This window comes from Rhinolophus sinicus, linkage group LG04 (assembly GCF_036562045.2).
Source record: "Rhinolophus sinicus isolate RSC01 linkage group LG04, ASM3656204v1, whole genome shotgun sequence".
In the NCBI taxonomy this organism is placed as follows: Eukaryota; Metazoa; Chordata; class Mammalia; order Chiroptera; family Rhinolophidae; genus Rhinolophus; species Rhinolophus sinicus.
The window spans coordinates 180,097,937-180,386,294 of NC_133754.1; the positions used below are offsets into that span (position 1 = coordinate 180,097,937).

The following is a 288,358-nucleotide window of genomic DNA, read 5'->3' on the forward strand; positions in this document are numbered from 1 at the left end:
ACAGATGATTGGATAAAGAAGCTGTAGTATATATACGCAATGGAATACTACTCTGCCATAAGAAAAGATGAAATAGTGCCATTTGCGACAACATGGATGGATCTTGAGATTATAATGCTAAGCGAAATAAGTCAGACAGAAAAAGTTGAAAACCGTATGATTTCACTGATATGTGGGATATAAACCTGAAAACAACAAAGGAACAAGACCATCAAATGAAGAAACAAAAACTCATAGACACAGACAATAGTTTAGTGGTTACCAGAGGTTAAGGCGGGGGGCAGGAGGTGGTAGATGAGGGTAAAAGGGATCAAATGTGTGGTGATGGAAGGAGAACTGACTCTGGATGGTGAACATACAATGTGATATATAGATGATGTATTACAGAGTTGTACACCTGAGATCTATGCTGCTTTACTAACCACTGTCACCCAAATAAACTTAAAAAAAAAAAAAAAAAGAATAAAACCACACGAAATGAGAAATGTGAAAGGGAAACCAAAACTGTAGTGATGGGAGCTGTATATAAAATACATAATGCGGCCCTTGATTCATTCATTCACGTATTCATTCATTCAAAAAGCATTTTTAAGATCTTCTCTGGACTCAGCCTGAGATGGGACTGAATCACACTGAGAAAGGACCTGAGTTCAGGACTCATGTGGTCTTGGGTGAGTTACCCCCCTCTCCGACCCTAGTCTCATCTGCAGAAAATGGGGCTGTGGTCCCTTCTGAAGTTCCATCACTCCAGGCAGGCCCTCAGTGCTGGGAGTTTCATTCCCTCCCTCTCTTTCTTTTCTGACTTTTGTTGGGCTGTGACTAGTTCTTTCTGGATACAGTGAGAGTAGCAGGTGGGGCTTGACCCCAGGCTACTAGTGCGGAAGACAGTCAGGGGCCTGCAGGGGCACTGCCACACTGCCCATGGAGAATCAAGCAGCCATTTCCTGAGCACCTACCTGCTTCTCCGAAAATAAGACCTAGCTGGACAATCAGCTCTAATGCGTCTTTTTTATATTATATAAGACCCGGTCTTTATGATATGATATGATATGATTTATTATATTATACCCAGTCTTATAGTAAAATAAGACTGGGTCTTATATTAATATTTGCTCCAAAAGACGCATTAGAGCTGATTGTCCGGCTAGGTCTTATTTTCAGGGAAACATGGTATTACCTGGGAGGCGCCAGGCCTGGAGCTCTGTTTACTTTGTCTCATTTCAGTAGCAACGCCTCCCTTCTCAGAGCCCCTTGGACCAAACATCACCATCACCGTTTCCACTTTACAAAGGGTTCAAAGCAGAAGTCACTAAGAGGACACCCACCTCTCAAACTGTTCACATCAGTCCCCTTAAGGAGTGAAGCTAGAGGCACAGAGGAGTGAGCAGACACCTGTGTCTTTCATTTTTTTAGCCTTCTATACACACATATATATTTTTTGCAGCCAGTATGTAATTTAAAACATTTTTTCAAATTGAAAACATTGGTTTGTGTGCTAGGAATAAAGCTGTGTAGAAATGTGAGGCCCGGATGAAGCACGGAGAGGTCAGACAGACCCAGGTTCAACTCCCCGTGCCTGCTGCAAGACCCACTCCTTCCATGTCTGCAGCTGCCGCACGGTCAGAGTGGGGCTCAGCCCAAGTGAAGAATAACAAGGATGACTGTCCCTGTGTCCTCAAACTGCTCTTTAACATTGTTATGTCCAGGACATTCTAAGAATTTAAAAAATCAAATGAAATGCCATTCAAGTTCTCTTAGGCTGGGGTGTGGCCCTGCCTCCACAAGCCAGATGAGCCCGTAATGGGGTCCCTGCCCGGCCACCCACCCCTGCCCCTCATTCTGTCCTAATCTGGGCCTGGCAGCAGGAAGGTGGTGTGTTCAAGACCTCCATGGTGCTTGTCCCAGGGCCCCAGAGACTTCTCCTACTCTGTAAGAGTCACTGGAACGTGGGAGAGGCCCAAGGGGCCTGTGGGTAACAGTCCCTGAACCCCAGACCTTGGAAGGCAGGCACTGGGCCACCAGCCCACGTGGAGCGGTGTGGGTGGTGGTCAGGCCCCCTGAGCTTCTCGGGTTTCTTGTGGCATCCGGGTCACTTTGCTACACAAACAGAACAGTCTTAGAAAAAAACATGCTAAAAATATAATAAAGTAAATAAGTAAGACCAAATTTCTAGGTCTAGTAAATTGTACTCCAAGAGAGCCAGAGTGAAAGATGTAACTCTGACACCACAAGAATGGCCCAGAAGCCGGAAGCCAGGAGAGAAGAAAGCACCACTGTCTCTTTTCTAGAAAGCGTGAATCCAGTAGTTATGGACTAGTTCACCTGACAATAATTGCCAAGCAAGCTCTGGACAGTTTATCCAGTAGTAGTTTGAGAGTGCTCAGAAAAGGAAGCAGCGATGAGAAATGCCAGCGAGGTCACTGGGCATTAAACCTAGTCGCGCTCTCTTGCCTCTCTCCTTTAATAACCCCAATCCAGACACATCTACCTGTGTTTCCGTAAGGCCTGGGAGTGTTTCTTCCCATCATCTGGGCTACAAAGAAAAATGTCGACTCACCATGTTACTTTAATAACACGGCGAACCAACACAGAGCACTGACTATATGCCAGACCCTGTTCCAAGCCAATACTTGGGAGTTAATACTTGGCATGTATTAACTCCATCCTCAAGCCAAACCCTATGAGGTGAATAGTAATCATTACCCTCACTGAGGATGTCAGGAAAAGGAAGCACAGAGCAGTCAGGTAACCTGCCCAAGGTCATAGCTGGTGGGGTGGTGCAGCCAGATTTGAACACAACTGTCTGGCTCCTGAGCCCACAGGTGCACAGCTGGTTTTACACTGACCTAGAGATCCTGAATTGATTAACAGAGGAGTCTGGAGGTGGGGGTAGAAGCCCGGATTTTACCAGGACTGCCAATCAAGATGCCCCGCCCTCTGTTCGCCAAGGAGTGGGCATGTGACTCCCGCTGGGCCAATCTTATGTTCACCGAGGACCGTGACTGGCTTAGGCTTTTCCTGGATTCTCAGCCCCTACTTCCTGTTCTCGCCTGGCGTGCAAGGTTGCAGTTCTACCCATCTTTGATTCCCCCAGCCCCTTCCCATATGGTCCCGTTTGGCCATTGATGGTTTCTGTTGTTTGCAACCAAAGAGCCCTGCTTGAGGTAGGAGTTCATTGCTCTTCTCCCTCCCCAGATCTGCTCCTAAGGGAGTGGACCCTACCCCCACCCAGTTAGTCCATGATCCTGATCGGTGCAAAATAAGTGAGACTCACTGGTGGTCTCTAGTGATAGACCACAGGGCTCTGCCCTTACCGTTGCCCCATTGATCATCATTTTCACAATTTGGATTTAGAACACAGAAGGCATGCTCATAAAATTTGCAGCTGCCACAGTGCAAAATTAATGCTTTGTGCAATAGAAGCCAGACTACAACACTTTCAAGACTAGATGGCTGGATGGAAGCCAAGAAGATGACATTTAACCAACAAAATGTAAGGTCTTCATGTATTTCCGAAGAATCCATTGTGCAAGTACCAGATAGGGGAGAGTTGGCTAGACCATGGGAAAAAGCTCTCACTGCAGACTCAGTGAGTCACCAGAATAATGTAGCTGTTAAAACACAAATGCGCCTAGTAATACAGGCTGCATTACTAGAGACTGTGTCTAGAAAACAGGAGATGATGGTACCTTTCAACTTGGCCCTTTCAGCCTATACAGAGAGCATGTTTCCAGCTCTGGTCTTGCACTTTAGGAGGGACAATGACAATTACATTGCACTGGGCAGAACCTGAGCCAGTGTAATACTTCTGCTGCCACCACAACAGTGACATTAGTGCCCCAGCCCCTGCCATAGACCACACTCTGCAGGCGCAGCCCCTGCCAAGCATGAAGCCAGACAGCCCCTGATGACCAGGTCCTCTCTACATCATGCGGTGGTCCTGGGCCCCTTGGGGGAGCCTGGCAAAGGGCATATGTGTCTGGGCTCTAAGCTAAAGGGACAAAGGAGTATGTCACAGCCTCCTGCCTGCTGTGAGCACTTACTGCACATCAGGTGACCTTGATGGGCACCATCTCACTACTTCCTCAACAAGGCATCCACTGTGAGTGCCCACATTTTACAGCTGAGGAAACTGAGGCACTGAGAGATCAGGTGGCTTGTCCAAGGTTACAGAGTTGGTCGTTGGCAGAACCCAAGCTTAACCCAGACCTGTGGCTCTAATGCCCCATCTCTGGAGCAAGAGCTCTGACTTAGTCTGGGGCATGGGCAAGGCAAGGCCGCAGGGGTGAGGGGAGTGATAGCTGAGTTAGACTGGAAAGTAAGCACAGGCCAAGGGGTGGGGAACCCTGTGTGCACAGGCCCAGGATGGAGAAATGGAAGAAAAGTCCCTGTGGTTGAGTTTAGGGAGCAAGGTGGGAGTAGGGACAGTGGCAGGATGAAGCAGGAGAGGTGAACATGATGCTTTGGCCCCTGAGGCCCCTGGAATTCATGGTGGGTGGTTCCAACCAGACCCCTGGGTTGAGGAGAAAGATTTTAACCCTAGCTCCACCCCTATTGGCAGAGGTGTCCCTGGGCCTGGTGGACAGGTCTGTCTAAATGGCTCTGGGAATGATGAGCTGGGCTCTCAACTAGGTGGCTGGGGAAATGCCAGATGGGTCACGGGCTGGGGGGTGCCAGCAGAGGGCCTGGGAAGCCAGCTATGGGGGAGCTGTGTCTGGGACCCATGTCTAGGGGTGAGGGGTGGCTTTAGAGGTCCAACTTAGACGGGTCCCTGAAGACTCAATTCAGTGACCTGGGGCCCTCTGGGCATTAGGATGGGGGTGGGGCTGCCTCAAAGCTGCCATTGTCACCCCCTCTCCCGCCTGACTGTCTGGGACCTAAAATAGAGCAGGAGTTCAGCCGATCTCACGAGAAGGGTTTCTGGCAAAGAGGTCTGTGGGGAGGGGTGTGAGTCACCACTGGGAACCCTTGAGTTTGAAGCTCCCAAAGCCCAGCTGCCCCACCCCCACCCCAGGGAATCTGGAATCCACTGAACAGTAGGGCGCACGGTGTCTCAGCCCCACCCCTGTCCTACTGTGGGGAGGAGGCTGGGTAATAGACCCAGCTCTGCCGTAGAGGTGTTGGATGACTGGGCCAAATCTGCCCCATCAGGACCTCAGTTTCCCAGATGTACCAAGAGTCAGGGAGCTGGACAACTGCTGTGAGACCCCTGGAATTCATGGCAGGTGGTCCCGATATAGGTCCCAGGGTCAGACAGGCATGGGATGAAGTCCCATTTCCTTTCCTGTTGGCTGAGTGACCTTGGGCAGGTCCCCTCTCATCTTGGGGACTCAGTTCCCTCATCCGTAAAATGGACAGTGAAACCAAGTCCTGTTCTCCCCCGTTTCAACTTGAGCTATCCAGCAAGGATTCTGACAGCTCCTGGGGCCTCCCTCCACATCCTTAGATGGCACAATTTGTGCTGCCAGTAACGTTAACAGTGACCCCACATCCTGGAGGACAAAAATGGGTATCATTTCTAGTCCTCTCCATGGGAGCTCTTCAGCTCTGCGGTCCAGTTTGGAGCCCTTGGGGGCAGGGATGATCCTCCCCATGGTGCAGATGGAGAAACAGGCTGGTGGAAGGGATCTGTGGGTCCTATGCAAACTGATCGCCGGGGTTCGGTGCAGAGGGATAGGCAGGCGCATTGTGTGGGGCTGGCGTGCCCTCTCGCGGCAGCAGTGCGCGGCTGGAGCTGCCCAAGTCCCTTGTAGGAGCCGCCCACGGTCCTGCCTGCTGCGGCCCCACCTCCCCGGAGCTGAAAACTGTCTCTCCTGGTCCGTCTCCTCCTGACTTCCCAGAGACCCCTATGGCGGCTGCACGCCCCGCCCCGATTGCCATGGAGACCGCTTGTACACAGTTTCCCCCTTCCACTTGCCCTAAGTCCCGGGCCTGCGGGCCAACCAGCGCCCGCCTAGGAGGGAGCCCGCGGGGCTGGCCCGGCCGCTGGCCCATGAACAGCGGGGCCCCAGGGACGCTGGTCGTGGGGAGAGTGAAATTCTTCGGCCGGCACCGCGGAGAGGTGAGGCCAGTGGGCTCTGTCCAGCCTCTAGGCTCGCGGCTGGAATAGTTCCTAGGTTTGTGTGGCGGGAACTCCCGAGTGCTCCCTGGGCTCCAGCTCCAGAATGTGCCCTAGATTCTAAGCTCTGGCTCCCGAGAGGGCTCAAACTCCTGGCTGACTCCAGTGTTCTTTGGACTCAGGGCGTAACAGTAGATTTTGATCTAATTCTGGACTCCAGCTCTATAATGGGCTCTTGGCTCAGAATCTGGTTCTAGAGAAGGTTCTAGCCTCTGGCTTCAGGTTCAGGATTTACAGGGCTCCACAGAGCTCCAGGCTCTTGGCTCTGACTGCAGAGTGGTTCCTGGGTTCTGCGCTCTGGATGTAGAGTGAAGCGTGAAATCCCCTCTCCAACCCCAGGCTTCTGGGGGCCTGTTTGGGGCTGGCCCAGGAGTTTGGGGGCAAGGATGAACAGACAAGTGTTTCTTGCCCCAGAGTAGGACTCCTTGTGTTCTCACTTCAGGTCAACTCTTCTGCCTTCTCTCCCGATGGCCAGATGCTGCTGACAGCTTCGGAGGATGGCTGTGTGTATGGCTGGAAGACCCAGAGCGGGCATCTGCTGTGGAAACTGGGTGGCCACACAGGTGGGGCCTCAGCCAGGATGGGGAGACTGGGGTTCATGTTCTGGCATTTTGCAGAGCCTACCGCACTAACCTGACCATTGAGCTGGGCAGCACGCAAGATAGCCTGGGCAGGGCTGAGGCAGGAGGGAAAGGAGACAGGACCTGATCTCTGGGGCTAGAGCCTTTGACTCTAGCAGACCGATTCAGAGTCTACCACTTAAACAAATTGTTTTAAAAAATGTATTTACCATCTTAACCATTTTTAAGTGTACAGTTCAGTGCTGTTACATCCGTTCACTGTTGTGCAACTAGTCTCCAGAACTCTTTTCATCTTGCAAAACCAAAACTCTATACCCATTAAACATCCTATTCCTCCCTTCCCCAGCCAGCATCTGCCTTTCTGCTGTCTATGAACTGGACGATTCTAAGTACCTTGTAGAAGCGGAATCATACAGTATTTCTCTTTGTGACTGGCTTACTTCTCTTAGCGTGTCCTTAGGGTTCATCTATGGTATACTATGTTTACTGTAATAGCGTCACGCCACCTCTTTGTCTCTTACTTCCTCCTATTTAGAATGGGGCTAATAGTTGCTATCCCATAGGGGTACTGAGATAATGCAAACTGCCTAGTGCCCAGTAGATGTACTCAGTAGATGTAACGTAACTGAGACTAAGAAAACATACAGTAATTAATCATAGGGAATAATGCTATAATAGGGAAAATCCAGGGGAGCTCAAAGGAGGCACTGAACCTAGGCTGGGCTGTTGGAGTTTCTGGGAGGCGCCTGCATTTGATTGGGTATTGATTTTCCAAAGGGGCAAATAGGGGCTGGGTGTTCCAGGCCCAGGCGCCCAGAAATTTCTAGGTGGATGGTGAGGGTTAGGCGAGTGAGGACAGATGACGTAGGCGGAGGCTGGAAGGATCAGCAGGTATCAGACTGCGAGCCGGAGGTGGAGGACATGCCCCGTTCCCTGACCACAGCCCCCTGCTCCAGGCCCCGTGAAATTCTGCCGCTTCTCCCCTGACGGCCGCCTCTTTGCCAGCACCTCCTGTGACCGCACCATCCGCCTGTGGGATGTAGTAGAAGCCAAGTGTCTGCAGGTCCTAAAGGGTGAGTGGGCTGGATGGGACTAGGAGCCAAGATGGCAGCCCGGGGGTCCCTTTCGGACCTTGCTGTGTCCTGTGCCACCTCACAGGTCACCAACGGAGTGTGGAGACGGTCAGCTTCAGCCCTGACTCCAAACAGCTGGCATCGGGTGGCTGGGATAAGCAGGTGGTGCTCTGGGAGGTGCAGGTATGTGGAGGGATAGCCAGACAAGAGGCCTGGGATCCAGATGGGACACACACCCTCACCCTTCACACTGGTCGCAGAAAGGTCGCCCCATCTTCCCTACTGCCAATGTCCATACCTGGCACCCAGGACCCCCTGGCATCCAGCTGCAGCTACTTCCCCACACACATCAGCTCTCATGCCCATGAGGTTCCCCCTGCCGGGAATGCCCTCTCAAGGCCTGGAAAGCCGCACGGGCTGTTGTCCTATTACCCAGGTAGCCCGGTAAGGAGGGCCTGGGTCTGAGCCATCTGCTGGCACTGTAAAGCTTCTGGGCTGCCCTCCGAAGCTCAGGGATCTTTCCTTCAGTCTGGCCGGATACTGCGCCACTTAGGAGGACACCAAGACTCCGTCCAGAGCAGTGACTTCGAACCCAGCTCAGACTGCCTGGTGAGCCACACCACCTCTGCCCCTAAAAGTTGAGTGGGAAAGTGGGTGCCCCACCCATTTAGGGCTGAGCAATGGTTAGAATTCTAGACCTCGACTGGGTGACTGCTCTTCTGAGCCTGTCCCCTTGTCTGCAAGGTGGGGATTCAGCAGGGTTTGAAGTGGTGCCTGCTTTCTGAGTCTGCTCAGCTAGGAACCAGGAGGGCGGGCGTGGATTGGCTGGTTCATGCTCATGGCAGCTGCCTGCAGGCTACTGGCTCCTGGGACGCTACCATTCGCATCTGGGACCTTCGGACAGGGACCCCAGCCGTCTTCTACCAGGAACTGGAGGGTCACAGTGGCAACATCAGCTGTTTGTGCTACTCAGCCTCTGGTCTCCTGGTGAGCTGGGCTGCCCTGAATTCTAGGCCATTCTGTGGCCCAGTAAGTGTGCAGACTCCAAACGCATGGGCTTAGAGCTGTCTGCTGTCTAGGCATCTGGTTCCTGGGACAAGACCATCCACATCTGGAAGCCCTCGACCAGAAGCCTGCTTGTCCAGCTCAAGGGCCATGTCACCTGGGTGAAGAGCATAGCTTTCTCCCCTGATGAGCTGCAGCTGGCCAGCGCTGGCTACTCGCACATGGTAACCCCACCCCACCAGGCCTCTCTCCCTGGCAATCTCCTACCCACCAATGTCCTCCCTACCAGAACCCTCAGCACTGTCCAGAGGTCCACATCCCTATTTGCCCTAAACAGTAGAGTGCCAAGGGCAGCACTCTGCGCTGCTCCATGTTAGTGACATTTTTATGACAAATAGCTTCGGGGGAAAGGAAATTGTATTGCACTCAATTTTTGCTTCAGATATTACGTTGGCCATATTAAATACACCTCCCAGACAACAAAGCCCAGATCAAGAGGATAAGATGCTGGCTAGGGCTCATCCCCAAGGTGATTTCAAGGATGCTTTTGTGGTAGGCCTCCCTGTCTTTCTGCTTGATTTTGTTTCCAGGTCAAAGTCTGGGACTGCAAAACAGGAAAGTGCATTGAGACCCTGAAGGTAAGGCCTGTGGCCATAGCACCCAACGGCAGTGAAGGCCTGCCAAGAGGCTGGGGGTAGGCAGGACGTGTATCCCCCAAGCCCACTGACATGTTTTTGGCAGGGAGCCCTGGATGTGGCCCACGACTGCGCCTTCACCCCAGATGGGAAACTTTTAGTGTCTGGAGCTGCTGATTAGGCAAGACGCCAAATCCACTGGCATGATCAAAGCATCCACAGCCTCTTGAATGTAACATCACCACGCATGGCTCTCAGATCTCATGCCCCTTGCCTCTCCCTGCCCAAGGCCTATGAAGCCTGGCAGAATGAACTTGTGAAAGGACAGTCAGGGCACTTCCACGCCACAGGCCCAAAGTAACCGTAAGAGCACCTAACAGATCCCTGAGGCCAGGACTGCCACGGACCCACACCAGCCCCTCTCTCTGGCACAGTTAGCTGAAACCCCTGCAAACACAAAGCAATGTCAGCCAGTTTGTGCTTTATTGACGCTGTGATGCTCAGGCCTTGACCGCATACTTCCGCAGTGGGTACAGCCGCTCCTTCCGCTGCTGCTTCTTGGTCTTCAGGTTCTCTTCGTGCTTGTTGAGCCGGCGGCGCATGGCACGCGTTTTCTTGGGCCGAAGATCCAAGGGCTTGTACTTCTTGCCCTGGGTGACGGAGAGCAGGAGGAATCTGAGGACCAGGGTTTATGAGCTTCTGCAGTAGCTAAGGAAGCCCCAGAGGTTGGAACTAAGGTGTCAGGAGGGCACTGGGAAGCCCTGGGAAATGACTAAGGTGCATGGCTGGGCTGGGGAAGTTAACTTGTAGACACGAGCGTAAAGAGCTGTCTATGACACCCAGCCCAGTAGGGGACTGTCAACATGGGACTGGAGACAGACCGAGATGTAATACGCAGGCCATACACCCCGCTACTAGTTCATGTAATTCTCCCAAGTTCAAGGTTTGGGGGAATCATCCCCATTTTTAAAAAGTCTGTTGAGTTACAGAGCTGAAAAGCCCGTAAACCTGTCTGAATACCAGTAAAGCTATGGAGGAACTGGGGTTTGCACCCAATCACCCAACTTCCTACTTGTTCTCTTTCCACCTACCCGACTTCCTGCCATGGAGTCAACATCACAGCCAACCCAGTAAGGGGCACATGGCATCCACCAAGTCACAGCAGTGGGGGGGTCCACTGTTCTGTTGGCTTAAATTACGCCAGCTGGTGTGTATGGGAGGGCTGAAGGCGGTACTCAGTAAATCTGGAGGCTGTGCCAGCTACCTGTGGTGTTCCCTGTGACAATGTTCCCATTTAACACGAGTCCCAGAGGGAAGATCTGGCTTGGCCAAGGTCACCCTGCTCAGGGGCAAAGCCCCCTTTCCTGCCCTCCTGCTCCCAGACCTTTAGCATCTCTCCATCTCTGGCTCCCACTAAGCGGGTCTAGACTAAGGCAGCTCTCATGGTCTCTCCTTTGTTCTGCAAAGGTCTCTGGGGCGCTCTTTGGCTTGAGGCCCTGTGCTGGGTGTTGGCTAGGTGACAATTAGACCTGGTTCCTGCTCAAGGAACTCCCAGCACGGTGGGGAAGACTAAACAGATAACAAATGGCCCATTGGTGGGGAGGTTTCACCTAGCAACTGGTAAAAGCCTCGAAAGCGATCAATGTGGACACCAGTTGAAAGGGGAAGAAAATGGTGCACAAAAGCCCCGAAGAATGACAGCACAGGCTCTTTCTGGAAATAACCAACAGCCTGGGTGGCGGGGTGAGGCACAGGACAGAGGACTGCAGAAAAAAACGCTAAGCAGATGAGGGAACCTGGAAGCATTTCCATGCTTTGTCCACTCATATCCCTCACATCAGATGACACAGGTCAGGACCTCGTGCCCCTTAGAACTCTGCTGCCCAACAGTGGCTACTAGCCCCACGTGCTGTTTACATTAAAAATTCAGTCTTCAGTCATCATAGCCATATTAAGTGCTCAACAGGCACGTGGCCAGGTGACTGTACGGGACAGAGCAGATAAGTGGACACACCTATCACCGCAGAAAGTCTACTGGACAGCGCGGACACAGGCAGAGACCTTACTCCCACCGAGTGGTGCCCAGCATGGGTGCACTCACTGGACGGTGGCAAAGACAACTCTTCCAGGCACCACCTCGGACTGGTCCCCTCAGAGCCTGATGAAAGCTTCTGACCCACTCCTCAGAAAAATGCTCCCAGACAAAAACACATACATCCAGGGGTGGCAGCACGACCCCCCTGCCACCTCACATGACAGTGTCCCCTGTGAAGCTAGCCCAGGCACGCCCTCTAGTTATTCAAACACTAATTTGGAAGTTGATGTGAAGCCATTTTATAGGTGAATTAAAGCCCCTAATCAGTTGACTTAATTAAGAGATTATCCTGGGTAATCTGGATGGGCCTGACAAAATCAGTTGAAAAGACCTTCAGGGAGGGCTGAGGTTTTCCCCAAGAAATCCCACCTGCGGGATAGCAGCTTCAACCTGTGTCATGAGTTCCAGCCTGCCCATGAGCTTCTCTTGCGGACAGCTAATAAGCAAGCCCCACAATCACATAAGCCAATTCCTTATAACAAAGCAAATGTCCACACACACATATAGTCTCCTATTGGTTTGGCTTCACTGCTTGAACCCTGATAAGACTAAGGGCCAGAAAATGCACCTGTTGAAATCTCCCAGGAGCACTCAATCCACTTCTCCCCAAGACGTGGTTTGGAACTTAGGCCCAATCACTCCATTAACTGTAGGTGACCCTGAACAACTTAACCTCTCTACGCCTCGAGGTCCTGATCCCCAAAACAAGACTGTTAGGTGCTTGGCAGTGACTGACAACACGGTGCTAGGCAGACAAAATATTTCAGTCAATCCTCACAGACCACCCCAACTCACTCAGCTGGTGACACTGCATCCAAAACTCAAGTTTCCAGCCAGACTCCCACCACACTGTTGATTTCTTGACAACTGCAGCCCCGAAGAAATGCAGTGTGCATGCCAAATGCTAGTGGAAGATGCTGGAAAGAAGGCGAACCCATCCACAAGCTGAGAAGGCTCTAGAAAGCCCAACCGTGTCTGGGCAAAGCCCGGCCCCCAAACCCCAGCAGAAGAATCTCTTTATACTGATCCCCTCGCCAAGGGAGGGCTAGAACTTTGCTCTCTGAAGCCAAGCACCCACACACACATACCCCCACTCACCTTGTAGAATTTCCTGAGGTTCTCTTTCTGAGTCTGGTTAATGACGGTGAGAACACGGGCGATGGATTTACGAACAACTCGGCTGCAAAAACAGAGACATCAGTTAAGACACACAGCGCTCCACAAGGCACCTCGTGTAATTAAGATCAGAGCCTGATGCAGACCTCACAGGGCAGCGCTATTCCCCACCAGCTCACCCATGTTCACCCAGGAGACACCTAACCCAGGCCGGAAGGAGGGTGTTCTCAGGGTGAGGCCTGAGAGACTGGGAGATGGGCATCCCAGGAGTGGGAACAGGGAAGGGCTAGAGTGTCCAGTGCTTCTGAGGAGCTGTGAAATGTTCACTGAGAAGGCTTAATAAGGAGTGGTGGAGGGCAGATCAGCAAAGCTCTTCCACCCCAGGCCACACATCCCAAGGCTATGAGCTGTCTGGAAGGAATCATGCTACAAGCTGGGCAACTAGGGTAATCTTAAGGACTTACCGCAGGGGCTACCTGGGAGGGGGAAATGTTATGGGGGAGAGGGGAGCCTGAAGCTAGGAACCAGCTGGAGACAGGTGAATCTGAGTCATGTTGATTAAGAGGCAGCTGGGGGACAAGAGGAGGCTCACTCAGCAGACGGCTGGTAAACCTTGTCTTGAGGATTCAGCATGAATCTTGCTTAAATGTTCCCAAGCTCAACCAACCCCCTCCCACCACCGTAGGAAGGGTGTTGAGGGCCCATTTTATAGAAGAGTAAAAAACTGGGTGTTGAGCCAACATGCCGTAGGGTAGGATGTGGCAGAAATGGAATTTGTGCCCAGGTCAACTGACTCTATTTACCCAACGAGGGGAAAAAAAAACAAAAAACCAAACGCTGATGGGAGGTAAAGAAAAAGGTCCAGTTAGGCTTTGGATGGCACGATTAAAATGAGTCTTTGGGGACACCCAGTTTTACCTCCAGCCAAAGAAGACAAGGGCACTGAGGGCAAAAGGACCCCACGGTCAAAGCCAGAGGGTCTCCCGCACGGCTAGGCGTGAGCAGGTGATCCCGGAAAAGCTGGTTAGGAGGGCATAACCACAGATCCATTGAACGGGCACTTAAACAGACACCTCCCTAAGACAACCTCAAATACCCTGATATACACTTATTCCATCCCCCGCCCAGAGAGGCCGCGGCCCGTCACTTACATCTTAGAGAGTTTGGAAGCTGCGCCACCAGTCACTTTGGCGACGCGTAGCTGGGACAGTTCCACCTTCAGGTCGTCCAACTGTTTCAGCAGCTCCTCCTTCTTCTTGCCGCGAAGATCTCGAGCCTTAATCTTGGCCTGCGTACCAAGAAAGGGTCTAGATTAAACGCCCGGCGGCGCCGTCTACTCCTCCGGCGCTCGTCGAGGCCTCCCCCACTGGCCACCCTCCCCCCGACCTGCGTTACGGTCAGCCCCAGGGGGGCGCGCGCCTCGCCATCAGCATCCCCACCCCAAGCTTGCTACGAGGCCGGGCCGCTATCCCCATTCCGCAGACTGTAAGACCGAGGCCGCGGCAGCACGCGCGCGCGCACCTTTCCTAGTCGAAGCCGGTAGGAAGGAGGAAAAGACCGGTTTGAGTGGCGCTAGGTCACTCCGCACGGCGCTCCACAGGCCCAACTGGCAGATGGGACCTCAGCGTTCACCCTGCGCCCTCCACCCCAGCTCCCGAACCCGGCAGCGCACGGATGGCACCCGATTCCACAGCCCTCACCATGGCTGCACAAATCACCAGAGCCGCCTCTCGCTCGCAGAGAAAGAGGAAAAGGGGCTGACCTCTGCAACTACTGCCGGGTGAGGGCGGGCGCGGCCAATGGCGTCGCAGAGAGGGAGCCCTGGCCCCACCCCTTCCGGCCCCCGCCAACGCCGCGAGGAGCACCGTGGTACAGCCCGCCCAATCCCTCTCTGTAGTCCCTGCTGCTTCCGAAGACCCCGGAGGTTACTTGAGTCCGTCCTCACGCGCTGAGCAGAGCAGTTGAGGAGACCAAAGCCTGCCCGGGATGAGAGGCAGTTTAGCAGAGATGGCATAGGATTCAAATTCGTCCACTCACTCAGTCATTTATTTATTCATTTACTCATTCATTTATTGGGTAAATCTTTGCAGGTCGCCCAGTTTGTGCTGCTCTGAGCGTGGCACCTGTGTTCAGGGAGTGGAGGAGATTAGGTTTGAGGGTTTTCAAAAATGAGTTAACACGGCCCCAGCCTCAGGAATTTAAAGTCCGAGGTGGGCGGGGTCAGACAGCTCTAACCCAACTCCATAAATGTTTTAGTGGAGGCAGCCATGTGGCCGGGGAACGAGCATTCATAAGCCTTTTTATTTAGTGAAACTGACCGGTTTTCAGATTCTTGCTCTGTTGCCTGGTGTTAGCTGAGACTCGGCAAATACCTTCCCCTCTTTGAGTCTGTTTTCTCATCTGTGAAATGAGGTATTTATGAGGATTTGGATGCTATCACCTGGAAAATTCTTATCGCAAGACCTGATGCGTAACAATCGCTCAAAATACCGCTATTAATGTTCCCGGTGAAATGAACATTTGAGTCGGGCCCTGAAAGTTAAAGGGGAATTCACAAAGCAAGGAGGGTGCTCAGGCTTTCTGACACAGCAGTTTTATTGTTGCCCCAACCAGCAATCAGTGCTTCAGTGTCACTCCATTGCCATTAACAAAAACATACCAACACCTCTTTGAGCTCTAGTTAATGCCAGATTGTCCCCATGTTGCTATCAGGTATCACTTCCAGGGAGCCTTCTCTCACCCCCTTCTGGAGTTAATGATCTTTAGCTTTGGAATGAATTGGGACACAACCTGTCTTGTGTCCCAAGCTTTATGTGCAATCCTGTCTTTATCCCCAGAGTTCAAATGTTCATGTATTGTCTCCACAGCCAGCCTGGAACTTCTCTGGGGGCAGAACCATGGTTGACACCTGGTTTTCCTAGTCTCCAGGACCTGCATGTGGATGCTTGTTGGATGAACGAATGAATGAGCCTTACCCCAGACCACAATGAGAGACTTTTAGGAAGTGGAAGGATATGGGAAGGAGAGGGCAGACGGAGGGCAATGTTGGCATGGATTAGTTTTAAATGGAAATTGAATAGTGCATTGGGTCTTTGCTGTCACATTTCCCAATTGCTTATAGTTCTATTAGAGCTACAGTGTTTCCCCGAAAATAAGACCTACCCCGAAAATAAGCCACAGTTAAGATCTCAGCCAGATACATTTAGTTCGTTATGATATTCCAGAAGATGACATGACTGTATTTGAATAAATGTAGATTGTTGTACATGAAAAAATAAGAAATCCCCTGAAAATACGCCCTAATGGAGCAAAAATTAATATAAGGCCCGGTCTTATTTTTGGGGAAACATGGTATACAATTGTGTACATCTTTTCTGGATTTGAAGTCGTCTGTGATTCCTGTTCCTCTTACATGCCACATCTGAGCCAGCTCCTAATTCTGTAGCCTCTGCCTTCAAAATATACCTGATCTCTTCCCACCACTCTATTGTCACCTGCCTGCCCTGAGCTACTACCATTGCCTGTCACCTAGACCATTGGTGTCCTCTTAAATGACCTCTCTACTTTGGCTCTTGCTCCCATGTGTTCTCAACACAGCTGCTAGAGGAACCCTTTCCAAAGTTGAGTCAGATCACATCACTGCTCTACCCAGAATTTCCAGGGCTGTCCCATGTGAGTTAAGATCACATCCTTTCCTCAGCCTGCAAAGCCCTATAGAATCCCCTCCACTTCCATGTTCTCTCTCTCTTCTGATCCAGTATGGCCTTGCTGTTTCTGGAATACACCAAGCCTGCCGTGCCTGAGCCTTTGCCTGGCTCCCACCTTCACTTCCTTCAGGTCCCTGATCAGTGTCACCCCCTCAGGGGGACTTCTCTTGACCACTTTAAGGTACTCACTCCCAGGCCCTGCATGTTTGTTTATTTCCCCCTCAGCACAGTCACCCTACCATAGTAGAGGTTTTTAAAATTCTGCCTTCCTGACTGGAATGGAGGTCCATGGTCATAAGCAGGTACATTATTTCATTCACCAGTTTATTTGGCGGCTATTTCCTTACTTGTAAAATGGTCATTTCTGGTGTAAAGTTCCCCCTGACCAGGATGTTCTGGGGACACGAATTTCTGCTGTCTGGTGGCCTGCCTGGGTCACAAAGATTTCTTCCAACATATGGAGCTGAACGGCAGACGGGCTTTGCCTGTTTCCAGGACCCCTGAGACTTTTATTCAGCACCTATTTCCGTACTGTAGGAGTATCTTTAGCATCCAAGATACCATATATACCATAGTCTGGTATATTTTTCGATCTGCAGACACAGTTCAATGAGAAATATTCAAATCAATAAAAACAAGTCACATTTCATTAACTACTGGCCTTTATTAAAAAGAGTACTATTATATGAAAACACGGACCCAGTTTAGTCTAAGGCTAAGGCCCATTAATGGAACCCTTCAAGTAACAGCCCAGGCACTTAATCCTAGCACCAGAGTCGTCCTTGACTGTGCCCTACCCCCTCCCATCCCCACCACCTCAGACTCTGGGCTTCCTACCAGGATATGCTCTCCAGCCAGGCACGACTCCTTAGCTCCCAGGACCTCGCCCTTCTTGCCAGGATGGTGGCCACAGGATCACCTTCATCTCTGCACCCATACACGCAGTGCCACCGCACCCTGAAGTCCAAAGGTCTTCATTGTCTTGTCAGCACCCTAGATACACTTTGAACGTCCTTAAAGTCTCCTAGTCCATTAACAACAGGGTCACTGTGTACAAGGCAGAGGCCGCCTCCTCTGAGCTCAGTGTGGAGGCGTTCACGGCTCCTAAAATCTGAGACTTAGGATCCTCCACCCCCGTCACTCCCCGGGGCTTAAGAACTACTACTCATCCCTCAGAACTCAGCTCGAAGATTTCTCCCCCAAAAAGCCTGCCCGGAATTGACATGCAGAGCCCAGCGCCTTCTCCTGCGGGCCCCGTGTCCTCTCAGTCTGGGGCAGTGATGACCCCCCGAGTTCGCGGCTGTGCACGCGCCGGTCCTTCCAGGGCCAAGGGCTCCTCGAATGCAGAAGGGAGGGCGCAGAACGAGGGCAGTAATTGCGTCCACGAGGCCCGGCCTGCATGCGGACAGTGCGCCAGCTCTTCAGACGAGAAGACTGAGGCGTCACGAAGATGGGACAGTAGCGTGTGGGTCGGGGCGACTACCACGCGGGTAATCCCGCGTTCCCAGCCACTCGCCTGCCAGTCTCCGCCCCTCCCTCCCATCTATACTTCCGGTTCCGGCGTGGGCCGGAAGTGGGCGGGCGGCGACTGCGCGCGGAGGAGGTGGAGGAGGAGCCGGTCGGCAGCTTCCCGCCCCCGAGAACGAGCCGGTTCGGAGCGGAGTGGAGCGGCGGTCGGGTCGGGAGCGGAGCTGGCTGAGCGGGCGCTGAGCCCCCGCCATGGCCCGGAACACGTTGTCCTCGCGATTCCGTCGGGTGGACATTGACGAGTTTGACGAGAACAAATTCGTGGACGAGCAGGAAGAGGCGGCGGCGGCGGCGGGCGAGCCAGGCCCGGACCCTAGCGAGGTGGACGGGCTCCTGCGGCAATATCCTTCCCAAGCGGGGCGGTCTGGGCTCCCCTTTGGCCCGGCCTTCTCACTTCCCTCACCCGGGCCCGGGCCCCTTCAGGCCGGCTCCCCACTCGTCTTACCCGCGACCCCTCTGGTCAGTCTCCCAACTCCCTTCCAATCCGGCTCCTGTCGGGCCAGGTTGTCTCAGTCTGAATGCTCCCCACTTCCCTCCGATCCGGTCTCCCCACTCCTCTTGTCCCTGGCCCCGGCTCCCGGAGCCTCCGTCAGCAGCGCAGCCCCACGCGGTCCCTAGACCCTGGTGGACCGGCTCTCGGCGCCCCAGTAATGTGCCGGACGTGTCTCCGGCCCTAACAGGCCGCTCACTTCTCTGTGAGGCCTCGTTCCTTCCCTTTGCCTCCTCATCCCCTCAGGCTGTCCGTTGGACAGCCCCATCTCTCCATCCCTCCCTTGCAGGAAATAGGGTTGTACTAGGGCTTGACCGGTAGGAGGGACCGAGGTGAGCCACCGGTGAGTAATTGAGCGGCCAGGGCGGCTCCTGGGCACACTTCTTGGCCCGATTGCAGCACCACACTAAAATAGGTGGGTGGATGGCTGCGGGGAAGAAAGGACACAAGAGGGAGCGAAGGCTAAAGTCTTAGTCCGGACCTGAGAGCTGGGATTGCGCACCTTCCACCCCAGAATCAGTCTGACCCTTCAGCTTAGTGCCACTCTTTCTCGCCTACTCTGTTTCCTACGAACATCTTGGGCTTTGGATCTTGATGGGCTTAGCGACTTTCAACAAGTGAGTTTTGCCTCCCTGCCCTCAATAGCCTTCTTGTGCAGGAAGCAGTGGTTAAAAAAAAAACAAACAACACTAGTAGTTTAGCGCTAAGAAAAACCAGAGAGCAAGAAGTGAAATGTAAAAGTAGATCCCCACAACTGGAAATAACTATTTTTGTGGCCACTGAAAACAAGCATTTAGAAAACAAGATTAAAAATAGAGGTGGTTGTCACAGCCTGGTTGGTCCCTTAGCAGTTTGAACACAGGAAACTGACTTATTCTCACAGGAAGGATTTTTCTTTATTTAAATGGTGTTACAGGAAGTGCTTGCCCCTCCTCCACACTTGCCCAGGGTAGGGTTGGAAGCTCATGCTGTATATAAATCAGGTTCTGAGTGTTTAATCAGTTGACTCAGCTTGGGAAGTCAGGCCCATAGACTGCCTTTGGGAGGAGTCCTCAGTGTTCCTCCAATGTGCCTTTAAAACAAAAACCTTCAGACTTTGTTTGGACAGGAGTGTGTTTTCAAAGGTGTATTTCCTGCCCCATCATGGTCACCTTGCTTACCCTATTGGTGGAATGGAGGCATGAGAATGGCCCCAGTGAGGGAAGGCTGGTTGTGCATCTGGGGTAGGACCTCACTCTTGGGCATGTGGTGCCAAAAGGGTCCAGGGTCAGGCCTATGGCCCGGAACCCTCCACAGATGGGAGAACAAGGTCTGGTTATCTGTTGTGTTGGTCCTGGTGCTGCAGGCATTTGTTGAAGGTCGTCTCTCGTATGCCCCTGACTAGTGATAGGTTCCTTGTCACTGCTTGGAGGCCTGGCTTAGCACCTCCAGGAGATAGCAGTGTCTCCACTAATGGCAGTATCAGAAACCCTGTTGCCATGGAGAGGGTACCTCCTGGGATTGGGGAAAGGGAGGTTAGTAGATGAGAACTGAAATCCTAGCAAACGTGGGACCCAGGGAGGGAAGTGGAAGGAACTAATATTTAGAGTCCTTACCATGTGCCAGATATTGGACTTAAATTAGATGATTGAATTTAAATTGTAGAACAGACTTCTAGGAGTCTTAGGACAGAGGTGAGGGCTTGATTGATTGGAGTGGGAGAATGTAGGGAGGAGACCTGCCCTAATACTGTATATGGAAGCGAGTCATGGTGAGAGATAACACATGAAGTAAAAAGAACATGGGCTGTGTACCCACACATACACCCACCTCCATCATGCAATAGCTGTGTGACCTTGAACAGGTCACATACCCTCTGAAGCTTAGCATCCTCTGTTAAAAGCAGGAGAAATGCTGGCCTTAGGTTCCATGGGACCACTGCTGGACAACATTCCAGAAGGCTTTGGCACAGTGCTGGGCACACAGCAGGTGTCCTGGACGTGCAGCTTGGGTCTGTGGGTGGAGTGCAGCAGAGGATTGTAAAAAGAGCTTGGCTTTGGAGTCAGGCGTACTTGGGTTTGAAAGGCCAGCTGGACAGCTTAGCTTTGTGACCTTGGGCAGGTCAGTTCCCTTCTCTGAGCCTCAAATTCATTGCCTTTAAAATGAGAATAATGATTCTTGTCGCAGAGTCGTTAGCTGTAATGAGATGACATGTGAAAGCACTTGGCACACAATCTGAGACCTTGTAGGGATTTTAAAGTAGTAGTAGTTCCTTTTCTTCCTCGCTGAAGCACCTTCGGTCCTCTGGGGCAGAGATCTGTTCAGAGCAGTGGTTTTGAGTGCTTTTGCACTCTCTACTCCCCCTGAGGAAATGTGGCAGTATTGGGAGATGTTTTGATTGTCACATCTTGGGAGGTGCTACTGGGATCTAGTGGGTAGAGGCCAGGGATGCTGCCAAATATTGTATGATGCATAGGACAGACTCCACATCTGTCATCTGGTCTAAAACGTTAGTAGTGTTGTGGTTGAGAAACCCTGATCTAGAGGAGACTAGGGTTGGGCACGGCTCCCCAGCCTGCACAGCCGGTTGTCTGGAAGGGCCTGAGGCCAGCTTGGTAAATGGTGTGCCCTCCCTGCTCCCCAAATCTCCCTAGCTGCTGAAGGCCCTCTACCCATCCACACCTGCAGTGACTGCTTGTAGACTGGCAGTTCTGAGGTAACTGACTGCCCCCATGGACTAGTTACCCTACCTTTCCCCATCCACCGTCTGAGTGACTTTGTTTGCCAACCTTGCTGCTGGATAGTGAAGAGCACCAGCCTACATTTCCTTTTAAGCCTGTGGGACTCTGCTTATTGCTCTGGGACACCAAAAAAAGAATTCTGAGGTAGAAGTTATCAGTGGCTAATGTCACACTGGCACTTGCCTGGCTGGGGAAGAGGAATTCTAAAGCTGCTAGATAATCAGGGGTGGGCTGCCTCTCAAATGTGGAAAGTGGATCAGAGCCCAGCCAGGGGCCGGGAGCTGGGCTGGAGTGGCTGCAGGGTGGCATGGGCCCAGCTCGGTCAAAATGGATCCCACACTAGGGAAGACGGGACTCTGCTGTGCTCTGCAGGCTCTGTCTCTTCACACGTGGGGATCGCTGCATGAACAGGAGTGAAGACCCGATTGGGCAGAAGCCCTTCCTTGTTCTATTTTTGAAGCTTTTTGGCTGAAGCCAATGTTTCAGATGAGGAAATGAAAGTCGGCTGATGTAATTTAGTTTAAAATAGGTGTCACCTTTGGGGACCTAACCCAGATTGTAATTTTGAGTGCTGGGTATTCAGAACTCCGCAAATCGTGTGTCAGGATTGCAACTAAAAAGGTTTGGGGAATGGGGGAGGGTTGGCTCGTTTGTTCCAGTGGTTCGTCGATTAATAAACCTCCCTCCTGGTAGCTGTTGGGATCTCACTGGCCTGGGTAGGTCTTGGAAGATAGATGTTTTAGCACATCTTAATTTCTTTAACAGTTTAACTGATATACAAAACTTTGGATTGAGAGTTAGGAGAGCTCAGTTTGTGCCTTTGTTCTTCCCTTTGGAGAACAAGAAGGTGAGCGTGATAACCTCACGTAGTTGGGAGGATCTAGTAGGGTGCCCGACTGCGCAGGTGCAAGCGAGCTCAATCAGATTTTGCTGGAAGTTACCCTGTGAGAGCAGTTTGTTTGCTACTACCTTCCAGGGTCAAAGGGAGGGAGTGTCCAAACTTGCTTTGAGGGGGGAGGTTTAGGGAGCAGCAGGAGGGGCATGCAGAGTTGGCAGAGGTGCCCTCCACCTTCCGTGTGGCTCAGGAAAGCTATAGGCTACCCTCTAAACAGGCTATGCCCACCTGGAAGCCACAGTGGGAGGTGAGAGGGTGTGGATGAGATGCCATTTGCCTCCTCTCTCGAGTTGTTTTGAGATGCGTTCACTAATAAAAGCAGGGACATGCTTGTGCCGAGCCATCCTTAACAAGCGCTGATGCACAGGGGACATGCTTCGGGCCTTTCATGCAGCCTTGCGGAACTCGCCTGTCAACACCAAGAATCAAGCCGTGAAGGTAAAGGGGGTCACGCTGCAGCTCTGCTGGGTGGCGTCGGGACCGGGGCTGTGGCTGTCCATGTCCCCAGCCAAGCGTGAGCTCCCCGGGGCTCCAGGCAGCGTGTTTTGTCTCTGCAGCAGTGAGTGTCTCAGCTGGCACTGGGCAATGCTCCCATGGAATCCTCCTGGCACTCCTGACATCAAAGTGTCAGTGTTGATAGTAAAAGCTCCCGAAAGAAACAATCACCCCTCCCCAGGGCCTCACGGGTGAGAAGTCAGCCCAGCCCTTGCTGATAAAGCTATAAATTAATGTGCCACGTGGGACTTATCAGTGGTTATGCTTTTATAAGGCTATTGAAGAGGTTTATTTGCGTAAGGATTTTCAGTGCTTTTAAGATTTCCTGCCTTTTAAAAACTAGGTGAGAAGATAAAGTGGTGCTGCTTACTGCATCACTGAGGCTGTCTGACATTTCATCTCTGAGGCTAGAACGTGGTCCAGGGAAAGGGGTCTCTTTGAAGCTGGGATTTTGCCATCTTTTGACAGCATCTTGATGTAATCAGTGGGGCCTCCCTGGCCTGAGGGAAGATGGCACCTCTGTTGCTGGGGGTGCATGCAGAGTGAAGCTGCAGCCAGATAAGCCTGTTTTTAAAGTCGATCTCCACCGGTATGATCCTGTGGTGTCTAAGGCCCTCCTGGTGTCATCCAAATTAGTGACGCTTCTCCCCAGTAAGCCACTTATTCCCCCCAAAATAGTGGAATAACTTAATTGGCATAAATAAGGGATACTTTGAAATTTAAATCAGTAAAAGAGTTTCCTTCCACTTATTTAACCATCCCAAATGAATTAGAAAGTGTACAGTTTCTGGTGAATTCTGACCACTTGGTTTGGTGTTTCTGTGCCTGCAGTGGGGGACGTGGATGTGCCTGGCTGTGGCTCTGGGCCTCACTCCCTTTTTCTTTCCTCTGTAGGAACGAGCCCAGGGCGTGGTGCTGAAAGTCCTTACAAATTTTAAGAGCAGCGAAATCGAGCAGGCTGTGCAGTCACTGGACAGAAATGGCATTGACTTGCTCATGAAGTACATTTATAAAGGGTTTGAGAAGCCCACAGAAAATAGCAGCGCAGTGTTACTCCAGTGGCATGAAAAGGTAGGTGAACACGTTGCCCATGCAGGCCCCCGCTGGCTTACCCCCATCCCAGGGTTCAAATCAGCAAGCCAGATTTTCCAAAACAAACAGGGCAATCTGATAGGTACATGAGAACAAGGGGCCACGCCTAAAGACCTGGGACATCTGATCACTTACCTCTGCCAGGGATGCACCCAGTAGGGTTCCACTGTCTCTTATCACAGTCGCTTTAGCTGCTGATTTATGCTGGTTAGGTCACGGGGCCTGGTGACGGCATGGCAAGGCAGACGGGGCGTCCCAGATTGGGGGGGGGGGCAGGCATGCTGGTGGCGGCGGCTTCCTAATATTGTCTTTGCATTGGTGGAGGTGGTGGTCCAGGGGCGGGTCTTAGGAATGTAGGCTGAGGCCTCCAGCCAGCTCCAAGGGCTTCCTGCTCCGGCCTCGGCCTCCCCAGGGCAGAGTAGTGGCAGAAACCTTGACAGTCACTTGAAAGGGTCTTCATCCACCTGAAGGATAAAAAGCCGTGCCTGTCCTTTACGTGGGTTGCTGCAAGAGTAAAGCCTTTTGTCAAGCCTGTGTGCCAGTGTCCCCTCGCCCTGCAGAACTACAGGAAGCACGCCCACCATCACAGGAAGTCAGGCTGTCACTAACACGACGTCCTTCTGAAAAGACTCCATTGAGTTTTAAGGGAATTGTCTTCTTACTGAGGGGTTAGTCTCTTGGGCAGCCGTGGTGCTGGGCTGGAGTTGTGGCCTTTGGTCCTGCTGCTGGGCAGGCTCTGCCTGCTGGCCTGGAAGACGAGCTCCTGGGCTTAGTAAGTGGGGTGGCTGTGGTGCTTGGGAGAACTGAGCAAGCCCTGTGCAAGGTGTAGAGGCCGGGCCCTTGGGCCCCTTCGCAGCATCTTGGTGCTCAGCCCTCTTGGCATTAATGAGGGCTCGGGGGCAGCTCTGATGAGCTAGTGTCTAAGTGCCTAGGAACAGTTGTCAGAAGGGAAATTTGGGGGACTGTGCTATGTGTGCTTGGTAACAATGTTCTCAAGCCCAGTTCTGCTGCCTAAAGAGCTAGTAACTCCCAGACACTTGGCTCCAGCACAGGGCTCTGTCCCTAGAGTGTGGGCTCTGTTGCCTTGTCCTGTGCCTGTGCTCTTGCAGGCATCCTTGTCCAGGTCTGTGACATGGGAGGACCTAGGTCAGGGAATGCATGGTGCCATCTCCCCTGGCAAGCCAGCCTCCCCCTTGTCCATCCCGGTCTCATTGGGTATCATTTGACATGTTTCCTTTTCCTGCTCCCACAGGCATTAGCAGTAGGAGGACTAGGCTCCATTATAAGAGTTCTTACAGCGAGAAAGACTGTTTAAAAAAAAAAAGACTCATGTTACCTTGAGAAGAATTTTGGATGCACAGGCTGATGAAGAAGGGATTGACAATGGCCCATCTTCCTAGGAACTCCCAATGATTTCAGGACATGCATCCACTGAAGTGTATTTTATTTTCCAGGTGGAGGGAGAAATTGTCTTACTGTTTCCTAAATCCTTTGCAGGATCTGATAGTCTATGCCTTTGTTCACGAGTAATGCAGAACTGACATTGTGACCGTCTGCCAGCGCAGCTGGCCAGTGTTGGTCAGGTGTACCTGTGTGCACTGCCTGTTTAAAATGGGGATGATTTGGGCAGGTGCAGATCCAAGGGCTGTTGGGAAAGGGAGAGCTTGTGTTTTTGAAGTGGAAAACCCCTGAGGGTTTGTACAGACATCCCATCCTCCCAGAGAAGGCGGGCTCTCTTGGGTTCATTGTAAAGTGCCTGCTGCATCAATAAAGCTCTTGGCTTATTAGTATATACTTTGCAGTGTGTTTCATGTATGTAAAAAAAAAGGGTAATGAATGGAATGGAAATAAATGAGGGGTTGACTGTTCTGGAAATTCCATGTGGAGGGGGCAGACTTGCACCCCCGTTGAGCCCTCTTGCCACAGCAGTACCTCAGGCCTGGGTGACAGTGCTGCTGGCTGCTATGGAGAGATGTTTTGCTGAATAAGTATTTATTGTTTTTATTCCTTTGATTTGTATGTAATTTTGGAGCTTATTTAATTTAATAAAATGCCAAACATTCAATAATTGATCTAGGCTTTTAAAGTCTTCAATTTGTGTGCCTGCACTGGGAGTCTTTCGAGAGTAGGCCTTAGACAGGCCTGCTCACCATCTCCTGACGCCGGCTTTGGCTGTGTGTGGGGCAGAAACAGTCTCACCGTGAAGTTGACAGCTCTCTTTAAAGGATTAAAAGCCAGAAACAGGTCACAATCAGCCTATAGATATAAAAAGAACATTTTGTTCCTTAGAACTACTAAAAAGCGCCTCTTTGAAGAGCAAAGATGCTTTGGTTTTCTTTCCTTTTTTAGCGCACATCATGAGTTTGCAATCTGCTAAAGGCAAGGACCTATTCCTATTCCTGACGCTCCCCTGTCATGTGGCCTTGGAGATAGACGGTGACCAAAGTGACACAGTCCTCAACTCTTGCAGAACCCCCACCGTTCTTGGGGGGTAGGCCTACGCTGCTGGCTCATTAAATTACATGTATTCATTCACCCAACCTCTCTGGGGAAGTTCTTTCTGAAAGACAAATGCTCTGTAGTCCTTGAAGTATGAAATAGGAGACAATGTACTAAATTTAATAAGTCAAATACCGACACAAAACTGTATCAAGTAAAACCCACTGTAATTGCATCTGGATTGAAGAACTTTAATCAAAAAGTATATTGCACCACAAATGAGTTTTCTACAGCAATTTTAGATAATACAGTCCCTATTTACAACATGGAGGGAGCGTCCAGATCCAAAGCTTATAAAGGGCTATATATAGTGTATCACAGAATGTTTATACACGTAAAAGTGCATGAAATCACTTAGAATCATCCATCTTCCTCTTAAAGCTGAAGGAAGTTCAACATGCAGGAGGAAAGCCTAATCAGAATGAATCCTCTAAGCAAGTACAGGCTGAGTAATGGGCCCACAACTACACCTAGACCTGCTGGGGGACGGTGGGGGTGAGACCAGCTCAAGGGCTGCAGAGGCCAGAGGACTAGAACAGGCTCCCAACTGCTGGAGCCGCCTCTGGCGAGCCCTGCACTGCCTGACCTTTGGGATCCTCTCCTGGAACAGGTGGAAACGCTACCTCTTCCTCATCAAAATTACAGAACAGATGGGACTCCTGTGTTGTCCCCACCAGGTAAATGGAAAATAGCATTCTAAAAAGAATGGACATCTGCAGGGAGGAGTCGGGAGAGACAGGTAACTGAAGGATGGGTCACTTGGGTGGCAGGGAGCACGAGCGGGGACGAAGGTGATGCGGCCCTTGCTTGGTATGTTTAGGTCTGTGCACATGTAGCAGGTTAACTCTGCAAATCCTGTTTTTCTGTGAGAAACTATAACCCTAAGCATAACTGAGAAACAACTTTACATCAGGAGCTAACAATAAATTTAGCAGCTCCAGTTATTAATTCAATTTATTTAATCAATGAGACTTTCCTCAAATGAAATGAATAAATCGTTTCCCTTTAGATTGGATATTGCGGCTTCTCCAGGGCAAAATGATAATGAACACAAGTTTTTAATCAGTCACCACGAGCCACCTGCACGCTGTCAAGTACTCAGCCAGCTGCGGGCTGTGGATGCCATATATGACTGGTGTCATCTTAACTATTTGGGGGTAGGTGAGAGAGGTGGCTCCACATCCAGGGCAGACCACCTCCAGTGGTGGTCAAGGCTGGGGGGCGGGACAGCTGCTGCCTCCTCTGAATACCGCAGACTGCTTAACAGTAGAAAACGTGAGTAGCATCTGCTCAGTGTTAACAACCCAGAATTCAGCGCAGAGCAAATGAAATACACCACTGCTTCTGCGGGAAGCAGAGGCCATAGAATGCTAGTGAAGCTACAGAAGCACAGGAATCCCAATCTTACAAAGTTTCCTCTGGATGCTCTGATTTTCCTTTAGGAACACCATTAAATGGACTTTATGAAACAGAATACATGTTTATCATAGTGAAGAACTTCAGCTATAAAAAACAGTTTAAAATGGTTTACAGCAACCTATCCAAGACAAGTACATTCATTAAAAAGGCAATTGAGTGTATTTGGTACTAAGGATCTTTTTATACATTTGCTAGTTTTCTTCAGTAAAATGAGATACTGCCAGCTGCGTATTCTTTCATCCACACTGGCCCCAGAGAGTCTTAAAAATGTACATATCTAAAGTTCTAGGCAGTTTGAGAAACAAGGTAAAATAATTTTTTGAGAGGAAGGGTTAAAAAGCCTCTTCTAACTCACCTGGACCAAAACGTGCTAACAGGGAAGGGGACAAATGAAAGCCACCCTGCTGAGTTGGCTCTTCCCAGCAGAAGCAGGTGAGTCTGGCCTGCTGGGCACCGTTTCAAAGGGCTCTCTTTACTCCGGTGTCCACTACGTGAGGGATCAGGTGCCTCCTCCCTGCCAGATGCCGATGGCTTCAGCTTTAAGATCTAACATTAACAGGATTCACGTGCACACAGGTGCTGGCCGGGCTGGGATGTTAGCAGCACTGGAAACATGGGTAGTGTCAGGACCCTCCCGTTTGTGACCAGAATGACAGGATCAGTTACCTCCTGAGGTTCGTATCAGTCTGCAGGAAAGTGGGCCTTAAGTCTTGTAAACAATGTTTAGACGCATGTACAAAATACTGCAGTTACAGTGATTAAAAACCCACCCAGACTGGTGTGTCAGTGTTCTTTTCACAGAAAAAGTGTCAGCCATGGAGTTCCATCCTTGGGTAGTTCCATCTAGGACCATGGTATTCGAGGGTTGGAGATGGATGGCCGGATGCTGCCCTTGGGAGCTGGCTTGGACCCAAACCATGACATCTGTGTTTGAAACAGGAAAGGCTCCTGAGATGAGAATCAGGACTAGGTGCAGCGGACGCTGAAAGAGCCTCCCGCATATCTGGGCCACCCCCTCCCGCCCCCACGCATCCTGCCTCTGGCTGAGAGCAGAGCAGTGAAGACAATGGTTGCAGGCAGGGTCGAGAGCCCATTCTACGGGAGGAAAACGTGAGAAAAAACCGAGTTCATAAGAACAAGGTGGTGGAATTACAGGTATTTTTCCCATAGCATTTTTTCCTATTATATAATTTATGCAGGTACTTTTTGAAATTTTTTCATTCTTTCAAGTCTGGGTGCTGGACCAGACTAGGGCTACTGATGAAGTGGTATCAATGAATGTTTTGGAAAACGAGGTCGGTTGGTCAAGTATAGCGCAGACCTGTGGGCACAAAGCATCACAGCATGTCCTCAGTAAATACCGCCCTAGTCAAGTTCATCCAAAAGCACCTTCTAAGCTGATAGATAACACAGCTGTGGGCTGCTTGCACCTGCTGGTACTGGGATCACGAACTCCATTTTTAGAAGCTGGACGGCCGACCAGGGAGCCCTACCTTATACTCCAGGGTTTCTTTGAGCATGTTCTCTTCCTCTTGCGAAAAGTTCAGCAACACTGACACAGCTTTTATAAGATGAAAAGCCTGAAACAAAGTAAGTTTTGCGGCCTGGGCCCAAGTGGAGGTGGTACAGGGGGAGTCGGGACTAAATGGCAGTGTTTCTGGCTGTTCCTGCGTGTACGCTCCCGACTTGGTGAGCAAGGACATGTGGAGGGTGAAGCTGGGCATTCTGAGCTCTGACGGCAATGACAGGTTCTTTGGCTCCCCTCCGTCTTTTACTTCAGGGATTGGCAAAATCACCAGGACAACTCAGCAGCCATCCTGCTCTTCGGCAGGAAGCAGGGAGGCTGGGCGGGCGGATTCGGTTCCCTGGACACTGGCCTCAGCATCCAACCCATATGCCCTCCCAGGGGCCAGATTCCTGCTAGGTCCCCCTCTGCTTGTTGCTCAGTCAGCAGGTCAATGCCAGCTGGAGAATGACTAAGTGTCCACACTGGTGGTCAAACTGGAACGCGGGAGAGGAAGAAAGAAATGGACTTGGTAGGAAGCCATGCAGAGCTCGGACAAACGAGCCAAAGCTGCGATGGAACTCAGTACCCAAAAGGCAACTCAGAAGCCCTTTACCTCGGATTCGCGACAGGACATGAATTTTAAAACCACATGTTTAAGGTACTCGAAATTGATCTCGCGGGCATCAGGCAGGTCAGCGTTATTTGTGACAGAAGGGGCCATGTTTGGCATCTCAGGGCCGGGCTTCTCCCGGACTTCAAAAAGCTCATTATCGGGTCTGATTTTCTGAAAAACCAATGGAAAGATGCTACATTAAACCGCTCAAGACAGGTCTGAAATCACCTGGGAGATTCACCTGGCCCATGCTGTGACCACCTGCTGGTCGTCTGCAACAGCCTGCACACAGCTGGCAAAAGGGCCCCCCTGGGAGGAAGCGCCAGTGTCTGAAGAAGGCTCAGCCCCTCCAGGTGGGGTGGACGGCTGACAGGAGGGAGAGAGGTCACCTGGGGAAGTTCCGACATTTCCTTTGTGTACCCCAGCCAATGGCGGAGGTGCTGCTCTTCTATGTCTGGGCTGGCACTCTGCCATTCACATGGGGTGCACACATCACCTCACTGACTTCTCTTGACAACATACAGGCCTGAAGGGGATATTCAAGCTGGCAGGGCCACTGTCCCACCAGCCAACATCTGACCTCCCAGAGACCCCTTGCAATCAACTGGGGGAAGGGGAGCATCATCAGGCGGAAGGGATCCCAGGTAGGACCAGAGGGGAGAAGGGGGGCACTCACCAGTTCCTTCTGCAGCGTCTTTTTGAGTTCCAGCATCCTCTGCTGCATCTGCTTTATGGTCTGAGACAAACCCCCCACCCCGCAAAAGCTGTCTGTTAAATCACCGTCTTTAAGGTGCAAAGGATAACAGAACAAACAAGATACTCTCTTGGGTCCCTTTCATCTGTTAGAAGTCCCTGCCTGGTCTCCTAAAGGCTTGAGCTGTCACACCTGTGCGCCGGCTGCCATGGGCTCTTCCCCTCCATGCAGCTGTGCACACACTTGCTCTTCAGGCCCGTCAATGGCCACCAAAGTCATCAGATACTCCTCTGTGGAGCGTGTGAATGCCGCAGGGCTGTCCCACCCTCCCCAGGGGCTCTGTTCTCAGGACTGCTTCCAGGGCTCGCCTCCATAAGCAGTACAGCTAGAAGCATCTCTGTACAGTCGTTTTTGTCCTTCAGAATTATATTTATGTGTATGATCCCCAAGTAGAATACTCAGGCCAAAATTTATGGTTCTTATCACTACCACTGCCTCCTGAAATACTGTAATTTGCGATGCTTACTTGGACAGTGTAAGAGATCAGGGCGTCTCTGCACAGAGCAACATTGGTTTTGTATCTTTCACTTATTTTATTTTTAAGTGTGTTTAATTATAATAGTATTATGAGCCTTAAATGTAATTTACTACACATTCCATTAATCACTAGAAACTGTTTTCCCAATGAAAAAATAGAGCAATGAACCATACGGGAAAAAATTTTAAATAAAAATTTCTCCAAAGCCTCATATATGTAATATATTAAAATGAGTTTTTCCTGTGGACTTTCAGTTCATGTCACCATTCCTGCATCAAGTAACTAGAATTTTGAATAGTATTTTTCATTTTCAGAGTTTTCACAGCTTTCTACAGTTTTCTTAATTATACCTTTTAATGTGACAGTAACTCTAGGGGATGCCCCATGTTTTAGTGCGTTTCCTCCTCATTTTTAAACAAAGCCATAATATGCTTTGTTTTCTCGAGAGAGGCATCTCCACAGTCTCTAGAGGAATGAGAGGACCGGTCAGAGGAGCAGCAAGTCCTGCCAGGCACAGTAAACTGCCACCCACACCCCCATTTTACAAAATGGCAACGCGTTGTTTCAGTTTGTATTCTCTTGGTTGACCATTAGGATGGACATACCCTCAAAAGTGCATTTGCTATTTTACTTTATGTTACTTGATTTTCTAGGATTTTGGCTCATTCATTAATTCATCCAACAAATACCGAGTCCCTACTATGTGCCAGACACTGTCCTAGAGGCTGGGGAAATAGTAATCAACAAACAAAAAATGTCTGCCCTTAGGAGGCAAAAGTGTCAAAACCAAATACACAGTATATCAGAAGACATGGAGGAAAAGAAGGTAAGGTGACAGGAGCTCTGGTGGTGAGGGCTGACGGGCTAGGGAGGCCTCACTGACAAAATGATACCATAAAGGAAGTGAGGGTAATTGGGAAGCATCTTCTAGACAGAAGGCTCAGCAAGTGCAAAGGCCCTGAGGCAGGAGGGTGCTTGATATTCACAGAAAGGCAAGGCTGATGTGCCTGAGAGGGAGTGCTGGGGATAGGAGAGCGGGTGCGGTGAAAGGCGCATGAGGGCAGGTCCACACAGGGCTTTGTGGGCCACTGCAAGGGCTTTGGCTTTTCCAGAGATGGGAAGTCATCACAGGCTGGAGCACAGGAGTGACAGGGAAACCAGTTAGAAGCCCAACACCACCCTCTAGGGAAGAGAGGACGGTAACCTGGCCTGGGGTGCTGGCAGAGGTAGGGATGAGAAACAGCTGGGTACAGTCTGAAGGGAGAGCCAAAAGGATTTGCTAATGGTTTGGAGGTTGAGGGGGTCGAGGACGACGCCAAGGTTTTCCCCATTTACTGCCGTAGGAAAGATGGCAGCAGACACTAGGGAGGATGTAAATCTGAAGTACGGTTTTCGAAGTTTAAAGTTTCAGATGCCTTTTAGACAGGCGTGTGCAGATACGGAGCAGATAGATACTGGAGTCTAGAGTTCATGGGAGCTGTCTGGACTTGAGAGACGGATGTGGGAGCCAGCAGCGTACAGAATGGGTGAGAGCACCAATTTAGAGGAAAGATCCGAGGCTGGACCCTGGGGAACAGTGTTTGTGCACTTTTCTGTGTATATTTTACATTTCACAGGAAGAGATTAACATGCGTGTGAAAGAGCAAGAGAGAGACAAGTGGGGAAGGGAGGGACAGAGGTGAAAGAGAAAGAGAATGAACACTTTTTCCCTTTGTTAAAGATCTAAAACAGGTCGACACACACAATCACACAATTGGGGGGCAGAATTTCAGGCAAGAGCAATAACTACCCAGCACATTTAACTTCACAGGGCACTTGAACAGCCAAGATCAAATGAAACACTGCATTTACACAGGAAGAAGCCTGGCAGGGAGGGTGGAATCATGACATTTATTAAGCCTCTGCCCAATACCAAAAATTTTATAGGACAGCTAACAAACACTTTCATTTCACCCCCCAACATCTCCCTCCCCACCCAAATAAAAACCAATTAAAGGCAGATATCACTGCTATCAGTTCACAGCTGTAGAAAGGAAGTACACAGTTTAGGTGACAATATGGGTCCAATATGACCCAGCCTGTGACAGCAGAGGTGGCTGGGCACACCCAGATTTGCTACTGCTCAAGCTGTAATACTCTGGACATTATCTCTAGTGGGGGGCAGGGGAGAAGCCTGGTGGAGTGTGAAAGGAAGGCGACAATGCAGGAGGAAAACAGAAGAGGAAACGCAGGGAGAAGCACTTTGGATGAGAGCGCATATCTCCCCCAAGAGGTGCCCAGGGGCATAAGCGAAACTCTCAGAAGGGACTGAGAAAGTTTCGGGCAAAAGGACTGGGAAAGAGCAGAGATGTAAACAGCCGAGGTAAAGAGCAGCCTCACCTTATTTTTCTCTAGAAGTTGCTGCTCCAAGTCCTGTTTTTCCTTCTGGAGTTGCCTGAGATCCATGGCCCCCACCTCACCATTGGGTATTCCCTCTGCATCCGGGAGCTGGTATGTGGGGTCCCGCAAGGCCCTCGACGTTCCCTACAGGGTGGTGGCAGCAAGTTGAGAGCCAGGACAGGTAATGGTCAAGCTAAGCCACAGGTCTATGGGGAAGGAGACCAGACTCGTTCCACAGCTGTGGACTGTGTGCTCCAAGAACCAAACAAACTATGGCGAGCCCATCCCATGCCTTCCAGAGGTACAACCAGTTTTCCACGTAACCAGTCTGCTCGGAAGGAAAGGGCTCTAACACCTGAACACTGATCGGTGTCGCCACATCCAATGGGCTCCTCCAGGCAGTTAGGCGGCCCCACGTTAAGGAAAGGAAGCTAAAGCACAGGGCAGTCACATGTCCCACATCCTGCATCTAGAGAACCCAGGGCGCTCCCGTGTCTTTCCACTGCTGCCTCCTGCTGGCAGATAGTGGCAGCCAGCCCGTGTCTTGCTGTGGCGCACGGGGGCCACCACCCCAGGGCCTGGCAGGCACAGACGGGACTTACGTGAGGCTCACTGACTGAGAGCGCCAGCCCCTGCTCCTGGCCCGGGAGCCTCAGCAGGTCCTCCTGCACAGCAGCTGCCTGGCACTCGGCTGCCCTCAAGCTCCGCAGGGCCTCCAGTTCACTCCGCAGCTGCTGTGTCTGCAGCAGGGCCGTGTCGTGACCTAGGCCGGGCAGAAGGGAGGTGAGTGCCGGGAGCCCGGTGACTACGCTGCATCATGACGGGGCCAGCTCAGGGCAGGGGTGCTGGGCAGGAAGCAGTGAGAAGGCTCAGCCAGGGCCAGACGCCTCACCTTTCTTCAACTGGAGAATCTCCTGTTCTTTCTGGAGAATCACTTCATTTTTTCCCTGCAGACTCTGCTCCTTCTCTTCTACTATGGCTGTCAGGTTTGCAACCTTGGAGAGAAAAACCAACCTGAGAGAAGGTTGGCAGCAGTAACCCCATCTCCTCCAAAGGAATGTCCACTTTCTACTCCCCAGTGTCCCCCCATGAATCTCGCCCTGAAGCACAGCCTAGCACACACCCCAGGCTGAGCTCTGCTCCTATAAACATACACAAAGTTCTCGTTGGCAGGGGCCCTGCACAGGGGCAATTGCCCTCATTGCCCCTCGGGACTGCACTGGGCCTACCAGAGACGCGGCCCCTCTGCCCAGCCTTCCAACAAGCTGTTAGAACCGTAACATCCCGAGTGCCTGTGACATGCCCAGTTCATTCTACATGACCTCATGGTATCCTGGAAGGTGTGACTGTCCTAGAGTCTTTTCAGAGGCATCTCTGAGACTCAGACCTGTTAAGGATTTCCCCAAAGCTTGAGCCAACCCACTAGGTCTGGGGCCTGATGCCGCGTCTGTCTTCAAAGGCAGGCTCTTCCCACACTTCCCGCTGAGAGCCCACCTCAAAGAATTAGAGCCCAGTAGGTACCTGCGTACGGGCTTTTCCACAGGTGATGTTTTCAATAATAACTGACCATCACAAATCATAAGGCCATCCTACGGGGTGAAGGTTTTTTTATAACGTTTTTCTCCCACCTTCCTAGAGACTTGAGGGGAATTACACAGCGGCCGGCATTCCTGAGACCTGTGTCCATACCCAGCCCTGGGCAGACAGGGAGGTAGGTTGGTCTCACCTGTTCCTGGAACTCTTCCCTCTGCTTCCGCACCTCCTCCAGTGCTTGGGCCATTGCTACGCTCACAATTTCTCTTTGGTTCCATTCTTCCTACAGTCCAGGACACAGGCAGGAGATTGAGCTCAGACGTTTTTAGCTGCACACATCATATGAAGCCCATAGAGGGAGCACTGTCTTACAGGGTCAGACTAACATTCTTTCTGCTTCCCAAGGTTCCCAGGCTGCCCTATTGCGGCAATTCTTCTGCTTCCCTCTGAGACCTGTCATGGTGGGCAACCCACCGATCTCTCTAGAAACGAGCACACTCCTGAGGGCCAGCTGTCCTATGAGCACACCAGGCAGTACTCGGGCTAAGGCTTGGGGACCTAGAACTTGAAGAGCTGGTCTAATGAAATCGACACAGAACGAGAAGACAGACTGGCAAGCCCCTGTGAATGGTGTAATGGACTGGGACAATCTGATCACAGAAAAAGTAATAAGCAATTACTGAATTTTTAAAAGAGCAAAATGTCACAGGCTCATCAAAATAACCCATTTTACAGGAGAGAAAACTGAGGCTCTGAGAGGTTAAGTACTTTGCCCGAGGTCCTAGAGCTAGTAAGTGGCATAGCCAATTTTAAGCCAGCTCAGAGCCAAGCCTTTGGATGCGAGACACCACTACCCAGAGTACCTTCTACCACGAGCAGGGCTGCTTTGCCGGCCTCCTCCAGAACATGGACTATCTCCTGACAAACACATCAGTCCTCTTCCCAGAGACAGATGCCATGCTCGCCCATCAACCCCCAGATAAATAGTATGACTTCTCCGGTGCCTGCATACTGGGCAAGGATGTCTGCTGTTTCTGTCTACCCAGAATCACCCTTTTTTGGGCACAAGAGCCTCATCAACGCTATTCTCCACTCCCACCCCATAATTCCATAGTTCTGATAGGGCTGCCAGTAATGGTACCCCCATGTTGTGGCTATAAGGATAGGCATGTGATTCAGGCCTGGACAATCATAGTACTTCATCTCCCTGGACAAATCAATTTGTTCAAAGGGTGGCCCTGTCACCCAAGATGAGCCAATCAGAATCCCCTTTCGTATCAGAATCCTTTTGTTATATGGTGACGCTGAGAGGGCTGCTAAGCTGAAATGCTATCAGCTTAGAGCTGCTGTGGTGATGTCCATCTGCTCTGTAGGACGCAGTCTCCAACATGGGGAAAACCAAGGACAAGAGCTGGGTGAATCACAGGGCAAGAGACAGCAGAACCAGGACGAGCGGAGACCTGACGCCCCCAGGTTCCAGCCAGACAAGTCTTTCTGGTTCTGTGAGCTACTCAACTCCTACCAAACCTCCCTTTCCACTTATGCCAGTGCAAGTGGGTTAATGGAGGGCGATGTCAGCCTCATGGCCAGTGGCATTCTTGGCTCCTACTGCACAGTTGTCAGCCCACCTCTAGTAGCCAAGGAAAACTGGTACCTGAACTCAAAGGCTGACAGTGGCATCCAGAACTACCCCAGACAGCACCCCTCACCGGGGGAGGCTCTGGTGATGTAGGAGAAAGAGCAAGAGGTTTCAGGCTGGGTGGAGCTATGGAACCCTGGACCTGTGTGCCCAGGTGGGGAGGTGACAGCAGTGCCATGCCTCTGCAGGAGACTCTCTGAGGAAGTCCAGAAGAGACACTATGCTGATGTCTAAGAGGATAAGAGGCAGACTGAGCGAGAAGACAGGGAAGCAGATCAGGGCAGGAAGCAGAGACTCAAAGCACCTCCATGCCAGGAGCTGCACTTGGCACTTTCCGGCCGTGGTCATGCTTGATTCTCAGGGTAATCCTGGAGGTCAAGAGTTATAATCTTCAGTTTAAAAAAAGGAAACCGAATTCCCTCAAGAACCAGCTAATGATGGGCTAGTCTGGCATGCAGAACCAAGTCTGTGCTACTGCCACTGAGCCACAGGCAATCCGGGCCCGGGGGTGGGGGTGGGAGTGGGGGTGGGGGTGGAGGCTGACTGGCAGGCTCAGGCCCTCCGCAGGAGGCACCAGCTTCCCACATGCCAAGCTCGCCGCACCTGAGAATGACTTCCCCAAGGGAATCATGGAACAGCTGTTTTGAAAAATATGAATAAAAAAAATTCTAAATACGTGTGCACCTAAAAAGAGTGTTTCAAAATACTTGAAGCAAAGACTGACAGGACTAAAGGGAGCAAGAGACAAATCCATGAACACAACTGAAGACTTAGCACACCCCTCTCTCAGTAACTGATGGAATAGACAAAAAAACAAAAAATAAAAAAATCAGAAAACAAACGATTTGAACAATACTTTCTACCAACTTGATCTAATTAGCATTTATAAAATGCTCTCCCTAACGAGAGCAGAATATATCTTCTTTTCAAGAGCACTGAAATATTTACCAAGGTAGACTACAGGCTGGGTCACAAAACAAGTCTAAATAAATAGCAGAGGACTGAAATCATTCAGAGTATTATCTGACCATAATGGTATGAAACTAGAAATCCAAGATATTGAGAAAATTCCCCAAACATTTGAAAATTAACCACACTTGTAAATGGCCTGTGTGTGCTGGCTTTTCAGTTCCCGCCTCTCAGCTCACTCCCACCTTTTTCTATTCTGCTTTGTGATGCTGCACCTGGGACTCTGCAAACCACATTTCTGTTCATCCAGCTGGTTCCATTTTCATCTCTGCCAACAGAGGAAGCTCGAGGGAGACTGGTAGGCAGGAGGAGGGAGAAAAACACTGGTTCCTTCCTGTCAGCTTCCTGTTTCTGTGAGCAGGGCCGCTTCTAATTTCTTCTTGAAGCAGCAGGTGCATTCACTTTGCAGTTTTTCCAATCCCTGGGGCTGAATTCACTCCCTGCCCTATCCCCGCACACAAGTGCCCACTGTACAGCGTCCCCCCAGAAGTCTGAGTGTCAGATCTGGGGGGCTCCTAGTCTTGATTCCTACGTTGAATAATGATCACTTTTTCACTTAGTTTCCTTAGTCCTAGGGTTGGAAGCTGCTTCCTGAAGTTGATACCTGTGTGATATCTTTTAACTGTGTCAGTGCTGAATTAAAACTTTACACCAGAACATAAATTCTCATTCAAATAACTTGGATGGTTCCTTTCTCCTTATTGGACCACGGCCCTTACTGCGGGTCAGATTTTCTGTTTCTTTTTGTGTACGTATTTGCTATAGTCATTGCTCTTCATTCTTTCTTACCTCTTTACATCTTCCATACTCCATCTAGAATTTTCTTTCACCTGAAAGATGCTCTTTAGTACTTGCTTTAGGTGCAAGTCTGTTGGTGACTAATTCTTTCCTTTTGTTTTATTGATTTTCTTTAGTTCTACTACCATTCTGTATCTACATACAGATTTTTAAATGTATACTGTTTGGAATTGTAAGGATTCTTATTACCTGTGATTTGACAGCTTTCATCAGTTTGGAAAATTCTCAGCCATTTTCTCTTCAATGATTGCTCCTGTCTCATTTGTTTCATTTCCTTCTGTGCCCCCAATGACACATGACCGAACATCTTAAAGTATCTTGTATGCCTTTTATCATTTCTTTTCCATATTTCATTCTGCCCTTTCTTCCATTTCACTGATTCTCTCTTTAGTTCTAATCTGCTGTTAAACTCATACATTGTTTTTATAAACAGCTTTACTGAAGCATAACAGATGAACAAGAAACTGCATATGTTTAAAGTGCGCAATTTGAAGAATTATGGTGAAACCAGCACAACACTGAAAATAGCCAAACGTTTTCTTGTGCCTTTTGTAATCTACTGCATTCTGAGCTTCAACTATTACATTTTTCAGTTCTAAAATTCTCATTTGATTCCTTTTCAAAATTGCTCTTTTATTATAGTTTCCGAATCTCGCCTGAAATTTTCAGTTTTGCTTTTATATCTTAAACATAGGAAGGACAGTACTAGCTAAGCCTCCTAACAGCTCTTCCTGCTTCTGTTCTTACAGAACATTCCCCACACAGAGCCAGAGTAAGCCATTTAAAACAAAACTTCTCACAACACTTCTCTGCTTAGAGCCTTCCCTGCCTCCCTTCTGTCCATCACTATTCTTCCACAGCCCACTAGGCAGCCACACTGGCCTTTGTGCTTTTCTCTGAACAGACCAAGCTTTTTCTGCCTCAGAGCTTTTCTATTTGCTATTTCTTCTGTCTGGAATATTGCTTCCGCAAACATTCTCATTGCTGGCCCCTTCTCATTATTCAGAGCTTTTGCTCAAGTACAATTCAAGTCCGCCCTAACAACCTCCATATTTAACAGCCCTCTCCTCCCTGCTCTGTCTTTCACCCTCTTTATTTTCTTCATAACATTTATGACTATTTATCACTCCTTACTGCGTCTAGTTACAAGCTCCATGGGAGGGGAATTTTGCCTATCTTGCTCATTGCCACATCCCAGCACCTACAACGGTGCCTATAGGTACACAAATGCTTGAAGGAATGCATGAAAAAACACATGCCTGCTTCCCACGTAGAGGACTACTGCATCAACACTTATAGAACTCAGCAGCAACTGCTCCTGAACGCTCACTCAGTACAGGTCCTCAGCTAGGGGTGTTCTCAGACAAGACCTTGGCCAAAGGAGCCCCAAGATCTGTGTGTTACGACCAAGCTGGGCAAGTCCTGCAGGGACCCAGTATCTGCTACGAAAGGGGCCGGGGAGCCTGGAGGCCAATACGACAGTGGCAGAACCGCTATCCTCCACATCCAGTTACACCCAGGAAACAACGGGAGCAGCGTGTGATGAAAGCACCAAGTTCTCAGAAGGGACAGGGTAGCAATCCAGGAGGTTGTTTCCTCATTTGTCTACATGGTCCCTGATATAAACAAAGTCCTTACGACCTGTGGAGGCCTTGCTTCACGAGTCTCACTGGGCACATCAACAGTGGTGCTAAGGCACCATTCCTTCAGGCAGCTGTTGACGACAACACAGGGACGGCTGGGCCTGTGTGGTGGAGTGAAAAGCCAGACCAGCACCACCTCTAATAACTACTCGGACAAATTACTTATACTTGGAACCTCAATGACATTAATTGCAAAATGAGCATAATTCTTCCTACCATCTTGGATTACTGAAAGCACTTAATGAGGTGACAATTTCTAGCAAATGCTGACAGAACTATTGAACAAATGCTAGTTCCACTCCCTCTCCAAGTAAAAGACCTGACACTCTTGTGAAACTCTGAATCAGTTAGATAAATATAATACCTTTAGCTTCTTTAATTCAAGTTGGTGATGTTGTAAAGAATGTTCACATTCATTCTTACTTTCTTTAAGGGCTGTGTTTTCTTGCTCCAGCTCTCTCTGCAAATTGAGAAAAGCATATATACCATGAAAGGATCCTTACCATATTTCCTCTGGGCACCATTCTCTCTCTCTCTCTGTCATGGAACCTTTCAAAATGCCCCCCTCCCTCTTGGTCACTGCATGGTTGGGAGATGAGAATGGGGTTGGGGAGAACCACCTGACGAACTTCCACAAGAAGAAATCAGCACCTGATTCTGAAGACTGTGGCACAGGGAGAGACCAGGGAAAGGGAGGAGCCATTAGGGAAGAACAATAGAAATTTTAGACAGACAGTGGGAAGAAGCTGATGGGACTGGTCATGAAGTCCCTGTGCAGCCCAAGGAAAAAGAAAAGCCACCTGTTTGGGGTTTTTCTAAAAAGAAGCTTTTTTACATCTAGTCTCTTGAGCAGGTGTCTTGTTGGAATGATAAAAACTGCTCCAAAAAGTGGTTCCTAGTGCAGAAGGGGGCTGGTCTTCTTGTCAAACTCCTTGGCAGCCCAGCTACGCATGAACCTAGTGCTCACCAGCCAGCCCCATTCCTTCCCTCACTCACCACCTCATGCGCTGCAGCTGCCTGGTCGGCCGCCCGAGCTCTCTCGAGGGCAGCGAGCTGGGCCTCCAGTGTGTGGACGCGCGCCGTGCACTGCTGCTGCAGAGCAAGGGCCTGCTGCTGTGCTCGGTCGCTCTCCTTGTCTGCAGCGGCCTGCGGGGGTACCAGAGGACAGCATTCATGCTGACAGCAGGGGTCTTATTCTGTTTCTCAATGATCCAAAGATAGGTGTCCGATAGGAAAACTCTTTCCTGACCTTCCCCAGACTGGGCGCTGCTGAGGTCCCCGCCTGCAGGCTCTGCCTATTGCTCTGGGCCCTGGCCTGCTCAGGAGCTGGAGTCTGGGATTGGTTGTGGTGCTGGGGGTACAGCTCTGCGCACCAGCCCTCCTTCACCCTACTCCGTGCTGCCCTCTATGGCCAGGGCCTTCCCCTGGGAGGCAGCATAACACAATGATGAAAAATAGGGCTTTGACCTGAGAAGGATGCGGGTTCTGCCATTTACCAGCTGGGAGACCGTGGCCTAGTGACCCGGTCTTTCTGAGCCTTCTTCCTCTAGAGAATAAGGATAACACGACATACCTCTTGGGTCTGCTGCAAGGACTAAATGAAAACACATACAGACTACTCACTTAGCACAGTGCCTGGGACATGGCAAACATGCAAGGAATGCCATTTCGATTTCTCTGGTTTCTCACTCAACACCCCTCTTGAGGCTGTGATGACTGGCCAAGCCATTGCCATCTTCTCCCCACAGCCGGGTGCAAGCTGAGGTTTGACTGCCAGTGGAGCTGTCACCTCTAACAGTCCCTCAATGAGGCTGGGCCCTGCGGCCAGCTGGCAGGTGGGAATCGGCCCGTCACTACATCCCTGGGTAACTCAGACCCTCCTGCAGGTCCTAACCCCTCTACCCGCAGCTGCTCACAGCCAGCACAGCAACAGTATCTGAAGTCAGGTCCAGGTCACATTCCAGAAGTTGGGAGTGAGTTTGCACATCTCCGAAGGCACAGAGGGAAAGCCTCAGGAGCCTAGAACACAGATCCACAAACAGCACTTACAAGCGCCTGAATCTGAGCTTCCTGAGCTGTCACCACCTCATTGCTCTGCCGCAGCTTCTCCTCAGAGGCACGCAGGTTCTGCTCTAGCTCTTTCACCTGTGGGGAAACAGAAGCATTCTTTCTTTCCATAGAAGCCGAAAAGTAAAAACAAAGGGCTTTAAAAACCCATTTAAATCATGAATCAGGTACATTACAGAAAATTTTAAATTAGAAAAAGATGTCCATAAGTCTACCATTATAAAACACTATCATTCTAATGGATTTTCTTCCAGCCTATTTCTATGACTTTTTAAAAATAACTTTGTATACAATTCTAACAAAATTTTGTATTTTTCTTCCTCACTCAAGTTTCCTTCTGTGTTTCCATGTAGTCTTCAGACCTTAGATTTTCTCAAAGAATGTTTCAGAATTTATTGCACCACTGCCTAATGTGCTGGCATTTAAGTTGTTTTCCGTTTTCCCATCAAAAATAACACAGCAATTAACATCACTATGCAAAAGTTTTTGACCTTGTTTGAACCACTTCCTTAGGATAGATTCCCAGAGGTAGGATTACTGCTATGACACAAACTGGTTTCCTTCATTCCACAAATATCGACCAAGTCTGGCTATGTACCTAGCCCTGCACTAGGACACGAAGCTGGCCCAGGGGACAAGATGACAACATATTGTCCAGCACTTAGCTAGACGTGACTCTCCAGTCAGGCATTTTTATCTGACTCAAGCTATTTTTGCCATTTTCTCCGATAAAGTCCTCTTGTTTGTGGAATAAGGTCTGCCCTTGGGGAACTTTATTATTAAGACATAAGCACAAAGAAGGTTGCAGCTTTGTCAAGGACAGGTAGGTACCCAATGACAGAGGATGTTTTTAGGTCTCATGGTTCTTCAGATACATTCACATCACATGATTTAACTAAAACAACCCCATCAGAACAGTGGGAGTGCTTCCATAGAGGAGACCGGTACTGTTACTTGTCCATGACCATCAATTTTATTAGTGGTAGAGTAAGGACTGAAACCTAAATTTTTAAACTTCTGGGTTCAGAAAATATCTACCCAAGTCCCAGTTAGAAGTAAAACTCCAGAAAGATTTCAGATCCTCAAAAAGGGGAAGCACAGAGTTACCGTATGACCTGGCATTCCACTCCTAGGTATACACCTAAGAGAAATGAAAGTGTGAACTCACACAAAACCATGTTCATTGTGCCACATTAATATTCAAGCAGCATTATTCACAATAGCCAAAAGGTAGAAACAACCCAAATGTCCATCAACAAATGAAAGGATAAACAAAACGTGGTATATATATACAATGGAACAAAATCCTGACACATGCTACAACATGGATAAACCTTGAGGACATTATGCTAAGTGAAATAAGCCAGTCACAAAAGGACGAAATAGTGCATGATTCCACTAATGCGAGGTATAGAGAAAGAAAGTAGAATGGCCATTGCTAGGGGCTGGGGGGAGGAGAGGATGGGGAGTCATTGTTTCAATGGATACAGAATTTCAGTCTGAGAAGATAAAAAAGTTCTGAAGATAGATGGTGGTGATGGTTGCACAACAACGTGAATGTATTTAATGCCACAGAATTGTACACCTAGAAACGATTAAAATGGTAAATTTTATGTTATGTATATTTTACCACAATAAAAAAACGGATATTCAGAAATAGAATGGAATTATAATAAAACAAAGTTGTATTTAGAGAAAAAAAACCTTAAAATATATTTATCAGAAAATAAGATTTTTCAAATGAGCTAAATCTGCTACGGTCTGCAAGTCTGTGTTGCCCCCCAAATTCATAGAAACCCTAATGCCTGATGTGATGGTAACAGAATATAGGGCCTTTAGAAGGTGCGTAGGTCATAGGGGTAGAGCCCTCAGGAACGGGATGAGTGCTGCTGTTAAAGCGGCCCACAGAGATCCTTTGCTCCTTCCACGGCTTCACATTCATTAAACTGGCCACAAGATGAAAGGCTGGGAAATGCCGGATACGGGAACCCTCGTGCATGCTGGGGGAGTAGGGCCAGGTGCAGCCCTGCTGAGAACATCTGCGTCCTATTTAGGCCTGTTAGGTCCTAGGCATCTCTCTCCTCCTCAAGGCGACAGTGACAAGGAGGTTAGCTGCAAAGTCATCTGTGGTGACAGGAAGAAGGCAACCAGGATATCTACCATCTAGTAGATAACTGCAAAGGAGGGCAGGTAAGTACAATGAAGTAGACACAGAAGATGGAGCGGTGGAGAGTAACAGGGAAGACACATGCACACCTGTATCATTTACATAATACACACACACACAAAACAATGCCATCTATTTTAGGATAACCCTACAATGGAAGGATCTCTATTAACCACGTTAGAATGGTTTCCTATGGGAGGAAGAGGAATGGGGATAAAAGGGAATAACAAACAAGAGGACAACTTTGTGTAGAAAAATGATGGTGATATGGCAAGGATGAAGAAAATGAATAATCCAACCCTAGATAATAAGATCTAAAAAGTACTCCCTTTGAAAGAAAACCTCTGACGCAAGGACCCTGGGCCACAACCATGCCATCCAAGCAGGTTACCACCCAGACGTCGCTGTCACTGGGAGTGAGGTCAGTACCCGAGTTTCCAGGATGTCCGTGGCCTTGGCCTGGCTGCTTCTGGCTGCCAAGAGCTGCTGTCTGGTATCCTCCAAATTCTGCTCAGCAACTGTTTTCTGTAAATTGAAAGAAAAGAAAATAGTCATTTCTCCATTGAATAAATATTTACTGGCATCTACAGCATACTATGATTTGCGTAAGGCTTAAGGGACACAAATACATTAAAAAGACAGCTAGTTAAAATGACCGATCATAAAGGATTCACAGGTAAGTTTGACACAGTCCTTTTACCTTGAGGCTAGGACAAAAGACTAACAAAAAAATTATATAATACAGTGCAGTGGTGCCCAGAAAGAAGGAGCAAAAGCAGGAGATACGGCCTCAGGCACGTGAGAGGCTTCATAATCAATAGGTGGCCAGGGGCAAGGGGAGCACACAGGCAGAGGGATGCCCAGTGAAGGTGTTAAACAGCCTGGGACATCGGGGAGCTACAACTTGCCAAAAGCTAAAGTGATAGTGGGGTCAGGTCAACAAGACTAGAAAGTCAGGTAAAAGGACCAGATCATGCGCTTTTTACGCTGCAGAAAGAAGCCTGAATTTAATTCCATAGGCAATATTTTTTGAAGAGGGGTTGTCTAAACACTGGCATTACAACTTACTTGGGGGAGTGGTTGTTCAACTTGAGGCCTTACTCCAGGCCTATTGAAATCAGAATTTCTGAGGGTAGGGCTAGAGTTCGTATGTACTTTAAACAAACTCCCCAAGTAACTCCAATGCACACTAAACTTTGTAATAATGTTGATGCACAATAATAATCTGTGTGTTATTAATAGTGGAAATATACTGAGACCCTACTAGGTGCTAGGCGTCATTCTAAGTATTTCACATATCGTAACTCATTTAATCCTAATAACAATTATATGCATTTGACACAATTATTAACCCTATTTTACAGAGGAAAAAATAAACACAGAGACTACATAACTTGCTCTAAGTCACAAACTAGTAAAAGAAGAGGTGAGATACAACCTAGGTAGTCTGGTTCTAGAAATCAATTAATACCGTAGAGCCCACATTATACTCATGGCAGATTGTAGGGGATTTGTAGAAGATCTTTAAGTTTAGGAAGATTAGCTTGGCAGTGAGTGTGGAGGTGTCAGAGGGCGAAGGAGGACAGACTGATGCTGGGTAGGCCAGTCTGGAGACTTCTAATATGGACTAGGCTAGAGTTTCTGGAAGCCGTAAAGTATAACAGCGGCAGTGGAGACAGAGATATTTAGTTGAAACTAGCTAACGACAGTGAGGATCTAATCCAGGCCCAACCAAGGCCTTGGCTTTGTCACCTTTGTCACACTGAGGCCAATCATTGGTTTACCAAGAGGAGGAACAACAAAATGTGGGCAGACAATGAGCTCAGACCTGATGAGAAAGCAAGTCCAGCAATACCACTGGGCGAAAGGTCAGTCTGCTCAATAGCCTCCCTCAGCAAAGGAGACTGCACTTGCTGCCCAAGGCAATTCTTGCTCAAGCCAAAGGCAGATGGTAACTATTTTCCTTGGCCAATTCAAAGTGGAAAAGGTCGGAGGAGAACAGAGCAGCAAGACAAGACAGCCCCAGTGAAGTAAATCACCAGGTGGGGTTCATTGGTGACCAGGATGCCATTCGTTCATACGCATCTCTGAACAAGGCTTTCCCTTTCCCTGAGGAAAACATGTCACATACAGGCGACAGGAGGCTGTTTCAGTTGTAAGCAGGACAATCAGAAGTCTGAGGGAGTGCTCTTCTCACCACGCTTTTTGCAGCCTCTCTGGCTCTGAAACTCTAGGATTTTATGAGATCTCCTTCTCCAAGCTGCCTTCGCAGCACTGATTGGCCCAAAGAGAGCTCGTTACCTCTCTCAGGAGTTCCTGCACATGTTCTTCTCCTGATAAGTTCTGTTCCAGTCTCTTCTCTAAGGATGCGACTTTCTCTTGCAAATTTGTGATGAGTTTTTCTTTCTCTTCAGTTTCAGCAGTGAGCTGCAGGGAAAGCAGAGATTACATTACACTAAAAACTGTCTCTCCCTCCCTTCCTGTCTCCTCTAGGATCATCGTGTTTGCCTGACATTGTTCTCAACTGCATCCTAGAAGAACATGCAGCCAGGAAATCTTCCCTGAAAATGGGACACAGAAGATAAAAAATTAGAATCTAGCACTGAGACATCTAGTTCAGACCTAGTACAGCAAGAAGAAAATGCTTGCCCTAATTTAAGCAACTGACAATGTGGGAAGGAACCATGCTATTACCTCTGTGGAATCGAGCCAGAACCCTGGGAAGAGGCTCCTCCTCTCTAAAACAACTAGACTGGATTGTGACGAACCAAAGGAATGCTTCTCCTCCCACTCTCATTAAGCATGTGTTTAATCCTATTCATCCAGTCCAACAGGATCTATGTCTTTACCCTAGATGCCCAAATCCAGCAGAGGTAACCTCACTCAAGAAACTGTCAGCTAGCCCTACAATGACCTTTGGAACAATGCTCTTGGAACCGGAAATGTGGGCTGGATGAAGCAGTAACAGTGACAATGTAGCTGCCTTAACGCTGAACAGAGAACTTTTAAAACAAATGATGGTGGCTCTATAGCTCAGGGGTTAAAGCACTGGTCTTGTAAAACAAGTGATGGTATACACTCTGGCTCACAGCACAGGGACAACAGAGCTGCTGTGCACCTCATACCTTAGCCCCAAACCCACAGCTGCTCACTTATTGACTTGAGTCTATGTCTTTAGCTATGATGGTAGTGGTCGGTTGGGATGGGATAAATGGTAACATTATGCAAGGCAGGGAACACAGACGGGAGAGGGAGTTTGACAGGAAGGAAAAACAAAGTTTTGGCCATGTTGACCCACTTTTGTGGGTCTCTTACTAATAATATTAATAATAGTGATAGCAATAATTATAATCCCATGGTATAGCAGCAACAGCAGCTATAGTTTGCAGAGTATGTGTAAGCACTTCCCGTTTTCTCTAGTCCTTACAACCACCCTTCACCACGTTCATTTACAATGAAACTGAAGTTGAGGGTCTAGTCCAAAGGTATCTATCTAGCCCCCAAATCTATCACACACCTTAGTGATAGATTAAGGATTCAAACCCAGGTTTTCTGGATCAAAGCCTGTACTTGTTCTACAACACATCAACCTGAACTTGAAAGATATAGGCGACCCTTTTCAGTGAAAACCAAAAGAACCAACTAATCTTATACAAGTCACTGTCAGGCAGAGTTAGGGACAGAAGAAGAATCAGTCAATTTCCATGTAGTCGCCTTGTGTACCACATCCCACATGGAGTCCTCCTCTCCACTCTGGTGGCTTTACTTCAGGCCCTCAGCACCTAATGTGTTACAGCTGACATCACACTTAATGGTGAGAAAACTCAAAAGCTTTTACACTAAGATCAGGTACAAGGCAAGGATGTCCCTTCTTACCATTCCTTTTCAATGTTGTACTAGAAGTCCTTGCTAATGCAATAAGGCAAGAAAAGGAAATAAAAGGTATATAGAAATGCAATAAGCCAAGAAAAAGAAATAAAAGGAAAGCATAAAAGCTGTCTTTGTCTGCAGATGAGATGATCGTCTATGTAGAAAATCCAAATGAGCTGACAAAAATCTCCCAGACCTAATAAGTAATTACAGCAAGGTTGCAGGGCACAAGGTTAATATACAAAAGTCAGTTGCTTTCCTATATACCAACAATCAACAAATGGAATTTGAAATTAAGGCCCAACCCACCACTACCATCAATTTACATTAAGACCCTCAAAAATGAAATGAGTAGGTATAAATCTAACAAAATATGTTCAATATCCATATGAGGAAAACTACAAAACTTTGATAAATGAAATTAAAAAAATAAATAAATGGAAAGATATCCTTGCTTATGGATAGGAAGACTCAATACGTCAAGATGTCAGTCCCTCCCAACTTGCTCTATAGATTTAATGCAATCCCAATAAAAATCCCAGCAAGTAGTTTATGGATATCGACAAACTGATTCTGAAGTTTATATGAAGAAGCACCCAGAATAGCCAACACAATAATGAAGGAGAAGAACAAAGTCAAAGGATTGATGCTATCCAACTTCAAGACTTACTATAAAGTTACAGTAATCAAGACAATGTGGCGCTGGCAAAAGAACAGACAAATAGATCAATGGGATTGAATAGAGAGCGCAGAAACAGATCCCCTAAATAGAGGCAATTCTCCTTTGATAAAGGAGCAAAGGCAATACAATAGAGCAAAGATAGCTTCTTCAACAAATGGTGCTGTAACAACTAGCCATCCATGTGCAAAAATAATGAATCCATGTGCAAAAAAAAATGAATCTAGATACAGACTTTACACATCTCATAAATTTTAACTCAAAATGGACCATAGACCTAAATGTAAAACTAAAAACTGAAATTCTGCAAAGACACCATAGGAGAAAACCTAGATTACCTTGAGTATGATAATGACTTGTTAAACATAACACCAAAGACACGATCCGTGAAACAAATAATTGATAACCTGCATTTCATCAAAATTAGAAATGTCTGCTCTGCATAAGATGATGCTAAGAGAATGAGAAGACAAGCTACAGACTAGGAGAAAATATTTGCAAAAGACACATTTGATAAGGGACTGTTGTCCAAAATATAAAAGAAATTCTTAAAACTCAACAATAAGAAAACAACCCAACAGAATAAAGAAAAAAAAAGGTATAGAATTAGAAAAAAAGAAACAAAAACTGTCATTATTCAGATGATATGATTATTATTTAAAAAACTCTAAGACCCTATAGCTTAATAAGGAGTTAAATTGTGCAAAAACCCCCCCAAAAACCAGTATATAAAAATAATAGTATGTTATATGCCAACAACAAATACAAAAAGTAATTTTTAAAATGACACAATTAAGAATTGGTGTAAAAAAAAAAAAGCACGTAGGAATAAATTTAACAACAGATAAACTTTTATGGAGAAAAGACCCTTATTGAGTCATTAAAAAAAAATAGCAACACTGAATATCTGGAGAGAGAGAGACCATGTTTTTGGATAAGAAAACTCACATCATAAAACAATCAATGCTCCCCAAATGCATCTACAGATTCAATGCAATTCCAATTACCATCTCAACAGGTTTTTTGAGCTTGCCAAGCTGCTCTGTGGAGGATCAACAGGCCAAGACTATTCAAGATACTCCTGAAAAAGAACCAGGTGAGGAGACTTGTCTTATCAGACACCAGGACTTACCCTAATACCACGGTCAGTAAGGCAACGAATGCATCGTATTGTGCCTGCAGAAGCATACCCCCAAAGCCCAGGTGTGGTTCCACATAAGCATGGAAAACTGAATTGTGACAAAGCTGGCATTGCAGATCAGTTAGAACAGATTTGTCAATAAATGGTACCAAAACAATTTAAACAAATAGGATACAGATCCCTTTCCCACATCCAAATCTCATTTTAGGCATATTAAAGACTTGAACATAAAAGGCAAAAACTGTATAACTTTTGGATAATAACAGGAGAATAATGTTATGATCCTGAGTAAGGAAAGATTTCTTTAAAAGGACAAAAGCATAAGCTTCATGGAAAATAATAAATTCAACTGCACTAAAAATAAGAGCATATGTTCATCAGAGACACCATAAATAGTGTGAAGACAAGCCCAAAACAGAGAGAAGACATCTGCAACCCATGTAACTGACAAAGGAGTATGGTAGCCAGGACATATATAAAGAATTCTTGTAATTAATGAGAAAAAGACAGAAAATGTCATCGAAAATAGGCAAAAGATGTGAACCAGCACTTCACAGAACAGCATAAATGACTGATAAACACAGAACAAGATGCTCAACTTCATTAGTGATTTGGGGAAAGCAAATTAAATTCATGGTGAGATAATATTTCATACTTATCAGATTGGCAAAAATTAAAAGTATGACAATATGTCATGTTGGTAAGAAAGCAGAACCCAAACTCCTATACACTGATGTTGAGAGTGTGTAAAAATTACTACAGATACTATGGGAAAAAACTGGGCGTTACCTAATGAAATTGAAAAGTACCTATCTTTTGACTCAAACTTTTCACGTCTAAATTTACCCTAGAATAACTCTTGCACAGGTAGATGGAAGTTCATAGCAGCCTTATTTGCAAAAGGAAAAGGCCAGAAAAACTCTAATGCCCACTATCAATGGAATGGATAAATACATTCTAGTGTCTCCATACTGTACAGTTTAGAAAAGAATAAATGACAGCTGCATGTGTCCATGTGAATGCTTTTCAGGAATACAATGTTGAGCACAAAAAGCTAGTTTTTGAAGAAAACCTACAGCATGATTTCATTTACATAATGTTGACAAGCATGAGAAATGAAAGATACTGTTTAGGGATAAAATATGATGAAATTATAAAGCAACGCAAGGAACTGGAAAAATTTCTGGGTAGTGCTTACTAACAAAGTAAAAAGAGATGCGATAGTGAAGGGCACATGGGAAAATCAACGATGAACACACCGTTCTTTTTCTTAACCTGGCAGTTTGGCAGTTAGCTACATGGGGGCTCACTGCCTTATACTCTCTGCCTTCCTTATATTTTACGAATATTTTATATCTATTCAACATAAAAAAGAACAACAACAAAAAATGGACTGCAAACTCCTGATCTTCCTAATAAAACTGCCCTTCCACCAGCACCCCCTTAGCCTGGTGATTGGCAGTACCAGCCACTGAGTTAAGCCAGGAACCCAGAAATCATCCATTACACCTCCCTTTCTCTTGTTCACTTCCTATATCCATTCCATTAGCAAATGGCTCAGTCCCCTCACTATTCCTTAAATTTGTCTACTCCCCCCTTATCTTTCCCACCACTCTTGCCAAAGCCACCATCTTATGCCTGGACAACCCCAAGAGCTTCCTAACTGGAAATCCTTTCAATGTTCCCTCCTAAGAGCCAGAGATCCATTCTTCTCTCTTACTTTGTGTGCTACCCTTCCAGTTCCTTCTTCCAGGTCCTTGCATGTGCTAATCCTTTTATTGCCTCAGAGTTTCTATTCTTTGTTTCCCCAGCTTGAAATTCTTTACCATCATCCCTTTCCCTGCAGCCTCAGCAGGTATCGCAAGTGCTACTTCCTGGAGGTGATCAGAGACTCCAAGGCTAGATCAGATCTGATGCCCTCTTACAGGATCTCACAGCTTCCGTTAGTTTTCCTTCACAGCACATATAAAACAGTTTGTACTTCCATATTTATGTGATTATCGATTAACGTCTGATTTCCTCTCTAGACTATAAGTTCCACAAAGGCAAGGGCGGTATCTGTTTTGTTCACCATGGTATTTCTAAAACATAGGAAAGCTCAAATCATATTTTTAGAATGAATGAGGGAACTTGGTATACCCAGAGTGGACAATTTTTCCAATTATAAAATGGAGGGATGGTTCTAATTGACATCAAAGGGTCCCTCAAATCCCAAAATTTGTGTCTGTTGTTCCCTGCAGCCCCACCCCCAAATGTATTCTGTACCTTCTGCCTTCCCTCCCTCCTGCTGTCCTTACCATCCTTGAAATTCCAGTTCCCCCAGGAAGAGTTCCTTAACTCCTATGCTGGAAATGCACTCTCCGTATGGCATACCTTTTGAATTTGAAAACTCTTTTTGGGAATTGTTGACTTGTGAATTTTTTTTCTTGTGGTCACAGGAGATTTGAGTTCCATAACGAAATTGTAAGGGCCTCTGAAAGAAAATACTGTATGTGTCTAGATTTTCGGTTTGTTGAGGGTAGCGACCTTGTATCACAGTCATTTATTTGTGTCAGATCTATTTACTGAGTGCTCCTTGTTATGAGACAAAAAGCTCTGTAGAACAAGCATGAGTTTTGGAGTAAGACCTGGGTTAGAATCCAGTGCTATCACTGTATAACTTTGAATACGGTATATAACCTCTCTTAGTTTCCATTTAGGTATCTGAAGTATGCTAATAACTTAGCTGGAATGGGTATACAGACTTCCATTTACACAAATCTTACTGTCCTGTAATGATGCTATAAGCCTTCCTTGCACTTGAGATTAGTTATTCTGAAGGGATGAGGGTAGGGTTCATGGTACCTCCAGGAAAGCTAAATGTCCTGCAGTGCAAAGGACAATCACAGAATACAAATTGCTCGGATCAAAATGGTGATAAGAAACAAACCACTGAAAAACACTACAGTCAATAATATTTTTCATTATATTCTAAGAATTTAGCACATGCCCAGGAGGCCAACAAATGTACGTGGCCAAATAAAAAAGTGAATTGCAATGGTGAATTTTTGTGCTTTTGAATAAATCAGATTAGAGCCAGGTATGTCAAAGGTACAACGTGGGCCACATCAACCACGATTGTTACGTTTTCTTATGCTCAGGGTCCATCATGTAGTATTTTAACATACATTTGAGATCAAATGGTGTGCTTTGAGAATTCCCATCAGTACAATAGTGATCTCTTCTTTTAAGCAACCCTTGTTCAGCTGCATGGACACTTCCATCTGAATGCAGCCTGGCTAGACCAGGAACTGGGGCAATGTGACTGCATGAGAAACAAGTTTCAGTAGCCCTCCTGAGGCGGAAATTTCTAAGAGAATTAGTTCTCACCCCATTCATGAATCCTAGGAACCTGGGTCCACTCCTAGCACTCTGCTTACTTACCTTCTGCAGATCAATGGAAAGCTGCTGAATAAATGCTTGGAGCTCTTGTTCCTTTTGCTCCAGGGCTGTGATCTTATTTTCTGCACCTGTTTTTGAAGCTGTCATATGATCTCTTCATTGGAAGAAAGCAGACAATGAACAAATTTGGATATCTCATCTAAGACAGTCTTCCACAGGAAAAATACAGATGGTTCTTTGCATGTCAGGGCTGCAGACATTAGTCAAGTGAAGGTTATCATTGGAGAAGACTCCTTGGCTCTCTGAAGCAGAAGCCCAAAGAGAAAAACTCCACCCAGGTTTAAGCAAGAAATCCTGATCTGCCTTTGGCTCAGATACTAAAACAATGAATTGCTCAGTGGGGTTGGAGGGGTTCTGAGCTTAGGCAGGTGAAGGGTGTGGGGGCGTCCTGAGCCCTAGGCAGGTAAGGACAAGCCCAGAAGCCTTTGTCAGAGCTGAGATGGAAAGTGCTGCAATAAGCAATGGGGAAAAGTGGGGCGGGCCATAGCCAGGGTTACACGAACACGGCTTCTCAGGGGCCCCACAGACCAAGCAAGAACCTCTGTTCTTCCAGCGCTGAGTAGTGTCTCTGCAATTCTTCTAGCTTCTGCCTTAAGTCTGATGACATCTGATTGGAAGTTATCAACTCCTCCTGGGTGTGACTGAGTTCTCTGATTCGTGCCTCCAACTCTTGCTCCATTTTCCCCAGACTTTCTTCTTTTTTTAAAAGCTGATAATAAAGATAAAGTTTCATTGAGCCAATACTAAGAAACGTAATTTAAAAAAAACTATGGACCAATAAGAGAAACTTTTATAACATTTTTGTGAGCTTTTAAGTGGCCCAGTAGTTAAACAGAAATAAAAGAAAAAGAAACAGATTTCAAACAGAACTCTTCCACTTTAATAAACTGAAAAACATATGAATATGATTAATATCAAAGACTACTGAGACATGTTTATCAGCACTTACAGAGTGAAGACTAGCAACTCAGAATAGTTAATAACCTATTCAGCATTTAGCTACTAAAACAAAAATGCGCACCATGTGCTTTACTTTACTTAGTTCCTGCTGCTGGAACCCCTCTAATTCATCCATTTCATCTCGTCTTTGGAAAAGATTCAGACTCTGGTTCTTCATTTCCTGTAATTGAGCTGTCAGAAATCTTTTTTCCTATTTGGAAGAAGATGACATCAACTCAGGCAACTAAGGCATTAGAAATCATATTATGTAAGCCGAATTCTTAATAAAGAAAAATCTTAAGGAAATCTGTTGCCAGTAGACAATAATACACTGATAACAGGAAGCTGTACAGTAATATGACCAATATGGTATTATCTACAAATTCTTTAAGTTAAAAATAAATGTGTTTTAAATGATAGTTGTGAAGAAGGGGAATAAGAGCAACAATTACTTAACACTTTAAAGTCTTAAGTTTGATTAGCAATTCCAGATAAACATTTTACATGTCTATTCTCAGTGACAGACTCAACTGGCTAAACACGAATAACTGGAGTATGACTGAATGCCCTTAAAAAATTAGATGTGCTTAAGTATAATAGAACTGAGTTCAGTTAACAAGTTCAGGTAGCAAGTCAACAAAAAGTAGACATGACTGGTGTCAGCAGGTTACAATTTACTTAGCTTCCCGAGGTGGATTCTCATAAGAACAAACCCTGCTGTTGCAATTTCCAATTCTTGAATGAGAAGAAATTTAAAAAGTCTAAAAATAACATTTCCAAAAACCACAGTGGCTTCAAAGACCTATATAGGTGTGTCATTACTCTTTCCTGGTCTAAAATATTTCCCAACACTCCTTTGAAGGGTGAGGGGGAAAGTGAACAATCTCCTTAGTGAGCTAAAGTAGGTTTTATTTAGTTCAGTCCTATATGGATCCCCCTTTAACATAATTTTAAAAGATAAAAAAATAGTCCAATGAGAATTTCAACTACTATAATCGCAAGAGTGTAAGAAAACTTTAATATGACTCATACACCATATTTAAAAAGACCACTATTAACACCATGTTGGGAGCCTTTTTTTAGACACATGCTTCTTCGGGCGACAGACTGACTTTTCTATAATTTTTTCTTTTATAAACGTGTTAAAGAATTGTGATTTAATAATCAGATTTCTGCAGAACACACAAAGAAAGTTGCTGGTTTAACTTGGCGTTTTATCTCAAGAATGGAGCAAAAATAAAACTCAACTGTTTAATAAAATCAACAGTAAATATATTTTGCAACTGAATATATCAATCTAACAAATAATTTTTCTACCATGAAGAGTACTCAATGAAAACAAGGAATGAATGAGGTTGCTGCATATAATTTGGCCTGAAGGCGTTGACTACTGATTATTTTAAATTCAAATATGTTTCTAATTGTAGGTTTGAAATGTCATCTTCCTGTTCATGTCTGGGAGCCAGGAATACATTACATTAGGCACCTATTCAGGGTTAGACAAGCTATGGTGCTAGAATAATCAATTTTCCTCATCTGAGTCTAGCCAGGAGGTTCTCTTATCTCCTTAATGCTGAGTCTGGAGAAATGCCCTGTTTCCCCAAGGCCTCCTCAAAAATCTTCCTAATGTTACCAGAGTGTCAATCAGGGCCCTACCAGGAAACAGATGGCAGACTCGAATTAGGTATTTTGAGAAGAGTTTAAAAAAAGGACTTTTCAAAGTTCTGGGGCAGGGTAAGAAAACCCAAAAGAGAAAAGTAACAGTGCTAGTAACAGTTGGGCATGAAGGGGCAAAGAGATGAAGAGGTTACAAGAAACGCAGAGAGAGAAACTATGTCAAGAGGATAAACCAAAGAGAGAGAAACTATGTCAAGAGGATAAACTATGTCAAGAAACGCAGAGAGAGAAACTATGTCAAGAGGATAAAGCTGTGACCTTTGGCCATGGATACCACTACCTGAAGGGATCCCATATGGAGAAGGCTGGGGGAATAAACACCCTGAACACACTCTTCTTCCACACAGAGTTTTTTTTTCATGTTCCCCACTGGTGAAACTCAATCAGAAGCCAGCAGGCAATGGAGCCCTCCTGACGCAGGGCCTATCAGTGTTCAGGTACGCAGACAAAGGTAGGAGAGGGGTGAAAAGCACATATGTCCACGTATAGTGGGAGGGCATACCCACCAACAAAGGGGAGGACAAGAGCTTTTCAAGTCAGTGTTTGATTATCCAGTACCCTGCTTCCAAGAGGTGGTATAGCAATCAGTACACTGGAGAAACCATTTTCCAAGCCCCACCAAAGAGGCCAACATTCATAACAAAACAAAAATACAGATGAACTAACCTTTTCAAGATGATCCATTTTTTCTGACCATTCCTAAAACAACAAAAAAGTACAGTTTCCAGGGAAGAGTATCAGTAATATCGAGATTTTCAGAAAACAAAACAACCTACCCCCACCCCCAAAGCAACCCATCAACCAAACAAAATAGCAAATAAAAAAACCCCATAAAGTTAGCTCAATATTTTAAAAGCCAAGAGTCCTAAAGGAAGAAAATGAACTTAGTATAAAATTCTAGAACACCAACATAAGCCTGAAGATTTTTACTGAGCAGAGCACCCAAAGCTATTTCTGCTGTTCTGATACAGCTTTTCAGCTTATTCCTGAGTGTTTTTCCATGATTACTCTTATAATTTCTTGGGAGTGGGTATCTGGGACCAGCCAAGTTGGTGACTCTTCAGTTGATGTTTAGAAATTAATTTACTGAAAGGGAGGGTCTTCAGCAGCCCCTAATAATTACTTTGCTTCTTATCTTGATTTTACCAATATGTTTTATGCCATCTGGTATAAGTTAAAGGGATTATGCCCCTTACACACAAATCATACAATAGGGGAAAAAATATCCAACGGTACAAAAGGCCACATCTCAAGTGCCTACAGTCCAAATCCACCAATTTTAGATTACTTCTTCATTTACATACACTCATACCATAGCTACCCACTAAGTATTGGTGAATGATCTTTTTCTGGCTAGTAATGTCCTAGATGACAACTATACACTAAAAAACCAACCAACCAACCACCCCACCTACTGTAGGTAAATTACAGATTTTCTTAAATGCAACATAATATCATAAAGTGACCCTGTCTTAATAAGCCAGAATTATCGTAATAACACCTTGATGCTTATCTTAAGTTTAACATGCCATTAAACAAAATATACTTTATTGTGATAACACATAATAGCATTCTTTTCATTTCTTATTGTCATTCATTCAGCATTTTCAGTGCATGGTTCTAATGAGATCATAGGAGTTCCCTCCTACCTAGCTGGCTGGAATTGAAGAAATTGGAGAATAGAGCTTTTGACAACTATGTCATCATGTATGATGCTAGCGAGATAGCATCTTCTCCACTATAAAAGACAAGTGTTTTGGGTGTAGGTTTTGAGTCAGGTTTTTACAGGACAGAGACCTTTTCCCTTACTGTGGGGTGTGCTACCAGATTATGGATACAATATTTCCCTTCTCCATTTTACAAAGCTACATAGTTGTAGAATGATACCCTCACATTCTGGACACATTTCATGATTATAACTATAAATTTTCTTGATAATTTCCCACCCTGAGGCCAACTGAAATCTCAAAGAACTTATATAGCATTCCTTTCCTCCTAGATTGTAAATATTTTCTACCAGGTTAATGTCATGGTTTTTGAAATCATGTCAGTAAGTGAAATCTTTCCACCAGTCTTGGGCAGTGTCACATATTAAATACCTGGTCCTTTCTGGCTAATGCCAAAGCCAGTCCTTCTGCCATTTTGGCTCTGTTGGCTTGGAATGTCTCATTCTGCTCTTGAAATTTCCGCATGGAAGCTGTTAACAAAGAGGCTCTATTTGAGACATGGAAATATTTCAGAAACAGCATGACAAATAGCCCATGTGATTACTTTACAATTTGTTACCTAACAAAAAAGACTAAGGTCACATAAGTGAATTATGAGACTGGGAAAAATCTGATCCATCTCGACTTTCCCAGAATCTTTTGGCCTTAGTAATAGACCACAGTTTCTTATTTCTTTGTTTCCTGTTGTTTTTGTTTTTTGTAATAGTCAAATATATACATTTAGGAGATGCTCAAAGGAATGACAGAACTCTGAGTTAGGTAAATTGCCAGAAAACAACAATGCTGTTGTTAAGTGATGGCTTTCCCACTTACCAGAATTAAAAACAAGTATCAAAACAAAGCAACACACACAAAAAACCCTTTCCTTCACTTTGTTTTCCTTTAAAAAAATGTTAGTATATCAACAGAAAATAAACGTCTACTTCTGTTAGTATCTTTCTTCAATGGAACCCAAAGGAGAACGTATAATTTGGGGGGACTAAACAAAATGCTCTATTGTTGGAGGAGCGATGACAGAGATTTCCCCCCGTTACTGAACATAGCAGCGATGAAGCTATGACGAGAATCGAAGTCTCCTAATCTAGGCCCAAGGGCCAGGCACTAAGTTTTACTAAAATCTAAGGGCAGCCAATAAAATGGTCAGTTGGATAGAAAGAAGCCGCTACACACAACAACCTTCTAAGAAGCATGCCCATAAGTCAACATAAACACAAATTGTATGCTACTAAATATCAAACAAAAGTTATATCAACCTGATTAAGACATACTGTATACTACATGTAAAATAAAGATTTGCACTATGACAAAGGACAAACTTAATCATACACTACTGTTTCATTTTAAAAAACTAAACCCTAAAAAGATTGAAAAAAACAGGAAAAAAAATACGTACAATCCTGGTGTTTTTCTAATGCAATTTCAAGCTTCTCTTTTATCTTCTGCAAGTTTCGGACCTGTTCAGCATAGTCTTGGGTGAGGACGATGACGCACATACCAGGAATGGACAAACATCAGGAAAGGAAGTTAATTAAACAAAAATATGAGTGAAAATGATGATGATTTTCTCAGCCTGAAAACCTTTCCTGTTAAGGAAAGCTAGGCAGACAGCCTCCCGTTAACAATGAACAACACAGGCAAACAGGTACAGTACAAACTCTTCACGGTGTAAATGGTGAATACAAATAGGCAGATTCATTTAGCCTTGATAAAGACCAAGAATTGGGCCTGGTCTGGTCATCAGAAATGCCCTGTGATGAAAACCAGTATTATCTTACTACTTAATTTCAAATCTCAGTTTTCACTTCCCCTTCCAGGTTTAGCAGGCTGGATCAAAGGGGACTCACTAAATAGCTCACTTACAGTCCATCCCACTGAGTAACAGTGGTTAGGGCAATAGCAAATACCTTACCACAGTACTGTCTATACAGTGAAAGTACTTTCTGCTCTAGAAAAGTCAGCTTCCTTTCTACACAGAAACTGAGTTGCCATCTCAGGTCAAAGTCAGAATTACCTGAGTGCCAAAGATAGTATGGTACAGTGGAAAGTAGACAGGCTTTAGTTCAAATCCTAACTCTGTCAGTCCTTAAGCAAATTATTGATCCTAAGTATTAGTTTCTTCATTTATCAAGTGATATTAATTGTACCTTCCTCAAAGGATGTATTAAATAATAAACTAAGGTTTTATATGCCTTAAGCTCCTGGCACGCACTGCTCAATAAAAGGTAGCTGCTACTATTGTTGTTATTCATCCTAACCTACAGGAAAATACCCAGAACCTAAGTGGGCTCAATAAATGTCAGTTCTCGTCCCTGTCTCTTCTTCTCTAACATAAGTCAAGCCCAAACTATTCTTCTGTCTGTTCTCGGGAGGGTACGTATTATTTTGTAGCTTCCTCCACAGCATTAAACAAATGTAAAGTTATTTCACTTGCTACTGACATTTTTCACGGTAGGGGTAACAAGATGGTAACAATTAAATTCAAAGCAGATGGTAATTTAAAAGTATAGATTCTAGCATCAAGCAAATCTGAATTTGGATCCCAGCTCTACCACCTACTACCTGTGTGACCGTAACCTCACTAAGCCTAATATGGCCATAGTAAGGACAAAATGAGATAATGAACTACTTAGTAGCTGTGAGCTATACTATGGACCTTTGGTAACTGTACAAACACAGATATTTCACATATGATTTGGTGAATTTTGTAGTTTACTGCTTTCACTCCAATAAAATGGGCATAAAGCCAAGGGACAAAAACACAAGCGCCACTGACCACTTCACAGGATGAAGCTTTCAAAATATATCTACTGGCAGAAACCAAGATAAGAACTCACAACTCATTAACAAACATGCCCTGCTCAGGCAAAGGATATAATGGGAGGTCTATAAATTGCAAAGTGCATACAAAAGACATAATGAGTTACCGCTTCTATAATACATAGGTGTTGAAGTTAGAAATATTCCTGAAAAGTGGCCCAAAGGCCAGAATGACACTTAACATAGGTGATGTGTAGCTGTAGCAAGTGGCGACATAGCACCAAAGCCCTGTAGTGCTGCAGGGCCTAACATCCAGTGGCCATTCCCTGTAAACGGTACCCCATACCCCTCTGCACCTGAAAGCAAGCGATGCTAATGGCTAAAAGACAGTCATTTCTATTCTGCATATACTTTTAATCCTTTTATACCCATGGCTAGAAACCGCAGGAGCAGGAAAACATAAGTTGGTGTTTTTTTTAAATCTTAAAACTCAATTTTGAATGTACACTATTTAGTACACTAACAAAAGAAAGGAACAAAAGGGGTACAAATCACACCTTTTTGACTACGAAGATCAAAAAATGTCAAAATAACTATAAGGCTATTTTACAGGGAGAGTGGGTCAAGCAAGGCAAATGTCCTGTGTTTGCTTTGTATGAGTTCTTAGACATACCAGAAAGTCTGGCCTCTAGTTTCCGTATCTGCTCATTCCTTCTCAAAAGCTGAGAGGAAAGATCTTCTCTGGAGCTGCTTCCATCAGAAGCCTGTTGAGATAGACACAAGAAGAGGTGGTATTCATACATGGGTTTTCAATAGTGTGAGACCACAATACTGAACCAGAAAGCAACCACTGTTATTTTAGATTTGGTTACACTTTAATTGTAATCTCTGAAAAGCTTCTTAACTCACCTGGGGCCTAGCTTCTCTACTGTAAAGTAGAAGCAACACTAGCTCCATCTATAATGTGAAGGAGATACAAGACGCTAAACAGATAAAGTGTGTGTGTGTGTGTGTGTGTGTGTGTGTGTGTGTATACACATGCTATTGGAATCCATTATGATTATACCATAATTATGTACCAAGTACGTAATACAAAAAATATGTTTTCAGTGACAAAAAAGGAAACCACTTTATTTTTCCAAAGGTAATGCCCTGGGAGAAAGAGAAGTTTCTTTAGTAAGGGATCAAAGGCTGGTCTGTGATTAAGAAACACAATCACTGACATTGATAGTTTCGCTATCTTCATCTATAAAACAAAGGGAGGTCAATCTAAAGCTCTAAAACGCATCAAAAAGCTTAGCAGATAATACACATTCAATAAATCAAGATATTAACGGGACATCAACTTTCCCCAACAATCTACATTGTCTTAAAACATATGGGCACTTTTATTACTTTGGATACTGCTTACTACTGCTCCTAAATAACTTGCTTTATCTTTTTCCCTTTGATTATAAATTTTTTTAAAATACAGAAGAGTAGGGAGAATGGTTTAATGAACATTCTCTACCTATTTTAACAATTGCTATTATTTTCCTATATTTGCTTCATCAGTTTTTATTTTACCAAAGTACTTTAAATAACAGACATCATGACATTTCAGCCTAAGTACTTTGAAAAACATTTCTAAAATAAAAGGACATTTTCCTTTGTAACCACAATACTATTATCACACCTAACAAAATTAAAAATAATAGTAGCTAATATCTAGTCATGTTTCCCTATTTTATTCTCAAAATGTCTTTAAAGGTAATTGAACAATTCACTTTAAATATTCACTTACCTGTCTAGCCACCTGCCCATCCAACATTTCCTGAGACTCTGTATAGTGTATAATTAAGAGGGAGTCTCTGGAGGGGGAAGGCCCAGGCTAAAGTCCCATCTTCACCACTTACAAAGTATAACAACTTGGGCCAGTTAGCCAACTTGTCTGTGCATCGGTTTTCTCATATGTAAACTATTATAACAGGTATGTCTACTTCACAGAACTGTGATGAGGACTAAATAAATCAGTACTTGTCAAGTCCCTAAAACAGAGCCTGGCACATAATTAGTTTTAATACATGTCGTGTATTATTAGTAGAAGCTATGATTATTACTGTTAGTGAGACAGCCTATTCTCAGCATTGTGCTAAGCACTGGAAATAGTGGTAAAACAAAGAGTCCTTTCCTAAAACAGCAGCAACTGCAGCGACCACTAATTATGAAATACTTGTTAAGAGCCAGGCACTATACTACAAAATGTTTTTCATATTTTGCAGAAGAAGACTTAACATCATAGGCCTGAGACTGCTGTCCTTAGCAAGGCCTGCCTGTAAGGTTAGCCCTTGGCTGGCCGATGGGAACTTAGATTTTTGCAAGGGTTCCCACTATTCCTGATAAAAATGGCTCACTGTACCTACACTGATTGTACAAGAAAATATGGTTTATGCTGAACACCTTTCCTTCTGAGAGTCTGGAGTGTTGATAAACTCTAGGCAGAGGTGCCTACCTGACTACCTCCCAATAAAATCCCTGGGGACTGAATCTCTAACGAGCTTCTCTGGTGGACATTTTACCTGTGTTGTCACAAATCTTTGCTGGGAGAGTTAAGTGTGTCCTATGTAACTCCACTGGGAGAAGACTCTTGGAAGCTCGTGCCTGGTTTCCTCCAGGCTTTGCCCCATACACCTCTTCCCTTTGTGGATTATGCTTTGGATCCTTTCACCATAATAAATGATAGCAGAGAGTAGAACTATATGCTGAGTCCTGTGAGTCCTCCTCATGAATAATCAAACCTTGGGGTGAACAATGGGATCCCCTAACACACATACTTTAATAAAGACAGGTACCGTTCCGATCCCTGTTTTTCAGGTGTAGAAACTAAGGCATAAAAAGTGAAGGAATTTGCCTAAAGTCACACAATAACGATGGAGCAGGGAAGCAAATACAGGTCTGACTCCATAACCTGACCTGAGTTCCCAAGTGCTAAACTCTACTGCGTCTCATAAAACTTCCAGTTTTAGTGGGAGAGACAAATAAGCAAATCATCAACAACAATGCAGTGTAATAGGTACTCTTATAGAGGTAAGAAGGAGACCAGGAACCATATTCAGCTAAGAGGGATAAAAGGTCAAGGGGGCTTCCTGGAAGCAATGTGAGCCCAGTCTTGCAGGAAGCACAAGAGTATGTCAGAGGACACCAAAGTGAAAGGAGAAAATAGGCGATATTCCAGAGAGAGGAAAGAGCATATGCAAACATTTGTAAGCACGAAGGAATGTTGTCCATTCTAGAAAGCGCAGTAAGTGCAATATGGCTGGAGCACAGGGTGTAGGAAAGTAGAGTGAGAAGAGGCTGGATAGGGAAGCTGTGATAAAACCATGAGAGTTTACCATTATACTATACTAATGAGTTTGCACTTTCTCCTGAACATGATGGGGAAGCCACTGAGGAGTTGTAAGCATTGGAGAGACCTGAACCGATCTGCTTTGGGAGTTACTAGGGGTCACATTTGTCCAAGAAACAAAGACAGCCTAGAATAAAATGGAAGGAAATGAACTACTAGTAAATGGAATGGAGAAGCAAGTTTGAGATATTTAGGAGATGGAAGCCAAATACTTGTTGATTGGACATCAAAAAGTGAAGGAGGGAAGAGTCCAAAATGCCTCCAAGATTTCCTGTTGGTGATTTTGGAGGATGAAAGTGCACATGTGAAAATGGAGTTAATGAATTCAGTTTTGTTGATTTTAGAATTTGAGATACCAGAGGAAAAAAACATCTGGTTGGAGAAATACACGCAGTGTGATACAAGGGTCTGAAGACAGGGAGTGAGGATATGGTAAATTCAAATAGGTTACTTTAGAAGTCTCAGAGCAAAGCATTTCCTGAATTCAGACAAATCTGTATATCTGGAATACATCTGAGGTGAGAGTACTCATTTAGCATGTCAGCACGAAGGGAAGGCAGGTACTTCTGCCACAGAACTCTGCATTAAAACTATCTCCGTCAGCCTGGTGATCAAATGTGTATTCATATTTCCTGTTAAATATAGATGCCAATGATAATTTAGATCTGGCAATCTTATTGTTCCACCCCAATAACCTGATAGCTTCTGCCATGTAATCTGATCCATTCAAGTAGCATAAGAAAGGAGAAGGAAAACTCATCTGACCATGGAAACAACTCAAGTGTCTATCACCAGGGATAAACAGAGATAAACTGTGGCCTTTTCAAATGATGGAATCTTATACAGCAGTAAAAATAAATGACCCACAGCTTCGTGTAAAACAGATGCATTTTAGAAACATGTTGAGTTTCAAAAAAAAAAAGGAAGTCCAAGAAGACTATAGTATACTATTTTTATAAAGTCCAAAACTTAGCAACATTAAACAACACATTTTTTGAATATATACATATATTCAAGTTTATGAATATATACATTCCTGGTAGGGTATTTTAAAAAGCAAGGGAATGATAAACACAACATTTAGGATAGTGGTTATTTGAGAGGAGGGAGGGGGAAAGGGTTTTGGAAAGGACCATACAAGTGGCTTTAACAGGATTGATAATGTTCTAGTTCTTTTTGGATAGGTGCAGGTTAACAAGCATTCACTTTTATACTTTACATTTACATTATATACATTCTTTTACATATATCAAGAATTACAAACCTTTTTAAAAAAGTTATCTGACTTTAAGAGGATCCTGTCATATGCCAAAGACGTACTTTAATCCTAAGGCATGACATTTACCTAACATAACACAGCAGCATCCTCATTTTTAGAAATCTTTCCAACCACAGCTTCTTTACAAATAAGGGACATACTGCAGTCATCAGTGCCATCTTTCCATCAACTTTCCTAGTAAAAGAGTGCACTCTGGCACACCGCCAACTCAGGGAGACCTTGTCAAGCAACAATTAAAGTATGTACATATGCAGAGACAACAGGCTGAAGTATTTTGAGAAATGAAATGTAAAATGAAAAGGTACATAGACGGAAAAAGAGTCCACGAAGACCACGTACAAGAGGACAATGCAGAGAATATGGAAAAGCACCTCAGAATAAGAAGCATCACAGATAAACTATAAATAATCCTGCAATCTTAAAAGAAAACACTTATTGGAAGGATTCCCTGAACTATTGTTTTAAAAATATATTAAGACAGTAGCAAACATTAAAAACTCATGAAGATACTTACAAAGTCATCTCCTGAGTCGGCTCCCATAGAGGCAACCGATTCCTTGCTCACCGACCGTGGGATCCTGGTAGCACCTCCTGGCTTCTGGGAGACAGCAGTCTCTTCTGCAATTTTCTTCTTTAATTTTGCAAACATTTTGCTGTGTGGCTATCCTGCACTGATGACCACTCTTGAATCACCACAGTGGTCCTTAGGCCAGCAACCAGGAATTCCGAGAGGTGCCTAAAAAGCTTCAGACATCCAAGCTAGCTGCATTCCCCCTTAAATGTAGGCCAAGGACCTATGGCAACACAGTATCTGTAAATTAGATGAAAGAGAGCTGAGTTGCTAGGCTAAGCTTCAGGTTTCAAAATTACATTTCATAATTTTGCACGTATACTTAAAAGAACACAATTACTAAACATTTAAAAAGCACGCAGGTCCTTCATATGCATGTACAGATAAGGAAACCCAGTCCTGAGTAGGTGAAGTGATGTGCCAAAGATTGTGTGACTAAGTGGCAGGGCTGGTATTTGAACTCAGGACTATGACTCACAAGTCCTCAGTCTTTTTTTAAATTACACCACGTTGGCTATGGCATATAACACATTAAATATAATTTTCCAGGGAAAATATTAACAACACGTAATGCTTTTTAATCCATCTCCCAATATTAACTACAGTTTAGTGGGGTTTTTTTTTTTTTTATGTGTTTTTTTTTTAGATGAAGACAAAAACATGTAATGCAATTTGGAGAAAAAGTGTTATGTTCTAGTGTTTCAGGACGGTTTACAATCAGCTGTTAACTAGAAAATGCCGACAACCAGGAAAAGACCAGGCAAGCCAGACAATTACATTATGTAGGCATCAGATATCCTTAAACGTTTCCTGCAAATGCTGTATGGTTCTCTTTAAGGGTGATTAAAATTACTTCAAATCAGTTTCTTTTCTTCAGAATGTTTTACATGATATTCGAGATTCAAACATCTTTTCCTCGCAGTGGTGTACGAAACACTAATATTCTGGTTCCAACCTTAACTTTTCATGTTTTGTGGAGGCTACCCAAGCTCTGCTTCCTAAGATCTGCAAATGCCTTTCCACTTCAGATCATCCATTTAAGTTTGTACAATATTTCAAAAACTTTACCTTCAAAGTCTGTAAACCACCTACTCACCTGGATTATCTACTAGATTTAAAACAGATTGGAGGTCAAAGCATTCTGCCCTGCATAAAGACAAAGATAAAATGAACTGGATATTTCCTTTGAAGTGTAAGGCCAAAATGTTGGGGGGTGGAAGTGGAAGAGGAGAGAGAGGAATGAAGGAGAGAGGGCGAAAATCTGTCACTGCCACAATCCTCAGGGGGCTACCCTCCCTCACCCTGGTCTCCTTTGCAGTTGTTGACTTGCCTAAGAGTTTCACCCACAGGTACAAACAATAGAATCTCTCACTGCAGTAGATGCCTAAATTCACTTCGCATTGGGAGCCCTGAGCAAAACAACTTGAATGAGATTAAGATTTCCCAGGGCCAGTATTTATTTCTCAGTTGATTCTGACAGTCACACAATTTACCTGGCCAGACCCCTGCGCCTTGCCTAGCACTAAGAAAGTCGTCGAGAAAAAGGATGGCTAAGTTAGGTAAAAGACAGCTGCCTATCGCCCAGGAAGGCAGGCAAGGTACCTGCCATGGCAGTCTGGATCTCATTCCCTCAGGCTCCTTCCAGACCCGCCCGTGCGTGGACTGTCAAAGAAGGAAGGGACCCCACATCTCTCCCTTTGACAGCAGGGAAACTGAGACCCAGAGAGGAGTGACTTGTCAAAGGTCGAGCAGGGGTGGTTCCCGGAACCCTAGGCTCCAGACTCCCAGGCCGGGCAGCCCGCCTCTGTCCCCACCCTCGCCCTTTCAGCACCCCGGTACCGCCCCCCGCCTTGGGTATTGGGTCAACCCCGTCCGGGCCGCTTTGGGGGCAGACCGAGGCCACTGAAAGAATGAGGGACCTGCTCACGTCTCCGACCCCCACCCGCGCACCTGCCGCTCTGTGGGCAGCCCGCAGAGCCCCGCCTCCCGGGCCTCCCGTGAACGCCGCGCGCGTCACCAGCCCCCACGGCCGGCCGGCGAGAGGAGCAGCGACCCGGAACCGCACCTCTACCAGCGCGCCGGAAGTGGCTTGCGCGTGGAGCCGCCCGCCGCGCGCATGCGCCCCAGAGCGGGCTCCGCGGCCGACGGCGTGAGCTTTGGGCGGCGGTTGGGCCTGACCGGCTGGAGGGCGCGGGCGCGGGCGCTCCCTTGGGCCGGACCGCCACGTCAGCAAGCGGACAGTCCCACGAATGGTGACTGGGTGGCTGAAGCCTTTCTTTTTTTTTTAAAGGAGACGATGCGGAGCGGGGTAAGTGGGAGGAGCCTCGTGGAAAAAGGTAAAGAACCCAATTGGTGGTGGGGCCAGCGTGTGCTGTGCCGGTAGAAACCCCACGCGGTGGCTGCGCTGGGCCAGCCCTCTCCCTGCATCCCAATCCCACACACCCTACACAGCTGCCTTGTCTTGGGTAGGTGATCGCTCCAAGTTCGTGCCCCTCTGTGGCTCCATAAATTAGTGCTGGGACCTCACGCCTCGTGTTACACGTTTTATATTGCATCCCAGGACAGACATGTACCACTGACAGAAGTTTCCAAAATCATATCCTCAGTATATTACTGCACTCAGATATATTGGATTTCGTTAAAAAGCACGCTGGTGGCAGCCCACTACACTCATTTCACTAATGGGGCTCCCATTTTTAACATATGAAGCAAGTCCAGAGAGGTAAAACTGCATTGTACAAAGTTACAGTGACAAATTAGTAGCCTACATCAGATCTCTAGACTCCTCAGTGCCAACCAAGCCAAGCATTCCAAATTGGAGTTGCTCTTCTTGCCCCAGACCCAAAGGTCAGCAGCTTCCACCCGATTCCCCAGAAACAACCCCTCCCTCTGTGTGTCCCAGTTCTGACCACCAGGAGCAGGGATGGGGAAAAAAACCAAGACTAGGACTCAGAAGAAATCTACAAACTAGAATAGCATTGAATCCACAACCCCCAAATAGTTTAAAATGTCTGAGGCATTAAAGGAGCAAGCAAACTAATAGTTTAGCACTTATGTTGTCAACAATTCTTAAGTACAAAAACTTTAAGCAAATAATGTTTATTTTTATATTGATGATACACTTAATATATACGTGAATTCAAGATACAAAATTCATTTACAAGAGTTCACACCTGATGAATGTAGTCACATTCCTAGAGAACACTTATCAATGCAAAAATGCTTTCAATACACTGACAACAAAAATCAAATATTCTGTAATCTGGTTATTCAGTGAACATCAAACTGACTAAATGTTTAACTTTCCATCCTCTAGTATTTTAAGTGCCCTCAAGGTGGTAGGCACTATATAACAGAAGAAAACATTGGAAAGACAGGGGCCTACTGAATCCAATCTGCAGAATCACAGTGTTTACTCTGAAATTCAGTTAGTGAAGTAGTTAGTGAAAGGCTTACTATCCTTTATGACAGATCACTTATACAAGAGTCAAAAGTGATGAACTCAAGAAAATAAAATGTTTCAATAACCTCTCGATTTCTAAAATCTATGAAGTATTAATCGTAAGAGACAAAGCAAAAAGAGGCTGCTGAAAAGGAACGTAACAAAAACATCCTTAAGAGTATGTCTGGCTAAAGCAATTTAGAAACACAACAGACAAGACTTTTACAATACCACAAACGGTCAAGTCAAATGATATTGACAATATAATTTCCCCCCTTAGTCATTGGTAGTAAATAGTCCCTTCAAAATTTACTCTACTGATAATATATATATAATGGTTTGCTGTCTCACAGAGCTGAGTTAATGGATTTTGTTCTACAGTATTAACTCACAGTACCCAAAATTTAATACAAATGAGCAACAAGACTGTCTCAAGGATGACAGTGATCTGTAAATAGCTAGATAGGCAACCAAACAGCTTCATTATTTGCAAGACAGATTAGCAGCACTTGGATAAGAACTGTTACATGAAAATTATTGTGCTTCATTCTCGAGAAGAGCTAATAACAACTCTATAATCCCTAAAGTGTTACAATTCTATAACATTTCAGTTACAGACAAGCACAATTTTAAAAAAGTATTTCACACCACTAGAAAATCACGTAATTATACTCTCCAAATGTAATTTCTGCTATGAATGAAACAAGTGCATTTCTGCCTAATATCCATAACATAGACAATAGGTTCACCATTATTTTCAGGGGAAAAAGATATTCAACCTTACAATGGAAACTGCTCAGAGAAAATAATGTGGCCTGAAATGACAATAATCTTTTGCACAAAGTAAGAGATGACTTATAACTGCTTCATCAGATTCAATGATTAATGAAACTACTACTTGTATTGATGCTACACATTGAAGATAACCTATTTGGATAAATTTCTTCACTTGTAAGCTCTACTATTAAAATGTTAGGACACTGTACCCGCCTTTCCTAATATCTAAGACCTTTCTACCTCTACTAGAAGAAGCCTCCATAATTTAAGACTCTCTGATTGTTGAGCGGCAAGTTTTATTAAACAAACAAACAAACAAACAAAACAGGAGGAGAACTAGCCATATGGTCTATGTGACAAAAGGAATGTACCCAGATAACTATATAAAAAGCTATGAACACAAAGTCCTAAAATATTTTACTGAACCATTAAAAGTTCTTTTTAATAAAAGATAAACAAGAGTTTAAAAAACTCATTCTTCAAGAAATAGTAATAAAAATTCTTATTGCCCTAAAACATTTTAAGCAATTTTTCTTGCAGATTTTTAATATATCACAACACATGTTTATAAGTTAGAAAAAAAAACAGTAACATGCAAAGGAGGATAGGAATAAGATTTTAAAAAATACAGTGGTTATTTCTCTATGGTTTGGAAATATTTACTTTAGGATAATCATATAATCATTTCACATTTTACAATGGTTAATTGTACTGATCTGATGTTTGAGAAAACTGATGGGTCAAATCACAATGTTTACTCATCTTAATTTTAAATCATGGACAAGTGGACATTCACAACAGCTCAAAAGAGAGTATTAGTAAAACAAAATATGAAATATTGTTTACTGCAGACCTATAGGAAGGCCAGCTATAACTCTTGTCTCATTCTGAAAATGATGTAATTACTCAGTCTACTAACTTTCATTCCATAAACTATGAACCCTGAAATTATCAATGTCTCAATAAACAATACTATACATAAAAAGATGATTGTCTTAGGATAGAGACTGGAATTGTCCACCAAAATAGGAAAATATTCCCAATTTATAGTCTGTTCTGTGACCAAATTCAGGCTTCATGATTGAGTAAATCTGGAGTGCAGAATTAATATACTTCAAAACTATTACAAACTCTGATCTACTGTTCAAATATTTTTTTTTTTTAAAAAATCACACTGCTTTGAGTAGTTTGATAACTTTAAAAATAACTTTTAAAAAAACCACAAAAGAAATTAACAAAAATATTTTAAAATTAAGAAATGGTGCTTCAATCAGTGATTAAGTAACTGTTAAGCAGAAATGGAATTCTTCTCAAAAGTCAGTATTATATCAAACTAATAAGTGAAAAGGACCAATTTTAGCTTAAGAAAACATTTCACATTGTGCTCGCTTAGGCAGCACTTATACTAAAATTGGAACATTTCACATCTAGAGAGTTCCAAAGGAAGTATTTTCTATGGCACCAACAAATTAGTTACATTAATACATTTATCTTTACCCAATTAAGGGCATGCCCCCTACATGATCCTTCTGACACCCTTCTCTTCAATAGGTGCAGATTCCATTCACACATCAATTATTTTTCCTTAAACACAAGGCATGCTTCAAAAGTCTGGTTCAAGAACTCAGTGAAGCTGGAGCATAGTATAATATTTTGAAATTCTAGATTAAGGAAGACGAATTGCCTTAAAAACAAATTTGTTTTTAAATTCAAGTGGTCAGAATATTCAGGAAAGAATGGGAGGTACAACATGAATAGGTATAAAGTATCAATGTCTAAGAGTACAGGAGAATAGGGGGAAAGGGCTTGGTTGTCTAATCAATTCTTACCTTATTTAACTGCAAAGGAACTGGCTTTATAACTGTTAGAGTCAGAGGTCATTCACAATGTCAGTCACATCTACTGCACTTACTGCTGCTACGCTCCTCAAATCAATGTTCACACTGAGCCTGAGTCAATACCATGAATTTTAAATAGCGCAACATCTGCTCTGCTACTCTCCCATTGCAATAAATGATTTGGTTACTAAAACAGAACATCAAACACTACGAACGTTTTCACTGATTTTTCAGAAATGCAGCATTACCAAATTTTAACATTTATAACTTTATGTACAATGATGAGGCAAATGTAATATTTCGGGGGTGGTAAAATCAACTCCTGACTCTAACTTCTCTTTTTAAGGTAATTTAATTTGGATCAGATAGATTTAATCCTCTGGAGAATAATGACGTAAACAGTTGCTTTGCAGTTATATTTTATCATGTAAAAATAATCTCTACTTAATTTCTGCAGTGAATGTATTCAAGTATATTAAACATATTTTACACGCTTCCATGCAAATAAACATGCCCAGTGAAGAGAGGAGATACTCTGTGATATTTCATAAATTCACAAATTGGCACTGCACATAATTACTATCCGTTTATCCTCCCCCACCCATCATCTTTGGTAGAGGTTTGAAGGCCCAGATTTTATAGCACGCCATGCACATAATATTAAGAATCCTACCTCTTGTGAATATATCATCAATTTGCAAACACAAGTGGTCTCATAGAGACAAAGAAATACAACTTGGAGGCATTTTATTCACTGGAAGCATTTTCTCAGATGAACATACTCATCTTTGATATGCAGCTCCAATAAGAAAAATCTACAGTCAGAAATGCCAAGACAGGACTAAATTCATCACAGCTGCTGCAAATATACAGATTAACAACCTCCTGTTCCTCAGTAAATTCCACCCCACCTAGGTAAAGCCTTATCCTAGCTAATGCCCCTTTTCCTGCCTCACAGAGACAGATATAAAATGAGACACATCGGTTAAAAAAAAAAAAAAAAAAGTTCCACAATTAAAATTCCTTATCAGGTATTGAAATGGAAACTAGGAACATATTCCCTATTTAAAGGACATCTTCCTATCTATTTTGAAATGTGATCAAAGTAATTTTTTCCCACAGCCCCTTGATTCTCAATATAAATACGTTACTACTCAGTAATAATACTCAACTATGGATCAATAAAATAAAGGACTAATATAGCTTAAGAACCGCTTAAGAACCTGCTGGTGTCTCAGTTTCACATACTTAAGTTTTTCAGGTTTATATCACTAATTTATCATTAATTTAAATGAAAATTGATAGATGATTTTAAAGCTAAAAATGTCCAGCTTTCTATTAAGATCTTTGTATCTTAATTTCAACTCCAAATTAGCCCGTTTTACCCAAACACAAGCCCCTCAAAATAGAAGCTCATGAATGAGATACAGCCACAGTCTAATTACAGCAGCATGAACAATGCCACTGGGATGTCCTCACAGAACTTAAATAGATTCAGCCCACAATGGGTACGGGTATAGAATATACACATACTGTATCACTGCATACCAATATATTTACAAATATGTACATATATACAAAAAGTATACACAGAGATTGCATTTAGCATCATAAAAATATGCACATGCCATTACAAATAAAATAAGAATTTCAAATAAATAAAGTTAACAAAAGAGCCTTCAATGTAAATACTCTTTATACTCTCCAAACACACAGGAGCATATATACACCCAAATATTACCAGGAGATTCGTACCATTCATATATCAAATCTTTTTACTCACTTAGGGTGGGGAGGTGGTTCTGAATTACTGGCAGTAGCCAAATTGAAGACCTTGGTACCTTACTATATTTCCAGTCCAGAATGTTCTCTATATCAGGCTCATTACAAGTCTCGGTGGATAACTAAGTACAAGATTTTCAACTGAGTCCAAGAGACAAAAAGTTACTAAGTCATACAGGTCAGAGATTAAATTTAGAGAAGAATGCTACAGAAAGCTCCATAATTTATATATATAAAAGCAGATTTGTTGCTTTTCCCTTTACCCTCGATGAAATTCAGTTCAATCGCCACCTAATCTGTTTCAGGGAATTCTATTGCAAGAAGAAAATAAAGGGCAGTAGTCACTACCGAGAAAAAATACAACCCAGATCCTAGATCAGGAAAATTTCAGTCATGACTAGATTGCACTTTGCTTTTATAATCTCAAAACATTTCAACTTGGTAAAAATATAAAGTGTACAATAAATTCTATGTGCTTTGAGAGGTTTTGTGAGCACCACTTCCTAGGAGGAAAACCATACACCCACACAAAGAATATATCCTGGCTAAACTCAAAGATAAAGTGTCTAACTTGTGGATTTTTTTTTTTATAATTAAAAATTTGCTAGGGCTGACTGATTCACTGGTTTCAATATTTGATATATTAAAAATATCATAACCTTTGTGCCAAAATATAAATCTCTAATTATTTCTTTCTTGTTCTATAGAAAGCAACCTGAGCTACCAGAAAGACTGGGCTGAGATCAGGAGATTTGAGTTTTAGTTCTAGCTCTATCACTATGAATAAACTGACAGATTTTTTGGGGGGTGGAGTGGGGAGAGGGGACCTCATATTTATCCTCTGTAAAATAGGGAAGATAGTTGCTTTACCAACTCAGAAATACACAGATAAAATAATTCCATTGTGCTTAATTTTGTTTTGTGTATTACTTCTTGCAGTCTTATACTTTCTATTTTGTTTACAATGATTCTTAAGGGGGGTGAGAGACTGTATCAGAATCTCCAGGGGGAAGTTTGTGCAATTTGAAAACAATGAAGCACCCTTTCCCATTGCTTTTCTTTGTTCTTAGTTCCAGTATTTAAATTTCTGTGAATTCTAAAAATAAATAAATACAAGGCTTAACATTTCTATATTTATAAAGGGGAGCGGTATGCATTTGCTGTCTTGAGCCCACTGGGTGATTGTCCTTTTACATTTTTTCTTCCTTGATTAAAGTAATGCTTTGAAATGTAGAAGCTGGGTAGAGAGTAAAAGAGGGTTCGTTAAACTCTGTGAATGTTTAAAACTTTCATAATAAAAATTTTTTAAAAAGGGAGAGAAAAAACAAATATGAAGTGTTTGCACAAATGTAATCGTCTCAATAAGGCTTACCCTGATCACTCATTTAAACATTGCTCTTTGCCCCAAAACAAATGAAACATTTCCCTACCACTCTCTAACTTTTCTTCATACTACTTGTGACTTTCTAACATAAATTTACTTACTATGTTTATTGCCTGACGACTCCTACTAGAATGGAAGCTTCATGAAGACAATAATTTTTGAAATCTACTTTGTTTGCTCCCCCAATGCCTCGAACAAAATCTGGAATATAGCTGTTGTTCAGTACACATTTTTTTTTAAGGTATGAATCAAACAATAATTTAGAATTTTCTAGCAGTTTGCCTCCCAAGGTCACTTCAGTTCACTTTAGATTTTTCTCTACTATTAGCTTGAGAAGCAATGTCATCTAAACTCTAGTTACGATTTCTAAAACCCCTTGTTCTTAGACAAACATATTTCTAAACACAAAAGCTCTAATATTAATCTCAGGAGATCCTCTCTCTCAACTAGTTTCTATAATAACTAAGTGGGACGCAGATATTTTCTTGAATAAAAGCTAGGTAAATATGATCTAGAAAAGAAAATGTGTACACTAAAATCAGTTTTCAAGGTGGCAGGGCTAGAGAAATCAGTATCTTTTGGGACCAAGAGTTCACATTACAGAATCATAGAGTTGGATAGGACCTTGGGCCAATGCCTTCATTTTACAGATGAGCATGCTAAAAAGCAGAGAAACGAAGACACCTGTCAAGGGCATAAAGCTATTTACCAGGAAAGCCAGGATTAGAACTCAGGCCTCCTACTTCTCAGACCAGTGTTCTTTATGCTAAACAGGTGAAGATAAAGCTCAGGATGTAAAATATTAAGCATCAGAGACCAGGAAAAAAAGTATGTGTTGTTAGGAATATTAGTGGCACAGACCTTCAGGAGAATTACAACAAGAGGTCAGACAACCAAGGCCAGTCTATTGCTGTAGTCTAGGTGAATGCTGAGATGAAAGGAAAGCTATGAAGTCCATTAAGGGACGGAAAAAAAAGGAAAGCAATCTTTAGATGATAATGAAAAACAACCCACTAGCAAAGGAAACCTCTCTCCAGAATAACTCTTCCAAAGCTTTCTGAAGTAATGTTGAAAAGAACAAGCAAAAACAATAAAAAAATGAAATACCACAAAACCCCCCCAAACTAAGAACAATAACTTCAAGACTTCAGATGAAAAATCAGCAAATTGGAACAGGCATACGAATAACTTAGACCCAAATAATACTCCGTGCCAGAAATGAAAACCAAGTTACAAATATTACAATGAATTTCTCTAGGGACATAAGAAAGAGGCACCAAAAGCAATCACCTCATTTCCCCTGGGATTGCCAGAGGTAGAATGTGAGCCTGTACAGAAAATTAGGTAGAAGGGCATTTGAGTTGTAATTTTTTTAACTTGAATGCTGTGGAGTAGAAAGGCGGGGGGGAGGGGAGAATCATAGCTAGTGCCTGTAAAATTAAGGAAGCAAAACAAAAAAAATATATACTGAGTCCTATTAAAATAAAAACTTGTGCATGAGTATAAAATATTAAATACAAGAAGATTAAAAAAAATCTTATTGCCAAATTGTCAATGTTAAAGCAACTTCCATTTTAGGTTAAATAACAATTCAGTTACCCCTCAACTAAAATTAAAAACATCTCTGACTCTGAAGTCTCATAAATTTGAAATAGGCAAAGATTACAAACTATGCACTGTACGCCACGGACTTCAATCTAGACAGTCTTTAAACCTGATGAATTAAGAGTATAAATATAATTCCTACTGGAAACCGTCAATCTGATTTTTTAAAGTGAAATATTTAAAAGTTGTTCTTTTCAATTTCCAGCACTCAAAGACTACAAAGAAAATAAAATATGCAAAGAGGACTCACACATTCCAAATGATATTTATCACCTCAAGACCCCAGTTAAAGATTTGGTTTTCAGATGCAAATCAATCCTATACAATTTCTGAAATTCTGACAGTATTTAAACAAATGATTTCAAGAACTGTCTCGGTTATACGTCAAAGAATCACACATTTTCTACCTACTAACTTGGAATGAAAAGAAATATGGCAGGACTGTTCTTGACTTTTAGTAGTCCATGCTGGCTAGTTTCATCTCCATGAACAATTACATATTTTCCTAATCCATACATGTAAGGTCCAAGTTTAAGAGTTGGATTTTCCTCATTATACAAAAATAAATAATTTACTCTTCTCAGAGTGACTACTTGAGTATAGGATTAGATGCTGTAGGTAAGTATTCATACCTCAAAAAAATAAAAATAAAAATTCCAAGATTAATTGAGTGTTTTAAAAGATCTGAAAGATTGTATTTTAAAACAGTTATCCTAAAAGTTTGAACATTTTTTTGTTTGTTTTTAAAATGGTGGTCCTAAATTAAAAAATAAAAACTAAGTAACACCACTATGTATGTGTCTGTCATCACATTAGAAAACTGCACCATTTAAAATCTGTGGCAAATGAAAAACTGTTTTGACAAGAGGATTTTTGTTTTAATAATCATCTATGGTATTTTCAAGGAACACGTTTCGAACATCCAGAATGGATGCCAATTCCAAAATGTGCTTCTGGAGATGAGGGTTCTCTACTGTTTCATCCCTTGGCAGTTGTGGATATGATTCTGGATAATTTCGTGTTTCCTGGTAGGCAAAGAAGAGAAATAAGTTTTACAGTTTAATGAAAGAAAATGATAAACATTAATATTACTGTTAACATTAACAATATTAAGGAGTAAATTTGTATTTTTTTCTTTCATATGATATGATTATTGTAATATATTTGTTGAACACATGAAATTGCTGACATTTGACCATCCTGACCTTTAAAATGGCAATTTCATATAATTTAACCTAATATATAAATTTAGTGAGTTAATTCACAAATATTTACTATGGCCTATTATTTCTGGGCACTATGCTATATTGTGGAAACAAAATAAATCCTACATGTGGGTGGCGGGGAAATCCAAGCACATACAGAATTTCAAAAAGTATTTGTTAAATGAGTGAATGAATAGATGTTGCAGTGGAAATGAAAACGAGAAAGAAGATATGAGAAGCACTGAAAAGGTCAAATTAATGGGCCTTGGGAATTAAATATAGAAGAGAAAGGTGTCAAAGATGGCTGTAAGATTTCAGTAAAGGATGACTTGAGAGAAGGGTTGGGAGCAACTGAGAGAAAAAGAGAAGTAAAGGAGGAGATTAACTTAGGGATAGTACAAAGTTTCAGGTTTTAGATGTAGTTTATTTGAGGTAATAGGTTAATACAAATAAAACTGCTCCTCAACCAGAATTTGAAAGTTCAGGGCTGCATCTCAGTGGACAAGTTTGAGCAGTATATGTAAATAAACGATATAATCTGCATGGAGATAAATATTAAAGCCATGAAGATGGATGAGATTTCTAAGAATCTTAGCAAAGAGTAAAACACCACCACCACCAACAACAGAGTTCCTAAAAAGGGAGATGAAAGTTCAGAAAAAGAATAAAAAAAGAAAAAAATTGTAATTACATGGAAGCAAAAGGAGACAATTTCAAGAATCAGGTAATTATCATTTGGAAATTCTTCATTTGGCCATTTCTATAGACTACAATTTGCCACACATTTAAAACTTCCTGAAGAAATAAGTTACTACTTTTCTGTGTATCTAACATGATAGTTCATATATTCAAATTTCATTTCTATCTCATTCCTGTAGGTATCACACATTGCATATTACAAAGACCAAATTTTTGTTTTACCGCACTAAATACTATGAGTAGTGACAAAATGAAATGTTCAAAAACCAAAAAAAGAAAAAAACACAAGAACTCCTGGGGCCCTACTGCAAGTTGAACAATTCTCTCAGCTCACACAGGGCTGGGAGATGTTTGAGTTCTGACCAAACATCCCCCAGAGTGGAGATATTTGCTGAAATGGGACATGAGATCCCAGCAGAATCATGCTTCCCAATATTAGGCCAAATCAGGCTTACATCTATATGCTAACACTACTCTAAATCTACCCCTAAAAAGTTTACAAACAAGCCATGAAAAGGTCAAAGAGATTTGAAAGTAATTTCACTCCTGCCAAAACAAAGTCTAACACTTTTTAAAGAAGCAACAAAATCCAGAATTCAACATCATAAAATACACAATGCAAAAAATTAGGAATATTGAAACCCATAGCCAGTAGGAAAAGCAATAAAAATAAACGTATAAGTAATAGAGAATATAGTATTAGCACATAAGGACTTGAGCTATTACAAAAACATTCAAGAGCATGACAAAAACATAAATGAGAAAAATGAGAAATATTAAAAGAACCAAATACAATTTCTAAAGGATAATACATGACTACAAAATTCCTTTAACCCAGATATACAAGGTTGACTTACTATAAGAAAATCAATCAGTGCTATTCACTGTGTTAGAATTAATATATATCAGATCAAGTAAGGCAGAAAAAAGTATTTTACAATCTTCTATATCCATTCCTGATAAAAAAAAAATTTCTCAGCAGATTAGAAATAGAAGGGAGCTCAGTCAACCTGGAAAAGGGCGTCTATGAAAAACCAACAATTAACATTATAATTTATGGTAAATGACTAAATATTTTCCCCCTAAAACCAGGAACAAGGCAAGGATATTCATTCTCACTACTTTTTTTTTTTTTAATTTATTGGGGTGACAATTGTTAGTAATATTACATAGATTTCAGGTGAACAATTCTGTATTACATCATCTATAAATCCCATTGTGTGTTCACCACCCAGAGTCAGTTCTTCCATCATCACATATTTGCATTCTCACTACTTCTACTCAACATTTTACTGGAAGACCTAGCCCTGACATAAAGCATACATACACACACCAAAAAACCCACAATAAAATGCACACATACAGATTTGAAAGGAAGAAGTAAAATTACGTTTTTTGAAAATATTATGATCATGTACACAGAAAATCTTAGGGAATGTTTAAAAAATCTAACAGAATACTTCATTTTAGCAAGACTGCAGGATACAGGGTCTATTTAAAAGCAGCAGTATTTCTATGTATTAGCAAAAAATGAAAAAGAAGTAAGAAACACAATTCTATTTATAAAGCATCCTAAAACTTGAAATACTTTGGAATAAATTTAATAAGACACATATAAGACCTGTATGATGAGAACCACACAATTATTGCTGAGAGAAACTAAAAAAGACCTAAATAAATGTGGAGCTATACCATATTAATTGATTAGAAGACTCAATATTATTTAAATACAACTCACCACAGATTATTTACATAAATTAAACTCAATTCCATTCAAAATGTGAAGCTGATGCTAAAATTCACAGATATACAAAGGACCTAGAACAACCAAACCACTTAAAAAATCTTAGGGGATGGGCATTCATACTACAAGATTTCAAGACTTACTATAAAGCTACAATAAAGGCAGTAAGTGTATTGGAGAAAAATGTTATCAATGAAGCAATTTAGAGTCCAGAAATATCCCTGTACATATATGGTTGACTGATTTTCAAAAAAGTAACAAAAATGACTCAAGTAGGAAAGAATAATCTTTTCAATAAATGACACTAGAACAATTTCACATCCATATTAAAGAAAACTTAAACTCTTACTTTACATTGTAAACAAAAATTAACTCAAAATATAGCATAGACCTAAATGTAAAACCTAAAACTATAAAACTCCTACAAGAAAATGGGGAAAAAGATCTTTGTGACTTTGGGATAGGCAAAGATTTCTTAGATAAAACACACACCACCAAAGGAAAAGACTGATTAATTGAAAATTCATCAAAATTTTACAAGTTTAGTCTTCAAAAGCTACGGTTAGAAAAAATAAAAACTACCCCCCAGTGGCTCAGGTGGTTGGCTCACCGGAGTCGGCATGAGTAGACCAGCAGCCAGTGTGAGTGGCTGTAGGCTGCTGTGTGCTGCCTTGTGCTGCAGAGAGTGGCCAGCAGCCAGCCAGAGCTGCTGTGAACGGCCCACCCACTGCTTCGGGGGGGTGGTGGTGAAGGGGGTAACGCAAGGTTCATAATACCAGCATGGGCCAGGGAGCTGTGTGTCCTACACAACTAGACTGAGAAATAATGGCTTGAACCCGAAGGGGGCAGGGGGAGGCGGAAGAAGGGGAAAAACCAAAAATAAAAAATAAAAAAAAATGGCAAGCCACAGAATGGAATAAAATATAGCTAATAAGCATGGGAAAAGATGTCCAATATCATCATTCACCAGTGAAGTGCAAATTAAAACTACAATGAGAAACCACTATAAATCCACCACAGTGGTTAAAATGGACACCATGTGTTGGCAATGATATAGAGAAACTCTCACATGCTGTTGGCTGGTACAACTACTTTGAGAAGAGTCTGGCAGTTTCTTATAAAACTAAACATATACATACCCCGTGACCAAGAAACTTCAAAACATAAGTCTGTGCAAAGACTTGTACAAGCATGTTCATAGCCACTTTATTTAAGAGTCAAAAATTTTAAACTCCCCAAGTGTTCATCAAAAGGAAAAGGGCTAAATAAACTGTGGTATATTCGACAATGGATACTACCTGGTAATAAAAAGGAATGAACTACGTACTTATACATGAAACAACATGGATGAATCTCAAGGACAATATGCTTGATCAAAGAAGGTTTACACTGTATAATTCAAGTTCATGAAGAGGAGAAACTAATTGATAGTGAAAAATAGTGAAAAGGGAGTTGCTTCTGGGGTCTGAATGAAAAATGGTGTGGAGACAATTTTTTGGAATGGTGCTATGTTGTATAACACAAATGGGGTTTGTTACACAGGTGTATGTATTTGTCAAAACTCATTGAATGGTACACTATAGTTTTGTGCATTTCACTGTGTGTAAACTTTACCTTAAAAAAGAAGTAAATATAGATAGCTAGCTATCTCTGTCTATGTATCTATCTATGTATCTATCTATCTATCTATCTATCTATCTATCTATCTATCTATCTATCTATCTATGAAATTTCCAGTTATTTATATGTGTGATGAAGTGTTGAGGGATAAACCCTACTGATGTCCACAATTTACTTCAAATTGTGTCAAAAAATGAGATGAAATGATGAATGGAAAGAGAGATAGATAAATGGACAAATACAGGAGAAAGCAAATATACCAAACTGTTAACTATAGAATCTAGTTAGTAGGTATATGGATTTTCACTGTACAATTCTTTAATATTTTAAAATTATAATAATAAATGGGAAAAATAACATTTTAAAACTAACAGTTGCAAAAGACTTTTAAAAATGTTTGGGCCTATTTGAGAAAGACCCAAATGTTACTTATAAAAATGGAAAATAAAATGGCTACAATTTTTAAAACCTCAATGAGTAGTGTTATGTCCCCAATTGAATACACAGAAACAAACAACTTAGAGCAAAACAGACAAAAGACTTTAACTCACTCTTCATAAAGAACACAGAATAAAATACATGAAAAGTTGCTCAACCTCAAAAGTAATCCCGGAAATGAGCTACTGTCTTATATCCACCTGATTCGCATGTAATATAAAGTATGACTGCATCAAATGTTGGCCTGGATTAGAACTATAGCAACTCTTACCACAGTGCTAGTGCGAGTGTAAATTGATACAACCACTTTGCAAAATGTTTGGCATTACCTAGTAAAGTTGAATATGCCTAAATCATCTAACCTTGCATTCATTCCCCTATAAAATATTCCTTTACTTTTTTCCCTCCAACACATTTCATCTGAATATGGCAAGTTGCAGATCACAGACACTTCATGACAGAATTATCTGATGAGTACTAGAATTGCCAGTCTTTTCGCCAGAAAAAGTCTTATATATGTGTCCCAAGAAACTGGTGGGAGATTTCACAGTGGTACTGTTTATAATACTAAAAAACTGGAAACAACCCAAATGTCCATTATCAGTAGAAGAGATGAGTCAAACAGATACACAGTCAAACAATGGAATCCTACGTAGTGGTGAAAACGAATGATGAAAGCTACAGTCAGCCACCAACATGGCTCCATCTCAGGAATATAATAGTGAGTGTAAAAAAGAAAGCTGGGGAAGACTACACACAATATGGATCCACCAATATGCTGTGTAGGAATACATATCCATGTGGCAAAACTTGAAAGAAAAGTGAACGCAAGTGATAAAAATCAGGATTTTAGTTTCATTTGAGAGGGAGACAGGATCAGGGAAGACCTGCAGAGGGGCCTCAAAGGTAATGAAAATGTTCCATTTCTTCAATTGGGTGGTAGGTACTCAGATATGCATTACATTGTTCATCTTTATACCTTACACAGTAATTTGTGAATATTATTTTGGATTTATTCAAAGTATTTAATACAGGTAAAATGTAATACATGATTCTTAAATACTTAAATATTTCTTTTATAATATTTTTTGCCTACCCGAAAAATCTTGTGCATCCTCATGGTGGCTGAACAAAAGACAAATCTTGTGAGAAGCAAGCGAAGAAATTCATCTCCAAAAAACTGGAGGAATGCCTGATCTGCAAAGAGGAGAAAGGTGACAGCAAAAGGATGCTTCAACAGAAAATACATTTTTAAAGGGGAAGAAAAGTTCAGGAAAACCTTCTCAACTTTCCTGCCTTCAACAAATACCTTTAAGAATTCAAACAATTCAATTTAAACAATTCTAAACCATTATATAATTTCTGTTAAGTGTGCAGTTAGATTAGTAGGGTACCTATTGAACGTGAATGGGTCAATAGCTGGGCAATATCGCGGTTGATTTTTCGAAGATATTCTTGACACTTTTCCCATAGGCCTCTACGCATGCTTGACAATCCAGAGACAAATAGGAAGGCCATTAGAGGATTGTTCAAAAAGAGAGTGAAGAGGCTACCTCGCTGAGATTGATCTGTAATAACAAACATGTTTTATATATACAGACAACAGTTTTGCAAAAGATAAGAGATGCATTTGAGGCACATTTTAATACACTGATAATGTATAAAATTAAAGCTCTATCATTAAATCATAATTCGACAAAGTAGATTCTGCATGGAACTACAAAAACATATTCCAGGTAATACTGCTGAACAAACTTTAGAGCCTAATAAACTTAACAGAAATGGAAAATGAACATATTCCTTTGCTTTCCCGCCCCAACTAAAAAAATTCATACAAATATGGAAGGGCCGGGTCACAGGCAGTTCAGACAGAATTCTCTGACGAGTACCAGAATGGCCAAGCTTTTTCAGTCTTTCGTTAGTTGCTCTTTCTCTGTCTATCCCTTAAATATCAATATTTTCTATCTTTGGCACTATACATTGCTGCTCTCACCTATTCCCATAATTTCAATTATCATTTATATACCTCCTGATTCCCCTTTCTCTATCTGCAGCCTAGATGGAGCTCCTTAAGCTCAGAACTAATATGTGACTGGTTCAAATTGAGAAACACTATGAAGTGTAAAATACACACGGGATGTCAAAGCCTCAGTACAAACAGACATTGTTCACAGTAGTTTCACCAACTTCTTTCTCTTTTGTAAAAAAATGTGGCTCTTATGGGGGTGTCTGGTTAGCTCAGTTGGTTAGAGCGTAGAGCTCTTAACAACAAGGTTGTCGGTTTGATCCCCACATGGGCCAGTGTGAGCTGTGCTCTCCACAACTAGATTGAAACAAATATTTGACTTGAAGCTGATAGGTCCTGGAAAAACAAACTTAAAAAAAAAATGGGGCTACTAGGAAAGTTAAAATTACATAGGTGACTCCCATTATATTTTTGTTGGTTAAGAGTTTCTCTAAACTACTACCGTGTTGCCCCGAAAGTAAGACCTAGCCGGATAATCAGCTCTAGTGCGTCTTTTGGAGCAAAAACTAGTATAATACCAGGTCTTATATTAATTTTTGCTCCAAAAGACGTATTAGATCTGATTGTCCGGCTAAGTCTCATTTCTGGGGAAACACGGTATAGTCAATCTAAGTCTCAAAGTTAACTTTGAACACAGCATGTCAAAAATTGGAAACAAAATCTTCCCCTTTGTTCTCTTATAAATGTACTTCTTATCCAGTATCATTATTTCCACCAGACCTCAGCCAGAAACCTGCACATCCATTCCTGCGTTCTTCCTCTCCCTTATTTTTTCACCATCACCACATCCATCACCAAGTCCTGCTGGTTCTCTGGGCTTAGTATCCTTTGAAGTCAGCTAACCATCCATTTTTCCCACTCCAGCCACCATCTCCCTACTGCTCTTCTGCAACTGATTGTATACAAGGTTAACTGATACTCTTTCGTGTTACTGCTCTGTTTAAAATCTTTTGATGGCAACCCATTGTCCTCCATTTAAGTCTCTTAACAAATCATAAAAGACTTTTCATAATTCAGTCACACAATCCCAAACTCTACCAGGAACTACTTTAATTTCTCTAAATGTTCCATAAACTCTCATCTCAGAGCACTTATATCTCAGGGCTTACATGCCATTTCTCTGCTAGAATACTCTTTTTCAACCATTTCCCATCCCCACCTAATTCTACATATCCTTCAACACCACTTTAGACAGCATTTCATCCACTTTCTTCATTCTCAAAGTCTGGCTAGGCGTTCCATATGCTTTCTTGTATGAAACACTAATAGCACCTACAGTAATTGTTAGGTTGTCTACATCTTCTACCAGGCAGTTGGCTCTGTGAGAAGTATAACTGTTTGTCTGGTCAGTGTCATCTCTAACGCCTACCTGATAAATAAATGTTGAATAAATGTTTGTTGGATGAATGAAGTAACTCTTGGTTAAAGAGAAAACTGTAGACTTTAGATACCAGAGGCACAGGAATATAATTTGACATTCCAAATACTTAGGTATTTGCTAGTTTGGTGCCCAGACAGGAACACTTTGGGATTAGAGGTCTAAACTTTATAGCACAAAAGATAGGATATTGGACTAAAAAATACTGAGGACATATATTACAACCAAGCATATTAGTAATAATGATAGTTGGCACATATTGAATACTTATTATATACACAGAATTATTCTACGAGGTAAGTATACTACTATTATCTACATTTGATATGAAATAAACTGAGGCACAGAATGGCTAAGTGACTTCCCAAGGTCACATAGCTAGTAAGTGACTGAGTTGGGATTCAAATTCAGTCTGCCTCCTGAGTCTGTTGTTACTCCATATACAGACGGTGCCAAAAAAAAGTATACTCATTTTAAGAAAGAAAAAAACTGGATTAAAACTGTAATACTCAATATATACCAATAGCAAAAGTTTGAATACAAATCATGTATAAACATTTTTTTGGTACCCCCAATGGCACCCCCGGTATAATAAAGCCTTTCAGACCAAATAACCTTGGTACTAACCCATTAGACCATGCTATTTTAAATAAAGCTGCCTCTTAACAGGACAAATTGATAACAAAAAGTACTCTCAAGTAATTGGGAGGGGTCATATTTCTCCAGAAATGATAAGCAACAGGTTAACCGAGTCCTCAAAGCAGGAGAATTTTACCGTTGTTTGAAGGTAAGTTCTATCCCTTAGTAATTTGACTTTTGGATACATGAACTTACTATTTCTACATGTTCTTCCCTGTTAAATAGCAGAACTTACCTTAAAACAACGGTGAAAAGTCTCCAGCTTCTCTCAGGCATTCAACTGCTGACCATCACTTCCTGTGTCAAACTATGTCAGCAGACAGGACTTCTGGCTGGGAAGTAGCAGTAAAATGCCATCTCCCACAGAGAGACATCAGCACTATTCACAGTCAGGGAGATAGTGAAACAGTGACAAGTACTGCTAAAACAGGGTTAAGGTTTGTTTAGTACTTTACCTAGCTTAACGACTTCGAGTTAGAACCAGATTTTGTGTTGCTGATTAAGGACAAATTATTAAAGACAAAAAGGTCTTTCACTTCTCAATCATTTGAGAAATGTCTCTCTGGCACACTGAGAAGAGGTTCTTTTATTTAAAAAAATATACAACATGGTAAAAGTGTGAATAAAAGGAACCCTTTAAATTGCGCCAGTTTAGGGTATCCTAACTCTTATGCATAGGCTGAGAAGTTTTCCAGACCAGAAATCTTCAGTCTTAAAAGATGCCTAAAATATGTAGCCAGAGATACAGGAAATCAAGGTAGATGGATGAGGACGAACTCACGAAAACAAAGAGCTGCAAAACAAATTTTAAAATTCACAAATCATGAGTTCCCCAAGAGCAAGGGACCAAAACCACCCTTTTCTCAGGCATGCTTTGCCATTTATTTGAGAATTATCTCAAGGCCTAATGGTAGCACATTCGAGAAGTCTGGTGGTTGGCCAGACCTTTGGATTGGTTTCAGACTGACACCTGCCCCACTAAACACTGTAATGCCGCCTGTGATCATTATCGGTGGAGGGGACAAAGGTCAGTATTATTTAAAACGTAGACAGTGTTTATTTGCAACCTATGGGTATAAGAGGTAATGACAGCACATACCTTGTAAAGCTTTTGGATATGCTGTAGGAGAAAGCAAGCAGACTAATGGCTGTCCAAATAAGTTTGTGAAATTCTGTAATATATAAGAATTTAAAACATTCATTAAAGGTTTGACCAAAGATAGTAATTTTCCAAAGCACATCATTAATGTATAGATCGGACCCATTGACTCATAGCAGCTGCAGAAACATCAGTAACAGCTGAAGAGACTGCCATTCATGCATAACTACTATGCATAACAGGCTTTCTTAACATAGTGACATTTACTAAGTGAACTATTGATTTTAAAAACAAAGGCATGGATATGGTTGTAGTGGGGGGGGGGGGAGAAGAGGGAGGAGGAGTCATCAGGCTTCCTACCAAGAGGCCACCCATTAGTGAAGGTGTATTCACAGGGGGTATTTTTCCAAGAGCTAGGATCTGGCTCTCAGCCTCACAGGCTCTAACTTACTGGTCTGTGAAGGGTGGATCCATCTCATTGGGAATCATATTACCGTGTTTCCCCGAAAATAAGACCTAGCCGGACAATCAGCTCTAATGCGTCTTTTGGAGCAAAAATTAGACCGGGTCTTATATTAATTTTTGCTCCAAAAGATGCATTAGAGCTGATTGTCCGGCTAGGTCTTATTTTCGGGGAAACACGAATGATGTATAAAAACAATGTCAAAGTGTTAATTTACAGGGAGAATTAAACTGACACTCAAACTAGAATACTCTTTGCATAATTAAGGATATCTTTTCCCTAAAGGCAGATCTATGTGGGAAATAAAATTATAAACTGTTTGGTAAAACTCCTAAAAGTAAACTTAATAAGAAGTGAAAAAAACATCAATAACTAAAAAACACTCCTGAATCATAAAAATTAAGCCTAGAACAAATGGAAAGACACATTATATTCTTAGAGAGAAACCCATTCTAAAGATTATACTAATATGTTATTAGTATAATACTAATACTAATATCATTATACTAATTTGTTAAAATTTAAACCAACCTCAATAAAAATAGCCAGATTTTTTCCTGCAACTGAAAAAAATAATCATAAAGTTCACATGGAAAAAGTAGATTAGCCAGGAAAACTCTGAAAAAGAAGAGCAAAGACGGAGAAAAAGACTCATCAAATATTAAAACATACTTTAAAGTCTCAGTAATTAAAATATGTGGCACTAGCATAAGAGTAGGTAGAAGGCCAATGGAAGAGAGTGAAGAGTCCAGAATTAGACCCCAAAACAGATTGGACTTGAGTACAGTGATAAAGATGACAGTTCAAACTGGTAGGAAAAACTGGATAGACATGTAGGAAAAAGGTGACTCCATACTTCACACCAGATGCAAGGCCAAATTCCAAATATGTCAAAGATTTAAATGTAAAAAAAAGTGCTGAAAGAAAACGTAAAATAAGGATTTTTGTAACCTAGAAGATCTTCCTAACTATTATGACTAAGATTAATAAACCCAGTTCAAAAATCAAAGACTTGTGCATAGTAAAATATAGCCATAAACTAACTCAAAAGCCAAATGATGAACTGGGGAATATATATGCAACTCACATTACAAAGGATTAATCTCCTTAATATAGAAAGGACTTTTCCAACTCCATAAGAAAAGACCGCTGACCCAATAGAAAAATGGGTGAAAGAGAATTCCCAGAAAAGGGCATACATTTGGCTCAAATACAAGAAAAGATACGCAGCTTTACTAGTAATAAAATAAATAAAAATCAAAGCTACACCAAATCTTCATTTTTTAACCTTTTAGTTTAGTAAAATTTCTAAGTTTGAGAATATACACTGTTGGCAAAAATATGGGGAAATAAACACTAACATGTAAATGGTAAGAATATAAGTTGGTATAAACTTTTTAGAAGACAATTTGGCAGTATCTATTAAATTCAAATGCATATTCCATTAACACAGCAATTTCACAACTTCATATGGTATTTCATACCATATGAATATACTCTCAAATACGTGAAAATATCATTAAGTCCTCAGTTATTCCTTGCAGCATTGTTAGCAACAGTATTAGGACTGGAAACAAATGACCAGCAAGAAGAGACTGATAAGAATAAATCATGGCATAACCATACAATGGAACACTATGCAGCTATAAAAAACAATGAGGACAATTTTCCTTTTTTTTATGAATTCCAGGTGTACAAAAAAACATAATGATTAGACATTTATACCCATCACAAAATGATAGCCCCCAAATCTATTACCCCCTGACATCGTACATAGCTATTACAATACCAATGACTATATTCCCTATGCTGTACTTTACATCCCGTGACTATACAAGTATATACTTTATTATAGTTGACATTGAATATTAGTTTATTAGTTTCAGGTGTACTGTGCAGTGGTTAGGTATTTATATACTGCTATGAAGTGATTGCCCCCATAAGTCCAATACCCATCTGACACACTAGTCTTTACATTACAGACTATATTCCCCATACTATATTTAACATCCCCATGACTGTTTTGTGACTACCAATTGATATTTTCTAATCCCTTCACCTTTTCCCGATCTCCAACCACCATCTCATGTACCAACCATCAGTTTTTTTCTCTGTATCTGTAAGTCTATTTCTTTGTTTCGTTGGCTTGTTTACTGTTTACATTCCACATACAAGTGAGATCATATGGTATTTGTCTTATTCAGTTTGACTTATTTAATTTAGCATAATATCCTCTAAGTCCATCCATGATGTTGCAAATAGTAAAATTTGATTCTTTTTTATGGCAGAGTAATATTCCATTGTATAAATGTACCAAAGTTTCTTTATCCAATCATCTACTGATGGGCATTTCGGTTGTTTCCACATGATGGCTACTGTGAATAGTGTTGCAGTAAAAATAGGTGCATATATTTTTTCAAATTAATGTTTTGGATTTCTTTGGATAATACCCAGGAGTGGAATTGCTGGGTCATAGGTAGTTCTATTTTTAATTTTTTGAGGAACCTCCATACTGATTTCCATAGTGGCTGCACCAATTTGCAATCCCACCAACAGTGCACAGGGTTCCCTTTTCTCTACATCCTCACCAGCACTTGTTTGTTGATTTACTGATGATAACCATTCTGACCGGAGTATCTCATTGTGGTTTTAATTTGCATTTCTCTGATGATTGTGATGTTGAGCATCTTTTCATATGTCCACTGGCCATCTGTATGTCTTCTTTGGAGAAATGTCTTTTCATGTCCTCTGCCCATTTTTAAACTGAATTGTTTGGTTTTTTGGTGTTGAGTTGTATGAGTTTGTTTTTTTAATATAAATTTTGGATATTAACCCCTTAGCAGATGTATCATTGGCAAATATCTTCTCCCATTCAGCAGGATGTCTTTTTGTTTTGTTGATTTCCTTTGCTATGAAAAACGTTTTTAGTTTGATATAGTCCCACTTGTTTATTTTTCCTTTTGCTTCCCTTGCCCGAGGAGATATATCAGTAACAATATTACTAAGGGTAACGTCTGAGAGTTTACTGCCTGTATTTTCTTTCAGGAGTTTTATGGTTTCAGTTCTTATTTTTAAGTCTTTAATCCATTTTGAGTTTATTCTTGTATACAGTTTGAGAAGGTGGTCCAGTTTTATTTTTTTGCAAATGTCTATCCAGTCTTCCCACCACCATTTATTACACAGACTGTCTTTACCTCAATATAAATCTTTGCTTCATTTGTCATAGATTAAATGACCATATAGGCATGGATTTATTTCTGGACTCTATTCTGTTCCATTGATCTACGTATCTGTTTTTATGCCAATACCATGCTGTTTTGATTACTACAGCCTTATAATTTGATATCAGGTATCGTAATACCTCCAGCTTTGTTCTTATTTCTCAGGATTGCCACAGCTATTCAGGGTCTTTTTTGGTTCCATATAAATTATAGTATTATTTGTTCTAGTTCTGTGAAAAATGCCATTGGTATTTTGATAGAGATTGAATCTATATATTGCTTTGGGTAGTATGGACATTTTAACTATATTAATTCTACCTATCTATGAGCATCGTATGTTTCCATTTCTTTGTATCTCCTTTAATTTCTCTCTTCAATGTCTTATAATTTTCTGAGTGCAGGTCTTTTACTTCCTTGGTTAATTCCTAAAATTTCTTTTGATGTAATTGTAAATGAGATTTTCTTAATTTCTCTGATAGTTCATTATTGGAGTATAAAAATGCAACCAATTTCTGAATATTAATTTTGTATTGTGCAAATTTACTAAAGTCTCTTATCAGTTCTAAAAATTTTTTGATGGAATCTTTGGGGTTCTCTACATGTAGTATCATGTCATCTGCAAATAATGACAATTTTACTTCCTCCTTTCCAATTTGGATGCCTTTTATTTTTCTTGTCTAATTGCTGTAGCTAGAACTTCCAGTACTTTGCTGAATAAAAGTGGGCATCCTTGTCTTGTTCCCGATCATAAGGGAAATAGCTTTTAGCTTTTCCCCATTGAGCACATTAGCTGTAGGTTTGTCATATATGGCCTTTATTATGTTGATACATGTTCCGTCTATTCCCACTTTGCCGAGTTTTTATCATAAATGATAAAAATGCTGGATTTTATTAAATGCTTTTTCTGCATCTTTTGATATGACCATATGATTTTTATTTTTCATTTTATGTGGTGTATTATGTTAATTGATTTGCGGCTATTGAACCAAGCTTACGTACCAAGAATGAATTCAACTTGATTGTGGTGTATGATCTTTTTAATGTATTGCTGAATTAGGTTTGCTAATATTTTATTGAGGATTTTTGCATCTATGTTCCTTAGGGATATCAGCCTACAATTTTCTTTTTGTAACATCTTTGTCTGGTTTTAGAAACAGGATAATGGTGGTCTCATAAAATGAGCTTGGGAGCCTTCCCCCTTCCTGTATTTTTTGGAATAGTTTGAGAATAGGTGTTAATTCTTTTTTGAATGTTTGGTAAAATTTACCTGTGGAGCCATCTAGTCCCGGACTTTGTTTGTTGGGAGCTTGTTGATTACTGACAATTTTGTGGGTAGTAATTAGTCGGTTCAGATTTTCTGTTTCTTCTTGATTCAGCCTTGTAAGATTGTATGCTTCTATGAATTGACCCATTTCTCCCAGATTGTTAAACTTGTTGGCATATAGTTGCTCATAGTATTTTCTTAATTCTTTTTTTGTATTTCTGTGGTGTCAGTTGTCACTTCTCTTCTTTCATTTCTGATTTTATTTATTGGGTCCTCTCTCTCTATTTCTCGATGAGTCTGGTTAAGGTTTGTCAGTTTTGTTTATCTTTTCAAAAAACCAGCTCTTGGTTTCAGTGATTGTTTTGTTTGTTTTTTGTCTCTATTTCATTTATTTTCTCTCTGATCTTTATTATTTTCTTTCTTGTACTCACTTTGGACTTATTTTGCTGTTCTTTTTCCAGTTCCCTTAGCTGTAAAGATAGACTGTTGATTTGAGATTTTTCTTGTTTCTTAAGGTAGGCCTGCATTGCTCTGAATTTCCCTCTTACCACTGCTTTCACTGTGTCCCATAGATTTTGGGCCATGGTATTTCATTTTTATTTGTTTGAATTCTTTCAAGATCACATTGTTGACCCATTTGCTATTGTAGCATGTTATTGAATCTCCATGTCTTCGTGCGATTTTCAGTGCTTTTTTTTCTTGTTATTGATTTCTACTGTCATACCATTGTGGTCATAGAAGACAGGTGATACGATTTTAATCTTAAATTTATTCAGACTTGTTTTGTACTTAACATGTGGTCTATCTTGGAAAATGTTCCATGTACATTTGAAAAGAATGTATATTCTGCTGCTCTGGGGTGAAATGCTCTAAAAATATCAATGAATTCTATCTGGGCTTACGTGTCATTTAATGCTGCTGTTTCCATGTTGATTTTGTCTGGAAGATCTGTCCATTGGTGTCAATGGGGTGTTAAAGTCACCTACTATGATTGCGTTACTGTTGATTTCTGCCTTTATTTTTGTCAATATTTGTTTCATATATTTAGGTGCTCCGATGTTGGGTGCATAGGTGTTTACTAGGGTTATGTTCTCTTGTTGGATCGATCCCTTTATTATTACGTAATGTCCTTGCTCGTCTCTTATTATAGTCTTCTTCTTCCCCCCCCCCCAAATCAAGTTGTTGTCCTTTCAGTCTTAGTTGTGGAGGGTGCTGTTCAGCTTCAAGTTGTTGTTCTTTCAATCTTAGTTGTGGAGGGCTCAGCTCAGCTCCAGGTCCAGTTGCCATTGCTAGTTGCAGGGAGCGCAGCACACCATCCCTTGTGGGAGTCGAACCGGCAACCTTGTGGTTGAGAGGACATGCTCCAACCAACTGAGCCATCTGGGAGCTCAGCGGCAGCTCAGCTCAAGGTGCCATGTTCAATCTTAGTTATAGGGGGCGCTGCCCACCATTCCTTGCAGGACTCGAATAGAACTGGCAACCTTGTGGTTGAGAGCCGGTGCTCCAACCAACTGAGCCATCTGGGAGGCAGGTCAGCTCAAGGTGCCATGTTCAATCTTAGTTGCAGGGGGCCGAGCCCACCATCCCTTGCGGGACTCAAGGAATCGAACTGGCAACCTTGTGGTTGAGAGCCCACTGGCCCATGTGGGAATTGAACCGGCAGCCTTTGGAGTCAGGAGCACAGAGCTCCAACCACCTGAGCCACTGGGCAGGCCCCCTATAGTCTTCATTTTAAAGTCTATTTTGTCCGATGTAAGTATTGCTACCCCCATTTTTTTTTCATTTCCGTTTACATGAAATATCTGTTTCCATTCCTTTAAGTCTGTGTGTGTCTTTCGATCTGAGGTGGGTTTCTTGTAGACAACAAATGCATGGGTCTTGCTTCCTTATCCACTCAAAGTTACCATGTCTTTTGATTGGAGCATTTACTCCATTTACACTTAAAGTGATTACTGATAGACAAATATGTATTGCCATTTTACTATTCATATTTTTTATTTTCATTACTGTTTATTTTCTCCTTTCTTCTGTTTAAAGAAGTATTTTTTAACATTTCTTGCAATACTGGCTTGGTAGTAATGAATTCCTTTATTTATTTATTTATTTATTTATTTATTTATTTAATTTGGGAAGCTCTTTATCTCTCCTTCAATTTTAAATGACAGCCTTGCTGTGTAGAGTAGTCTTGGTTGTAGGCTCTTGTTTTTCATCATTTTGAATATTTCCTGCCAGTCCTTTCTGGCCTGCAAAGTTTCTGTTGAGAAATCAGCTGATAGTCTTATGGGAGCTCCCTTGTGAATAACTAGTTGTCTTTTTCTTGTTGCTTTTAGGGTTCTGTCTTTATTAACCTTTGCCATTTTAATTACAATGTCTTGGAGTGGGCCTGTTTGGGTTCATTTTGTTTGGGACTCTGCGCTTCAGGGGCTTGTATGTCTATTTCCTTCATTAGGTTAGGGAAGTTTTCAGTCATTATTTCTTCAAATAGGTTCTTGACCCCTTGCTCCCTCTCTTCTCCTCTGGTACCATTATGATGCTTCATGTTGTCCCACAGGCCCCTTAAACGATCTTCATTGTTTATTCTTTTTTCTTTTTGTTGTTCTAATTGGTGTATTCTACTACCTTGTCTTCTAAATCGCTGATTCAATCTTCTGGTTCATCTAATTTGATGGTGATTCCTTCTAGTGTATTCTTAATTTCAGTTATTGTATTCTTCATTTCTGACTGGTTATTTTTGATGGTTTCTATGTCCTTCGTTATGCTTGCTATCTCTTTGTTGAAATTCTCACTAAATTCCTTAAACATTCTTATAATCAGTGTTTTAAACTGTGTCTGGTAGGTTGGTTGCTTCCATTTCATTTAGTTCCATTTCTGGAAGTTTCTCCTGTTCTTTTATTTGGGACATGTGTTTTTGTTTCCTCATTCTGGCTGCTGCTTTGTGTTTGCTTCTACGTATTAGGTAGATCTCATATGTCTTTCAGTCATTGCTGGGTGACCTTAGGTAGTATTGTCCTATGTAGTACAATTGTGCAGTCTCCCTAATCTCCTGTACATGTGTTCCAGGAGTTTACCTTGAGTGTTCTCCTGTTGAAATTGAGCCTTGGCTATGCCCACAGTGTATGAGTTGCTGTGTTGACTCCTCAGAGGAAGCTATACCCCCAGTGGGCTCTTGTGCCTTTTGAAACCACTCTGGGTTTGCCGCTTGTGGGGCTAACCAGGTAGTGCTCTGGTACGGTCTGAAGGTGGCCTCTAGGTATGTTGTGTCTCTTGGGAGGGGATCCCATGCAGGTCAATTTCAGTCTTGCCTATTACCGGCTCGTGGCTACCTGGTAGGAGCCACAAAGATATATGTGATTGGTTGCTGCCTGTGCTGGACCTGGCAGCATATGGAGGTGACCTTGTTGTGAACCGAGGCTGGTTGCCACCAACAGGGGGCCTGCAGCAGCTTAGCCAAAGGACCAGGGCCCCTAGACCTACTGCCATCCACCAGCTGCCTGTAAGGTCCAGCTGTTGAAAGAGCCTCCTTAGGTGTGCAGACCAGGCTGGTTGACCTGGTGTTGAGAGTGCCCTTGGCGATGCAGCACTAGGTGGACGACAAGGGAGTCACAAGACATGACTGGTGGTTTTTACAGTTAATGTAGAGTCAGTTCTTATGCCAGTGCCTGCCCTTGACCACCTTGCATAGCGCCCCGAGAACACCACAGCCACCTACCACCTCAGATTGGCAAATTTCTGAGGGCTGCCCCACAGTGGCTGTGGCACAATGTTTGGGTCACTGTTCACTACCAAAATTTCCCCAGGCTGTTGCAGATTGTCTGCTGCTGGAAAAGACCTCTGTGGATTGTGAGGCGGGTCAGCCACCCAAGTGCCCAGAGTGTCCCTGGCAATGCAGTTCTAGGTAGGAGGAGCAGGGTTCCAGGTGTAGTCAGTGGTTTCTACAAAGTCAATGCATTTGGCTCCCACATTGGTGCTGAGTCAGCGACAAACCTGCAAAATTGTCCTGAGAACACTACGGCCAGCCACCGCTCGTCTCAGGCCGGCAGGTTCCTGAGAGCTGCCCAAGAGAAGTATGACTCAGGTCTTGGGTTACCACCCATCAGCAAATGTTTTCCAGGTTCCTTCAAACAGGCTTCCGCAGACTGTGGGGTGGGGCCAGCAGTCCAGCAGTCCAGAGTTTCCCAGGTGATGTAGCAGCAGCTTTGCGGGGGGTGGGGACCCAGGGTGTCACCAAGTTGGTTCGCACACACGGATTCTAACAGACCAATGCGGTCTCAGACTTGGCCCTTCGGGAGAGAGCTTAACATTGAAAGGATGGCGCCCTCCTGTAGGCCAGAATCCACACAGGACGACAATGGCTCCTGTCCCTCCAGGTCCCTTGCTAATGCCACACAACTCAGTTCTTCCCCACATGTCCCTAGGCCTCCCGAGCTGCTGCCCCTCCACCAGAGACCAGGTGAGTGCCCACAAGCGAGAGAGTCCATGTTCTGGCTCTACAGAGGGCGTCTGCGTTTCCAGCTTCCTTCCACCCCACTGAGATGGGCAGACTAAGTCCTTGCTGATTTTCACTTCCAGATGCCATGGGAACTCTTCCTGGCACAGGGCCCCTGGGCAGGGGAGTGTGGCGTGGGGCTGGGACCCTTCCCTCTTCAGGGGAGGCCTCTGCCACTAAGGTGTCCCTCTCAGTGTTCAACCACTATCTGTGGGTTTGGGGTCAGCCTGTTATGTGTTTCTGCCCCTCCTATCAGTCTCCATGTGGCCTCTTCTTTATATGCTTAGTTATAGGGGTTTTATTCAGCTAGTTTTTAGAAGATTCTTGATGTTGACTGTTCTACAATTTATTTGCAATTTTGGTGTATTCCTGGGATACAGTAGGTATAGCATTTACCTAATCTGCCATCTTGGACCTCTCTCCTCCAACATTTCTTAGTAGTAAAAAAAGTAAGACGCAGAACAGTTGTGAATAGCCTGCTACTATCATTTATGTAGTGAAGAAGACTGAAGACTATGTATTTGTTTTGGCTTAACTATGCATTTTCAAAATTTTTCTAGGATAAACAAGAAACAGACAACAGTGATTACCTACAGGGAGAGATAGTAACTGAGTGAATTGGGACTTGGCGAGATAAAGAAATTTCACAATATGCCTTTTCGATTTTGTGACTTTGTGAATATCACTATAAAATAATTAAACACGTAATAAAAATAAATTAGAAATTCCTTGAAATGAAAACAAAGGGAGTAAGTTGAATGATATTAAGGAGTATTTTTCAGATAAGGCAGCTTGAGGCATTCTTCCACACTGCAGTCCCAAGGTTTCCTTTGTTTCCCCTTCCTTTCTGATCAGCTTCTCTCCTGATTATTTCTTTTTTTAACTACCGTGTAAAAAGAGTTAGCATAACTAACCTGACTGCTATCCTTTGAAAGGCTTGCTTACAAGGTTGGCCCTTGGCTGGCTTCTGGGAAATTAGATTTGGGTGAGTTCCCACCATTAGTGGTTTACTTTACCTAGACTGTGCAAACACGATGGTTGAGGCTGAACACCAGCTTTCCTTCTGGGAGAAGAGCATTTTGGTGTGTGCCAGGCACAGGGTGCCTACACGATCAGTCCCCAATAAACACCCTGGGCACTGAGTTCCGAGTAAGCTTCCCTGGTAGACAGTTCACCCGTGTTGTCTCTCTTGTTGCTCGGGATTAAGTACGTCCTGTGTGACTTCACTGGGAGAGGACTCTTGGAAGTTTGTGCCTCCTTTTCTCTGGTCTTCATCCTGTGTGCCTTTTTATGCCTTTTTCCTTTGCTGATTCTGCTCTGTATCTTTTTACTGTAAAAAAATTGAGTAGTGAGTCTCACTGTATGCTTAGACCTATGAGTTCTCCTAGTGAGTCACTGAACCTGGAGTAATCTTGGGGAATTCTTGATTCCCTTCTATCAGACTACAGTTAAATGTTAGGCTTGGGGGGCTGACCTGGTGGCTCAGGCGGTTAGAGCTCTGTGCTCCTAACTCCGAAGGCTGCCAGTTCAATTCCCACATAGGCCAGTGGGCTTTCAACCACAAGGTTGCCGGTTCAACTCCTCGAGTTCTGCAAGGGATGGTAAGCTCCACCCCCTGCAACTAAGATTGAACACAGCACCTTGAACTGAGCTGCCTCCCGGATGGATCAGTTGGTTGGAGCACGGGCTCTCAACCACAAGGTTGCCGGTTCGATTCCTCGAGTCCCGCAAGGGATGGTGGGCAGCGCCCCCTGCAACTAAGATTGAACACGGCACCTTTAGCTGAGCTGCCGCTGAGCTCCCAGATGGCTCAGTTGGTTGGAATGTGTCCTCTCAACCACAAGGTTGCCGGTTCGACTCCCACAAGGGATGGTGGGCTGTGCCCCATGCAACTAGAAAACGGCAACTGGACCTGGAGCAGAGCTGCGCCCTCCACAACTAAGACTGAAAGGACAACAACTTGACTTGGAAAAAAGGCCTGGAAGTACACACTGTTCCCCAATAAAGTCCTGTTCCCCTTCCCCAATAAAATCTTTAAAAAAAAAAAAATTTTAGGCTTGGGAAATAGTTTCTTTAAGGATGGGTCATGTCTCTGTTCTAACCCATTCAGTAATTAATTTTATCGTTTAACTCTCATAGAATAATCTTATTTTCTTGTAAGTTTTGGGAATGTCTCATAATTGTTCCCATATATGATTTGGGATTATATGATTCAATGCTATCAAATTTAAGAAAAATTGTGGCAAATATATGTAAATGAAACATATTTAAGAAACTTTAACCTGTTATAGCTCGTACATAAGACTGCTATTGATTTTTGTATATTCAACCTATATCTACTTTGCTGAATTTGTATTCATATTAATAGTATTTATGTGATTCCTTTGAATTTTCTAAATATAAAATCATATTATCTATAATTAATGATTTTCCTCTCCTTCTTTTGAATATTTGTACCTCTTACTAGTCTGGACAACATTTTTTGCTGTTTTATTTGGGGAATGCTACAAAATTCTGGTCAGGACTAAAACAAGGTTAATCACAACGATAATAGAAGGCATTCTCTTTCTCTTGCTCATTTTAATTAAGAATACGTTGAATGTTCCTCACTCTAGGTACATAGTTAGCTACTTAATATAGAAGCTCTTCATTTCAGGCTGAGTTTTTTTTCTTTTTTTTAAGACTGGGTACTGAATTTTATCAGGTTTTACAAAATGACCATTGAGATAAGCATGTGATTTGTCTTATTTACCCTACTGACATAGTATAAAATATTGTTTTATTTTTATATACTTAACCCTCATGCATGTTTCAGATAAACTCTTTTGGTATATTATTTTATTAACAGGCCTATTAACTAGTATTTTATTAATATTTTTCTAATCCATAATGATAAATTAATCTGGGGGAGAGTTTTCTTTTGTGTGTGCTATTTTTATCTCGAAATAGTGTCACTATCATAATAATTCCTATCACTTACTGAGTGCTAACTACTTTCCGAGGACGATCCCAGGCTACTTAGATCCTACCTACCCTGCAATCTTAACTAACAATCCTTTAAGATCAGTATTGCCAATCTATTTTACAGAGAAGGAAAAAGAGGCTGAGAGAAGACCAAGGGGCATACTGAACGTCACACAAGTGTCCTGTGGCCTAATTGCTATGGCATGAATGAGATAATTCCGATCTTTTTCATTGCTCTGGAATAGTGCATTCTAAAAGTTTAAAAGTATTTACTGGTGAACCCAAAAAGGGCTAGAGCCTTTCTTGTGGGGAAAGGGAGATAACTATGATGACTTTCCTCTATTTCATACCCTCTGACTGGGCTTTTTAGATTTCCTCTTATGTTCATTAGATTTTTCTCCCTAGAAATTATCTATTTAACTGAGACTTTAAAACATTTTACAGTACATAGTGTCTTTTTTAAAGATCTCTTTTCTTCAACAAATACTCATTGAACCTATGGACTAGACACTTTTCTAGGTGCTAGGGATATAGCAGTAAACAAAACAGATTTAAAAAGAACATCCTGTCTCTCTGTAGCTGACATTTAGATGGGGGTGGAGGTGGTAGGTAGAGACCCAGAGTAAAAAAATGAATAAGTTATACACACACACACACACTCACAGAAGGTGATAAGTGCTACCTATGGAAAAACAGTATAGAGTACCGTTGGCAGCATAGGCTTTACAATCAGATTGTGTTTAAATCTCAATTCAGCTACCTTTTAGTTGTATATGACCTTGGGCAAATAACCTCTTTTTGCCTTGTTTTTTTAATCAGAGAAATGGGGATAATAAAGGTAACACATTGGATTGTGTGAGGATTAAATGTGTTAATATTTACAAAGTGCTTGGAACAGTACATGGCACTATATAGAAAAATAAACTAAGAAAGGTGGATAAAGAGTGCTGGGGAGGCATATAATTTTAAATAGGGCAATAACAGAAGACCCTATGAAGAGGCTTCCATTAAACATCAGAAGAACGATGCTGGTATCTCTGGAAGAGGATTCAGGGCAGGGAGACCAGCACACAAAGATCCTAAGCAGAAGACTACCAGGTATGTCTGAGGCACAGCAAGGTCAGTATGACGGAAGAGAACTGAATGATCAGAGACCAGCGAGAGAGATCAGAGATGCATTTGAGAGGGTGGAGGTGTGCGAGGTAGGTGAACAGAAAGCCTTTACTCTGAGTGAAATGAGGAGCCTTTGGAGATCTGAGTAGAGAAGTGACATGATCTGACTTATAGGCACACGCTGTAGGGGAGCGAAGGCAGGAGAAGGAAGATTGGTTAGGAAGCTACTGCGGTGAGTCCTGGTCCATAAGAAGCATGGACCAGGGTGATGACAGAGGAGGTGGTAAGATTCTGTATACATCAGTTAGCACCAAGAGAATTTCCTGCAATGAATGTTGGGTGTGAGGGAAAGAGGAGTCAAGCATGAAACCAAGGATTTTGGCTGGGGCAGCTATAAAAGCATAATAGTAATGAACTGATAAAGGGAAAGCTGGAGGTAGAAGAGGTCTAGGAATTCAGTCTTGGGCATGTTAAGTTAGCAATCGCTATTTACATTACCAATTAAGAAATGTGGAGTAGATAGATTATATTTGAGTCTGGAGTAACAGAGATAGTTCTAGGCTGAAGATGTAAATTTGGAAACTGTCAGCATAGCAATAGTAATTAAAGTCATGAAACTACACAGGGTATCAAGGGAGTCAGCTGTAATTGGAAAATCAGAGGAACAAGGCTGGAGCCCAGGGGCACTCCAATGTTGAGGTCCGACAGATGAGGAAAAACCAGTAGAGGAGACTGGGAAAACGAGCTGACTCCAGCTCTCTTTAGCTCTGAGGCAATCGAGCAACTTGAATTTAAAGGCCTTACCCTGAGAAGGGGACACGATCAGAGGTCAGGGTCTGCCTAAAATGGGAGTCTAATAGAAAACTGGCCTTGTTAAAGTAGAATCCCAAAGGGCTGCACCCCTAGTGTACGATGAACCAAAACCAAACTTCACACTTCCCTTTCCCCCACTATTACTCCTTAGGGGATTTCAAGGAAAATTTTCTTGGTGCTAGGCAGATCAAACAAACAGTCCCTGAGGGTTGTAACTAGAAGCCAGCCCAAATTCACACAACCTATGGTAAGTAATTCCCGAAACAGGGTCCTGAAACGGGAGTGCCTCCAGGTATCTAGCAATGCAGACCCTTTCTGGATGAAAGTACCCTCGTTCTTGGGCTCAGTGAATGTCCCACAAAGGATAATGAAAAGAACTAGTCAAAGATAACTAAGCCTGCAACGATTCAAAAATAGCAAAAGGAGTCTTTAGCAGCAAAAGCAGATTTCAGGTATAAAAATTAACAGATAGATAATAAATAATAAGAATGTTTATTAAGTTAAAAAAATAAAGAACAACTTGGAAATAGAAAATAGGAAACTATAAAAAGAGCAATGGATTATTATTATTTGAAAAAGAACCAAACAGAACTTCTAGAAATGAAAAGTATTAATACCACAACCAATAGAAAGCTCAATAAATGGGTTTCATAGCAAGTTAGTCACAGCAGAAGAAGGAATTTATGAATGGAAAGACAGATCAGAAGAAATTATCTAAATCTTAACCAGATGAACAAAAAGATGGAAAATACAGAAGAGAGGTCAAGAGATGTGGGAGAAAGTGAGAATGCTGTATACAGAGGGTATCAAAAAACTGCATATACATTTTAAGAAAGGAAGACTATTAAAGTTGTAATATATATTGATAACAAAAGATGAATACAAGTCAAGTCTGACTTCTGCAATTACAAGAGGTGCTCAAAATGGATACCATCAGTGTAATTTTAATAGTTTTTTCCTTTCTTAAAATGTGTATACATTTTTTTGTTACCCTCTGTGCGCATATGCACACACAGAATCAGAGCTCCAGAAGAGAAGTTGGAGCACAGCCAATATTTAAAGATACAATGGCTGAGAATTTCCCAGCAATAATGAAAAACTCCAACCTGCCAATTCAAGAAGTCTAACAAGTCCCAGTAGGTTAACTATAAAGAAACAAAACCTAGACATATCAGAGCGTAACTGTAGAATGCCAAAAACAAAGACATGGTCTTTCAGAAGTGCTAGCAAAAAAGAAATGGAAGGAGAGAGGCTGACTGGCAGAAGAGCTCTTACATATGGGTTAGGAGAGCGAATGCCTTCATAGACTGCAGCAATCTGCAGCCATCAGTCAAACAGGACGACGCTGTTTAGATAAATATGACTGTTCTGACAAATGTGTAAGTCATGTTCACTGGCAGGAATCCAGCTCTGTCATAATTATTTAAACATTCAATTTTTTTCCTTCTTCCAAATAAAAGAAAGCAGAACTAAAAGAAGTGTTCAAAATTACTGGGGACTTTTAAACTCCCGCCACCACACTGCTACAGGTAACGCCATTTCCACTTGCCTATTCCCCAGTGGAAATTTGATAGCCACAGTGTGGGCCTTACTTGTTACACAGATCTTGGCATTTCAATCAGTCTCCTCTGAAATGAGGCTCAGACAAGCATGCAAAGCTCCTCTTTTCCTAAGTGTGGAAAGAGCTTGGGTTTTGGAATGAGAAAGGCTGCTGGAATCAGTTAGGCAAGATACTTACCTCCATAGGCAAAGTTTCCTCAACTATCAAGTAAGGATAACAGTGCCTATCTTCATCTAATCGTTCAACATACACTTACTAAGAAACTTCTAAGTGTGAGGCACTGGGGACATAAAGATCCGTGTGTATACAAATATAAACACACACACAGACTTTAGGGAAAACACAGCATAATGCTGATAGTTACACTTTTATATTCCAGGCGGAATAGCTGATTCTGCTCTGGTGACTATGCCCAGACCACATAGACAGACCGGCCAGATCGTCCCCCTGAGCAGCTTAGCCTGATAAGCCTGATCCACACCTTAGCGATTCGGACCATTTATTGTTTTCCACTCTTATATCTGCGTAGATAAGCAAAATTTAAAATACTCTGAGGAAAGCCTCTAAAATGACATATACGAGTAGAGGCAAAAACAAACGGAAACAAATCAACATGAAAGAAACAGATACCAAACAGGGAGAATTTTAAAAAGATCATTGATATTCTCAAAGTGGAGCGAATGTATTTCAACCAGATAAAAACCAACATAATTATACATGTGTATGCATCTGTGTTTTATATACATACAAATACACCTACATCTTTTTTTTTTAGTAGGGTGCTGCTTACAGTGGCCCATGTGGTGATCGAACCGGCAACCTTGGTACCACCAGCACCATGCTCTAACCAACTGAGCTAACCGGCCACCCCACGTCTCTATCTTTATGGAAGAAACATCTAAAAAACAAATAAAAAATCTTAATTAGCAGGGCTAGAAAATAAAGGCAAGGGAATTTCCTAAAGAGCAAAAAGACCAGAAGATGGAAAACAAAGGGCAAGAAAATCAGATGACTAGACCAGAAAGTCTAATATATCAATAACAAAAGTTCTCAAAAGATGGTACAGAGAAAATGCAGGGGAGGAAATCAATGGGACAACTCAAAAAAAGCAGGCAGAGTCTCCAGATTGAAAGAAATCACCAAGTACATACCAAGCACCACGGTTAAAAATAACCCAAGGCCAGGACATGCTGTTAAGAGGGTGAAAAACGCTAAAGACAAAGCGAAGATCCTATAAGCTTCCAGGGACTAAAACAAGAATACAGAACTAGAATGCTTTGTACTTCTTAAGACATACTGGAAGATAGAATGCAATACAGCAATATCTTCAAATTCTGACAGGAAATCTCTAATCTATACCAAAACCATCATTGAAGTGTGAGGGTAAATAAAAGATATTTGCAGAAGTGCAAGACCTCCAATGTTTTACCTCAAGTTCACCCTTTCTCAGGAAGCTACTATACGAGACTCTGCACCAAAACGAGAGAGCAAAGTGTCGAAGAGGAAGACAAAGGACTCAGGAAACAGAGATCTAATACACAAGAGAGATGACGAATTCCCAGGATAATGAGAAGAGATTCTGGGATGACAGCTGTGCAGCACATGTGGAGGGCATCAGTTCAGACACTGTGGCAGATAATTCATCACAAAGATAAAATCAAGAGACTAATGCATCTGAACAATCTGAAAGAAGATTTAGACAACTGGTGAGGAGACTGGGGTTGAATGAGTGATCTGTTCAGAAAAAAACACACACAAAAAAACAACAATAGACAATTATCTGCTCCAAGAAAAGTAGAAAGTTGCATAGGAGTGAAAAAGTGTAGCATATGACTTAGCTGTTAAAAGCATTTTATAGTCAAAATAATATAAGCCATAGTATTCAATGAATCAAAATTATGATACAATTCTATAGGTGGATAAAAGGATTATAAGGTATAAATGTGAGTTGGGGCTAGCAAGAATAAAGACAGCTAAATTTCTCTTCCATAATGGGATATTAATACATAATGCCTAAAACTGAAAAATCAAGAAATATCAATACCAGTAGGTTTAGAAAAATGATGGTTAAATACTGAAATAATCAGCTAAAAAAGGTGTAAATGGTGGGCTCTAGGAAGAGGCAAATAAGGGTATGGCAAGACAGCAGGAAACTGCTGTTTTTAGAAACACCTGGTAGAACTTGCTAAGTAGTAGTTCTCACCCAGACAACACCCTGGAATTATACAGACACTTGACCCCACCCCCCACCTGGTCAAGCCAAACAGAGTCACAGGAGTTGGGGCCAGGTAAAAGGGTAGAAGGTTTTGCAAAGGGCTCTGAAGGTTTCAGATGCATAACAAGAGTTGAGAATTCCAGCTTTAAACTACTACAGGCCAGAGTTACTGTCATAAAAATAAAAATGTAGTATTTAAAGGAAGAAATACACATTAATGTTTGTGTTTATAAGAAGCATTCAGAAAACACATATATGTTCATAAAACATTCACATGTACCAAAACATAGCAAAGCAGGTACTCAAGAAATAATACATGTCACCCAGTTCTCCTTTTTCATCAGAAACTTGTAAAATGGTAGTTTAAGACTTTTTACACACACTTTGTGCGAAAAGGTAAATGTCAGACACCTTCATATGTTAACACAGAGAACTACATACTTGATTTACAGGCATTAAATAGTATTACTTTTTAAAAAGAACCAAATTGGTCTGTGCCATACTCTAATTTGCTTACTGCATATGGGCTCCCCATTTCATTTCTGAAGATCAGTATGTTCTGGATAATTTAATTTTTTAGAGGAGTGATAACTGCATGTGCCATCAAAAGTACACAAACAAAAAAACCCTTTCTACTTATTATTCCACTATCCTGGTATCAGAATATTGAAATCTAGAATTAAATCATGATACATAATTAAGTAAATTCATTTCCAAGTATGCACAGCGTCTTTTTTAAAATCAGCATCCCATAATCTTTCTACATCCAAAAAGCACTCAATAATGAAAGATATTCTTGAGATTATAAAAGGTATCAAATAATGTCCAATTAAATTAAGAGAAATTACTAGATTGCTAAAATACTCTCAATGCTGTAGCATATTGATATATACACTTGATCATCAACACATCCTGTCACTAAACTGTAGCAAATGATTCCTTTTCATTGACAAAGACACAGAATGCTTCTTTTTAATTCTATGAGGATACAAATACCTGGACTCTTCTGGTTTTATAAGTTTAAATGGGATAGTCAATAAACCTTATTCTTCAGAAACCTCCCAACCCCTCAAAAAAATTAAAAACAGCAACACACACGATTTAAGAAGGTATACAGCTAATTTTCCTAAAAATCAAAGTTGTAATTTTAAACGTGACAAAAGAGCCGGAAATATGCTGAAAAAATTAGGGTGCGTTGGATGCTCTTGGAATTCGGACTTGAAAAAGTGAAACTAAACATGAAAATTGGATGGAAAACATATGCTTGGGGTCAGCTCCTTGGCTACCAGACATTTCCATCTCTCCTGAAATATAATGCTGCTTCTCCATCTAATTATATGAACACCCATAACAGAAATAGTTTTAATTGGCAGTTTTAATATGCACATCCCAGCATATTTCTGAACATATTGTTCACTAATGAAATATTCCAACCACATAAAAGGATTCCAAAAATTCTGTTTTTTATTTTCCTGTAAATTACTATAGTTTGAATTCTAATATCCTATTTTAAAGTGTTTGCTGCTGGTATTCTTTATATAATCATTGAAAAACATTGTGTCAGCAGCAAAATATAAAACAAAGGCTTTTCAAGTTAGATCCCTGTTACTTATTTCTGCATTCAGGACCATCTTTTTCATTTGTTGTCACAAATTAAAAAAAGAAATTACGTGCATCTAAAACAATTTATGTTTATATTCAGTGACTGTACCTGTAAAACATGGGAGAGAAATTTCACTTAAACTATATAGCAGCTCAATGTGTGGAAGGGAAAAAAAAGGTTTGAAAACTAGAAAATAGAAGTTGCCCATATACTTCTACCTCTATAAAAGAAAATGATTCTGGGTTATATAACAAAAATAAACCTTCTACCAGAGATCTTGGAAATCTTGAATTTTTTTTTTCCTGCAGGAGGATTTATTATTTTCCACTGAGTGTCCATTCATGCGTTTTCTTCTTGTTTCTATTCATAGCACCAGATCCTGACTACCATGCACAACCTCAAAAGAAAAGAAAAACTAAATACAAACTGTAAAATTAAATAAAATAAAGCAAAATAAAAAGGCACATGTTAAGATTGGTTACCTCGGGTGGTGCCATAATGTGTAACGTGCAACAGTGCTCATGGAACTCACCTTGTATGCAACACTATTGGATGAATCCACAATGATAAACAGGGGCTTCCTTGTGAAAGGATACAGGTCTCCAGGGTGGAGGCTGGACAAACAACAATAACAGTAACAATAAATAACTGAATAACTCTATCAGCCAAGTCTTACATTTTGTATTCTTCAGTTTGGTCTGCTCACATCTCCTTTTCATTGTAGCACTGAGAGCAAAACAAAGATTAATTAAGCAAGAGACAAAAATGTCTACATTGACTGGGACAGACAAGTTGGTGATTTTATTTGGAAAAAAATTCAGAGATAATTATTATTCAAGAATATTCAAGCTAAAAAGAAGTCCATATATTTAAAGATGGACTAAACCTATAACCTGAACCATCTCAGAAGTTAACATTTAGGTACTTGTTTAATACTTAAAAGCCCTTTTTAGAATATGTTTTGAAAACAAAGATGTAATAACACAACCAGATTTATATTTCAATGAGTTTTTCAAACTCTCTATTTATTTTAAAGATTTTTAATATTTCAAGCCCATTCTTAATATTGCAGATAGTAACAGGGGCTCCCCTTTGACTATTCTTTATGTTTCCTCTGAACATTTGAATCAGAATCAGCTGGGTGCTTCTTAAACATATGGATTCACTGGCCCACAGAAGACAGACCTGACCCAAAGGCTAGAATTCAGTACCACACATTTGTGAGTCACTGCACAAGAAGGTCACAATTTTGGTGTGCATGCTCTCTCCGTGCCTTAGTGGACAATGTGTAGTGTGTGTATAAATATTGATGTAGATGTAAATACAAATACGCAAAATGATGTATCCATGAGCAGTATCATCAAACCTCATTACTGGAGGTGCCAAAGAAATGTATACACGTGACTTGTATTCATCTTTTGTTATCGGTATATATCGACTATTACAATTTTAATATTTTTTCCTTTCTTAAAACATGTATACATTTTTTGGCACTCTCTGTATATTGCAAATATAAGTTTTTCTAATCTAAATCATTTACAACTAAGGACAACAATAGCACCAGTGTATGGCTTGGGGAACTATTAGCTCTTATACATATAATTTGAAAAGTCTCTCTCTCTCTCTCTCTCTCTCTCTCTGCCCTCCCTTCCCCATTCTTTAATATGAAGAGTTAACATTTTTATGTAAAGTGCTTTTAGAAATACAACTGCAAACAAGTCCAGTTTCCTTTATGACCAGATTGCTATCTGTCAGCTAGAGAAATTCTAGAGCCAACTGGCCGAACCAGTGAATGTATTATACTTAAAAAGAAAAAAAGAAAAAAGCAACTTTCATGGATGAAATCTACTTGAAATCACACAATAAGTTCATTTGTGCTATATCAAATCAACAGAACCTTATATTAAAAGTTTGTATTGACGTTAACATGTTTGTATTGATGTTAACAAGTCCTGACATTTATATATGTATATATTTAGTCTTATCCAGCTTAAATGTAATTTTGTTTACTGACGTATCTCCGTAATTGAATACTGCCAGACATATAATAGATACTCAATGAAAATTTTTTTTTAAGAATCAGTCAAAAATTGAAATTTTCTAGGATAGTCAGAGACTGAAATAGTGCTGGAATCGAAGTAAGTTTTATTATTAGAAGCGTAAGAGAATATTTCTAGTACTAGAAAAAGTCTCCATTTCACTTAACATTTTATAAGAGAGAACAATACTTTTTATAATAGGCGGAGACACTAGAATACATACCAGTGCATTTCTTTGTGGGACTGATTTCGTTTGTGGATGGCATCTCCATTTATAATATCCCGGTTACTATTAGTAAGTACCCCTCCAAAATCATAAGGACCTGTGAAAACAAAGGGAAGAATCCTAGACTTCAATTGGAGAGTAACATTGAGCTGATGTTCAAATACAAAGGTATTGTGTGAATCTCTCATTGATACAAGTGGGAGATAATTACAAAAATTTTAGTTATTTTAAAATTTAACATTCTTGTTTACTGCAGTATTTAAATGATTTCAGCATGTTGCCTGATTGAACACTTTAAAAAATCATTTTATTCTTCATCAGTTCTTCAAACAGAATATAATGAGAAACAAAACAAGAATCTACCCATTATTCTGGGTAATAAAAGGGATGGAGATCTGGGATACTCAAAATAATCTTTACACTTTAAGTCAAATTAAAATCTCAGGTTTAACAAAATTACTTAAGAAATTACTAAGAATGAAGTCCTAATAATTTCTTTTTTTGATTAAAAAATTGTTTGCAATTACAGCTGACATGCAATATTATATTAGTGTCAGGTATACAAAATAGTGATTAGACACTAATAATTTCTTAAATATAACTTTAAGGGAGGCACTAACTGTAAAATTTAGGAAAAATTTGGAATGAAACTTAAAAATTCTCATTGACAAAAACTTCCTTTTTAAGAAAATAACTGCCAAATTTCAGTGTGTGAAAAAAATCATTATCACTATTGTCTGAAACACTGGAGTTTCAGACAATATCAGTCAGTTAAACTCCTTTTAAATGGAAACCAACCATGGCTATTATGAATAATCTCTCTCAAAGGACTATTCATTTAGTACCTATGGTAGTACTACTGTACTTTGAAAAAAGTAAAACAAGAGGTCAATATGTTAAGCTGGGCCAAGAAAATCTGATTCAACATTATATAAGACATGGAAATAATTATTTATAAATAAAATTACTAATTTTACTACAAAAAATTAAAATAATTTTTGATTTTACATCACTTTGAATGTTGTGACATTTTATCCCTAAAAAAAAAAAATCACTGCAATGAAAAGACTTTTGAGATTTATTTTGTTTTGTTTTCATTGTAACACTTTAAGAGGATCTGTAGGTCATGCAAGGAAGATGGCAGAGACATGCATTGTATAAAGGAATGCAAATTTCAACAAACAGATGAGGAGGAAAATGTTAAGGATGTTAAGAATTTTTTTTTTTTTGTCCAAAGATTTAATTCCCTTATTTATATCCCAGTTACTCTCCTACTCTGACCAATTTCATATATTCTGGACTCATATATTTTGGACAGTTTTAAGTTTTTATTCTGAAACAGCATCCCAATATTTTACAGGTTGAATTCATAAAAACCAAATAAAGGACAGAAAACAATCATGACAAGGACTTGAACTTTCACAGTTACAAAAGTGTACTGATTTCTACAAAGACTTTCAGCCACAAAGGAAGCCACTGACCAGATTCCCTAGTGCACTAAGGCTCAGAAAAACTCAGTGATGTAGATAATTGAGCTTTGTTATTCCATATATATATGTGTGATTTTGGCACATCTGATAGGTGAATTTGCTGATGATATGTAGACTTCAATGTATAATATTTCAGCATATACAATAAATTAGGGTATCTGCAAGACTGCCAATTCAACAAATAGATCAGGTTTCAAATTTGGAAGCTTCTCTAGAAAGCTTGAGATGGTCTGTGGGCTATGGGCCATTGTCTTGTAGAAAATAAAGAGAATTCAAGCCCTGCTCACAACAGGGAGCATTCCTTTATTGTACCTTCACTATCAGAACGACCTGTGGGGAAAACGCCAGTGGCTGACAGGTAAATCAGAAGCACACTATTGGCAGGCAGCTCCTGAAATTTTAAAAAAATCACATATACAAAACAACAAAAAGGAAAAATAACAGTTTTATTTAAAGCTCTTGACACTTTAAAATTCTGAGGAAAACAAGAACCTAAATTAACATATTATTGTTTTCTCTGAGAGTCGAGTCAGTCTTGCTGGTTCCAACTGACAGGTATCTATGCAGCAAAGATGCATTACCAACCCACAATCTACAACTATTGCCAAAAGTTGTGAAGACATTCTCTGCTACAAAAATCCCATCATTTAGAAAATGTTCTCTCAAAAACTTGAAATGGAGAAGTAAAGATCCTGATTATAGGTCTAACTCCCGTCCGTGGCTTTCTCTATAGAAACTTTGGTAGGAATTCCCTACTTCTCATAGCTCTTTCAATGACCAAAATGTTTCCCTGAGCTGCTTGAATATATAACAGGCCTATGCAACATGCTCCAGTTTTTTTTTTAAGTTCTGTACTGACTCTTATTGCTAAAGTAGTTTAGTAATAAAAACCTGAGGGGAGGAGTTAAGCAATAGTCTCATTAGCTAATGGTAAGGAACATTCATAGCTTCATAAGCAATTTCCATTCTGAAAATAGCTACAATTAGGATATTCTAAAGGCAGTTTCAATTTCACATTTTATCTAAATTCTTGACTCAAATATTCAAAGAGAAGAGTGACTCTCAAATTCCCTTTAGGGCACACTTCCCCCATATAGCAAAAAGGACTGGTCACATGTATACCTTAAAAGATGCTGCTAAGAATGTGTATAGTTGGCTGAAGGTGGGTTTGTACAGCAGATACTTGTGGGGGTTTTCTCGTCTGGTAGGCTTGTCGGCTGATTCCTGCATTTATACACAAAAACAATACACACACAAGCTGTTTGACAGGTAAATTATCAATGCTTATTTTTACTCTCATCTTTATCAAATACGTTTTTTTACCCAATGTCACTATTATTATGCTTATTTATTTCTCCTGTGTCTCATCAAGAGAGTTCTTGATTTACACTCCTGGCATTTGATGAATAACAACATTCCACGAGAAGCAGAAGCAGCAAGAGTATTACCAAAATCGCAAATGTTGGGAGAAGATACCTGCATTCCTGGCTTATTCATCTGGGAAGCTAAATTCATTGGCTCCCTTTCAAGAGCTTGTAACATCCGGAACATGTCAACAGTTAGTTCACTGAACTTAACCTGCAAGGAAAACACTGTTAATGCAGTACGCAGACCTTGAAGTCTTTAATCCTATTATTACTCTTGACATTCATGTGTACTTAATGACAAGGGAAATTTTATTTTGTTCATTTTCCAGTATTTTATTATGAAAAATTTCAAAAGACAGAAGACTTAAAAAATTATATGACACCTATATGTTCATCGGCTAGATCCTGTAATATTAACATTTTTCTGTATTTGCTTAATTACATTTCTCCATCTATCCGTACTTCTATCAGTCCATCAATTTCCTCAGGTATTTTTCAAAAACAAGTAAAAGTAGTCATGTAAACACAGAGACTTATATTAGGTCCCATAAAACGTGGCAGTAGACAATGATTAAGACTGCATCCTTTTCTATTTTGAATAATACCTCTATAAAACTCTAGGTAGGCAATGTGTTATTTAAATTAAAGTGTTATAATTTAGAAATTTGCAAATTAACGGTTATAAAAGCCAAAATTGGAGAAATACTAGAAAAAGCTAATAACAGAAATAATGGGTGTTAAGGGAAGGATCCAATAATAAAACTTGTATAAATAATGCACATAGAAAAATGTATTCACTGGTGACTTTTCCAATATCCCATAATTTCCAGTAAATTACATTTCTAGTGTATTAAATCATCATCAGGGGACTATTCTTTCATGAAAAAAATTTGAAATTTGCTTTTGACAAATGTATTTAAAAATAATCCCTTCTCTCTTTTTACCTGATTATAAAAGTAATATCCAGATGTAGAAAATTGTAAAGAAGGAAATAAAAATCACCTATAATTCTACTACTCAGAGATAAACCTTTTATGATGTTGGTGAATTTCTTCCTAGTCTTTCTCCTTTGCATATATGTATATAGACATTTAAACACATATGAAATAATTGTTTCATAGCTCCATAACAAGTTTATTTTCACTTACTATATCATGAGTAGCTTCCTTTGCAATTAAAAATTCTTTCTGAACCATTTAAATGTCTGCAATATAGTTCATATATGGACAGAGCATAATTTAATTAACCATTTCGTCACAAATGGATGTTAGGATATTTCCAAGGAAGTAATAACTCTGTAATAATCAAAAGCACTGTTTTTTAAAGTGGATTTTAAGCATATGCCTTCATAATTCTTTACCTGGTTATTACAATTACCAATAATGAGTGCATCCGCCAGAGATAACTGTCCCACAATCATGCCCTGTTCCAGCAATGGGGCTCCTGTTTCAGCAAGGCGATTAGATGTGATAACAATGGTATTATCATCATTCAGTACCATCACGGGGTCCGCCTGGAGGAAAAAGCAGTAAGTAGCTGATGACAAGATGAAATGTCAGTGTAAGTCATTCCTTCTTCTTGACATATACACACAGTGAAAGTGTCTATCACATGGACATTTACTTACTCATAATTATGACAACCTTTCTTGTCAAAAACTGACCTCAATGAAAGCTGCTACTTCTTGAAGCACCAAGTTCCATTCCACTTGATCTTCAGTATTAAAGCGGTGAGTATAATCTTCAATTTCATCAGACAATTCCTGATTTTAAAATATCACAAAGAAAATGGGTATAGAAAAAGCATAAAAATACAGCTATGTTGTATCATATTCCTGACAGAAGCTGACATAGTATAGAGGTTTGAACTATTATTAATACACAGTCCCAATTATAATCAAAAACAAAGAATGAAAACTACACGGATTTATTTCGAAATCAGAAACTCCAGGATGATACACATCAATAAGATCTTCCTAGAGCCCCAGAGGACCCCCTACCTACTCAGTACCACATCAGCCACGAATTTATTAATAGAAAACTCTTAAAGGTAAAACCCCAAAATTTTACCACTGAAAAAAAGAATACTGTCTAGCTAATTTTCTTTGGATTTATATCATATGATTTTGGGGGTGGGGCAGGGAGAATAGTCTTATTAGTAAGTGAGAGTGGAGGAAGACAGAGGAGGACTTGTCAAAACTAGCACGTTACATTTGAGTACCAAAAATTAAGGAGTGTGCCACTGAAACCACTGAGTACATAGGAGTGCAGTCAGAATGGAGTATGATGAAATCAGTACAGATATTAAGTGGATCCCGAATGCCATTAACTCTTAATTACCTGAGTTAATGAAGGACAGAGTGGTGCAGACATACTAAGGGATGAAAAAAACCAAAACTCATTCACAATAACTTGGCAAAACACGTTTTCTTGACGTAACATTGCAATTATTTTCTCTTAGCCTAAATTATTTTAACGTTTGTTTGCCATTTCCCAACCCTCCATTGATGAGTGGTGAAATGTAGAACATGCTGAAGGGATAAAAGCAAGGAATTAAGATCATTATCTCTGATAGGTGTGTGCTTGCAATATGAAAAGAGTTGGAAAAATTTTTTTAATCATCATCCTTGTTAGGAGTTGCCATACTTTGAATGTTGTAATGATTTAGAGATATCGAAAATTATTTTAACTTTAAATCTATTTTTAAGAAAACAAAATTATCCATACATATTTAGAGATTAGGATTTTAATGATTTTAAAGTGTACTTACCTTTACCAGATCCTTCACAACATCCATTTTGTTGAGAAGAAGACAAACTACTATAAATCTTGCATAGTATCGTAGTTTCTTAACTACCAACTCAGGCCTATGGTAGATAAATGGACAATTACTGATTAGATTACAAAAGAAAATATGCTTTTTGATTTTTCCAACTTTCCTGTAGTTTTTAAACTCTATGGATCCTACTCTGCAGTTATAAACACTGCTGCACATAACCTATAGTCTGTCAACACATTTCTTACTGATTCATTACGTTGTTCATTCATCATTCATTCATTCAACAAATATCTATTGAGAACTTGGATACATCAGGCACAAGGCTAGGTGCTAGAAGTAGAGTGATTAAACAAACAAACAAACAAAACAACACACTGGGCTGGGCCCAGTGGCTCAGGTGTTTAGAGCACTGAGCTCCTAATGCCAAGGTCGCCGGTGTGTGCTGCTGTGGGCTACCGTGTGCTGCCGTGAGTGGTCGGCAGCTGGTGAGAGCTGCTGTGAAAGGCTGACCCACTGCCTCAGCCGGGGGAAGTGCAAGGCTCATAATACCAGCATGAGCCAGGGAGCTTGTCCTACACAACTAGACTGAGAAACAACAGCTTGATCCAGACTGGGGAGAGACAGAAGGGGAAAAAACAACAACAACAACAACAACAACAAACTATAGACACAGTCCCTTCTTCACAGATCTTACAGACAGAAAAGTATTTCAAATGTAGAGGAGACAGTTATTACTTAAAACACAGAGGAATAAATAGAATGATGGGTGAAATTAAGGGTGCTACTGAGCCCACAGGACTAGATCTTAGAGAGAAGGCTTCCTAGAGAGAGTAAGGTTTAGGTTAAGACTATGAGGAACAGTAGGAGACAACAGGCAGAAAAATACAAGGTGAGAAGAGTTCCAGGAAGAACATTCTTTGTTTTGCAATCTTATTTTTCAGATATTAATATAATCAAGCCATTTTTCTTATGCTTAGTGTTCATATGCCATATCTTTTTCTATCCCTCTACTGTCAAGTTACTTCTGTCTTTTTATTTTAATGCGTCTTTTATAGATAGCATATGGTTAGATCTTGGTTTTTTGTTTCTTGTTTTAGGTGTTGCTTTTTTATCCACTTAGACAATCACTGCCTCCTATACTCAGGTCCTCAAACTATTTATATTTAATTTTATAGTTGCTTTGGCTGGGTTTGTGTCTCCCACCTTGCTATTTCTACCTGCCTCTTCAGTGTTTATGAGTATGTTCCTTCACCGCTCCTTTTTCGCTTTCTTTTCAGTTACTCTATTACATTTTATTGTACCATTTTATATCCTCTGTTGGCTTCTTTTAGTGTTGCTGGGAGTAGCAATACTTACCCTGGACTTATCAAAGGTTATTTACAATCAATATTGTACACCTCTTCACACCTGACCCTTTATACTTTTATCAGTTCAAACCTGACCATTTCCAATTTTCACTTCCTGCTTTCCACAACCTACTTTCCAAATATAATAACCTTACAACAGTATTTTCTTATAAGTTTGACATTTTTCATAATAAAAATCTTGTAAATTCTTCGATCATGAGTTTCTTATTTAGAAATGTATCTACTAATTGACAGATTTATATATTTTTTAAACTACACTTCAGTCTGAATTGTTCATGAAATTGCACCAGAATTAGGTAACATGTACTTGAAATATTAATGAAACATGTTTTGTGGCAAGTGTAAGTCACTTTCACAAAAGTTATACATAAGCTGGAAAATGATGTGCATTCGCATATTGCTGAATGCAGTTTTATGCACTTTAGAACACGTTTTAATTTAATTATGTTATTCAAATTGTCTTATAATTTTTTGTCTTCTTGATATATAAATCATTAAATATGGTACATTGAAAATCTCCATCTATATTAAACCATTTATCAATTTCTCTATGAAAATACAGCACTTTTTGCTTTATTATAATGCTACATTATTGAGCATACACAAGTTTAGAATTTTTATATTTTCCTGAACTGTTCCTTTTATAATTATGAAGTAAGCCTCTATCCTTAATAATACTTTCCGCCTTAAATATAAATAATCTATACAAACATAGCAGCATTTCTTCCCCTCAGTATCCATCTCATTTATCTTTTTCTGTGTATCATATATCTTTGGAGGATCTCTTGTAAACAGCATATTATTGGATTTGTCTTAAAAAGGCATACTGATAATCTCTGACTTTTACCTAGGAGTTTAGATCACTGTCATTTACCATGATTATCAATGCACTTGGACTTGTTTCTTCTGTATTATTTTGTGCTAATTATACGTTTTAGTATATGTTCCTTTTCTACCTTTTATTATTATAATAATCAAAATTTTATTATTCACTTTCCTTGCCCTTCTACCTCTTTGGAAGTTACAGTCTCCTTATAGTCTTTAAAAATATTTTTCTTAACATTTTAACAAGCAAATTTGATTTCTCTAAGCTTATTCTTTCATGTTATAGTTATCCAGGATTTGCCCCATTTTATCTTCATAACCTCAATTAGCCATTATTAGAATGATTACGATCTTATGAAGTCTGTGCTTTTTCAGGAAACAAAGGGATTAAGTATTTTATCACCAATCCATGTTTATCACCCCTTCCTTCTAGTTTCCATTTTCCTCTTCCTGAAGAAATCCTTAGTTCTTTTATGTCACCAAAACAACCACCCCACCCCAAGGCTGTCACAGCAGTGGTCACAGGGTTAATGGCCTAGGGATGTCTCTTACTTTCTTGACAGCTGAGCTGTCCATTTAAAGGGATGGTTGATCTATTTTATCCAGCATTTCTAGGTGTTTTGGAGATAGTTTTTTAGATTATCTATCCTACCACATTTTCAGAAGTGGAATTCAAAACAAAGAAAATTTGTAGGAGGAGGGTGTCAATTCACACCTGAAAGATGAATAAGACAATTCTTTAATTTTTGATAAAAATAAAATAGGTTCTATGAATCTGTATCATAGATTACACAACTATGTAACATAGATTACACAAACATATATTTAACTAGACTTTCTGTAAATGGCCAGACAATAAATATTTTCAGTTTTCAAGGCTACATACGGTGCCTGTAGCATATTTATGTTTCCTTTTTTCACAACCCTTTAAAAATGTTAAAATGATTCTAAGCTACCATATAATTCAGAACAGGCCATAATTTGCCAACCCCTGTATTAAGTAAACATTCCGAAGTGGTGGATGCATTCTGTTTTGGAAACCACTGTGTTGAACTGCAGCAAAGCACAGGTGAAGTAAGTCAGTGCTATCCACTCACACACGAGGGGCTCTCCCAGTCCAGCCTGAAAACCTGAACCCACCGCTCACAGCCTACCGCCTGACTCGGTATCAGACTGCAGAAGAAAAGGTCACTGTGCGAACCTCACTGGAAAGGTCCCCATCAAATCCGCCTTACAAACACCATGACTTGGAAGTGCCCACATCTGCAAGTTTAGATTTACATTTCCTACTCTAAACCAACTTCAATACTGTCAACACTAACGCTGACATCATGATTCTACTGAAGTTCTGGCGCTCCAGAATCGCAGCCTTGACCAAACTGCCAGGTCCACTACTTGTGAGATACCAACTCTACACATTTGCCTGAGAAACTGTTTTTCCAGGTGGCTAAATGCAGCATCTATCCACGACCTCTGCGTACTCAGAAACCTCATCTCTTCTGTATCTAAGTCTGACCAGGGTCAGCCTCAGCCATTTGCAACAGTCGGGTTTGCAGCTCCTAGGACAAGTGATTATGGGGTAACATCTCCTCTACTGAACAGGATGGGTCCTGAGAGCTGTCTACGCTTAGAACTGCTGGAATGTTCCATTCCTCCCGGCTTGACACAATCCTCAGGAACTGAGACAATGCAGAGACAACTTGCCCCTCTGAGGGGAGATTTTTGCTTTCCAAAGAAACTGTGAAACTGTGGAATACTTTCTTGCTTAGTTTTAATCTACTGGTGGTTGATTTTAGGAGCTGTGGCCAATTGATTCCCTGCCCTATGTGAACTAAGAAACAAACCACCTACCAACAGAACAAAGCCCCTTTAGAGACCAAGGTCAAGATTTCACACACTAGATTGTCCTTTGATTCTAATTTAGTGTCTTTAAGGCAAGATATTTTGTCATTGTGGTTCCAAGTGATCCTACCTCTGTTCATCTGCCCTGCTCTAGGAGGTAGCACTATGAGGACAGAAAATGATTTTCATAAATCAGACTGTTGGGTTTTAAGCTAGGGGCCTACAGCCAATTTCCCTTTTGGCAAATTAAGAAAGTGAATTATACAGGTATTTTACTATTGCTTCAAAATAGTTCTTTGCTTGTACATATTTTCCGTACTGGCAAAATGTTACATCGTCCTTTTGCATGTTTTTAGAGATACAATTTATCTCACCAAAAATTCAAACAAATTGTACAACATAAATGCAAAAAAAAAAAAAAAAAAAAAAAAATAGGATAGGAAGAAACATATCTGTAGTGAATACATGTGAAACACACCATAAGAAAAGCTGAAGGAAAAGTACTGTAAAAGCTGACGGAACTTCTGATAGAAGAATGAAGAAAGGCGATGACAAAAAGACCAGGGGAAAATGTAGAATTCAGTGTCTACATACCTCACTTGTATTAAGCTGACTTCTCTAGACAAGTTTGAACAAGATTTGCTTGGGCATGGAGGTGATTTACAAGAGTGGGACTTTCCAAAAAATGTTGCTGTTGAGCTGGGAAGCTTATGATAGTGTTCAACTACAGTGTGTTCTCTAGAAAAACATGTCAAAACTATGTTTTCTTCTATCGCTAAGAGAATATAATCTTTGCACTATATAACAACTGTGAGTTCTGGGGGTAGAAAGAACATTCACATCTTCTAGGCCTGAAATTTCTCTTACAATTCTGGGAATGCTAGCAATAAAGATTCTTCAGCAGGGTCCTGGTTTCTTGCACAATTCCACCCTCACCTGGAATTGATAACATCATCACCCGTACCCCAAATATGTCTGTAACTCCCATAAGATAATCATCTAAAAGCAAAGAGCACGCCTGTACACATTGCTTTCTTTTTCTTCTCCACCCCAAGCACCTACCACACTGCCAGATATATAAACAATGCAAAATAGATTATTACTGGGAATGAATGAACGAATTCTGTATGACTTTTCCCCCTAACAGTGGAGCTACACAGCTGCACAGTATTGGGTTTATAAAGGAACATTCAAACAGCATTACCACCTTTTCTTTAGTCCTACATGACAGTTATCAACAGGCTTCTGAATGTATATGAATTAAGAGGACACAGGCTAATAAGAACCAAGGTTATCAGCTAAGCCTCACTCTGGAGCTGCTTCTTTTCAATGAAACTTTGTGTGACCCCAATCTCTCATAAAGACATAATCCACCCTTCCTTTGTGCTCTGACTCTATCCTGATATTGTGACATCTGTTACAACATCTACAATATTTATTGCTACTAGGCAACATACCTCTATATGCTTAAGAAGGTCTGGTATAAAGTAGGCATTGCACGAAGCCCATTAAATGAATAAAAGTTATAAACAAATGTGTACTTTTCTGCATAATTTCTGCACAAACTAAACATTTTGAGTGTTTTATCTTCCTCTTGCTAAAAACATAGTAGATGCATACCTGTCCTCTTTATTGACTTGAGAATAATATGATCTCTGTCTGATTGCAGAATAGAAGGAGAAAGCTTCATTCAGATAGCTGGTCTCTGAGGTGCGCAGGCTATGAGAAAAAAGTATGTTTAAATTTGACAGTGTTTCAAACTCTTCACCATGATAAATACTTATTCCATTATTCCTCTACATGTAGAGGAGGGGGATAACTACACTAAATTTGAGTCAGCAAGGCAATATTCACATCATCCTTAAAATGTGTAAAAATAATAATGATTCTAAAGAAATACCTCTCCATTGCTCCAGGCCTTTTTGGACGGCAACCCAAAGTATACATTATTCTCATCCTTTGAAGGGACTCTCCAAACAGCATTTCACCCAGTTAAAGTTAAATCTTTTCCCCCCCTTTTGTTCTATTTATTGAAGGTGGGGGAAGGAAGGAATATAAATATGAGCATTATGCTGAAAAGCAGGTCTTGTGAAGTACATCAACAGTATTGACTGTGCCTTTAAATTTGTACTATGGGCTACTTGTTTCCCTGGATAAAATGCAAAGCAAATCTCAAGACTTTCTGGTCACTGCCAAGTAATAAAGGACTACTACCGTGTTTCCCCGAAAATAAGGCCTCGCTGGACAATCAGCTCTAATGCATCTTTTGGAGCAAAAATTAATATAAGACTCGGTCTTATTTTACTATAATATTTTACTATAATATAAGATTGGGTCTTATATTAATTTTTGCTCCAAAAGACACATTAGAGCTGATTGTCCAGCGAGGTCTTATTTTCAGGGAAGCAGGGTAGTCACTAACCGATATAACCAGTCCAATGTAAATGTCAACTCACGTGAGTTTCATTTAACGTCACATCTGCTCTCCCCTCCCAGTTCCGGCCTCCGACAAGCTTGCTGCCTACAGTTCCATCCAGCTCAACCTTTGTCCCCAGGACCAGACCTGTGACAACCTTCTCCACATCCACACAGTCCCTTATCCTTTGGCTCATTTCCTTCGTTTTTTCCTCACAGGACTCAGAAATGGACCAATCTACATTAATCCTCAGTGGACGCTGACGAATCAGGTTCTTTGTTTAACATTTCTAGTTTTACAAGGGATTTCTTAAGAAAATATTCTACCCATGCGAGCGATTATAATGGTGGGGATTTGGGGTAGCATGGCAAAAGCCAGGAAGATGAAGGAATTTTCTGGCTTATTAAATTACAAATGACACAACTCTTTTTATGGTATACCTGATTGATATTAATTCATGATAATGAGGTTTGGATTCCTACAAGGAGTTCTCTTCTTTCCTTGACTCATGGGTGGAACCATACAAATGTTACTGCTCTACAGAGATAATCCTTATCTACTTCATGTAACCTTTTAGACATACCCTACAAGTAGGAGTTTTAAAGTCAAACTCCTGAAAACCACTCATTCAAACATAAAATGATGACATGTCTCCATACAATATCAAGATTTAAGTGAAGCCATTAAGAACTGTAAATTCATTTATCTAAAACCAAGATCCTACTCATTTAAGTTATAATTGAGTCTGACCAAATGAACTGTTTGGAAGGTGAGTCTTTGAAGCTAATAATGTTACTTTGATTATGGAAGGTCGTTTCATAGCGCTGTGTAGGTCGATATGATCTGAACGATTAGGGTTTTTTCTAATTCCTTCGTTTTTCCTCCTACCAAGTAAGTACACTATGCGTACTTCTGCATGCTGTGTTTCCACCAGGCAGGACAATGCTTTATTTTTTCCATATGCAATTCACTTACTAATAATGGTAGTATAGCTGCCCAATCTTAGAAGCAATTTCCCCTATTTGCCACCGCTTCAAGCCATACCGATTATCCAAGACCTGTCTGTTTTATATAGGAAATAAGAAAATAGAAATAAGAGACTATCAATTTCAAGAATAATCAAATCTGCAAGTTTAATAGGATAAAATACCACCCACTTCATCATGAAATTTCAAATTCATGAACTCAAATTCATGAATTTTTCATGAAATTTTAATATATCCATTCAATTGAATTCAAAAAGCATTTATTAAATGTCTATTTAGAGTAAGTTGAAATATAAAAAGAAACTTCTTTGAGCTGTGTTCACAAAAATAAGAAGCAACATTGCCCGCCCCCAATAGCTTTGGCCAATAAAAGATACCTATTTTAGAATGATACCATGAATCAATCAGTCAACCTATGTTAGAATTAATCTGAACCATTTCAGATATAATAATTGTCTTTAAAAACCAGACAAGAACATTACATTTTAAAACCTTAAATAAACAGGAAAAAAATCCATGTGTTTTCATTTAGGTCATGAAGATAAAATATATTAAGATGCTCCAAGAAATAAAAAGCACTAAGGTAATAAAAGTCCAAACTGTGACTAATATAAAATGGACCCTCTCCTTCAACTGTAAAATTCCTTTACCGATGTTGCTGCTGGAACTTCCAGAGTTTGGTGTAAACGTCAAAAGTTCTCCCAAAATAGGACTGCCACTGCTTCTGCCCATATTGCGGCAAATCTCTGTAAGAACAAATACACATGTATTAATTTTAAATCTCTTAGGCTATCTGGAAACTAAGTCTTGTGATGGTACAAACTGGATAGATTTAAAGCATTTGTATTCAGGGTTTCTTGTTTTACAAAGTTATAATTTTTGGAGCAGAAAGAGCTCTTTATAACAAGGGTCCAGGGCACATTCTCTTCTATTTTTCCCACCTTTGACAGCTCACTCTTCCTCTCCTCTGTTGAGACCTCTCCTGTGAACTTTCTAGCATTCTCTTCCCTCTCCCTGGGTGGTCTTATTTATACTCATTTATACACCGATAACTTCCAAATGTTTATCTTCAGCTAAGAAGTCAGCACTTTGAAAAACACTGCTTTTTGGGGAATCCAGAAGTGAATATGCAAGGTGTTTTCAACTGGTCTCTCACCTCCCGAGAAGTGAAACTGTACATCCCTGTTCTTGAGCCTGAGAACTATAATCCATCCCTTAGAGACAAATACTTCCCTACCATCCAAACACTGGGACTGGCCCTATAACTTGCTTTGGCCAATGAAGTATAATTGAAAAACCAGGTCTGAGAAGATTTAAAGAGATATTATATGTATCAGCATTTTCACTTTTCCCTCTGATCTAAGACCAAGATAGGGCTGTTCCTCAGCCTGGAACGCAGAGAAAGACACAATTTAATGGGACCTCAGAACCGCAGACAACTTGTAGCTAATATAGGAGCTAGAAATACATCTCTGTTGCAATCAGGCACCAGAATTTTAGAGTGGTTACTGCAGCCTTATTTTGGAAAAGCCAGTATAGAAACTGGCACCAGGAGTGGGTCATTGCCATAACAATTGCTTGTGGATTTAGACAAAGAAGCCAAGAAATAGTATGCCCCTCGCCCTGGATGCTGCGTATTAGCTGTACTTAACAAAAGAGGAGAAAGAGATGAACTCAGAAAAGAACTAGCTGCAAGCAGAGTTGAAAAGAAGAGAAAATCCCCAAATTCTAGAACTTTCAGGATTGAAAGATACAACAATTTCTAATGCATAAGTGTGGAAAAAAAAAAAGAAATGCTCGTAAATACAAATGCTACTTAAGACAGTCTCATCCTCAGGGCAAAATCTCTTCATGAAAGCCTATGAATAAACACAGGAGAGAGGCCCCAAATACATTCTCTCAGTGGGACAAAACAGACTAGGGAAAACAATCGAAGGATGTAGCTGTCTTGCTGAATTCTGATAAGCTCCAGGTATCCATAATAAAGTCTACAAGAGAGACAGGTATATCTCAAAAAATTGTGGGAGGGGCGGGTGGTTAGCACAGTTGGTTAGAGTGCCAGCTCTTAACAACAAGGTTGCTGGTTCGATTCCCACGTGGGATGGTGGGCTGCAACCCCTGCAACTCGTCTGAAAACGCCGACTGGACTTGGAGCTGAGCTGCGCCCTCCACAACTAGATGAAACGACAAGGACATGACTTGGAGCTGATGGGTCCTGGAAAAAATACAGTTACCCAATAAAATAAAATTAAAATCATGGGAATGGCTATCGGTACATCAAAGCTAACCTGAATCAAATAGTCAACTAAATTGTGTGAGAGTTATACTGCCAAAGTCATTTGTTTTATAAGGGGACAATCATCATTGATCAGTGTGGTACACTTCTTACCCCAGTCTGTGACTTGTCTTCTCATTTCTAATGATTTTTTTATGACTTCTCAAATGTATCCATCTTTATATTTCGTGCTTTTTCTTTTTAAAGAAATTCATCCATCTAATTATACAGTCTTTTAAGAGATGTAAAGTGTTAGCTTTCAAATTTAACCCTTTAATATAACCAAAATTGAGTTTCAGGTATGTATAACAAATTTTACCTGAACGATTTTTAAAAATATGTATCCTATGTAATATGACAGAACCAGAACTGCAGTCATCAATTATCCCTTATGCTTGTATCTCAGTTCTCTGTTTTATTCCATTGGTCTGTTTTTCTATTTTCTCATTAACATTCTGCTAATTACTATAGCTTTATAATATGTCTGGCATGTTTCTTCTTTTTCAGGAGTGCCTTAGCTATTCTTGGTTCCTTGTACTTCCACATGAATTTTAAAATCAGCTTATCAAAGTTCTACAAAAAAACCCAAACAACATCCTATGGTAGATTTCTAATGAGGACTGAATGAATCTAAAGGTTCTTTGGGGGAATTAACCCTTTTAAAATTAGTTAATTTTTCATGTCAATAGTACCTCGTTCTATTTATGTTGAAAATATTGACACTACATAAATTGTACAACTTTTCCCATAAAGGTCTAATATTTCTTGGTTCATGTATTGCAATATTTTTATTGCTTTTGTGAAAGGGAGCTCTATTTTTATTTTATTTTTTTAGGAAATAAGCAACAGGCTTGTTTATTAAACCCCTCAGAGGAAAAGCATGATGGAATAATAACAAATACATTTTTGAAAACATGACATACAAAAATAAAGATCGACACATCTGTTTTTTGTTATGTCTTTAAAATATTTTTTTATGGAGGAAAGTTTGAAACACACACAAAAGTGGAGAAGAGTCCAATGAACCCCCATGTGCCATCACCAGCTTCACAGATTATAAATTTAGGGCCAATCCCTTCCATCCCAACCCTTAGGTTGCTAGATACACTATAGTGTTTTTGTTTTGGGGCTCCCTACTCCTCTCCATCAGTGCAATTGTCTATCTCTGTGCTCACTTCGTCTAAATCAATACCCCCATGATCACCACAAGCACTACTTTCGATTAAGAAAAGAAATGCAAGCTGTATTTCAGAATGATCTCTGTAACTCAAATGTCTACTAAAATACTTAAAATAGACAAAACAAATGCTAAGAAGTATAAGGAAAGAATTTTAAAATATAAATTCTCTCCTTCAACCTAGCTTTTATTTTCAAGTATAAAAGAAATCCTTTATTTACCTCACATAACTAAATAAGCTGAATGTTCTTGGTAAAAGCTACCAATTTATAGAAAATTTGAGGGGAATTTTCTATAAATTGGTAGCTTTTACCAAGGGAAGAGAGATGAATATTCTTTGGGGGAAGAGATGAATATTCTTCCCGATTTTATATATACAAAGTATTTGTGCATACAGTGTTTGTCTTGTTTTATAATGTAAACTTCTTTCATTTGCTACATCATTAAGATTTTCTTATATTAATATATATACACACATGTAGCACTGTGTATAATATACATACCTGTTTGGGATTGGCAGAAAGAGACACACACAAAACCTGCTACATATTTTGTTTACTTAGTGAAGGAGGCATAATTTCATGGAAATGAGACAGCTACAGAGCAGAAACAAATGCAGCTTGTTTGTGCAGCTGTTCTCTTGCACCAGTGGTGTATCAGGCTATTGGTGTCACGTGCCCTCAGTTAGGCAAGGTGTATGCTGAAGACAGTAGACGGAAGGAGAAAACCTGGTTCCTACATACAATTCTATCAAGTGCTAAGCATTATGAAGGCCAGAGAAAGTAATGTGAAATACGATCTGTACAATAAGGAGCTTATTATTTAGTTAGCTAGAAAAGACTAGCACATATACAGAAAAAGAGAAAAAACAGCACGTAAGTATAAATCATATGGTACTGAGTAAAAGTATTCATAGAAGGATACAGACAAGAGATACACTGAGGAGGGCTTGAGTAGTCAGCTAAAGCTGCAAGAAAAAAGATTTGGATAGGCAAAAGAGTAAAAAAGAGATCATCAGAGAGAGAGATAAATAAGATATTTAAAAGAAACAAAGGCAGCTACAAGCTAACAAAACTGTAGCACAAGTCTCAGCCAGACCTCACCCGTGCAACTGCGGACAGCTAGTGGTGGGTGGCCTCCCTCAAAGGCCAGGAGTTGCCTGTCTGGCAGCTCAGGTGCTGGGTCATGTGCTTCTCATCATCCAATAGGTGACTTGGGTCTGTTGACATGAGGTTGGTTGCCAGGACCCCAAGAGTAGCAAAAGAGAGGGCACCTCAAATTTGCATTTTTCTTTTCAAGTTTGCGTCAATTTGAACCATCCCATTGGCCAAAGCGAATCTCATAGCCAAGCTGGAGTCAGTGTGAGAGGGGATGACTGCTCAGGGGCATGGATACCGGGAAGGGAATGATTCTTACAGAGACCTTATGTTTCTTTCTTAATTTTGAAAATAGTATGTCTCTTGGAAAACAAAAGTACTATACAGCGTATAAACAAAGTAAAAAATACCCTATTGTTTGTCCCCTCAATTCTAGTCCTCAGAAATAACTGCCGTTAAGAATGTATTTTATATGCACATTTAAGTATATAAATGAGTTTTTCTATTGTTTTAAATAAATGGGATCAAACTATATATAATGTTCTGTAACATGCGCATTTTTAACTTACAAATATATCACGTTTCTTTAATACATGTGGGATTGTATCAATACTTACTATGTATTAACATAATATAGTATATAATGAAGCAATTTATTTAACCAATCTCTCCTGATGGACGTTTACATTGTGTCCAATTTGTCCCTGTTATAAATATGCTGCAATAAACATCTTCATCCTAATAAACTTGAATAATTATGTAACATGATTAAAGGGTAAATTTCTATAAGTGGAATTAATGAGTGAAGGAAGATTTGCATTTCTGCACCAGATGTTAAGAAAATGAGTAAAAACGCAAAAGGTTTTTCCTACCCGAAATTTTCAGGCACACACAGAAGAATGAGCTAGTAACTACATTTTTTAATCCATTTCCCTTATCCTTATAAGTAGAAACTCATTTCAGATTACAGAAATAGGCTAACTATAGGTAATAGTTTCCACATTTACTGCAAGTCTTCATCCTTTTTACATTTCCATGGATTCTAGGGAGCGGCTGCATTAGGAAGAGCTAATCAGATATTTAAAAACTGAAGTTACTGCTGGAATCTTTAAGACTTATCAAGTAGCTGCTGCTAGAAGACTGAATTATTATGTAGGAGCATTCAGCAGCAACAGCAGCTTCTTGAGAACTGACAACTCTTGGGTGCTCCTTTAAATAAAGGTACTGTGCAAAGTCTTCAAGCAAATTATCAAGTAAGCATCTGCCTGCAAGTTCCCTTAAGTTTCCCAAACCGACAAATTTAATAAACCTCAGTAATACATCCTATTAAGGGAGAAAACAGAACTCAGTGCTTTATTTCATGAGTGTGTAAGTTCAGGTGGTCAGCAGAAAGGGCTTTAGGAGAAGGGAATTTTGTGTGAGAACTAAAAACACATAAAAGGTGATCTAAAAGGCTAGAACAAGGCTCCTGACAGTAGGTTATAACATACAAGTATTTTCTGATTTAGAGTGATGAACAAGATTGGCTAAATTCTGTACTATTTTCCTCAAAAGAATTTAGAACATCTACCACTTCAAACTGCAGACTCACTATAAAGGTAGCAATTTCTTTTTAGACATAGGGTTTAATATTTTTTTAACTACCTGAAAGGTAAGTCCTATGATCACCCTTTTTCTAATAGACATATATTAAAACCACTATAATATGATTAGAGTCTAAAATTAACTAAGGCACCTTATAAAGAGTTTTAGATAAATTCCCCTAGTATGCAGTGCTTGACTCTGGTTTTAAACTCTGAATATATCACTTGGTCATTATTACTGTCAGTAGAGATGGGAAATTAATGGTGCATAGAATTAAATTAAATAGGGCTCTGTGAATTATCCCGCAAGTTAAATGACCTTATATTTCACCTTCTGCAAGGGGACCTGTGTTATAAATTGGCTGTTCATATTCTTTTTCCAAGGCTTGAGAGGAAATTGAAAGTATGAACCTGATCTCTCTCTCTTATTAAACCCTCAACTCTACCAACAAAAGTTGGGAGGCTACGGTAGGAAGAAGTGCAGCGCAAATGATTAAACCTGATTCTCAGAGATGTTTCAAATATAATGTTGAGAAGTCAAAACTTAGGAAAGTTCTTCCAAGTTTCTACAATTCCACCCTCTTTCGTAAACTGAATCAGCTAAGATGGTTGATGCCCACACATAAAATCCAAGTCCAACAAGGCACTTTTCCGTCCTCTTCATATCAGCCCTCCCTATGGCATGACACTGTTCACCACATCCTTACCACCTTGTAACCTCTCTTCTGTTCTTACTCTCTCACATTGGCTTCTCTTCCCTTAGTCTGGTCCTTAAATGCTGGGCTTCCCCCGGGGTATGTGTGTGTATTTGTAAATGAGGATCAGAGAGCTTAAGTGAGTTGCCTGGGAACTCATGACAAGTAAATGATTGAGCCAATTCAAACCTTCTAACCCCTAATCTAATGTGCTCTCCTGTCCACCATATGAAAAAAACAATCTTGATTTTGATTCTACATTAGCAAAGTTCTTCTCTGGGAGTTCATTCTGCTCCCCAAGTCTTGGGATGCTGGTGGCCTCCAACAAAGCTGTGCTGGAAGGCCAGGAGTAACTCACCCTCTCTGCTCATTTGCACACCAGACACAACTGTGCTTGGGACTTGTAAGCCCCATTGAGCATTTCCTTGTTTTAACACAAGCATTAAAAAGAAATCCACTGGCACACTTGGTTTACAAATTGAGGTTTAGGAGTGGATCTGTGAGTTTGAAAGTGCTAGGGCTAGGCCCAGACTGGTAGAAGCCTGAGCGTTTCCTCTAGGGGAGGACACGTTCAAGATACAAGACACCACTCCATCAAACCTTCTGTTTACAGAAGCTTTTTTTGAATGAGGGATGGAGAGAGAGAAAATGCACCGAGTGTCTGATTAGCTGGAAGGCAGACATCCTATTTGTCTCTGTATCCTGTCCCTAGGCCCTAGCCCAGCGACCACAATGGCGCTGGCCCACAGAAAGCACTTAGTGCATTGCTCCATTCCTAAGGATGGTTTATGACTTTGAAGAGCTTTGAATAATCGCCTCCCAGTTTTAAACATGCCAAGACAAACTAAAGCTATGGAATGGCATCTCCTCTTCCTGTGAACCAGCTCCAGGGGAAGCATAAAAATTCTTACATTTAGAAATGAAGCAAGCTATTGTTATAATAAATTTATTTTCTAATGGCACCTTGCTTGGAGAAAAAGAGGTTGCCAAGTTTTAAAATCCACTCCCCCTCTAAGATGTTCACACCTCATAACCTCATTTGTCCCATCAAATGTCCACGGCTGCCTTGTAGCGGATGATACCAAAGGATCTCTACACGAGCGGATTCCTCTGAGAAGCCAGGAGAGGAGGGCAAGACGTCAGGAAAACAACTGTCGCCATTCCTAGAGTCAAGCATCGCCTGTGGCGCCTCCAGAGAAGAGGCTGTCAGAGCTCCCTGAGATCTGGGGGATCCTTACTCCTATACTGAGAAAAAACTTCCCTGAAGCAGCATGTCCCAAATTATAATCCATCATATTAACATAGGCTATTTAACTGACAAAGCTTTGGTTGTTTTGATCTGAGAGCTGAGAAAACAGACACTAATGAGGTTGTTTTGAGCCTTTAATGAAATCCAGGGTACTTAAAATATCTTTCTTTTTCCTGTTTACACTGCTTCTGGAGGACCTTAAAAATGAACCACAAATACCCTAACCAATTGCTGATCTAGCTTCCACTAGCAACTTACAAGGTAGAGATGCCACTCTTTCTTTCTAGCAGGCCTGACAATTAAGATGGTAGAGAGCTAACCTACAAGACCAGGTTCTACTGAGCATCGATAGTTAAAAATAACTAATGAGAAATGTGCTAATCTATTTTGTTGTTTTAATAGCTTGGTATGGCATTAAAATCACTGATTTTCCTGGATTCTGGGGAAATGGTGGCAGCACAATTTTGAATCTACTCCAGATACATTCCAAAAACAGACAGAACTACTTAGATAACAAACCCCAAAGCCCACAGACATTTTCAGCAAAAGTAAGCATTACGGGCTGAATTGTGCCACCCTCAAATTAATATGTTGAAGTCTTAACCCCCAGTACCTCAGAATGTGACTGCATTTGGAGATAAGGCCCGTAAAGAGGTAATTAATTAAAACGAGGCCTTTACGATGGACCCTAATCTGACTCGTGTCCCTATAAGGAGGCGGTTAGGACACACAGAGGGACACAAAGAAGGAGAAGACAGCAAGAAAATGGCCTTCTGCAAGCCACGGAGAGAGGCCTCTGAAGGACAAGCATGCTGACACCTTGATCTTGCACTTCCAGCCTCCGAAATGTGAGACAATAAATTTCTGTTGTTTAGGCCGCCCAGTTTGTCATACTTTGTTATGACAGCGAGAGCAAACTAGTATTGTAAGTGATAAGATACCCTTCAAATCCCAAAGTACAGCTGGGCGAAGAGAAATCACCAACAGCCAAGACGCTCAGGCCACTGGCATCTGTACAGAGACAGAGGAAATAAATGGGGACATCTGATGGACCTGTAGAGAAGAGAACCCCAAAATAGCCAATATGCAATCACCAGACAGCACAATGAACCATTCTGAGAACAGAAGCTAAAAGTAGGAGGAACTCTGCCTGGGCCAATAGCCACTGTGACTTCCGAGTACTTGAAATGTGGAGAATCTGAACCGAAATGTGTGTAAGTGTAAAATAGTGTACTTCATGACCTAGTATGAAAAACAAGACTATAAAAGATCTCAATAATTTTTCTATATTGATTACACGTTGAAATAAAATATTCTGGATATAATGGATCAAATAATTTCACTTTCTTCTTTTTACATTCTTTAAGTCTGGCTGCTAGAAAATTTTAAATCACATGTGTGGCTCCCGTTAAATTTTGATTAGTCAATGCTTCTCTAGATAGTGCCATCAAGATACCTACTGCACTCTGGTGGCCGTCTACCTCAAAGGCAAGTGCAATTGTTTTGAGTGGGAAGACATAGAAAATGAAAGTATACAGCACAAGCTTTCACAGACGGTTTAGGGTATCATCTCTGAATAACATATACCTTACTATTACCAGTTTACAGAACTTGCCTCTAGGAAAGTATTAATTGTTTGAAGGAGGAGGAGAAGGAAGATGGAGGGGAAGAAAAAGCGAGGGGAGGGAGAGGAAGGAGAGGGCAAGATGGGGAGGAAGTGTGTGTAAGTGGAGCAAACTGTGAATTTCTCAGTTATCTTTTTCTATTTAGGAACCTGGGCTTCCTAAAAAGAGGCGTTTAAAGAAAGCACTGTGGACGATTTCTTCTTTAATTTGAAACATTTGGAGAATACTTAACAAAAATAATTTCTGCAATGATTTTTATGTAAGACCATTACACTTCACTTTAGCGCACATCTCGGTAAATGCACACATTCATGGGCTCCCACGCTTATTTGGCTTTGTGTATTTGCTCCGCTGGAGTCAAATAATTAGTGACTTGGGGGCCTCTGCTGTTTCAAAGCACCCAAAGTCATGGCTATCACTGGGAGACACAGCTGTGTATCTCCAATCCATGTCTCAAGATGCTGCCTTATATAATCCCAGCAAGTATTCCATGCTGCTTCATCACCATGGTAACCAGAACCCTGAAAGCACTTGGGCTTTGATCATTTTCTGACAGTATTCAAAGCTTTTTCTAACACTTCATTACTACTGTAACTACATGCAAGAGCTACTATAAGCCCAACACCACTCATTTTATACATTCTCACTCTCTGGACTATGTTTTCCTACACAGAGAGAAGAGCTTATTTATCATGCACATATTATCCAAAGGTATTTTCAGTCAAGAAAAATACTCTATTAAGATATTCACAGCTGGGAAATTGAAAAGTCTTTGACAACTTGAATGAATGGCTTAATATAAGGTAGAAAAACACATCTTCAAGAATAAAAAGGGAATTTATTATATCCAAATAAGGCATTATATAGAAAGTCTGAAGCTTTTCATCCACTGAAACGCACTTTTTCACTCTGTTCAAAGAGAGTGAAAAAGTCCAGGTGAGAGGGAACACAAGGGGTAGCTGAGGTATTTCTTTATCCAAGTACAAGCCACATGGTTATGTTTAATCTGGAAGAAACAAATACACTTGTGTGTACTTTTCTGCAAGTACATTACACTGCAATAATAAGTGTAAGAGCCACTTTGTGAACTCAGGAAAGACAGAGAAAACACAAAGGAAAGCTAGCTAAAAGATAAGCACGAACAGTGAAAGGAATGCCGGGGAAAGAAGAACCAATGTTCAAAGCTGATGCTATTCCAGCTGAATTCTCACTTTATCCCATTTCCCCAAGTTTCAAGGCTGGTCTAGAACCACTACTAATGTATTTCTTGTTCTCTGTGAGCACTGTGATCCTGTTCTTCTATTCGGACCTACCCAAATACAAGGGATGGAGCAGTAAAAAAAATAAATAAATAAAAATAAAACACAAAAAACCCTTCTTTTAATTATTCCTAAAGAAATCTCTATTTCAAAAGAAAGCCATAAAAACTAACACTTGAAAATAGAAAGATATTTAAATTTACATAACTCAGAGTGGTCATGGAGGATTCATTGGAGACATTTTCTGAAAATGCCAAGAAAAAGAAGAGAGATGAAAATCAAAAGACAGTAGATGGTTACAGAGGATTTAGACTGGACAGTCATCTAAGCATTACAAGTATAAATAAGGAAGGAGGCACAAGGAAGAAAAAAATTAAAGAAATACAGTAATAAACTGAAAAAATATTTTCTGATTTAAAAATGCCTAACTAAGGTCTCAGACCACACACAAAAATTAACTCACAATGGTTTACAGACCTAAATGTAAGGGCTAAAACCAAAAAACTCTTAGAAGAAAACACAGGAGAGAATATTGGTGACCTCAGGTTAGGCAATAATTTCTTAGATATGACACCTAAAGTACAAATGATGAAACAAAATGACGACAAGTTGGACTTTATTAAAATTAAGAGCTTCTGTGCTTCAAAGGACACCATCAAGAAATGAATAGACAGGGCCGGCCCAGTGGCACAGGCAGTTGGAGCTCCATGCTCCTAACTCCGAAGGCTGCCGGTTCGATTCCCACATGGGCCAGTGGACTCTGAACCACAAGGCTGCCAGTCTGACTCCCGCAAGGGATGGTGGGCTGTGCCCCCTGCAACTAACAACTGGCAACTGGACCTGGAGCTGAGCTGCGCCCTCCACAACTAAGATTGAAAGGACAACAACTTGACTTGGGGAAAAAAAAAAAGTCCTGGAAGTACACACTGTTCCCCAATAAAGTCCTGTTCCCCTTCCCCAATAAAATCTTAAAAAAAAAAGAAAAAGAAATGAATAGACAATCCAAACAATGAAATATGTATTTGCAAATCATTACATTTTACTTACAAGGGACTTGTATCCAGAATACACAGAGAACAACTACAACTTAAAAAAAAGAAAAAAAAGATAACCCAATTTGAAAAACGGTCAAAGGATTAGAATAGACATTTCTCCAAAGAAAACATAAAAATCACCAATAGGCACATGAAAAGATACTGAACATCATTAGTAATTCGAGAAACGCATAGCAAAACCACAACGAGATACAACTTTACACCCACTAGGATAGTTATCACCAAAAAGACACACAACAACAAGTGTTGGTAAGGATGTGGAGAAAATGAAACCCTCATACATGCAGCCTCTTTGAAAAACAAAAACAGTCTCGACCTTCCTCAAAAGGTTCCATACACAGTACATGACCCAGCAATTTCATTCCTAGGGATATCTACTCAAGAGAACTGAAAACATGTCCATATAAAACCTCATACACCAATGTTCATAGCAGTATTACTAAAAACAACCAAAAAGTACCAAATAACTCAAAAGTCGATGATTGGATAAACAAAATGTGGTAAATCTGTACAATGGAATATTAATCTGTAATAAAAGGAATGAAGTATTGATACATGTTGCTACATAGGTGAACCTCAAAAATCTTGTATTTAGTGAAAGAAGCCAGTCACAAAAGATCACATATTGTATGATTCCACTTATATGAAATATCGTGATAGGTAAACCCAGAGAGTCAGAAAGTAGATGGCGTTAGGGGGTGGGGGGCATAGGGAGTCACTGCTAACACGAATAAGGACTCTTTTGTGGGTCATTAGATATTCTAAAATTAGATTGTGGCAATAGTTGCACAACTCTATAAATGTACTAAACCACATAATTGCAAACTTTGAATGGGTGAATTTTTCTTGTATTTGAAATGCAGCTCCATAAACCAGAGTGGGAGAAGCAGAAGAAGAAGGGGTGAGAGTTATTATAACTATGATAACGTTTTAAGAGTTGAGAATAAAGGAGTCTGGGAACCACGTGCCGGAAGTTACAGTAGAATTTTTCACACAAATGTTTAAATAGTTTCTTACTCTTTAAATCTACCATCCCTTAACTTTTTTGTTTGCCTTAATTTCAACAGGCACATGGAGATTTATGGGAAATCTGCTTAACAGATATGCTAAATCTTAGGCTTGGGTTTGTAGTTTCATAATTTCCTCACAGAGTATTTGAGGGCTGGCGCCGTTAATTTTATCTTTGGGTTATCTGTACCCAATACAGAATGTGGCACATACTGGGGAGCCAAGTAAATGCTGAATAAATAAAACATATCTGGATAATAATGGGGAAACAAGAAAAAAAAAGTCTTAAGTATGCAACTTAGAAAGTTTACAACATTCTAGGGAAAAAAAGACTTAAAACCTGGGAATACGTATTAGGGTAATTTCTGGAATGAGAATAGTTGAAAGAAAATAACTCTTTAAAAAAATGTAATTAAGCGATAAAGCAAAAAAAAAGCTCATCTCAAAGATCTCTTCTGTTGAACAAAACAGGAAACAGCAGAGTGAGGAGTTAAGGACACTGTCTTTGGATTCTTCATTTAACCCATGTTCCTGAAGCACCTGCCAGGGGCGAGACACTGGCTTAGGTCCCAGCAAGACCATGACAAACAGGGTTCTGCTCTGAGACGTTTCATTTTAATGAAGGAAGACATCCTAAGCCAATAAATAACTTTCAGAAACTTACCACACATCAGCCATGGGGGAAAAAATACAGAACTATTGACAAGTTTAAAGGTATCAAGACTCCACTAACCTTAACCCATTGAACAGCTGCTTAGATTTATCCAGAAGATAACAAAAATCTGTAACTGTTTTCCTCTCTCCCTGTGGGATGTCATCTTCAGCACCTCCAGAGGACATGATTTCTTTAAGAGCAAATTCAGTCCTGTAAGAAAACATGTGTCCATTTACCAGGTAGATGAAAATAAAAGGAGAAACAGACCTTATTTATATCATCTGAGAGCATGTTTTTCCAAGATAGGGAATTCTTCTGATTACAGTCAAAATAAGTGCAAGATGGTGTGAGAGAACAGACAATCTAATATTGTCAGTGGGACTGAAAATTGGAACATCCATCTTGGAAAATAATTTTTAGAATATTCTTTCATCCCATAAATATCATTTGAATGCCTATTATGTTCCAGGCACTCCTTTACATGGGTAAGAATCAAAAATGTTGAATTGTTTCACCTTCCATGTTTCCCCGAAAATAAGTCCTACCCAGACAATCAGCTCTAATGTGTCCTTTGGAGCAAAAATTAATATAAGATCCGGTCTTATTTTACTAGAAGACCTGATATAATAGAATATAATAGAATATAATACAATACAATACCGGGTCTTATATTAATTTTTGCTCCAAAAGATGCATTAGAACTGATTGTCTGGCTAGGTCTTATTTTCGGGGAAACAGGGTATTTATCTATTTAATCCATTCTATAAATCCATCTTGGGAAATGATGCGACAAGTGGAAGATATCCATAAAGATATTTATTTCAGTATCGTAATATTTAAAAACTGATAACCTAAAGTACCAGAGGGAAATGGTTAAGTACTTCATAGGACACTAACGACTGCACTCTATCCTATCACTAACTTAGTTATATTTAAGATGATAAGGCAATATGGGGACATCTCAGTACAAAGAGATATAAAAATCACAGCCACCCACACACACACCACAGAGGTATGCTTTAAAGCTGTATTTTATTGAATCCAAACTCTTTTCATATGTAATCAATCATTTTAAAAAGAGCAAGTTGCCAGGCAGTATATATAGTATGAACCTATAATAAGCACACACAAAAAAATCATTTGTGTTAACACACGGACAGAAATCCCTGGAACAACATAAGGAAATCTGGTCCCAGTACAGGGAGAACAAATAGGTCAAGCAGACAAGAGCCACACACCAGAGATGGGAGTCAGGATGTGGTGCAGTTGTTTTGTTGCATACTTTCCTTTCCAACATTGTCTTGAAGGAAATTGTGGTTGCAGGGCAGGGAAACTGTTAGCAAGCCTAGAACTCTGAAGGGGCTGCAGGGTGACATATGGGTGGCAATGGTGCCAGCTGGTGGGGAAGTAGTTTACAACATGAACGGATGTACTGGATGGTCCCCTTGCACGTCCACATGTGTGCTCTTCCCACCACCTCTTTCCACAATCCATGGACTAGGGTTTTGAAGAGAGGGAAACAGTCTTGAAAAGCGCTGAGCCTGGGAAGGGGTTTCACACTGTAATGATCCTGGGTACAGCTCTTCCCCCACCCAACCCCAACCTTCATTCTCTAAACCCAGGAGGAGAGAAACAAAGTAGGTACAAACCAGACTATAGCTTTCTCCACCCCACTTAATGTACCTCATGAGCCAAGGTGGCTAATATCCCCAGGACAGGGAAGCTCACAGGAGAAGAACAGAAAATAAAAAGTTAAAAAAAAATTCAATAAGGAAGGATATTAGAAATAAAGCAGGAAGAAAATGTCACAAGGAAGGAAACAAAAATACTGCATATGAAAATATAATCACTGAAATAGACTTAATAGATGGACTGAAGAAGAAAAAGGATATAGTTGAATAAATTTATAAGCTAAAATATCAGGTTTAAGGTAATCTGCCAAAGAACATCAAGAAGAAACAAAATACATAAAAGAAAAATCAAGAGATATGGAACAGAGAAATGAAGGAAATCAGCATCCACACAATATATATACATATATATGTATATATACATATATATATGTATATATGTATATATACATATATACGTGTGTGTGTGTATATATATATATATATATATATATATATGGAGAGAGAGAGAGAAACAAACACATGGGGGTAATGAAATATTTGCAGACATAAACTTCTGTAAATTTCTCAGCATTAGAAAAAATACAAGACCTCCACGAAAAGGGCTCAAAGAATAAATAAAAAGAAAAGAAACAGAAAGATAAAGAAATAATCCTATAGCTAGAAACATTAAAGTGAAATTTAAGAATTCCTGAGAAGCCCTCTCCCTTTCCTGAACAATCCAGTCCTATGGCCATTAGGTGGGGCAGAGCACAGCTGGTGTCCACACAGCGGGCAGCCAGCATGGGTATCAGAGCCCAATTGTGAGGAGACCACACCCACACAAAGGGCCAGCTTGCACAGGATGCTAAAGCTGGAGTGAGCTGAGGAGGGCACCCATGAGGGGGAGAACAGGGAGGGAGTGAGAGCCCAAGCAGGGTGAGGAGGGCATCTCCACCTGGCAGGGTTCTAAGGCAGCAACAGGAGATCTGTCACATATAGGAGGATTCGTCACATAAGAAAATCGATTACGGACAGTCAGAACCAGAGTTCTCTCTATAAAAGAAGGTAGACACAACTATGGAAAGGGAAAAGGTTAGAATGAACTCTATAGACTGAAATCAGAGGTATGAATGAACTAATGGATTTTTTGAAAGGTACATTAGATGTGTGGGGTGTGTATGCATGTGTGCATGTGTAAGCACACACACAGACTCCCTAGCTCTGAATCTGTCTGCTGAAAGGGCCTTGGAGAAGTGACCACGTCCTCTCCCCAAAGGCATGAACATATCTAGCACCCAAACCTTGGATTTTGTAATACCATCCTCCAATAAAGGGAGCCAGAGCTTCCTGGAGAATTGTAACTGGATAATTAGAGCACTGGGGCAGAAAAAGTACAAGCTGAATCTAGAATATCCTGTGCCAGAGAGCAAGTGCTCAAAGATGATACAGACATGGCAAAAGGACATCAGATCTAAGTGTACATCAATGATGGATGAATTATAAAGAAAATGTGATATATATACACAGTGGAATATTATTTAGCCATAAAAAGGGGAAATCCTGTCATCTGCAACAACATGGATGGACCTAGAGGGCATTATGATGAGTGAAATAACTCAGAGAAAGACCAATACCATGACCTCACTTGTATGTGGAATCTAAAAAACCAGAACTCAGAAGAGAGAACAGATTGTTGGTTGCTGGAGGTGGAGGACAGGGCATGGTGGAAAAGGGTGAAGGTGGCCAAAGGGTACAAACTTCCAGTTATAAGGTAAATGAGTTTTACAGCACGGTGACTATAACTAACAATACTGTATTGTATATTTGATAGTTGCTAAGGAAGTAGATCTTAAAAGTTCTCATCCCAAGAAAAAAAAAACCTGTAGCTATATTAGGTGATAAATGTTAACTAAATTATTGTGGTAATCATTTCACACTATATACATACATCAAATCATTGTACACCTTAAACTAATACAATGTTATACGGCAATGATATCACAATAAAACTGGAATAAAATAGGGGCTTCCTGATGGCTCAGTTGATTAGAGCGCGAGCTCTGAACAACAGGGCTGCCGGTTCAATTCCCACATGGGCCAGTGAGCTGAGCCCTCCACAACTAGATTGAAGACAACGAACTGCCACTGGGGATAATTTCAGGAGAAACAAATAATGATAGTAACCAATTATGACCTACTGCATAAAATAAGAAACCATGAAGCAATACTGATATAAATAAATAAGTGAATGAACGGAAAGTTTGATAATGAATGTGACAGTTTCAGAGTACTTTTCCACAAAATACACAGTAATTCCAAAAGGAAAAAGTAACTTCACAGCCGTAACACCTGGCAGACACCACCTTGATCAATGATCAAAGTGAACATCATTAGTCGTCAGGCAAATCAAAGTCCCGCCCCACCTGACAGACTGCAATGAGAAGTGAGGTTCCTGTTGAAGACCTTAACTTGAATCTCATCAGGAGGAAACAGACAAATCCAAATTGGGAGGTCAAATTCAAGGCTGACTTGATTATACTTCCACTGAACAAATATAAAGGTATCAGATGATATGAACCCTTGCATGGAACTTTCAAAAGAACCGAGAGAAAAATTATTAGAATTAACCAGTGAGTTTAGCAAAGTTGTTACATATAAGGTGAATATAAAAAAGGCCAACTGTATTTCTATATCCCCAAGAACAAATAATTAGAAAGTGAAACTTTAAAAAATTATATGATATACAATAGCACCAAATAATATCAAGTAGGTAAGAATAAATACAATGCATATGTATAAGACCTCATCACAAAAAATTGTAAAACCCTGAGAGATATATTAAAGACGACTTACAGAAAATTAAGAATATGTCATGGTTTTTTACTGGAAGCCTCAAAATTATAAAGACATCAGTTTCCCCAAAATCGGTCTATAGATGCAATGGATTCAGTGCAATACGAATCAAAATCTCAACAGAGTTGTGGAGATGGACAAGTCGATTCTATAATTTCTATGGAAATGCAAAGAACCGACAGCAGCTAAAATAATCTCAGAGGACAAGATGGGAGGACTCATTCTGCTGGAAGGAAAGCTCAGGGTGGAAGACCGTGGTATTGGTGCCAGAAGAGAAAAAGACCAATAGAACAGAATCGCAAGTTGGGAAACAACCCACATATACATAAATATTTGATTTGTGACAAAAGTGGCACTATATATACAGCAATGAGGAAAACTGGTTTTATCTGGGGCAGCTGGTTAGCTCAGTTGGTTAGAGAGTGGTGCTCTTAATAACAAGGTTGCTGGTTCGATCCCCACATGGGCCACTGTGAGTGGCACCCGCCACAACTAGATTGAAACAACTCCTTCAATTGGAGCTGATGGGTCCTGGAAAATACTTTAAAAAAAAATAAAAAATGCTTTTATCAAAAATAAAGAAAGAAAAAGAAGAGCCAGTGCTGGGTCTGCCGGTTCTGGACATTTAAATTACAAGAAAAAACAGGAACCCTCATTCCTGCCTACACTATACACAAATTCTAGGTAGACTGTGGATGTAAAGGCAAAAGACAAAATAAAATAGTTCTTAGATGATAATACAGGAAACCATCTTCCTGACCCTGGGGTAAAACAAGATTTCTTAAGGTCACCATTTCTTAAGGTCAACAAAAGCACTCATCATGAAGGAAAAATTGGACCATTTTAAAAACCAAGTACTGGGCGGCCAGTAAGCTCGTTTGGTTAGAGTGTGGTGCTAATAACACCAACGTTGCCAGTTCCATCCCCGCATGGGCCACTGTGAGCTGCGAAATCCTTAAAAATAAAAATAAAAAAAATCCAAGTACTGTGTTCATTAAGACACCATTAGCAAAGTGAAAAGACAAGCCACAGAGTAAAAGAAGGTATTTGCAATATATATATTTGACAAAGGACTTGTAATAAAAAAAAAAATGAAGCACCCCTATCAGGCAGTAAGAAACTAACCAATCAAAAGGTCCAATAAACGGTGAGAGGGGGGTAAGGCCAAAGGCAACAGCCAAACAAAAGCCTACTGACATTAGTCATCACGGAAATGCAAATAAAAGCCAAAATGAGATACTACTACCTAGTGTCTCAAATATCTTTTAAAAAACCTGACAATCCCCAGTGTGGGGAGAATGTACAGCAACAGGAACCACTAGAAAACTATTTAGGAGTATCTGCTAAAACGGAACCTTTGACTCTTTGGAGGGAGGGATGGACAGAGGAAAAACACCAGACCCAGATCGTTTCACCAGTAAGTTTTAAATCAAACGTTTAAAAAACACATTAACATTGAATATACTTTCCTCCCGACATTCATTTTAATAAAGCTAACATAGCCTTGACACCCAAACCATGTAAGGGCAACAGAAAAAAGCAAAATTACAAGCCAAAGTCCATATTACATAAATAGCTGTTATGACCTCAAATGTTTGTAATATTAATAGATCATAGATAATTGAAATTTTCATATAACAGCAAACACAATGTCACCAGTTTACCAAAAAATAAATGGTAAATTAAGACTTATGAGTGAAATACACATATGTATGTATCAACATCAATTATGTGGGGATAATACACATGGAAATCTATAAACAAGGTCAGTTCTAGGGACATTTATGGGAGGCATGTATGTAAACACACCACATCAGTAAGAATAAAACAGACACAGAAAAGGACATATATTGTTGTGGGTTGAATTGTGTCCCCCCAAAAGATGTTGAGGTCCTAACCCCTTGTACCTGTGAACGTGGCCTTATTGGGAAATGGGGTGTTTGCCAATGTAACTAAGATGTAAGTTAACATGAGGTCATACCGGAATACAGTGAGTCCTTAATCCAATATGACCACTGTCTTTGTAAGCGGAGGAGGAGAGATGGAGAGACAGACACCCACAGAGAGGAGAATGCCACGTGAAGACAGACAGAGAGGGAAGATGGCCATGTACAGAAGACACAGACTAGAGTTATGTGGCTGCAAGTCACGGAACGCCAAGGACAGCTGGCAACCACCACAAGCTGGGGAAGGGACATGGAACAGATTTTCCCTGTGACTTTCTAAAAAGGAACCAATTGTACCAATAGCATGACTTTGGACTTCCGGCCTCCTGACGGGTGAGAGCAGACTTCTTTGTTTTAAGCCACCCAGTTTGTGATAATGTGTGACGGCAGCCCTAGGAAAGCAATCCATATACGATAAAGTCCAGCCACAGATTCCAAAATAGGCACATAAGCAAAAGAGCAATGAATGGGGACAACTGCTCAAAGACTTCTGCTAAATACAGAGCATCTGAAACTATTGACCTGCTTGTTGACAGTTTCTTTTTATAGGAAGTCTTCTGACAAAGCAACAAGAGAAAGTGCTCCTCTGGATTTCATTCTGAGTTGAGTGGTGGGCAATATGAAAGTAAAAAAGAAACCTGAAGAGAACAGATCCAAGTGTGCATTACATTACACCAGGGGCACAGTGCAGAGTCCTAACAGCGGTGGAAACGGCCCTGGACTGCAGAAGATTGAGTTGTCCTGTTCCTAACACTTCCCAGAGATGTGATTGTAAACAAAGAAAAAACTTGAACTAACACTTTTGAGTTACAGGTTTTTAATCCACAAAAACAAGCAATTTACACTTGTCCTGCCTACCTCAGGTAAGCTAGAAGGACATTATGTAGGTGTGAAAGCAGCCTGAAAGCACTGCATAACGCATGTCACCATCCTTCGTGATGTTTCAAAAACATAAGGAATGGCCCTGGGATTAAACCGAACAGGAAACAGGATGAGGGAGGAAGGGAAGTATACAGGAAATAAAACCAAAATATAATACAAAAATTAATTCTGACAAAGAAGAGAAGGTATTAATAGAAATCACATGGTAGGATTTTCTTATGCACTCAGATGCCTTAAAAGACATGTAAAGAGAGAATGGCTGTATGATTCAGCATCAACATGAGAGAGTTTCACACATTTTCTCAGCTATAAAAATGGAATATTAATAATAGTTACCTCATAAGGCTGATGGAAAATAAAATGAACTAATGGATATGAAAGTGCCCTGTCAATTATATAGTACTCTAAAATGGTCAGTTGTGAAACTGTTAAAAGTGCACTCAAAAACAGAGAACAAGGGCCAGCCCGGTGGCTCAGGTGGTTAGAGCTCCATGCTCCTAACTCCGAAGGCTGCCGGTTCGATTCCTACATGGGCCAGTGGGCTCTCAACCACAAAGTTGCCAGTTCAATTCCTCAAGGCCCGCAGGGATGGTGGGCTGTGCCCCCTGCAACTAGAAAAAACGGCAACTGGGCCTGGAGCTGAGCTGCGCTCCACAACTAAGACTGAAAGGACAACAACTTGAAGCTGAATGGCACCCTCCACAACTAAGATTGAAAGGACAACAACTTGACTTGGAAAAAAAGGCCTGGAAGTACACACTGTTCCCCAATAAAGTCCTGTTCCCCTTCCCCACCCCTTCCCCAATAAAAAAAATCTTAAAAAACAAAAACAAAACAGAGCATAAGTTTTTTTGTACCAAGTATAAAAAATACTGAAGGTGTGTATGTGGGGGTGATGGTGATGATTTTGCCATATTCAGTGTAAAAGGAACAAGAAGCCACTGCTCGGTGCAGACGGCATTTGTATAATAAGAACAGATGGCAGTGCTCAAAAAGCTGGTCCTTACCAGACAGAGTATGAAGCATCTTCATGTATCAAAGATAGCATAAAACTATCTTAAATTATATACAAATTATTTTCCGAAAACAATTGTTCTCAATCTAGCATGTGACTGAAGTTAAATTACATGCTGTAATAACAGTTGTAAGAGAAATGAATAGGTATCAAACTTCTCGTTCAATGTATTAAAAAAAAAAAAAATGGAGAGCAAAGAGAGTTTAAGAAAAGGGAGCCAAAACAGCTAAGGCATGTAGCAGCAGTGATAACACAGCCAGAGGTCAATTGTGAGATATTGTTCAGGAGACTATAAAGATAGCATTTTGCCTACCAAATGCGGAGAAAGAGATGTGTTTACCTAACATACACGAATATGCAAATTATTCAAGGGAGACACAGCACAGCAGTGAAAGAAAGGCAGGCAGTCTCTAATAGAATGACTAGCTGTGGAACGCACAATGTAATATATAGATGATGGAATACAGAACGGTACACCTGAAACCTACGTGTGTAACTTTACTAATAATTGTCACCCCAATAAGTTTTAATCAAAAAAGAAAAAAAAAAGAATGACTATCAACAACAAGACACATGCAAGGACTATTTGTGAAGCTAGTGGGACAGGAAACACAAAAATATACAAAATGAAAGAAATCATCAAAAATGGAATCCCTGGAGAATAACGTGGGGGGAAAAGGGCCTGAGCAGCCTGTGGCTACCAATTCATAAAAACTGTCTCTGGTGGAGAACAGAAGCAGCAGTGGAATACAATGTGTTCGACTCAAGTTAAACAGCCACTTATTCGTGACACAAAAACTTAAGAGGGAACAAGAAGTTCAGGCAAGAGCCTCAACTGACAAGACATCGCTTCTATTCAATATGTCCAACAGTGCAAGCCACATAGACTAGCCTTCTTAATCACATCCAAGGATGACAGCAGCAGCAGGCAGAAACTATGCCAGGCATTTTATACACATATTTCATCTGCACAGCCCTCTAAGGTAGGCATTGTTACCAGAATTTAGAGACGAAAAAACAGGCTCAGGAAAGTTATTTCTCCAAAGTTACACAGTTAGAAAAGGACTCCGTAGTCATGCTCTTCTTAACATAGGATGTCAAGGTCATCACCCTTCTGTTAAGAAAGCAAAGATTACAAAATGGGATTGTCTGGTCCTTTATCCCAATGCCTCACATCCATGGACCCTGCCTGTCCTTTCCCTTAAAACACAGCTCATAGTATTTTTAAGATTTCCCACCTAGTAATTGCAAATCTCTCTTTGAAAAATATCACAAGACCCCAAAGAATCACTAAAACCATTTTTTTTTTAAATGGACTTCGGTTATCAGATCTGTCAAGGAATGATTCCAGTTACTAGATGTTTGACTTTGAGCATGTCCTCTAACCTGTCTAAGCTTTGAGGTTTCTCCAATTCCAATACAGGGATTGTAATAGTTACTCCTCATATAACTCTTAAGAAGATTGAGTTAGACAATATTCATAACATCATCATCCAGAAATTGTACAGACTTAACAAAAGGTAGCAAATATTAAAACTGGTAATTCTAGGTGCTGGAATACAGCAGTGAACAAAATAGGCAAAATCCTGCTTTCAAAGTGTACTTTCTAGTGGAGAGACAAAAATAAAAGAAATATAAATATAATATCCAAGTGGTAAGAAGTGATATGAGGAAAATACAATGGGAAGGAGAGAGTGTGACTGGGGGTAATATTTTAGGGTAGGTAAAGTGACATCTGACGGTGACATTTGGGAAGGTAACATCTGAGTGGACACCAGGACGAAATGAAGGAGTGAGCTGAGTCAAGATTAGGGAAGTTCATTTTCTAGGAGGACGGAACAAGAACCAGGTGCTGAGGTAGGTATATACTTGGTATACTGCGGAAGAGGTTTTCTTTATAAATACAACACTAAAAAAAGCCCTCCAGCTCCTCATAAACAAGTTAGTATAAACAAGACTCATGGCTGCTGCTATGTGAGCACTAGTATATAAAAGAGGCAGAGAAGACTAAAATCGAGACACTCATTTTCCAAGCCCAGCACCCTGGTGTAGGCTGAACCTGCCCCTTCGCAGTGTGCCCTTTCCGGACTGACCCAGCCACACAAAGGAACGGCCTTTTTCTAATTTGCACAAAGGTACATATAGGCCACCTGCAGCCCGTACAGGACTTCCCCTTCAGTACAATTTACTGGCTCTACAATCATCAGTGTTAATAAGTCTGTCCCCTCAGAAATGGAAACGAACTAATTATGTTGAACTGGATTCTATAATGACACTCATTAAAAATGATTTATAAAGTGAGATAATCACAATTTTCATTGCTCTTCTTTATCTTGATACTGATTAAAAGAAGTTTTTTAATCTGGTTAAAATAAGGCCGTGTGATATACACAGGATCTGGATTCTCAAGACCCAGACACGCGTCCCAATTGTGCTGTTTTCCCCAAAGTCACACAGTTTATGGTTTAACTTTAGTTTCCTGGTTTGTAAAACAAGGATAATGAATACAGTCCTCTCTCACCAGGGTATTGTGATAAAATCTATTCCAATGTAACCATTTTTTCTTATTAAGATCTCAAGTAAAAAGGCAAATGCAATTATATTATAATAAAAGTAGACAATGTTTTTATTAAGGAAAAAGACCTTGAGTACATCAATAGACTTTAAGCTAAAAAGGTTAAAAAATAAATAACACCAAGCTTCCACATTTAGAAAAAAGATGTGTTTGCTGCTGAGGAGTTCCATCTGTTCCTGGCGCTTATAACCCACCTAGAGGTCAGAACACGCCATGATGATGATGATATAAAAACAGAGCAATGCTGCTGACTAAGGATTTCTCACAAGAGGACCAAGCGTGAAATTGTCAGTCCTCTCGTCTGGGTTGATCAATTATTCGCCTGTCAGGCCTCTAATCTTAAGGCCCATCCTTAGCACAAGGGGGTAGTTATTTTTTAGCCAATTTAGAAGTCGAAACTGACTTAAATGTCTCCACCTTCACACTTTTCTGGATCAACCCTGTCAGAAACTATTTGTTTTTCTCTGGACTTTAAATTACTTGTCGCACGCCGCCAGTTGCCTTATATCATAGTTATTCGCACACATTCATCACCCCCTTACAGTAATTTGTAAGCTGCTTGAAAGCAGTGGCTGTCTGAAAAACCTTTCTTCAAAGCACCTTGTGCAAAGGGCTTTAAATACCGTCGCCTGACAACTCCCAAAATATGAACTGATTGAAGGTAGTGAAAAAGTTTGTGGGAGCCGGCCATACGACAGGTGCTGGAGAGATGAACGCACGCACGTGTGTGCTTGCGCGTGTGCAGGAGCACATATGTGAGCGAATTTAAGATACCAAAGATGGCCAGAAGTAAGGAACAGCGACTGTGGCCGGGACTTGAGAATCTACAAAAGCTGGAAATGTTCCTCACTTGATAATCCAGGAGGGAAGGCCAAATAGCTGCCATTTAGGGAGTGAAAAAAGGTAAATTTCAGCCTTCTGAGAAAGAAGCCTATATAATCTGATTGGCGTAGTAGTGCGTTAGCAAGTATTTTGTGAAGAAAAGGAAACCCCTCAAATTCCCAAAGTCTTGGCAGATTGCTGATCTAAAAATATGCTGATTAATTATCCGGAGACTCCTGGCAGATCAGCATGTATTCTACAAAGAGAGATACATCTGGGGCCCGTACAGAGGCGACAGAGCAGTGCTTAGAGGACTGGAACTCACCATTCAAATACAGCTGTGTGGTCTTAGTGAAGTTACTTACCCCCTTTGTGCCCCTCTTCCCCAGATGTAAAATGGGGATAATAACGGGATCTGCTTCTTAGAGTTGTCATGGAAACTAAATGCGAAAATATGTAATGTGTTCAGAAGAGAGCCTGGCACCCATTAAATGTCATATAAGTAGGATTATCATGTAATTTACCATCTAATCTGGGACAATTCTGTGAATGAAAAGGAATACTATTAATAATTACATCAAGACTGTGCAAAAACTGAGACTGTATCAGGCAAACCAGGACACCCTGTAAGTTAGAAGAAACAAGAGAATGTGGCCAGAGAAGTAGAATGCCCTGCCTCACCTCTTCAGATGGAGGCTGCCCATAGATGCAGGTACCAAACGTTAACATCTGAATTATACTCCCCTGTATGCATGTGGTCAGAACAAAATGAGCACACTTGTTATAAAAGGTGTCAGTTAATATACCCATCAATATTGGCAGATCCCCTCAAGATTAATAACAGGCATCCAAAAAATATTAAGGACATAGTAACTGTCGTAGGGAGAAAAATGGACTTGCTCCTTGCGCTCATGAAGCTAACCACCAGTTAGAAGATTACTGCAGGTACTTTCCTGCTAATAGTCCCCAGAAGCCACTGCTGTAGCAAATACACCAAAGCAGGAAGACATCTTGGAGAAACAGTGGAAAAGATGAGAAAGGCAGCTTAAAAATGAACACAGTAAAAAAAAGAAATAAAGTAGTATTTCATTATTTTGCACAGCACTGACAAATAGTTTGAGACAGTCTAGAAAGAAAATCCAAAATTCACAAAAAATATTTGTGGCAGAGAGCTTTTATTTTGGCCTACGCAGCACCCATTTCCCTTTCTTTGTGGAATTATTGCTCAATTTGGAACAAAACATATTAAGGGGGCAGGGGGAAAAAAGAGGGGGAGAAGAAGAAGGGAGGGGGGAAAAAAGAACGAAGGGGGAAAATTGTTAATTGTGTGTGATAATGGCTCAAAAAAAAGGAGTCCTCATGTTTTAAAGACAGGTACTAAAATATTTACAGATGAAATGATGTTGTGATGTCCTGGATTGCTTCAAAATATGCCGAGTCAGGTGAGTAGGTGTGGACATAGACGAAATAAGATTGGCCACGAATGCATGATTGGTGAAGCTAAGTGAGGAGTACATGGGGGTTTACTATTCTATTCTATTAAATTTTTTCTAAGTTTAAATTTTTCATAAGAAAAAGTTTTGTTTTGTTTTTTTTTAGTTCATCTATCTACTTTATGGTTCCAATTTCATAAAAGCATTTCTCTCTTTTCTTCTATCTATACATATATACATGGAAAGATAAATCTGGGATAATGTTCACTCATTGTTAATGATATTTATTTCTGGGTAGTGAGATTTGGGATAGCTTCATTACTGTTTGAATTTAAAATAGTAACTGTGTATTATTTTCCCCAAAATAATGGTGTGTTATTTCCTGAGCCAAAAGCCTAAAATCAGATATGATAAAACGTTATTTAACACTGGTTAAATTTGATTGGTGGGAATATGGATGATTATTTTCTATTTGTATTTTCTGTATTATTTTTAATTAAAAAAGTAATCAAGTACTCATGAAATTCTCTAACATAAGGTTTCCCAACCTTGGCACTACTGACATGTTGAGCTGTTTGTTGTGAGGGTTGTCTAGTGCACCACACAATGTTTAGCAGCATCCCTGGCCTCTACCCAACAGATAACAGTAGCCATCATCCTACCTGTCGTTGACAACTGAAAATGTCTCCAGGTATTACCAACTGTGCCCTGAAAGGTAAAACCACCCCCAGCTAAGAACCACTGCTCTAACATACCATGCATCTTATCCAAAGAATTACCCAAAGAATTGTTTCTCAATTCTGCAAAACACAAATTCCCCAACCTTTGAGTATATCCTGTATATCTAATAATAATTCTCAACATTATATCACTGTCTCTTATTCTTAATTCAGTCACTTGTACTTCAGACATAGATAAACCAATTTTCCTGCTGCTGCAGATTTAATAAAAATTATACTGCTTAAGACACTTCTTGATTTCAGTTCCAAAGCCTGAAACTAAAAACCTCAGGCTACATATAGTACCATAACCTTCACGAATGTGGGGAAAAGCATTAGAAGGTTACACGTATAATCCAATCTTCTCAAAATGTACTAGTTGACCTTTGGTCAAACTAAACAGTCCCAAAGCATCCCCCAAAGCAGAGTAATTCTCACACACATGAATGCTCAATTATCATCCAGCCTCTTACTACTCAAAATGAGATCTGCAGAGCAGCTGTCAGCATCACCCTCAACCTCATCAGAAATGCAGTCTCTCAGGCCCCACCCGACCTAGTAAATCAGAACCTGCATTTTTAACAAGCTCTCCAGATCTGTCTGCACATTAAGTTTGAGAATCAGTTATCTAGCTGTTTTTATACAAACTTGCTTGAGCTAAAGTTTAAAGAGCTATATTATTGTAATACAGAAAACAAGTTTCTTCGGGAGTTTTTTAAAAAAACTGTATCATTACAAAACAGCCACAGGATAAGAGAAAACGTAACATAATCTACCTCGATCACCCCTCAAAAAAAACTATAATCTTATGAAACCAATCTCAAAGATAAGACAAATGCCGTATTTTAAAATCAAGCTGAGAAGTCTAAATAGATCCCTCTCGTTAAAAAACAACTTAATTAACTCTTCCAATAAAGAGTAAAGCTCGTCTGAATAGCAAAAATCTATGGTTCCTGAACCTGGCTGATTACCCTGGATTTTTTATATTTTTTTAAATAAAGATTTGTGGAACTTACTTCTAATATTATGATTCAAAAGGATTGGGATTCTATATTTTTAAAAACGATTTCAGCATTTCTGATTAGTTCCATTTGAAAATCAGTCTTAAGAAGATAAAAAAAAGATAGTTTTCTGTCTCATTACTTTTTAAAATAATGGATATGCATTTGGCCTATTTCAAAGAACTGACATGTAAAGAGACAAAAATAAGGGACTAATCAGTCCTGGGGATGGAAAAGTTTAGATGACAGCAAGATCAAGTAGTCTCAATTATCCACACCTTGAAAAAGGCTGGTTAGCCTTAGGCAGCAATCAGGTGCACCCTGGAATAAAGGAATCATTTCTGTGTGTCTAGACTGGAACTCAATTCTAGAATAACTACAATTACCCTGTTTCCCCAAAAATAAGACCTAACCAGAAAATAAGCCCTTGCATGGTTTTTCAGGATGAGATCCCCTGAACGTAAGCCCTAATGTGTCTTTTGGAGCAAAAATTAGTATCAGACCTGGTCTTATTTTCGGGAGACATGGTGGCAACCCCCTTCAGCACCACAGTGTACACAATAGAAGCTTAAAACTGTATTTTTAATGAATAAATGATGAACACTGTGGGATTTTATGAAATATCCTGCTCTGTGCAAGATAAGACTGCATCAAGCACTCTAGGAAGGTCTGGGTTTTGAGAAAGAAAAGGGAGGAAGAGAAGTAACAGAATAAGAGGGAGAGGAAGAGGAAGAAAAAAAAGAAAAACAATTTTTCCCAAGACAAGAATTTTAGTAGCAATATATTCGGCATGAATCCGCCCATTTCTTCTCATCTCTACTGTCACTACCCTAATCTAAGTCAGTATGAACAGAGCGGAGCCTCATCACTGGTCCTCCCCACTTCCACTATTGAACCCCTTACTTCATTCTTTTTTTTTTTTTTAGATTTTTTTTTTTTTTATTGGGGAAGGGGAACAGGACTTTACTGGGGAACAGTGTGTCCTTCCAGGATTTTTTCCAGGTCAAGTTGTCGTCCTTTCAATCATAGTGGAGGGCGTAGCTCAACTCCAGGTCCAGTTGCCGTTGTTGGTTGCAGGGGGCACAGCCCACCATCCCTTGTGGGAGTCGAACCGGCAACCTTGTGGTTGAGAGGACGCGCTCCAACCAACTGAACCATCCAGGAGCTCAGCGGCAGCTCAGCTCAAGGTGCCGTGTTCAATCTTAGTTGCTGGCGGTGGAGCCCACCATCCCTTGTGGGAGTCGAGGAGTTGAACTGGCAACCTTGTGGTTGAGAGCCCACTGGCCCATGTGGGAATCGAACCGGCAGCCTTCGGAGTTAGGAGCATGGAGTTCCAACCACTGAGCCACCAGGCCGGCCCCCCTTACTTCATTCTTGATGTCGCAGCCAAAGTAATCTTTCTAAAGGTCTTTGAAATAGAGCCAGTAACTAAAGTACAAGTTCAGAAGTCCTTCCTCCAACACATGCGGTACTGGGGGGTCAGAAATGGCCACAACAGCATCTGTCTCAGTCTGTTTTGGCTGCTGTAACAAAATACCACAGACTGGATGGCTTACAAACAACAGAAATTTATTTCTCCCAGTTCTAGGGGCTGGAAGTCTGAGCTCAGGGTGTCAGTGTGATGAGGTGAAGGCTGTCTTCTAGTCATTCTCTTCTCATTATATCCTCACATCGTGGAAAGGGGCTTAAGAATGTTTCCGGAGCTTGTTTTTAAACGCACACATCCCATGAGGTTTCACCCTCATGGCTTAAGTGCCCCCCAAAGGCCCCACGTATTACCTTTGGGGGTTAGGATTTCAACACGTGAATTTGAGGCAAACACAAGTATTCGGACAATAGCAGCTCTCTTAATCTAAACACCCGTAACCAGTCTTCCAGAGGTGTGACCTTGGCAGTCATTCCAGATCTTTCCATTCCCTTGCTTCCTGCCTGTATTCTGAACCAGATTCTCCAGTCTTTCCATCAGCGCTGTGAGGTACTTGACAACCTTCCAATGAATTCCTTTTTTGCTTAAATTGGCTGGAATGAGGGCCTGTAATTCTCAACCAAGAACCTTTCCTGAAACAATGCCATGCCTTTATCATGGTTTTTTTTTTTTTAATGACCTGTCACTAAGTTTAGCATTCCAAAAAGGGGTATAATTAAAAAGTTGAAATTCTAAATGCCATTCACATCACCAACCTCCTGAAAACAGCTTACAAAGTGAACAATGAGTTTTGTTACTTGACTAAATCCAACACTCTACCTACTCTGAGCTTGCATCTCCGCAGCTAAATACGACTGAAGAGTCACAGTCACGCTGGCTGAGCTCGTTTTCAATTCATGACCTCAGAATGGGCACCCCACTACATTTTCCTAATCCATTCACTCTTTACCTTCCTAGAGCACTATTGCACACCTCGTCTTTCTCCTCAAACATCCAACATCTCACCCCCCATCCTCACTTTTCAGCTGATGGCAATTGTTCTATTATATATTTCACTGAAACACACGCAATCAGTAAAAATCTTCCACACACATCCAACCACACATGCACCAACCACTTGCATCTGTAACCAACTCCGTCTTCCCACCCATTTCCGTGATTGAACTGACTGTGTTCCTACCTAAGACCAAAGCCTCTATTTAAGCATTAGCTCTCATACACTCTCCTATTATCCAAGGACATCTGTCCAGCAACTGTTCTCTTTCAACAGCTTCACCAGTCGTCTCTTCTATATTAAACAATGCTCATCAGTGTTCAGAGGCTGTATTATCCTCCTCCTCTAGCTTTCATACTATTCCTCCACTCTCCTTCACAGCATAACTCTTTATAAGACATGTCTGTACAGCTGTCTCCAACTTGTCTCCTATTCTGTCTTGAACACACACCAATCCCCTTTGTTCCCATCATTCCAATGAAGCATTGCGTGTCAATACTAACGAGCTCCATGCTGGTAAATCCAACGCGCAATTCTCAGTCCTCATTGTAAGTTACTTATCAACAGCACTAGACACAGACATGGTCATTCTCTTCTTTTGAATACGCCTATTTCTCCTCAAAGACATCACTTTCTACTCTGACCTCACTGGCTGCTCCTTCTCAAGTCCCCACCAACAGTATGCTTCATCGCCCAACCTCAAAATGCGGGGGTGCCCCAGAACTCAATCCTCTGAGATGCTCTCTTCTCTACTCACTCCATAGGTGATAGATGCTCTCTTGTGGTTTTAAACACCTGCTATACACTGACAGCTCCCAAGTATTTTAATCTACAGACTGGACCTGGCTCCTGAATTCCAGTCGCCATTATTCAAATTCCTATTTGACATCTCTATCTGGATGTCTAATTGGCATTTCAAGCTTAACATCTATAAAACTGAATCCCAGCTATTGTCCCCAGAAACCTTCTCCATTCACAGTCCTCTCCTTCTCAGTGAAAGGCAATTCCATTTGTCCAGGTGCTCAGGTACAGTTCATTCCAAACACAGCAGATAAAGTGATCCTTTTAAAATGTAAGTCTGATTCTGTCACTTTTCAGCTCAAAACTGTCACATGGTTTCCCATCTCATTCGGAGAAGGTCTCAGAGTCTTCACAATGGCTTACAAGGTCTCATACTATGTGCCACCACTGCTATGTCTAGGACTTTACCTGCTACTAACCTCGGTCACTCTGGTTCAGCCACACTGGCCTCCTGACTGTGGCTCAAACATGGCCACACGCTACGTGCTCCTGCCACCAAGTTCTCTTGGCATTTGCTGTCATCTCAGCTTGCAATACTCCTCCCCAAAGTAGGTGCATAAGCCAGTTCCATCATTTCACTCGTCTCTGGTCCAATCATCTTATCAGAAGTCTCTCCTGACCATTCTATATAATGCAGTCCTCCTTATACTGCATTATTTTTCTTCAAAGTAATTACCACCATCTAACAGATTATAAATGTATTTATGGTCTAGCTCCAAATACCATATAAACTCCATGAGGGGAGGGTCTTGGTTTTGTCCTTTCTTTATCTCCAGTGCCTAGAATAGAGCCTGGCACATAGCAGTTGCTCAAGAAATTCTTGTGGAAGGGATGACTAAGTCAATTGTGGCTTATTTAGATCATAAAATAAATACATAAACATGTATTCATTACTTTCACACATACACACAATGTTGTGAAAGACAGATGTGCTACCAGATCTCCCTTCACAGGACTTAGCGTGGCGTTGCTACTAGGACTGCCGTCAGCTCCTTCGCGGCAGAGCTGCCTTGCCCACGGCCGTGTTCCTCCCGAGGTAGCCCACATCCATGCAATGATGGGAGGCAAAGGTATAGGGTCCGGCCCTTTCAGCCAAGCTTAGGACACGTGCGTCCCAGAGCTCCCTGTGGAGTCAGCCAAGACTGCCGTCGGGACTGCACCCATAGCTCAACGTCCCCTCCTGCCAAATCCTAACTCCGTCTCATCCCTTCCACAGGTCTTGAATGTAATATCGTGTACACTAAACTCTGTTTTAAATTCTGCTTCCTGGAGACCCCAATATGATACAGTTTAAAAAAAAATAAATAACATGCTTGTTGTTAAAACTAAAAAAACAAAGCCAGAAATCACATCCCTATAAAGTAGAAAATGTAATAGACAGTCCTACAATGTGCGTTCACTCCTTCTACAGAAATGATTACATAATACTGTAGCAGAGTCCCCTATTTTTAACTGGGCATAACGCCAACCAGTAAAAGCTCTTCTTCCTTGCATCCAGGTGAGGCCATGTCTAAGTTATAACTAAGTTATGGCCAATAGGATTTGAGCTGAAGTGTGCACTTCCAGAAGTCCTTAGAGGAACCAATGTGCCCTCTTCCCTCTGACCTTACCCTTTTTTCAGGTGGGAAAACAGACATAATATTGAGCATCTTGAGCCAGGCAGATGTGGGCAGAAACATAGTGATGACATAGCAACAAAAGAAAAAGGAGCCCAGAACTCTGTGAAGCCACCATATTTACCCTAGACTGCTTAAACTGGATTAAATGAGAAAAAAACCCCAACCTCTATCTTGTTTAAACTTCTATAACTTGGGTGACAGCTATAACTGCTTTCTCGGCTCTGTCCATGGCTCCCCCCATCCCGATGGGCTCAGTCCCAAGGCCGTGGCCTGCAGGATTAGGAGGAAGGCCACCCTCAGGCTGCCAGCACTTCCTGGATATGTTTATATGGCATTGTATTTACCCACTCCTTCTCAGCAGGGGCAGTCCTTCGGCAATGACTGATGGAGGTGGGAGTATAAAGGCTCTACCTTCTTTCTTTGTCCCTGACAGTGACAGCTGTTAGGTATAAGCTCCACAACCACCCCGCTGGCCTGAGCCAAAGCTGTCCTCCCAGGGGCTTTGCTCCATCCTTGCTTGACCTCCAGCCTCCTCCCTTCTTCCAAGTCCCACTTCCTCGCTCCCTACCAGGATTCCCTGAAACTGCTCTTAGTAAAGTTACTTTCCCAATGAAACCTCATTCCAAGTTCTGCTTCTGAGGAATCCAACCGGAGGCAGTATTTACTGAAAACACCCAACAAGCAGCACCTCACTCCCTAGGGTTCATCACAGCTAATAACTGTACACCCTTCCAAACCTTATTCTTTGCATAATCAAATATATGATTCTCTTAAATGAAAAATGGAAAAATGATAAAAACTATGCACCTTGACTTTTTCACTTAAAATATTTCATGGACCATACTGCATGACAGTAGAATACATACATACCTCATTATTTTTCAGATGGATAGTTGTCTATAATTTAAAGTCTAAATAAATATCAAAAGCATTTTTGGAGGAGAGAAGAAGGAATTTTATAAAAGGGAAAAAAACGTCGTGGGTTCATCCCTCTAGTTCTGCTTGTTAATGAGCAGAAAGATTATATATATACATTGACTTCTGAGAGCACCAAAAAGAATGAACACAGAATTTATTAAAAATTGCTAAGCGATGTCTTCATTTTATTTCTTTAAACTCCTGAGGAAGTTTAAAGACCTGAAAAAGATTAATATGTTTTATATGTATATGTACATAACCATCAATAACACTAAAATACAGAAATCTATTTAGAGACATAAAATTCATATGAAAAAAATCAGGATGTTCTTCCCTAGAGCCTTCGGATTTAAGGAAGCAGGGAGAAGAGAAAGAATTGTACAAATTGTATGTGTTGTTACTCTCTCTGACCTCTAGCTAAAGTATAGCAAGGAGTATCTTTTTGTTATTGACAAAATATAGTCTGGATATTTCAGAAGGGACTGTTACTTGAAATAAATCTACATTTCAAGGAAAAGAGTTTACAGATGTTTCGCGAACCGCCAAGAATTAAAATAACAGTCAATGAGCAATAGAAATTTCAATCCCAACATTACTTAAGGACATGAACATATTCAGAACATAACGGAAAATATAACAATAAAAATGATCACTTATTGGATGCTAAATCTGGATTGCAAATGTAAAAGAGACTTAATAAAGTAGTGTGATATTTATTTTCCACAAAGTGACTCTACTGGTGCATAAAATCAAACAGAAGCCTTTAAAAGACAAATTCTTATGAATGACAAGATTGTTCTAAACTTATTTGGAACTGTTCGTTGTTAACATATCAAAAAATTTGGGAGGGCAATAATCTGTAACATTACAGTTTAAGAACGCTAAAATGAGGCACGGCAGTGAGATCCAGTTGCATCGCGGGTAAGTTAAGAAATGGAGAAAGTCAGATGTGGGCGATGACTTCCACGGTGGTGGTTTTCCTATTTGTGCACTGCAAAAGGAAATCTCCAATCTAGTTATTAAACTTGCAGTCTTTCTGAGGTAATAGCTGTTATGCCAAAAGCAATTACACAGGCTAGAACTGGAGAGCTGAGGGGTTCGTTGTTTTTGTTTTAGCAGTAGTAAGATAATTCCTGGGTTTGTGTGTGTGCTCTTATTCCTTAAACCACAATATCAAAACTCTCACTCCTATTTCCATTTCTTCTCAATTGGCAAAATCACAGATTTGAAAAAAACACACACACAAAAAACACCCATAACCCTAGATAAGTGTGTCCAGGATTGCCTTTGATACAAACGTTTCAGACAACTTTTAAAAACATTACTTATAAGGAATTTTCTTGAGATGTAGAGAAGTGATTACAGTTCCTTGGAGGTATTTCTGATACTGCTCGCTACATTCTTGATATTCTTTAAGAATACACACACACACACACACACACACACACACAAATCTGGGAGAAAATATATATGAAGACACTCCCCCAAATTAAACTAACCATGATGTAATTCCTACAGAATTATAAAAGAATCACTTTTATTTTCTGAACAAAATAATATACACCTTTTACTTGAAAAGAACATAAGAATTATCACTGTTACCTTGGCTTAAGCTCTGCCTGAACTTGAACATTCCAAAGTTTTGGAGTAAATAATGAACATGGGAAAATTACATGCCTATCAGTAAGGTGTATTAAATTTATATTAATCACTGACATAATAAATGAATGTATTTTTTGTTTATGTATGTTATAACTGTCTCATCAGAACAGTATCTGTAGTTTAAAACTAGTCTTGTAGACCTTTTGAAACTCTATGAAAACAATCAGTAAAGCCCTTGATGGCTCTGTGGTGATGGCTAAATATTCTAATGTGAGACTTTACTTTTATTGTAATAAATTATACATAACATAAAACTTACCATTTTAGCCATTTCGGAGTATACAGTTCAGTGGTATTAAGTACCTTCATATTGTTGTGCAACCGTCACTGCCATCCATGTCCAGCATTCTTTCATCTTCCCAAACTGAAACTCTGTACCCACTAGACAACTCTTTATTCCTTATTCCCCTGCGTGGCAACCACGATTCTTCTTTCTGTCTCTATGAACTGCCCATTCTAGGTACCTCGTGTAAGTGGAATTATACAGTATATATCCTTCTGTGGCTGGCTTATTTCCCTTAGCATAATGTTTTCAAAGTTCATCCCTGTTGCAGCTGTGTCAGAATTTCCTTCTTGTTACAGTTGAATAATATTCCATTATATGTATATAACACATTTTGTTTACCCACTCATCCATGGATGGACATTTAGGTTATTTCCACCTTTTGGCTGCTGTGAATGCTGCTACTACAAACACTGGTGTACACATACCTGTTCGAGTTCCTGCTTTCAATTACTTTGGGTAAATACCGGAAGTGGAATTGCTGGATCAGGTAATAATTCTGTTTATGTCTCTGGGGAACTGACATACTTTACTGTAAAATTTTAAAGCACAAAATATCAGCGTATGTTACAGATCTACGTGAAGTAGCTCTGACCTCTGGAGTTCGTTGTTCACACTGAATACATTTACCTTAAAATGGCAACTTGTATGTCACAAGTGGCCCAGGATTTCACATTTGGAAAAGAAAAAATAGTAATAATAGCAGCCACCATTTATTGATTGTTTACTAAGCGTCAGATTCTGAGCTAAGAGCTTTACCTACAAGGATACACAATACCAGCCAGCCAAGAAATTAAGGTACGATCTTTTCCTATACGTATTTCTGATTGTTAACAGTTGTAATGAAATGGGGGGGGGGGCGCAGGGGCAGGAGTGAGTTGGTTAAACAGTTTAGATTTTCTCCTGATGATTTTTCAGACTTTAATAAACTAATTTGTACTGTAACTTTCCCATCCAAGTACTAACCTGGCCGGACCCTGCTTAGCTTTCCGAGATCAGACGAGATCGGGGGCATTCACAGTGGGATGGCGTAAACCATACTGTAACTTTCTAAGAGGGGATATATCGAGCCATTATTTAAACTGGCTTTTGTTGAAGACTGTGTTGTAGAAATGCTCTGATCTAGGGCAAGGTTCTCAACAACAGCACTACTGGCACGTGGGCCCAGATCATTCTTTGACGTTCGAGGCTGTTCTGAAGGCTGTAGGCTGTTCAGCAGCATCCCTGTCCTCTACACACTAGATGCCGACAGCACATTCCTCACCTTATGACAATCAAAACCATCTCCAGACATTGCCACATGGCACTGGGAGGCAAAATCATGCTCAGTGGAGGACCACTGGTCTATTATTATCTCAGTAAGTTCACTCTCCATTTCCCCACGTAAACAGAGGCCATTGGACATGAGTGTCCTCATTTTCTCCTCCCACCTCAAACTTGTCTCCCTCTTTCCCTCCTCTTCCAACCAAGAACAGCTGCCCCACTCAGCCTCCACCTGGGCACGGCGTTCCAGTCCCACCTGCCTCACACACGACCAGCCCATCAATTATCCTCAGGACAGGATGTTTAATTTCTCCCTCAGGTTCCAAACATGCTCATTTTTTTCTTCCCTAAACAAACCCAACCCTTTCTCCTCTCCCTTAAGTTAGCTCTCTCCTTCTCCATACAACTAAATTTTCATAAGGATCCATCTTATACTCATGGCCTCCACTTTCCTTCACCTCACATTACCTTCTCTGCCCAGTGAAATCTGAGTCAACGGCCACTGTTCCATTCTCTCAACGATCAAGACCACCTACCGGGCCAGTTCGATGGTTTGCTCGGGGTCCTTCCACTACCTGACATCTCCAAGTGTTCAAAACATTTTTAATGGACTTCTGAAGAACATAATCTGACCTGGTGAGCAACCTAGCTCTTGAATTCAGTGACACTGGTCTCCTAGTTCTCTTTTCACCTCGTTGATGGCTGTCTCTGTCTATTTCTGTTTCTTCTCCAGCCCCTCAATACAGGTAGTCTTTTGGGGATGATTTTCAGCACTCTTCTAAATGATTTCCTTGACTCCAAACACCCTCTAGGAATTCTGTTTATCTCTGAGCCCATATGATATCCTGAGCTCCTAATTAAGATTTTTTTTTAAAGATTTTTTTTAACAAGGTGGCAGAATTTTTAATAAAAGGAACGAGAAGTAATATTAATGTAAACAATAACTACCACCAAAACATGTGTTCTCCATGCCGGGCAATGAGGAAAGCACTTTATAAATACCACCTCATTTAATTTACTCCTCACCAACTCTATGTAGTATGTTCTACTACTCTGACCATACAAATGAGGTTACAATCGCAGAGAAGTAACTTTCTCACATAGCTAATAAATTATAAATATAGGATTGGAATTAGATTTTACTTCAAAGCCCATTTTCTTAATCAAGTGATACTGTTTTATCTTATCTTTTACATTTCTCCTCAAAATTCAATTATCTTCGGTTTTCCTGATTTTCACAAACATACGGGATAATTTAAGATAACACTGTAAACTATACTCTTGGCGTCTGCATTAAAAAACAACAACAACATTATTTTTTAAGAATCCTAGTGCTGAAAGAAAGTTAGCATTACACAGTCCATCTCCAAGCCTGAAGCAAAATTGTATCTAAACCATTCCAGACAGATGGGTATCTTCTATTTTTAATGACATCTAGGAAAGGAGATTCTTGCCTCCTAAATTTAGACTGTGAGCCAAAGGAAGGAAGCACATCTAATTTTATCTCCACATAGCTACACCTTCACATACAGTTGGCAATATGCATCCTGACATAATTATTACAAATAGAAATGGATAAGTAAAAACTACAACAAAAAAATAAAGCCAGTCACTAGAAAGGGATTCAACTAGACTCTTCAAGCTGACAGAACAAACGCATTCTAAAGCACAAAAAAAGCTGACATCATAGTCTTCCTATTATATTATAACCCATGTGGCAGAAGTAACTGGACCAATAACAAAGGAGTTTCTAGTATGAGGTTATACATATTAAATGGCTGTAACTAGTTTCAGAAAGTCAAGTCCAAATCTTGTTGGAGACGAGTCATTACATGAATGCATCTGAAGTTGGCAACATTTTCAGGTTTATAGTTCTATCCTGGCTGTCACTTCCTCTAGGCTCTAGGTTTTAGAATTCACTTCACAATCCACCCCACTATCCACTTTTTTCATTGGACTGAAAATATATTTCAGTCCAATTCTGCCAATCAGATTATCTTTGCCAGCTCTCAACACATTAGAGGAAAAACAAGCAAAACAAAAAATTAACAAATGCTGCAAAATGAAGAGATTCCTGACAGTGTGCCTTACTTTTAAAAAATTATTTTCACTGTTAAATCAAAAAGATAAAATCACTTTAAGATAACTATCTCAAAGAAGTTACTGGCTGGAGCTGACACAAAAGTTTAATTGGCCCTAAGTCAAATACTTTCCCAAATTAACTATCTGAACATACATCTTCACAAAGTTAGAAGGGCTTTAGCATTACTTTAAATAACATAATCCCTGGGGCAAATCATACTGTAAAATTAAGTTCAACCTTTTTTATTTAATGATTAAAGGGAATTCCAGGTGGATAATCTCAGGAGTATAGCTTTTGACCTCCAAAATCACATTAAAATCTAGCACAGACTGGTAATAAATCAAAGTGGATAAAGCTAGGAAAATAGTTGTATAAAATTACAATAGTAGTGTTGGCACAATTCCAAAAATCCAGATCATGGCTTTACCATTTTTTAAAACAAATATTCATCAAAAATAGCAATGTCAAGGATAAAATGAAAATACTGGACCTGACCCAATCAGGCAAAACCATCAAATACCTTTCTGAAAATAATTCATGTTGTTGCCCAAAAAAGAGCATCTATTTCTATCTAATAATGAGGTAGGACATTTGTTACCAAAATAGTTCTTTCTCCTATTTGTTTAGTCAATGACTTGATAATGAGTTGGAATTAAAGAGACAACGCTTTAGTTTGCCACAATCTAATTTTATAATCGTTTTACTCCACCTAAGTAAAAACCTGTTACAAGCACAAAACACGTATTTCAAACTCAACCATCTTTAAATTTAAATCAAAATGGCCTATCCCCCCAAAAATCTAGACCAAACAGCAAAAATGTTACCTTATGTCTGGCCATACAGTAGCATCTCCAAAATGCCGAGTTTTACTTAGTGTCTGCTGGAAGCTCATGTAATTTTTTTCTCAGCTGCTTCTATCATCACCTGATCTGCAGGTGGTTCACTGCTTTATGATTCCACATATTTTATCACAAAACAATCTTTTACTAGTCATTAAAGTAAGCCATTCATATCACTTAGGGTTTTCTTTTTTTTATAACAGCTTAATGGGGATATAATTCACATACCATAAAGCTCACCTCTTTAAAGTATATAACTCAGTGGTTTTTAGTATATTCACAAAGTTCGACACCAACCACTACTAACTCCAGATTTCATCACCTCCAAAAGAAATCTCAAGCCCATTAGCAGACACTCCCCAGTTTCTCCTACCCAAAACCCTGGCAAACATGAATCTACTTTCTCCTTCTGGATTTTCCTATACAGGGTATCTCATATAAATGGAATTGTACAATATGTGAATTTTTGTGATTGGCTTCTTTCATTTAACATAGTATTCTGAAGATTCACCAATGTTGTAGCATGTGTCAGTACTTCATTGCTTTTACGACTGGATAATATTCCATTGTATTGATATATCACATTTATCCATTCACTGCTTGATGAACATTTGGGTTGTTTCTACTTTTCGGCAATGATGAATAATGCTGCCTTGAAAATCTGTGTATAAGTTTTTGTGTGAACATACATTTTCATTTTTCTTGAGTACATATCTCACCAACACTTGTAATTGTCTTTCTTTTTTATTATAGCCATCCTAGTATGTATGAAATGGTCTCTTATTGTTATTCTGATTTGTTTCCCTAATGACTAACGATGATGGGCATCTTTTCATGTGCTTATTGGCCATTGTGTATCTTCTTTGGAGAAATGTCTATTCAAATCCTTTGCTCATTTATAAATTGGGTAATTTGTCTTTTCATTGTTGAGTTGAGAATTTTTTCTTTTCTGGATGCAAGGTTCTTATCAGATATATGATTTGCAAATCAATTCTCCAATTCTATGGGTTGTCCTTTCAGTTTTTTGAGATTGTCCTTTGAAGCCAAAAAAAGTTTTTTATTTTGATTAAGCCCAATTTATCTATTTTCTTTTGTCACTTGTGCTTTTGGTGTCATGTCTAAGAAACCATTGCCTAATCCAAGGTCATAAAGATTACTTCTATGTTTTCTTCGATGAGTTTTATAGTTTTAGCTCTTACGTTGAGGTTTGTGATCCATTTTGAGTTAATTTTCATATATAGTGTAAGGTGAAGTGTCCATCTTCATTCTTTTGCATTTGGATATCAAGTTGTTCAAGCACCGTTTGTTGAACAGGCTATTATTTCACCATTAACTTGTCTGGGCAGCCTTTTCGAAAATCAATTGACCAGAGATGTATGGGTTTTATTTGTGGACTTTCAATTCTATTCCACTGATCTATGTGTCTGTCTTTATGCCAGGGCCACACTGCCTGATTACCATAGCTTTGCAGTAAGTTTTGAATACTTTAAGTTTTTAAGGAATAAATCAAGAATATTTTTACACAGAAACTCCAATTGTAGGAAAATGCCAACATTTTAAAGGTTGTTATTCCAAAGTTTTATTTTCCAGTCAACTGTTCAAAAGCCTAGACTTTTTTGTTTTTCCTGGTGTTTACACATGCCTCATATTTTTATTTACATTATTTTCTATATATCTAGCTTTAAGTTTTTAAAAATGTTCCATCATACATGTCTCAATTGTATTCCAAATACTCTATCATACAAAATAATCCATTACTTGTCCCACATTTCCCCTGAACTCCTCCTCCCCATAGCATTTCATCCCTTGCCACGCTGGATTGATTGTTCTCAGACCTGCGGTGTTACGTGTCACCTCGAAATTTCCCTTTCACTGTTCTCCTATGTGTCACCTCGAAATTTCCCTTTCACTGTTCTCCTATGTTGGAGCTGCTCGTTCTTGAAGCCCATTATCATCATCTTTCATGCAGAACACCTTTATTTTGCTAAAGTGTACCCTCCAGTAGTTTACTAGGAGGGACACATGCAAGATAAAATTTCTAAATCCTTGCTGATTAAAAAATGACACTCCATGATACCGCTAGTACTTGATTGACAATTTGGCCAGGTATCAAATTCAGGTTGAAAGACAATGGAGTTAATGCTTGAAAACTTCTAGAGCTGCAATTGAGAAATGATTCTATTCTTATCCTCTAGTCCTTACAAATAATGTAGAGTACGTGTGTGTTTGTGTGTGTGTACAAGCATTCGAGACCTTCATCTTTCGTAAAGGGTGTTTTGCAATTTCATGATGATGGATCTTACTAGGGATCTTTTTTCACTCACTATGCTAGCCACTCAAGAGGCTTTTCATTCTGGAAACATCATTTCTGCACAATTTTCTTGTTTTGTGGTTTTCTCTCATATAATGTTCTCTTTTCTCTCCTTATATAGCTTATATTAGTCTGTCATTCGACCCTCTCAATTAATTTTGCAAGCCTCTTATCTCTTCTCCCCTATTTTCTATCACTGTCTTTTCCTTCTAGTTTCTGGGAGACTTCTTCAACTTCAACTTCCAGCTATTAAAAAAAGTTGTTTTTAATTTGAGTTACCATAGTTACCTATATCCAATAGCGCTTTCTTATTCCCAAATTGTTCCTTCTTCAGAGAATCCAGTTCTTATTTTATAAATCCTTACCTCTACGAGATTATGAACTAGAGAATTTTTGTTTTAATTTGGTTTGTTGAGATTTTGTTTTTCTTTTCCTGTGTCTCATGATCCTTAGCTGATTGTTTCTATTTAAGAATGAGGCCCTCAAAGATTTGATTGGCAGCCCTGAGGTGTACAGACAGGGTTTTCAACCAAAGAGCTTCCCTACAGGAAAGAGCTCTTTCATTAGAGACCCTCAAATGTCAGAGAAAGTCTTTTCTTTGAAGCTTGTTTAGCTTCTCTCCTGAAGGATGAGCCACAGAAGTCTGGTGACCAGTGCTGAGGAGCCAGAGTACGTCTGAGCGGGAGGTTACACATCTAGAGTTCAGTACACAGACGATCCCCATTTTCTGTCTGATGACTCACTCCATCCCCAAATGTCTCCAATTTGTAGAGAGCCCTACTCCTAGCCACAATAACCCCTAGTTATTGAGGGGTAGAAGGGAGGTGGCTGTCTGGCTGCACTGTGTCAGGGAGGGGACCTGGGGACCCAACCTTTCAGTATGCAGCCTTTGAACCAATGCCTCATTTTCAGCTCAATGCCTCTCCCTACCTCTGAACTACCTGGTGCCTCTAGAAAATGTGTGGGCTGAATCAGTTTGCTTCTGGTAGGCACTGCCCCTTCAGGTCCTAAAGGTTAACAGCTAAAAGGTAATGACATCTCTCTGTTCTGCTTTGTCAGTTACTTTTTCCTCTATCAAGTTTTGTCATCAAAATTTTATTAAATCTCCCATCAGCTGTTCTGTTCTTAATCCTTCTCCTGATTTTTATAGTCTTAACCTTTTCTGCCTTTTTAAAAATATTTTTTATTAGTTTCAGGTGTACAAAACAACATAATGATTACACATTTACACCCCTCACAAAGTGATAACCTACCCAAGTCTACTACCCCTCTGACATCGTACATCGCTATTACAATACCATTGACTATATTCCCTATGCTGTACTTTACATCCCGTGACCACACAAACACACCAGGGTGCCAAAAAAATGTATACACATGACTTGTATTTATCTTTTGTGATCGGTATATATTGAGTATGACAATTTTAATAGTTTTTTCCTTTCTGAAAATGTGTATACATTTTTTTGCACCGTGTGTGTGTATTTAACTATAGTCAACATTCAATATTATTTTATATTAGTTTCAGGCTTTTCTGCTTTTTAATATCAAGAGAAATGGACATGCATATGGAAAGTACATCATTTGAAACCAAAAGTAAATTGAAATTTACAAGAACACTGGGAGAAAGAGATTATCAAGTAAGAAAACTCGGGCCAGCCCAGTGGCTCAGGCGGTTAGAGCTCCGTGCTCCTAACTCCGAAGGCTGCCGGTTCGATTCCCACATGGGCCAGTGGGCTCTCAACCACAAGGCTGCCAGTTCGTTCCTTGACTCCCGCAAGGGATGGTGGGCAGCACCCCCTGAAACTAAGATTGAACACGGCACCTTGAGCTGAGCTACCGCTGAGCTCCTGGATGGCTCAGTTGGTTGGAGAGTGTCCTCTCAACTACAAGGTTGCTGGTTCGACTCCCGCAAGGGATGGTGGGCTGCGCCCCCTGCAACTAGAAATGGCAACTGGACCTGGAGCTGAGCTGCGCCCTCCACAACTAAGACTGAAAGGACAACAACTTGACTTGGAAAAAAGTCCTGGACATACATGTTCCCCAATAACGTCCTGTTCCCCTTCCCCAATAAAAATCTTTTAAAAAAACAAAACAAAACAAAAACCTATGCAGTACATACTATTACCGTTCCCATTTTACAGATAAAGAAACTGAGACACATAGAAAGTGACAGAGAAATGGGAAATGTTGTAAAAATAAAGTGAAGCAACTTGCCCAAGAGTACAGAGCTAACAAGTGGCAAAGCCCTAGCTTTTAACCACAAGTCAAGACTGCCCCTGCCATACGGGCTATAATGCAGCCATAACCTGAGCTCAGAACACAACTTTTCTATAAAAGCAATTTTTCTTAAATGAAGTGGCAACATATTTTTTGCTTCTTCAAAAAGTTCTTTAATGCTGTTATGAATTGTATACATTTTTAAATAATTAATATCAATATTCTATGACCCAGAAGTGAACAAGACTGATTTTAAGATTTCCACGTACAACAGAGTCAAGGACTGCCTATAACTGAAAAGACATGACCATCTTCAGTCCTTTAGACTATTATAATCTTAGTTGAATGCATAAGTGTGAACCTAAGGGGCACTCACTCATAAGGACAGAGGGGAGAGAGCACCAGTTAAGTAGTAGCCCATCAGGCTTAAATTAAATAATTTCATCACCACCTTCTCTCAGTTCTGAGACCCTAAAGCCATTCTTATTTTATTTAAAGTGTCAACACTGTTTCTGTTTCCTGAATAACAATGGTCTTCAAAGGGGCTTGACAGTTTTCACTTTTGCTGGCAGTGAACTAAAAGCTGACACACAGACTTTTAGAAGCCACTTGGTGATAAGAAAACCAAGGCCACATTTATGATTTCAAATAACTCACTAATACAAGAGTAATTAAGGAAAGGTTGTATTTCTCCACAAGCACTAAAAGTGCCCCTATTCCCTTTATGACACTGGGAAAATTACTGTTACCTCACCAGTACAGACTTGCCTCATTTTCCCATAAATAGAGGAATCCAAATATTCTTTAGAAGGACTTCAGGCTCAAAATTCCTACAATTCTGTACAGCATATCTGAATGTGTACAATAGAAATGGGAAATGTTATATTGTAGAAATAAAGAGAACCACAGATAAATACTTAGACACAATTGCTTATTTATATTTTCTATATTTCCAGTTTGGGCACAGAAAACCTTAATCTCAGAGGATAAACACTTTGTAGGAAAAGGATATAAATAAATTTGTATTTATTCAATATGATCTTAGAAAATTTCTTAACTTTTGGTTTAAATTTTTTAAAGTTTAAACAACGCAAGTATATGTAACTCTCTATTCAACATAAAGGTGTGATTTAAAAAAAAAAAAGTATTGGAAGATTCATTTCCAATGGCTTAGTGATCCAGTAAAATTTTTTAGCATCATAAGCTTTATTTCCTGCTTGACATCCTCTGGGATCTAGTTTGACAGCTCTCCTGTACAATTTCTACTATAAGACTTCTCTGGCCTCTCTTGGCACATGTAAACTGCTGCTCGGTAATATTTCTTTTGGCAACAGACTACATACTTTATAGAAACAGACCTTCAATTGAACTCTCTCTACTCAAATTCACATTCTTCCCTAACATGTGAATCTTAAACTAAATCTACTCTAACAAGATGGACACATTTTATAGTATTGAAATGTTATATATTCACTAAATTTTCCCTGATAACAGAACTCAGTTCAAGTTACAATCTCTCTTGAATAGAAATAAAATATAGTTTTGGTAAATCATATTCTGAGCAGAGTGATTTTTCTTTCAATTGCCCTAGAACTGTGGATAGATATACATTCTACAAGGTTTTAGGATATAGAAATAAAATTGAGTGAAATCTAAAAAAATAAATACAACAATATAAATTACTGAGTGCCTACCATACGTTAAGCAATAAGCTTAGTACTTCCAAAGTTCAAGAACTATACTTTCAATTCGCTAGTCCACCTTTCCATTTAATACATAATCTAACCCACTGCCAAAGAGGTAAAAGTACATTTTGGAGACTGACAGAGCCCCAATGAAGCACTGAAACAACTACTTAAATCAAGGTCTTTCCTTTTAAAATCTCAGTACAAATCCCAAGTATGTTTTCATTTAATTCAAGTATCTAGTTGGCCTTAAGTCTCAGGTGATACTAAGTTTTATCAGAGATAGAACCTGCCTGCTAGTTTAAACCTACTGGGGAGGATAAAAGAGTATACAAATTTAAAAGTATATATTACGCTGGTTTCAAAAAGCACATGATTGGAAGGTTTATTCATTATTAGATGTATGACTCTGAACAGATCATTTGTCTTGGGAAAATAGCTGATCAAAACTGAAACAAAAACAAATGAAACATAGTCCTATTCCTATTAAAGAAATAGATCTGTATTTAAACAGCTTTCCAAATGAAATCACCACCTGACTTTACCAGAGAATTTGTCTAACCATTTATGGAAGAAAAGTTACCAGTATCATGCAAACTTTTCTAGAGAAAAAGAAGGAACTTTTCCCAACCCATTTTATTAATAAGATAGTCTTGATGTCAAAACCTGAAGGTGGGCAATAGTATATGAATATAAACACGGATGAAAAAATCCTTAAAAATATACTAGTAAATTGAATCCAGCAACATATAAAAAGGATAATGCATCCTGACTAAGTAGGGCTTATTCCAGAAACACACGGTTCATTTAACATTAGGGAGAAAAATATCAATGTAATTTAACACCCATTAACATAAAAAAAAAAAAGGAGAAAAAAATAATTTGATCATCTCAATAGACACAGAAAAAGCATTTGATAGAATTAAACACCCACTCGGGATTTAAAAAAAGATCTCAAAGACTTCTACTTCCAGCCAAGATGTAGTAACTGGGACCAGATTTACCCTCCTACGTGAAACAACGAAAAGAAAGCAGACAAAATAGATAAACAATGGTTCTGAAAACACTGTACATCAGGCAACAAAGAACAGCGACCTCTGAGGACATACGAGGTGAGTCCCACACTTGCCCCAGCTGACCGCCTTGAGAGCATCTCCTGTGCTCGGCACAGGAGCGGGAACAAGGCAGGGCCCAGGGGTATCCTAAAGATGGAGCTGAGAGTCCAGGGAGACCTAGGCAGCTAGAGTTCACAGGGCAGGATACTGTAGAGGAAAAAGCTGCAGAGAGAAAATGCTGGAGATCTGTGGGGAGTTTCTCTCAAGTATTCCACCAAATATATATGAGCCCATGTGTGGAAGAAAATTACTGCAGACGGAGAGAACCACCCAAGAGGACCAGAGGGAACAGTGTCTGGAGCTTACACAGGGCAACAATAGTGCCTGTTCCCACCAGCCAGACGCAGAAAACCTTGCAGTTCCCTGGTCGATTATTCAGAAGGCTCCTGCCACAGTAGTAGAGAATGATAAGTCCTAGTGACAATAGCTCTAAATGCTGCTCTGGTCCCACCCACCAAAGCGTAAAACCAAGACCTAACAAGATCAAAATATTCCCAAGCAATTTAACTGCATTGTAGGAAAAATCTCCAGAAATTCATAGGGAAAAAAACAGAACAAAACTAAACTCCAATCCCTTCACAATGTCTGGCATCCAATCAAAGATTATCAAGCATCCAAAGAAGCAGGAAAATATGCAGCAATAATGAGAAAAATCAGCCAATCCAAACCAACCCAGAACTACCACTGAAATGGTTATATAACTGTAGGTGGAAGCCAATTGTATCTGTAGAGGTCCAGACAGTAAATATTTGGGCTCAGTGAGCCATGAAGTCTCTGCCCCAACTACTTAACTCTGCTGTACCCCAGGAGCAACAAGCACACGCAGCTTCCAGGTCCAATAAAAGGAAACAGGTTCCTTGGAGAGAAGTTTGATTCTGTGACTAAGACAAGAAATACCGAAGATGAGCCGGGAGTATCTTGTAGTACCAGGAAGTAGGAAAGTGTTCCCCCCGCCCCTATTTTTTTAAATCACAGGAGTATGTCAAAAGGACACAGCAGCCAACTGAAGAGCTCTCAATGGCCAAAGTGGAACAATTTCAACAACAACAAAAGTAATACTAGATTATAAACCAAAGTGTAAAAAATTCATGAGTCCAATTACATAAATAAATGATTGAATAGATAGACAAATAAATAAATAGGTGGAGAACAGATGCATCTCCTATGAAGAAAAACTTAAAATAATTTCTGTACTTTGCTTTCAAAGAAGTGGAGCCTAACTCCCTTTCTTTAAGTGTGGATTGCCCACAGTAACTGCGTATCACAGAATATACTATGAAAAGGAGTAACTCTACAGTTAAGAAATCTGACCAACACTACGTCAGCTCGTCATGTGGACTGCATGGACCTTTGATACAGTGTGATGAGAATGGCATTTTCCCTCTGTAGTCTTCCCCAATTAAAAGACATTTAAAAAACTATTTGACCAGTACTCGTCAAAACTGTCAAGGTCATCAAAAATAAGAAAGGTCTGAGACACTGTCACTGTCAAGAGGCCTCTGAGGAAATATGATGACTAAATGGAATGTGGCATCCTGTGCGGCACAGAAAAAGGACATTAGGTAAAAACCAAAGAAAGTAACAGAAAGGATGGACTTTGGCTAATGTATTTTTAAAATAGTACATATATAAAATCTTCTCTCTAACCTCTCGTAAGTTATATGCTCATTATAAAGAAATGTGGAAAATCCAGAAAGTATGAAAAATAAGTAAAATTACTACTCGCAGGAGGTAACCATGACTAGTATTCCAAGGCCACGGTTCCCAAACCGTGCGCTCAGGTACCTCAGGGATGCTACCGGGTACTTTAAATGTTCAAGGGAAACACAGTGACATCTGTTGGATACCACACAAACTACAAGCTCTGGGAAGCTTATAGTTTTAACATTAGATCACTTTACATTTCTTTAAATGTCATACCTTTGGGAAGCTGATATTTGCAGTGGCTGCTGTCCTAAGAAGCAAGTATCATGAGAAAATCATTTGGTACAGGAAATGAGGTGATGGGTGGGATTCCAAGGTTTGAGAAGTTGTGAAGTGCCCAAATAATTGTGGTTATTTAAGAATGAAATAAAAAATGTTTTCTTTTGAAAGAAAAACACATAGTAATATTATTCTACGCTTACCACAACGGCTAAAATTTTAAAATACCAAGTGCTGGCCAGGAAGTAGAGAAACTGGAACTCCCACAGAGGTAGGTCATGGGAATGTAAATTGGTACCAACCACTTCAGGAAACGACTGCCAATACTTAGTTGATGCTGCTCATTTTGTGTGACTCAGAAAAGTCTTTAGATGTATATCCTAAAGAAACTCTTGCACATGTACAGCAGGAGATACCTTTAAAAAAAAAGTGTGTGGTTCCATTTTGTAACTTACACATAGAAATAATTCAATTATTCACAGATAGGAGACTGGATAAATTGTGACACAGTCATGTAACTAAATACTATATAACAGAGAAAATGAATGAAACACGTCTCTATGCATCAGCATGAATGAATCTAAAACTCCCAATCTGACTCAATGAGGCAATCTGAAGATTAGGTGCAGTGCAATTTCACATATACAAAGTTTAACAAATCTAACACTAACATCCATAAGTTCTAAAACCATGAAAAAATGCAAGGGAATCAAAATAATTTCAAAGCAGTGCTTTCTTCTGATAGGGGAGGGAAGGAAGTGATAGGCATGTGAAGAACTTCCAAGGTATTGATAATGTACTAGTTCTAAAGTTGGCCAGTGGAACAAAGATGTTTATGTTCTTCTTCTTTAAAGAATACATATGCCATACAGGCTTTTTTGTATATATGTTAGATTTCATTAAAATAATTAAGATAAACATTATTTATTCAATAAAATCTTTCTTGGGAACCTACTATGTTCCAGATATTTTCTGGGCTTTATGAACAAAGACACATTCCTGCCCTCACAGAGCTTACATTCTAGCAAAGATGACAGAAAGCAAAATCCAGAATGAATGAATGAGAATATATGTACATTTTTATTTAAAAAATTAAAAGTAGAGCAGAGAAAAGAGTATCAGGAGTGTAGGGCAGATTGTACTATAAAATACTCACTGAATTTAACTTGAGATGTTTAAAATTTTTATTACAAATAAAAGCTCTTCGAGGTTTACCAGTTTATAGAAAACTAAATCTAAGATGAAATTATCAACAACATATTAAAACTATTTCTGCTTTCAGTGTTCTTGAGAATGTCAGTAGACTATCCATTTTAAGTCCTCAGAATACAAAAAAGTACTTACCATATCTAGATGCTTTTAGAATAGCTGTTGAACAAATGATTGTCTGCACATGAAATCTGTCTTAATTATCCCATTTTCTGAGCTAGCATTTTCCATAAAGAAAATTTTTAAAAGAATTTATGAAAATGAATGGCTAAACTTTCATTTACCCTTTCACCTATTATATTTAATTCCTTACCTGGTGCCAGTTTTCAAACAGAACGACAACAAAAAAACAGAACATGCTGCAAAGGATAAAGGAATGCAAAATGAGAGAAGACAAAAAATCTGCAGCCTTCAGGAATACTATCCTGATTGAATAAAATACTACATTACTGTATATTGAATGTAGTGAAGTGAGTGAATCTGAGCGAAGATGTTTTTCACTCAGTAACATCTCAAATTACTTGTCCATCACCTAGTCTCTAGCATGCGGTGTGTTAGCTAGCCACTAAAATTAAGTAACATCATTTACATTTCTGCGTCTAACTAAATCTTGTTATCGATGAGACTTGCAATAGCATGAACTATCTAGAAATAGAGTTATTTTCATTCTTAATGGTCTTTACTTTCTTTGATACTTAAGCAGTGAAAACAAGTAAGTTTACCCAAAACAACTATTTTTACCTAATTACCTGAACCACAGAAATTGGTAAAATAGAAAATAATGGTTTTAGCAGCTTGAGGAAGTTTGAAGCATTTGAAACCAGAAGATATGTACATCAAGAACTGTTTTTGAGGGGCGGCCAGATGGCTCAGTTGATTAGAGCGCGAGCTCTTAACAACAAGGTTTCCGGGAATGGCGACTGGACTTGGAGCTGAGCTGAGCCCTCCACAACTAGATTGAAGGACAACTGATGAGCGCTAGAAAAACACACTGTTCCCCAATATTCCCCAATTTAAAAAAATTTTTTGAAAAGATGACGATTTCGTGCCTAAAAAAAAACCAAAACTATTTTCATTTTACTTACGGGACTTTAATAAAGCCTTACAGGAAATTATCTCCACCAAAGTTTATTTTTAAAAAAATGCAATGTTTTATCTGTAATAGCAAAAATGTTATGGAGCCAGACAAAAAGTGTGTTTGTCTTAACTGTGCCACTTCCTAGCTATGCTACTTTGGGTAAGTGGCTTGACATTCCTGAGCCTCAGTTTCTCTCTTTGTAAGTGGGAATAAAACCATCTGTCTTCGGGGGTGGCTGGTTAGCTCAGTCGGTGAGAGCATGGAAAAACCATCTGTCTTCGAATGAAGTAAAAAATATAAACCTGTGCAAAAATTTTGTCCCCAGGAAATTTGAAAAGAAGCAGGTGCTGAATGGAATTTTCTTTTCCTGCTCCATGAGCTATGTTAATTATATCTTCAGTAGGCCTAATGCATGAATAAATCAGATGTCTAACCAATAAATTATTTTCATGCTCAGAAAAAAAAAATAAAATAAAATAAATATATATATATATATATATATATATATATATATATACACACACATATATATGAACCTGCTCTGCTAATAAGCACCAGCACCCTTGGAATTAAGTGATCCTCCCTTAGTCCCTTCCTTTCATTTAGTTCATTTACTCTACTTTATAATCAACCTAAACACTAAACAATTAAGAATTGACTGGGGCCGGCCCGGTGGCTCAGGAAGTTAGAGCTCCATGCTCCTAACTCCGAAGGCTGCCGGTTCGATTCCCACATGGGCCAGTGGGCTCTCAACCACAAGGCTGCCAGTTCGATTCCTCGACTCCCGCAAGGGACGGTGGGCAGCACCCCCTGCAACTAAGATTGAACTTGGCACCTTGAGCTGAGCTGCCTCTCGGATGGCTCAGTTGGTTGCAGTGCATCCTCTCAACCACAAGGTTGCCAGTTCGACTCCCGCAAGGGATGGTGGGCTGTGCCCCCTGCAACTAGTAATGGCAACTGGACCTGGAGCTAAGCTGCGCCCTCCACCACTAGGATAACAACTTGAAGCTGAAAGGCACCCTCCACAACTAAGATTGAAAGGACAACAACTTGACTTGGAAAAAAAGTCCTGGAAAGTACACATTGTTCCTCAATAAAGTCCTGTTCCCCTTACTCAATAAAATATTAAAAAAAAAAAAAAAAGCATTGACAAAAACACACAATGCCCCAAACACTTAAGATTATTGCATGTAAAGTATTCATCAATAAATTTAAAGGACTTATTTAAAAAACAACAACAGTCACAACAGGTTATATATTTGAGACATTACGTCCTAATCTATCAGTAAATGCCAGTCATTATCAAGAAATCCAAAAACCAGCACCTGTCCATCCCTGGTTTTGAAATTTCTCCATCCCCTTGTCCCTAATTCTTTTTCTCAAAGAGATCATTCTGGTCTTCACCTCTTAAGCAAATCTTTAAGCCTTGAAAAATCTATTAGGTTGGTGCAAAAGTAATTGCGGTTTTTGCAATTATTTTTAACCTTTAAACCGCAATTACTTTTGCACCAACCTAATAAAACACGTTTATTAATCACTTACTCCTTCAGGTTTCCCCAAATCCTTCCGTTCCTAACTTCTTAGGAGTATTTACTCCATTATTTCAGAATGCAACCTTTCTGCTGGTTATCTTTCCCCATCCTAGTCTAAAAAGAATAATGCCAATGACAGAGTAGTGATTAAACGAACAGCCAACATTTTGTGGCAGGCACTACCCCTTGTATGTACGTATCATTGAACTCTCACAACAACCCTATGAAGTAGATCCCATTTCACAGATGGAGAAACTGAGTTACAAAGGGGATGCTCCTTTCCAAGGTCACAGCTGGCCTGAATCATTCCAAACTCACTGCTTATTATCAACAAGCACACAACCTTCTAAATTAGAAGGACGTGGGAATGGAGTTATCTGGGAAGTGATATTATTGTCCAATTTTTGCTATTTTGTATTACCCTTTAATTAAATAAAAACATAATTTTTTAAATAAATATGTAAAATGAAGAGCCAATGACATAAAAATCTATAAGGGCAGAGGACACAGAATCCAATTTTCTCCTCTTATGGTACTAACAGTGCTTCTGAAGCTAGAAATACATCTTATTCTCACAGTTGAGGCAGTTTAATGTATAGTATGGTCTCTACGCCCAACTCTGGGGGCGAGGTGGAATACCAATTCAGATATGTTCCGCTGTGTAACTTAGTAGCTTAAAACAAGTCTGTTACATGCTCATGAATCTGTAGTCTAGGGAGGGCTTGGCAGGGGCAGCTCTTCTCTGCTCTACATGGGCACCCACTGGGGCAGCGTCATGGAGTCTGGGGATTAGCATCCGCTTTTGGGACGGGAAGGCTCACTCACAGGCTGGCAGGTGGATGCTGGGTGTCAGCTGGGAGCTCAGCTGGGGCTGAGGGCCAGGAGATTCAGTTTCTCTCTCACACAGGCCTCTCCTTTGAGCTCCTTACAGCAAAGCCTGGTAGCTAGGTTCCAAAAACGAGTATGCCAAGAGAGGAAGGTGGGAGTACATGGCATTTCTATGACCGAGCCCCAGAAGTCACGTAGTGTGGCTTGAGCCATGCTCCACTGGTGGCAACAGTTACAAGGGCCTGCCCTGGTTAAGAGAGGGGGACAACAGACCTCACCACTAGATGGGAGGAGTGTCAAGGTCACAGGAAGTACATGTGGCATGTAAGATACCACTGCAGACATCTTCGGGAAATACAATCCCTCACACCAATGGAATGGTTGGTTATGTGTCAGAATATATCAAAGCTGACTTTTTGTTAATAGTGTTTATAGTTTTTATTAAGTAGACATTTCCTGCAAAAAACTAGAGGCAAAGATATTGAAAACAATGCTCTGTAGTTCCTCCTCCCCTGTGAATTCATTCATAAAATGAAATCAATGGCCTACCAGTAATTAATTACCTTCAGGGTCAAATGGTAAAGAAAAATAGAAGAAAGGATAGTTAGGTACTTCCCGGGATAAAAAGAGTGATAAAATACACAAAGTGAGAAATCTCCCACTAAAAAGTAAACATATTTGAGATGGAAGAAACTTTTGGCGTCACTTAGTCTCCTGATTTTATTCTAGCAACTGCTAGAAAACTGAGCTTTTCTCATTTACCTTTCAATGATGGTTATGGAAACATCTTATTTTTAGTAAAATTCTAAATCCTAGAATGCATACATTTTATTTATTCAATTCCTTATTGTTACTGGCAGTAAAAACCCTTCAAAATGAAAAGCATCCAATATACCTTCAGAGTTAACAAGGTAAGGGACAAGCTGAGGCATCTGCATTGTTTCCAAGATGGGTTTATGGGCAGAGAGAACAGATTACGTAAGGACACTGGAATAAAGATGAATCAAACCCCTGGGACATGTGGAAAAGGTGTGACTAGAAACCAGCCAAAGCTCTGGGGACTTCTCCAGCATGCTATATACTACATCCTCTCTAAACCCATTCTTATACAAACCTTCCATAAGCCCAGTCCCTTCCCCACATATTAGAGCTAGAAATGGCTCCAGACAGATCTAATTCAGTGGTTTCCAATGTTTTTAAGTATAAGAACCTCTTTTTAAAAGTAAAAATTCTGTAGACACCCATATGACCGTCGCTGTGATTTTATCATGTTTATTGAGAAAAATCAATCGTGACAGAAGTACCATGAATTCATTCATGACCTCTACTAAATGCTACTGGTATTTTGTTACAAGGACATTTATATGCAATAGAACGTACACGAGACATTCAATTTAGATAAAATTCTTAGGAAACATTGACTACACGTCAGCGATTGGTAAACATGTGACTAAACCATATTTGAAAAGACCTGAGACGAAGGAATTTGTAAGGACTTCATTTTCAGTGGGACTGCTGCTGTGCTTGTGGTTGGACTCCATGACTAATCTCTTCCAACACAGACTCTGTCATTCTCGTGAATTATTAAAAGCATTCCCCTTCTTTTAAACTTATAGCTTAATGATTTAAAATTGGTTTGGGAGCATATTAGTGCATACACCTGTTTTATGAAAAAGTAAGAATCCTCTTACTTGTTGACGACAATTTTGTTGCCACTAGCAGGAGTTATCTCAATAGATAACTGGCTTGCTTACCTCTTGTACGACAGGCTAACGGCAACTATTCTAAACCTAAAATTTTTGTTTTTGGCAATTGTTCTCTAAAAATCCGTATGTGATCACTCTATCGTTTGGAAACGATCACAACAGCTTACAAGTCCTGACTGCCACCTTGCAGGCCTTTGGGGAACCATGTGTGAGCACCTTCGAGATGGGTCCCACCCAGAGAAGAACTCCCAGGAGACTGCCCCACAGGCCTGAGGTGTACATGGAGAGAGCACTGAAAAAAGAAACGCAGCTGCAAAGCAAGAATATAAAGAAGGGTGCCTACCCTGAAAGTAAAATGTTTGCAAAACAGCTTCCAAGTTTATGAAAACACAAACATAAACTTTGCTTTTAGCTTGTGGTGAAGATAGCCATTTCATGGCAGAGAAGAGAAGCCACAGCTAGTAATGCAGAAGCTATGACAGGTTTAGGGGCACTCTGGGAAACCTGGGAGGAAAGATAGTTAGGCCATAGAAATAACTAGGCTTATGTAGGTTCTCAGGAGAACCTAGTCAGGGTTCTCCTGAGAAACAGGGCCAGTAGAGGGTGTGAGTGTGTGTGTGTGTGTGTGTGTGTGTGCGTGCGTGCGTGTGTAAACAAACAGAGAATTAAGGAATTGGCTCACACAATTATGGAGGCTGAGAAGTCACAAGCTCTACAAGCTGGAGACCCAGGAGAGCCAATGGTGTGGTTCCAGTCCGAGTCTGAAGGCCTGAGCATCAGGAGAGCTGATGTTGTGAGTTATAGTCTGACAGCCAGTGGGCTCAAGACCCAAGAAGAGCACGGTTGCAACTTGAATCCAAAGGCAAGAAAAGACTGATGTGCCAACTCAAGCAGTGAGGCATGAGGCTCTCCCTCTCATGCAGCCTTTTCTTCTTCTCAGGCCTTCAGCTAATGAGAAGAGGCCCACCCGCACTGAGGAGGGCAACCTGCTTTACTCAATCTACTGTTTCAAACGCTCATCTCATCACCCCATGGACCAGTCAAGTTGACACATAAAATTAACCATCACAGCTTAATTGACTCTGATTTACCTATTCTTCCCAGAGAGCCTAGAAGAGGTTGAGAGCGTTAAAAACCTGGTGGCAGGTACCAGGCCGAAGAAAACTGACTCTTTACTGGGCAACTACCTTTGGCTCTTCCCTTAATAAGAGTCAAGATGACGATAGGCCGGTTGGCTCAGTTGTTAGAGCACAGTGCTCATAACACCAAGGTCACCAGTTCGATTCCCACATGGGCCAGTGAGCTGCGCCCTCCACAACTAGACTGAAAACAATGACCTGACTTGGAGCTGATGGTTCCTGGAAAAACACACTGTTCCCCAATATGCCCCAATTTAAAAAAATTTCTTTAAATAATAAGAGTCAAGATGAGCAGGGGATTACTTCCCAATCTGTGGGACAGAAGACCAGGCAAAGAAACAATGACTAAAGATGAAGAGTAAATGAATGGAGATTCCAATACTAGGACAGGACACAGCACACTGCCTCGAAGTAAACTGTCCTTCAATGCCTTTAAACAAAAGATAGCAGCTTGCCAAACACATACACCCCCATCAGAGACCTACCCAGGAGGAAAAGCTTAGCCAGAGAAAAAAGCTTAGCCCTTTGGGTACAATGGAGCCAGTGCTGGAAGAAAGGAGATGCTAAAAAACAAAAAACCACAGGCTCATAACACTCATATCATCCTTGTGAAGCCAGGATAAGTCAAGCCTTTGGCGAGAGCTGTAGTCCCCTCAAGGCACAACTAACGTAACAAGCTCACTCATGGCGTTGCTGGCAGGCCTTGCTTCCTTACCATGTAGCCCACCGCACAGGCTGCCTGAGAGTCTTCACAACATAGCAACTGGCTCCCTCTATCCAGGGCCGCCTCACATCGTGGCAGCTAGCCACCCCCAGAGCAAGTGATTCAGGAGAGAGAGTAAAAGAGTGTACCCAGGGCAGAAGCCGAAGTCTCCTGGTAACCTGACCTGGGAAGTTACCTGTCACCACTCCCGGAGTGAGTCACTAAGTCCAGCCCACATTCGAGGGGAGGAGAACTAAGCTCCATCTTTTAAAGAAAAAAGAATCAAAGAATTTGTGAACAGATCTTTAAAACCACCACAGGGACTAAAAGAATTACTGAAGAAAAACAGAAGTAGCTGGATAAGTTATTACCACATCAATGGATGTTTTATTCTCTCTCTACTCCCCAACCCCTGAGAAGATAGTCCTTGCCTCAGGGGAGGTTTGTGTTTGTTTTCTGAAAATGTGAGCTCCTTGAGGAGATTATGCTGAGGGCAGGGTGGAAAGATAGTACCTCTGAGGGCAGAAAGGTAGAAACAAGAAAAATGTGGTGACCATCTGAGAAGGGGCGGGGTTCTCTGGGACCCACAAAAAGAGAGGGGTTTGCCACTCCTCTTCCTAGCAGCACAGATGAATGACAAGTCCTGAGAGGGAAATGGGTGTGTGCTGCTCCTAGGAAAGCTGCAACCTCTAACCAGAATCCCCACCCCGCAACCATTCCTGCGCCTGAAGTTGGACACTAGACATTAAGAAGCCTTATCCTCTTAGACAATCGGCCACAAAGGACTGAAAGCTAACCTTCCACCTTCCTCCAGGGTCCACATAAGCTTCTCAGGTAATTGTATAACCCTAAGGAGGGGTGGAGGCCTATTCTTAATTACTGGGATTGAATTTTTCATCAATTTGGTGGAATTGGGAGGGGAGGCGGGTGTCAAAGACTGGATTTGATTTCACTTGAAGGAAATATTGTAATATGTCTTGGTTATCTGATTTTTGTGAAGTAAGATTCATACTTACCATATGATCAATAAATTTACTAACTTACGGATATTTTTTACAACTCATCAACCTCGGTGGTTTCAAAGAAAGTTCCAAACAAGTTGCTCCATCAAAACATTAAGATTTTTCCATTAGTAACATATTACACCAAAATTTCTCCAGGTTATACTCTCCTAATGTGTAGAATATTAAGCAATTAGTTACTATTCATGTGTATCTGTCTGGGTTTCCCTTCTACCCCACCCCCCGAAAAAACCTGGCCTGTAGGAAAGCCATCTATTTAGGTTAGGAATCCACAATTTCCATAAAAAATAAAAAATAAAAATCAATTCTACCTCTTGATCTCTCAACAGATCCAGCTATAAAATGAGCATTACAGATTACCTATATTTCAGGATCTTAACCTAAAATATAACTCCCAACGTGTGCTACTCAACATTTATCAAAATACCAAATGAAAAAAAATTACACTTATGTAAGATTATTGAATAACCTAGTACATAACCTATTCTTCTAGCTTTGTTGCTTTCAAAACTATTTTTACGTTATATAATCCCTTCTTTCAAATAGAATCTCAGGATCTAAAACATATAGTTTGGGGCAGAGTGACACCAAAAAACACACACCTCCATGGAGAATGGCCGATTCTCCGTCTGAGCAGAAAACATACAAGATGGGCCTGAACTAGCCTTCCAACCAGGAAGCAAGGAGTCGTGTCAAAAGGACCCAGGAGCCAATTCAAAGAGGCTTCCACTGGGCAAAGCTGGGTGACGAACAATTCAGATTCATTGTAGTATCCTAAGTTTGTCTGTATTTAAAATTTTCCGTATTAAAAATAGACAGACAGAAAGTAGAAGTAGGGCATTAGAGACTAGCCTGTTAACCTTCTGGCTGCTCCTAGCATCCCACCCTCCAGGGAGCCCCTGAATTAGTCCCAAGGAACTTTTGGGCTCTTGAACACCCTGGAAAATTACTGCTGGAGCTAGTCTAGGTTTTATTACTAAATGAAATATTACCATGAAAATGCTGAGTATCTTGACCATGGTAACGTGGGCCTCTGCAGGATCTGCCTCAGAAGTGGAGTTTGGCATCATGCACTAGGTTTTCACTGACACACGTTTTACCAAAGCCACTGCATTTCTGTAGGGCTGCTGCTGAAGTACACATGCCACAAGGAAGCTCTGTAAACACATGACACTCCCGTGTTTCAGTGTATACTGGAGAATTTTCTCCTAGTGTTCTGTGTAACTACCTGCAGGATCTCAGTTTCTCCCCAAAGAGTATAGAGATCTATCTCCCAGAGATAAACACTACTTGCTTGATGACTACCTACAGATAACACTGCTAAGAAAGAGAGCACATCTAAAGGACAGAAAGCAGTTTGGTCCGTGTTACTGTACCGTTCTTTTGTCTTCTTCGCATTTCACTCAACATGGTCTCTCTGGGTGATTTCACTCATTATTTCTCTCATGACTTGGACCATCAGGTGTTTGCTGATGACTTCTAAATCTGTGTCTCAAGCCCTACTCTCTCTTCTCAGCTCCAGACCCATGTTTTCACCTGCCTGGTTAGAGATGGTTCACTAAAGCACTTTATATTCCGCAGAGCCAAATAAACTCATAATCTTACCCTTCCAAACTTGCTCCTATATCTGCTGCCTCAATTAAAAGCATTCCCATCCAACCTATTAACAAAAGCTTCCCAAGGGGCAGCCGGATAACTCAGTTGGTTAGAGTGCGAGCTCTGAACAACAGGGTTGCCGGTTCGATTCCCACATGGGCCAGTGAGCTGCACCCTCTACAACTAGAGTGAAGACAACGAGCTGCCGCTGAGCTCCCAGATGGCTCAGTTGGGTAAGAGCGCTCCCAGATGGCTCAGTTGGGTAAGAGCGCGTGCTCTCAACAAGGCTGCCGGTTGGACTCCGCAAGGGATTGTGGGCTGCACCCCCTGCAACTAAGACTGAACACAGCACCTTGAGCTGAGCTGCAGCTGAGCTTCCAAGGGGCAGCCGGATGGCTCAGCTGCTCAGCTGGTTAGAGCTTGTGTGTAAAACAACAAGGTTGCCAGTTCAACTCCCACATGGGATGGTGGGCACCCCCGCCCCCCAACTAGATTGAAAAAAAATGGCAACTGGACTTGGAGCTGAGCTGTGCCCTCCACAACTAAGATTGAAAGGATAACAACTGGACTTGGAGCTGATGGGTTCTGGGAAAAAACACACTATTCCCCAATAAAGTCCTGGAAATACACACTGTTCCTCAATAGTCCTGTTCCCCTTCCCCAATAAAATCTTTTTTAAAAATAAGCTCCCCAAGAAACTGTGAAGCAAAGGGAAAGGCGAGCCATAGACTGGGAACAATATATGCAAAATTTAAACCTGATAAAGAACGGGTTTTCAGAATACATCAAGAACTCATAACTATATACAAAGACAAACAGCTGATTTTAAAAAATGGGCAAAAGAGCGGAACAGAAAATTCACAAAAGAAGTTACATGATGGCTCACAAATAAATGAAAAGATACTCAACATCATTAGTTGTCAGAGAAAGGCAAATTAAAAACATAATGATACATACGATACATATAGGTAGATATGTATCACTATACACCCCTACAGTAGCAAAGAATGGCAATGGTTTCAATGTGTCAAAATTTATCAAGTTGTACACTTTATATATGTATAGCTTGTTGTATGCCAATTATAGCTTAATAAAGCTGTTTAAAAAGAAAAAGAATGACCATACCAAGTATTGGTAAGGATATGGCACAAATGGAACCCCATACATTGCTGGCAGGAATGCAAAATGGTACAGCCCCTTTGGAAGACAGTCTAGCAATTTCTTAAAAAGCTAAACATACACTTGCCATATAACCCAGCAAGTCCACTCCGAGGCATTTACTCAAGATAAATGAAAACATGTCTGCACAAAAACTTCACTCAAATGTTCGTAACAGTTATATTCAAACTAGCCAAAAACTAGAAACAAGACAAATGCCCATCAACTGGATAAACAGACTGTGGTAAAATCACCCAGTAGCATGCTCCTCAGTGATAAGAAATTTACTACAGTTACAAACAATAGCATGGATGCATCTCAAAGGCATTCCGCCAAGTGGAAGAAGCTAGACACAAAAGACTATATAATGAATGATTCACTTGTATGACGTTCCGGAAAAGATAAAGCCAGGGGAAAAAAGATCAGTGGTTGCCAGAACCATGACTGCAAACGAACATGAGCAAATGTGTGTGTGTGGGAACAATGACGGAAACGTCCTATACCATAACGGCAGCGGGTGGTTACACGACAGTGTACATTTGTCAGAAGTCATCAAACTGTATACTTAAAACTGGTGAATTTTATTATATGTAAATAATACCTCAATAAAGCTGATTTTTAAAAAGCCTGGAAGGAAAGGCCAAATAAAAATATTTAAGTGAATGATAGTCGTAGCTATCATTTACTGACTCCTTGATGTGCTTTACATTTCATTATTTCATTGAATCTTCTCAATAAGTCATTCATTGAATCAGCCAACAAAGGGATACTGAGAACCTATTACACGTGAGGCACTGATCTAGGTACCAGGAATAGAATAGTAAAGAAAACAGACCGAAAAAACCCACAACTCTGCACTCACACAGTTTATGTACTATTAGAGGAGAGGAATAATCCTGCAAGGTAAGTACTATCATGAATTGCATTACCTCTTTTTTGCAAAAGAGCAAACAGATTCACAGGTTAAATACGTACTTTGCCCAAGAGCCCAAACCTAGTATTTGGAAGAGCTGGGATTCAAACTCTAGTCCAGGACTCGTCAACCTCAGCATCACTGACAATCTGAGCTGGAAAATTCTTAGATGTGGGAAGCTTTCCCAGATACTGCGAGTGTTCGCTGCATTCCTGGTCTCTACCCACTAGATGCCCCCACTTGTTAACAACCAAAAATGTCTCCAGACCTTGCCAAATGCCCTCTGGAAGGCAAAATCGCCCCTCACTGAGAACCAGTTTAATCCCTAAAAACTGGCATCACAGCCCAAGCTTTTAAAAACGCCTTTCTCTCCACACCCGACACTGTCATGGCTCAGATCCTGAATTCAGCTCACCTAAGACCTCCTCACTAGTCAGGCCACATCCAGGCTCTATTCTGTCTTTTCAACAGTCACACTACTGCCAAAATTAACCTTCTAAACCTTCAGGTCCTAACAGAAATGTCTATGGAAACTGCCCTCACTATCAACATGCAGAATTACCAAAAACTCTTTGTAAATACACAAAGTCATTACACTGTCTCATTTCTTTGTTGTCTGTCTGCCCCTTGAATATATGAGCTTTTCCCCAGCAGGGGCCATAGCTCATTCATGTCTATTATCTCTAGTACCCAGAACTAGAAAGTATTTAAATATTCTTTGAATTGAAATATAATTCAAACAAATTACATACATCATCAAAATGCTTGAATCCCTTTGCTTTACATCACACACAAACAAACAAAAAACCCAAATCATACACTAAAGCTTTAATTAATGTGAATCCTAACCACACAAATTGGTCTTTTTCTTAGTAAGATCTGAAAGGATTCTCTCACTCATAACCCAAACGTTAGTAACAGTCACACTAGTCTTCAGAATTTTCCAAAAGCACACAGAGCTCGTTTCCTAACCTTAAAATTCCTTTCAGTGTAGTACAGTTTATCAAGGGCATTAAATAGTATCACATTATTTCAGACCACCCAAGCCCCACCCCACAGTAGCTGCCTCTTGCCAATTCATTTATTAGTTCCTTATAGTTGTATTATGTACCCCCTCAGTACTAGGGATACAAGGATGAACTAAGACAAAGAAATAAAAGTTTTAGTGGGGGGAAAAAGATACAAAGAAATAATAACAGCAGGATATGTTAACTGTATTATAGTTTAGTCTGCACTCGGGAGGTTCTCAAAAGATATTTCAGCAGCCCTAACTACCGTAATGTCTATCATAAAAGAATGGTTTAACAAGAATCCTAAAACAAAAATCATACTTTTGGCAACTATTTTCCAAAATGTAATAGGATATAAAGTATAAGAGTCAACAACTCTACACAGCAGGCCCATTCAAAGGGATACTTAAGGCTACATTCAGCAATTAATGCATTTGAAGTGCTCACCAGGAAGTTGTATCATTTGATACTGAGAATTTTTATGGCCACAGTATGCAATTGATAATAACAGTTACAAAAAATTACTGGCTACAACCATTATATCCTTTCTCTGTGATCCATGTTTAGGGTCTTAATTGGCCACTTCGTTGTCTATTTTTAGAGCAATCCCAGAATTGTTTTCTTAGGAAAATCTTGGTCTTGCCTATAGGGCTTCTTTAGAGACGTACGCTGGCTGTCCATTCATGCCAAAATCCTGACTTGATCAGCATCTGATCTTAATCAGACGTGCAGAATATGTGCCCTCATGATTCTTGACTGAGAAGCTAAGCTTACACTCATGGCTGCCTCATGGCTACCAAAACTTGGTTACAAGAAATAATTCTCCTTGGAAATTATTGGAGAATTATTTTAGGACTCATCCATTCAACAATTCAGTCAACAGTTCTAGTCTCGGTGCTGGGGATAAGCAAGAGTGCCTGTGGCTTATCAACCCCCTTTATCTCTGAACCAAGTCTAACTACCAGTGAGCCGCATACCTAAACCTAAACCACATTGCTTTGGCTCTCTGCAGGACATCCACTGGCACTACTTGAACCTGAACTGAGAAGCAGTATAAGAAGCAATCTCCAAAAACTCACTACTGTATTTATCATTGGGATTTCCCGTCCCACCCCCCACAAAACCAGTGACCCCCCCTTTGAAGAGCAGTGCAAGAAATTTCTCTCAGACCTAACAGCCAAAAAAGCTGTGCTTCTCTTGAACAACATGTGTCTGATTTTATAGACACCGTGAACCTGCACGATGGGCTTTATTTTCCTCTTTGCTTTGCTCTAGGAAACTCAGAGCCGTATATAGAACCCACCTTTAGGAACTTTCTAGTCTATAGACTAACTCTGCCATTGGTTTGATTTTATGATTCTTCTCTCATTTCTTCTTTGCCTTAATATCTTTATTTTTAATCCTTTAGATTGTATATATTTTGAAAAGAGGTGGGAAATAAAAGGCATTTGATGGCACCTAAAATTTATTGTTTACTTAATATGTGCCAGGCACTGTACCAAGCATGTAGCATTTTCATTACACAGATGAGGAAAGTGGGGCTCAGAGTTGTATTAACTTGCATATGATCTCACAACTTGTAATGGACAGAGCTAGGACTCAAATTCGGCCCAAACCATGATACCTAGGTGTATGTCCAGGCTATCAAGGGAGCAAACAAGGTAGAACAGAGGAAGGAGGAAGAAGGGGTGGATGTGACCTGAGTTAAGGCTTAAAGGAGGGAGCCTGCCAAGGGGTAAGGTGAAAGTATTCCAAAGAAAAAGAAACAATGTGAAAAAACCCAAAGCAAAGAGAAAACATAAGTTCCAGGAACAGCAAACAGAACAGAGCTACATCCAGCAATTAACTCATCACGAAGGGTTCAGCACAAAGTTATTTAATATTTGACATTTACTAGGTCCGTTATTGAGAATTCCCATGGCCACAGTACTGAACTGTGACTGGAAAGATAGGCAGAAGTGAAATAAAGACAGTCTCTTTCTTATGATTAGGCTAAAAGTCTGAATTATGTTTAATAAGCCATGAGGAACGTAGAAAAATCTTAAGCATGAGAATTACAAGATCATTCAACAATATGGTGAATGAATTAAGATTCTAGGTAGGGAACCTAGTCAGGCTACTCTAAGAGTCTGGCAATGGGGTAACAAGAGTTAAATAAGGGCTGTCAGAAACAAATGCAATGCAAGTCATGGATGTAATTTTTAATTTTCCAGTAGGTATTTGCAGAAAGTGGAAAGAATTTTAGTAATACTTTTATTTAATATAATACATCCAAAATGTTATTTCAGCATGTAATCAATATAAAAATTAGTAATGAGAAATTTTACTTTTTTTTTTTTTTGGTACTAACCTGAAATCTAGAGTGTTTTGTACTTAAAGCACACCTCACTTTGGACATTAAGTTTTCGCTGGAAATATTTGATCTGTATTTAGATTTCATAAAATTTACATATGAACAAAGTGTATCCCCATGCCCACGTTGTCCCTAACATACTGAAACATCTTCCAGTGAGTCAAGTATGTGTTTTTCAAATTTAAATTAGAGCTAATAATATTAAAAATTCGTAATATTAAGAATATTAAAAGTTCCTCAGTCATGCTTACCGCATTTCGAGTGCTCACCGGCCGTACATGGCTACCCTCCTGAACAGTACAGGACTAAAGAGTGACAAACGAACTAAAGCTGTTGGCACTTCCACCATCGGCATTTCATATCTACTTACTGTTGAGGTTTTCTGAGGTTTTACTAACATCGATCACTTACAAAGTTCTTACCAGGACTGTGACAGCAGTCCTACTGGCCACATCCTTACTGCTCTAGCTTACTTTCTCTAGGCCAGTGCCTACATCTGTGGAAAAGGAATCTCCGAATGACTGCACAGAATTGCTACATAGCACCTGACATGTTGAATGCACTCAGAAATGTTTGTAGAATGGATATATGCTCTTCTTCATTACTCAAGGAATAATTCACTTGTTTGCAGACTACTGAAGCCCTTTTTTCTATTTTCCTTCGGTTCAACTGTGTATTAGACTCTATGCACAATGAGAAAAGAAAAAGCAATAAGAAAACCTACTTTCAACTGTATATTTATCAGAAGCATTTAGAGTATAATGGTTAAATGCTTAAAATCTGCCGTCAGACTGCCTAGATTCAAATCCTGGTGCTATTATATATTAGATGCGTAATCTTGGTGAAAAATTGGCCTCTCTGTGCCTCAGTTCCCTCTTTTGCAAAACAACGGTAATGAAACACACTTTCTTGGGTGCTTCGAGGATTACAGAAAATAATAGACATATAAAGCGCTTGCACATAGTAGATGTTCGGTAAACATTAGTTTTTAAACAGCGGTGGTGAAGTTGAAATTATGGCTACAGTGAAAAACTAGGAATTCTCAATTACCTACGCCTCTTTCCCATATAATCTTAGATCACCCTCCCCCCAAAAAAGTCTTGCAGATAGTTGTATTCATTAAGAAAAGTGCTAAATAAAAAACTTAATCTATTGATAGTGTATTATTATGCAATATGGTACAGGTGTAGTCAAGCAAATGGAAAAACACGAAGCAAAATAGGAAGGCATTTTTGCCTTACCTGCTTTTTCGTTTTCGAGGTGGTTTCTCCACTGTGCCAGTCAGTCTGCAGAACAGATAAGATGGTAACTAAAAGTAATGTACAAAAACACATCTCCGGGCCCTACTGTGCCAATCAAGAACTCAACGTAGCACCCTCTGGGGCTACAGGCTGGCTAAGCCCATACCTGACCTTACAAAACGCCTTCGCTGTTTCCCCTAGTATTTACCAAGACCAAGCAATTCTGGGACTCACTGTTCCCCTGATGCCTGGTTAGCCCAAACCCTGTTCTGCCTCCTGGTCTCTCACTCCATCCTCAGCTCCTATTCGTCACAGCCCAGCTCCCCAAAAGCACCCACCACTACCTACTCATTGTCTGCCTCGTCACCCCCGCAAGCCCCTCCGGCCTTCCCTTTCCCGTGCCCACCCCCTCTAGAGCGTGCACAGCTCCTCCGAGCCCCGCCCCTCCAGGCCCCGCGCCCCCCGCATTCCACCGCCCCTACACGGGGCGCGCGCGCCCTGCCCCTCCCGGCCCAGTGCCCCCAGCCTCGCCCCTCCGCGCCTCTTCCCTCCCGAGCCCCTCCAGCCTCCAAGATGCGATCGCCGAGCAGCCCCTTTCCCCGCCCCTAGGTACCCCCGGAATCCCTCCAACCCAAACCCCCTGCCCCGCCAGTCTCTGTGCCCCGAATGCTTCACGGCCCCAAGCCGCTGCCCCTGGGCCCGCTCCAGTGCCCCATCCCCAACGCCAACCCCGACCTCCACCCTGCCCCCGCCCCACCTGGGGGCCAGGCGACTCCGCGGCTGCTGGGGCTGCCGGGCTCCTCTGACCATCCGGCTCCTGCTCCGCCGCGGGAGCTGCTCCGGCGGCCGCAGGGCTCGCTCGGGAAGCTGAAGCGGCGGAGGCTGGGGTAGGCGGAGAGGCGGGAGAAGGGCCTCGCGCCTCTGCCAGGCTTGCGGCGGGGCCCGCCTCCTCCGCGCCTCTTCTCGGCTCCCATTGGCTAGAGCTGTAATGTGGCTGAAAGCCTTATGATCGATTGGACGCTCGGGCCGTCATAGCCCTCCGCCTAGAGTTTGGTTGAGACTGCAGGTGGCGGCCGAGGTGCCTTCTCTAAGGGAAGGCAGAACAGGAGACCTAAGCGCCGCTGTGCGGCCGAAAGTAGAAACTGCATGTTGGGTGCCAGACACCTGCCGGCAGGTTCTGCTCGTTCTGCGTCCTGCATCCCACACACCTGCTGGCGTCCCCCAATACTGCACCACGCCAGGACCAAAAGACAAGCACTGTCGTTTCCCAAACTCCTCTGGCAGGTGCGACAGTGAGGCAACTCTCCAAAACGAGCTTCATTTTGAACCCCCTCGTTTGCGGTCCCTGGTTCTACATCATGCTGAATGAAATGCCCTCACAGCTCACAGATACCCTTCATTGAAGATGCAGCCAGAAAACTCAAAGAATCTACCAAAATAGAACGTGGTGTACTCAGTGCTCTGCGTAAAGGATAACAAGCTGGGGTGCACGCAGGCTTCCAAGAAAACAAGAGATTTTAATTGCCACGAAAAAAAATCAACACTGCCAACAATTGATATCGTAACTAAAAGCAGTGTGTTCCACTTTGAAAGGCCTAAATATAACTGATCTCCAAGTGTATGCTAACCATCTTGTGGCACTGCAGATGACTGTAACTTCTACGCCAGTTAAAATAAATTTCACTTCATTTTTATTGTTGACAGACTACCAGCACAGCAGCACAATGTTGTCTTCCCTCTTCTACTTGAACAAGGCCATCCTTGAAAATCACACGTAGCTCCTTAGTACATTATAAAATTCTTCCTTGAAGGCAGTATCCCCTCCAGCCTCTCTAGATTCCTTGTGTACACTTTGTGTTTGGTAGATCCTTGATATTTATTTGAAGCTGGGAGGAGGCATGAAACTTTCTCTTCAGCTACTTCCATTTTATTAGAACCGATTTTTATGTATCAATAATGTGACAGCCTAGAGTAGTGCATACCACCGGGTTGGGGACAAATCTCACTCATCTTCACAAATGGCAAAAATGAGGATACTACAGTTTTTCACAAAACCATTTATTCAGAGATGGCTCTTTTTACATCTTTGATGTCAAAAATGACCTTTGTTCTATGAAATGATGGTAAATTGTAGAGGGGTTTTTTAAATGACTATGACAAGGAAAAAATGTTGTCAAACATCTGTTGGTTCCCCAAATCACAGAAACACAAACCACTTCAATCCTAACTAACAGTATCCACCTGTACTATCACCAAGCCAGAAGGGGTCAAGCACCCCAGAATAATGTCAGACAAGACTAGAGGAGGTGAGCTAAAGGAGTTCTGGAGAGGATCATCAATTCACTAGATTAATCTTGAAATATCATTAATTATATTTCTTAAAATATAGATTACAATCCTCTGCCTGGTTTTCAAGTTCTTTCATAATCGGCCTCTCTGATACATGGTAGTTAACAAACCTGCAGCTATTCATTTCTCATGCCTTCCGAAGTCTTATCTTTGTGTCACGTCCAAGTTCTAGTATTCTCTGCATCTGTGCTTTTACTATATAAGAAATGCACATCCCATCACCCCAGTCCATACTTCCTCTTTTCAGCCTTCCCCAATTACTCTTACATCAAACATTTCTTCTCCAAATTTGTTTAATCAACATAAGCTATACTGTCAGCAATCATAATCATATGTTGCGTAGGGTTATTCTTATTTCCCAACGACACTGAATTTGGGCAAATAGTATGTTAGCAAGTACTCAATAAATAAAAGCTTTGGACCAGGGACTAAGAGCTTTTGGGGTGCTATTTTTAATCCTGTTATCAAACCTGTATGGTATTCGCTTCTTTTTAGATTCAGAGACCCCAAACATTATTGCTTCAAATTGCTTAAGACAGCTTAAGGTGTACTCTGGTATGCCCTACAAAGCTACAATTTCAGCTCTCCTGTGCAACCCTGGACAAGTTACCTATAATACTCTTTAAGCCTGTTTCCTCATCTGAAGGGAAAAAAAAGAAAGGTAATATAGTCATAGAGCCATACTAAGGGTACCACAAAATATGGTATGTGCACCGTTTAGCTAAGAGTGCGCAATACAGCAGAGCTGGGGTTTTTACCTACATCTGATCCCAAAGGCTATATTATTGCTAATATTCCATAATGCCTCCATGCAGTCTTTTCTATCCCATTCCCATTTACACACAAAAGCAGAATGCTGAGGACAATCGTGGGTGCCCAGGGATTACATGGAACATACTTATGTCATAAGCATTGTTGTTGACACACAATAAAATATCTTCATAAATTTCATGCATTTTTGAATTAAGAAAACATTTGAATGATCCAAACCAGCATAAGCATACTCATGAAGGTAAGAAAGGCACATATTCACCAACTGATCGACAAGGAGATAGAAAACTAATAAGAGGGGAACAAGGAAAAACTTTCCCCAAGCATCTACTATATTTGGTAGAATGCTAGGGGGCTTGCCAAATGCTTCTTTTTGTTGTTTTATAACTGTGTATTTTCTCAGCATGACTTTACACTGAAAATATACAATTGAAAGAGCTGTGACAATCTCGTGAAGCACAGTTCTGGGCACTGGACCCAGGATGCCTTTAAAGAAATGGAACACAGCTCAGAGTCAAATGCGGAACAAAAAAAAGTTTCACTTCTGTTTACTACTAGTCAAGCAACCAAGTGAAGGAATAAGCATTTTTTAATCTGTGTTATATAAAATGCTAGCTTCTTCTCGGGATACACTACAGACTATGTATTAGATAAAATTTTCTGACAAACTTCCTATAATATTTTTATTAATTTACACTGAGAGAATATAGCACCTTTCATCCAAAGAACTGAAGGTGCTTTACAAACATTAGCATTTGAAAAACAAGTACATTTAAAAATCTGGATTCTTGCTGTTAAATCTCTTCAACTCCAGGTACACAATTTTCTGGAGGCTGAGGAAAAGCAATTCTATTTCTCACAATGAAAGAGGCTCAGAAAGAGTTTAGATTTGCTTTCACAATATAGGCATTTTCCAAAACCTGGTGCTGGGCTTACAAAGCAAAAACACACAAATCTTAATGAACAATATTTCAAAAGCAAAACCCAGGGTTTAAGACGTCAAAATCTTCCACCAGTTCTAGACATCCAGACAGAGCAGGAGCTGATGTAGGTCACATATTAGATTTGCTCTTGATCCAGGCTTTTTAGGATCACACCCAAATGAACACATTTCAAGTCGTGAGACTTTTCAGGAAAAAAGCATTACTCTCTAAAAAGCTAGCCAAGAGCATATCAGGCAAATAAGGAAAGGGAGTGATTGGCAATTAAAAGTAGACAGTTCTCACTAGAGCCTGGGGCACTTTATTAGAAACCAAGTATATCATACGCCAATAAAAATAGTTATTATCCCTATTAATACAACATAAGGGGTTTACATTCAGCCTCGATACAGGGAGTAACAGCTCCTCCTGCCTACAAACCTAGGACTTCCACGTATCTTCCACCACATGATTATTCTATTTAGTACATAGCCCTTATTTAGTAGAGGAATCCAAATATTCCTTTTAGGCTTACAAAGTCCAATACATTCACTCTCTCTTCCCTTTACATTCCCTCTAACAGTAAAAACTGTTTATTTCCCCCATGCAAAAAGCCGTTATTCAATTTAAGAGAAAAAAATCAGGCAGAACAGAGATGGCAGTTAAGGAATGGACAGAGTATTATTGGCACATGCCCAACTAGTGACAAACAGATGCAGTACACCATGACTTAAAAATAAAAGTCACATTACTAAAACATAACTAAACATAAAAGTCACATAACTAAAACAACTACATCAATCTACGCTAGGAAGTATCAAATGGGAAGGGAGAGATGGGGGTTACCGGTTTTATTGGGTAACTTAAAAGCAGGGGAGAGCAAGCACTTAAATACAATTTATGGTAACAGAAAAAAATACTGCAGAGAGCTAGCTGTTCAAACACCACACCAAGTTGTCTGCATCATTAATTTCCAGTGTTTCACAATTAGTAAAATACATAGCTACATATACCTGTACGATTAATACCTTTCCCCCTGAATTACAATGGGGTCAGGGCAGTGACACAAAGCTACTGACCCAACAGTTCAAGTGTGTGCAGCAAATGTCTTAGCCACTTCTTTCATATAGCCATACATTTAAAAACTTCACAAGTAGCGGGGTGGTTGGGAAAAAGAAATCAAAACAGTATTGTGCTCATTTAATCAAAGAAAACCCTGATGAAAAATTATGTGCCAAGAAGCATACACTATAAAGATTTTTATTGCATTTTTAGGTAACCTGGAAGTTCTTATCCTGAAGGGGAAAAGTTGGTTTTCAAAACTACCTGAACAGATGCTAAAGTGCTTTATTAATTGGCTGGCTTCACAAGGATTTCCTGGAATGACAAAAATTAATTATAGTAGTAAAGGGATACCAACTATTTCACAAAACGGTAAATTCCAACATCATTTATGACCACAGTCATAAGAGACACTGGAACACTTGCCCTTATTAAGGGGACATTGCATATCAAGAACTAATCATCACAACCCTTTGGATATTCAAATTACTTACACAAAGCCAAAACATGGTATCAAAGATCTTTACAAAAGAGGACAATTTGTTTCCTTCTACACTTTTTAAAACCTGCTTCAGATTACAGTTCACAAGTATAAGAGTCCTGACTTTTCAACCTTTCCAGTTGCAGTTAAAAAATGAACACTTTCTAAAAGTTAAGGTCAAGTGTTACAGCAAGAGAATGATTCCTATTGAAAAGTACATAGATTTTACTGTATGATACTCATGATAGATTGTAAACTGTATTGATCACATTCTACTCAATTGGTATCAAATGAACACATCAGCATTACAAGTATTAAATGTTTTTCTATTACTATAGAGGATATAAACCAAAACATTAATATGGCAGTTATGTTCTTTAGGCACAGTTTAGTGATTTTTTTTTTTTAAATAAATAGTATTGAATTTCAGTTGAAGTTTTAAACTCAATAACCAAAGGGTCAAGAACTCTGACTAGGAAAAAAAAAGAAAAAAAGAATAACTTTAAGCAAACAATGTAAGCTGCTTAAAATTTCTAACACTTTAACCTATCTGGGTTTCAAGATTACTTTATTAAAAAATACAAGGAATCTGAAAAAAGATTAATACAATTATCTTAATGTACAAAGTCATAAGTTGTAGCAGTTTTTAACTAAAATTTAAAAACACAACAAGGAGGGCAGCCCTTTAGACCAATTTATTTTATATCCATTTAAAATATCATCCAACAAAGGACAATGAAGTTTACAGCTGGGACAAGTACACATAACTCGAGGCATCTGCAGTCCGTCGTGCCCCCTGAATAACAACTTTGCTGCTGAAATTTCTTAAAACTTACCAAACTAAAACAAAAAGCTGAATGATACAAAAGGGAGGATTTCAGTGTAGTCTGTTCTGTCAATTGGCTTTTTTAAAAAAGGAAACACATCTTGTTTCCCTCAGACCAGAAAATAAGCAAGAGCTACATGCAGCAGTATGAGTATTAAGACATTTCTCAAGTCTTCTCAGATGAGTCCAAGGTAGGGATGGGATGGGGGAGAAAACTGACAGAAAAACATTGCTATTGACACCACAACAAACAATAAATTTAGATAATTTAAAAATTAAAAAAAAAAGGCAAGAGGCAGCATTTCAGCAGCAAAGTGCTCAATAAAAAGTATATTGTATAGGGTAATACACGAAAGTTGGGGTAAGAAGAGGGCAGAAAAAATGGGTCAGCAGGATGGGCGAAGGCCTCAAAGGAAATACGGCGTCGTCGTTCTGGGAGGAATAACACGTTCTGAATCTGGAACTGCCCGGAATAACTTTGGTTCTCTTGTATTTACATCTTTGAAGACCATGATCGAGGCAATATTTCCACAACGATAGCAGTAATTAGGAGCGGACCATACTGTTACCAGCTTCTCATCAAACATAAACTTGTAGCCTTCGTGCACTAGTTGGTGTGCTCTGCAGATGAGTTTTAAGTTGTTGATATGAACAAACTGCAATTTAGAAAGGTTTTGTTAAGTATTCAGCATATTTTTTTAAAAAAAACCAACTTATATATATAAGAAAATAGACATTTAAATAAAGTATAATTCATGTTTCTAAATACAGTTCTCATGGTTCTAAAACCCATTCAGTTACCCCCAATCATTTCAATAAGTTATAGGCAAATAGAGCCACTTTGGCCTGAGTCTATTAAATCTGTATAAAAGAATTATACAGTCACATAATTAGAAGTTTCTGGAAGAAAAGTGTTCTATAAGTACTATCAGATAGGAAACAAAGATTTTCATGGTTTAATAATGAATATATTTCTACCAATACCCATCATTTACTGAGGGTTTAGTACTGTTCTTACCAAAATTCTGAAAGAGATTTATGATCCTTCTTTTACAATTTAAGGAAACAGAGATTCAGACAGGATAAATAACTTACCTAAGTTATGTTGAACCTACCTCTCTGACTCTATGCTGGATTACTTCCCAATACAAGCTCATCTGTGTGTGTGTAGATGGGTGAACCTCAAAAAGTTGCCTATTCCTAATATATACACATGCGTATATCAAGTCATTATGTTGTACATCTAAAACTAATACGTTGTATGTCAACGTATCTCAATTAAAAAGATGTACATAAAAAATGTATTTATTTTCAAAAAGTTATCTATCTTGCCCTTGATATCTCATTACTTAATTGCAATATTTGAAAGAAGAGGAACATTTATTTTACACTTATTACCAAGTAGATGCTGAAGGAGGTGCTTTCATTATGTCAACTCATCTAACCATTAAGGAAATACATACATGATAAACTAGACGAGATATCTGATATCCACAAACACCATAGTAAACTAGATTGGAAGTTTGTTATCTACAGCCACCATAGTTCTTTAGGAGTCCATTAGCAACCAACAAACCGCTTTTCCAAAAAAGGTTGGCTTTACCTCATTTGTGACCTTTGCGCCAAAAAGCCAACCTGCTCCTCGAGGACTGATAGCCCAAGTATCCACATCTTCAGGATCTGACCAGACCAGATCACAAAATGCTCCTTTATGAGGAATTTCCTGATTCCGTTCAATGGTTCGAATTTGATCCAGTGTTTTGATATCAGGAGATAAACCACCATGAACACACAAAATCTGCTCATCTATTAACTAGCAAAAAAGGATAACAAAGAACTGAACATACATATAATAACAAACTCAGTCACATATATATTTATCAATAAATGCTAATGGTATCAATATAACGGAGATGGCAATAAAATAAAAATATGCAAAGTGTTATTGGCAAGAAAATACTTGAGGTTTTATAAAGATTTATATAAACTTACAGCTGCTACTGTGAGCATGTCGAAAACTTTGGTACAATATCTCCAAGCATTAGCATTTCCATATTTGGTTTGGCACTCATCTACAAAAGAAACAGAAGAGTTCTCATTAATGAAGTTCTGAATCTGCCCACAAAAATAAAGAATATATCCCATGTTAGGACAACAGAAATTCAGCTTAAAGTAATAATAGAGTAAAAGAGTTCAGCTGATCTTTATAATGACAAAAGGTAATTCAAAATATAAAATCTGAAACTAAAGGGTTATGAAATTAATGTTTTCAAATCTCTCAATATTTGCTTTACATGTTCTCAAGGAAAACTGATATTAACCGTCTCAATAGTTCTATTGCCTACCTCCTTCAAAGAACTTCTTGATCTCATTTTTTTTAAACTTGCAACCATATAAAAGTTTTATAGAAGTGGCTATTTTTCTTTTAATGGCTGAGTTCTGTTTCTAATCCCTGACATCTTTGGATTCTCTTGAGCAAGCACACAGCTTTTATATATATAATTTCATACATATGTAAAAGGATATTCATATATCCTTGGTATATCAAATATATGAATATATATATACATATAAAAGGATATCCATATTCATTCAGCTATGTGTATAACAGCAACTTAAAAATAACTCCAACATCTACTGTTAAAGGGACTGGTTAAATCAACTATAGGACATCCATACAGTACAACACAATGCAGGTATATAAGTAACATGGATGAAGTAAACAGGTAGGTCACAATATTAAATGAAAAAAGCAGGTATGATCCCATTTTAGTGTGGTGTGTGCGTACACACGTATGTATACAACACACACACAAATATATGCATAATACAGAACAGATTCTCAAATTTGAGTGGTCAGAACATCCACCTTTAGTAAATTCAAGGGTTCCACCCCAAAAGGTCTGCAGGGGGGTCCAGCAATCTACATTTTTAACAAGCACCCAGATGATTCCAATGCGGTAAACTGAGTACCACACTCTCAGGCACTGATCTGGAAAGAGGCACACCGCCAAGTTAGGGTGCTTCCCTCTCCATGGTGAGCTTTTCCACTGACTTGGGGAAGAGGGGTAATTAAAAGGTGAGAAAGTAGAAAAAGATTATCTGTATTTTCTAATTGTACTATAAAGCACATGTACTTGTGTGGCTTTTTTTCCCAAAGAGGAAAGTAAAACAACGTTCAGAATCAGAGAAACAGAAGGCCTTACCATAAAATCCATACACCTGTGTTATCTGTCTGCTCTCATGATTTCCTCGCAAAAGTGTAATACGATCAGGCCATTTAGCCTTTAGTGCAAGAAGGTAAGTGAAGGTCTCCAAACTATAGTAACCTCTGTCTACAAAATCACCCTGTAAAGCAAAAGTTTACAGTTACAAACAATATAATAGCAACAATAGTTTTAAATAATTATACCAAAGCGCACAAATTCCAAGACACAGGCCAAAATAACAAAAATGGAGTTACACATAGAATTATTTGGAAATTGAGTTTTACAAAAATTTCAAATGGAAGTAAAGAAGATGTTTTTACTATGTGTGTGCTAGTCTATGATTCACGAGGCCTACAGGAACCTGCAGTGCAATTTTCTCAATGACATTCCCTGCAAAATCACCATGTTTTCAATTCTCTATAACTTACACTAACAGATGTTTCTAAAAGGTCAATTGTATGAAACCAAATCTTTTTAATGAATTTCAAAAATCATTTGAACTATATCAGAAGAACTGCCAACTTGAAGAAAATAGTTGTTTTGTAAAAACAAACACTATAACAGTGTTCCAGGGTTAGCTTTGTATTTAAAACAGCACATGCTATTTACAGTTCCCATTAAGGTCTTATTTGGGCCAATATTAGACCAGTAGGAAACAGCTAAATAGGGAAGTGACCCATAAATTTTTCAAAGGAAGGAGCATAACAGAGAATTCAGAAAAAGTTCAACAGTAATATTACATTCCAAAAGAAAGGTAAGCAAATACATCCCTTCATAGCAAATGTTTGTGTGTACGCATCAATCCACAAATAACAGGTAAAAATGAATGCTCAAAAAAGTCTCATAAAATAGCAATAAATTAAACATTTATGCCTTAAACCTGTGGTTGTGGTGTATTTTCTGCCTAGCCATAACTGAGGGCTACAACCCAGTCCTATGTGTGTATACAGCAGCTTACTAAAGCAATTATTCTCAACTAGAGGACAAGGCAAAATGTAGAAAAGTATAGAATCATCTTTTTATATATTTAAATAGTGATTATCACATGGCAATGAAATTATTATGTAATTTACATGTAATAAGACAGATCCTTTCCATTTTAAATAAGTACTTGATATCACTGGTGGTTACATACCATAAATATGTAGTTTGTGTCAGGAACCTGACCTCCAGTTCTGAATAGTTCACAAAGGTCATAAAACTATAAAACAAAGGTGATATATGTTGATTACAAATTCTTGAAAAGCAGTAAAATAATAAATCTGAGAGCAAAATGGGTAAACAAGCAATTAATTAAGAGGACTTAAAATTATTTACATTAATAAAAAAATAAAGTGTAAGCAAAACTGCCAAGCACACAGCTCCCAAACCTAAAAGAAAAAAAAAGCATTTAAACAAAGCTCATAGTTACCAGTAAAGTCATTCCTAGATCATTCATGTTATAGGTTTCCCCTCTCAAATTTCTTTCACACATCTCCCCACCTATCACATGAGAATCTGAAATCATTTAATTTATCAGTTATCTAACTTGTCAATAAGCTAACCTAACCACCCCTCCCCATTTCAGCATCTAAAATGAAAAGGAAACAAGTGGATAAGAAGAATTTCTTTCAGAGAATGAATTTACATGACACTTTATGTCATGAAGAACAGACCAACCTACCTTCGTCACTCTACTGCTGGAGAGTGTCCCCTTAGGTCCCACAGCTGCAGAGTGTCTTATAAAAAATCAGTAATAAAAAGAACTGTGTATTTCACCATATTCTATTTGACTGAAAACTGGTAGTTGACAAATTGTACATTTGGTAACTTCGATCAACTAGATTAACCTAATTTAATTCTTAAGGAAACTTCAGTTTTTCTGAAAAAGGATTTTAGATGAAAGGAATTGACTATATATACTGTACCAACTACAACTAATAATTTCCTACACATTTATCTCTTATACTTGAAAATAAAATTACTACTTAAATTTCTAACACTTAGTACAAGAATCTTCATCACTGTGAACAAAACTGAAATGTGAATGACGAAAATAAAGCACTACCCTTTATAACAATGTCTCGTAAAACTAAAGAGTTATTACTTGCTTAAACAAAACTTTTGAAAAGTTTAAAATAGTATTTTCCTATCTTCTTAAAATTAGCACACAAATAAGTGAAACAAGCGTTCAATCTCAGCCAAGTGGTAGACTATTATTTTTTCAAAACATTTGCTGTCCATTTCTACTATGTAGAGTCCCTCCCTTTGAAATGAGTATACTTCCCACTCCCCACACCACAGATGTATATGTGTATGTGTATCATTTCACTTATATATTTATATATTTACATATAAACACACAGTATGAGTAGTAAAACACACACACACACACACACACACACACACACACAGTCTGTCTCTCTCTGTATATGTACATGCATACACATATATATAGAGGGTACCAAAAGGGTGCCCAAAAAATGTATACACATTTTAAGAAAGGAAAAAACTGTATTAAAATTGTAACACAATGAATGATGCTAACATTCATTTGATCAACACCATCTTTTGAGCAAATGTCATACTACACATTGCTACCATAATTCAATTCAACTTTGAAAAGTAATACATAGATAACATCTCTTAAAATGTGTACACTTTTTTGGCACCCCTGATATATGTGTATGTTACTCTGGCCTAGTAATTCCACTTCTTTGATTATATCCTAAAGGCCAAAAAAAAAAAAAAAAGAGAAAATTCAAATGCTAGGTAACTATACAGAAAATGTGTTACATCATTTATAATAACAAAAGAAAAAAGCTTCATGACTAACACAGGGAATAGTTTAATAAAGTATGATATATCAACTCAAGGCCTTGGACCTTATGCAGTCATGAATAATGATTACAATGGAAACTATGTAGCAAAATGGAAAAATTATTAGGGAAAAGAATGGAACACAAAACTATACCTATAACTACACAATTTTACTATGTAAAAACTGAGTATGTATACACACAAAGTCAGGAAGGAAACATTGAAAAGTTTTAAAGAAGCTGCTTTTATAAAAGTGTGGTAGAAGAGAAAGTTAACTTCAAGTTTTCTACTGGTGTTTACAGAAATATGTCCTTGAATAAAACCTTTGTAAGTTTCCATTTACCCTATGCACATTTAATAGACAATCAAAAACTCTGCTTTAGGGACACATAGTTCCCACTCCATACTGGAAGTTTTGTCCAAAATTATTTAATATAATAAACATTTACCAAAAACATGTGTAGACAATTAACCATCCTACATTACCAGAAGCCCACCTCATCATTTCACAAATAATTTCTACCATCTATTATACATTTTTCATATCACAGACACTCTGTAAATGTTCTCATTTTAAAACAAAACCAATCCTGAGAAGTCAATTTTATCCAACATTAGAGGTAAGGAAACAGTTTAAGTTGGCTAGCTCAGTAGTTTTTCAACTTTTTTAGTTTCAAAACCCATTTGTAATCTTAAAAATTTGATGGTCCCCAAAAAGCTTTTACGTAGGTTATATCACTCAGTATTCACTAGATTACAAATTAAAATGGATGATTTTTAAAAATTCATTTTAATCAAAACTCATTAAATAGTAACACTTATTTTTAATAAAAATAAACTGTTTCCCAAAACAAAACAAATTTAATGAGAAGAGTGGCAGTGTTTTCCAGTTTTACAAATCTCTTTAATGTCTGGCTAAATACAACACAACTGGACTCATAACCTGCCTCCACATTCAACCCATTGGGATTAAAGTAAAAAAACCCAGCTTTCACAGAGATATGGGTTACCAAAGGAAGGAGTATTCTAACTACCTTCAGAGATAATGGTGCATATTCTTCTAATAAGTGGTCTTATCATACTCAGATAGATTGATCTAACACTGAGTGAATAACACATCAGTCATTTGGAAAATGGAAATGACAATTCATTATACATCATCAAAAAACTGTATTTGTTAACACGTTAATATTACCACTCATCTCATTAGAAGAGTCTTTAAGTATTAGAAGCTGTTAACCTCATGGTGATGAGGCTAAATCAAACTTTCTAAAATTTCAATTTTCACTTGAAAACTCAAAATTTGGCATTGACAACAAAAACTGTCAATTGTGTTCTTTGACATGACTTCACTTTTGCAAAAGTGATTGCCAAATACCCATAGTCATTCATTGTCTCAAACAAAAATAGCATTCTATAAAACAGAGGCTACTCAGCTCGTGATACGAAGAAGTGCATAAGCCCTTTTCCTTGAGCAAAGCATCTTTCTTTGGTACGCAGCAGATGTGCTTGCCACATACTTCCTAGTTCACCACATACAGAAGTATCCACTCAGGGCTGAGTTACAGCTAACACCACTGCTTCATCAAGGACATTCCTAAGGGAGACTGGCATTTCCTTTCACTGTGCACGCATGCTGGTGAAGAAGACAATGACCACCAGCAGTCTGGTACCACTCCCCTGACTCGTCCTGAGGCACCGGCAGTTTTACCCTCAATTGATTCTGCACCACCTCAGGGACCCTCAAGGATCCATAGGCCATACTTGAACTTGTGAGCTGAGGTGGCTTCATAAATAGCTAGTATGTAGCCAAACCAGGACTTAAACCAAGCTCTGCCTGACACTGAAGTCTACAATCTCCTCTCCAGATGACACTGTTTCAGCACTAGAGTCGGCCTTCTTTATCTGCAGATTCCACAGCCTCCAATTCAACATGAATCGAAAATATTCTATTGGTGGGGGCGGAGGGCTTACTTCCTGCTGACGCGTACCATGTAGTTAGGTGCATCTCTACTGAGCACGACACGTTTTTTCTTATCATCATTCCCTAAATGATACAGTATAACAACTATAGCATTTACATTGCATTACGTATTATAAGTAACCTAGATTTAAAGTATATGGGAGGATGTGCATAGGCTATATGCAAATATCATACCACTTAACATAAGGGACTTGAGCATCCCTGGATCTGGGTATCTGTGGGAGGTCCCGGAACCAATCTCTTGAGGACACCAAGGGAGGCTGTGTATGCTTACTTACCAACACGCTTATTTATACTCATAACCCAATCTGCAATTCCAGAACTAGCCCAAAGGAAAGATAACTGTAGAAGTCCCAAAGGACACATCTTACATTTGATTCAATCAGTCAGTCGACGTTTAGAATCTCAACTCTCATACTTTTGATCAGCAATTGTTTTAAGGAGTCAAGTACAAGAGAAACAATGTTCACAGTTTAGTGGTAGTCTTCAAGTAACATGGGCGACCCTGCACCCAAATGAGTTTAATTATCTGCTGTGTCTGAGTAGCTGTGAGAGTTTGGGCTAATTCTTCTTTCAGTCTCAGTTTCCTTCTCTACAAAATGATCCAATCTTACTGGACTCTTGAAAAATTTTTTACATGGAATATATGAAAAAGCACTCTGTTAACCTCAAAACACAAGATAAATTATTAGCAAGACTTGTATATTTGACTGAAGGTATATATAATATAGAACTACAATTTTGTGATTTTAATTAATTCTAGTAGTTTGAAGTTGTCTCTAACTTCCTGACCTTTGATCTTGGCTGTAATTCATATATTGACAAGCTCTTGATAACAGGTAACCCCTCAATTTCAATATTATAATTAGAAGAAAACATTACTTGGTTTACTCCAGCTTTTAGGAATATGTTAAGGCACTGCTTATATTAATATCCTTTACATTAGTAAAATTAAAATGTTTATTATACTTTTGGAGAAAAGTTACATGGAAATTTTAAGATATCCACTCCTAAAATCTACTTTGGAGATCTAAAAGTTTAACACATCACAGATGATGTAATGGGGTTTCTATTTAGAAGCTGATAACATACAGATGTCAGATATATTATACTATCAACCATTCAGAGGGCAGATTGAAAAGCCAAAAAGAAAAGAGCCCTCTAAGTAGTCAAAATAGGACTTTACTCACTGAGCAGCCTCTCATCATAACCAATTTCTGCTCCTCTAGGCAGTCATATTTAAGGCAGGGAAATTGCACAGAAGACCGCAAGTCCTATTAGCATTCATAAATACTTCACTGTTCACAATGTATTATATGTCGTATAGTCCCAACTCCTTTGCATGCATATAGCAGGCTATGGGTGTTCTCTTCACTTTTCATTTCCCTGTAAAAAAAAACCCTTACAGATACATAGAAGGTTTATAACTAGGCTAAACATTGACAGGATCTAAAGATGTGGTGTGCCCTTTCTGTCACTGCCTTGAAACTTTTAAAAACAAACAAAAACCCAGCAGATGGGGGCCGGCCCGGTGGCTCAGGCGGTTAGCGCTCCATGCTCCTAACTTCGAAGGCTGCTGGTTCGATTCCCACATGGACCAGTGGGCTCTCAACCACAAGGTTGCCAGTTCGATTCCTCGAGTCCCGCAAGAGATGGTGGGCTCCGCCCCCTGCAACTAAGATTGAACACAGCACCTTGAGCTGAGCTGCCGCTGAGCTCCCGGATGGCTAACTTGGTTGAAGCGTGTCCTCTCAACCACAAAGTTGCCGGTTCGACTCCCGCAAGGGATGATGGGCTGCGCCCCCTGCAACTAGCAACGGGCAACTGGACCTGGAGCTGAGCTGCGCCCTCCACAACTAAGATTGAAAGGACAACAATTTAACTTGCAAAAAAGTCCTGGAAGTACACACTGTTCCCCAATAAAGTCCTGTTCCCTTCCCCAATAAAAAAATCTTAAAAAAAAACAACAAGCAAAAAAATCCATTCTGTTAAGAAAGAAAAAAAACCCAGCAGATGAAAAAAATGAACTAAATCTCTCTCATCCCATTCTAGCAGTGACTTGCTGCAAAATCATGTACCAACAATTTTATCTTTCTGAACCTTTGCTATTCTCCTTCCCACTAAAGAAATGATAAATTTCCAACAAAATATGACAAGTGAATAGAATGAACAGAAAATTAGTGCCTAAAACCAAAGCATCTCCTATTAATCGTAATAACTACGAGCAGTCCACATTTGTGTTTTATATTTCCCCCTTTTCACAGAGCAACAGTGCTGTATTTTATTCCCTTTGCAAGTACATAATTTCAACAAACTCCATGAATAATTTGACCAGAGATTTTATTCACAGTAACAGGAACCAAGAATCATTAGTGTCACACACATGGAGGTAATCTAGTCAACTACCAGCTGGTTGTTTTCGTTTGTTTGTTGCAGCACAAGTAGAAACACACATGGGCGATGGACAGTACAAAGCTAAAAATCTGTTCATGAAATTTTACCTGTCCGTGTATGTCTCCACACACTGTGACTGGTGTTGATACTGGCTGGACATTTGACTCTTCCAAGAGGAGATCACAAACATAGTCACATAGCCGCTGTAAGAAGAAAAGACAAAATGTAACTTTTTACTACAATATTAAAGCTAATGCCAAAAAGACAAGAACTAATACTTGTGTTGTTTGATAGGAAAGAAACTACCCTTTGACGATTCTGGAATTAGATTTCTGTTAACTTTCACTTTCATTTCATAATGCCGAAGAATGATACAGGGACTATTCCAAAATGCAAACTCCCTGGCTATACAGACAACAGATTCTAGAGGACACATAGTTTTACAAGACCTATAAAATGATGCTTTTCATCAACAAGTGTAAGAGTAAATAATTTTTACAGGAAAAGGTTTTTATCTGCTAGTTTTTAAAGTAAACTGCAAACCACCATGCACTTACCACTTGACCCAGCAATTGCACTCTTGGCAGTGAAAATTTATGGTCACATAAACATCTGTACAAATGTTCACAGAAGCTTAATTCATAATAGCCAAAAACTGGAAATAAATCAGATGTCTTTCAACAAATGAATAGCTAAACCAATTGTGGCACATCCATACCACGGAATACTATTCAGCAATAAAAATAAACAAACTACTGACATACAACAAAATAGATGAATATCAAGAGATTCATGCTGAGTGAAACAAAAACCTATCCCAAAAGATTACATACTGTATGATTCCATTTTATAATATTCTTGAAATGACAAATTTATTGACATGGAGACCAGAATAGTGGTTGCCAAGGGTTCAGGAGTTAGGAGCAGCAGGAAGGAAATAGATGTGATTGTAAAAGGACATGAGCAATCACTGTGGTGATGGAACTGTGTCTTGAATGTGCTTCTGGATACATGAGCTGCAGATATAATAAACTCGCATACACCTACACACACACACACACACACACACACACACACACACACAAGTAGAAGTAAAACTGGAGAAATGTGAACAAGACTGTGTCAATGTCAATATCCTATTGAGGTATTTGTACTATAGTTCTACAAGATGCTACTACTAGGGACAACCTGGATAAGGGGATATGGGATCTCTTGGTATTATTTCTTACAATTGCATATAAATCCTCAATCATTTCAAAATAAAATTAATTACAAAATGCAAATCTAAAGTTGAGGAGTCACTCTTTAAAAACAACTCAATGTTTGCATTTTAATAATATTTGTCCTCTGAAAGCATTCAAATCAAAACATTTCACAGAAGGAAAATGATTTCTCACAACTGCGCTCTAGGAATGGAAGTGTCGAGTCCTGCTATACATAGAGAACTAGAGGGGAACCTTCCTCCCATCTGAGACCAGGTTACGCTACAGCCAGAGGCCCCGGTGGATTTTATGATCAGTCTGCCAAGAAAGGAGAAATTAAACTACACAAGCATAATGAAATGATTTTAAACATTAAGGAATCTAAATGCTACAATTTATTTAAATATTAGACACACACTTTATCAGTTACAGCTATAATACTTTACTCGGAGTTCAAGAAATGAGCCTTAAAGACTTTTCTTAGGAGCTGTGGAAAAAAGGAGGAACTAGCAAGAGACTGACTGCATGGCGAGGCACAGCGGAAACCATTAGGGTCTGAGGTATTCTGGAAGACCAGTGAAAAAATGTTTCAAAAGACGAGTGATCAACTGTGTTCAATGCGGCTGGAAGGTCAAATTTTGGAGAAAGAGTCGAGGACAGAGAAGGAATACTCCTTTATTCCCAAACCAAAAAGTACCAATCTCGGAATATATTATACTCTAAGACAGAAAATTGGTATACAAAATAATACCATGACATAATTCAGAAGTTATGAGCACAGCCTTTGAAGTTAAAGAGATCAGAGATCAAATATTAGCTTTACTTCTTACTATCTATATTTAGTATATTATCTGTTACTTCGCTGTGTAAGCCTGAGCAAGTTATCTGATCTCTCTGTGCCTGCTTCTTCATCCACAAAATAGAGATACCTACCTGGGGATAGTGTGAGGATTAAATAAGACAGTGCATGCAAGTGCTCTGCAAAATTTTACACACACACACATATACAAGTGTCATACACTCAGTCCACTACATTATAAACATACCCTGAATTATAGGATATGACCGAGAAGGGTATATATCAAACCACAGCAGCAGTTGCTCAAACAAAAGAAAATCCACTTCCATCTTTATTCCTTTTACTTTTTAAAAAAGCATTAAAAAAATTTATTCTTGGTAGAAGAAAACATAGATGTGTTGGTAGGTTATTCTATATATTTTTCTGTAGTTACTGCATTTCTTTAAAAAAAAAAAAACAATGTTATTTTGAAACTAGAAAATAGTACTAAATGAAAAAAATGCAAGATGCAGAATAATACATATACTACTTCTCGTATTAAAGAAACACACACACACACACATATGCATACACGTACATACACGCACTTGCTTGTATTTACTTGCACATACCTAAACTGTTGTTTCTGGAAGGATCCATAAGAAACATAATACTGGTTACCAATACGAGGAAAGGAATTGGGTTAAGAAAGAATTAACATTGACAGCCTTTTATACTTTTTAAGTTTGAAACCCTATCAGTGTGTTACCTATACAAAAACTTATGAAAAATATATTACCAGAAAGAATAGTCCTTCCATCCTTCCAACAGATTGTGCTAGGACATCTGGATTTCATATGCAAAATAACAAAGTTGGACCCCTACCTCACACCATATACAAAATCAATTCAAAATGGATCAACAACCTAAATATAAGAGCTAAAACTATAAAATTCTTAGATGAAAACATAGGGGTAAATCCTTATGACTTTGGATTTGGCAATGGAATCTTAGATGTATCAACAAAAGCACAAGCAATAAACAACAAAAAAATAAACTGGACTTCATCAAAATTAAACATTTGATGGCACCAAGGAAGTGATAAGACAACTGGCAGATTGGGAGAAAATATTTGGAAATCATGTAGCTAATAGGGGCTTTATATCCAAAATATATAAAGAACTACTACAACTCAACAACAAAAAGACAATTAACCCAATTTAAAAATGGGCAAAAGACTTGAATAGACATATCTCCAAAGAAGATATATAAATGGCCAACAAGCACATGAAAAGATGCTCAATATCATTAGTCATTAGGGAAATAAATGCAAATCAAAACCACCATGGGATACCACTTCACACATACTAGGAGGGCTGTAATTTTTAAAAAATGGAAAATAGGTTTACCAAGGATCTAGAGAAATTGGAACTCTCATACATTGCTGGTAGGAATAGAAAATGGTGCAACCACTGTGGAAAACAGTATGGCAGTTCCTCAAACACTAAACATAGAATTACCACTTGACCCAAGAAGTCTACTTCTGGGTATATACCCAAAAGAATTGAAAGCAGTGAAAGTATCAGATATTTGTACACCAATGTTCTCTGCAGCATTATTCACAATAGACAAAAAGTGGAAACAACTCAAGTGTCCATCAACAGATGAATGGATAAACAAAATGTGGTACGTCCATGTAAGGGAATATTATTCTGCCATAAAAAGAATGAAGTACTCATACATGAAGTACTGGTACAATGTAGATGAACCTTAAAAACACTGTGTTAAAGAAAATAAACCGTCACAAAAGGCCACATAGTATATCATTCTAATTTATATGAAATGTCCAGGATGGTCAAATCCATTGAGATAGAAAGTAAATTAGTGGTTGATTAGGACTGAGGTTTGGGGTAGGAAGAAATGGTGAGTTACTGTTCATGGGTACGGAGTTTCTCTTTGGTCTACTGAAAACATTCTTACATTGATTATGGTGATGGTTCCACAACTCTGTGAATATATTAAAACCCACCAAACTGTACTCCTTAAAAGTGAATTTTATGATATGTGAATTATACCTCAATAAAGCTGTTGATTTTTAATTATATTACCTATTAATAATAATTACCACCTTGACCACAGCCACTCAATCTACCCCTTGTGGAGATAACTGTCCTTCCAGTCAGTTTCAAAAGATCAGTGTTGTACAGTATCCTATTAGACCTGTGATATATAATTGTTAAATTATTTCTATAGTAATTAGTTCCCAAAGTTTACAACCTATAATTTGCATTTTTTTAAACCCTAACTCACTTCCCTGTAGCTTAAGGTTAGTTCCAAAGAAGAGGTACGCTATGTTTGGCCTGTATTTTTTTATAGTCCTTCATTACCACTTCCCGTCTCATCTTGCCAGAATGAAGTGTGCTAGTCTTTTTAGTTAGCATCATAAAGTAGCAATATTTTGAAAATATTTTTCTATACAATTTTTAAAATAATATAGTGATGTTTTGAAGTACCTATCTCAGAACCTCACCCACCTCTGTTGGACACAATGCCTTGCTCGAATAATATTTGGAATATTTTTTCAAGTACACTCACCAAAACTTCAAAGAGAATTCCAGCAAAGGCATCTGTAGAAGTGCTTTGCTATAATTTGTACAAGAGCAGGTAGTGTTCTCTGTCTGTTACCATGAGGCACTTGTCCTCTCCATACTTCCTTTCAGATTTCACATCTTTTAAGAAGAGGCCTGGGCCGGCCCGGTGGCTCAGGCAGTTGGAGATCTGTGCTCCTAACACCAAAGGTTGCCGGTTCAATTCCCTCATGGGCCAGTCAGCTCTCAACCACAAGGTTGCGGGTTCGATTTCTCAACTCCCGCAAGGGATGGTGGGCTGTGCTCCATGCAACTAACAACGGCAACTGGACCTAGAGCTGAGCTGCGCCCTCCACAATTAAGACTGAAAGTACAACAACTTGACTTGGAAAAAAGGCCTGGAAGTACACACTGTTCCCCCAATAAAATCCTGTACCCCTTCCCCAATAAAATCTTTAAAAAAAAGAAAAAAGAAGAAGAGGCCTAATTTCCACCAGTGAAGATCAGAGCCCATACCATGAATTACAATTTGAAAGTTTCCCCCAACTTATCCTCTGACACAAGCCGCCAAAGAAGCTCATCTCCCATTCTTCCTCCCACAATGCATCTCTGGAAGAGAAAAGGTCTCTATTTCCTACAATGTTGATCTTTCCACTTGCCCACTCTCAGGAAACTGCTAGTTACTTGTAAATCTGAAGGTTCCAGTGTTTATACCCTTTAAATATCAATTATCAAAATGTTACCCAAACAAACTTACTATAAACTCCACCAACAAACTTACTATAAACTCCACCCCGAATTGTACTGCCCTGCTTTCCCAATTGCCTTTTTCCCCAAACTGCACTGTAATGTCATTGCCATCAACCTGTAATAAGGGACATTATAGGAAACAGTCCTCTACAGAGCCTGTCACTGTGTAGACTATAAATAAGCTGTGATTAAACAGTTGCCTTCAAGGGGGACCCAGGGGAGGAATGTCTCTTTGCTCCCTCTTTCAGGTACAGACGTGATTTCATTGAGAAGCATGTTTTTACCATCATACAGACTCTGGATTTTTTTTTTGGGGGGTGTGGGGGAATATGGGGAACAGTGTGTTTTTCCAGGACCCATCAGCTCCATGTCAAGTCATTTTGTTTTTCAATCTAGTTGTGGAGGGTGCAGCTCACTGGCCCATGTGGGAATCGAACCGGCGACCTTGGTGTTATGAGCACCGCGCTCTAACAACTGAGCAAACTGGCTGCCCCTGGACTTTTTAATTGATCAGTTTCCACCTTTCAGTAGGCTCCTAGAAAGCTTAAGGCCTAATCTCAAAAAAGTAACCTGGTCATCATAGCTTTTATTTCATATCTCATATACTATTCTTTCTTTTTCTGTTAACTCCATCTTAGTTTCCTATTCTTTATTTTCTTTTTGTCTCCTTTTTCTTAATTATTCTGAATATAATTTATCTTGCTATATTGAATGCATCTTTGTGAACCACTATATCCTTTTGGAACAAAGTGAGTTATCATTTAACATTTTGAAACTAATCACAGCACAGATTCCTGAGGGATTCCATGGTTCCCATATGTGAATAAGCCAGAATTTGCACCCACATATGACTGGCTCTCCTAGCCCGTAATGCCTCAGAACTGCAAGTCTCTCCTGGTGACTGCCCCACGCCCCCAGTACTGATCTGGAAGTAACAGCAGATTATAAGCTAAAGAGCCTCACTGTGAAACCCTGCCCATCGCAAAGGCTAGTAGTGAGTGTCTAGAGAACACACGTAAACCACTCAGGCAGCATCTTTACCCTGAGGCCAGGCACACTAACTTGAGTAAAATAACAGCTGCCTCCTGTAACTGCCACTTCCGCAGTCCCAACTAAGGATTTAGAGCTACGTCTCTAAGCCAAAGCCACTGCCTCTCATCTCTCCAGTTCAGCAGTAGCTTACAAGTTCGTATCAAGCAAACACAAAAATGAGAAATCTATGAAATCTCAGTGCAAACTCTTCATATGCCAGCCAACCACACAGCAGCCTCCCAGAGCCCCGCCTGCCATGGAGAGGCCCCTAGTACGGTCTGTAGGCAGGCAGTGTGGTTTCTCTCACTGCTCCAGTACAGGCACTACGACAAGATTCCACGGCAAGATTCTCAATCTTACCCCACGAGCACAAACTCCAGCCATCTCTCCCCATGATGCCCAATTAATTCCTAATCCTTGAACAAGCAGGGGTTCATGGCGCCCATTCTTAGGAGACTCTATTTCCCTCCTCTACCTTTCCCTCAAGATACCATTCTATAGATACCATTCTATTCTCTGCTCTGCTTCTGTCCCTGTTCCTTCTTTGTCCCGCAAATACACTGGGTTTTAAATTTTTTTCATTTTTATTAGGGAATATTGGGGAACAGTATGTTTCTCCAGGGCCCATCAGCTCCAAATCGTTATCCTTGAATCTAGTTGTGGAGGGCGCTGCTCAGCTCCAAGTCCAGTCACTGTTTAGTTGCAGGGGGAACAGCCCACCATCCCATGCGGGAATTGAACCGGCAACCTTGTTGAGAGCTCGCGCTCTAACCAACTGAGCCATCTGGCCGCCCCTCTGGAAGCTCAGCGGCAGCTTGTTGTCTTTAATCTAGTTGTGGAGGGTGCAGCTCACTGGCCCACATGGGAATCGAACTGGCAACCCTGTTGTTCAGAGCTCGAGCTCTAACCAGCTGAGCCATCTGGCTGCCCCGATTTTTAATTCTTTGTTTAGATGATCTTGCTGTTTAAAACATACTATTTCCTGTATTTACTTTTACATACTAATATGTATAAAATATCCTTAAGAAATAAAAATGGGGTGACCGGTTCGCTCAGTGATTAGAGCGCAGTGCTCATTAACATCAAGGTCGCTGGTTCGATTCCCACGTGGGCCAGTGAGAAACAACGGCTTGACTTGGAGCTGAGCTGCGCCCCCCACAACTAGATTGAAAAGAAACAACAACTTGAAATGGAGCTGATGGGTCCTGGAAAAACACACTGTTCCTCAATATTCCCCAATTAAAAAAATAAAAAATAAACAGAAATAAAAATGTATCTAAAATTACATTTTACACAGCCTTTGTATAGAGTCTTTACTATAATACAAATCACTGGGAATGAGGAATAGGAATCCAAGATGACAACGCTATTCACACCCTTACAGTCCAGAAGGAAATATCTCTATCTTCAGTCTAAACCAAAGTTTCTCAACCATGACACTACTACTGATACATGTGTTTGTTGTGGGGCTTCTGTCCTGGGCGTTACGGGACATTTAACATCTCTGGCCTCTACACCCACTAGAGACCCATAGCAACCCTCCACGTGTGACACTCAAAAATGTCTCCAGACATTGCAAAATACCCTCTGAAATGCAAAACACCCCCAGCTGAGGACCATTGGTCTAGACTTTTCTGAGTTTAATACTATAGAATAGCATCTGGAGTACATATGACAACCAATAAATGTTTGTTAACTAACTGATCTGTGTATCCAAGTCTCCTGAATATCTCTACCTCAATGTCTTGACTCAGTACATCCCAAGTTCAGTACATCCCAAACCAAACCCCCTTGCATTCCTTAATCTACAGTATTCACTAAGTAATCCACGCCAAAAACTAAGATTACACTGAAATCTCCCCTCTCCCTCGTACTCGAGACCTACTCTGTCAACAGGTTTTATTATGCCTTCTTCATTTCCTTTTAAAGACCAGACTCACTTGTTACTTCAAGCTCTCGTCACCTGGCCGATTGCTCCTACGTATGACGTTTTTGTCCCATTCCAATCCATGGGCCACAATGCTGCCATAATATTTCTAAAATCTACTGTCTTCCTTAAAAATCTCTCATGCTACAGTTAAAGAACTCTTTTTCTTGGCACCTCAGCCAACCACTGAAGTGTATCATTTGATTTGTATATTCCTATTTTTATTAAATGCATTCCTTTCAATTATGAAAAAAAAATTTCTCAAGGGCGCTCTTCTGTCTATGGCAGTGTTTCCCAAACTCCATTCAGATACCATCATTCATTATGCTTTTGTCATATTCCTATCACATATAAGAGTATATTTCTGTAATAGTTTTCTTTGAATCTTCTTTTCTTTTTAGCCACATTTTAAACAAAGTCACAGTATGATGTGCTTTTCCCTAAAATATAAAAACATTCCAAAGGGTTTATCCATGTACCACCTGAAAAATAAACATCTTAGTTTATCGGCCTAGTCTTCCATGATTTTGTCCTCTGCCTGTCTTCCCAGCACCACCTCTGGCCAAACCAAACTGCCTCAAGTTCCCTGAATCGGCCACGTTGTTTCACATTAAGCTGTATCATTGCACGTGGTATTTACTCTGTTTGCATGTTCTTTCCTTCCTGTTTTGTCTACCTGAACAAACTGCTCATCCACTCATTGCTCCTCCTTTGTGAAACCATCTCTGGCTCCAGTTAGATGCTGTTTCTTCTGTGTTCCCCAATATCCTGGATAGCCCTCTATTTTAGCACCTATCACACCATGCTAAGACCATTTGTTTACCTTTTTATCTCCCTACTACACTGAGAGGGCAGAGAGAAGTATGGATTCTACCTCTGGCACCCACAGAGAACAGGACTAGACAGGGGAAACATTTAAATGTTTGCTGTAAAGCAGAATGCAGTTTGACTTAACAAACCTTAACTGATTGTCTGTTACATACAAGACGGTGTTCTGAGACTGGAGAGTACAAAAATAAACAAGATATGATCCTGAACCTCAAGAAGCTTGTAGTCTAATGGTGGAGACAGATTTGCTATCATACAAGACAGAACACTGTAAGTGATAAAATGGAGCAAAAGTGCTATGGGACAAAGATCAGTATAGAAAAGAAAGAATGGGAATTTTTTTTCTCAAATAAATGGCATTTAATTTTTTTAATTTTTTTTAAATTAAAAAAATATTTTTCAATTCCAGTTGACATTCAATATTAGATTAGTTTCAGGTGTACAGCATAGTGGTTAGACAGTTATGTAACTTATGAAATGATCTCCCCCCTCCCCAGTGTAGTATCAACCTGGCACCACACAACTATAATATAGTTATTATATTATTATGGACTATATTCCCTGTGCTGTACTTTACATCCCTGACTACTTTGTAACTGCCAATTTGTACTTCTTTTTTTTTTTTTAATTATTATTTTTTTAATTATGGCTTTTTTTTTTTTTTTAAAGATTTTATTGGGGAAGGGGAACAGGACTTTATTGGGGAACAGTGTATTCTTCCAGGCCTTTTTTCCAAGTCAAATTGTTGTCCTTTCAATCTTAGTTGTGGAGGGCGCGGCTCAGCTCCAGGTCCAGTTGCCGTTGCTAGTTGCAGGGGGCACACCCCACCATCCCTTGCGGGAGTCGAACTGGCAACCTTGTGGTTGAGAGGACGCTCTCCAACCAACTGAGCCATCTGGGAGCTCCCAACTGAGCCATCTGGGAGCTCAGCAGCAGCTCAGTTCAAGGTGCCGTGTTCAATTTTAGTTGCAGGGGGCGCTGCCCACCATCCCTTGCGGGAGTCGAGGAATTGAACTGGCAACCTTGTGGTTGAGAGCCCATTGGCCCATGTGGGAATCGAACGCCTTCGGAGTTAGGAGCATGGAGCTCTAACCGCCTGAGCCACCAGGCCAGCCCCCCAATTTGTACTTCTTAATCCCTTCACCTTTTTCACCCAGCCCCCTAACTTCCCTCCCATCTGGCAACCATCAGTTTGTTCTCAGTATCTATGAGTTTGTTTCTATTCTGATTCTTCGTTTATTTTGTTTTTGAGATTCCACATATTAAGTGAAATGATACAGTATTTTGTCTTTCTCTGACTTATTTCACTTAGCATACATAATACCCTCTAGGTCCATCCATGTTGCTGCAAATAAATAATAAGGTTTCATTCTTTTTTATGGCCAAGTGATATTCCATTGTATATATATACCACATCTTTATCCAATCGTCTATCGATGGACATGTAGGTTGCTTCCACATCTTGGCTGTGGTATATGAAATGTCCTTCTTTATCTCGTTATAGCCTTTGTTTTGAAGTCTATTTTGTCTAATAAAAGTATTGTTACCCTGGCTTTTTTTTTTTTTTTTTTTCATTTTCATTTGCATGAAATAACTTTTTCCATCCTTTCACTTTGTCTATGTGTGTCTTCCAATCTGAAGTGTTTGTCTTGCAGCAATGTATCGGTCTTATTTTCTTCTCCATTCAGCCATATTACATTTTTTGATTGGAGCATTTAATCCATTTATATTTAAAGTAATTATTGATAGGTATGCAGTTATTGCCATTTTATTATTCACACTTTTTGTATTTCTTTCCCTTCTTCTTAAAGAAGTCCCTTCAACATTTTTTGTAATACTGGTTTGGTGATGATGAACTCTTGTAACTTTTCCTTGTCTGGGAAGAAAGGAATTTTTAATAGCAAATAAATTCAAGCACGTACTCTGCTGAGTCACTGTGGCAAAAATCACTTAATCCTCATCAAGTCCTGGCTTTAATATCTATTCTGCCTGTCACAAGGATTGTGTAAATGGCAGAATGGACATGAAGGTGCCCTGAAAACTGTAAGAAGCTATGTCAATTCTAACTATTGCTAGTGAATTCTGACTGTGGAATCCAGGAGCCTTGCATGGAGAAAGTGGCATCGAAGCTGGAGCTCAAAAGGGGCACGAAGCAGACTGTAAAGTGAAAGCATTAAGCGGTAGTTAAGGATGTGAACCCTGGAGCCAGACTGCCTAGGTTTGAATCCCAGCTCTGCCACTAACTTACCAGCTATATGACTTTGGAAAAGCAACTTAAGCAGCCTGTGCATCAGTTAGCTGTAAAATGGGGCAAATATTAGTACCCAACTCAAAGAGTATTAAATAAGTTAATATTTGTGCTATGTACGTATTAAATAAATAGGTGAAAGAAAGAGACTGAACAGAAGTAAAGAAGCAGGGAAGTACAGGGCATGTTGTCAGAAGATGGTAGTCCAATATGCCTAGTTAGAATGGAAGATAAAAAGAAAGGTGATGAATTGCAAGATATACCTAAAAATGCATGCCATTTGCCATCCTAAAAAAAACTATTAACTATCAGAAAGAGCTCTGCACAAGGAAGTTTTCTAATCTAATTCATGGATTAGCAGGACATTCTGAGGCAGATCATAACTGTACAAAGCTCAGTTCCCCCCTCAGTAAAGTAAAGAGGGTACAGAATTGGATGAACTCTGACTCTCTCTCAGCTCTGAAATCCTAGGAAACGGGCTGGGGAATCGTTAGAGGTGTACACTGTCCTATCTGATACCTACAGCCACATGTAGCTATTCAGCACCTGAAATGTGACTGGTCTGAATTGTGATGTGTCTTAAACATAAAATATATACCATATTTCATAGACTTAGTACAAAAAAGAGCAAAATATTGCATTAGTAATTTTATATTGATTACATGTTGAAATTAGGTTAAATAAAATATTTAGGTTAATAAATTCGGTTAATAAAAATTACTAAACTTAATTTCACCTGTTCCTTTTTAGTTTTTAAAAATGTGACAATTTGAGGCTCATATTCTGAACATTTGATTTCTACTGGACAGCACTGTTATAGACTATTTTCAGAAGACATAGGAGAATGTGATTCTGTGGCCAAAGAGACAAACAAAACGCAAGGCATTATCAAAAAGAGTCTTGAAAACACTCTTCTGGCCCTATATAAAACCATGATGTGTCCCTCAGTCCTGTACTGTTTAGTTTTCCTTTCAGTACCTGAAGAAAGATACAACGCAAAACCAAACTCAAGTAAACAGAATGATCAATAAGATAGGCAATAAGGTGAGTGACAAAACCCACAGGCATGTATGGAAGGATATGAGTACAGGAGCATAAAGACTACAATATATGATAAGAATCGATAAAATCAGATCGAGGCTGAATGAGAAGGTATTAAAGGCTGTTCAACAAATGTCATAAAAAAGCAAGAGGGAATTCTTTGAACCTTTATGGAGGCATTTCAGACAGAGGCACAACTTGGCAGAGCAGGTAGCTTTGTATGAAAAACTTAAGAGATGGCTCAGACTAAACATAAAAGTGAGTTCCAAAAAAAATTACATTAACAATTAATCCATAAAAGTGGTTACTATGGAATCACACAATTCCTTATTGTGCATCTCTGAGACAGACACTAGTATTCTCCAACCCCTACCATGGTAACTGTCTTCGGTTCCTCAGTAAAAAAAAGCTGTACACCAACTCAGTGTGCAATTTCTTTGCTTACATGTCACCTTAAGAACTATACAAGAGATCAGACAATCTCCAACTTATAAGACCCATTCCCTGCCAAAGTATTTAAGTTGAAGTAATCAGTAAAACAGTCTTTTATCATTCATTCTTCCACTTGATCAGATAGGGAGTCTACCTATATCTTCTACGATCAGCTCTGAATCTTTATTATGGATGAGAATCACATGAGCTCTTTTTAAAGAAAGGTTATGTTTTGGTCCACTCACTTTTATAGTTCATTCTTATTCCTTCAAAACAGTTACGAAGATTCGATTGTGTACTAGTGACATGACCACTTACAATTTAGGTGTAGAGAAGTCATGATTAGATCTAGAGCATCTTATTACATTTTAGTATTTTACTTAGTACCTCCAACTTATAGTCAATTTAAAACACACTGTATTTCTGTCTTTTCTATCAGAACATATCTTTTCCATAATGATCATTACGTGGCCCCAGTGATTTCTTTTCTTCCTCTTACAGAATCTTTTATTTTGGCTTAAAAGCCTTAGAAAAGGTACTCCTGGAATACTTTCGTGGACTGCCTAATTTTAGTTTGCACTTCATGCCAAGAAGAAACAAAATTAAATTTCTTTAAATACACCAGAGATGAGCATACATCACAAGCAAATTAATCTGATAAAAATATTTCCAAGACAAAGAAGAAAAGCCTCCCCTTATTTAAAAAGAAAAAAAATAGAATTTTTCCCTCAGTAGATTTTTAAAAAATTTATTAAGAACTAGATGCATCTAAGTATACGCCAATTGTGTTGCAAAAGGAAATGAAATGGTTTAAGAACTATTTTTCCTTAAGGTTAACGTTTATCAAACTAAGACGTCTAAAGAAAATCCAACTGATGTATCATCCAAATCATTTCAATATCAATTTCAAGTTAATATCAAGATACATTTTCATAATAAGCAACAGTTTACTAATTATAAACACAAAGCTTAAAACTGCTTTACATATGCTAAAGAATAGAAAATTTCACATCAATTCACTGACAAAAAAACAATAACTTCACCCATGGGATTAACAATGTTACCAAAAGATGTCTGGTTAGACTTCCATGAACTGGATACCAGTGTTGGTTGTTCCTTGTTTCCTTAAAAAGCATATAACAGAAAGAAGCCACAAAGAACTCAGATGAGCATGAAAGCTGAATTTCTACTAATACTGGCTTTGTCCTCCTTTTAATTAAATTATCCTATTAAAAATGGGGAAATGCACAAGAATGACTCCCCTATCATCTAGCATACATTTACCTATAAGTACAATAAGTTACATTAAGGTCCTTTGGCCTTCAACATTTTGCATACTTTTTGACTGACGTTAAACATCAACTTCCTGCACCAAAAGCGCAAAAGAAAAACACCAGTAACATCTTCCTTAAGAGAAAAAAATTCACGGACAAAGATGAATTGCTTTAAACCCACAGCTTAAAAGTATAAAAAAAAAATTCACAACTACCCAGTTTACCCACTTACCACATACAAACCAAAGTTAACTGAAAAAAATAAAAGACAGTAGCCCTAATAACCGCTATAGGCTGCTAGACACCTAAACACCGGTTTTAACAAACGCACAGAAATAGAAACACTTGTCAAAGACTGACGTTTATTCCTTTACCCACACATATACGTTTACTGTTACTTGGACTTGGCAGTAACAAAAAACAACTCTCCTCCTTTAGCAAACCAAAAAAATGAAATCTTGGGTTAAGAAAGGATTATGGAGAATCACCTTGAAGGACAGAAAAGTATTTGTATTTATTGAGGGCCTACTAAATTACCCACTTATATTAGCTTTATCCACTTAAATTAGCTCAACAACATACTCGCAAATGGGATTCACATCTGAGCTGGCAGAAGAAAAGCAACACTCCTGAAAAGCAGCTGGGAGGAGTGGTAGGAAAAGAGGGACGACTTGACGTTCTCCCGCTTCGCCACCAAACCGCAACCGCCCACCGTCTTCCAGTCCTCAGGAACCCAAACACGCTGACCGAGGACGCGTTCCGGGGGCCGGCGGCATCTCCTGTCAGACGCCAGCCACCCGGCCCGCCTGTCATATCTGGGGGGATGACCCATTCCGAGGGCACTGCCTGCTGGGGCTCGGTTCGGACTCCGGGAGACCGGAGATGGAGTTACGGGCGAGAAGACTTCTATTCCAAGCACAGCTGTGAGGGCTCAGTGCCCTGGGACACCCGAAAGCCAGGGGGGACAACCCTGGGACAGAGGCCGCGACATCCCTCAGGATCCCCACTACGGAACTGGGACAGCATTCGGGGGACTACGGCTCGCTCCCTCCGCTCTCCGCGAGAAGGCAAGTCGGAACGGGTCGCTCAGCACTGCGTCGGGCCCTCCATCGTGACGGGACGGGATGCTGGCGGGGGTCCCGTGGAGAGAAGGGCGGGCCGGCGGGCGCCCCACTGCCGGAAGGGGCGAGCCCGCCAGCAGCGCTCCCGCCCCGACCGGGCTCACCTTCAGGTCGTTCTCCGGTAGGTACTTGCACAGCCGCGCTATCTCCACATACTTGTCCAAGTCTAGGGGCGCCATTTTAGAAATAACAAGCCCGGACGGCGGCGGCGGCGGCGGCGGCGGCTGGAGTATCGGCGGCAGCGGCAAAGGCCGAAGCCGGAACTCTTCCTACGTCACGTCCGGCCCGTGAGAGGCATCTGCGCAGCGGCGTAAAGCTTGACCCGATTCTCCCCGCTGCTTCGGCACGCCCCGAGCCTTCTCCCGCTGAACGCAGGCTGCGGGCCCTAAGGGGCTCCCTGGCTACGTAAAATGAAACCGGCTGCGACCCGTAGTTGTCTGCCGCTGGGAGGGATGGGATTTGTAGTTTTCAGTAGCGGCCAGATACGCCTCTTTTCCTCCTCTTCCTTTCCATCAGACTTTAACGTCTGGGGACCCAACGAGGCTTTTCCGATGCAAAACGGCGAAGTATGTGACTCTAGTCATTCCCTGGTTTCCCACTACGACTCATTTAAGCATTCTGTCACGAGAACATCTTCAATTAAAAATTAGGTAAGCTTGGCCATAGTAACCTATTTGCACCTTTCCGAGGCCTTGTGAAAACCTTGCCTAAATCTGTGGCAGACATGTCAGGCTACGAATCTTCCAGCCTGGAAGGAAGCGAAACAAATATTAAAGCGTTTTTTATGCCAAATGCTATATAAATGCTGTTTTTCCTCATAATGACTGATAGGAAAGCAAGGCTCAGAGAGGTTAATTTTCCCAAGTTTCAAAGGGAATAGGCGCGGGATCCAGGATTGGAACACGGGTGTAGCTGGTTTAGATATACTCCAGTGCATGGAGTTTTTGTTGTACCCTCAGTTCCAAGAACAGTATTTGGCACTAAGTACCTTCAATATTCGTCCATGCAACAGCTTTTACTGAACACCAACTATGTGCCAGGTACAGCTGTAGACACTTGGGATATTCAGCAAACAAAATAGACGAAGATCTCTATCCTCAACCCATAGCTACCTTGTAGTAGAGGAGACAGAACATAAGCAATAAATATCATAAATATATAGTATATCAAAAAGTAATCAAGTGCTGGGGAGGGGGGAAGCACAGCATGATCAGGGAGGTGAGATGATGCATTTTTAAGAACCAACAAAGAGGTGGGGGAGTTAGCCAGCAGATACTAGAGGGGAGTTATGAGAAAGAGCTAACACAAAGGCCTTAACATGGAGCATATCTAGAATCTTGGAAATGGCAGAAAAATTAGTGTGGTTGGAGCAAAGTGAGAAGAGGAGATTAGAGAAAAGAATGTTGTTGTTTTGTTTTGTTTTTACTGATTTTTACTTTTAATGTAACAGGGAGTTATTGCAGGGTTTTGAGCAGAGGAGTAGTAACATCATCTAACTCATTTTAGAAGGATCTGGTGCTATATGAAACTAGGAGGCAATGGTTGCAGCTGAGAGACCAGTTAGGAGACTGTTACATAATCCAATAGTAGCAGGTTCTCAATATATATTTGTTGTTCAAGTGGCCCTGGATTGGATCCTCTTGTTCTACAATGTAGTTGGGGGACATTTGGCTAAAATTTAATCAAGTCTCTGGATGGAGTTCTTCGTATATTTCTTGTAACTGTTCTGTAAGTATAATATTTCTAAGTAAAATTAATTTTTAAAAGTTTGTTGCACAATGAATGATGCTCACAAACATACATTTCTTCATTTGTCCAATAATAGTTACATAGTACCTATGATGTGAATGATACAGGAGACAAACAATAAACATAAATGAGCATGTAATTAAACACAAAGTGTGATTAGTGTTAAAGAGGGAAAGAAGGGGTACTGTGAGTTAAAAAATGGAGGAGAGGCCTATTTTAAAATTGTCAAGATAGTGGAGGTTAAGTGTGCAGACTCTAGAACCAGAGTTCGTCTATTACTCACTATATCACCTTGGCAAAGTTATTTATCCTATCTGTGCTCCAGTTTTCTCAGCTACAATATGGAGATAGTAATAAGTGCCTACCCCATACGGAGATGTTAAGACTAATACTTTATAGGCTTGTTCTAAGGTTTAATAGATTTAATATGTGGAAAGGGCTTAAAACAATGTCATGTCCAGAGTGAGTGCAATGTGAGTGTTAGCTTTTGAGCATTGGAGGGCAGGAAAGGCCTTTCTGAAGAGGTAACATTTAAGAATTTAGGGGGAAAAAGTATAAGGGAGAATATGCTCAAAATATCTTGAAGGAAAAAATTCCAAGTGAGGAAAATATGCTACTGTTGACTTTTTTTTTTATAGTCCTCTTTGGAAAGCTGGCAGTTCATTTTTCATCTCTGAACCTCAGTAACCGGGAATGAATCCTACTCAAGATACTGTCTCAGAATTGGGAAGGAGGACAAAGTGCTTGAAAGGAAAGTGTCTCCAGCATCATTGCTTCCCTTGCTGATAAGCCAGTGATCAGGTAGGTAATGAAAGCATATGATATCCCTTCCAGTGAAAATAAGTGGCAGTCCTCACATTACCAAATTGTCTGGCAGCAAGAAGCTCCATCCTGCAGACCCACCTTATTCGGTTACCCTCACTGTTGACATGAAGAGCATAGAGAAAGGAAGGTATCCCTGAATGGTGGGCAAGTTCTTAGAAGAGGTAATAGACACATTGGGTGGTTTGTTACACAGACAGTGAGTGTACAGAGCTTGCTGACTGGAATATGTCATTAGTCTTCCTTGCGCAAAGCAGAAGATCTGGGCTCCTGGTTCTGCCATTTATGTGAGTTAGTCATTTTAACTTATCTGGGCCTTGATTTCCATTTTAAAAATAGATCTCAAAAGTTCCTTCTAGCACTTTCTGAAATGTGATTTCTAGTCTAAAAGCATAGGTCCCACAATGAAAACTGTTTGCTATTTTGCCCACAAACCTCTTCCAGTTTTTCTTGTTTATGTGCAACTCCAGCATGGTACTTTGAAAAGTACTTTGAAAAGCCAAAAGACACAGGGGACATCAGAGCATTCTACAACTCTAAGCAGAATTCTCCATCTAGATGCACATGGACATATGGCAGAGCCAACCTGCCCTTGGCTTCCTTTCCTGAAGGAGAGCAGAATGACTGAATACCCCTGAACTCCTCTTTGGCAGTCAGTGGAGGTTTTCCCATTAATATGAGAACGCACAAAGACTCCAGGTGTTTGAAATAGGATGTTTGAGCAGTGAAGAGAGCTGCAGACCGTTTTGTCAATAAGTTTTCATTATAGTTTCAAGTAACCAAAATATTTACCAAGTTGGCCTTTCACCTGTACTATCCAACACTCTCAACTGCTTCCTCTGAGGTAGGTATTACTATTCCCATTCTATAGATGATGAAACTAGGGCTCGCAGAGGGTAATGAGCTTGCCAAATGTCAGGGTTAGATGGTTAGTGCTGGAGCCTGATTTGAACCCAAGTGTCTCTTTCTGCTTCCCACTATGCTACCATATTTCTGTACTCCAGGAGCTCCCATGTTTCCTTCCTTAGCTGTTTCTTGTATTTCCTAGGATACAATTGGCCTCAGCCCTCTAAGAGATTGCGGGGGTTCTCTGAAACAGGCATTGGTGAGCCACCTCTCCATTTTGAGGAAAGCCACAGGGAACCTATGGTTATGGAGACCAGAGATAATGCAGATGAACACTTCTAACTCAAGACTCATGTCAAGAGTTGGGTTATAGCTAGGAATAGCATTATACTTTACAAAGGACCAGCTCTACAGCAGCTGGGCAGTGAGCACTTTATATTAGCTCATGTCTTCCCCACCATAACCTTGTGACCTAAGTCTTAATTAGCCCCATCTTACAGACAGGTGACACTGAGGCCCAGAGAAACTTAACTCTCCCAAGAGATATCTCATTGATGAACTTTTTATTCCTTACACTTTTTACAAATGTACCTACTTATTTGTTTTTCTATTTAACCTCTCTCTCTCTCTAGTTGGACTGTAAATTCCAGGAGGCCACGGACCTTTTTTTGTTTGGTTCAGCATAGTACCTGCCATAGTTACACATGCTAATTCTGGAATGAATCAACCCTTTAAGGTGCCAAATCTTGAACTGGCCTAAAGACTGAGCAGGTAGATTTCACACCTAGGAAAACACCCTTAACTCTCCCTTTCAAACCCCATTTCTAATAGTCGCTGGAACTGAAAATATCCTCGCCCCTTTAGGATAATAGCCCAGCTGCTGAAGGAAGTGGGTCATCCAAGTGGACGCCCCCTCATTTCGCTTGTAAATCTTTTCCAAGTAGCCCTGGTTTATTTATTTCGCTGACCTGGCGCATAAGGTCCCTGCAAGCGCCCAGTCTATTTGATCCCAGAAATGCACAGCCTGGCCTACACCCCTTTAAGGGCTCGCCCGGGGGCCTGGGCTCTGTTGGCGGGGAGGAAGGGAGCGGTTGGCCGCCTCGCTCTTCCGGGGTCTGGGATAGGGCGAAGGCCCAAACCCCGCCCCCATTGGGGCGGAGCCACAGTCCGGTACGGGCCAAAGCTACCGCAGGTAATGCGGTCTGGAACTAGGGGTCACAGGACCCAGGGTCTGAGGCGATTGCAGTGGGGGGGGGGGGCTCATCCTGTAGGAGAGTGGGCTCAAGCCGGGTGGAAAGCGCTGGGGAGACCCTCCTCGGGCTCTGGCTCGGCCATATGGACGGAAAGGAGCCAGCCTGTTCTCTCTCGGCCCTGACTCCTGTCCCCTGTCGCTGCCACGCGGGGATGGGACTAGGGGATGGGTCTGGCAGGTGTGGCTGCGGGAAGGCCCTGGCCATAGAAATTGATCCCACTGAGCTTTGGGCTTTGGGGACAGCAGTCTGTAGCTTTGGCCAGAGATTGGATTTATCCCTTCATCTCCCAGAAATCTCATTCATTTTCTTTTTTCATCCACTCATCCCTCACTTCTACTCTGGGGCCCATTGGTAGGTTCTCTGAATGAATCTGACAGGCTCAACGCTCTTGGAATTCAATCTAGAATCTAGTCTAGAAAACTTTTAAGTAGATAATTACATTCAAGGTGATCCCTGAAATGCTGGTGGTTCAGAAAGAGAAGGAAGTACTTGAGGATGTAAGTGAAAAACAACCCATCAGTTAAGGTTTTACTGAGGAGGGTTCATTTGAACTGGGCTTTGGAGGTTGACTAGGGGTTGCTGGTTGACAAGAAGGGAAAGCACTTTTCAGGTAGGGGAAGCAGCACAGAGTGCAAGTTATGAAAGGGCTTGCCGTGTTGGAGGAACAACCAATATAGCAAGAATAACTCAATATAGCAAGAAATTGTGGAGGTGAGTTCCTGGAAAGAAGGTTGAGACCAGAAGACTTTTGTTTTTCTATTGAATATGATGCTGAGGCCAGGATTTATCCTAAAGTTCGGTATTTCTCAGCCTTCTAAAATGTTTTACCTTTTGATAAACAGAAACATGACCTCTGAAAATTTATTTTGATATATGCTCTTCCCCATGAAAATCACAACACAGAAAATTTTAGCCAACACACTTCTATAATTGTGTTAAGAAAGTTGTGTTATATTTGCTCCCAAATATAACTTTATATCAAGGTTGGTAATGCTTCTTAAAATTAATGAGGTCCTAGATTAATAGGAAAGGATTTAAAGTGGGAAGTGACCTGATACATTTGTGTTTTAGGTAGAAAACAATCGTAAATGTCTAAAAAGTGCCTTTCTTTCTTGTGCATAGGATACCATGAAGCAGCTGCCGGTCTTGGAGCCTGGAGACAAGCCCAGGAAAGCAACATGGTCTGTAAGGAAGGATTCAGACAGAGAAAAACATAGGTTTTTGTTTCATTTATAAGTAGTTTACTAACATATTTAAACATCTATGAAAAAGGGTAGAGATGAAACTGTCTGCAGTTTCTGGTAATTAGACTCAAACTGTCTGAGAAGGTCTTCAGAGGAATGATAGTGGGGCAATAATTATCACAGAGCAGATGTTGATTTTATTAAAATCCATTTACCAGGAAGAACAGGGCACTGACCATCTGGCATCCTCAGCTCCTACACTGTGTCTTCCCTCTAGGCTACAACTCATTTTTAAGATTTTCAGGGAATTGGATTTGGATTAAACTAGCTTCACTGTTTCTTGGCTGCTTGCTCAACCAACCCTTCATTCAACAGCTATCACTGGCCTGACAGGGGCAGCTGCTGTGTAGGTGCAGAAGGTATAGAGGTGAATAGTCTCAGTGTAGTGGGAGTTATACACTAAGCAGATGATGATGATGAAATGTGATTAGTGCTAAAGCAGGGCCCACAGAAGGCTGTAGAGAGGAGGCAATATTTTTGCAGGACCTTTGAGGAGAGTCTCTGATCTGGTTTCTCTGTGTCCACTCTTGAACTCTATGCAACATAAATCTGATCATGGCATTCCCTAGTTTAACACCCTTTTGTACCTCCCCATTGCTTTTAGGATCAAAACCAGAGTCCTTCAACGGCCCCCCGGGGCCCTGCATCATCTGTCCCTGCATGATCTTTCTAACCTCAAATCCCTTTACTCATCCTTTGTTCTCTCCCTTACTGTGCCTCACACTGTCCCACTCAGGAACTGTATGTGCTGGTCTCTACCTGGATCACTCTTTCTCTCCATCCTTTGTCCTCTTTGCCCAATGAACCTCTACTCATACATAATATCTCAGTTCAAATGGTGCTTCCCTCTCCCACCTCTCCTTACAGGGTAAAGTGCCCCTGTGCTATGTTCTATATACCCTGTACCCCTTTGTAGCGCACTTAATATTAAACAGATATTTGTGAAATTATCTGTTTAGTGTTTCTCTTCTCAACTAGTCTGTAAGGCCTATGAAGGCAGGGATATTTTTTAAAAAATCTTATTCGCCATGTATTTGGATTGCTCTGTGCTCCTGGGTAAGTTATTTTACCTTTCTAAGCTTCGGGTCCCCAGTTGTAAAGCTCGGATGATGATAATAGTACTGTCCTCAAAGGGGTTTTGTGCAGATTAAGTGAAACCAGGGTTGTAAGGAAGTTAGCAGCATGTATGATACATTGTTAGTAATTATTCAGGTGGTAATGGGATCTGTGAATCTGGACATCAGAAGAGAGACCTGGAAAAGAAATAGAGATTTGGAAATCACTGATGAATATATAGATGGGTGGTAATTGAAGCCCTCCATCAGCACGGATAAATATTGATCAGGTAAGCAAATGTAGACTGAGGAGAAGAGAATCCAAGGATGCTGAGGGTTAGGAGAAGGCTGGCGGGAAAGGAGTCAGAGAAGGAAACAGAAAGCAGCCAGAAAGGTGGCTAGAGAACCAAAAGGAAGGGGCATGGGGCAGACCGGTAAGGAGACAGGTACAAGAACGAGGGAGGAATCAGGAGTACCAAATGCCAGAGAGGTCAGATAAGACGACAGAATTTTCTTTCCAACCGGGAAGCTTGAAGTATGTTTTCTCAGCATTCAGAATAACTTTAGAGAGTGGAATAACTGGATCCTATATTTGATTTTTCCAAGTCCTAGCTTTGGCTTCTATCAGATCAAGCTTTGTGAGCAATCTGGAAAAGCTCTTAGAATCAGTAAATTCTGGAGAATATTACTTGACAGAGGGAAGCATCCCTGGCTAGTGGCGAGTGCACTGGGACTCTAGGTTGCACTGTGATTGCACATAAATCTTTAGCCAACATTTACTGAGTCCTTTCCTGCACTATTGCAAGGCTTCATCTTACTCTTCACAGGTAAGAACTATTGTTATTCTCATTTTACAAACAAGGAAGCTAAGGTTCAGAAAGGTTAAGTGACTTCCAAAAAGTCACACATCTAGAAAGCACCTGAACCGGGACTTGAACTAGTTATGTCTGAATTCACAGATGGTGCCAGGACACACCACTGAACATTTCTGGGTTTCAGTTTCCCCGTCTACCAAATGGGGACAATTACCAACCCAGTGCATCGCCGTTAGGTTAATGTGAGATGAAAGTAATGACAAAATTGAAAAGTCAAAGATTACGTGCACATGGAAGGTGCTGTTATTTGTCAGGGAAATGCTGCTTTGATGAATATGATTTAAAGTGTCTGTGTATGTCTAAGAGCCTTCATCCTGATGAATATTTCATGAGGAATGGAAAGACACACTTCTGCATGTATTTTCTGCTAAGGCCTCCTGAATACATCCTTCCTTTGGCAGGTACGCCTTGACTCCCGGTGGAGACAGCCCCTGTGCTCGAGTTGGCCACAGCTGCTTGTATTTACCCCCAGCTGGTGATGCCAAGAGAGGGAAGGTCTTCATTGTTGGGGGAGCAGATCCAAACAGGAGCTTCTCAGATGTGCACACCATGGATCTGGGTAAGACCAGCATGTGCCCCGTGGCCAGAGCACGGGGCTGTGTGCCACCGGCCATGGCCAGAGCATTCCTAGGAACACCAATTCAGACCAGACAGCAGAGTTTTCCTCTAAGAAAGTGAACTTCCCTGAGAGGTCCCTAAAGTCTCAGCAGACCCCTGGAACACATCCACCCAACCAATACCTCCTTGTTTGGGAGGGTGGGTAGGTGGGTGGAGTCCGTATGGAGCCCTGGACATCCAGCCATTCATTCATCAAATATCTCTCTGGGAGACATTGAGGACTATACCTCCTCTTCCATCCACACATCCAGTTAATCAGCAGGTTTTAAATATTTCTCTCTTCCTCTGTGTCTTCCCATTTCCACTGCTACTACCACTGGTAGTCCAAGAATTGTTCTCTCTCAACTAGATATTAACAACAACTTCCCCTCTAGTCTCCCTGCTTCCAAGTTTACCCCCAGTTCACTGCATTTCCCATCCCTACCTAGAGAGTACTGTCTAAAATACAAGTCTGACTGTGTCACTCCTGCATTTAAGCCTTTCCCAGCTTCATTTCTTGGCTGTCCCAAAGCCACATTTGCTGTGCTGAGTATCCTTCAGTTCCTTCAACACATCTTGAACTCTGGTCTCTAAACCTTTGTACGTGTTCCCTCTGCTTGAAAGTTTCTTCCCTTTCTCATCATGTGCCTACTATACATCTTTCAGGTTTGTGATGTTGTGATTTATAAGAAATAAATCTTACTTGGGCTTTTCCCACAGTTCCTGGCTCACAGCTCCCAAAATCCTTGGAATTTCCTAAGTATTGAGTGTCTTGTTATATTCATGAGGTGACTTTTGGAAAGCACCTGAGGATGGGGGCTGGTCACCAGGAGATCCAACCAAGTGATTAGAGGGTTGGAACTTTCATTCCTACACCCGCCCTCCCCTCCCAAAAACACTCCAGGGAGGAGAGAGGGGTTAGAGGTTGAATGAGTTGCTAATAGCGGATGATTTAATCAATCGTGACTATGTTACGAAGCCTTCATAAAACACCAAAAGGACAGGGTTCTGAGAGCTTCGTGTTGGTGAACACATGGAGATGTGGAGAGAGTTGTGCACATGGAGAGGGCACGGAAGCTCCCACTATGCATCTCTTCCCTCTGGCTGTTCCTGAGTTACATCCCTTTACAATAAACTGGTGCTCAAGTAACATGTTTCCCTGAGTTTGTGACCTGCTCCAGCAAATAAATCTAACCCGAGGCAGGGGTTCATGGGAACTCTGATACATAGCCGTCAGTCAGAAGTCCAGGTAAACAACCAGAGATGGGGGCAGGGGCTGGGGCTGAAAGTTCCAACCCTCCAATCATAGGGTTGGTTCCCTTGGCAACTAGCCTCATCCTTAGAGGCTTTCCAAAAGTCACCTCATTAACATAAACTCAGGTGTGGTTGACACGGGCTTGTTACAAAAGACACCTTTGTTGACCTTATCGCTTAGGAAATGTGAAAGGTTTTAGGAACTCTGTGCCTAAAACTGACGAAGATCAAATATATATTCCTGAATAGAAATCACAATGTCACAACCACCCTCGGTATTTCTAGTGTCCTGTACTTTCCCATCCTTACCTCCTTCACAGCCTTTATCTCATGTTTTTCTTTGTCTTCTCCATAAAAGTATAAGCGCCTTGGAAATATCATTGTGTCCCCAGCCACTACCATAGCGCCTGGCACAGAGTAGGTGCTTTCTAAGTATTTGGATGGATGGAGGGATGGATGGATGGATGGATGGACGGACGGACGGACGGACGGACGGACGGACAGATGAACAAATAGTTACTACTATGTACTCTGCACAATGGCAGAAGAAAACTGGTGACTCACATACATGTTCTGTTAGGTCCATGTAATGTTACTGTTACTGTTTTAATCTACGTTGTTTACCAACCAAATGTGCAGTAATCTCCATATAAAAATTAAAATGGTTTGGCTTCTCTTGATAATTTTGGAAGATCTGACATCGGTTGGCCTGTATGTTTCCCTTTTATAACTTTGTGGAGTTTGACCATATTCCCTTTAAAAGTGATCTGATGGTTGTTCACTTGCGCTTTTGACCCTCTTCTCCTCACTACCCTCCCCCAAGTTTGCCGAGCAATCTAAGCAGTTGGCTACCCCAATCTAGGACCTGGGTGAAATGTTTTCCAGGAACACACCAGTGGGATTCAGCCACTTCGGAGGGCCTACTGCCCCGGTACGAGCATGCCAGCTTCATTCCCTCTTGCATACCTCACAGCATCTGGGTGTTTGGAGGTGCAGACCCGTCAGGAAATCGAAATTGCCTACAAGTTCTGAATCCTGGTAAGTAGCCAAAGGTTATTTTATTTACGTACATACACACATACAGAAACCCAATTCCAACTTCATTTCCTATTCCAAGATCCATTTGGATTGTATTGAATTATCCATTTAACTTTGTTGACCTCATAGAAAATAGGAATTTTAACTTCTAAGCAGAATCTGAAAATAATAGAATTACATCTTTTCCTGATAATATATATAATTATCAACTTCTTAAAAGCCAAAGCTTCAGAGAACAGCTATGCCAAGTGGGAACATCTATCCCCAGTTCCAGGGGAAGTGACTTTCCTAAAGTCACCAGTGAGTCGATGACTGAGCCAGTCTAGAACCCAAGTCACCTAGATCAGGAGGGCTCAAATGGGGGCAGTTGTGCCCCCATGCCTGGGGCACATTTGGTCATATCTGGAAACTTTTTTTGGTTATCACAACTCAGGGCAGTGAGGGGGCAGTTTGCTACTGGCATCTAGTGGATAGAGGCTGGAGATACTGCTGTACATCCTGTAATGCACTGGAAAGCCCCCCACAATAACCAGTTATTTGGTCTAAAATGTCAATAGTGCCAAAGGTAAGAAACCCTGACCTAGCTCCTCCTAGTATATTTCCTTTACCCAAAAAGTGCAAAGTTCCTAACGAGTCTCATTGGCAGTTTTATCACAGAGGAGGTGGTTTAGGAACATCACTACTGAGAGGATGGGAGCTGGACTTGTCTTTTTGTCAGTTCAAAAAGTGTTGTTGCTTTCTCTTTATAAATGCAGTTTATATTCATTATAAAATATTTGAAAAGCGAAAGTAAGTGGACAAAAGCTATCCACAATCCTATGACATTAAGGCTATTAACATATTTGTGTACTTCCTTTCTGTCTTTTCTCTGCCTTTTTATAAGCCTGACGTCATACTGTTTCACCCCTACACCACTGTACCTTTTTCCTTTTAATTTCACAATTACTGCATAAATGATTTCCTATTAACCACAGTGCTTTGTTAACATCACTTTTAATGGTTGCATAATACTCCATTTTATGCCAATACCGTAATGCCCTGTTTTTTAACATTTAGGTTGTTTTCAGATTCTTCTTTTTTTTTTTAATTGGGAGTATTAGGGAACAGTATGTTTTTCCAAAGCCCATCAGCTACAAGTCAAGTCATTGTCCTTCATGAGCCATACAGCCGCCCCAGTTTTCAGATTCTTTTTTTTTAAAGATTTTTTTTTTTTGTGTGTGGGGATGGGGAACGGGATATTACTGGGGAACAGTGTGTACTTCCAGGACTTTTCCCAAGTCAAATTGTTGTCCTTTCAATCTTAGTTGTGGAGGGCGCAGCTCAGCTCCAGGTCCAGTAGCCGTTGCTAGTTGCAGGGGGCACAGCCCACCAACCCTTCCGGGAGTCGAACCGGCAACCTTGTGGTTGAGAGGACCCGCTCCAACCAACTGAACCATCCGGGAGCTCAGCGGCAGCTCAGCCCAAGGTGCCGTGTTCAATCTTAGTTGCAGGGGGCGGAGCCCACCATCCCTTGCGGGACTTGAGGAATTGAACTGGCAACCTTGTAGTTGAGAGCCCACTGGCCCATGTGGGAACCGAACTGGGAACCTTCGGAGATAGGAGCATGGAGCTCTAACCGCCTGAGCCACCGGGCCGGCCCAGTTTTCAGATTCTTGCCATTATAAATAAAAAGCCGTGAGCCTCTTTGAAGTCATTGGCTACATTTCAAATTATTGTCTTATAATTCATGCACAGAAATAAAAGGACTAGAGAAAACATGGTGAACTTTAAGACTTTTGATACATGCTACCAAATTGCTCTCCAGAATGCTTTTTCCAACGTATCCTCTCTCCAGCTGTATTTAATAGTGCTTGTTTCACTCCTGACCCTCATTGAATTGATCATTTTAAAATACTGCTAGTTTGAGAGGCAAAAACACTTCCAATTGTCTAAATATGCATTTTGTGAATTACTAGTAACTTGGACATTTTTCACATGACATCAATTCTTGCCTAGTCCCTCTGTCAACAATAAATTTATTTGCACAACAGTTGGTCTTCCCTGTCACTTCAGGATAGTAATAGTTCCTACCTTGTTAAGTTTGGCAAGGATTTAGATGAACCCAATTGCTGGCACATAGTTAATGGTCAGTAATGGTTGTTGTGGTTGGCGTAGCTATGGTTTGGCAGGTGGAAATCCATCTGGAACCCTGGCCTTTTGATTTTCAATGATGTCATTTATTTAAATAAAAAATACAGTGAAAATTTGGAAAGCCTCTGTTAAAGGAATTGATTTTCTACCAGATCCTTTTTCTCTCCTAGAAAGTATAATTTGACACTATGCCCAGGAAATATGAAAAATGTAAATGAATCATTGTAGTTGCTTTTGTTACAAAGGCCAAGTCCGTCAGATGGCCTAGGACGCCTTTGTGATTATTTGTGCCGGCGTTTGACTTGGCAGCAACACAATCCCAGGATCTTGTGACTCTGGAGGTTGTGCACCTTCTAACTCCCCTTGCAATCCAAAAAGCTCCCTGTCATGCAGGGTGTCAGGCGGGGTCTCTGGTCCTGCTCCCCACATAAGAACGCAGAACATGGTGAGGCCAAACAGGAACACCCACGGAGCCATAGATAGGGGAGTCATACTACTGGCGGCTGGGCTGGGGACACAGGAAGCAGGAGCCACACGATCTGCAACCTTCTATCCACTTCTCTGCCAACCAACCAACCCACTTGCTAACTGCAATCCACGCTTGCTAGCTCAGCCACCATCCTCTTGCTAGCCCCCATTTGCTGCTAGCGTAGCCACGGCAGTTATATTAGTGGCCAATGGCTCACTGGTTACAGCTGACGGCCAACTAGCCACAGCTGATGGCCATCCAATCACAGTTGATGGCCATTTACTACCTGAGCCAGCACCTTTCCACATGAGGCCGAGAGCCTGGAAACTGCACTCCTGGCTCTGTCCCCACACTCCCCACGATCTGTAGTTATAGAGACAGTTTCGTTTTGCTTTGGATATATGCTGAGACCTGTTTGGTCTCCAGGTTCATGTTTGAGTCCCACACATAGGACAAATGCTTCATGGGGCACTTTGTATATTGAGTGAAGACCTGCACAGGAGGCACAAAACGTGCCAGGCAAGAAATAAGTCTTGGTGTGTTGCGGTTGGAACGAGTGTGGGAGTCTTGCCAGATCTGAATTCAACCCCTGCTCTGCTACGCACAAGCACTGTGACCTGGGGAAAGGACTGAAATTTCCTGAGCTTCAGTTCCCTCATCTGCAAAGTGGGGATACTTGCTACCCACCTGCCTGGTTGAGTGAGGACGGTGGGGCTGGCAGAGTGCTCAGGACGATGATTCTGCACAAGGAAGGTGCTTAGTTAATGTACCTGTTTCTATAAAATTCATGCTTCGTTCTACAAAGAAATAAGCTTCACTACACTTAACCTGGGTGGTGAAATTTTATTCTCAAATCAGCAGAGTGGAAAATACATAGATCTTGGTGTTATTGAAGCAGAATGGGAATTCCAACTCACCCATTTATTAGCTGTGTCACCCTAAATGAGTGACCACATCTATCTCTGCGTAATTCCCTTATCTGTAAAATAGGAAACTAATATTTATTTAGCACTTACTGTTTGGTAGGAACTAATTACTACTGCTAAAACTGTAATAACATTGTCTACTTTCTTTTCATGGCTATATATCCTGGGAAATTTGGCACATTTGGTTTCTAACATCCAGTGGGAGTGACTTTGAGCCGATGTTGGCTCCTCTGAATGGTATGGGGCACAAGTCAGCAAAGTGGAAGAGGATTCAGAGAGGGTGTTTGAAAGCTTCTAAAAACAAATTAACCTCATTGTTAATTGCGCTTGTGGTTTTTCAATCTTGGGGATTTGGGTATATCTGGGCAAATTGTAAGGATCACCCCCTACCTATCTTTGACTTGGGTGGCATGAAGTCAGTGCCTTGACCTACACTGTCCCCCTGGGGGGTTGGGGTTGGGCAGTGACCCTGCCTAGCCCCAGAGTCAAGGTCAGAGACCCCTCAGCCTCGGTGTTTTAGATGCCTCCCTTCTCTCTGGACCAGAAACCAGAACTTGGACCACGCCAGAGGTGACCACCCCCCCACCATCCCCAAGAACATTCCACACATCATCGGCAGCCATTGAAAACCAGCTGTATGTCTTTGGGGGCGGAGAGAGAGGTGCCCAACCTGTGCAAGATGTGAAGCTTCATGTGTTTGACGCAAGTATGGATGGGCGGGCACCTTGGGGCTGCCTTATGTGGTCAGGACCAATCTGATCTGCAGCTTACCTGATGTAGGGAGCAGAGGTTAGAAAATGACACCCTGGTAGAAGGTCTCACTTCTAGACCTCTTCAGTGTATCCCTTAGCTGATATCATCTTCCTACAGCAACATTTGCATTTAAAAAGGGATAAATGATCAATTTAAAAATTTTGAACAGTATAGTTTATAAAGTAAAAAAGTAAGTTTCCTCTTTAGCCTTACTTTTGCACTCCCCAGACAGAGGTAAACACTGTTAGCAGTTTCCTAATGTCTCCTTCCAGATTTTCCTATGCATTTTATAAATCATGCACACGTATATATGAATATGTGTGAATTTTAAAATTATACAAAAACTTGAAACACACACATGGAATCAAATTATAAATACTGTTCTGCAGCTTACTTTTCCAGGGGGTAAGGATGGATCTTAGTAGTTGAGAAAGCATGAACTTTGAAGCCACACAACCTGGACTCAAGACCAGATCTGAGCTATAACTTCTGTATTACTTTAGTTACTTAATCTCTCTAGGCCTTAGTTTGCTGATCTGTAAAATAGAGAGAAATATCAATAGGGCCTACCACAAAGAGTTGGAAAGATTAAATGAGATGATGTGAATATAGTACATAACATGTGCCTGGCACATAGGAAGCACCTAATGAATATTAACATCATTATTATTATTATTCCTTCATTTACTCACACATCATGGATGTCTTCTAAGCACCAATTTCCTTGCACAGCCTGTCCTTCTGTGGGTGTGCCTTATTCATTCAGTCATTTTCCAATGATTGACTTTTTGCTGTCAGTGTTACAGTGAACATATACATTAAATTTTTGTACATTTTACCGCATTTATATGGACTAGATGCTGAGAAGTGGAATTATTGGGTCAAAAATGGTATGAACATTTAAAATTGTGAGACCTCTTGCCAAATGGTTGTATAAGGAGTATTTATTTACATATTTTCCTCTTAGTAGGGGCACTTATGAATAACACTGTACAAATAACATGTAACCAAAATAATTTCCATGTGTGTTTTTCAGGAAAAATGCAGCCTTTTTTGAGAAAATGCAATCAGCAAAATTTCAAACTTACAAAGTAAAATTGGAAGAATTAAGACACATCATAGTTTCAAAAAAAAAAAAAAGGGCTTTGTGATTCTTTTAAAGTACTTTTAAAATTTTTAAATAATATTGTCTTTGAATATATAAAACTATGAGGAAAGAGAAAAAATATGTATGTATATGCATGTATAGTGTGTCTGTGTGTGTGTCTGTGTGTGTGTGTGTGTGTGTGTGTATTTCAGCGCATTATTTCCAGTCTTTTTCAAATTTTTTAAATAGCAGAGATAATTCTATATGGAATATTTGTATCCTGTATTTTTCACTTAAGCATTTCCCCTGTAATGACTGAGTCTTCAACATTTTAAGAAATGCCTAGTATTTTATGACTTTGGCAATAACAACCATTCACCTGTTGTTGGACTTACACTATTTCCAATTTTCCTCTATTACAAACAATGCTGTGATACACATATTTGTACATAAACCATTTCAGATTATTTCAAATTGTATTCCTTGGAACACTGGTGGCTCCATGTACAACCTGCAGGCATGCCACAAACGGTAATTCAAAGATAAATTGTTTGGCAGGCCTTTGTCTCAAATAGTTTTTGCAGCATTCCTTTAAGATTTTTCTGGTATGTTGAAAGGATTAATTTCCCCAAATTCATTTTTCCCCCTTTCTTCTGTCTTCCCCACAACTCCTGTTCAAGCCGTTGTTTCTCAGTCTAGTTGTGTAGGACACAGCTCCCTGGCCCAGGCTGGTATTATGAGCCTTGTGCTCCCCCGGGCTGAGGCAGTCGGTCACCAGGTTGCCAGTCCTCGGCTGATTGTCAGTCGGTCACTCACAGCAGCTCTTGCAAGCCGCCAGCCACTCACAGCGGCACTGTGCCCATAGCAGCTCACACCGAACTCCGGCTGCTCACGGCAGCCCAGCTCCAGGGAGAGCTGTTGTTCACAACCTTAGCTGTAGAGGGTACAGCTCACTGGCCCATGTGGGAATCAAACCGACAACCTCAGCGTAAGGAGCACAGTGCTCCAACCACCTAAGCCACTGGGCCAGGACCCTCCCCAAATTATATGTGTACAATTTTAAAGATATGAAGGGTTGCCAACAGGCAGAACACATCTGCACTATTAAGATAATATGCATGTTAATAACTCATGTATTGAGTGCTTTCTCTGTGCCTGTGCTTGATGTACATTATCTCATTTAATCCATACTTCCACCCTGAGAGGTAGGTATTGTCAAGGATTGTCTTTATTCCCATTTTACAGCTGTGGAAACTGAAGCTTAGAGTATTAACTGGTGCAAAGCCACACAGTTATTCAGTGAAATAACCTAGTTGTAATTCCAAATCCCATGTTCTAACTGGTACCCCATACTGCCACTTCAGGAGGCTCTGCTGGCTTTAAAAGTAGTCCGTTTTTTTTTCACCATGCTTCCAGCAAATCAATTAAGGATATTGTCTTGAAAAACAAAGAAGACTCTGAAGGCCTGCCAGAACAAGGAGACTCATTCTTTGTAATTCTGAAGCAGCTCTAGATTCAAACTTTAAGGAGGTCTTTTTTAATTCAAAGGAAGGGATGGTTTCCTAATGCCCAATAGAAGGGCCAGGCATTACTAGGTAGTGAATTCTCCAGCCTTGGAGGTGTCCAAGCAAACACCATACAGGCTGTAGAGGGAGGGAGGCCTGGATTGGGTTGGTGAGCTGGAGTGAATGACCCCCAATGTCACTTTCTTCCTAGAGCATCTCTGCTTGCTGGGAGGTGAGGTTTGGGTGTGTTTCTCATGTACTTGCTTCAAAGCCTTGTCATCTGATGTCAATGCATTTACTTTTCTAGACACTCTGACCTGGTCACAGCCAGAGACACTTGGAAAACCTCCATCCCCCCGGCATGGTCATGTGATGGTGGCAGCAGGGACAAAGCTCTTCATCCATGGAGGCTTGGCAGGGGACAAATTCTATGATGATCTTCATTGCATTGATATAAGTAAGTAGGGTGGAGGGTACAGGGGCTTGTCTGCTTAAATGAAATAAAATGTGCTTTGCTAGAATACAGCCTTGCACTTAGGTGTGGGTAACTTGACCGCCAGCAGAATCTTCACTACATTCTGTCAATAATAATAATCATGACAATAAAAGCAGTTATTACCTGAGTGTTTTGTATGTACCCAGCCATTCATTATCTTTCCAACAACCCTGCTCTTTCTCAAAATGCATTATACTTTGTATTCCCCAGTGGATTTCTTTCAGGCATTAACCCCACACCCATGAGAGGCATGAACAACTTCTAGAGTGTGCCTGGAGGTGGGTGACCAGAACTGTCATGCTAAATTGTTAAAAACACTGGGAAGAGGAAAGTTAGGGAGAACATAAGAATTGTCTTTAAGTGTTTGAAGGGCTGATATGCCCTAGAGAGCCTCATTCTGGGTCATTCTTTCAGACTATGAGCTCCCTTAGGGCAGGGGCTTTGTCTCTTTTGTTCCCCAGTGTATTTCCAGCACTTAGCACAGTGTCTGGCAGATGGTGGTGACAAGTGCATATGTTAATGGGTAGATGGAGAAACAAATGAACATGTTTGGGGTTGGTTCAGACTACAAGAATTGGAACAGTGGGCATAAAAGCATGAGAACTGCTGTGCAGTGCATCCGGCTACCTTGCCAAACAGTGGGTTCTCGGGCGTGGTGACATCTGAGGCCAGGTGACCCTGGCTGGGATTCTTGCATTGGCTAGAATTTTGGCTGGACTGGTGATTCTCCCTTCCAACTCTGGACCCCTGCCTTGAATTGACAGATGGAAAATATATTCACAGAAGCATTTCTTGTAGGCAGTCCAAAGGGGTTTTAATGCTTATTGTTAGAAAGAAAGTCCTTTTCCCTTGTGGTGAGGAGCTGCTTTTTGACTCTTGCTACCCCCCACTCCCACCACACCCCCCCGCCCCGTTCCTATCCAGGTAGTTCTCATACCCAAAATCTGGTGATATACTGCCTCATTTAAATGCTTGTTTGAAAAGATGTAAATATCCCTGCAGAGGTAGGTTGGGGGTCGGTGCTGACGCAGCAAGTTACAGTATGGAGAACACAGGTTTTGGAATCAGACCTGAGCACAATTCTAGCTCTGCCACTTGCTAACCGTGGGATCTCAGATAAGTCTCTTTCCCTCCCTCTCTAATCTTGTTTCCTTATCGGTAAGAAGAAAGAGGGTAGGCAGAAGCAATAGCAATTTTAAAGGGCTGTTATGAGAATTAAGCATGCAAGATATTTAAAGTGTCTCGCCAGCAATTGCAAAGTTGCTTTCTAACTTTCTAAGGAGATGTCAGTATTTAACACACACACGGAACCTCACCTACTTCTGGGCTCCAACAGCTAAGAGTGACAGTCACCAAGATAGTATCACATTCCTCAGTGTGCTCTAAGGACCACCTGCATCAGAATCACCTGGGATACTTGTTCAGACTACAGATGACTGTCTCCCTGGACGACCCAAACAGCATTTCAAGCTCCCCCAAGTAATTTTTATGCACACTAAACCTTACTATGTTACCTCAGAGCTCCTAGTGAATGATGTTTAGGTTTGTGAACTGCAGGAGTCTGACAGGTAAGTTTGAAAGCACGTTCCAGACGATGTGCCCAAATGATTTCTTACTCTTGGCAGGTGATATGAAGTGGCAGGAGCTAAGTCCCACGGGGACAACTCCCACAGGCTGTGCTGCCCACTCAGCTGTGGCTGTGGGGAAACACCTGTATATCTTCGGAGGGATGACTCCCACAGGAGCACTGGACACAATGTACCAGTATCACATAGGTGAGCAGGTGTTCCCTGTGGGGCTTTAAACAAAAGTGACTTTTTTGAAAAGTACCAATGCTTTGGTTTTTCAGTTTGGTCCCTCCACATCTAAATCCAAAGGAATGAAAACCAGAGTTTTAGGGAATGACATCATTAAAACAGCATCACTGCCATTAGGTTTTGTTTTCTTTTTTTCCTTTAATTTCCTATCTTTTGGGGCTCTGGGGATACAGCAAATCACTGAGCATTGCTGGAAATTTCTTAACACCAAACCTTTCTGTTTTTCTCCCCCCTCGCATAGAAAAGCAACATTGGACCTTACTTAAATTTGATTCTTTTCTACCCGCTGGACGATTGGACCATTCCATGTGTATCATTCCATGGCCAGTGATGTATACTTCTGAGAAAGAAGATTCAAATTCTGCCAGTGTAAACTGTGATGCTGAGAAAGGGGATTCCACTGACACAGGAGTGACCCAGGCTTGTGACTCACAGGAGCGAAGTCAGACTGACTCACTGCTCTGTTTTGTCTTTGGTGGGATGAATACAGAAGGGGAAATCTATAATGATTGTATTGTGACTGTAGTTGACTAATAAAATCCACGTTTTTATTACTTTTAAATGTCATTTACTTTCAGAAAGGTAAAATGAAACAGCTGTTTTAGAACTCCAAAGTATTTTCTGCAATATATATATATATATATATGCTGTTATTTACTTTGGAAAGTGAAGAAATGAACTGGATAGCCCAGTGCAAAATGTTCTATTGTATAAAGGGTTTTACCAGCAATACAGCCTCGGTGAGATTGGTTGTTAAACATACTAATCACAAAAAGGTTGGAGAATCATTAATTGCTATATACAACATGAGCTATAGAAATCGGGGACTAGACATTTACAAGTTTCAGTCTTTTTAATATTCAGTAGCTGCTCCTCAGAGGTGCAGACTTGGCATTTGGTAGAGAGCTATTAGGGACAGGGAAGACTGACCCTTGTCTTTCCCAACTACCCCCTGAACCAATTGCATGCAGCACTGCAAGTGATTTTGTTTGTAATGAACTTGGCCTGAAGACCAAGAATTACACTCCAGGCGGGTCCAAGTGCTTCTGAGCATTGCAGCAGAGGTCCCAGTTTTAGGGTAAACGTCATGCTGTCAGGTCCCAGTTCTGCCAGTTAACAAATTAACCTTTCAGTTGGTTGCTAACCTGAAAAATAGCTATTCGTGGGTAGTACTGGATTTCATGTTAGCACCAGGGAGACTGCCCTTTATTGATTATACTACTTAAACACCTAGACCTACCCTTTCTCAGGAAGCCACTCCAAGTAATCTTGAACCTCTTGATATGACTGCCTTTGATCCACAATTGCAATGGGGCTTAATGTAGTTTCAAAGTCACCATCCTAGATCCCACTCCAGTACCACTAATGAGAAATTTCAGAGATGGGGATTCTGACATAGCTGAGGTTCAAAATACAACCTTTACGTCCTGAAATTATGAATTGAATCCAAGTGTCTAAAGTGAACATCAATGATACACCTATCAAATCCAGCAGCTATCCAGTATCAGTAATAAAAAGGCAGCAGAAAGTTTTAGGAAGATAAGGGGAAATAGGAAACTTCAAATGTTCAAGAAAACTCCACTCTTGTACACTGGGAAATGGCCCTTGCCTTAATGAGTATATGGGTGAACCTCCCACCCCTTTTCTTAAAGTTAGGCAAGTTCCCTGAAGGTACTGAATAAACATGTTTCCTTACTTCAACTCCCCACTCCCTCCATGAGAATCTAAACTTAAAAGAAATCACTGCCCTAATTAGAAAGCTTAGCACAAAAATTAGACCGGTGTAAATAACAAACATTTATTGGTGTCATTTATGGTAGAAAATAAAGTTCCTACACCAGATGCACATGACCCAATTGTTAAATAGAACATTTCCATAGTGAACACACGCCCTGACCCAGTTTTTTTACCCACATTTTAAGATAGTCAATTACTCCTCTCCCCCCACCCCAAGACGTGAGCAACTGCTAATGAAAAGCAGTAAACGGCCACTTGGGCTGTAGCATTTTCAACTCCACTCCAAGGTGAAGATTCCAATTACATTCGAGACTTAAGTTCTCTTAATTTTCTCCTAACGAAAGTTCCTGAGTCCAGTATTTACAATAGTACAGCACTAGCAGAGCAGTGTCTACAACTCGTCTTTTTCTGCTGATTCCTCATCACCAGTTGGGGGAGGGCCTGCACTTCCATAGAGTTTGCTGATAATTGGCTGAACAATTTCTTCTAGTTCCTTCTTTTTAGCTTTGAAGTCTTCAATGTCAGCATCTTGGTGACTTTCCAACCACTCAATCTTTTCCTCTACGGCTTTTTCCATAGTCTCCTTATCTTCAGAGGAAAGTTTACCTCCCAGCTTTTCTTTATCTCCAATCTGATTCTTTAGAGAATAGGCATAACTTTCCAATTCATTTCTCGTATCAATGCGCTCCTTAAGCTTTTTGTCTTCCTCAGCAAACTTCTCTGCATCATTAACCATCCTTTCAATTTCTTCTGGTGTCAGGCGATTTTGGTCATTTGTAATTGTGATCTTATTTTTGTTGCCTGTACCTTTGTCTTCAGCCGTCACTCGAAGAATGCCATTCACATCTATCTCAAAGGTGACTTCGATCTGTGGGACCCCACGGGGAGCAGGAGGAATTCCAGTCAGATCAAAAGTTCCCAGAAGGTGATTGTCTTTCGTAAGGGGTCGTTCACCTAGAAGTTACGCACAAAAATCTTGTTAGTTGTTACTGACAGACATTAGTGTATCTGGAATCCTGCATTTCAGTCTGTTAGAGCCTGCAGTGGCCAGGGCACTCTATCGAGCTAGAAGGGGGTCATGGGGCTGTTAAGGAGCAACAAATGGTACTAACAGTGAGTTAAGTTACTAACTTTTAATTGAATTTCATCTACTTTATGTCATTATGCACCCTTTTCTTGTTCTCATATTCTAGAGCCAGCTCAGAAATTTTTAATGGGAAAGAATGCTAGATAGCTAGGTAAGAGCTGGATTTTACTGCTAACTCTACCAAACTTAATACTAGTCAAATTTAGGGACCTCCTCCCACCTGAAAACAGCAGATATTTCTTTCTCTAGTCTCTTCCACATAGTATATTAAGAAGTCACGCTCTTTAAACATGTACTATGGTATTGACAAATGTAAGCAATTACCTTCATAAACTTTGATTGTAACAGTTGGTTGATTATCAGAAGCTGTAGAAAAGATCTGCGACTTCTTGGTGGGCACCACAGTGTTCCTTGGAATCAGTTTGGTCATGACACCTCCCACAGTTTCAATACCAAGTGTAAGGGGACATACATCAAGCAGTACCAGATCACCTGCAAAGGTAATAACACAGAGGTAAGTTCTAATTAAAGAGTCATAGGAGCACTAACAAGCAGTGTCCCAGGAATAGTACAACTTTATCTTCTCCATCTTGCTATTTGGTTAGGTTCTATGTGAAATCATTTTAGAAGCAATGAATTAAATATAGTTGCTCAGGATCTTGAAACTGTGCCAAGTCTTGTCCTCACTGTACCCTTTATTAGCTGTGTGACCTTGTTGCTCATATTCTACTGCTTTCTAAAGCAACAGCTAATTATACTCCTCCCATCAAGCTGCTGAAGCACTGTAGAAGGTGCTTGGGACAATGACCTACCTGTATCTTGATCACCAGAGAGTACACCAGCCTGGACAGCAGCCCCATATGCTACAGCCTCATCAGGGTTTATGCCACGGGATGGCTCCTTGCCATTGAAGAACTCTTTAACCAGTTGTTGGATCTTTGGGATTCGAGTAGAGCCACCAACAAGAACAATTTCATCAATATCAGACTTCTTCAAGTCAGAATCTTCCAGCACTTTCTGCACAGGCTTCATGGTAGAACGGAACAGGTCCTAGAGTAAGAGACATAATTTTGTTTACCCAGATATTGTCTAGATACCTAAATGTACTATCCAAAACAGTCTAATTACATCTTACTAGCAAAGCAACAAACAAGGAACATACCATGTTTAGCTCTTCAAATTTGGCCCGAGTCAGGGTCTCAGAGAAGTCTTCTCCTTCATAGAAGGACTCAATTTCTATTCTTGCTTGATGTTGAGCAGACAGGGCCCGTTTGGCCTTTTCTACCTCACGACGGAGTTTCTGCACAGCTCTGTTGTCTTTCCTAACATCTTTGCCAGTCTTCTTTTTGTAGAGCTTGATGAAGTGTTCCATGACACGCTGGTCAAAGTCTTCTCCACCCAGATGAGTATCTCCATTAGTGGCCACGACTTCAAAGACACCATTATCAATGGTGAGAAGAGACACATCGAAGGTTCCACCACCCAAGTCAAACACCAGGATGTTCTTTTCCCCTTCCCTCTTATCTAGGCCATAAGCAATAGCAGCTGCTGTACTGTTAGGAGAATAAGAAAGTTTTGTTAAGATTATATTTTCCCTAATTAGCAAATATGCCATATCTTTGAATTTAACACTTACGGCTCATTGATGATCCTCATAACATTCAATCCGGCAATAGTTCCAGCATCTTTGGTTGCCTGGCGTTGGGCATCATTGAAATAAGCTGGTACAGTAACAACTGCATGGGTAACCTAAAATGATTACAAAAGGGAATTAAGTGTATCTTGTCACGTGGTTCAACCCTTATTTAAATTACAAACCATCACTTTAGTTTCTAAGCCAATTTATTTGTAAAATGGGCATAATACATGTAATTGTATACCCAGGGATTTGCAAGCATGAAGTGATAACCCATTAAGAGTCCCTAGTACTTTCTTTGGCCTACAGTAAAGCACACAAGGAATTAAAACTAACATATGTGGATGCCATTCAGATTCAAATTATTAAAATGATAAAAGTATCTATACAACATGATCAAGAACAGTAATAAAATTACTTAACATCGTTCTAGAAATACTTACCTTCTTTCCCAAATAAGCCTCAGCAGTTTCCTTCATTTTAGTGAGAACCATGGCAGAAATTTCTTCAGGAGCAAATGTCTTTGTTTGCCCACCTCCAATGTCAACTTGAATGTATGGTTTAGTTTTCTTTTCAACAACCTATTTTAAAGAATGGTTATTATTTGCAGACCCAAAAGCAGTGACATTTCAAATTAAAAAAAAAAGGATTATCTGAGAGCCACTTCCTCCCCCATAGTTTGGTTTACTTTGATCCCTTGGAGCTCAATATTGACCAGAAATACTTCTCTTAATCTTAAACTACTGTGGACAGGAGTAGTTCCCTGTGAAGGTTCTTTGCCAACTTTAGTAAGTTTTGTAACATACCAAATTAAGTAAAAATTATTACATATACCACGTCTGTATCCTTTTTTGTTAACTCAATACTATTCTTCAGGACGTCTCAAATACTCCCACCACCACCACACACTTTCTATCCGGTGAAAAACCCCGGTCAAACCTTGAAAGGCAAGAACTTGATGTCCTGCTGCACAGATGGGTCGTTCCATGTGCGCCCGATGAGCCGCTTGGCATCGAAGACCGTATTCTCAGGGTTGGAGGTGAGCTGGTTCTTGGCTGCATCGCCTATCAGACGCTCCCCTTCAGGTGTGAAAGCCACATAAGACGGCGTGATGCGGTTACCCTGATCGTTGGCGATGATCTCCACGCGGCCGTTCTTGAACACGCCGACGCTGGCGGAGAAAACGAACGGAAGAGATCAGCACCGCGATCATCACGGCAGCCAGGAAGCCACGCCCCACTCCCCCACTTTCCACAAACCCCCCTTACCAGGAGTAGGTGGTTCCCAAGTCGATGCCGACCACCGTGCCCACGTCCTCTTTCTTGTCCTCCTCCTCGGCCCGCGCCGCGCGGAGCAGCAGCAGCACCGCAGCCACCAGGGACAGCTTCATCTTGCCGGTGCCGTCAGCCAGTCAGCAGGCAGGTCGTTGCAAGCAATCTAGTCACAGGCCGAAGCACGGGAACACGCCGAGATTACCAACCTGAGGGAGACAAAGCCCAGGGTCAGGAGGTACAGTGGACTAGAGGAAGGGCAGATCCAGAAAGGCAGGCCGCGGAGCTTACCTCTCACACTCACGAATTTCTCAAAGTCGGTGTCTGTGATGTCTTATCCAGGAATAACCGCGCGGCCCCGACTCCGTTTATATAGCCTCCCCACCAGCCCCGTCGTGGAAGCCGCCGATTGGCCAAGACTCTGCTAGTTGGAGGCCACTGATTGGTCCAGGCCACCAAGCTGGCCGCCGCGGATTCGAAGCGGCCTCCTCCGCAACGAACGTCACGGCTACGCCCCTCTGGCGAACTCATTGGCTGCTAGTCGCTCCAACAACCACCAATAGGAGGCCACATCCGCCCCGTGAGCTGGCTCCATTGGTTCAGTAGCTGTCCGTCCCCCGTGCAACCTCTCACCTGGGGGCCGCTTCCGCCGGTAACCACGGAGGTCCCGCCTCTACGCTGGGCTTTTGGGACCGGAGCCGGTCTGTCGCGCCTGGTTACCTCGAGGCGATGGGACTTGAACCCTTTGCTTCTGTACTCCCCGTATGCCCCTCTTCCGTCCCCCATGCCCAGGGGGGAAGTGACTCTTCCTCCTCCGGGCTCCATCCCACCCCAGGCAGGCAGGTCACAGCGTAGATGCTGTGATCACCTAAGAACAAATTTCTCTGCCCTTCATAGCAACTACCCGTACTAGGCTGTCCGAGCCTCAGGGCCGCTTGCAGTTAACCGGCCCGCAGCCCTCGAGCCGGGGCCTTGGTCTGGGTACCACCCGGCTGCGAATCATAGTTCCTACCCAGAGTGTCGCCCCTGCCCAGCTATTTTTGTCTATACCAGGCCTCTCCACATTGCCCTGCCTCATGGTAAGTCACAGGATAGGCCTGGCCAAAGTAATTGTCTCCTAGCCCTGCGTGCCCTCCCCACTGTGGGAACCCTGTCCCGAACTTACCGTCGCTCCCACCCTGGGATGTATTATTTTTCTAGTGTGCTACCCCTTGCTTCCCCACCCCGTCCATCGTTTCCCTTTCTGGCTCAGGTTATCATTTACAAGGCTTTTCCTCATCCTTTATTCTTGATACCTTTCAACCTTCACTCTTTTTGTCTGTACTTAAACACATTTGATACACAAGGACTTCTTGATAATGCCTTACTCTTGTATAACAATCCTGTAGCAAAAAATAATAGAGGCTACTATTTACTTCAGGTTTACTATGTGCCAAACAAACATTGTTCTATGTTTCCTGTGTCATTTAGTCCTTACAGTTCAATGTTTGGCATTTCCCATTTTCCAGATGAAAACTTTGACACAAAGAGATTAACTAGTTTAAAATCATAGAGCTGCTAGGGGATGGAGTTAAGATTGATAAGTCAGCATGACTCCATAGTGAATGCTCTTAACAATTTTTTAAAATTAATTCATGCAAATGGTTTTAGAGGACCTACTATGGACGGCCCAAAGGCCTGATAACAAAATATTTTGAGATGCTTACAGAAAATGTATGAGACATTGTCATAGTCAGGAACTGATGACCCCAGCATTTTTCCTGCTAAATGTATTTTTGAGATTCATCTGTATGGGCAATACTGTGTCCAAATAACATTGAAACATCTAACATATAGTTCACTAAGATGCTGAGTATAGGAGTCGGTACTCAAGAATTTTCCTCTGCTTTAGTGCTCTTCAAAGGTTATACTGGTGACTCAGAGTTGACTCCATTTGTACTATAAAAGTTGCATCATCCAATCCTTTCAACAGGGCTTATAATACTGTAGTAACACTGACCCTTCTTTAGATTGCATCAGTCCATTATCAAGGTAGAAATCACCATTCGGCCACATTACAGCTTCATATCAATTCAAGCCAATTTCCTGTGTATATCACAATTCACTTCCATTAAAAACAAAGCTCCAGTTTCAGCCTCACCCTTGATTGAAGGAGTAACCTTTTGTAACTCTCCCTTTTCTAAGATTTAGAAAAGTGATATCTGGCCAACTTCTGAAGAGAATTGAGTATATTGGTGATTGTAGTATCTTTTTAAAACCAATATATTAGATATATGTTATAGTATATTCCAAAGTGTGATCATTTATGGATTGAATAGCAAAGTGCTTAGATAAATCTAGTTTGCTGAATGTTAAATGCCTATAGTAGTATCAGTGCCAGGTTATCAATATTTAAGTAAGTGCTATACACTAAGCCAAATGTTTTATGTGCATTCTTTTTTAATCCTTATGAAACCATTTTTTAGTCCCTATTTTAAAGCTCAGGAATCTGAAGTCCCAAGAGGTAAAGAAACTTGCCCAGGAGATATCACACCTGAGAAGATAGGGAGCCAGGATTTGAGCCTTGACAGTTTGGTTTTTCTATCGTCTAGGCTGTCATCCCGAGCTTTGGTTTATAAGACTTTTTGTCTTAGAATATAGAGTAGTTACATAGTTTGCAAATATTTTGATAATGGGTTGTAGACAAATACAGATTTTATCCAATAATTTAAACCTGGTTGTTTCACTTGTGCTCCTATGGGTAAGAAAATAGATTTCTATTTCCCATCTGATCTCAGAAAGCTAAGCAGAGTTAGGACTGATTAGGATTGGATGTCATTTAGCGACTAAATCTTTTCTGAAAGGGCATTAAAGGCAGAAAGGGAAAGGAGGAGGCCTATGTAATTGACGAGTTGACTGTTTAGACCCTGATAATTGAGATTTTTCCATGTGCTTTGTTGGAGAGAATATTCAATTAAGAGATAGGGCACATGACCTTGGGGGAAAAAATCAACCTCCCAGAGCCTCAGTTTCTTTGTCAACTGAATGTCAGGAATTTCTGTCCTACCTGTCTTAGTGGCTTCTTGCAAGGATCAAATGAGATACTATATGTGAAAGTATTTGGAAAGTTGTGCAATATTGGTAATATTATTAATCATGTAAACATACAATGAAAAGAAATTTCAGAAGCTCGTCAAGAAAATCGCCTCTTGAGAGTCAGTTTTCAAGATTTCTTTCAATGAGAAACAAGTTTGGTGGTGATGTTGAATTTGACAAAGATTTTTGAAAATGCTTTTAAAAGCATTTGGCCACATAGATCCCTTTTTTACTAAAGAACTGGAATAATTCCTCGATCTTCTTTAAACAACATTGGAGTTAAACAAAAGTATCTCCCGAACACTTGATCTGGGAGCAGTACTAGGTATAAATCATGTAATTTTTTTTGTACTTTTGAAAGTGTAAAGTGCTATGCAATAAGTTTACTTCTTTGTCTTCACTTCTTAAAAGAGGATTTTATCATTAATAGAGAACCATCACCTCCCTTTCCTGACACAAATGAAAAGTAACAAGGCATTTTTTGTTCACATATTTTTTTCGTGGATGTTATTTAGGAGGATGTGCTATGTCAGGTAGTGTGATAGAGAGAAAAGACCATGGGGTTTGGAAGCATAAAAACTATGAGTTTCAGTTCTATCACTTTGGGGCAAGTCACTTAATCTCTGAGGCTATAAAATGGCTCCATTTTACTCATCTGTAAAATGGTTATAATTCTGCCTCCTCACAAGGCTGTTGTTATGTTTAAGGTATTTGATTAGTTGTAAAGTATTTTTAATTTTATACATAAAAGTTAGTTTTAATTTTTCTCTCTGAAATTTTCCTTTGAAGAATAAAGAGCTACCTCTACAGAATTTGAGTGATAATATTATATATATATATTAAACCTAAGTTTTTAAAATAGGACATATATGTACATGGTATAAAATTCAAAGGTACAATATACAATGAAAATAAGTGCTTGTCACTCAGTCCCTAGCCTTGTTCCTCTATACTGATAAAGGTAACCACTGTCACCACTTTCTTGTGTAGCCTTCTAGAGATGTTTTATTGATATACAGTGTGTGTATATGTATATCCCTGTTTAAAAATCAGTGATTTAGCATACTACATACATCGTTCTGCTCTTTTCTCCAGTTAGCTATATTTCTTAGAGATTGTCATAAATCAGCTGCCTTTGTTTTTATGTCAATGGTGGCTACTCTCAATTGAGTATTTACTATGTGCTGGATGTTTTACATATTTTAAACCTTTTTAGTATACATTACAATGTGAATACAGAAAAGTACATAAAATATAAATGTACAATTTAACAAATAATCATAAAGTGAATCCTCAGGTATTCAGTATCCAAGCAAAGAAACAGAATGTTGTCAGGACCCGGAAGTCCTCATTTTTACCCCTAACTGATCAGTATCCCCTCTTTCATTTAAAAAAAAAAAAAAAAAAGTTACTTTTCTTTATCATGATAGTCTTTTGAATTTTACCACCTAGATATACTTCCTCAAAATGATGGTTTAGTTTCACCTGTTTTTTTAAATTTTTATTTTTATTGGGTAATATTGGAGAACAGTGTGTTTTTCCAGGAGCCATAAGCTCCATGTCAAGTCGTCGTTTTCAATCTAGTTGTGGGGGATGCAGCTCAGCTCCAAGTCAGGTCGTTTCTCACTGGTCCATGTGGGAATCCAACCAACGACCTTGGTGTTATGCGCAGCGCTCTAACCACTGAGCAAACCGGCCACCCAAGTTTCACCTGTTTTTTTTAACTTGATGTACGAATGGAATTAGAAGAGTATATATTTTGTGTCTGGCTTCTTTCACTCAACATTGTTTTTAAGTTTTATCCTTATTGTTAATGTGTAGCTCTAATTCATATTTTACTTCTGTATAGTATTAGAATATATCACATTTTAGGATATGTATAGATTTTGGCTGTCATGAACCACGCTGCTTTGAACTCTCTTAGATGAATCTTTGTACACACATGTATGAATTTCCCTAGGGTATATGACCAGGATTAGAATTGATGGATCAAAAGGTTTAAATATCTTCAACTATAACAGATCATGGCAAACTGCTTACCAAAGTGGTTATGAAAGTATACACTCTCACCAGAAGTGTGAGAGAGTTCCTGGGGTTGACAACATTGTCAACACTTGATAACAAACTTTTTATTTGACAATCTGGGGCATGTGTAATGACATCTCATTGTGTTTTATATTTTAATCTTCTTGATCACAATCGAAGTTGTGTGTACCTTTTCATATTTTTTTTTACCTTTTCATATTTTTACTGGTCGTTTTGATTTCTTCTTTTCTGAAGTTGCCCATTTCATTGTTGAGTTTTTTATTTTGTAATTACTTATATTCTAGATATTAGTCATTTTTCAGTTATATGTGTTGCAAGTACCTTTCCCCACTCTGTGGCAAGTGTTTTTATTTCCTTACTGTTCTATTTTTAACCTTTGGTTTTGAAAGTAGTACAGACTCACAGAAAGTTGCAAAAGTAGTAGAATTCCATGTATGTTTCACTCAATGTCCTCCAATGGTGACATCTTAACATAGCTGGAAAAACTAGGAGATTGACATTGGTACTTTACTTTTAACTAGACTACGCACCTTATTCAGTTTCATCATTTTTTAAACCTGCATTTGTGTACATGTATGTTTTTATATATAGTTCTATACAGTTTTATGTATCGATTCATGTAACCATCACCAAAATCAAGTTATAGAATTAATGCTTTTTTGGTAGGCAGACATTTTGACAAACAAAACATCAATTTTTTCCTTTTATGCTTGTGTTTTTGTCTTAAGAAGCCTTTCCTTATCCTGAGATCAAGAAGATATTCTTCTCAATTATCTACTAAAAATTTAGTAGCTAAGTTTTACCCGTCTTTTTTTTTTTTTAATTTATTGAGGTGACAATTGTTAGTAAAATTACATAGATTTCAGGTGTACAATTCTGTATTACATCATCTATAAATCCCATTGTGTGTTCATCACCCAGAGTCAGTTCTCCTTCCATCACCATATATTCGATCCCCCTTACCCTCATCTCCCACCCCCCACCCCCCCTTTTTTTTTTTTTTTTAAGATTTTACTGGGGAAGGGGAACAGGACTTTATTGGGGAACAGTGTGTACTTCCGGGACTTTTCCAAGTCAGGTTGTTGTCCTTTCAATCTTAGTTGTGGAGGGCGCAGCTCAGCTCCAGGTCCAGTTGCCAGTTGCTAGTTGCAGGGGGCACAGCCCACCATCCCTTGTAGGATTCGAGGAGTTGAACCAGCAACCTTGTGGTTGAGAGCCCACTGTCCCATGTGGGAATTGAACCGGCAGCCTTCAGAGTTAGGAGCACGGAGCTCCAACCGCCTGAGCCACTGGCCCAGCCCTACCTGTCTTTTTTAGATCTGTATAATTCACCAGGAATTGATTTTGTATATACGTGAGTTGTATATAGTGTCAGTCAAATTAATTTTTTCCACATGGATGCCCAATTGTCCCAGCACCATTTTTCATATTAGTATATTTGTTAGCATCTATCTTAATTACTATAGCTATATAATAAATCTTGAGGTCCAGTAGAACAAGTCCTACCACATTGCTCCTTCTTCACTAGTGTCTTTGGCTATCCTTGGCATTTTGCATTTTCACGTAAATTTTGGAATTAGCCTATTAAGTTAGCAAAACAAACCTGTTGTATATGAAGAGGAAAAGCAGATTACTCAACACTGATACTATACTGCATATTTTAAAATAAGCTTTAAAATGTCGAATTTCTATATTTCTCTATACTAGAAATTCTTTTAATTTACGTGAACTTAGCATTTTAAAACTTTGTTATCAGAAATAAACAATTTCCATTTTGAAATGACAAATTACGATGAAAATGACAAATTATGATGAAATATACAGCCATTAAAATTATTGTTGTTACCTATGTTTGTCAGAGTAAATTGCATGTTACTTTTTTATCTACATTTTCTTGTTATTTAAAAAAAATCTATTAGGAACTTATCAAGTTGAAAAAACTTGAAGAACTTAGAACTAAAATTAATACAAGAGAACAAAAACGATTGTCAGTGAAAAATATGTAAGATGATTCCATTACAGATATTTGATACATTATAATTAGTCATGGATTAAATTCAAATACAGGTAATACACCAAGTCTTATGTTGATTAATATTACATCTCCTGTCAGTCTGGACATCCCTGGTACTCTGTTTCCCCGAAAATAAGAGTCTTATAATAAAATTAATATAAGTCTTATATTAATTTTTGCTCCAAAAGACGCATGAGAGCTGATTGTCCAGCTAGGTCTTATTTTGGGGGAAACACGGTATTGGTAGAAAAATAAGATTTATAGATTTTATTGGGCAGAAGTGTGAGTTGCATGATTTATGACCGTTCTACAGGAGTCACTTTCCTCATTTTCAGCATTCTCAAGTTATAGACTTTTATCTGTTGTCCTCAACTTAGACAATAATTTTAAATGTCTTGACAAAGGTTACAAAACCATATGACTATGTAAATACATTGCTCTGGTCTTGGAAGGGTCCCCAGGCAAGTGAGGGGCCCTAAATTCTAAGTTCCGTTGACTTCATAGTAAGTTGACCTCTGAGTGCTACTATTTCTGAGCCTGCCAGTTGGGGCCAGTACAGGACAACTAAAGGCCCAGAACATGGATTGAGACTATATCTTATAACTGGAGTCTTGTCCTTTACTTTTCAATTGGATTATTTCAAAGTGCACAAAAGATTTTATGAGGGAATACTTTCTGCTTCTGTGCATAAGATAGCTTCTATGCATGTCTTTTCTGGACTTTTTTGTTTGTTTACAGATTCCCAGAGCTTCAAAAAATTTTTCCCATTAAATAAACAGCATAGTTGGGGTGGCCAGTAAGCTCAGTTGGTTAGTGCGCAGTGCTCTTAACACGTTGCGTACGGATCACGAGAATCTTTGTTTTTTCTGAGCCATGCGTTAAGGACGGATAACGAGAATTTCAAAAGATTGGGCAGAGAGCAGTGAGAGGCCAAGACAGGGAGGTGAGACGAGTGGCGATAGGGAACCAGCTGTGAAAGTGCCTACGCAGCGGGCCCCCAAGGAAGACAATCCGGCCAGGCTCTCGGGAGATTTGGCCACGCATCATCTGGAGCCCATAGTGGGAAGAGGAAAGAAAAAATATCACACACAGGTGTGTAAAGTGTGTGCATCAAAAAAAGTGAGAAGTGGGGCTGGCCCGGTGGCTCAGGCGGTTAGAACTCCATGCTCCTAACTCCGAAGGCTGTCGGCTCGATTCCCACATGGGCCAGTGGGCTCTCAACCACAAGGTCGCCAGTTCAACTCCTCGAGTCCCGCAAGGGATGGTGGGCTCTTCCCCCTGCAACTAAAATTGAACACGGCACCTTGAGCTGAGCTGCCGCTGAGCTCCCAGATGGCTCAGTTGGTTGGAGCACATCCTCTCAACCACAAGGTTGCCGGTTCGACTCCCGCAGGGGGTGGTGGGCTGTGCCCCCTGCAACTAGCAACGGTAACTGGACCTGGAGCTGAGCTGTGCCCTTCACAACTAAGACTGAAAGAACAACAACTTGAAGCTGAACGGCACCCTCCACAACTAAGATTGAAAGGACAACTTGACTTGGAAAAAAAAAAAAAAACGCCTGGAAGTACACAGTGTTCCCCAATAAAGTCCTGTTCCCCTTCCCCAATAAAAAAAAAAAAAGTGAGAAGTGAAACTCGGTATATATGCAATTTTTGCCGTGTCCCACTGCACAAAGGAAGCTGCTTTCTGCAGTATCACACCAGGAGGGATTACTAACATCATAGGTGAGTAAATCCTAAAAAATTCCATACAAAAATAATAAATGACATAGAAGCATTTACGCTTTAAAGAGAAGAGTGCATTTTAAAGTAGTTTCTTTTAAAAACCTGCTGGAACAGAGGGGTATGAGGGATTTAAACCCCGCCGTATGCAACGTGTTAACAGGGTTGCGGGTTTGATCCCCACGTGGGCCACTGTGAGCTGTGCCCTCCGCCCTCTGCAACTAGATTGAAACAAGTACTTGACTTGGAGCTGATGGGTCCTGGAAAAACACAAATAAATAAAAGTTAAAAAAAAAACCAAAAACAGCATAGTTAATTCACATTTTTTTGTTCAACCTAATGAGTTCAACCTAAAAGTCCATCGATACAGGATGCTAAATAACCAATAGTAGATTATACTATGGAAATACAGTGCAAAGGTTCAAAACAATGAGGTAGATTTTTATGTATTGATATGGAAAGATACCCCAGGATTTATTATTAAATGAAAACAAGTTACAGAACACAAAACTATATACAATATGATCCTATTTGTATTACACCCCCCTCTCCAAAATCTGGACAGATACTTATCAAATTGACAAGAGTGGCTCCCTCTGGGTGGAACTCGATAGGAATCCAGAGGAACTGTGACTTTCTTGTACACATTTTTTTTCAAGAACAAGAACGAATTCCTGTATTACCTGTTTGAACATACATTTTAGAAAAGAAACGTAGTGAATGAAAAATGTCTAAGTTAGCCTTTGCATTGAATGTTTTAAATGTTTGCCTGCCATTTGAGTTTGAACTATATCATAGTAGAACAGCTAACATTTGTGTTTTGCTTTGTGCTAAACAAAGCTTTGCCCTGCATCCTCTGATTTTATCCTCATAACAACTAGAAGGAATAGATAGGGTTGGTGACATCTCAGTTTTACAGTTGAAAATACAGCCTCAGCGTTCATTCATAGTAAAATTATGAATTATCTGCTGTATTTTCTACTCATGTTACTGCTGTAGTTACTTATCACCAAGTTATAGTTTATTCCACTCTTTCAGTTGAGACACTAAGATTGATCTTTTCACTGGCTGTGGCTTTCCACAGCCAAGTGTGTATTGCCACTTCAAAGTCATTTCCTAAGCTGTGTGCCAAATCTGTTTCATAGCTGAAGTCCTTGTGTCTTCTTCCCTTTTGTCTTGCTGTCGGTCTTCCTAATCTTTACTTCTTTATGGATATGGCTCTGTTTTTCTTTCTGGTATGGTTTGCTCCCACTTAACTGTCATATTTCTTTCCTAATTATACATACACAATACCTTAAAGTGTTACTTTTCCCAGGGGTATGTACTTTTTAATTAGGATTTCTTGAGGAACAGCTTGCAAATTCAAATGATTGAGGATGTTGGACTCGATGATCTGAGACTCAGCTCTAACATCTGTGATTCAGTATATCTATCACTAATTATGACATTTTCCGGCCTTTCACAAACTTGAGGATAAAATATTTTTGTCAAGAAATACTTGCCAAAGTCCCCTGAAGTCACTTGCCATAGCATCTGCTTTCTTGGCTTACTTACCTCTAAGACTGCCTGTGCACAAATAGAAGGAAAGAGAATGTTTTTTAAAAAACAACTTCTGAGTTTGTCACTACTCTGATTCTGTGTCAGAGTAGTCTAAGGGAGAATATGGAGCTGGGAGTCTGAACTTAGCTCTAATCAAGATCCAGTATGAGTTTTGTGACCATATAAAATGTATGTTAGGAAAGGCCGAGTGGTATTCTGAAAGAGAAGAGCTTTCTTTGGCCAGGGTTCATTTTATTCATTCCATTCATTTTTTTTTTTTTTTAAAGGTATTACTGTTGCAGGAGGCTGGGTTCTTGCCGACGCAGTGAAGAATCAAAGGTCAGCAAGCTGATTAATATGCAAGCAGGGTTTATTAATGATCCGTTCTCAGTGAAGAGAATTGGCCTCGCTGAGGTGGGAGAGAGAGCCATAGGCTCCAGTCCCCACGTCCCTGAGAACTTACATAGTTGCCGGGTGGGGTAAGGGAGTTACATATTGATTTGGTGGGAAAAGGTGGTGCATACTCTTCCACAGGAGGGTGTGATCTCCTAAGATGGGTAGAGGTCTGTCAATTCACATTCTTATCTTGCTCCAGACCACCTCTTGTCATCCCTGGTGAAAACAGATATGGTGGCTGGAGGCAGTTAATCAAAGTTATTTATGAGCTTTTTCTGTAAGCACTATGGACCCCTCTCCAACCCCTCCTCCTTCTCCATTTTCTAACTTCTACCTAACATTTTGTCTTAGGTTGTATGCCAGGTTCCAGAGAGACAGTGGTGACTAAAATGGGGTTCTGTGCCTGTTGATCGATTTTGAGTCATCTTTTCACTTCTTGAATTCTTTTTCCCGTGTGTAAAAGGTGTTAATAATAAATATTCATATTCCTCAAGAATTACTGTTGTAGTCATCCATTGTTCTGTGTGGGGTTGTATTCCTTGGATGTGCTGAGTGGAAAAAAATTGAAAACTGCTGATCTAATTCAAGCTCTTCATTTGTAGGTGACAGAATAGGGCTCAGAACACCTAATTGACGATCCCAGTGCTCTTTTTACTTAACCACGTACAGTGCGGTTTCTTCAGGACCCTCAAGAACTTTTTCCAACTTTTGGGGTACTTTCCCCTCCTCCCTGGCCTGTGTGTGCCAGCAAACTGAATGTGTTCTTTTATGCGTTCATTTTGCTTAAGCTAGCAATCCTCACATGCCGTTTCCCTTCTTGAAATCCAGCCATCCAGTAACTCCCAAGTGTCACCTTCTTAAGGTCACAGCCTCTCAACTTGTTGAAGCCCTTTTCAGGGAATCTCGTAGCATTTTGTACCTTAGTGTATTATTAATCCTTAATCTGTACAAGCTATCCTTTCACCACATAAACCATATCCTGTTAACCTTTCTCATTCCCCTGGTGCTTTGGGCGATGCTTTAGAACAGCTGATAAATAATCTTTGATCAAATTGAATTCTTGAATCAGTTTAATGGCATATGGTAGCAAAAATACCTGACCAGCTTATCATAGAATGTTGTTGTGGTAATGAAACAAAGCAATAAATGTGAAGCAAATTTTGACAGTGTTTAAAGATAATACATCAAGGAGGATGACAAAATGGATCGAAGTCGGAGCTGATTCACATTTGAAACAGTTGGAAAAGTGTGTTTTTTTTTTTCTTTTTTGCCTGGAGACTCTCAGTGTTGGATGATAAAAGCAGTGTTTTCAATTTTTTGAAAGGCTGTCAAGTGGAAAACATTTCCATGTATTGCTTCAGGCAGCATAACTACTAGCAGTGGAAGAAAGTGAAAGGGAAGCAGATCTCAGTTCAGCAGGTGGCAGAACTTTAACATTTAGAGCTGTCCAACAATGAAGTAGGCAGCCTTAAGGTAGTGAGTTCCCTGAAATTTGAACTGTTGAAATACAAGTTGGATGACCATCTGGCTGGAATGTACAAGAGGGAATTCCTGCCCGGGCTGGAGTTGGACTAATGACCTTTAAAGTGTCTTCCAATTCTAAGGTTTCTAGGACTGTTAACTAGACATTTGAATATCTGAATTGTTTTTGTAAAAAAAAAAAAAAAAAAACTTTGTTAAACTGTCAAACTTAAAAACTGGTCATGTTTACAATAAATAAAATTAGATAAAATGAAGTGGGAAATCAGGTTTAAAAGTGAAAGTCCAGATACCACTAAGGGCAATTAGAAAAAAGGAGGGGTGTGTGTGTGTGTGTGTGTGTGTGTGTGTGTGTGTGTGTGTGTGTGTCTGTGTCTGTGTCTGTGTCTCTCTCTCTCTCTCCTGGGCAAGTGAAAGCGAGGGTCCGCTCATGCCGGTAGCCGACTTGGCCCGCAAAAGCGGAAAGGGCCCTGCTGGCTGCCTGCCCGAACTACCAGTCCCAGGGGTCCCCGCGGCGTCGCGCACGCGCCATGGCGTGGCGGCAGCGCCACCGCAGGACGCAGGGAAGCCAAACTAACGAGTGGTGGCGGCGGCGGCAGCAACGGCGGTGGCAGTTCGCGGCGAGAGCGACCGTTCCGAGGCCGAGTGGCGGTCCGGCGGAGACCTCGGTTCCTTCCACCGCATGATCCTCTTGGTGAGTGCGCGTCCCCATTTAACCCGCGCCGAGTGCAGGGCTCCATGTCTGGCGACCCGGCTGCTCCGGCCTAGGGCCGCAGCCTGCGCCTGACGGCCGGGCCGCCGGCTCCAGCTGACCCCTGGCTCTCCAGTGTCGGGGAAAGTGGGGGTAGGCGGAGTCACAGTTTGGCGGAGGGGAGAGGTGTGGCGGCGCGCTGGGGCCTGGGCTGCCTGAAGCGGACAAGAGGGAGGGACGCGTGGGGGATGGGGTGGACCGCCGGCGGCTTCGGGTGTGAGCCGGATGCGAGGCAGGTGGGAAACAGTATAGGAGGCAAGAAGGGGGTCTTGAGCCCCTGGTGAAGGTGTCGTGCGTTGGGGACTCTTGACAAGCTAGACTCACGGGTCTAGGGGGCAGCTCACCTACGACAGGCACACACTATACTTAGTATCTTTCCACTTGAAGGTCTGGAAGTGAGGTTCTGTTGGTTGCGTTTATCGCCTTTCCTTCAATCTCACCTTTTATTGACTGGCAAAATTTAAATGGGTGCTGGCTAGGCAAATCATAGAAATAAACAGGCTTTTGTGTATAAATCTGAGCAAAAACAGGGAAGCATTCAGATAAGGACTAGGTCAAAGGAGGACTCAGTGTTTTTAATTTAAAATTTGTGAGAAAAATCAGTTTGAGCAAGGCTTTGAACTAAGAAGGGTTTTTAACCTGGGATTCACCGGTTGGTGGTAGAACTGGGGGTGGAGGGGAGGGTCCTTGAACTAGAATGGGGATAAAATCACATCTTTATTTTTATTATGCGATAACTGTTAATTTATTATATTCTTCAATTATGAATGTAGGCAACAAACCACAGTAGAATTAGCAATGCCTGTGACTTTGTTACCAATAAGAATTACAGATATAATTGTATCATGTTTACAGTTTTGCAGGTTTCTCAAACTATCATTTATGCTTATAATTTTTTTCAAATTTATGATATCGTTAGACCCACTGTTAGATCTTATTTACTGCGATGTGAAAGCTGCACATATAACACTAGAGCAGTGTTTTTAAAATTGTTTTGCTAATAGTTCAGTATAGTTGGTTTCCTTTTTAGTCTCATGTATTTAATTATGCATTTAAAAGCAATCTGAGAAGGGGTGTGTAGGCTTTACGAGACTACCAAAGAGATCCATGGCACAAAAAGATTAAAAACTCCTGAAGGAGAAATAAGTTTTTTGAAATCTATAAGTCTGCCTAGAAGAATATTTGAATCATTATATGAGAAAGAAGACAAGCAGATAGGATAAGTGTATATGAAAGAGGGAATTTTGTAATCAGGGAGGTAAAAGAAAGATTTGGCTGAGAGCAGAGTAATAGTTTGGAAAGATAGAATAGACCACAGGGTACTGTGGAATTCAGGGTATTGGGGAATCAGCAAAATAATCTGAGCAAGAAAGGAAAGTGAATACCTTGGCTCCAAAATTTACATGTTAAGGCACCTCCTAGTTCCAAGTGATTGAAGCCCTCCAAGCTCTTGAGTAAGCCTGTGACAGGATATTTTAGTGTGTGCTGGTTTTCTTTAAATCATGCAGATAGTGTGGTTTTTAAAGATTTTTTTTTTTATTGGGGAAGGGGAACAGGATTTTATTGGGGAACAGTGTGTACTTCCAGGACTTTTTTCCAAGTCAAGTTGTTGTTCTTTCAATCTCAGTTGTGGAGGGTGCCGTTCAGCTTTAAGTTGTTGTCCTTTCAGTTTTAGTTGTGGAGGGCACAATTCAGCTCCAGGTCCAGTTCCCGTTGCTAGTTGCAGTGGGTGCAGCCCACCATGCCTTGTGGAAGGAAGTCGATCTGGCAGCCTTGTGGTTGAGAGCCCACTGGCCCATGTGGGAATCGAACTGGCAGCCTTTGGAGTTAGGATCATGGAGCTCTAACCGCCTGAGCCACTGGGCCGGCCCTTTTAAAGAATTTTTTGCCCTTAAGTGAAAAATCGCAGGATCTCACCTCTTCAGATATATTTCCCTATTGCCATTATCTTCTTTTCATACATGACGGAAAGTAAACGTGCAGATTATAGCGTTGGAGGGTTGATAAGCCATTTTCTTGAAATTCCATTTAAAATTTTTGCAGTTCAATTTCATTTTGGCATCAGACTTCTCACTGACAAATCACTCTTAACATTTTTTTTTTCAGAACATGTGTGACTTGAAATTTGTACCTGTTTGTAAAGCACCTGTCACATCTCCTGTGAGATTTCTTTCCCTCTAAAATAATAGCAATAATGGAAAACCATTGTAGCAAAAGAGTATTTTACAAAACAAATGGTGGTGCTGAAATAGTTTTTTGCCTGGTACATCTGTGTCCTTACACTGCCCCTTTTGTCATTTTTTTGTCCTCTGTCCCTTTATTTGTAGCATCTATCTGTCTAGTATTATTTGCATATTTATTTAGTATTTTAATCTTTGTCTCCTAATTAGAATGTCACCTCTGTGAGAGTAGGGACTTGGTCTTCACCACTGTGCTGGAATAGTGGCTGGCACATAATAGATACTCAGTAAATATTTGCTGAGTACATCAATGAATGAGTCAATTTGTAAGAGTTAGATTCCCCCCACCCCCCGGGAATAAAACATCCACTTTTAAAATTTTGCAAATAGTATTATGTATGCTGGGTTGAATTGGAACTTTTTCATCTTACATTTTTTAGAGGAGAGGAAATTATTTCCCAGACACTATGTGGTACTTTTGTGGGCATTTGGTTTCATACAGGACTGATCGTTCTTAGTACATGCTGCCATGTAGGTTTGATTATCCTTAACTTTCTATAATAATGTAAAGGAAGGGTGTGTGGGTAAAGTTCTATTTTGCAAAGGCTCTTTAGCTATGTGATCCTGGGTTGATATAAATGACTCCAAATTTTTCACATTAAATTGTTAAAAATTTTTAATGTCTGACAGTATCAAATATTAGTGAAGATATGGTTGAAAATGGTAATTTAGAAACTGCTGGTAGAGTTTAAATTAGTATAGCTGTCTTGAGAGACAATATGTGCAGACTCAGTAAAGTTGAAAATGGGCATACCTACCCCATAATTTCACAACTTCTGGAAGGCAGTAAGATAATGGGGGGGGGTGGCAAAGGGGATGTTGATACCTGTAATTTTTTTTTCTTTTTTAAAAGATTTTATTGGGGAAGGGGAACAGGACTTTATTGGGGAACAGTGTGTACTTCCAGGACTTTTTTCCAAGTCAAGTTGTTGTCCTTTCAATCTCAGTTGTGGAGGGTGCCGTTCAGCTTCAAGTTGTTGTCCTTTCAGTCTTAGTTGTGGAGGGCGCAGCTCAGCTCCAGGTCCAGTTGCCGTTGTTAGTTGCAGGGGGCGCAGCCCACCATCCCTTGGGGGAGTAGAACAAGCAACCTTGTGGTTGAGAGGACGCACTCTAAACCAACTGAGCCAATCAGGAGCTCAGCGGCAGCCCAGCTCAAGGTGCCATGTTCAATCTTAGTTGCAGGGGGCGTAGCCCACCACCCCTTGCGGGACTCGAGGAATTGAACTGGCAACCTTGTGGTTGAGAGCCCACTGGCCCATGTGGGAATAGAACCGGCAGCCTTTGGAGTTAGGAGCATGGAGCTCTAAGCGCCTGAGCCACTGGGCCAGCCCGATACCTGTAATTTTAATTTAAAGACTAGGAGCAACTATGACAGCGTTAACATTTAATTCTGGGAGACAGAACACAAGTGCTAAATCATTCTTTGTACCTTTCCCTATTTTCTGTTGATTTCTTTTTAATCCATAACTTTTAAATATGTTTTCCCAACTCTGAAAATTGTAAGCCTACAGAAGAGTTGAAAGAGTAATACAATAAACACTCAACATTCTTCACCTAGATTCGGTAATTGTTAACATTTGCCACATTTGCTTTGCGAAGAACAAGTAGACACATATTTTGCTGAACCATGTGCAGGTTAGATATAGATACCACCAGGACACCCTTCCTCCAAATACTTTAGGATGTATTTCCCAAGTACAAAGACTTTCTTCTACATATCTACAATTCAGTTGTCACCCTCAAGAAATTTAACATGGATATAATATTACTTTATATATATATACACACACACACACACATATATACATATATATGTATATATATATAAATATATATACATATGTGTGTATATATGTGTGTGTATATATATATATATATATATATATATATATATATATATCCAATTTCCTCAGTTGTCCCAATACTGTTCTTAGTTTTTCAGTTTTTATTTTTGACCCAAGATTTGATTAAGGACCTTGTATTTAGTTGCCTGCTTGAATTTAGAATTGTTTTTCAGCCTTTTTTGGGTCTACCATGACAATAAACATCCAGACCAAGTTTTGTAGGATGCCCCTCAATTTGGATTTGTCTGAACGTTGCTTCAAGATCAGATTCAAGTTAAACATTTTTCGCTGGAATGATATGTAGGCGATTTTAGGTTTCTTTGTGTTATCACACATCAGAGGCATGACATATCAGTTACATTACTGATGTAAATTTGATCGTTTGAATAAAGTAATGTCTACTAGATTTATATTGTAAAGGCACCTTTTTTTCCCCTTTGTAATTAATAAGTAATTTGTGGAGTGATAATTTTTTAAAACTTTCTGAAAGTCATGAGTTGTTAATAGACGTACCTGTGTAAAGGGTCAAGAAAATTTAGATTGGAGATAACTTCTGCTAAATGGGAGAGTGGGAGATCAGGGAATGGCTGGGGGAGGAGATGACATTTGAACTAGACCTAAAGTCATAGATTTAATTGGCTGTAGGGATATTGGAGAAGGGCTCCAGATGAAGGGAGCAACTTGTACAAAAACAAGGACAGGTTTTGTAAATTAAATAGGAATCATCCAAGTTTTTCTCCCTCTCTCACTCTTCGTCTCTCCCTCCCTTCCTCCTCCTACAGTGAAATTGCTCACAGGGAATCTGAAGTCAGTATACTGGAGAAGAACCAGAGAGCAAACAAATCTAGTTTTGACTTCCTTCTTTGTCATGTAATAGTTGAATGATTAGGCAGTAAGTTATTTGACTTTTCGGACTTTGTTTTCCCATCTGTAAAATGGAGGTGATAAATACCTTTCACATACGATTAAGTCTAATAATAATAATGACATATGAAAAGCATCAGCAGCATGGCTTTTACTCAGTAATTGCTTAGTTACCTTTTGGTGCTCCAGCTTTCAATCTGCTTGCACTCTTTTCCACCTTGATACCACATCCCTGACTTTAAAACAAGCCCTACTCTTCTGGTGCCTTCTTAGCCACTGTCATAATGCTGTCACTTCCCACTTCACGCAGTTGGCTTCACTGTGAGTTTGTGAGCTGCTTTCCAGTAATGGCCCAGTGCTTACCACCTTACAAGGTGATTCTACTTGATAATGGCATTCTGGAAATTGCAACAATATGTATTAACTTTTTTTTTTAGGTCCAACTCATAATACAACATTTGCCACTTTCTAAATGTGATGTGTTTCAGTTTAAATTAGGTTATTTGGAAAAATTATCCATAATATTTGTAGAAAGTTGAAGGGGGAAAGTGGATATATCCCAATGGTAAGACTTTTCACTTTATTTTTTAATTTTTTTTAGGAGTCAGTGTGTTGGAGAGAGTTGGTTACACTAGGATTTCCAAGGTAAAGTATTTTGTGTGTGTGTATATAAAAGCCCAGTATAGGTGGGATCCTTCTTACTTGCTTTGGAAAGACCAGTACTTGAAAAAAATTTCTCAAATGGTTAATTAAATGTTTTCGCTTTCAACTTTTTATTTTTTCACCATACACATTGTCTACTCTGGAATTAATTTTTTCTTAGGAAAGAAGGATTTCAGTCATGTAATTTTTTACACTTGTACTGCCTAAACTTGTTTGCATAGAATTGTTTGGGGCTTTAACTCTTTAAGTAATCCTAATTAAGATATTTTCATTTGTAAAGTAACTAGGACCAATAATTTCTGTATCATGTATGCATTTTAGAAGAAGCTTTAGGCTTCTATTTGATTTCTGGTTTTTAAAATTATAGGTAATTAAAATTTCTTTCTTTATGCCTACCTCTATTTTCTGATTTTTCAGAATGTTTTAGTTTGTGTTAGGATTTTGAAAAACTTTTTCAGAAAGGCAGTTCTTCATTGTTTCTAAGCTGAAACCCGGTTTTGAACTCTGCAATGCCATGGTTCAAAGACGTGTTGACTATCTGTTGATACTGTAAGTTCTCTTATTTAATATATATGAATGAGCGGTTGAGCAAATGTTTAAAAAATACAGACTTTCTGGGGGGTCTCTATAATGTCTTTTTTTTTAAGTTTGGAGATGAAACTTCAATGTATACACCTTTTTCATAAGCCATTTTTTCAATGCAAGGCTTTAAGCATACTGTTATAACTGTAAAACCAGGCAAAACGTCTGCTCATTAATCTAAGATGTCTGTCCAAAAGATGCTTGCTTGGTCTTGCTCCCTGTAATGCCAGTACACCCACGCTGCAGACTCGTGGAAAGCATGTCGTCAAACGTGTTCAGTTCCTCTTCCGTTTTTTTTTCTTATTAATTTGTTTGCAATTTTTTTTCTGTGAGTGTTTGAAAGGATTAAACCATGGTGTTTCTATTACCTATTTTAAAAGACGAAAAAGTTAGTGAAGGGATATTTGCCTGTTTGCATTTCTTCAGGATCAGAGTCAAGTTATGTTCCCAAGCAATCTTAATTTTATGAGGATACATGTATTTTTAAAGTTTTTAGGACTTAGTCTAAATTAACCTATTTTTAACCTACTTTAAACTTTCTCCTTTCACTTTCTAATACAGAACTCAGACCCATCTCTTGATTTTACTTTCATTATTTATAAATCCTGACTACTTGATAAAAATATATTAGGTCTAAAAGTTGTAGCACTTAAGGCAGAATTGCAAAATGTTTACAAATACTGATTTCTGTACCAGAAAAGCTTAGGAAAGAATAGATGAATTCTTTTTGCAAAATTATCTCATTTTCACCACCTCCTTTAGAACCCAAGTAATCTTTGATTTCTTTAAGACAAAGTGCCTCTTAATATCCCAACTATTCAAGGTTGTGATGGGCCAACTTGGATTTTGATAGAAAGTGACTTATTAAGCCTCTCTGAATAAATTCCTGTTCTATCATTTCAAAACATCATCATAATAATAGTAATGATAATAATAGCTATCATTTATCAAGTTCTTTTTCTATGCATTATGTAAACTATTTAAAATTATGAATTCCATGATTCTATGGAGGCAACTTAATGGTCGATTTCATTTTGAAAAACTATTTTAAGCAACTAGATAAGTTTTGTGTGTGTCCTCCATGAAGTTCCTTTTAGGTTAACACTCTGTGAAATAGCATTCTTCTAAATGTGATGAAATGGACATGACAGCCTGCTGTTTACATGCTTCTCTTAATTTTGAGGGTGAACACTTGGGTTTTGAAACAGGCTTTACCAGTATGACAGCTCAGCAAAAATGCAGCTGAAGCTCTAAGTTCTCTTTCTGCTACCCCGTTTAGTTGTTTTGTACACCCACTGCATTTATGGAAGAAGCTGAGTTTATCCAAGCTTCCTCAAAGCATGTTGGTGGTTAACTCTTTCTCTCAAACGTTTGCAGAGGGTTCTAAAGGTTTTAGGTTTTTCTTTAGTTATTTGGTTTATCTTGACCTCCAGATTTATATACCTGTATGTCTTACTGAGTTGTCATTAGAGATTTTTGAGTAGGAGGAAATTAGATTTGGTGGTATTTAATTTCAGACTAATAAAATTAATGGAGGTTTATTTAATTGTGAAAGTTCCTGACACACCCATTTCTGGATTGGGCGGGTATTTTTTGTATCATTTATTGCCTCTGGGAAATAAAGGGATATAATTTTAATGTCATTGCAGTTCTGCTTTTTGGTGTATAGCTTGTTATTGTTGAACTACCTCCAGAAATTAAGAGCTGTGTCCTTTTGGTTGCACTTGAAAATTTTCACATTTTAAATATTATTCCCAGAATTCATCTTGTCCTAAGTAAATGACTGCACCAGCAGATATTTCAGCAGGGAAGATCTTAGTGCCATGTTTTTATGTTTTTCTTCTTCTTTTTTAAAAATTACTAAAGTAGTAAATGTTCCTTGTTAAAAAACAAAACAACTAGAAACAACGCAAAAAATGAAAGCTTTTCTTCCCCGCATTATATATACCTGTACTAAATGCTTTGTAAGTTTTTCTTTTTCCCCGAAAATTATAGTTGATACTTGATTAACTTATTCAAGTATTAATTGTAGTTAATACTTGGGCTTGTTAAGTGCTTTACATATATTAGCACATTAAACCCTCACGATGCTATGAACATGCCCTATAAAGTAGGTTCTGTTTTGTGTCTATTTGCCAATGAAGAAACTGAGGCATAGAGAAGTAACTAGCCGGAGGCTGCACTGCTAGTTAAGAGGCCAAGCTGAGCTTTGAGCCCAGGAGTCTTGCTCCAGGGTTTGTGTTTTAACCTCTGTACTGTCTCTGGGATCTTACTGTGCATATCGTTTTGCAGTTTGCTTTTTTCACTTAATGATACTTGATGGACATCTTTCTGTGGACGTCTGTATCCTCCTTAATAGTTACGTAGTATTCCAGGATAGGGGTATACCAAAATTACTTAAGTTAAGTAAGTAAATTACTTAAATTAAGTAAGTAAATCTTTCTAATTTAATCTTTAGTATTGCCAATCCCATCAGTATTGACTTCAAGTAGTATTTTTAAAAGTCAAGATGTTTGAACTAAAATGGTGAGAATTCATCAGTATTTACTAAATAATGCCTATTGACTGTCCAGATATTTTGATATTCTCTCACTTGAGTTGTATAATAAAATCTGGCTTAACTCACAAGCCATTTTTTATACATGGATTCATTATTTTTGTGGTTTGTCTTCTTTAGCTCTGGAAAATTAGTAGTGTATTAGGGGTAAAATCAACATCTGTCTGGATTTTAGTTATTAACTTTTGGTAGGGTCTAGAATTTTGGTGTTATAACAAGAAGTCTGTTGTGTTCATTTGAATTCTGAGTACTATCTGGCTTTATATTAGGTGCTTCTTCAAAGTATTGTGCCCTCCCCCCCTTTAAGAGGGTATTAAATTCTTTATTCATTACACATGATAATAGGTGAAACGCAAGCTTCATTCCCATCATAATTTTATCTGGTACCATAATTCAGTTTAGATATGTTGCATAGGATGTGCCAGCAATCATTAATAACCAAATAAACTTCATGACTCTGCCTTGGTGACCCTTGGGTGAGCTCCAGGTCACACACAGTAACTGTGAATTCAACTACACTGAGGTTTCTGAAGACAATGGCCTCTGCACCCAAGCAGGTTGTAAATAAATTTCAAATGGAACCTGGCAGCACCATGAAGAAATTCTAACTTCACACTGTTGAGGTAATTTACCAAGATGGCTTCAGAGTAGACTAACTTTACGCAGCATGTTTTAAAAAATGACACATTTATTCAGCGTCATGATCAGACTAAATCAACAACATGGATGCAAAAAAAAAAAAAAATCTGCATTAAAACGCTTTGTTGGAATGCTTTACACTTTCCACAGAACAGAAACTAAAATAACCTGTTGTACAATTAGTCACAAATACAGTCCTCGAGTTTTTCGCCCGTACACATGAGTACTGTCTAAAACGTGTCTTCTTTGTAGCAGCTAGGCCTTGCCACCACTGTGCTTGGCTGAGTTCACAAATCTTTTGTAACCTGGAGCTTCCCTGTCACTTCCCTGGCTCTCCTCTCCTGCTAAGCTTTGTTTCCTGGCAGTAATTAAAAGCTTCTGCCACTGCCATAGCTACTGCTGCTGCTGGAACTGCCACAGCCACCTTGGTTTTGTCATTTGGCAAAGCATTGGCCTCTATAGGAGCCGAAGCTTCTGCCTCCAAAGTTTCCTCCTTTCATGGGTCCAAAATTTGGAGATTGATTGTTGTACTTGCTGAAATCATTGTAGCTCCCACCACCTCCAAAATTACTTCCATTATTACCAAGCCCATTAAAACCACCTCAATCACTGACATTCCTTCCATGACCAAAGTTGTCGTTCCCACCAAAACCACCTCCTCGATCACCATTGATTGAAGTTTCCAGAACCACTTTGCCCCCCTTTTTCTGGAGGAAGCACTAGCAGTCTCTTGCTTAGATAGAGCTTTCCCTACTGCATAGTCATGGCATTCAGTGTGGTATTTGTGAATGGCAGTCTTGTCTCCAGAGTCATGGCCATCAAAGGTGACAAAAGCAGAGTCTCTTCGTGCCACTGCCTCAGTCAGTCATGATTTCAATCACTTCAGTTTTCCCACACTGTTCAAAATCATCTCTTAGGCGATGTTCTTCAGTGTCTTCTTTAATACCACTGAAAAAAGTCTTTTCCACGGTTAAGTGGGCAGCGGGTCTTTGAGGATCTTCTGAGACAGCCCTCTGGTTCCACAACTCTCCATCCACGTTGTTGGCCTTGCCTTTATGGCTGCATCCACTCCCTCCACGGTGGCTTAGGTGACAAACCCAAAGGCTCTGGAGCGCTTGGTGTTTGGGTCTCTTATCACCACCTAGTCTGTGAGGTTCCCCATTGCTCAGAAGAGTCGTCAGTAGTTTCAAAGCTCACACCTCCGGTGAAGCGTGTCCGCAGCTGTTGTGCTCTTTGGGAGACTCAGATGTGACCACGTGGGAGGGGAGACGTTAACGATGCTTACTCAGCCGCGTCCACCCACAGAAGCCTTTTATTATTTTTCTTTTTTAAATTTACTTCTCAATTACCGTTGACATATAATATTATATTAGTTTCAGGTGTACAAAACAACACAGTGATTAGACATTTATTTATATACTTCACAAAGTGGTCACCTCAATAAGTCTATTACCCATTTGACACTGTACATAGTTACTACAATATTATCGACTGCATTCCCTTGCTGTACTTTACGTCCCCTTGACTTTTTTTTTTCCAATTATAGTTGACATTCAGTATTAGTTTGTATTAGTTTCAGGTGTACAGTGTAGTGGTTACACATTTATATAATTTATGAAGTGATCCCCCCTATATGTCCAGCACCCACCTGGCACTATACAGAGTTTTTACAATATTAATGACTATATTCCCCATACTGTATTTCACATTCCCATGACTATATTGTAACTACCAATTTGTACTTCTTAATCCCTTCACCTTTTTCACCTAGCCCCCCAAACCCCCTTCCATTTGGTAACCATCAGTTTGTTCTTTGTATTTGTATCTATGAGTCTGTTTCTGTTTTGTTTGTTCCTTATTCTGTTCTTTAGATTCCACATATAAGTGAAATCACATGGTATAGCAGTGTGTCTTTCAATTCCCTGTACTTGTGCCAGGAATATTTGGTACTAAGTCATTCTTCTACAGAGTTTTACTCTTGTTTCAAATGTACCAACTAAAGATATTAAAGTATCACTTGTTTCCATTTTTATCCTCATTGATATGCATTTCTTAATTGTGAGGAAATATCTTTGTGGCCCATTAATAATTATTTCAAATATATTCATTGGAAGGTTAGTAGATGTTTTCAACTTAAATTTAGTTATTGTTCTTTAATCATTTTGGAATTGAGTTAGCAGGAGCTTGGCTGATTCCTAACTGGAGCATTGCTCTTAATCATTCAGTCATTTATATATTATTTATAAATTCAAACATTTATTCAGCACCTGTTAAATATCAGTCCCTCTGCTAGGGAATGGGGCTACCAAGAGGACTATGTCTCTGTCTCAGAGAACTTGAAGTATTGTTGAGAAAACAACATTTTATTGCAAACAGTGCAAAATGCTATGTTAGAGATGAGCCCAGATGAGAAAGAATCTGAGTCAGGAGACCAGCCAGTAAAGGCTCCTGGGTTTAAGTTGAGCCTGGGTGCCTAAATGGGATTTAACTGGCCAATGAAAGGAGTGGCAAAAGATTAAATAGAAGGTATATAGAAATCTGGTCTGTGAAAACCACTTGCAGTTGTCATTAGAATGTCATGTCTCCCTAAGAATGTGGGCCCCTCAAGAGCAGACCCTACCTGTCTTGTTCATCAGTGTCTAGCACACATTGCAGGTGTTTAATAAACATTTGTTGAAGGAAATGTGGTAAATAAAACTGACTGCACTTGTCTGTCCATTTTTTGTGGAAAGAGATGAGCTCGTTATTTTTAATACCTGACAATTTTTAGATCATGTCACTTAACAAAACATTATAAAATGAGCAAGAAATTGTTCCTGTGCTAAAGGAGACAAGTCTTGTTAAGGGGGAAACACATGCAGACAAATCCTTGTAATTCAACATGATTATTTATATTCATAAAAAAATATTTGCAAGGAACAGCCATCTCTTGTGTGGATTGGTTAGATCCCCGAAAGTGGTGGGTAATATAAATCCTCAAATTAAAATTACTTGATTGATAAAACACAGGAGCTAACATTGTAGTAGGTCATCTGAAAATGGCAGTCATGTCCTTTTTTGCCCTATCACATTAATATGAATATTATATAAGTACTATGAGGGAATATGAATATTATATAAGTACTATATAATGAGCGAAAAAAATGACTGACAGTTCTGTCAAGGAGTAGTCAGCAATATATAAAAATGTTTCCTATGCTTAATCCTTGAGTTGCATCATGATTTTTCCCAAATCTTCATGCTACTTGTACTGTTATTTAATGTCTTTTTTTATGGACACACTTTAAAATATTTTTAAAGAAGCTTTATGTTGCTACCATAATGAAAGGCTAACATCTCTTACCCTAAATAGAAAGCAACTAAAATATAATAAAAACAAAACAATGTTATAAAACCTAGCTAGCTACTGTTGGCAGAAGGTGCTGAGTTTGATGCCTGCTATCCTTTAATTAAAGGAGAGATTAGCAGGTATTAGGGAAGTGTTGAAGACAAATTGGCACCTTGCTTAGATATTCTCCATGATGTAAACAGGACTGAAAGGGTTTGAAAATGGAGTAACTTTCCCTCCTGTGGTTCAGCGTTGTTTAGCGTCATAGGGGAGGAAAGGATGCAGTCTGGATGGGAGCAGTTCCCCAGAGCTTCACAGAAGGAAGAGATTTGGAGGCTGGACCTTAAAAGATAAATCTGAGTTCACTTGAAAATAGAGAGGATATGGTCCTCTTAGGCATGAGCAATAGCATCTGCAAATGTGGAAGACTTTAGGATATACCGTGTTTCCCCAAAAATATTACCAGGTCTTACATTAATTTTTGCTCCAAAAGACACATTAGGGCTTATGTTTAGGGGATGTCATCCTGAAAAATCATGCTAGGGTTTATTTTCCTGTTAGGTCTTATTTTTGGGGAAACACGGTAGTATGACAACATCTGATTTGGGGGAAGTGAGGAAATGTTGGGAGATAGATAGGAAATGTAAAAAGCAGGGTTTATGAGATTAACCCCTAATAACTTTTTCTAAACTTTCACATATCCTTATAAAGTCGTTTCTTTCATAGGATTTGAGGGAATTTAGGTTATTTATTTAGTCCTGAAGTCCAACTAAACCCGACTTTGTCAGACAGTTGAAACTTTCAAAGAAAGGGGAGTTGTCCAGATACTGACTTTCATATTAATAATAGTTGAATGAGTGGGAAGATTGGAAGTGACCCTGGCCATAAATTAAAGCTGGGTGAGCCAGATACACCTGGATTTTAGTCTCAGCTTTGCCAGTTTTTAACTTGACTTTGGGCAAATTATTTAATTTCCTCAGTTTTCTCATCAGTGAAATGTGCATAAGAGCTTCTACCTTTCAGGAGTTATACAAATTAAATGAGAATATCAATGTAAAGCACCTGTGCCTAGTACATAACACACCTGTAATGTGTGGGAGTTATTATTTTTATTCCTATGCACCCATATATTTTACTTTCACCAATCAATTGAAATTCTTCTCCTCAATTTCAACCATTACAATTTAGAAGGGCTTTTTAAAAAAGTTTGTTATTAAGTGGAAATTAATATAAAAACTAGTTTTTCTTAAACAATTCAGGATAGGAAACAGTTTTGCCTTCCTTCAGTTGACCAGGAATTAGTACAAAATGTAATGTAGCCATGGAAATTTTGTGTTATAAAGTTTCTGTATTTCATTCTGATCATAGTAAACTGGAAGAAAAAATATATTTTAGTGTGATAGTTTAACCATTACTGATGTTAACCAGATGTTACATCATATGATAGATGGTATTCCTTTTTCTAGATGACAGTTTTTGGATGTTGTGATAAATTAGTGTTCAAATGTTTTTGTAAGTTTGTATACTTTTTCTTACTGAACAATGTTTGCTAAATTGGATATTTGGACTTAGAAGTTTATTATTTGTGCAATTAAAAAAATTTTTTTTTTAAATATTTTATTGGAAAGGGAGCAGGACTTTATTGGGGAACAGTGTGTACTTCCAGGCCTTTTTTCCAAGTCAAGTTGTTGTCCTTTCAGTCTTAGTTGTGGAGGGCACAGCTCAGCTCCAGGTCCAGTTGCCGTTGCTAGTTGCAGGGGGCACACCCCACCATCCCTTGCGGGAGTCAAACCGGCAACCTTTGTGGTTGAGAGGCTGTGCTCCAACCAACTGAGCCATCCGGGAGCTCAGCAGCAGCTCAGCTCAAGGTGCCGTGTTCAATCTTAATTGCAGGGGGCGCTGCCCACCATCCCTTGCGGGACTTGAGGAATTGAACTGGCAACCTTGTGGTTGAGAGCCTACTGGCCCATGTGGGAATTGAACCGGCAGCCTTTGGAGTTAGGAGCATGGAGCTCTAACCGCCTGAGCCACAGGGCTGGTCCCTACAATTTTTTAAATAGACTTTATATTTTAGAACAGTTTAAGATTTATGGAAAAATTGAGACGATAGTATAGGGAGTTCCCATATAGCCAGCACCAAGTTGCTTCTATTATTAACATCTTCCATTACTGTGGTATATTAAAATCAGTGAAGCAGTATTGATATACTGTGATAAACTAAAGTTCATACTTTATTAAGATTTCCATAGTGTTTACCTGGTGTCCTTTTTCTGTTCCAGGATCCCAGTCGTGATAATTTAGTAATGTGGTAATTACATGTCCTTATTTGTGTTATTTTTAACTGGATCCTCTTAAGTGAGACTCATTTTTTATTTGCAACAGATGCTTTATTCTCAGATTTCAAAGCCGTACCTCTATATGGATATTATGTTGCTAAAAATGCTCTTAAATTGAAGATAGTTGGCCTTCATTTCACTTTTAATAAGCCTTTTACCAGTGTAGGTTCCATAATGTTAGCAAGTAGTCTTCTTTAGTTATGACTTTGATATGTCCCACTTATTTTCATGGCAAGGTTCATTCTGTCAGTTCAATCATGCGATGGACCTGGAGTCTGTCTCATTGTGTCCTCGTGAAATGATAAAAATTACCCTACCTTTTAACTGACAAGAATAATGAGGTCCTACATTGTGCGAGTGAAATAGATAAGGACATTATCCCAATTTTGAAGATGAGGAAACAGAAACTTAGGTGACTGGCCACAGATCACATTGACAGTGGGTGTCAGAGCCGTTTTAAATGCCTCAGATTTTCAGACTGCAGCTTTGGTATCCTTTCCGCTGACTTATTTGAAGTAGTCTCTATATAAAATAAGAAAGTAGCCGGTGGTCTTTTCTTACTGACTCTCTTACAGAGTTATTCCTGAATTTATTAGATTAATAAAGAGATGATCCGTTTGCTTACTTGAAGTCTAGCTGTTTCTTAGAGTTTAGAACTGTTAGATACATATTAACTTGGGATGCCCTTGATTAGAAATTTTCAACACAGAAAACATGAAACATGATTCTCATCCCATAAAACATTTGAAATAAGTTGTTCTACTTTAGAGTCCTTCTCTTGAGTCACAGGAGTTTGTTCAGGGATAGTTGCTAACATTCATAGTGCATGTTTCCTCCTTGGAACTTTTCATGTATTTTCTAAGTTACACATTTCACCTTATCAGGCTATGCTTCCTCTCTGTGCTCTGTGTTACAGTAGGTATGTTTGCTTATCAGGAGTTGGCAAACCTTTTCTGTAAAGGGCCAGATAGTAAGTATTTTAGCTTTGGGGGCCATATGGACCCTGGCAACTGTTCAGCTTTGCCATTGGAACATGAAAGCAGTCATAGATCATATACAAACAAATGGGCATGACTGTTCCAATAAAACTTTATGTATACAAATAGGCAGCCAGATAAATCTGGCCCCCAGGCCATAGTTTGCCAGCCCCTACTGTGTAGCATTGTGCAAAGATACAGAACCAGTGTGTTTTACTCCTTCAACTAAAATCTCCCCACCGTGCCCTCAGTGATAAGTCTTGATAACATGAGTTGAAAAGCTTAAAATCTGATTTAACATACATAAGTATAATTGATTTGTAGAATTGTAATAAGTGGAACCGAATTTAAGATTACAGATTTTCAAAGTCTAATTTTTAGCCATTCCAAAATGAAATGATCTAACTTAGAAAATGATCACAGGTTTCAGGAAAAACAGTTCTTGTTGTGACTGACATGAACAGAAATACAGGGCAGGCTATGTGAACACCTGGTGGTCCAGGGCAGATGTCGATGGAGCTGGCTGTCAGGGTGGAGAGCAGGAAAAGGAGGGGAAGACCCTCTTGCCAAATACAGGAGTTTTCTGGGAAACGGTTTCCATTTGACTCCTGCAGTTGTTTTGAAATAATGATCTATTAGGTATTATTATTTGTGTGTGTGGTTTATTTTTTTCAAAATGTATGAGCCAGTAGACTTGGTGCTACCTGAATTGAGCTCAGTTAACATGTTTGAGCTTCTTCTACCTGCCATCAGCTATGCCAGGACAGAGTTGAGTGATTTCTTTCCTTTAGTGTTTACCATCTAATGGGAGAGACATGTAATATCATTACTAAACTGGGGGCAAAAATATAGGTCAGAGTAAATTCACGTTTTAAATCTCTTGCATTTTACCCAGTAGTTTACTGACACTTTCCTGTGTGTGATAATGAGAGGATTATACACTTATTCAATGATTTTATTTTTAAAGTATTGTTTTGTAGGGTTATTTGACAGCATTCTGACTGGCTTATTAAAGGAAGGAAAGCAATAAAGCTTATAATTCTTGAATTTGATTAAATAAAAAAGTTCTTAGCAAGTTTGTCTAGTGTTCTAGGTTTCTTTGCAAAATAAACCTAGGTTTGCAAAAATGTCTGAAGACATTTGGGACTGTTGAAGGGTTTAGAAGTGAGTTCTGTTTTAGATTAGGTGGAGCATTACTTTCAAGAGTTAATTTTTTTTAAGTGAAGCTACATTTGAAGGTTTTAATTTCTAAATTGCATAAATTGGTTCATATTTTGCTGTGACACTGGAAACTAATGTGTCCTCTCTATCTTGAACTGTATTTTGGTGGTAATTAGACTGTGAGCTCCTTGAGATTAGGGGACCTGGCTAGGCATCAGAAAAACTCAATAATATATCTGTTGAATTAAATTGTATTACAACAACAAGAAGGGCACAATTTGAGAATTTCTAAAATACTTTTTCCTATCTTTTTATTAGGAAAATTTTCTGACACAGAAACTGTTGAAGGGTAGTATGGTGATCACCATATATCTACCACCAGTAGAACAGTTTACATTTTGCTCCACTTTTAAATCTCTTGGATTTTTTTTTTCTGAGCCACGTGCAAGTAAGTTGCAAACACCCTCATACTTTACTTCCACATACTTGAGTGTGCACCTCTTAAATATAAGGTATTCTTCTGTTTAACCACAAGGTTTCTGAGTCTTTCTTGTGGAGACCAGGGTAATAATAAGAATAGTGTATTGGCTCTATCACCTTTCACCTGCGTGGCCTGGTGCAAGTTATTTGATACCCTGACCTCAGTTTCCTTAGCTGCAAAGTACCTATGTCAGAGGAACCTTAGGACGATTAAGTTTGTAAAGGTCTTAGAACCATACCAGACACAATTTTCAGTTTATAAAGTGGTGAAGAACTACACCCATCCTTTTCCCTATTTGACAACTTCTACCTCACCTTCCCTATTTGTAGGTGTCTAAAAAAATCTCATATTTTCTACCTCCTAAGAGCTCTGAAATTTGTCCTGTTCTTCCCATTGCTGCTGCAACATTTATTGCCTGTCAGCAATTTCTTAATCTCTCATCTAGTTCCATCTCCTCCTCATCCTTTTGCTTACTACCAGAATTTATATTCTCAAATACAAATTTAATTATGTTAATTTCCTATTTAAAACTCTTTCCCATCACCTACACTGCAAAGCCCACGTTTCTTCACTCGGGCTTCTGTGTACGTTCTGTCTCTGTAGCCTTATCTGTCATTATACACTCCTTCCCCACCCACCTCACTCTTAACACACACTGACTCACATGCCCCCAGTCTGGAGCAAGCCACGGGGAGTGCTCTGAGTACACTCAGTGTCACACACCTCTGTGCCTTAGCTGGTTGGCTTCCTCTGTTTGGACTTCTGCCCCTACCTACCATCCTCTTTATCCTGGCAGATACTTGTCTTTTAAGACTGGCTGCAGGTATATAACTCCTCAGTCATTCCTTCTCTTTTGTCCCTACTCTGGATGGTACAATCTTATGGGTAGCGTAATATTCATAACATTTTCAAGCAGCCATTTGCTTGCATGTCGGCCCCATTCTACTAGATTAAAAAGTCCTTGCGGTCACACACTAGGTTTTATTCTTTTTTGTATCCCTAGTACCTAATACATTGCTTGTACCAGGCACAAAATAAATGTAGGTATTGTGTCATTCTGTGGATGAAAAAAACCCTGAGGTTCAGGGAATATATATTATGTACCGAAAGTAACAGAACTAATGGATGAAGCATACAGATCTTTAAGAGCCCCTTTCAGTACTGTTTTCATTAACTGTAATACTTCTCATAATTACATCCATTCGTTCAATGATTCTGTTCATAGTCTGTGACTTAGAGCCCCCTAGAGGATGTGAGAATTCCCTCATGGAAGTCTAGAATCATATATGCGTCTTCTGTCGACTCAGTTATTTAATAAGATTATATATGTATGTGTATGCATGTCACCATTTGTTTTGAATGTGCACAGATGTTTCTGTGACTAATAGTGAATCATCTTGGGGAAGTAGACATATTTATAGCTTTTGAGAGGAAAGCGGTATGAGGGCCCTAACCACACAGGAGATGTGGAATAACAGCTTTGCATAGTTTGCTAGGGAATTGATAAGGTACAAGGAAGTATTTTTTGAAAGCAGTTAAATTCAGATTAAATAGTAATATCTGAAATTTTCCTAGTCATCAGTAGTTCACTAAAATAAAAGAGCTTAAAATTTTCTGAAATCAAACTTAATTAAAAATAGTTAAATTTATTTCTTTAAATAAGGTAGCTTTAAATATACTTTCAGCTGCTACCCTAGTGTTTAATTCTTTTTTTTGTCTTAGCACCAAAAATATTTATTTTATACATTGGAACGTGTTTTCATTGGATCCCTAGGTTGTCTTCTCTTTTAGAATCTGAATTCACTACAAATTGTATTTTATCAACTCCAAATAGATCTATTAAGGTCACTTGAATCTGATTGGCTAGGACAACTTTTTTTCCAGCTTTATTGAAATATAACATATACTTAAGGTGTATAAAGTAATGATTTGATACACATACATATTGCAAAATGTTTACCACAGTAAGGTTAGTGAAACACATCTTTCACTTCCCATAATTATTATTTTCTTGTGTTGTTATGGTAAGAACATTAAAGCTTTATTCTTTTTTTTTTTTTAATCGGGGAATATTGGGGAACAGTATGTTTCTCCAGGGCCCATCAGCTCCAGGTCCTTCAATCTAGTTGTGGAGGGTGCAGCTCAGCTCCAGGTGAACCCGCAGCCCTGTTGTTGAGATCTCACGCTCTAACCAACTGAGCCATCCGGCCACCCTAAAGCACTATTCTTACATTTTCAAGTATACAATCATAATGTTTAATTCTTAATGAGAAGTATTTTTCTAACTTAATGACTGCCTGCTATCTGGACACAACGTTGTATTCTGTTATCTGGGCCAAAGACACTTCTATTGTTGATGATACAAAACATTTGTGGTTTGGCAGGCATTCTAGATTCAAGGGTATAGCTTAAATAATACTGCTTTAAAATATGTGTGCTATTTTAATCAGTTTGTTTAGCTACTAGATAAACAAGAATTGTGTGATTTCATTCATTCCTTTGGCAAATATTTATTCAAGTCCTACTGTGAACCAGGCCCTTCGCTCAGCTCTGAAATTTCAGCCGTGAGTGAACAGAACAGACAAGCCTTAGCCCTAGTGGCCCTTACCTTTTAGTAGGGGAGCCACACTCTAAGCACGGTGAACATGCAAGTAGATATCTGTAATATAAGCTAGATGGGGACAAGTGCTTTAAAAAAAAGGCCGGAAGAGGAATAGGAAGTGATATTTTCTATTTTAGAAAGAGGTATCTGAAAAGGCCTCCCTAAATAGACATTTGAGCAGAGAATTGTGAATGAAGTAAAGGCACTAGCCTTGTCAAGATATCTGGAGGAATAGCCCTCCAGACAGAGGGATCAGCAAATGCAGAGGCTTTGGACGATGTCTAGTAGGGGAAGCGCTTGATCTGAGTGAAGTTTGAAGGCTACTGTATGCTCTGTAGAGAGCAGACTCGAGTAGTGTGTGAAAGGAAGCAGGGAGGTCAGTTAGGAAGTGGTGGTTAAGACCTTCCGGTGACAGATGATGGAGGTGGTGAGTACTCAGATTTGAGATGTATTTTGAAGCTAAGAGTCAACAGAATATGTTGATTGATTGTAATGTGAAAGAGAGCAGTCAAGGAAACTCCAGTGTTAATAAGTAGACACTGGACTTGAAGGATATACACAAGGTTTTTGCAATGTTTATCTCTGAGCAGTGGCCTTATTAGGAGCTTTTTTTTTTTTTTAGCTTATCTGTATTTACCAATTTTTCTATACTGAATCTGTAATGCTTCTATAATTAAAAAAATATAGATTATTTTAAAATTAGAGTTACCCATGCTACTAAATGGAGCTAATTCTTAATGTGTTCTATCCCTTTTGATTTTGGAAAACAATTTCAGTAACATAGAATTTTTAAATTTGTCTTTTTACTCCTAGTGATCAGCCTTTGTACCTTTTCCACATTTGAAGATGGTGAAGCTAGATATTCATACTCTGGCCCATCACCTCAAACAGGAACGCTTATATGTGAACTCTGAGAAACAGCTCATTCAGAGGCTCAATGCAGATGTACTTAAGACAGCTGAAAAGTTGTATCGTACGGCATGGATTGCTAAGCAACAGAGAATTAATTTGGATCGGCTTATCATAACCAGGTAGAGAAAAGATTTTGAAGTCTTAAATTTTATAAACCACTATGAGTCTGTGCTAACTGTAAGTACATGAATCTATTTCCAACAAAGTGCCTCGTTTAAGATAGTTTAAATCAACATTAAGGTGAGTTATTTTGTTTATTAAATCAGTTAAGCACTGTCACAGAGAATTATAACTTAAGCATTAATATTTTATACCAATTAATTTGCACCAATTTTGTATCCTTTGTACATATACAACATTTTATTGTTGTAGAGAGTAAATTATCTTGTGTTCTACATTTCTCCTAATATAATTTAATATATACATTTCCATGTTTTGCTATTGTATATCTACTTTTCCATTTTAGAAACCTCATTTTTCACTGTGTGAATACCTCATTATTCTCTTATTCCAAGAAGCAGTTTTTAACTGTAATAAGAGTTGTAGTAGTGCTGAGGTATAACGTTGTGAAAAGGAGTCAGAGACAGAAGAGTACCTACTGTATGATTCCATTTATATGAAGTTCAAAGAGAGGCAGGACCGATCTGATGATAGAAATCAGAATAATGGTTCCTTTTCGGTACTTTCCTTTTTCTTTTCTTTTTAAATTTATTATTTTTTTAAATTGAGGAATATTGGGGAACAGTGTGTTTTTCCAGGACCCATCAGCTCTATGTCAAGTCGTCGTTTTCAATCTAGTTGTGGAGGGCGCAGCTCACTGGCCCAAGTGGGAATTGAACCAGTGACCTGGGTGTTATGAGCACTGCACTCTAACCACTGAGCCAACCGGCCGCCCACTTTTTGGTATTTTTCATTGAACCTGATTTAATATGAGGAATTTGTCCTTTTTGGTTTTTTTCTTTACACATTCAGATGCTGTTAGTCTAAAAGATTTTAGCAAATCCGAGTGATCTCATTCTATAATCAGCTCACATTCCATGTTACAGTATAGGATGTGTGTTATATTATTGTTGTTGTTAATTTTATTATTTGGCTTGTTTGCTCCTTTTTTAGTGCTGAAGCTTCCCCTGCTGAATGTTGCCAACATGCCAAGATTTTGGAAGATACACAGTTTGTTGATGGATACAAGCAATTGGGATTTCAGGAGACTGCTTATGGAGAATTCTTGAGTCGATTAAGGGAAAATCCTCGTCTTATTGCCTCCTCTCTGGTTGCTGGAGAGAAACTTAATCAGGAGAGCACACAAAGTGTTATTTACACAGTTTTTACCTCCCTCTATGGCAACTGCATTATGCAAGAAGATGAAAGCTACCTCCTTCAGGTTTTGCGATACTTGATTGAATTTGAACTTAAAGAAAGTGACAACCCCAGGCGACTTTTGAGGAGAGGAACCTGTGCCTTCAGCATCTTATTTAAACTTTTTTCTGAAGGACTGTTTTCTGCCAAACTTTTTCTCACAGCAACTTTACATGAGCCAATCATGCAACTGCTCGTGGAAGATGAAGACCATCTGGAAACAGATCCAAATAAGCTAATTGAGAGATTCTCCCCATCTCAACAGGAAAAACTCTTTGGAGAGAAAGGCTCAGATAGATTCAGGCAAAAGGTTCAAGAGATGGTTGATTCCAATGAGGCCAAACTAGTGACTTTGGTGAACAAGTTTATTGGTTATCTCAAACAGAACACATACTGCTTTCCACATAGTTTGAGGTGGATCGTGTCCCAGATGTACAAAACCCTTTCCTGTGTAGACAGACTGGAAGTTGGGGAGGTCAGGGCAATGTGTACCGATCTGCTGTTGGCCTGCTTCATCTGCCCTGCAGTTGTCAATCCAGAACAGTATGGAATAATTTCTGATGCTCCGATTAATGAGGTGGCAAGATTCAATCTGATGCAGGTATGCTTTTGCTGTTTATTAATGTGGCATTCAGTCTAAAATCAGTTGATGAGACAGGGGGTGTGGGGACAGAAAATGCGATGACAGTGTTCATAGATTCTTACCATTCCTTTTCCTTAGACTGTCTTAAATATTTGCTGCTTAAGACACAAAAACGGTCATATTGGGATTTAAAAAATACTGTTGTCATAAAACATTTTACATTAGTTTTTAAATGGAGTCCTCACAAACATGAATGTATAGTTGATTAGATTTTCTAGAACAAGCCCACCATCACCTTCCCAGGATTTCAAAATCCAGAATGATTGAAAACAGAGAGTCTTTTGTTCTTCATTTGGTGGCAAAACCTAACCTGAACTAACATGAGCCTCTTTATAATTTTTCGTTATTCCATTTAGTGTTGATGAGAACTTACGTTTTACTGCAGAAATGTAAATGTGTTTGGTTACAGGATGCTACCCTACATCCTGGACATCTTACACATATGCACTAACCAACTTTTTTAAAATCTCCAAATTTTGAAATATGAAATTCTTCTAGACCTGAGAGTTTCAGAAGGATGATTTTACACCTTTTTTTCCTACTTATCTGAAATACTGAAATCATGTTATTATTTCTTAAGAGACTCTTTTAATTATATCTTATCTCTCAGGAATACTATGAAGAAGAGACTGAGTTTATTTGGAATAGAATATATCTTTGGATGATTTTTTAAAAAATGATACCTTTTTTCATGATCAGTTCTCTCACTTTAGGACGTTTAGCAATTAACTATATAGAAATTCCTGAAATAAAATTTAAAAATTTTTTTATCTGTGAAATATTCAATTTATTCTTATGATAAAATAGTTGTAGTTTTTATTTTTGTCATTCTAGCAGAGATTGAATCACATATTTTCAAAATGAGTAAAAAGTTGGATTGTCCCAGATACTAAGATGATGCTGTGTGTTAACTTTCAACAAAGTGTCTTTAGAGGAAAGGATTAACAGTTCACTTTTGGCAGTAAGGAACTTGCTCTGTGAATTAATATTTACTTTCCAAACAGCATATGTTTTGTAGGAATTGTTTGCTTTTAAACTTAGGAGGGAAAAAAATTTGCCTTGAATACTTTGTGAACTATGATGAGGTGTGATCACAAAACACGGTGAATGTTTAAATAAAAATGTATTACAGTAAAAGACACATTGCCATTAATACCCCTCAAAATACTCTCCCTCGCTTTAAACACACTTATCCCATCATTCTTGCCAATTTTCTGAAGCAGTTCTGGAAATCCTATTTCGTGAGTGTCTTTAGTTGTGTTTTCGTGGCTGCCTCCATGCCTTGAATCGATTCAAAACATTTATCTTTCATGGTCATTTTGACTTTGGGGAAGAGCCAGAAGTCACACGGTGCCAGATCCAGTGAATATGGTGGATGAGGACACACCGTAATGTTTTTATTTGACAGAAATTGCCGTATACCAGAAGCATGTGTGACTTGGAGCGTTTCCATTGTGATCACAAAATATGGTGAATGCTGCTGCCGAGTGCCATCCAATGGAAAGCAGGGATCTTCAATATGGGAAGTGACACATCGAATCTTAGTAACAGTGTGTGACAAGTTTCAACTTGTTCAGTGCAGTCAGTCAGGTGTGAGCTACAGTTGAGAGAAAGAAGATGTGTTTTAAAGTGTGCCATATCACCCTCCATCATGACAACCCTCTGTGTCACACACCGCTTCTGGTATATGGCAGTTTCTGTCATAAAAACATTACGGTGTGTCCTCCACCTTAATCACCGAATCTGGTACCATGTAACTTCTGGCTCTTCTCCAAAGTCAAAATGATTCAGGACATCGAGGCAGCCATGACAGTGCAACTAAAGACACTCATGAAACAGGACTTCCAGAACTGCTTCAGAAAGTGGCAAGAATAATGAGATAGGTGTGTTCGAAGGGGGGGGGGTAGTATTTTGAGGGGTATTAATGGCAATGCATCTTTTATTGTACTAAATTTTTTTTGCTTAAAACATTTACCGTATTGTTTGATCACACTTCGTATTTAGGGAAAAGTACTTTTAACATTCTCTTGAAATAATTTAAGTGTGTCAGCTTTTACAAATTTTAAAATTTCTAACCACGTGAAAAGTACAATATCAGAAACAAAGGTGTTGTATTTTTACTTCCTAATGTCGATATAATATGCGAAACAAAAAAATGAAAGCAAAAATTTCTATTTTTCCTCTATTACTCTAAATATAGTAAAACCTGATGTAGACAAGATACACATTTGGAACCCTGCTTTCTATTGTCTGGTCAGGTGGTATGAATATTATGAAACAGATGTCTAGAATACAATGGAAATGTTTTCATAGAGAGGACTTTGTAAGTGTCTACAGCCTGTGTCTCCCTACCATTGCTTTGGGTTGCAGGTTGGCCGCCTTTTGCAGCAATTAGCAATGACTGGCTCTGAAGAGGGAGATCCCCGGACGAAGAGCAGCCTTGGGAAATTTGACAAAGTAAGAATGAATACTACGTCATGTGAAATACTGCTTATAGAAAATTCTGCCAAAGTATTAGTGAACCTACGTATTCTCTTTATTAAATCTTGTCCTGAGGTGATGTGTAAATTAAATATTATTTTCAGTTACCCTCGCTATAGCTATAAAGCATACAGGGTTGGATCTGCAGCATTTAAAGGAAGCTATCACTAAAGATTACTACTTCTCTCCCAAAGAAGTGTTGAGGAGATGCCATCATAATGAGAACCAAATAGCTATTAAGATTATTTGTTAAAGTTTAATTTTTAAAAATTGTCACCAAATCAAATCAGCAATAATTGTGTAACTTTGAGGCTATTTCATAAGTAATATTTATGGCATTGTTCAGTTAGTTTAATTAAATAAAATTTTAATTAGTCATATTTGAATAGGCTGCATTCAACCTAGTTTAAAATTCAAAGGCTATACAGTGAGATTTCCCTTCCACACTGATCTCTAGCCTTTATTTCCTCCCCAAAAGGTTCTTGTTGTTGTAAGTCTTCTGTATATGCTTCAAGAGCTCTGTGTGTATATAGCAAATTCCTACATGTATTTTCCCCATCACCCCATCCTTCCTTTTTCACAAATGGTAGGATAGACTGCACTGTTCTGTCCTGCATCATGTTTGTTTCACACACCAGAATATCTTGGAGATTATTCTGTATCAATTCATCAAGAGTTTAATTTTGTTTATTGTTGGGTTTCATAAAATTTTCAAGAAGAAAATCTTTTCTGCATACTTGTCCACCTTAATCTGAAATTTTGTTCCCTTAAAGGGGAAGTATTTCACTGTGGTCTTTTCTTGTTTTAACAGAGCTGTGTTGCTGCTTTTCTTGATGTTGTGATTGGGGGCCGTGCAGTGGAGACCCCTCCGATGTCCTCCGTTAATCTTCTGGAAGGGTTGAGCAGAACTGTGGTTTATATAACCTACAGTCAGCTTATTACTCTGGTAATGGCTTTATTCTTTAATAGGATTTTCTCAGAAGTCATTTATCTAAGCATGGGCAGAGTCATAGATGAGTACATTGTGTGAGAAATATATATTGCGTTTGAAAAATTGATTTCACCAGCTAATGTCCTTTTACTTTTGCCAGGTGAATTTTATGAAGAGTGTGATGTCTGGAGATCAACTGAGAGAAGACAGAATGGCTCTTGACAATTTATTGGCAAACCTACCCCAGGCAAAGCCAGGAAAAAGCAGCAGCTTGGAAATGACTCCCTATAATACTCCTCAGCTGTCTCCAGCCACCACTCCAGCAAATAAAAAGAATCGATTGCCTATAGGTAAAGAGACTTCTCATGTTGGGGCTTTCCCTTAAATTTAATATTTCTTTATTAGCCTTTGTTATTGCTCAGTGTTTTGGAATATAGTTTTAAATAATTTGGAAATGTCTTTCTTTTCATGTTTACTGATAATAATTCAATTTTTTACAATAGCACCAAATTAGTTAAGGCTTAGCAGGAGGCTTTAGCTTTATTTAGACATACTTTTCATAATTAATTGAAATCATGCCACCTACAGTACACTTTGTTTATATTTTAGTGTCTTTTCTTAGAAAAACTTGAAAGTGTTATTTGTTATAGATAGTCATTATTTGAATTGTGTAACTGTCCTTTCTACTAAGTTCTAAATAATATAATAAAATTTTTGAAGTTTCTAATGGTAAAGCTGAAAATATATAGTTAATATTTTTCCACTATTGTTATTAATAATCAGTCTTTTATCAGCTGAGCTAAGATATCTTTGTTATTTTGTAAAATAAAGCAACTTCCATTTTATTTTGTCATTTATTCATTTATTTAAGAAGTAGGCTTAATTAAGCTTTATTCACTTACTTAACGTCTATTATCTGTAAGTATACACCAAAAAATTAATTGAGCATATACTGTGTACCAGACACTGGGTGTTCACTTTATACACAAAATGAGTAGGTATTATATTACTGTCCTGCAGGTGGGCCACTGTGTTAGATCTTGGGGTATGATACAGAGACCATAGGATATGTCCATACTCTAAGTTAGTTGCCTATAGTCTGGTTGGGGAGAACAAGAAGAGACCAGTATTCCCAGTGTGTACTAAGTGTGATGGCGATAGACATAGAGGATTACCAGCACACCTAACTTAGCTGGGTGGTGATGGCATCAGGAGAAGATGATCCTGGAGCAGGTGACGCCTGTACTTTCTCTTGAAGTATGAATAGGAGTTAGTTACAAAAAGTAAACAAGACAGGAAAAGAGTGTTTAGGCCCAGGGAACAGAGTAGTTTAGTGACAATTTTTTAATGCTAATGAGGACCTCCGCGGTAATTAGTGAAAATGAATAGTTATATTTTATACATTTTGAAGAATAGGATTTCATTTTTAAACTTCCATGAGCTGATTTGTTAAGAACTGTCAGTTTCTTAAAATTAATCTACTGCATTTAACAATATGTAATAATATCATCAAGAGGAATGTGGTATCATATTCTTCAAGTCTCTGGCTTTCATCATCCCAAAATGTCAATTTTCAGAATTAAAAGTAGAAAAAACCCGAAATTTGACTCTTAATGATTTTTAATATTATAGGCTATTTGTACTTTTTTAAAACAAAGAAATGATTTGGTAAATTAGAGATTTTTTTTTCTCCATTATTCACTTCTATACGTTAG

At 40.3% G+C, this 288,358-nt stretch overlaps 9 protein-coding genes and 1 long non-coding RNA gene across 42 annotated transcripts in view; 5 read left to right on the top strand and 5 right to left on the bottom strand.

The window, feature by feature from the left end:
- The first annotated feature begins 5,883 nt into the window (after positions 1–5,883).
- Positions 5,884–10,476, top strand: WDR38 (WD repeat domain 38). Of its 4 annotated transcripts, none has more exons than XM_074331002.1 (9): positions 5,884–6,061; positions 6,594–6,681; positions 7,656–7,772; positions 7,858–7,955; positions 8,301–8,381; positions 8,568–8,759; positions 8,852–9,001; positions 9,368–9,415; positions 9,519–9,722. In XM_074331002.1, exons 1-9 carry the CDS (start codon positions 5,993–5,995, stop codon positions 9,591–9,593), a joined length of 918 nt encoding a protein of 305 aa, XP_074187103.1. In that variant the 5' UTR covers positions 5,884–5,992; the 3' UTR covers positions 9,594–9,722. The 4 variants fall into 4 exon arrangements, with proteins under 4 accessions (XP_074187103.1, XP_019584103.1, XP_019584108.1 ...); XM_019728544.2 differs by having other exon boundaries at positions 5,886–6,061; positions 6,561–6,681; XM_019728549.2 differs by having other exon boundaries at positions 5,887–6,061; positions 8,628–8,759; positions 9,519–10,476.
- Positions 9,877–14,436, bottom strand: RPL35 (ribosomal protein L35). Its single transcript, XM_019728550.2, has 4 exons — positions 14,324–14,436; positions 13,775–13,911; positions 12,606–12,687; positions 9,877–10,062 (listed from the first exon to the last, which is right to left on the bottom strand). The coding sequence occupies exons 1-4, from the start codon at positions 14,324–14,326 to the stop codon at positions 9,913–9,915; spliced, it is 372 nt and encodes a 123-aa protein (XP_019584109.1). The 5' UTR covers positions 14,327–14,436; the 3' UTR covers positions 9,877–9,912.
- A 3,486-nt stretch (positions 14,437–17,922) lies between these two features.
- ARPC5L (actin related protein 2/3 complex subunit 5 like) lies at positions 17,923–25,339 on the top strand. The gene is made up of 4 exons (XM_019728556.2): positions 17,923–18,198; positions 22,328–22,400; positions 23,352–23,528; positions 24,802–25,339. Exons 1-4 carry the CDS (start codon positions 18,050–18,052, stop codon positions 24,862–24,864), a joined length of 462 nt encoding a protein of 153 aa, XP_019584115.1. The 5' UTR covers positions 17,923–18,049; the 3' UTR covers positions 24,865–25,339.
- A 447-nt stretch (positions 25,340–25,786) lies between these two features.
- GOLGA1 (golgin A1) lies at positions 25,787–68,418 on the bottom strand. Of its 4 annotated transcripts, none has more exons than XR_002137096.2 (24): positions 67,431–68,418; positions 66,577–66,626; positions 65,424–65,720; positions 60,919–61,009; positions 58,882–58,956; positions 57,861–57,958; positions 56,428–56,460; positions 54,167–54,295; positions 53,685–53,854; positions 53,128–53,239; positions 46,316–46,441; positions 44,444–44,539; positions 41,830–41,925; positions 40,777–40,926; positions 40,145–40,240; positions 34,925–35,014; positions 34,091–34,193; positions 33,801–33,961; positions 33,199–33,342; positions 30,264–30,323; positions 29,588–29,758; positions 28,961–29,047; positions 28,238–28,391; positions 25,787–25,805 (listed from the first exon to the last, which is right to left on the bottom strand). XR_002137096.2 is itself a non-coding variant. In XM_019728551.2 (23 exons), exons 3-23 carry the CDS (start codon positions 65,556–65,558, stop codon positions 28,311–28,313), a joined length of 2,304 nt encoding a protein of 767 aa, XP_019584110.2. In that variant the 5' UTR covers positions 65,559–65,720; positions 66,577–66,626; positions 67,431–68,417; the 3' UTR covers positions 26,226–28,310. The 4 variants fall into 4 exon arrangements, 2 of the variants coding, with proteins under 2 accessions (XP_019584110.2, XP_019584111.2); XR_002137095.2 differs by lacking the exon at positions 25,787–25,805 and adding an exon at positions 26,226–28,153 and having other exon boundaries at positions 67,431–68,417; XM_019728551.2 differs by lacking the exon at positions 25,787–25,805 and having other exon boundaries at positions 26,226–28,391; positions 67,431–68,417.
- A 3,849-nt stretch (positions 68,419–72,267) lies between these two features.
- SCAI (suppressor of cancer cell invasion) lies at positions 72,268–190,295 on the bottom strand. Of its 4 annotated transcripts, none has more exons than XM_074331003.1 (18): positions 190,120–190,295; positions 189,363–189,407; positions 135,952–136,083; positions 122,846–122,941; positions 122,185–122,271; positions 120,414–120,512; positions 114,751–114,847; positions 113,645–113,743; positions 113,342–113,494; positions 112,091–112,192; positions 111,737–111,838; positions 110,945–111,005; positions 109,122–109,221; positions 107,392–107,473; positions 87,157–87,229; positions 83,409–83,582; positions 83,111–83,211; positions 72,268–77,333 (listed from the first exon to the last, which is right to left on the bottom strand). In XM_074331003.1, exons 1-18 carry the CDS (start codon positions 190,170–190,172, stop codon positions 77,187–77,189), a joined length of 1,803 nt encoding a protein of 600 aa, XP_074187104.1. In that variant the 5' UTR covers positions 190,173–190,295; the 3' UTR covers positions 72,268–77,186. The 4 variants fall into 4 exon arrangements, 3 of the variants coding, with proteins under 3 accessions (XP_074187104.1, XP_019584116.1, XP_019584118.1); XM_019728557.2 differs by having other exon boundaries at positions 110,927–111,005; XM_019728559.2 differs by lacking the exon at positions 135,952–136,083 and having other exon boundaries at positions 110,927–111,005.
- Positions 190,296–194,646: 4,351 nt separating this feature from the next.
- PPP6C (protein phosphatase 6 catalytic subunit) lies at positions 194,647–221,621 on the bottom strand. The gene is made up of 7 exons (XM_019728572.2): positions 221,483–221,621; positions 206,265–206,360; positions 200,116–200,181; positions 198,978–199,119; positions 197,764–197,843; positions 197,375–197,584; positions 194,647–196,427 (listed from the first exon to the last, which is right to left on the bottom strand). Exons 1-7 carry the CDS (start codon positions 221,555–221,557, stop codon positions 196,179–196,181), a joined length of 918 nt encoding a protein of 305 aa, XP_019584131.1. The 5' UTR covers positions 221,558–221,621; the 3' UTR covers positions 194,647–196,178.
- A 135-nt stretch (positions 221,622–221,756) lies between these two features.
- Positions 221,757–241,848, top strand: RABEPK (Rab9 effector protein with kelch motifs). 7 transcript variants are annotated; one of them, XM_019728569.2, is made up of 11 exons: positions 221,859–222,028; positions 223,766–223,928; positions 224,998–225,054; positions 225,428–225,566; positions 227,171–227,229; positions 229,624–229,781; positions 231,959–232,111; positions 236,181–236,342; positions 239,289–239,438; positions 241,103–241,252; positions 241,536–241,848. In XM_019728569.2, the coding sequence occupies exons 5-11, from the start codon at positions 227,177–227,179 to the stop codon at positions 241,826–241,828; spliced, it is 1,119 nt and encodes a 372-aa protein (XP_019584128.2). In that variant the 5' UTR covers positions 221,859–222,028; positions 223,766–223,928; positions 224,998–225,054; positions 225,428–225,566; positions 227,171–227,176; the 3' UTR covers positions 241,829–241,848. The 7 variants fall into 7 exon arrangements, with proteins under 7 accessions (XP_019584125.2, XP_019584129.2, XP_019584128.2 ...); XM_019728566.2 differs by lacking the exons at positions 224,998–225,054; positions 225,428–225,566 and having other exon boundaries at positions 221,757–222,028; positions 227,171–227,265; XM_019728570.2 differs by lacking the exons at positions 224,998–225,054; positions 225,428–225,566 and having other exon boundaries at positions 221,757–222,028.
- A 1,230-nt stretch (positions 241,849–243,078) lies between these two features.
- Positions 243,079–247,437, bottom strand: HSPA5 (heat shock protein family A (Hsp70) member 5). Its single transcript, XM_019728560.2, has 9 exons — positions 247,317–247,437; positions 247,023–247,234; positions 246,694–246,925; positions 246,198–246,335; positions 245,755–245,867; positions 245,281–245,671; positions 244,931–245,168; positions 244,443–244,610; positions 243,079–243,985 (listed from the first exon to the last, which is right to left on the bottom strand). Exons 2-9 carry the CDS (start codon positions 247,142–247,144, stop codon positions 243,423–243,425), a joined length of 1,965 nt encoding a protein of 654 aa, XP_019584119.1. The 5' UTR covers positions 247,145–247,234; positions 247,317–247,437; the 3' UTR covers positions 243,079–243,422.
- Positions 247,438–247,969: 532 nt separating this feature from the next.
- LOC109446015 (uncharacterized) lies at positions 247,970–258,312 on the top strand. The gene is made up of 3 exons (XR_002137124.2): positions 247,970–248,104; positions 257,708–257,759; positions 258,168–258,312. It is a non-coding gene; the product is annotated as an uncharacterized LOC109446015 (long non-coding RNA).
- A 1,535-nt stretch (positions 258,313–259,847) lies between these two features.
- Positions 259,848–288,358, top strand: part of GAPVD1 (GTPase activating protein and VPS9 domains 1) — a 61,316-nt gene continuing 32,805 nt past the window's right edge. For 8 of the 18 annotated variants that reach the window (XR_012495940.1, XR_012495939.1, XM_019728576.2 and 5 more), the window contains exons 1-7: positions 259,848–259,989; positions 265,596–265,639; positions 281,134–281,351; positions 282,346–283,189; positions 285,602–285,688; positions 286,524–286,658; positions 286,804–286,993. Coding sequence is in view for 16 of the 18 variants with exons in the window: in XM_019728576.2 (XP_019584135.2) it covers positions 281,167–281,351; positions 282,346–283,189; positions 285,602–285,688; positions 286,524–286,658; positions 286,804–286,993 (1,441 nt within the window). In the remaining 2 variants the exon portion in view is untranslated. The remainder of the gene's footprint in view (positions 259,990–265,595; positions 265,640–281,133; positions 281,352–282,345; positions 283,190–285,601; positions 285,689–286,523; positions 286,659–286,803; positions 286,994–288,358) is intronic. The other 10 variants (XM_019728574.2, XM_019728577.2, XM_019728578.2 and 7 more) reach the window with 3 other exon arrangements.

Coding starts and splice junctions, on each gene's coding strand:
- GOLGA1 (XM_019728551.2), bottom strand. CDS start 65,558: ATGTTTGCAAAATTAAAGAAGAAAATTGCAGAAGAGACTGCTGTCTCC. Junction 58,957..60,918: donor ACTAGAGGCCAGACTTTCTG/GTATGTCTAAGA, acceptor TCCTCACCCAAG/ACTATGCTGAACAGGTCCGA. Junction 29,048..29,587: donor TGTCCTGTCGCGAATCCGAG/GTAAAGGGCTTC, acceptor ACTTTGTTTCAG/GCTTTTCATCTTATAAAAGC.
- PPP6C (XM_019728572.2), bottom strand. CDS start 221,557: ATGGCGCCCCTAGACTTGGACAAGTATGTGGAGATAGCGCGGCTGTGC. Junction 197,844..198,977: donor ACAGGTGTATGGATTTTATG/GTAAGGCCTTCT, acceptor TTTCTTTTGTAG/ATGAGTGCCAAACCAAATAT. Junction 197,585..197,763: donor ACATGCTCACAGTAGCAGCT/GTAAGTTTATAT, acceptor CTTTTTTGCTAG/TTAATAGATGAGCAGATTTT.
- SCAI (XM_019728557.2), bottom strand. CDS start 190,172: ATGGTCAGAGGAGCCCGGCAGCCCCAGCAGCCGCGGAGTCGCCTGGCC. Junction 136,084..189,362: donor CCTCGAAAACGAAAAAGCAG/GTAAGGCAAAAA, acceptor GTTTTCTTACAG/GACTGAATTTGCTCTTAAAG. Junction 113,744..114,750: donor TTGTGAAGGATCTGGTAAAG/GTAAGTACACTT, acceptor TTTTAAAATCAG/GAATTGTCTGATGAAATTGA.
- HSPA5 (XM_019728560.2), bottom strand. CDS start 247,144: ATGAAGCTGTCCCTGGTGGCTGCGGTGCTGCTGCTGCTCCGCGCGGCG. Junction 245,169..245,280: donor AATTTGAAGAGCTAAACATG/GTATGTTCCTTG, acceptor CTCTTACTCTAG/GACCTGTTCCGTTCTACCAT. Junction 243,986..244,442: donor TACAATCAAAGTTTATGAAG/GTAATTGCTTAC, acceptor CGTAACTTCTAG/GTGAACGACCCCTTACGAAA.
- WDR38 (XM_019728544.2), top strand. CDS start 5,993: ATGAACAGCGGGGCCCCAGGGACGCTGGTCGTGGGGAGAGTGAAATTC. Junction 7,773..7,857: donor GTGTCTGCAGGTCCTAAAGG/GTGAGTGGGCTG, acceptor GCCACCTCACAG/GTCACCAACGGAGTGTGGAG. Junction 9,416..9,518: donor AGTGCATTGAGACCCTGAAG/GTAAGGCCTGTG, acceptor TGTTTTTGGCAG/GGAGCCCTGGATGTGGCCCA.
- RABEPK (XM_019728566.2), top strand. CDS start 227,177: ATGAAGCAGCTGCCGGTCTTGGAGCCTGGAGACAAGCCCAGGAAAGCA. Junction 229,782..231,958: donor TGTGCACACCATGGATCTGG/GTAAGACCAGCA, acceptor AATGTTTTCCAG/GAACACACCAGTGGGATTCA. Junction 239,439..241,102: donor TCTTCATTGCATTGATATAA/GTAAGTAGGGTG, acceptor TACTCTTGGCAG/GTGATATGAAGTGGCAGGAG.
- ARPC5L (XM_019728556.2), top strand. CDS start 18,050: ATGGCCCGGAACACGTTGTCCTCGCGATTCCGTCGGGTGGACATTGAC. Junction 22,401..23,351: donor CCAAGAATCAAGCCGTGAAG/GTAAAGGGGGTC, acceptor TTTCCTCTGTAG/GAACGAGCCCAGGGCGTGGT. Junction 23,529..24,801: donor TACTCCAGTGGCATGAAAAG/GTAGGTGAACAC, acceptor CTGCTCCCACAG/GCATTAGCAGTAGGAGGACT.
- RPL35 (XM_019728550.2), bottom strand. Junction 12,688..13,774: donor GCTTCCAAACTCTCTAAGAT/GTAAGTGACGGG, acceptor CTGTTTTTGCAG/CCGAGTTGTTCGTAAATCCA. Junction 10,063..12,605: donor ACCTCAGGAAATTCTACAAG/GTGAGTGGGGGT, acceptor TCCGTCACCCAG/GGCAAGAAGTACAAGCCCTT.